The following is a 288,358-nucleotide window of genomic DNA, read 5'->3' on the forward strand; positions in this document are numbered from 1 at the left end:
ATCAAGCCGAACTGTTAAAGTACCCATGCAAATGTACGTTAATAATCGCCATCTACATCTGAATACTATGCTGACAATATCTATTCATACCACAGCAAGTTCCTAGTATGTCCAGCAGTTATATTTCATCTGCTGTTGCACTTTGAAAAGCTGTCTGTAATCTTCAATCACAAGAACTCAGTATTCAGCAGATTTTTATCAGGAGATTTTTTCAGTATATTGGAAAGACACTTTTGAAAAACAAATTAAAAGCTCAAGCTATGTGAACAGATGATATTGCAATCTATAACAAAATATGCTGTGAGTTTTTTTTTGTTTTTTTTTTTCAATTTTATACTCTCGGCATCTTTTAAAAATTAAGAGGACAAAAATCTAGCTGTAGGAGGTCGGATTTAGTGTGCACATCTTATGTGATAACAAGGACGTTAATGTGCGTATGTGTGTAAAAATTTGGTGCCAATTTGAGATACAACCCCATTTCAGATGTGTACATTTGTCAGCTTTTTGCAGAAGAAAACTATTGCATTTGAGAACGTAAAAGTTGGAAATTTCTCGGAATGTTGAAAGTGATAATGTCACTCTGCACTTTGCTGTGTAAGAGTCGTACAGAAGCCAGATCTGTAAAGGAATTTACGTCTTGGGCTCAATTGATAGAGCACTGATGCTGATTTGGCATATGTTTGGTTCATGGCAAGCCAGTGACTGTGGATTGTTATTAATCTGAGCAATATGAAGCATGAGAATGTTACGTTATATTAAATACTGTATACGCCATATATTTAGCAAGTCTAAATTTTTGTGAATCGGGACTTCCCAACGACTTCGCGAGTTGTTAAATTCATGATCGTCGAGTTCTGTACTGGACGGAGAAAATGTCTACGTGTGTGTCACATTCATATTGGGATCAGAGTCATTATTTTTGCATGTCTTATAGCGAATAGCGCCTGACTCGCGAAATTTGTAAAAATAAAAACCTCGCGAAATATTCATTGTATACAGTAAGAGAAGTAAAGTATCTACTGTATCCCTTTAGAAAGTCATTTGGATGTTGGTGACATTCATTTACTATGTTAATAGTATTTCTCTATCAAAATAGCACAAGTTGACCAAGATAGAATGGTACATAGTGAAACGTAGGCCATTCAGTTTGAGGCAGTAAAGTACTAAAATAAACTCTGAATACTATCTGAAATAATGTGTATGGTGGTAAACCTACATCGTAACAACTTCTGTACTATCTTTCAAACTTCTGCTTCATTTAGGTAGAATACACTGCATCTCTTTTGACACTGTTTGAGATGTCCAAATTAACAAAATTTGCAGACTTCGCATCAAGATCTTTTTCGTTTGATTCTTAATGGGAAATGTGTCTTCATGTATGAAATAATACAGTTTTTCATTTATCAGTTCATGGCCTGTGGGTTGTAGCACAAAGGCAGTATAGGAACGAGACAAGAGATATAGCACCCATAAGGCTATTAGTAGACTCTTCACCAGTCATCATTTTCAAGTTGCTTTTTTTGTTCATCTGTATACTTTCTACTGGGTTCTTTTCACATGTTGTGGTGCAGCTTCAAGACCTAGAGTTACTTGCCTCACATTGAACATGCTGTGCCATCAGACTGGACACAAGACTAGTCCGTGTACATATATGTAGGTATGTCTGTCCATGGAACATACACAGGGATATGACTGGACCACTGATCTCTATAGGACGTATCTGGATATCTCATTGGGCCATTCACGTTGTACAAACAGGGGAAGCTGCCATGCCGCCATGTTACCAGGCACACAATGGGGGACTTGCATGCATTTTCCAGCAGAGACTGTCACCAAGGTCATGTGATGTTGTGAGCTCTGTACACAAACTTGTATGAGCGATGTGCGTGGTAAGATGGTGGCACAGTGGCTTCAAAGCAATTAGCTTACGAGATATCCATATACTCCCCATAGAGATCAGTTGGATTGGACATGTTACAGAAATTAGGTATTAACTAGGATCGGATAGATTTATGAAAAGAAAAAAACTTGCAGCAGTTTTGGCTTGAGACGAACAAGTGATTGACTGTAACCATGGTAACCAGTCTTTGCAAGATGGTCACAATAACAGCTTTATATTTCCAAATAGTGGGTTACATGATTTTTTTTTTAACATATACCCGATTGAAAGTGTCACTGGTTTGCAGTAACAGCTGTCCCTGATACTTCACTTCAAAAGTACAAGTGAATATCAATATACATGTATATGTAAAATGAATAGATCTGTTTGCTCTGATATGACAGTACACTTTTAGCCTTCTGTGTGAATATGAAATAATCTCTTCGTTTAAGAAGTGTTAAATTTTGTCTCTCAACTACCAATGATGTTCCTACCAATCAAGATGAGTTTGAGAGTGTAGGAATCAGTGTTGCTTCTGAGCTCTGATGAGCGTGAGATTTTATTGATGGAAAACAAGTCAAAACTGTTGGAACAGATATTCACACACACTGCCAACGATACCATTGTCTGTATTGCATGTGCATTTGACTATCATATTTTTCTTTATAACCACATATTTTTATAATAGAATTGTTTAGTAAATTGTTTGCTTTCTTTGAATACAGGAGGAAAATTTACAACTTCTGTTTCCATGAACTGAAGAGAGTGTATGTTTCACTCCAAATTTGTGTAATTTTTTTGGTCTTTGGGCTGAATGAGCTCAATGGCACTGGAGATACTCTGCATACACCATATATTTAGCAAATCTAATTTTTGCAAATCAGGACTTACCGACAATTTTGCGAGCAGTGAAATTCGCCATCGCGGAGTGCAGGTACGGTAATGAATAGAGAAATGTATGCATGCATGTCACAGTCATGTTAGGATCAGAGTTGATATTTTTGCATGTTCTTAACCCGTTGAGGACGGTTTGATTTTGCTACAACACACCTTTCCCATAGATGCTTGCCCAAGTATACCAGTATCTGGGACTCGTCCTCAACGGGTTAAATTTGCGAATAGCACCTGCCTAGCAAAAATTTGCAAAAATAAAAAATATGGTGTATACAGTGTGTCATGCATGGTCTCAAGGCAAGAAACTGCGAAGCTAGTTTTCTATTCATACTCTTCTCTTGCTGAAATTGGATGTGTCAAAATTTATGAAAATATCTACCCAAGCACTTTTGCTTTATATGCTACTGGATTAAGATATGTTTACAGTGCACTCTTATTATAATGAACACAGTTATAACGAAATTGCGGTTACAATGAAATAAAAATTCAGGCTGCAAAATTATCCGTTCTATGTTTTTTATTGTTTATTTTTTCGGTTATAACAAAATTTCGATATAACGAAAGAAAAATGCCGGTCCCGAGGACTTCTTTATAATGGGAGTCCACTGTACTCTAAAAGAATACATTTCATACAAGCTGGCATAGTCCCAAGATGCAAGAGTGTAGTCTGTCACTATGTAGTAACATATACATCTTTTTTTTTTCTCCATCATGTTATTGCTTCAGATTATTGACAGTTTTTGCCTGCATATATGCAGCTTGATAAGATAGGAATACTTTTCTAAACTTCATTTTAGCTGTGGATTTGTTTGCTTTGATTGTATTTGAATGTGCTTCCAGATATCCTTTGGAAAGGTTTCAAAATATGTTCACGAATGTTTGTAGATACATTTTGTTACTTGTTCTGCTAAAATGTACTGTACACCTTGACTTTTGATTAATATGAGCCAGACTTAAGCTGTAATTGTAGGCAAATACATTTTTTCATACAATTCATTGATTTCTAAACTTGCAAACAAAAGTATGTTAAGGTTGATTCACTCCATCCACTGCTTATTTATATTCTTAGCTTTTCACATATATTTAGGTGATTTCAAATGATTATTTCCCCTCTGTAGTTAATAGTTAAAGGGATCGTACAGTTTTGGTTGAGACCTAATTTCAGGTTTCTAACATTTTTTGTGAGATAATGAGAAACCTCTTATGAAATATGAAAGAGCATGTCATTCTATGACAAATTCAATGTTTATTTGATGAAAATTGGTCTTGAAATGGCTGAGATATCCAAAAAAGAGCAATTCTAATAAAGCATGGGACCCACACTTTATTACGATCGCTTTGTTTTACTTTGTTTTTGGATTTTTCAGTCATTCCAAACCCGATTTTCATAAAAAAAAACTTTGAATTTCTCTTAAAATGGTATGATCTGTACTATATCATAAGTGTTTGGTATCTCGCAAAAAGTTTAAAGCCCAATTCTCATCTCCACCAATACTGTACCATCACCCATTTCACCCATTTGTGCCCCTATAAGACCATGGTATATTCATTGTAGAGTAATGTGATACTGTGAAAGTGGAAATTTTCGCAGTGTGGACATTTTGCAGAATTCGAGCAGCCAGAAGCTAGTGCGAAAATAATACCGGTAGCAGACTAATTTTTTGCATGCTATTTGTTCCAGTGGTTAACTGATTCTGCCAAATTAAAAACATGCAAAATTCACCATTTTACCCAGCCAAGCGAAAAAAAAAAAAAAAAAAATGTACTCTTGCAAAAATATCCACTTTTACAGTAGTTAATTGGGAAACTACTCTATTACTCTTCATTTATTTGATCTTACAACCTAATGCAATTTTTGAGCATGCATACATGAGTGAAGTTTTTAGGTGTTTTTTTTTTTTACCAAAATAAGGAGCTTCCCAATATAAATCAGCAAATGCCATATATATCCTCTGCCATTTCTTTCAACAACAACAACAAAATTAGCATGATTGCATTAGAATGGTAACAAGTGTGATGAAAATAAGCGGTCTAAAGTAATGAGTGCTCAGCATAGCTCCACTTTATTAGTAGGAGATAAAACGGCTTTTTGAAAACCACAATTTTTTGCTGTCTCTGTAAGATTATCTATGGTGCAATCCTGAGATTTTTTGCGTTGCCATGAGTAAAAGTTGTTCTCTAGCAGGTCAATCATTGTGTAATCCTGAGTTTTTGTGATAAAATTCTATCTTTATTATGAACTTAGATTTTTATCTGTAACTAAACCCCCACCCATGAAAGAAAAACTAAAATTGTGATGCATCATTGCAGGCAATAGAGTATTGAAATGATGATGTCACACGCTTTTGTTAACCCATTGAGGACAGACTGATTTTGCTACAACATGCATTTCCCATAGACACCTGCCGAGTATAATCAGGACTCGTCCCCAACTGATCACATGACTTCTGGCGGTGGTCGAAACTGGGTAGGACCATGGTTTAGCAACCGCTGTAATCAGATATTTGGGTGGCAAAAGGTTGTTTAGAACCAGTTTCCATGGTGATGAATAGCTAATGACATCACACTTCATTGCTCTATAGGGGCTTGGCATGTCTCTTGTTTCCCTGCTTTTGCTGAAGACAATTTGTTTGAATCATTTACTTTCAATATACAAATAATGCACAGGTGCGTGTGCAGGAATTGTGTGCACATAAGGTAATAATGGAATTGTGTAAGGCGCAAGGTGCGACCAATTGGATTAAGACAACAGTTACCATGTTCATGCTTTTCCTATGGACACATGTAAAGGCTAGTGCATCATATGTTTTATAAAATGGACAGAGTTTTGCCAGAAATTCGTTGTTTGAATTGTTTTTCAGATACATTTGTAATTACCAATGCTTGGCAAATTTACTGGGTGCATTTTCTTTTGGCTTGCCACAGATGCAGACCGTTTACAGTAGTTACTGGATGCATGGCAAGCAATCTCTCACAGGTGCACAAATTCTTGCAAAGTGTGCAAATTCTTGCTACTTGTTACGGGATGCACGGCTAGCCATCTCTTGCTAAGAGAGCAAATGCTTGCCAAGTGTACAAACTCTTTTGCTACAAGTGCGTGATAGCGTGCTTACAGTGTCTCTCACCGGTGATTCGCAGGGATGATAATTGAACGTGCTGCCAGTAAAAACTGATACACTGCTCTCGACCAATGAGGATGCAGAATTTTCTTGACCCGTTCAATAAATACATGCAAATCATACCAAGCTCACCTAGCTTGAATAAATGCCCTCTCTAGATCTGATATCATGGTGAATATTTTATCAATCTGGCAAAGTTTTTGTGGTGTTCTCCACCTATTTAATCAAATGTGCATCATTTTTGCATTTTTTGTTACTTGAAAACAAAATAAAACAGTGGCACCTGTCAATTTCCTGCTAATGATACAACAAGAAAGCATCTAGTATTTCGTGCAGTACAGAGAGCTGTTAAGACTGAGTGTGATAAGATTGCCCAAAGACTATACATATTCAAATTTTCATAATAATCTGTAATAATGGTTGTTCTAGACAAGTAGAAAACTGGCCTGTGTATAATGCCTCATATGGCAATAAAATATGTTAAATGCAAACTCAGTTTCAAAGTGTTTAAGGTATCATGTAGAAATAAGGCTTGTTTGGAATGGATAATTGGAAGAGTTTGCTCTTAGGTTTTGGATGAAGGAAAAATGTCCACTGAATATAAATACATCAGGAAACTGGATTATTGCAGACTTTGGATTTTTTTCCTTCTGTGTCTCAAAATGCGTCGTGACGGGTGATAATTTCATTTGTGATGATATTTACTGTTAAAGATAAAGAAAATGTTATTGGTCAACTAGTGCTTGCCTGATTACCTAACACATATGAAGTATGGTTAATGAACATTTTTATCTCACTCTTCTCTTTTTTGTTTTGCTCACGCTAATGTAGGTAGCTATTTTTTTTTATATATATTCTTGTGTTAGCCCACCAAGGAAGATAGAGGAATTGTGTAGATTAGATAGTTGAGTAGATATAAAAACTTAATTTTATGTTGCTTTTTCACATGCTATTACCATTTCACATCTTATCATGGCTTCTGTGGAATATTCTCAATTTGCAATCATGAATTTCTATTCCAGATATTTCTTTGTGATCACGTGGGTGTATAGAAAAAAGTTTCTGCGAAATAAATGTTAAAAAGAACTACTGTCTATGATATATTCTGCTGTGTTGGCAGTGTTGTTGGTGTTTTTATTTCCATATTTTGATAAAATACACATACACTGTACATATAATCTGCAAGAAAATACATATACATTCTACAGTCAACCTTGCTTAAGTCAACCTTGCATAAGTCAAGTAATCGCCTAAGTTGAGGGTTTTTCAAGTACCCTTCTAATAGTAATAATAGCCAATATTTGAAGAGTTTGTTTGCAAAAACCGATAAGTCCATATTTGCCAAATGGAGATATTTGCGATTAAAGGTCAAGAAAAATAAAGAGAATAATAAGAAAAATTTTGCTTCTTTTGACCATAACTTCAAAAATATACCTTTATATGTAGTGACCAATATATCATTTAAAAGGTATTATTTTGTACTTTATGACAGAGATCGTACTTCAAAATCTTCAAAAATGGACTTATCGGTTTTTGCAAACAAACCCTTCATTTATATAGTGCTTTTTCTAAACAGATGCAAAGCACTATATAAATATTTAACAAAATACAAGAAACCAACAATATTTACCAAACAAAACAAAACAGAGAAAGGACAAAGCAAAACAAATAAACAATGACTTTAAACTTGTCAGATCACTAGCAGTGGAATTAAGTAAGATCTATAAATATATTCTGTTAATTTGAATCCCTAATAAGTTGAATTTTCTCTAAGCCAAAGCTGTTCCTCCAGTCCAAATAGATTCAACTTTATAGGCAATGTTGACTATAGATCAATAGTACGAAGAAATGGGGGATTTCCCATTCAGCCATATTTGCAAAATACAACTTCTCTTTCATAGGGTCTGGCACAAGTGTCTCACACAAGATCAAAGTTCTTGTTTGTGGCCTTATGAAGTGGAAAATTTCATGGCATAGGGGCAAGAGGATGGTTTTTGTTTTTAAGACTTCCTTTAATTCCAAAAGGTGCTAAGTCCACTTTTGATGGTAAGGAGAAAATTTTTATTTCACATGCTTTCCAGCATTTTCATGCAATGACTTTAGATCATGTAGGGATACCCTATAATATGGAATAAAGAAAATGTATCTCAAAAATATCAATCTGCCTAAACTGATTTCTTAAAATAATATATTTTTTTTTTTGGGGGGGGGGGTGGGGTTCTGAATTTAGCACCTTTTGAAACAAATTTTAGCAAGGTGATGTAAAACATGTAAATGTTGTTTTAGTGACTAATTTGTTTTTTTCTGGAATGACTTGTTATCTGTATACGTTCTGCTGATTTCTCCATGTCTCCAAAGAATTTATATTCATAGAAATGAAACATTTCACAGCTATATATTAATCAAGTAGTATGTAGGTCATCTACAGAAAGTTATGCAACTATATACAGTATATAATATATATATATATATATATATATATATATATATATATATATATATATATATTTATTTATTTATTTATTTATTTATTTATTTATTTATATGGAAAAGCTAGCCAGCTTGGCATTACTCTGGGGTCAAAGTGCAGTCAAGCATGACCACTGGTTTCTGACTAGATCCTGCTGGATTTAGCAACTTTTGGAACAAAACAAATTGATTCAGCACCTTTTGGAACAAAACACATTTTTTATGGTCTGATTTTTCCATTTCTCACAAGAATTTCAATACTCTGAAGAGTTTACTGTGTGGTACTACTAACAATGAATACATTCCTGTCAAAAAAAAAGTCAGATTTGATGGAAAGTGGATTTAGGACCTTTAGAAAGGATGGAAGTAAAGATGGAGATTATCAGGATTAAAAATGATATGAATAGATTACTCAGTGGGATATGGGTATTTCCAAGGTATAAGGGTACATTGCAGGGATGTCAGGTTATTTTCTATTTCCAGTGTGCATTACCCCCCCCCCCCCCACACACACACACACACACACACTATATGATCTTTGAGAACAACTATAATGAGAGATAACTTTGCCCCCCAAATTGCTTCAAACAAGGGATATATTAGAATTTATGCCAGAATGAGCATTTTTGGGTGAATATGCATTACGCTGGACTGACATATACGTAGTGGTGAATAGCATGTTACATGGAATGACAAAACTGTCACTTTTTTTTTATACACTCAGCAAAAAAAAGTAAGTTCCCCCTATCATTTTTGGATATATCTCAAAAAATATTTTACCGATTTTCATAATTCAAACGGAAATGGATAAGGAATTTTATTACTCATAAAATGAGTGGCAAATCATTGCCACCAGATATTGTTATTGGTGTGAAAAAATGCATTTTATGTCAAAATGCATGGAAACAAAAGTTGCACTTTAGTGATTTGCAGTGACTTTTACACAAATAATCAAACAATCAATCGTGGTTTATTGCATATTTTTCTATCTCTTTCTTTTCATGAGCATAAGTCAAGTATTTGGTAATTGATATGTCCACCATCCGCTTCAATGTCCAGCCGGCATCTCGTCCTCACACTGTTAACTAAAGTTTGTACTTGGCGCTGCTCAATGTTGGCCCATGCTCTCTGCAAGATGCGCTGAAATTATTGCAGTGAAGTGTCAATTTTCACCTTCTTGCTCTCTTTCCGCTTAATGATATCCCAAAGATTCTCCACTGGATTACAGTCAGGGGATCTTCCTGGCCACTCCATACGTTCGATGCCATTTCCCTCAACAAACTGATCTACAACTTGAGCGCATGATGCAAAATGGCCATAGGCACATTAATGTGATCAACCCAAATTGGAATTACAAATCACATGGCTTCTACCAACATTTTCATATTGAAAAGGCTATTGTTTAAAAAGTATGCATAACATCTGTTTAATAAGGAAGCACATTGTACCTGAAGAAATTCCTGAGAATTACACAATTCAAAAAGGTCATTTGCTAACTTACATAGGAAATGTATACAATATGCTTCATTCCCCATGCATTTTGACATAAAATGCGTTTTTTACACGGTGGCAATGATATGCCATTCATGTTATGAGTAATTAAATTTCCTATCCATTCCCGTTTGAATTATGAAAAACCGTAAGATACTCTTTGAGATATATCCAAAAATGTTACGGGGGAACTTACTTTTTTTGCTGAGTGTATATATAGGGGAGTAGACAGCTACAAAGACAGATATATTGATGAGATCAGGTTTTACTATTCTATGTCGAGCCATGCAAACTAAAAAAGACATAAGACAAAAATGTTTGCTCATGAATGTGTATATATGTCTGTGTGTGTGTGTGTGTGTGTGTGTGTGTTTGTGTGACATTTCTGAAGCACATCCTATTTCATTTTCATTTCATTTTTTCCACCACTAAATTAAAACACTTATAGACTCAACCCAAAGACTGCGTTGATATCACGTTTGCCGATAGTCGAGTAGTTTATTCAATGCTACCACTGAACCCGACAAAGGAGGACGCTATACAGACATTGATGTGCCAATTTATTTACCAAATATGTTACTGGCTGCGCATGATTTACTTCTTTTTTTTTTCTTTTTTTTTATTCTATTCTATTTTATTTTTCTACTTTTTACATCGCACCTCCAACCCGGGAAACACGTTGTTACGCCCTTAAAGGGAAACACCACGTAGTGATCGAATTGATGTGTATAAGAAGAGTAGAGTTCAAAAAAGCGACATTATGTGACGTCACAGATTAAGAGGAGATCATTATTTTCGTGAAACAGTGGTATCGCGTACACACATAATAAATTTTCAAAATAAGACAAGGTAACACAATGTCGTCAACATGTGATTTTCCCTTGGATTCGTCTCTTAATGTATGACCATCACTTTGTCAACTCGGCATCTATGATCCCTCTGATTTAACATCGTCACCATCTCACTACTTGACATTGTTAAAGCTGCATAACAATTTGATAGAAGGGATATGATTTCTTCCCCTATTAAAGCCATGTCAATCAGAGTAATTCAATGAAGATGTTTGTGTTCTCACCATGGGGACTATGACTGTATCGCCGCATTTAATTTGCATAATATCATTAGCCTCTGGCTGATGTATACATATATATGTATATATATATATATATATATATATATATATATATATATATATATATATATATATATATATATACAGCGTGTCCCACAAAAAATGCTGATGGCACTCTAGATGAGTATAATATTAAAATTACAACGTTATATTATTCATATCTTTACAGCCGTAAACTTATTCATTATCTATTCAAGTGGAGCAAATAATATCTATTCATGGGCGTAAATCTGCAAGGATTTTCTCTTGTTCAGGACTTGGAGATGACCTATTCATTCATCCCTCCCTGATGCGTTCAGCGAAACATGACGAAATCTGATCAAAATCTGAACAGGGTACAAGATGAATTCGAGGCAGGATTCAATCAACGAGCACCATGCAAGGCGAAAATACTAAGAAATGTGCTCAAATACAGGGAAACAGGTACAAGCAAAAAACCTTAACAAGGGCAGATCGGGGAGAAGAGTAACAGTTTGAACACAAGAAAACATTGACATGCACCACGTAAGACAAAGCCTCATTCAAGAACCCTGACAAAGTTGCAGGAGAAACGTTCCACCCGTAATTGGACTACGTACTTTATTCAACGTAATAACGAGACTTGGATTGAGAGGTTTTCTGATGAGTGCTGAAAGAAGGCTCATACCTCTGTGTTCAATGAACCATATCGCATAGAATTTAAGCCAGTAGTATAAAATGAATGCTAGTTTTAAATTATAAAATTATATACAATATGATTTGGTAATTTACAAATTATACACATTTAGAGTGCCATTAGCATTTATATATATATATATATATATATATATATATATATATATATATATATATTCTCATTTCATTCTATCTGGAACGAATTTTTCACTGATGTGTGGTTTAACTCTTCTTACTTTCGGATGGTTATGCAAGCTATTCCAAGCTATTCCACCATATAACACGTTTTACGATTTATTTTTGCCTACCACGAAGTACGAGACAGTCCCCTCCCCCTTCTCTGCTCTTCCATTGACAATAGATGTCAAAGATAAACCAAAACAACAAAATATTGCAAATTGGAACGCCATTAGTTTCCTTATTTGTTTTTACATTATTGTGGAAAAGGAATATTTCTTCATTGAGAATGAAGCTTGAATTTGGAAAGTCTTTCAGATTGATCCGCGCGTTTATAAGGGTATTAAGTCATCTGACATTTTTGGTCTCTGAAAACTTTTACCCAAATATATGAATTATCTACGGTTGTCCCTCGAGATTTGCCGTGTCATTTGGTCGACGATTGGTATCACAAACGAAAAACGTGTCAACACTTTGCTAGTAAATCCCAACACATAATGGGCCACCTGTGTACAAGGAGTGTTGGGTAGCTACACGGGTTTACAGTAACAGAGGAAAATTTTGCAGCTCAACAGAAAGCGAAGGTTTTTAGGGCCAAAGAGGTGATAGAACCTCTTTGGCAGAGGCAGAACAATTAGTAGTGCGCATACTTTCACGCGTCGGTTGTCATTCAAAGTTGAAATTGAACCCACTGTCCCCCTCTAGCTATTCGACACACGTTAACGGTTCGTAATCTCAGCCTATCCATGTCTGATATCTATGTCGACCATTGATCTCTTTGTTTAAAAAAAATATTGATTCTTTATGATCCTTAAGTTGAACTTTGTATGGTTGAGTACCCTTGGTCGATTTTTCACTATAGTTTGCGTTCCAGGAATTTCTGTTTCACCATTCTCTCTCCCTCTGTGTGTGTGCGTGTGTGTGTGTGAGTGTTGTTTTGTTTTGTTTTTATACCGGGGCAATGCTATAGGCATGGATTGCTATACAAACTCTGTCCAGCACAGAAAACCCCATAGCATTGTATACGAATTATTCAAAGTCTCTCGCACTGGAAGGGTTAATTGGCTACATAGGCCTATAAATAATTCAGCCAGTTATTGTATGATGAAGACCCTCCGCGATATCTCTGGACGTTGTAGGGAGTCGTGTCGTTTAGCACTTGGGTTATCTTGACTTCATAATCCTGAGCATAAGGAATCCCGGTTCACATCACAAAATCGGACCCAATCCCGTCGAAGTATAAGAGCTATTTATATAATTATAACTATATTGTAGTATGAAAGCTCATACGGGGAAATTACAGGACAAATCAGCTTGCAAGCATTAAAACATGGGTATTAAAATCATTTGCTACTGGTTTACTGGGCGAAACTCAGCATTAGTGAAGGGATTTGTTTAGAATGAGAGGTTTATGGTTTTCTACGCTCACATTTTACTACCTGGAAATTTTTTTTCCCGCCTACAAACTACCAAGAGACCATTATTGTCATTATTGTTAATGTTATCATTGTTTATCAGACGCTCGCATGCAGAGGTGGTTATTCAAGCGGGGGGGGGGGGGGGGGGGTCACCCTACGAGACCGACACCCACGAGTCATGCCCCATATTGTACCTCATGATCTTTACCACCATAGGATTAGGATTAGTGTCTGACCCAAAGATCTTTTTTTTTTTTCCAGAATATTTATTCTTCATCAAGCAAAACAAATTTTCACATCAATTTCATAATCATTACCCTCTGATGAATTATTTCGCAAACATATGTGTGTAAACTTGTCTCAGAATTATCACAAACTATGCAACTTATTACTTTTTCTATTGTTTTTTTATTGACTTACAATCACTTTAATAAGTACTCATATTGACTTACAATCACTTTAATAAGTACTCATCCTATATCAATAATAAAACCTCTATACTTTCATTCATTCTATCTGATTTTACGATGTCCCTCGGGGTGAGTTTCGATCCCCAGCTTTTGTTTTTGCGATATTCATGAGTCTGGCCAAGGCCGCAGATCCTCAACTGCGGCGTCTTTGGAGTTTCAGCTCTTTGAGCTCATGGCAACTTTGGACAGCCTGTGCTCGAGTTTACTGAATCCCTTTTTTCAAGGTGTATTTGCGTACATAGGTGTGTTACAATATCACATAATAGTATTTTTCCTGTCTTTGTGTTTTTTTTTTCGTCACTTCTTTACTTTCTTGATGTGCATTATTATGTGAAGCAGCAATTGTTAAAGCATTGATATTCATAATTACACTATTCATGTAATTTCTCCTTGTTCTTCTCGAACACGTTCATACTTTGATGCACTCGCCCCTCCCTAATTTTCATTTGCGAAAGGTTCATTTTGCTTGATAAAATAATTGCTTCAATCAAAGTCGTTAGTGAAAAAAAAATAATAAAATAAAAAATAAAAAATAACCCAGGACGGCCTCGCCCTTTACTCGGCTTTGTACCTTGAAATTACAAATGTTCACTCATTGGGCATGAAGGTTTCTAACCTTAGGTTTGATATACTGTTAATTGCCCTTTGACACTGTGAAAGTAGACCCAGAAAAAAAAAAAAAGAAAGAAAGGTCGGCCAACCCAGGCAGAAGAAATTTATATGAAGGAAAAAAAACTCAACGAATCAACCTATTGATGGTTAGTGAACCGAGCAGCTACGGAATGGAAAGTGGATCTAGGTATTTTGAAGCCACTGGTTAGACTCCGTGTGTAGAGACACAATTAAGCCTTTATACTCTAGTATGAATGGTGTGGCGCCATGGATAAAACGACCTTTCCTAGAGCTACTGACACGATCACGATTTGCTGCCTAACTTATCGTCGAAGCTCCCGGGTGACTGTCTTCATTGGATTCGTAATATACTCTGCTGTGGTGGGCTCGAGCGATGTGTAAGTTATTCGATAAGTTCAGCGTGTGTGAGAGAGGAAGTCAGTATTGTTTTAAGATTATGTTTGGCACAAACACCGGTTTTGAGTATAGTTGCACACTAGTGGATAATAGATAGGGTTTTCATTCGTTTCCGGTTGGGGTGATAACGTCTCAGAAGGCCATATAATCTTATGATTATATATATATATATATATATATATATATATATATATATATATATAAGGAAAAGAGGATTCATGATGATTCACGGAATATGTTTCAACTTTTTAAAATATTTTGACAAAATTATAATCAGATATATTTATTGAAAACGGTGATTTCAAAATGTATTGGAAAGGAAATCTCCAAGCACCAGGCTTTTGCATGATTTTCTCACTTAACTTAAACATCTCGGTAGTCCTAAACATTTTTGAATATGATTTTATTACATGAATAAATCAAATTCAATTGAAATCATATAAAAATTAATGAGATTAATCAGGCAACTCTCTTTGCTAACAAGGTGGGGTTTTTTTTTCCAGTATTTTTTTTTTCTCAAAAGAAATTTTACAATAAATTTTCCTAATAGTATCATCTCATATATTTCTGTTTAAACCGAATCTAAAAATGCGTATTGACTTTCAATTCTCCTTTACGTCACAATATAACATTAAGCTCCAACCTATCAACTACCTATAAACACCTTTCTTGCACAATATTTTCATTCAAGGCGAATGAACTTATTGTTAAATATCATTTCATTTCCACTGTAAGAATCATGCTTGTACGTATCTATATATACAGTTTCTAATATCTGTGTCTCAGCTGCCAATAAATCTTCAAACGAAACTGTGGTAATGCAGCTTCCAAAAAGCCTTAAAAAGTAACATGATAATTTGAATCTCCCACCCGACTTTTCCTAGCAAAATCAAAATATTGCCTCTTTATATTTCATCTGCTCACACGTTTCAAAAAGGTCTTTAACCCAAATAAACCTTTAAGCTCTGCCAAACCAACCAAAATTCTTCATCTTTAGGCCTCCTTGCTTATAATATTGAAAACGATGTTTTGAATTTATGATGTGCTTACCTCTCCATAAAAACTCAAAGCAGTTTAATCTAATGAGTCATAAAACCCTCACTGAACTATAGTGTATGTACGAGATAAAGTATGCACTAGACATACACTTTCAATTATTCATTGTTAATTCCTCATTAAGGTCAAAGGTCTTTGTTTCCACCATTTCAGTTTTTTTTTTTCACCCCTCACTCAATTCTCCGTCACTGCATTCCCCTAATGAAAGGAAAATACTCGTATGTGTAGTACCTTCACGATTTCCACTGTTTGACAGAAAAACAAAAACGTTTTTAAAAGTTAAATACTGGTACTGCCATGGTTCTAAGCGCAATATCTTAGATTTATCTTTAGTCACTTGAAGGCCAGAGAGTTTCCAAAATCCTTCAAATAGCATTTTCTATTATTTAAACTGATTCCTACTATGCATTAAAAATGGCATATCGTCCGCAACGCGGAAAAAAAAAATCCCTGAACATAATCATCATTACGTATTTTATGTGCCATTATTTTATCTAGGTATAAACAGATAAGGAGAAAGCGAGTCGAACCCGGCATTCTACTTTGAAATTATCACTTGAATTGTCGTTAAATACACAACAAACAGTGTTTGAATGATTATATCACTGCAACCTATATTACTGAATAAATGTACGAATTGAATTGAATTGAAATTGCAACCCATTTCCGAAATAAAAGGTGAAAATAACTTTTTGAAGAAACGAACACGGAAACCGAATCAAGTTTGTTGTAGTTGTTGTTTAAATCAGTGGCCAAAGAGAAAACCGAAGAGTATCGTAGGATCGGTCAACGATCAAAACTAACCTGTTGCACTTCAGAAGCGGTAATATGACTTGAGTACTCTGATGAGAATCCCCCAGATGTCGTGCCGTGCTTTAATCAGACTCCGCCCGCATGCATGGAACTCAAACGGATACGGCGCAAAGCACAGAACACGAGTCTAGAGTGAGTCTGCTGGAGTGAGTGTTAAGCCATACATGTGCCTCGTTCTAAAGAACAGTCGCGGGGACGAAGAGATCTCTTTAGAAGAAGAACAAGAAGAAGAAGGGGGGGGGGGAATGAGCTTCTCTTGGCAGACGAAGCGCCTGAACGCGTTAAGGCAATGAAATAACTGTCCGAAAGATATCCTAATTTTGACAAAGCTTTCCAACCTTCTGTTGCCAGTCTAGTCAGACGTTAATAAACAGTGAAAACCGAACGACCCGTGCTGGCACACTCACCATGTATGCATAGGTACAAACTATTCTCACTTGTAAAATAGAATAATACATTTGGCCACTGCTTTCGCGTAAACACGGAATTTCTTTGCATCCCTGTAATGGTGGTTTCCTTTGACCTTTACTACACTCTTAAAACATCCGGGTCAGAACTGACCCGGAAAGGGTCCGTTGGGGTCACACCCCGCTCCGGGTCAGAAATGACAAGGAATGGAGTCAGATATGACCCCATTCAGAGTCATGAATTGGGTCAGGGTGACCCCATTCCGGGCCATCATGACCAAATGACCGGAACGGGTTGTGACCCCAACGGAACCGGTTCCGGGTCAGTTCTGACCCGGATTTTTTTTTTTTTTTTTTTTTTTTTTAGAGTGTATATTAATTCTTAATAATTCGTAGTCGTTTCTTTTAATTTCAGTCAGCGGTAAAAGTTTGATTCACTGACATGTAGTTGCGTTAGAAATTGTAACAATTACACACATACAAAACAAATGTTATGACTCTTTTATACGTCACTTTGTTATTCAATTCCACATCTTATTTTCAATTTGGTCGACATTCTTCAACACCACTTTCATTTCCTTCAATTTATTTATTTATTTATTTTATTCAAGACCTAACAGTTATTATAAATCATGTATTCTTTCTCACCAAAACGCCATTCTAGCCTTATACACAGCTTCCTCTCAAAATAAGAAATTCCATCCAAATTTCGGGCTATAATCCGGGAGAAAATGGCGTTTACTTGTCGCAGTCTTTCGCTTTTACGTCTACGACTGCAATCGCAGCAGTGAATTAAGAAAGTGTACATTTTCCATCTTCCAACGTGACCATGCTGCTACCGGCAGCAGTTCTAGCAGCCCTAAGCTGTATAGGGTCCTAAAGAGCAACCATTTTGCACTTCATGTGGGGGTTTCATTATTGATCTAGACCTGTTCCTGATAGGCGGTAACAATCGTTTTTACCGAAAGCAAAATGCAGTCGCACCGACACAAGGATATGTAGGCCGTACCAGAAAAGGATCACACATACAGACACACACCCCGGCACACACCCCCACAGGTGCATGTACCGATTGTACACTGAGACGCAAATGATGCTCCGAACACGGATGTCCCATAGTTTATGACAATATATCTACCCAAACCCTTCTTGTCCAGGTTACCATCTGAGGATTTAGCGGTCACGCGTCACTATAATGGTATGCACTGTTATCCCGTCCCCTACGAGCGAATCCTCGAACATCAACCACCTAGGTACGGCAACGTGACGCACCTCTCACAGAAAGGACACGGTAAGGGAACACCAGGGGTGCAGTACCCGATCGCATCGCTCAAGTTTTTCTTCGACGATTTTCCCGCGGGACAACGCGTTCCCGGACACATCGCGTGGATCAACAACCCAGCACGGACCTTCTCCGTACTGGAACCTTCTGGCGCCGGCGGCTGTGCGGACCATCTCCTGACCACCGTTGCGGTATCCGCGCGACAAGAGAATTGTCTTTTGGCAGTCAATGCTGGTTTCTTTGATACCAGTGATGGTGGTTGCCTTGGAGCTGTGGTGAGCAACGGGAGACAAGTGAAGACTTCCGGAGAACTGCACAATGCTCACTTTGGTATCAGGGAAGATGGGACACTGGTTTTCGGGTAGATATGATTACTATAAAGTGACTCAAAATGTTTACGACCTTCTTACGGGGTAGTTGTTCGTAAGTGGGAGTTGTTTTTTTTTTTTTTTTTCAAGTTTATTGTTCTGAAGAAAAGATTATTTCCAATTTGTACATTAAGAAAAATTGACTGATTAATCATAGATCCTATCAGGTAGGGTCCATGGATTAACATTTTCCTTCTAAGGCGTCTTGAATCATTCCTTAGCAATGGAAGATGCTTGTTTGTTTGTTTGGTTGTTTGTTTGTTTGTTGTTTTGTTTTGTTTTGTTTTTGTTTGTTTGTTTGTTTGTTTGTTTGTGTTTGAGTTTGAGTTTATTTTATTTCACCACGGGTCACTCACTTCAGCCAATGGCTGTTCTTCTGTGAGTCCGTGAAGTAAAAATCATACAATTACAATATACAACATTTTATACATAGTATAGGAACGTTAAAAAAAGAGCAACAAAAAACAACAAAAAACAAAAACAAACAAACAAACACACAAAAACAAATCATGTGTGTTGTTGTTGTTTTTGTTTGTTTGTTTGTTTGTTTGTTTGGTTTTTTTTTTTTTTTTTTTTTTGGGGGGGGGGGGGGCTGCGGACCGGGATTGTATAGGTGGTAAAGGTCAATTCAATTGCTACACATTAATCGTGTTTTACTATTATTGAAATATCACATGGGGTAAGACATCTCAGACAGAGTTGTGTACACTGTACTATATCTGATGTAAAAATTGCTTTTAAAATGCTCTGGCGCTCCCAACCGTGTTCATGCTGAAATTTTGTTCAGATTTCTTTTTATTTCATAGTTAAAATTGACAAAATTTCATAATGGACCTACAATTGTAAACATTTCTTACAAGGATTATTTATCCATTTAAAGCTTTTAGCATTGTTAGAAACATTCTAACACTGATCTTGGGTTAGTTTTGAACTGCGAATTTGACGAATAAATGTTCTATTGTGTTGAATCGAGCTCTTTCGCCTCTGATCAAAATCATCAGATCTCCGCACTATCAAAACAACCTTTGTCGTGCATCTATGCAAATTTCTACCAGGTATTTAACTGAGGAGGACGTGCTGCAGAAGGAGAACCCGTTCATCCAGCTGGTTGGAGGGGTTGGATGGTTAATACGGGACGGGGAGGTGTACATTGAAGAGAGTCGCAAAGCTTGTGATGAGGTCGTGAGGCCAGGTCAGTTGAGATCATCAAGGAGGTACCACACATGCACTCCTTGAGGTCATCGCACTTCATCTATTGTCTTTGGTGGTGGTAGTCGAGGGTAAATTTTGCAGGTCCGCACAGACCATTACAAAAAGAAATCATGTGTAAAATCTTTTCAAAGATTCACCAAGACACCAGGAATTATTAAATAGAGAGAAAAAAGTCTTTGATCATCGCAAATACAAGCTCATACTCAAGAGCAAAAACAGACCATGTCATTTTTTTTTTTAATCATGATTTGTTTCATAACCGGGGTCTTACGAGGGGATGGGAATGGTACAGGGATGTTTACTACAAATTTTACTGTAGTCAGCCTATCAATAATTATTATTAGCCTAACCTCACTGACACAATCCGCTAACCCTCATTCAAAGTAAGATAACTTTCATTGTGTATATCTGCCATGCAGATGTTTTATTCGTAGTGCAATACTCAACGCAGCACTGCGTAGTTATTGCATAAAAAGCTTGATGCTATTGCTACATTTACGGGGGATGTATACGTTTTGGAAGCTGAGAAAAAGATGAAAATCCAACTGTAACTTCATTCATATCCATTCATCGTTGAATTCTCAGATTATGAAGGCATATTTGACACGCTGTCAGCCCGTGTTGCCGTCGGGAGCGATGAAGAAGGTCGTGTGGTCATCGCTCAGACAGACGGACAAACTATGGTCAGAGGGTGAGGGAAATTGATTTACCCTTCTCGATTATCGATTACCAAAGTTTTTTTTTTTCGACCTTGTTTAGTGAAATAATCGTGACAATGTTGTCCTCTGATTTATAGCTCTTTTCTAAAACTTGCCTTACGTATCATTATGAACAGAAAATTTTTCTTAAGATTAAACTCTCATCCACAATAAAATTATAAGCTTGAGAGAATGCTCATAATAAACTGCGACCTATTTTAACAGACTAATAACGTTACTAAGTATTAGGATGTTGCCTATATGTCAGAAACCAGTATAGAATCAAATTCACAATCAAAACTAACATCAAAATCAAAATCGTCAAACCGTGCGTATGAATTCATACTAAAAATTAGTAGTTCAGTGGGTTGGCTAAATCTATACAGCCGGACAGCCCAGTCAGTGGTGACATAAACGAGGAAGGTGAATGCATTGCAATCTACTTTGAATGCGGAAACTACTCATTCTTGTGTAGAATAATACCAAAATACACGTAATGAAAATCAGGCTTTCAAAATAACAAAAAATTGTGGTTATGATTGGGATGATACTTAGGAGAAGAGGAAGGATAGAAACACGATTCATTTAAACAAACAAAAAAACAACAAACACAAACAAACAAACAGAGAATAATAAGAAGAGATATTTCTTTCGTGTCCATGGGATGAGCTTTCGAATATCTTTTCCTGGCCAGAACCTCCCTTGTAGCCTTCGCGGAGTGGTTGCTCTCACAGGGAGTGAGGAATGCTATCAACCTGGATGGAGGAGGCTCCACCACTCTTATTATCAACGGCACCATGGTCAACATTCCATCTGATATCTGGTAGGTTGCCTTGACAACTAACAACCTCCGCCCCAGAGAGAATCTTTCACGACACTTCGTGTGCGACGTGATGAGGGCTGTCATTTTGCTAATTCAGTTCAATTCAATTCAGTTCAATTCAATTCAATTCAATTCAATTCGGTTCAATTCAGTTCAATTCAATTCAGTCCAATTCAATTCAATTTAATTCAGTTCAATTCAATTCAATTCATTTCATTTCATTTCAATTCAATTCAATCTAATTAATTCTGTTTAATTCAATTCATTCCAATCAAATTCAAATTGTCTTTCCATTGCAACCAGTTCTTTCAGATACATCTGTAGGGCCTATGATATACAATTACCTTGATTACAACAAATCACTGAGATACAAAATGTATGCACATACAATTCCAAATGGAAAAGAAAATGAACAAGTGCATAATCTGTATGAAACCATTTATTCAAATCATTGTGTTATTGTAAAAGAGAGGTCCACGAGCTGGTAGATATATGGGCCACTCAATAAGATTGAATTACAAAAGAAAAAGGTAAAATACTGCAAGCACACAGAAGTGATATAATGTATAACAAGAGATAGTTGGGAGAGGACAGTCGAAGGTATTGGAGAAGAATTCATTGCATTTCACTCAACCAGTTAGACGGCATTTTGTAGGGCTATCAGTTGAATAATACTTTTGTTCAATTTTCATCAAAATGTAAATATAGAAATAAATCATGATCAAAAACACTTTACTGTTTATTCTCCTTTTGTTTTAGACAAAAGACTGAATAAATAATCGCCAGGAATACCGCTCTGCCGTGAAAGAAAACCTCTATCTTTCTAAAAACATTTGCTCAGTAAAAATCGTAGAACCAGAGTTTCTTTGTTTTATTTTTACTAGCAGTAGTAACTGAAACACGTAGATGTGATATGTTTGACGATGAAAGGCTAGTAGCTCCTCGATATTTTTTTCTACATCAAGTAAACATTGACTGGTAACTCTCTCTCTCTCTTTCTCTGCATTTCTATCATGCTAGTCCCTCTATTTGTCCATCTTTAGTGTGTTGAAACTTCTTTCTGGATAATTATGATATGTACATTAACAAGACAAATTTATCGTCATTGTCATAACAATAACGATCAATATTATCATTGCTGTAAGAATTATCATCACATATCTATTCTTTGCGCCCTCGACTCCAGTACGAACTCGACGTACAGATGTCCGCGAAAAGTGTCCACCATAGTGTGTGTGCACGAGCCGTGGTGCAACCCGAGGGACTGCAGTAATCATGGAGACTGCATCCGAGGGGAGTGTCGTTGCCATGACGACTGGTACGGGCCGTCGTGTGACCAGTTCGCTTGCAGCAACCACACTTCACCAGTGCGATGTCACGGAGGTAGGATATTTTGATGTTGTTGTTGTCGTTGTTGTTGTTGTTGCTGCTGCTGTTGTGGTTGTTGTCAACTTTCTTTCTTGTTACCCACGGTAACCCTTCTTCCCCTTTTCTCTGTGTTCACGCCGGGAAAAGGACATTTGCTCCTGCGACAATTGCTCCGGTCTTATTTTCTACAAGGATTTTATAGGATAAGGGCTAGGGTTATGATAGGGTTTTAGGTTTAGTTTGATGTCCTTAGAATGTGCAATCACCATTCAAATGCAGTAATCTTTCGCATGCACTGTTCACCTTCGATTCCCTTATCTTAAGTAGAAAGAGACCAAACCAAAGGTATAATGGGTTATATAAGATCTATTTTGTATTCTGGTCATTATCACCATCGTTGCAGTTCAAAGATTATTCGTGATACCATGGATCTTTGTTCTCGCTGAGAGTATAAGTATACCAAAATACTCATCTCGATTCATCAATCATGTATCATCTTTCCCAGTTGGAGAGTGTCTTACCAACTTTCTGGTTAGCAAGCAACCAGCCCTGCTTCCCTCGGAGTTACTTCAAGAGTACAAGCTACCCACCACACTCCTAGCAACGGCCATAGCAACGGCAAGCATCCTGTGCAATGTGATATGCCTAATTGGTTACCTCTGCTCCTCCATCTAGGCAAGAGACCCACTCCTAGCAACCAGCAGGATGGGTTGCCATGGTTACCACTCCTGACTGGTCTTTGGAGTAGGATCGCATCAGATCACATTGGGTCGCAACCAAGTATAGGATAGTACATTTGGGATTGAGCTTTCATAGAAACTTTGAAACATAGATTAATAACATGATCAGGGATCCATAGTAATTCTTTAAAAAAAAAAAAAAAAAAAAAAAAAAAACTTGCCCCTTGAATAAGTAGATTTTTCACTTTTCATATCTTGACTAACCCAAAAGGATAAGGATAGAGATGAAGATGATTCTCGAGCAAGGTGTTTATTTTTATCAATTGATCATTCAAATCACTGGTGCTACATATTATAGCCACTGCTCCTCCGGGCATCAACAGTCCAACACTGTCTCCACTATACGTATGTAGAGACATTCGAAAGCACAAACAAGCAATAGAATTAACCAGATATTGTATATATGAATATATTTGTATATAAATATATATATATATATATATATATATATATATATATATCTGCCGAGGTGAAAAAGAATTGCTCAGGGACTATTTATGCATGTGGAGTGTATACTGACTGGAATTATTATTATCATTCATGTTCCATATTCCACATTCCACATTTCATACAAGTTTTATATTCCATTTGATTTGAAGCAGAAATGTTTTTCACACAATGGTCAATTTGAACCAATAATGCACAAATATATAAGGACATATAATTGGCGTGTAATATGAGGAACCCACTAAAAAGCAAAGCTTGTAGGATGTGGGCTCCAAAAATATGATATAGGTTTTAGTACAGTATATCAATGTCAGAAGTGACGTAACATGCAAAATTCAAAATATCGAGAATATTACAATGTTTACGGGATGTACAAGATATAGTATATAATGTTTATGATTAACTTATGGTATAAATGCTAAGAAAAGTAGCAAGTTGATCAAACTAATGAAGTCATCCGAGCGAGGCATCATTTGAGTATATGCAAAAAAAAAAAAAAAAATCAAGTGATTACGGCAAAACGATTAAACATAGGATTTTAGAAAATTGGCTTTGAGATTTTTCTTAAAGGAGCTTAAAGAACTTGAGTGCAACCGAACCGAATCTAACTCATTCCAGAAAGAAGGGCCGGTCGATGTAATTGTCTTAAGGGCTAAAACTGTACGAACAGGGGAAAAATGATAGGATTCACTGTGTCTTGTAGGGTAAGTATGAATATCACTGTTTTTCACAAACATTGAGGAAAATATACTAGGAAGGTCACCAGTATTCAACTTATACATGAAAATTCCAACATGATATAAATACAAATCAGAAATTTTTAACAATTTACTTGAAACAAACAATTCATCAGTGTGATCAAAAAATTGTGCTCGATTTATAATCCGCAAGGCCTTTTTCTGAACCAAAAATAACGAATCAATTTTAGTTTTTGAGCAGTTCCCCCAAGCTAATATTCCGTAATTCAAGTAAGGTAATAATAAAGTTGTATAAAGAGAATGCAATATTGGCTTTGGGAAGAGATATTTCAGTTTGTGAATAATTCCAACATTCTTGCACAACAATTTACATAAATAATCAACATGTACCTTCCATGAAAGGTTACTGTCAATATAAATACCTAAAAATTTTGTTGAATCTATTTGATTCAACTGTAAACCGTTCATTAAAACTAAACCTGGAAGAGATTTTGTTGTGTTACTGAAAACCATATAATTGGTCTTATTTATGTTAAGTGACAATTTATTTGCCTGAATCCACTCAAACACCAACTTAAGTTCATTATTCAAAGAATCGAGCAAAACATAAGGATCTGAGTGAGAATAAAAGAGACTTGTATCATCTGCGAACAGAAGAAAAGACAGCAGAGAGGATGAGTTACGGAAGTCATTGATGTATAAAATGAATAAAAGAGGACCTAAGAGGGAGCCCTGTGGAACACCACAACAAATCGAGTTTATATCAGATTCATGATTATTTACGGAAACAAATTGAGTTCGACCGGTAAGATAACTTCTGAACCACTCCAAGGCCTTTCCACGAATACCGTAATGATTTAGTTTATACAAAAGAATTTCGTGATCTATTGTGTCAAAGGCCTTGGAGTAGTCCAGAAACAGACCGACTGTATACGACTTTGTGTCTATAGCTCTTACAACTTTCTCAACCAGTAGTAATATAGCATGGGTGGTTGCATGTTTTTTCCGGAACCCGAATTGATTATCAGCTAAAATATCACATTCGTTTACAAATTTGATTAAACGATTATAAATCACCTTCTCAAGAATAGTAGGTGCATGGAAAAACGAGTAACATGTTGTCAAGTATATTAATACATATATATATATATATATATATATATATATATATATATATATATATATATATATATACATCATGATTTGTCTAGAATAAGGGGATTCTCCTTGTAAGATTTTATCAAAAAAAAGTGTAGTTCACCACCCTAAACTCTATAATGAAATCAACTAATGTCTCACGGTACCAATTCGACCAATCATAAATCTTATCATAAATACACTATTTCCGATAAATACTCTATTGCTCACTCTCTTTCTCTCTCTCTTTTTGATGTTCAATTTCTCTTTCCTGCCATCGCATATTTCTGAATATTGTCTTCTATATATCCACTAAACTTAATATATAATATTATTGATCAATTGCAATTAATATAGAATAAATAAGACTTTTAGGCATTCATGCTTCCCTGTAAAAGAAGGTTTTGTACATTAGGTCTGTAAAACAAAACTGAATATCAGTTGTGTCAGATTAATTGTTTTATAAGACTTTATTGTTTTGTCTTTTATTGGAAATCGAGGTACGCATGTAAAATTTTCATTTTCATTTTCTTTTCTTGTACAGAGTATAGGTGGGGTTTTTTCTGAGGGTGTCATTTTACTCTGGTTATTCATGTCAAAAAAAAAAAAAAAAAAAAAAAAAAACTTTGGTACGCCTCAGTTACTACTCAGTAATTCATAGTATTTCTAGGAGCAGCAAACACCTTCACAAAAGATGCCAAATCTTGATAATGATGACAATTGCACAACACTAATTATCAAAGAAGATAGATGCTATGAAAATAAACAACAGCACATGTACAATTGGTATGTTTCTTGTGAATTGTTTTCCTTTCATTGGGCAGACTTTTCAGACGACTGTTAATTCGGTCATTTATTCTTAAAAGCATTATCATTTGCAGATGAAACAAAAACCCAGATTTAGTGCTTCAAAATAGTTCTAAAATGTGAATTAGGGATAAAAACAACCAATGTAAAAGTTTTAATCAGGATGATCAATGATAAGTTTGTTTGTTTTTTTTTTTATATACAAAGAGTGACCTATAGTTGTAATCAAATTGTTTTTAGATTAAACCCTCCTCTACATTTATGGTTTAGTGAGAAAAATAGTGATATCTCCTTATATTGTTGGTTTTTTTGTGACATTTTTATATGGTAAGATGTTTTCTGATATATGTGATAAACTAGAACATTTTTAAAATAACTGCTCCAACTGGTAAACTGTACCTTTAAAAAGCTGATGATATTGATAACAAAGAGATAATATTGAGGGTTGACCTCAGTTTGTTTGCCGCACTTTCAATACAAAGTATTACATTTATGTTTGTTTTTAGTTTTTATTTACTTTGACAATTGACAAACAGCACACCAAATGCAAACTTTCCCCAGAGCCATCTCCACAAATTAGAGTTCGAATCGTCTGAGGAAAGGTGGCCACAGTGTCTGTTTCTTTTCTTTTGTCCATCATCTTTCATTTGAAATTATCATTTCAAATATTCTGAATACTCCTTTCAAAGAGAGCAGATTCTCCCTATTAAGATATGACTGTGCCATTAAACATTGTCAACCAAATTACATTTCTGCAGTCTTCTTTGTTTTTGGACAAAATTTGAGTGACTGGTATTCTTTGTATGATGTTGCTGGGTGGACATCACATTGTTTGATGAGTGTGCTTATGGGTTGATTAATTTTAATCAGTTTAGTCTGATTGCGCATGTCTGATTGCGTATGTCTGGTCATGTCTTGCAATTAACACAATCCTCATTAATATTACTACCAGTTTTCATCGTCATCATCTGAATAAAAAACAACACTTCAGCCATCACTGCATTACCCCCATCCTTTGATACCATTATGTATCATTAGCAGCAGTCACACTGGTAAAAGATTGCGAAGTTTCAGATCGCGAAGTCTTGGCGATCTTTAAAGAGAGGGAAGTTTGCAGTCACACTGGCAAAAGATCGCGATCTTTTGCCATGATCTCGATCTTTTGCCATGGCGAACGCAAACTTCCCTCGAAACTTCCCAGTAGAACTGTAAGGATATTTCCCCCACTCTCGCCAAACTTCTCGATTTTTTTGCCAATGTGACTACGGTCAGGGGCAGATCCAGGAATTCCATAAAGGGGAGGCGCCTTTACAAAATTAAAAGGGGGGCGTGCACCCCCCCCCCCATTTTTTCTTTTTATTTCATCTGTTTTACCCAAATATAAAGAGATCTGTCACTCTGGATCTACTGCTGAAGGTTAAAGTTATGTCGTTTCTCGTTTCAGGATTGTCACCAACATGCCATTCCACCATTGCCGTCGTTACCATCATCACTGTGGACTTTGATAACACAGCTACCCTTTTGGCGTCCTTGTCATCATCATCATGGCTATTCGCTCATCATGCTCCCCCTAAATCTCATCAACATCACCCCGAGCGAAACATCATCACTTTGTTTTGTTCCGTTTTGTTTTGTATTTTTCCATTTTTACAAAAATGACTTGTGACTCTGTCACACACAGGTCTTATCTGAGGGACTGTGTTTCGTCTCTGTATGATTACATACAACATTGCTCAGATAGACTTGGGAATCGAACCGGAGTTCTTTAGTCATGTTAGTCCTGGAGGCAGATGCGCTACCGACTGAGCAAAATCATTTTGACTGCAACGAAATTATTTTTACTGCATTATCACGACCTAGTATACCAATATTGCCACCCCATCATTATTAATCTCAGTATTGATGCTAAGCTATTAAAAAGCATCATCATAATTCACCTCAACATTACCATCATCATTGTCACCATTCTTGTTATCATCATATCCTCACCACCACCACCACCACCACCACCATCATCATCATCATCATCACACCACCATCATCACCATCACCATTATCACTATCATCTTGATCACCAAGTTCATCATCATAATCACCATCACCATCATCTACCATCATCATAATCATCATCTATCATCATCATCATTCTATCATCATCACCACCACCATCATCATAATCATCATCTATCATCATCATCATTCTATCATCACCACCACCATCATCACCATCATCATTACCACCACCACCATCATCTATCATCATCATAATCATCATCTATCATCATCATCATCATCATCATCATCATCATCATCATCATCATTCTATCATCACCATCATTATCACCATCAATACCATCATTTATCGTCATCATCACCACCACCATCATCATCACCATCATCATCTATTATCATCACCATCATCATCATCATCACTGTCATCACCATCATCATCACCATCACCATCATCACAATCATCACCATCACAATCATTCTATCATTTCGATCATCATAAGCGCCTCTGGCCATTCGCATTATATCTCTGTCAAGCAGTCATCATAAACATTTGTACTAAAACCAACATTTTTATTGTCCTCTCAAAAAGCATAGTGATCACCAAAATAAACACTATCACCATCATCACTTCTGTCTTCATAATTACCACCATCAAATCTTTACTGCCATGATTTTCAATATCATCATAGCAATCAACATCGCCACCATCTTTACGTAAACTCAACATATTCACCATTTAAAATGATGCTTGCACATGAATGGAACCATCTCTGACACTGTAAAGCAAAAAATATTTGTGGCACTAAATTTTATGAATCTTTGCTCTCAAGAAATTTGCAAAATTACAATGCATTCCCAGTATGTTTGATCCACAGGAACTGATTATCTACAAAGCTAAAAAATTATCATGCATTTTCCTTCATATCGCACAGACTTGTCTTAAATTAATTCTAAAGTATCTCTTCATTAAACTCTTGCCTTACAGATTATTTCTTCTGCAAGTTTCAGCTGATGTGTAAAATTCATTTCAATCCTGAGTCACCCGACACAATATGAGTCCTGAGAGTGAAGTACATTTGAATTGGAAAACGTTTTATTTCTTCAACAATCGGCATATCATCTTGCTTGATCATCATCACAAGCAATATAAAAAGGTGAGCAGTCATACACTGATACAAGTGTATTGAGTTCTTCATACAGAATGCAATGAATATCACATGAGCTATACACACTTAAGAAACATGTACATGTATAACATGACTCACTTACGACAATTCCTTGCTAGTATCCCAGGTAAGTTTTTCTTGCTAATATCCCAGGTAAGTTTTTTTTACTCACTTCATTATTTCTAAGGGAACCAATCAAACTAGTGAGCAACATGATAACGTGCAAATTATAAGTAATGCAGGCCCAATGACAAACATGTCGACACTGTTCAATATCATAAATTTACAGACTACAACTGAAGTATGTTAAGTATGAAAAGATATCAGTTCTAAAATAAAGTGATAAATAGGCTTTAGTTGGTTACTTTATCTATCTGAATTAACCCCTTACTAAAGAAGACTCATAGAAAGTTTGCTTTTAAAAAAAATCAAAATGAAATGTCTCATCTAGAGTAATGAAAATGTTACAATGACAGTAAGATACACAACTTTGAAAGAAAAAAAAGACAAATTTCAGTACAGTTTGCAACATTCATAATATCTTGGGAACGAGGCTTCGTGCTTACTGATTCTGAACAGTTAGTATTACAGCACTTGGTACACATGATGGAATATTTGTATTACAAAGCACCTCACATAGTAGCCTAATATCACAAGATTATGTAGGAAAAGAAAACCAAGAAAAGCACATCTCTGCATGACAGGCATTGGAGTCATATGGATACTACGTCCGAAATCCTGTGGGAAAAGAAATGAAATTTAGCTCAATCTTGATCCATTGACGAGTGTACAGACATGTATAATGCTGGAATTTCATGTGAAGCTTGGAAATCCTTTACAACACGGCACAAAACAAAAACATTGTATTGCTATTTGAAAGACCTTCCTTGGAAAAAACTTTGAGGTGTTTAACCTTCTTTATCTTTTATTTTTTGGCAGAGAGAAATATCATCGACATCAAATAAAAAATAAATGTTTTTTTTTCTTATATTATCATTACTGTATTTTGATATGATACTAGGTAATGGCGTATCTAATTTATCAAGAACTACAGTAGTCACAACATGTTTACTTTGCATTAGTCTTAGTGATACAGTTGTTTCTTGATTTGAACTGACAGAAGGACCACCTGGTAAATGTAAGTGATTAGACATAACCCACCTGGTCCTAAATGTCTCAAATTGTTGTGATTGTGATCTTTGTTGTGATTCTACTTTAATAACGACCTTCCCTAGCGCTGGGAACTTGACTCTACACTGCACCACTAAGCACAGCACAAGAATGTGAAGATGAGCTTGATAGATTGACTTTGAGAGAAATTTGTTTTGCGTGGCAAGATATTCCAGCAAAATTGGCTGCTTTCTCGGTCTTCAGTATCAATGGTTTTCCTGAAGTACTATATATCTGTCTATGTTCCACAAAACTATATTTCTAGACATGTCGAAATCTATCACTGTACCAACGATGTAATAAAAAACTAGAAATGTCGCTTTGGCGACTGGTATGCCTCCGCCATAATGCATGATTTTCCCAATAGGTCTAGATAGTACATGTGGACACTGTGTGATTACATTTTCACAAAATTGGCAAAATATTGGAATGACAAGTTTGTCACAAATGTGTTGAATGTTCACCTTCTTTGACGTAGGTTTAATTGGATGAATAGGAGAGCATGTATCTAGGGATTTAAGGACTTTAACTTGACTTTGACCCATTCATACATTTAGGCATTGAGTAATTTTCAAGGTACAGGTGTGGAGAAAAAGTGGAATTTCTGAATTGAATAGTAAATTGTTACCATTTTCATCTGGCCCTTGACCCTAAAATTCATAAGATAATTACTTTCAGGTAGAACATGCATAATATGTACTAAGTTTCAAGGTAACTTGAGCCACTTCCGAGATATGGAGGAAAAAGTTAGTTCAGCACTTTCACTTGATCTTTGACCTTTGACCTTGGAGGCAAAAAGAGAAAAAAAAAAAACTTTCCAGAGAATTTCTATTAGGTTACACACGCATACACCAAGTGTAAAAAAAAATAACCCTGCTGGCATTGCATAAATATGAGGGTAATAGTAAAATTTTGAAGTGTTGCACTTGACCTTTGACCCCTGACCTTTGACCCCATGAACCCTACATTCTCTAGATAATCACTTCCAGTCAGTACATGTATATACTATGTTCCATGAAGATACCTTGAACAATTTTCCAATGTACGGAGAAAAAAAAAGAAGATTTAATATTTTTACTTGACCTTTTGACCTTTGACCTCATGACCCAAACTTTCACCAGAGAATCTTAATTGGGTAATACATGTATACACTAAGTTTCAAGAAAATATCTTAAGGCATTCAATAGATATGGTGGAAATAGTGAAATTTTATGCATTTGACCCTGACCTTTTGACCTTTGACCTTTGACCTCATGACCCAAACTTTCACCAGAGAATCTTAATTGGGTAATACATGTATACACTAAGTTTCAAGAAAATATCTTCAGGCATTCAATAGATATGGTGGAAATAGTGAAATTTTATGTATTTGACCTTGACCTTTTGACCTTTGACCTTGAGCATGTGCACCCAAAAGTTGATAGGCACAACTTAACCCCCTAATACACATACATGCCAAGTTTCATTAGGATACCTCAACAGGTTTCGATAGTTACCTTGTCCACAAAATTCATTACGGACGGACGGAAGGACGGACGGACGGACAACCCGAAAACATAATGCCTCCGGCACCACTTCGTGGCGGAGGCATAAAAAAACAACAACACAAATTTAACAACTGAAAGAGGGAAATAACTTCAATGTTACTCAGTGATCACGGAAACAAACCTTCACATACATAAGATGATGTGTGTTTCAATTTCAGCCCATTTTCATGTAAATTAGAAACAATTTGCTGCGATATCTTTTAATTGTATGATTGCAATCCTGTAGCATTAAAAGGACTACAGCATCACCAAACATTTATTCAAACAACCACAGCAGAACTACTGCGAGTAACATGGAAATCAACAAAAATTGCACATTCAATACACAAAATGGGAGTAGACATATACAAGTACAACAACTGGCCACAACAACTACACAACACTGAAATCCTGCTAACTGAAAATCAAAGATTACCACCTACACATCACATCACCAAACAATAACAACTGACTATCATCTAGACAGCATCTACCCCTAATCCTCAATGTCAAGTTGACTTCAAGCAAATTTTACAATTTTTTCATGTTTTCCTCTCTAAATCTATTGGTAATGTTACCAGTAGAGTTACGTAATCCATCCCTAACTGATCAACCCAATATGATTGCAATGCAAATCCTCCCCAACAAACAGAAACCACTGTCTTTCATGGTGAACATCTTGCAAAAGAGTATCATAATTCTACCTAATTTCTCCCATCTCCCATCAACCTACAAATAATACACTCCTAAAGTCAGATTGTTTACAATTCTTTTTTTCTTTTCATGACATGACCAAAAAACAGCAAATCACAAGAAAAAATCACAAGAAATAACTGCACAATCATACAAACTTAGAATTGGAATGCAAGATTGAGACTACACTTAGCTGTACATTTTCCCTATATGTACATACATGTATTCACATACACTCCACATAAACAGCAACCCGTGTGATTTGGCATTAGCGCCTTACATCAAAAGTACTTTATTACTCACTTAATTCTATATAATATCCACTACGTGATTGACAAACTATGTATGTAACTACAATGTACTATTCACAGTACCTCAGCTTGTAGAAAGCCTCCATCTTGATATATCCTCGAGAACAGAAATAGCATTTCTGAAAGAGGGATCAGTGCAAGTCTTGAAAAAGAAAACTGCATTGAAAACACTTTGATACTATTCCTACATGAAGCATTTAGAGCAATCACTACAAAGCAAATCCATGCAAAACTACCAGAATGCTAAAACTCTAACCTTTGCCATTAATATGAGGAACAATTACACCACATGACCACACTTATATTCAAACAGTGCCCAAGACTTACCAAAATTACTTCGTTGTACCTTATCATGTGTTTATCAAAACATCTCTTACTTTCTTGGAGCTCTCCATAGCATATTCCCAATGAACATTCATTCAAAGCACAACCTCTATTACCTGTAGCCAAAATTGGAATGCCCCTGTCTTTGTGCTGTAAACAACACATCCCCTGTTAATGCTGCAGTTAATGGATCAAAAAAAAAAAAAAAATGAAATGAGGTTTAGTAAAGATACCCATTTCTTGGAGCTTTCCATTGGATATTCACAAATAAATTCATTCAAAACACATCTTGTGGTACCTGATCTAACAGTTAATCATGGGAATATCTTGTCTTTTTTGCTGTAAAGTACAGTTCCCTGTTAGTGTTGTATTTAATGTATCAAACAGAATAATGAGCTTACATTTACAAAAAACCTAGAGACATTGGTAAATGTCTCTATTTCCACTGCATGCAAAGTGATATGGTGTTGTGGTACATAAACATACAGAAAATATTAGTTTTCCAGGATGTAACAAGACTTGAGAAGGCACGAAGCTTTCCTTGTCTTACGTTGCTTCAAAACCACACACTTTGTACGGAAAGGCACCCTCATTACCAATATTTTGTAATAATTCAATGTTGGTTAATGTGAATTATATAAAAGTACTAACTCTATTATCAGGCATTGTACTATAAAGCACATTCCAACTAAAATGCTCAAGTAGTATGGTTTCAGATAGATAAATAGATTTTTCATTGCATTGTACAGACAATTAAATATATGTTACTGTATGTTTGCTTCAATTATTCCAAAAATCTACATGAACAATTTGTACATTTCAAAAAGAGGGAGTGTCAAAAATAGAAGTTATCTCTTGATGAAAACAGACATAAAATTGGCAAAGTTTTCTTCATTCATTGCTTTTGACTCTGCTTACATACATTTTCCCTTCTCAAATTACAATGGTATCCTACAGGTCCAACCTTCATATAGACATGTGCAAAAATCCTATGTAGGGTTAAAAAGTGTTATGGGTGATTTGTCTTGAATGGAGAATACTAGCCTTTGTCAAAGGCCTTCTCAATTTTTAGCAATATGAAAGGGAAGCATGCAGAGGGTAAGCAAAGGAGACAGAGTCTCACCATTGGTAAGAGGGGCTGTAGACCTCTACCAATTTCTCATCTTTCACACTGTGATTATCCAGTTTTGCTACCCGCTAACATTTGGCAGCATTTGGCAAAATCACGGCTCATGAAGATTTAGTGAGTCCATGTACTAAATTAACACTAACAATTGAGAAAGTGACATTTCACCTGTACTAAGCCACTCTGATGCAATGATGGTGAACGTGTTGGACTATACAGCACCTGAATCTGGCTAGAAATACACGGCTTGCTACATTTGCTTTCATTTCAGGCCACCAAAAATGTCAGATTCAATTTTAATGGTCTGAAAGGGCCATCAGAGAGAGAAATTGTTGTTGAATCCTGAAGCAGCATGCAAACTCTCTAATACCTAGAATTCCAAGGACATAAAACTTTGACTTATGAGTAAGAACGGAGTGTAATGTTTAGGCCAGGACACTAAATGACGGCACGCTGATCGGAGGGAATGCCATGGCAAGATAGCCCGTCATTCCACGCTAGTCCGTCTTCCACTTAGTGACCTTGATGATGGTCTCTGGGGAGCGGTAGAGGAAGATGAGCTTAGCGGTTAAGTCTTCCTCTAGCTCCATCTCACCGCTCTCCCGCACCAGGTAGATGTCCAGGCACAGCTTGAGGATGCGGTCCACGTTGGGCAGCTCGTTGAACATGATCTGGTAGGAGACGCCGCTGAAGTACATGCGCACGAAGCGGCCGATCACTAACACCAGGGAGACGTAGAGACCAATAATCCTACAGGAGATGAGAGGAATTCAATGTCACATCATATCATACAGAACAGACTGATTAAAACTTATTGCAAGAGAATATTTAGGGAGGAGAAGGTATTGTTTCCAGAAGCATGGTATTGTAGCGCTCGGGAGATATCTTTTCTCTGCCATCACATATCTTTAAAGGGAAATAAAATCCTAATAAACATGGATTTAGTAAATGCAAAAAGATTAGTAAAATACAACAGTGAAGCTTAAGGTAAATTGGACAATCTCTTCAAAAGTTACTAATTTTTAAAGTTTTGATACTACCACTGCTGGATAAGAAGATTACAACTAAGGCCAAAAAAAAAAAAAAATTGTTGCATTGGCGTAACATGAGATTTTCAAATAGGGTCGGTCGGGCGGATTTTTTTTTTTTTTTTTGCTACCTGCATTTTACGTGTAAAACTCGTGCTCAGCTCAGTAAACAGTTACAACTGCTGCACCGAATGTGCTGTGTTCATCTATTCTACAAATCATTTATGAGGCCGATATTACTGGAATTATACCCCTTCACAGAATTTAAAGATGTTGAAATCCCTATCCTGAATGTTTTCACTTCATATTTTACTATTTTGACTTAGATAAGATAGATGCAAATTGACCCATATGTACGATCTTTTCATCGCACACGGCGATCTCTATACAGTCCCACATATACAGATTCGTGTAAGTTCTCCACACAAGAAACCTATGGCAAAACTGTGCACAATACATCGCAGTCTGAATGCTACGTATACACTGAATAAATCTTGTTAGAGTACGTGTCCGTGTTGGAAACAGATGACGTACTGATCAAGGAAGGCTTATGCGAGGCGCTAGATCTCTCCCTCGTACATCCAATATCCCCAGAGCCGTTTCCACTTCCGGGTTTGTGCGATCGCGATCGCAATCAACAAGATATTTGATATCGATAGCAAAAAAAATAATAAAAAAACATGGGGTCGGCGGAATTTTTAGGGTCGGGCGGGTTACGCCAATGCAACAATTTTTTTTTTTTTGGCCTAATGGTGATGTCACAGTTAGACAGCAATACACAGAACATAAATAGAGAAAATTCAACATATCTTGATTTTCTATAAAAACAAAAGAGCACTTGGCTTACCTCTTTCCAAAGGCACATAGAATGATATCATCCTCAATATATGTCGGTAACAAGTGGAAGGAAAGTGTGTTTTTCTTTGAAAAATCATCATTTGTGGAAGTGTCTTTATATTTACATGTGTACTTTATACCATTGTCCAACTATGGCAATACAGACTATTATTATTACTGTCTTCTTATCCAGGGACAGCGGAATTTGACTTTAAAGAATTCATGACCTTTTAAAGTATTGTTTAATTTTCCTCACACTGAACTGATGAGCTCTACTTATAACTGTAAGTCTGCATTCAATCAAACTGCAAACGTCTCCCCTTTAAACTGTTGAAGACTAGTCCCAAGAATACTCAGGCAGGTGTCTATGGGAAACATGTGTTGTAGTAAAATCAGCTCGTCCTCAACAGGTTAAAGGCACATAGACTCGGTGGTTTAGTCGAATGCGTACGCGGGCGCAAGGCGCAAGTTTCCGAAAGAGACCTACGCTATCGACTCGTCTTAAGCGCTTATGCTTTGGCCCATTTCCATGAGTCCGAAGAAGTCTGATCCATTGTAGTACGTGGTCCGATCACAGTTCGGCTCACGGTTCGGCTGAGGGGGATGACAGCTTTAGCAAACTTCTTTTGTGATGTCATACTATGAAGCACATAAGCACGCTTCCTGGCATTACTACAGAATGCGTGACACGCAGAGAAGACAACAAAGGCACCTAACAACACCTACGCGCTTTATTCTTGCTGACAGCTCAACTTCGGCAATCTTCTTATCAATCTAACAGTGATCGGCACTATCATCCAACAGCACCCCCCACAACTACTGGGTCTATGCGCCTTTAGCAAATGTCGGCTAGTAATGTGTGTAACTTACCCGTAGCTGGTAAGGGGTGCCAGAAGCTCAGATGCCACTCTCTCGTTGAATGTCAGGAGTCTGATGTCTGTTTCATTCTCACTTGCTTCCCACCACTCTACGTCTCCCGACAGCTCACTGACACTCCCTCTGCTCAGGTGCAAGGTGGCGTTGCCATAGTCCCAGGGTTCTACCGGAGAAAATTGAAACGTAGAGGATGTTTGCCTCGGGCCAGGCCATGGATGGACATGAATGCAATACTGCTCACTTAGAACTAAAACTTCAAATTAGACCTCACTCTGCAGCTTTCAAAGTTTGGATAAATCAGTGAATGTGTGGACTAAACTGGGCAAGAAATAAGGATGCTACAACTTTCCCAACATATGTCTATCAAATGAGTTGACCTTGTTCAAGACAAACCAATGAGGGCAGCACCACCAAACCTGAAGGTATCCTCTCCTTCTATGCAAAATTAAAAAATAAAACAGGGTTGCAAGAGTCAACACAACATACTTCATAAAAAGATTCATGTTGTCGCCTACAAAGACTAGAACACTGGGGTACCCTCATAAAACAGTACATGGTTAGATATTCCAAAAATACACCTCAACAGCAAATTAAAAATTTAACCCATTGAAGATTAGTCCTGGGCTTACTCAGACAGGTGTCTTTGGTTAATGTGTATAATGGCACCATCAACTATTGGTAGTCCTCAACGGGTTAAATTACTCTTCTGTCCAGAATTGAGACCAGTAGAGTGAAGACAAGACATGTGAAGCAGCAGCAGTTTGATGCTGCAGAGTCTAGAGATGTTGTCTTCTGCGGAATACACTGTTCAATAATACTCACCATAGCCACAATTACAGGCTCTTTTAATCAAATGAATACTAGCAAAATTCACAAAAACTATATTCAACAGAGCATGGTCTGGGTAGCTTACTGCTTCTGCATGCGATGAAAATTTGCATGACGAAAAACGTCAGGTATAAAAGCTCTAGTCACACAGAGGCCAAAATTAACTCCTATAGAACACTGCTTCACTTCTTGCCCATCAAAGCTGAAATGTAAGGAGAATGCTGAGAGTTAATGAGAAAGATTGGTGCGGTGTGTCATACTCACGAGACAAGAGGGGACCAGCCGGCTCTGGACTGGAGAGAGCTGGAACCTGGATAAAGATCGGAATCAGACCAAGCACAGTCCTGCGGGAGAACAAAGAGGGAGGGCAGAGTTACAGGGATGAAAAGCAAAAGAGGATGATGGAATATTGGAAGAGAAAGAAGAAGAATGGCGAGGAAGTAGATGCTAACCTTCTTTAAATTATAGTCCCTTTTGTGGAAATTGCAACATTTTTAATGTAACATTCATAATATGTTGCTGTTAGAAATATTGGAGGTAAATCATATGAGTTTTGTTTGAGTTTTAATTGAATTTGAAATGGAAGATTAAACGAGAACTTACTGTTTGAAGTTTGATATTAATTTTATGAGCAATTGGAGGGTGAGATTACGTCATATATGAGATCCCGCTAGTGCGCGCGCCACTCAATATTAGAAGCAAGAATGTGACCACGGATGTAGGAAGATAACGAGAGATTAAGTTACCGTTTGAAATTGGGGGAGGGTGAGGTGGGACGTAATCTCACCCTCCAATTACTCATAAAATTAATATCAAACTTCAAACATTCAGTTCTCGTTTAATCTTCCATTTTATATTGTAATTTTGTGAGAGATTACATCATATATGAGATTTCAAAGCCAGTGGTTACATTCTCGAGGCAACCCCCCCCCCCCCCCCCGAAAAGGGGTAGGAAACATATCTTAGATAGAGGTTCCATTGCAATTCTAATTCAGGCTGAATGCTGCAGAGATATTGTGTCTCCAAGAGTTCACAAGTTCAGGCAGTTCAAGACATGTCTGCCCAAATCTTAGGGCTTCACAGTCTATTTTTTGGTAATTGTTTCTACAAAGGTTTTCTCAGCAGGACAGGGCTTGTTGTAGTACTTGCGAAAGGTTCTTTCGTTGGCCCAACCGGCTTGCGCAAGTATCTTAGATACTGGGAAATTTCCCTTATTGGCTGCGGAGGTAGACGCTGCCCGAGTAGAATGCGCCTTGTAGATCCCTGTATCAATACCCGCAGCCTCCAAAACAACCTTAATCCAGTGAGCGATTGTTTGAGAGGATACCCTTTGATACGGTTTCTTGTAGCTAACAAAAAGGTACCGTTCACTGGCTCTGATCCTGTGGTTCCTGCTGATGTATTCCTACAAGTACCTGACCACACAAAGTCTCCTGTCTAGGGGGTATGCCTGGAGCTTGACACTGTGTAATTTCCAGGCTTGCTCTGTTTTAGGAGATCATGAAGGTGAAAAGCGACTGCATTATCTCTTAACATCATACCATCCAAGCTTAGATAGTGTAATGATTGAATCCTTTGTGCTGAGATTAATGCAAGAATCACACAAAATTTAAGCGTCAATTTTTTCAGGTCCAATATGTGCGCTGGGGATCAAGAATGAAGAAAACTGAAAACAAGGTTAACGTCCCACATTTCCATGTATCTAGGCTTGGGTGGGCGTAGCTGAAAGACTCTCTTCATAAACCTCTGGATAAAGGGATGGTTTCCAACTGTAAACATAGTATCTCGAACGATCAAAAATGAAGATAGAGCACTCTGTGCTAAGTTTATGGCACTGTAGCCTGCCCCTTTATCGAAGAAAATGTCACTCAGGAATTCCAGGATAGCTTGAACATCTGAGTACAAGTAGTTGCTGCATTTCTTGTCACAAAATGCTTTCCATTTGTTTATGTACACTGCATACTGTTTTTTAGTTCCTTTTCTCCAAGAGGAGGCCATTACAGCAATTATCCGTGCATTCAATCCCGCATCTCTGAAGGGCTTGCACAGAACCTGCAAGCAAGAAGATCAATCTGAGTGTAAAGTGGGTGAGGAGTGTTAGAAACTGGTAATGTTAGCAAGGATTCACTCCTATGAATAACAAGTGGTTCCTCATTCATCATCCTGTTTAGGAGAGGAAACCATGGCTGGCTTGGCCATTTTGGGACTACTAGTATCCCAGTTGCATTATCAGATCTGATTTTTTTGAATGCACTTAGCAACTAAGCAGAAAGGAGGAAATGCATAAAAGTTCCACTTTCCCCAATCGAGAGTAAAGGCATCAACAGCCTTGGCATGTGGGTCGGGCAGCCATGTGACATAGTTCTCTACCTGCTTGTTCAGTCTGGAGGCAAATAGGTCTATTTCTGGTGTCCCAAAACGTGAAGTTATTTCTTGAAAAACTGTGCGGTCAAGCATCCATTCTGTGCGGTCATTGAAAATTCTAGACATGCGGTCTGCCTCCACATTCAGCTTTCCTGGCAAGTGTGCTGCTGTGACCCAAATTTTACAAGTTTCGCACCACTGCCAAATCTCTCGGGCTGCCCGATCACAGTCAAGGGATTTAATGCCTCCCATGTTGTTAATGTACGCAACAGCAGTACTGTTATCTAGCCGTAACAAGACATGAATGTTTTGTGAATTAGAACAGAAGGACTTGAGTCCCATGCCAGCAGCCAGGGTCTCCAGATAATTAATCTTATTCTCCCTGGCTTTTTGCAGCTCGTCTTCATTCCATCTACCCCCAGTATGGGTGGTATGATCAGATGCCCCCCAGCCTTTGCCACTGGCATCCGTGCACAATTCGAGCATAGGTTTAGGGTGTCGTAAGTGTGAGAAAGCAGACTGCACATTGTCTATCCACCATTGCAGCTCTTGTTTTGCTTCCAAAGATAGGCTCATTTTTCTGTCAAAATGCCCCTTATTCATTTTGAGTGCTTTGATTTTGTCCCTTTCTAAAGCCCTGTAATAGAGCTGTCCATACTGGACTGCGGGAAATGATGCTACCATTTTCCCGATAATTCTAGCCACCTGCCTGATACTGGGGTTTGCTATTTGCATAAGTTCAGTGCACAAGGACTGTATTTCCTCTGATTTGTTATCAGGCAGTCGAATTGTTATGGTCTGAGTATTGAGGATGAAACCAAGAAATTGTATTTCTTGAGTGGGGCATAGTACTGATTTATCTGGTTGTACCAAGAACCCAAGTTTTGCAAGGATGCTAGTGGTTTCCAAAACCGTTTGCAATGTTTGATTCTCACTTTCTCCAATAATGAGTATATCGTCAAGGTATCCAATTACTACATGTCCTTGCTCTCTCAGTAATGTGAATACAGGTTTCAGTAGTTTAGTGAACAACCTTGGCGCCATGCTCAGGCCATTAGGCAGTACTTTGAATTGCCAAAGTTGATTTTTCCAGGAGAACTTTAAGAACTTCCTGTGTGTTGGGTGCACAGGTACTGTATAGTACGCGTCCCGAAGGTCGACTGAAGCTAAGAAGCTATTTTCTGAAATGAGTTCAATCGCGGTATGGATATTTTCCATCTTAAAATGCTGGTACTGGAGATATTTGTTGAGATCAGATAGGTCTAGGATAACGCATGTACCCCCGTCTTTTTTAGGCCGTGTAAAAATATTAGACACAAATTCTCCAGTTTCCCTCTGGCATGGTTCAATTACTCCCTTGTCATGGAGTTTAGAAATTTCAAGATCAATATCAGCCTCTTCGCCTTTATCACACCAAAAAAGGTAAGGGGGTTTAGTTCTAGATGGTGCACCCATCTCTTTACTGAATTCAAGCCTGTAACCACTTACAGCATTTAGCACATGTGGGTCTGAAGTAATTTTGCGCCACTTTGGGAAGAATTGCTTCAGTCGATCACTAGAATCAGATGTCATATTTACCTCGTCAGTTGAACTGGAGGTTATCATGCCCTCTTCATCCCTGAGCCTTGCTTGCTGCCGCAGTGCGGTTGGTGCTGGCTGGGATGTGTGAAGGTGTGGGGAGCCGATGGCTTCCCCCTCCCCTTGGGGCGCTGGCCTAAAAAAGCATGGCTAGTAGCTCCAGTCCACGGTCCTTTTGCGCATGTAGGCCTAGTCAAATCACTTGTACTTGCACGAGATGTAGTCCAGCCCGCGTCGCGGTACTGTTGGTGGAAATTCGAGCTTCCTGATGTTATCTTGCTCCTGCCCTTGCCATATGCACTCCTGCCATAGTCATATGGGATGAAACGGGTTTTTTGTATTATCTGCTATGCTCACTCCTGAGGACACCCTCAGTTGCTTTTTGTTCATCTCTTATGTCTTTCATTTGCTTTCCGAGGTCGTCACCGAAAAGGAATTTGGAGACCGATGTAGAGGGTTTGCAGAGATGCTGGAATTGATAACCAATGTCTGGTTTCATGAATTCCTTACGCAAGGAATTTAGCTCGAAGTTCGCACTGCACAGAAGAGCTAGTGCATCTTGTTGCTGTTCAGTGGTATCCTGTGCCGACACTGTATGTATGTAGGCATTGATGCCTCTCGTCAGATTCTTTTGGAGTCTCTGAATTTTGAGGTCTCGTGTCTTTGAAAAGGCAGGTAGCCCATTCCAGACTCTTTGGTTGACTTTCGGCACATCCACCAGCTCACAGTTGCTGGGAATGGGGTATTTAGTGATCGTTTCATCTACCACTTTGGGCTCGAGCTGGTGGGTCAGAAGGTAGGCTGTAGACTTAGCAATTTCTGGGTCAATGGGGGGACCAACTTCCTCAGCCACAGCAAATTTGGCTGCAATGTTTGGAACTTTCTCCACTACAGAAGGGGAAACTTCGCCTTCTTCAATATCAAATTTGTCATCCTGACGACTATCCCCCTGACCTGGTTGGATAATCACAGAGTTTTCATCCATATCTCGGCCCAGAAATGGTGCCGCATAAACATCATCATAATGGCAGTCAGTATCTGCCAAGTCTGAAGGGGAGTATTCAGAACGAGTCCTGATACTCTTTCCATTGCCACCGCCTTCACGGGCTGGTGTCTGCTTTGCTGACTGTGCCTCCACAAATTGAACAACCACAGCTAATTGGCCTTCAAGCTTGCCGAGTCTATCCTCCAAAGTTGAAACTTTAGAGGCCAGTTTGGCAGGTGGTTTCACTGTTTTGTTTGCACCGGTACTACCGCTAGGGTTAGTACTGCTTGTAGTTGTAGTAGTACTATGACTAGTACCTGCCTTGCCGGCTCTAGTAGGCGTTCCTTTGGCTGTCGCAGTTTTCTGCTTGCACTCTTGTGCGTGCTGGTCTCTGCGACCCCCGCCGGTGGCTGCCGGGGACGCGACTGCTGTCAGCAGCGGTGGTGCGGCTGTGCTGGCCACGTTTGGAACGTTGGTCGAAGACATAAATTTCGTTGCTGTTCAGCTGAAGAATGATCGTTAAAACTAGGAAAAAAAACCTGGCAAAACCTCCCGTTGAGGTTACTTTAGCTATTACGTCGATCCAACTCGAACGAAAACTTGAATTTTTAAGTGCAATTCCGGCGAATTTTCCGAGCATAGAAATTCGCGTGTAAGCAAGATGGCGGCAACTAACGAATTGAGTGGCACGCGCACTAGCAGCATCTCATATATGACATAATCTCTCACAAAATTACGATATAAAATCACTATTTTTTGTTTGTCTTCACTGTGTAATCATATCCTGATGATAGAGAAGTCCAGATAAGAGATGGCTAGATAATATATGTTAGACTGTTTGCCCTAGAATATCTTACATACATCAAAACTGCCCTAGGAAAATGCACTTCTTTTTACACTATTTGCTTCTTATGTGGCACCACATGTCTGGTTAAGACTAAGTAGAGCCAGTTAGCTGATTATTGTTCGTCACCTGGGGTAAACCACAAGGGGTCAACATCATTTGCTTGCTTTCCTGTGTGTATTTGGTGAGGACCACTTCACCAGGTTTGCACCCTGCTCTTTGCAAAGAATGAACAAAGTGGGGACTTTTACATGCACAAGTTGTGATCCCGCATACACAGGACCTCCACCCAATGTCCTATTTGATGGACAATGTGTTTTGCCTCTTACTAGAGGGGACGGCATGATTACACACAGCATTGCTCAGCTAAACTCTAAGGGGAAGCAAACTCGGGTCATTCAATTGCAAGGTAGACACACTGTCAACTGAGCCATCTCACCACCATTTCACATCAACAATGTGACCAAATCGATTACAGCATCGATGTCAGAAAAACTTCAAGGGCTCTTTCAGCAGGAAGCCATATCTCCTTATCGGAGGTAGGGAGTTGAGTTGGCTCAGTCGGTAGCAGGTCTGCCTCACAATCCAAAGGACCCCAGTTCGATTCCCGGATCCTACTGAGCAATGTTGTGTTTAATCATACCATCTGCTCTAGTAAGAGGTAAAAACCCTCCGTCCCTTGGACAGGACATAAAAATGGAGGTCCCGTGTCCCGCTTCATTTATTCATCGCAGAGGCAGGGTTCTTAACCCTGATGAAGTGGTCCTGCCTTACATCCAGCTGGATCTCATGGAAGACGAATTATAGCGAATTATTGAAGCTGAATATTGGCTATCCAGCCATCTTCTCAGATGAATATGAAACAAACAAACAAACAAACAAACCACTCTCCCACCATCCAAACTTACCCTGATTCATTCGTTTCAAAATTCAGCTGTTCGATGAGGTTGTCGGTAATACCTGGTGAATCAGACAGGACCACATCGTAGGAATTTTCAATGGTGGGTGTCACCTGGGTGTTGTTGGTTATCCTGCCAAAAATACAAACAGGTACAATTCAAATTTTCATTGAAACATATGTGTTTATCCATCCATACAGCTATATAGACAGATGCATAAACAGACAGATAAAAAAAAAAATAGATAGACAGACAGATAAATAGACAAATGATACCTTTGGGTAGATGGATAGCGCTTACAGACATTTCATGTGATAATGCGCTATATAAATGTTGTGAATAATAATTAATAATGGATTGGTGGATGAATGAAGAGATACGTGTAGATACAGAAAGGGAGAGGATAGGTAAAATGATAAAGAGATGGATAGATAGACAAGGAGATAGATACATTTAAAGGGGATGGCTAGTAACTGATCAGTGGGAATCAGTGGGAATGCTGGGAGATGATTGTTCCAATCCTTGTGGGATTCATTTAAGAGTACATTATACATCTATTGTTGTGTGAAAATTATTTGCTTCAGAACGGTCTCATATTCAAGTAATGTGCAATTTAATGCCCCGTCACTGTACAGGCATGCTAGCCTGGAACCATTGAACTGCACATTACTTGAATATGAGACCATTCTGAAGCAAATCATTTTCACACGACAATAGATACATAATGTATTCTTAAATGAATCCCACAAGAAATGGAGCAATCATCCCCCAGCATTCCCACTGATTTCCACTGATCAGTTACTAGCCATCCCCTTTAATAGATAAGTGAATGGATATGTCATATCTGGGGAAACAGATTTGCAGCTTTCCACTGACTTGATCCCCCTCTCCCAATGAGTACTGATCATCACTATTACCTGGTGAATGAGTACTTGAAGGACATCCGCATGGACTGGTCTTCTTGCAGGCGCATGATGAGATCGTTTCGGCTGGCGGGACTGATGTCCCAGGTGCCCGTAGAGTCCCGCTTTATGTGGACCACCAATATGTCTTCTTGGCGGTAGATGGACCAAAAGGACCTGGCGTTCTGGTTCCGACGGGAACAAGAGAATAAAAGTATCACGTGAGACAAGTTCTGAGAGAAAAACCAAACCTTGACTTGACCGACTTTGACTATTTCTACAATCGCAAGTACCTACTACTGATTCTTCAACAAAAAATAAACACACTAATAAATGCAAATAAATGCAAAGATTACAAGAAAATCAAATTCAATATCTTGAAGATGACACTGTCTTTTCAAAACATATCTTATGGTTTGTTAGATATCTGATTTTACTAATTGCTGTCATTTTTGAGTCATGAAGTAAATTTTTACTTCAATTGGTTCGATGAAGACTAATAGTTAAATATAACGTTGTTCACAGCTGTACCTAGAGTTGAAAGGTAAGCATAAAATAACAGCCATCACATCATCTTCTTCAGAATATGGATCTACTAACAGTATATCAGTACATGAGTAGCCTTTACCTAACGTGGTCTGGACTTACACAATGTATATCCCCTTTGTGTCTGAATTGAGACTAATCGCAACACAACAACGATCACATCTGGGAGGCCCAGATCGCCAGACAGCCTTTACTAGCTTGAGTGATTGTTGTAGTTGAGTTATTTTGTTAAGTACTGTTTTTCCTCTACCGTCATGATAGATAATGATATGCAGATTTTCTTGACAAACCACCACAAGAGTACTGTAAAAGTGGTTTCTTTCACGTACAGATACTTTCGCGGTTTCCAACGGTGCCGACTTTTTCGCGTGTTTAAATTCGCGATCTGCAAAATCTGTGAATTCACAGTCGGTAAAAACTGCTTTATTTTGCACATGAAAACCCACACTATAATCCAATTATTCTTTTACTTATTAAGTAGAAATTAAAATCAAATACCTAAAATCCTGTCTCTCGAGTACTTTATAACATGTTTGTACCTACATTGCGCGGTATCGCTGTATGTGCGTTGACAATCGATACACTCAATGCGCGGAATCGTCGTGTGTGCATGTGCGCAATAGCGTTGTAACAAGTGGCGAGTTCAAAACATTTCTGAGTGATGTTAAATTCGCGGTTCAACCTCAAAGCGCGAAAAGCGCGAAAATAAAACCAACGCGGAAGAAACCACTTTTACAGTATACCTAATGCCACGTGACATATACACGTAGTTCACCAATTAATGACGAAAATATCAGAACTCTGATTTGCATATTCATTATGGTTTTCTTCATCAACATACTGTGCTTGATTGAGTGGGCACCTTACAGTAACAACGAACTTTTGCCAAGAAGCCTTACATTTGCAGCTGGAAAGCTGAAATTGTATTCTTTTTAAGGATTTTCAAATGAAAACTATAAATCACTGTAAACATTTAGATGTTGAAATATGCAAAATTTCCTTAAAATAGGACTTTCAATTTTTGAATTATTACACTTCTTGACATGAAAACTTTGAATTTAAGTAATTGACTGTTCAAAGCAAGAACAAAATCCAGATTCAATTAAAAAAGGATTTGTAATCTTAATTGGATCATTTGATGTTGCGAATATGATGCCTTAACTATTTCAATGTGGAAATAATCTAGGTCACTTTTTACATCAAAGTGCATGGTCCCGGTGTTTTAGTCAAATGCGTACGCGGGTGCACGGCGCAAGTTTCCTATAGAGACCTACGTTATTGACTCCTCTTTAGTGCTAACGCTGTGGCCCACTTCCCAGAGTCCGAAGAAGTCCGATCCACTGTAGATCACAGTTCGGCTCATGATTCGGCTGAGGGGGATGACAGCTTTAGCAAACTTCTTTTGTGATGTCATAATAAGAAGCACAATTGCACGCACCCTGGCATTACTACAGATTGCGCGATGCGCAGAGAAGACAACGAAGGCAACGTTACATAGCAACACCTACGCACTTTACTCTTGATGACAGCTCAACTTCTGTAATCTTCACATCAATGCTAACGGTTGATCGGCACTTTCATTCAACAGCACCCTCTACACTACCGGGACTATGCACCTTTAAGGCAACATTTACAGTTGTTAATACTGTATCTTTCATCTTTATATTATAGTGTGTCAATGTTTCATAAATTTTGCCAAGAACGTCAATCATTGAATTTGCCAGCTCCATATCCATCTCGCTTTCATGCTTTTTGATGCTGTTCCACTTTCATATTTCATTCTTTCTGGCGTTTTCTCTAAAATAATCTGAAATGGGTATTTCAAACCTTATTTTCAAAAGAAATATCGTGATTTTAGTTAACAAGAGACCCGCGGGTCTAGCGCTCACCTGAGTATCGCAAGTTCACCTTTCACGCAGTCACAAATCTAAACTATTCACAGCTCTACTAAAATTTGACCAGACATTCTCAAGTAGAAGATTAAAATGTATAATAAGGGCCCAAATTTTTTAAGATTCCTTAATTTGGAGGGATTAGGCCCCCCTAGGGCCCTCTGGGTGGGGCATGGTGCCCATTTTGATAAATTGAGACCCTGACCCCCTAGGGATGCTACCTGCCAAGTTTGACGAAAATCCATCATGAGATTTTCAGGAAGAAGATGAAAATGTACAATTCAGGCCCCCATTTGGACCTTCCCAGCCCCCCCCCCCCCAACCCCCAAGAGGGGCACCCCTGGATCTGCTATGAACAAACTTGAAACTACAGTCATTAATGTACTCACTCATAGTATTATCTTAGCTCTATAACTTCTGATTCTAGAGAAGATTTTTAAAGATTCCTTCATTTTGGGGGGTTTGGGACCCCTGGGGGCCCCCTGGGTGGGGCATGGTGCCCATTTTAACAAATTGAGATAATAACCCCCTAGGGATGCTACCGGCCAAGTTTGGTGAAAATAGGTCATGGGGTTCTCAAGAAGATGAAAATGTACAATTTAGGCCCCATTAGGACCCCTCCCCACCCCCCTCCCCTGGGACCCAAGGGGGGCACCCCTGGTTCTGCCATGAACAAACTTGAAACTACAGTCATCAATGTACTAACTCATAGTATTAACTTAGCTCTATCACTTCTGGTTCTAGAGAAGAAATTTTTTACAGATTCCTTAATTTGGGGGGGGGGGGGGGTTGGGCCCCCCTGGGGCCCCCCTGGGTGGGGCATGGTGCCCATTTTAACAAATTGAGTTCCTAACCCCCTAGGGATGCTACCTGCCAAGTTTGATGTAAATCAGTCTTGGGGTTTTCAAGAAGAAGATGAAAATGTAAAAAGTTTACGCACGACGGACGACGCACGACGCACGACGGACGCTGGACGAAGGGCGATCGCAATAGCTCACTTGAGCCTTTGGCTCAGGTGAGCTAAAAACGTAAAGTACATATGTATATGTGAAAGTACATATTTCAAGTGATTTAGGTAAAAAAGGAATTTTTTCTTAATACCCCATTTCTACCCTGAAGCAAGCACCAAGAATTCAACACATCCACACAATACTCTGCTACTTTTTTTCACATACACTATTAGTGCCAGTACAGAGCTGAACTTACCAGGTCCTTACTGAAATCATTCGTCAAGTCATTATACATTTTGTCATCAATTTGGGTTATATCTTCGGACAGGGCAGTCATCTTGAAGATGGGCTGTAAGGGGGGGGGGGATAGAAAAAAATAATCACATAAAGTCATAAACTGCACTCTAAATGTGAAGGGATTATTTACATTACATTTTCCTCATGTTTTTTTTTTTCTTTTTAGAATATTTAGAATAATGAGGCAATTATTGGTCAACTTGTATATTGTGTATAGATGAAGTCCTGTGTCTCATTATTGAAACAGGAAGGCCAAATTGTGTAACTTTGTGTTACGTTTTATTTATCTCTTTCAAAAAAACAAACTACATTTGGAAGGTTCGAACAATGTACTCCACTTCATCTTTAAATCAATTTGAGTAACTTCAAGCCATGCTTGGCTGCAAACTTGAAACTCTCTAGACAGCAGTCAATCTCTTCTATCACACAGAGTTCCAAAAATCATATTTCTGAGGTTTGGTGCTGTATCTTTTAATCAAAATATGTACAATTTATTGTTAGAATTTCATGAGTTGGAGTGAATAAGTTTCTTGCATCTGAGCATTGTGTCAGTCGTATACAATTGTTTGCTTTGGCTGTCCAATTTTCAAAAGCCTTTTACTCGTTAAATTTACAGTTGATTCTCAAATAGGCAACATATTAAACTATCAAATTTCCTGTTTCTCTTTGAAATGGGCAGGTTTTTGCAAAATTTCTTCCGATTTTGAGCAGATTCAATGAATTCAAGCATTTCTTTTTTTTAGTCCAATGCCAAGGTTGTTTGCATTAATGAGAGGCTTTCATCAGTAGCGCCTTGTTTGGTTATAGTTGGAATGTCAGTTGAGGAGTAATCAGAAGAAGTATACTCCATGGAGGTTCTGCTCAATATCATCAGAACAAGCACAGGAAGAAGTGCTATCAAATCTTTCTCCAATTCTCTAAGGGCAAACAGTGAAATTTAAAGTTGCCAATTTCATGAGAGATATAGTGATTTTTACAGCAAAATTTCCAAAGGATTTGATCATTAAAGACAAACAGTGAAATTCAGAGTTGCCAATTTCATGATATGGTAGTGTTTTTAGAGCAAAATTTCCGAAGGATTTGATGGGTCAATGGTAATGGGAAGGTTTGCAGATTTGGGGACTCCAAAGGAGTTGGAATCGATCGTTTGGGAGGGGGGGGGGGAAGAGACGGGAAAGGGGCAAGGTACCACGCCCACCTCAAACCCTTCAAAGCTGATCTCCACCGAGGCAGTGGTGATGGGGTTCTGGAGGCTGGTGGTGTTGGAGAGAGAGATGAGGATGAGAGGGAACCAGATGATCAGGATGAGCACCAGCAGCCCCACGCCTCCGACCCCGTACTTGATGAGGCGTGGCGTCTTGGTTCCCCTTGGGACAGGGTAGGCCTGGAGAAGAACACATTACAAGCAAAGCGTTAAACAAACATCATCATTATTTCAACTAACCTCTTTCTTTCTCCTATTTAATACTCCTCTGAACATCCTAATATCCACTGGAACAGAATAACTTGATAGAAGGGACAGAATCTTTGAAACTTGTTCTGCTAATACCACTGAGTCAATGTTGTGTATCACTATGCCACTCCTCTCTGTAAAAGGGTGACTAAAAGGTTCTACATGTGAGAGAGTCACAACTCATGCCTGTAAGATCTCTCTTCTTGTTTTTCATGAAGGACTAGGTGAACACCCAGTGCAGGTACTCATCTCAGCTTTAACACCAGCTCTACAGGTCTGCTTTTATCCTAAAACAATCTCTTCTACCAGCAGTGTGGCCATAATGGCTTCTCATGTGGCCTTTTCACACGACTTCTGTTGGGAGCAGTTTACATCCTAATACCCCATTCCCACCAAACATATTGGTGCAGTCTACAGGTTGGTTCCACCTTCACACTACATTGATAGGCGTGGTTTACATCAGGATTAACATTTCAAAACAGCTTTTTGGGTGTGGTCAACACCCATATTAATCTGGACTCAAGCTGCACAATGTGACATCCAAAATTAATCTGGACTCAAGCTGCACAATGTGACATCCAAAATTAATCTGGACTCAAGCTGCACAATGTGACATCCAAAATTAATCTGGACTCAAGCTGCACAATGTGACATCCTAAATTAATCTGGACTCAAGCTGCACAATGCAACACCCAAAATGAATGAATGAATGAATGGTTTAGTGATCATCAAACTTCTCAGCTGAATGGCTAAATTGCGTCTGATTTACATCTGGACTCAAGCTGCACAATGTGAAACCCAAAGTTAATCCTAATTCATGCAGCATGATGTACGTGCGAGTTGACGGTATGGGATCACTCACTATCTCGCGGTTGCGGAAGCACTTGATGGGGTAGATGTTGGCATAGATGTCCTCAACCTGCAGCCAGTGGCTGAGGGAGAGTGTGGTGTCTGTCCAGATCCAGTCCATGAGAGTTCTCAGCTCCGTCAGGAAGGGAATCACACGCCACCTTTCCCATGAGAACAGGAAAACATTTTCAAATGTAATGCCAGTCATTTTTGTTGGGCAGAGAGACCACAATGTGAATATCTCTTGCAGACAGAAAAGCTGCCATATTTCAGTTGTCAGTACTCATTGGGTAACCCTCCCTCTCTGTATGCTATGTAGGCATACATGCTACAACATTTCATATGATTTCAACCACAGTGGATACCCTACTCACTAAAAAGCAAACAAAACTGAAGCTGAAATCATAATCTATTACGAGGATAAAATTATTACACAAATTTAAGTCTCCACATATTCAAAGCATGGTTGGCTGAAAAATCTTTATATTTTACATTTGCTTACACTGAAAATCATACTATAGTAGATAGGGCCTAATGAACAATACCCTTACTTTCATCTGACTCTATAAACTCTGATCTGAGGTACACTCAGCACCTCTTGTACTATTACCACTGAAAAAAATTGACTTTTTGATACAGACAAATCATTTGGCTATATGTAAAACAAAAAACAAAATTTGATTTTTTTTTTTTTCTGTCAAAATTCAAAATTTGAAGTTCTGATCTAGGGCTGTATAATCTTGCAGTAACGGGTGACTTACCCATAGAAAAGCACAAGGCTGACGAGGTTGTATCTACGGCACAGGAAATTACCCAGAATCCTCGTTGGGTAGCCGGAAGTGATTTGGTACGCAGACAGGCCAAAGTATATACAGAGGAAAAAATACCAGGCCTGGGCAGGGTTGTTGTTGACAAACAGTCTGCAGAGAAAATTTTATAGACATGTAAGAGACTTAACCACTATAGATACTAGTAAACAACTCCGATGTAACCAAAGTTACTATTTTACACACAGATTAGTGGAATTGTATACTGGCAGATAAATGGCAACATACTGAAATAATATACAAAAGATTTCTATGTAGAAAAGCCCTTTAAATCTAATTGGGACAAAAAGACATAAACTTGTATCTTACTGGAGGGTTCAATCACTCAGATAGTTCTGTATTAGCAGTTATGATATGACAATTCAAATATTGTAAAGCTTTGGGAAGCACCAAATTTTCAGATTGTATATACTTGTGTCATGTTTACGTAAGTGGAAGAAATATGAAAATGCACCGAGAACTGTGCTTTCAATTCAGTCTTCCAAGTGGCTATTAAGCAATTACTGTCTTTTGTCTCAGAGTGCATTTACTCAATGATCAAAAGCACGTTTCTCATCTTAAACCCAAGTTGGATGAAACATCTACATTAGCAATCACTCAATTTGAATCCATTCATCAAAACCATCAGGCACAAATAGTGGAATTTCACACTAGAAGTCTCCAACACCAAATATGGTAACAGCATCAGTTCTGCTAAAAAATAAATAACTTTGGTACAAAATCACCAAAAATTTACACTTATGTTAAATTCAAGAGCAACAAAATCATCAGTTGAAGATTTATTTTGGAACAGAGTCATTAGCAGGGAAGTGATATTATAATACTATAGAACCAGATATGGTTCCTTTTGGTGCACCATAGCAAAAAATCAGAGCGTTGCTGTTACTGTGCTCGGTGTGGGGAGGCCTTTGGAATGACGCTAGATGAAAACAACTGCCAACTTGAGTTGAGCGTCGACTGAGCACACAATCTACCAATGTCTCCCCCTCACCTATTGTTGTAGTACGGCAGTGCGAAGAAGAGCCAGATGTGGAGAGTGATGACCAATGTCACCAGGTAGACGAACTTGGCCCTGACGTCCTTGCAGAGGTAGATGGCGCGGTCGATGATGATGAGCACGAACATGACGAGGAGGAGGATGAGGAAACTGATGGGGATGGTGTTGGAGGTAATGAGCTGGGCAACATCACTTGATCCTTGTTCCTCCTGGAGTGAAAGAGACATAAGGCATGGTCAGACGGGCAAAAGATCGAGAAGTTTGAGATTGCAAAGTCTTCGCGATCTTTTGACGTCCAGTCACACTAGCAGTCAAACTTCCCTATCTTTAAATTCTCAGAGTTTGAATCACTGGTGTGAGTGTGCAAGAAAAAAGAGAGAGTGTGCTGTCTGACAGCTAAGCACACTGTACATCACAATGACCGTGCACTTCGCAGGCACCGCCAGCAAACAGGTGATGGACTGGTCATGTGACAAACCTCTGTAAGTTTCATTTTCTAGTGTTCACATTGCCCAAAGATTGATAAGATTGAAGGGGGTCCAGGAAATTTCCATAGCTCGAGTGGGAAGTTTCAGGGGAAGTTTTGCGAGAAGTTTAATGAGAAGTTTGCGGCTACACCTGCAAAACTACGAGATCTTAAAGTTTGCAATCTAAGCTTCACAATCTTTTGCCAGTGTGACCAGGGCTTATAGTCAACTAGAAAAGCAGTCAGAGAGCCACAGACCTTTGCAAAGCAGCTCATTTCCACCCACATATGAATGCTTAAAATCATCCAATTTCCGAATCACTAACCCTTTGCTTACATCATCAATTCATGCATGCTGCGTGGCACCTTGAGCACAGCACGCACTTCGTATGCAAACCTTGAGTACGCCCAGGTTTATTGACCCTACTTGCCAAGAGAAAATAAATCCTCCAAAATTCATACAAATTTCTTGATCATCATCAAAAATTAATCATCTGTTCCCTGTGTTATTATCAACTTTTTCTGCGAGTTTCGTCCAAAACTTGTTTACAACTTTTTTAGTTATTTTTCACACAGACAAACAAACATAAAAACAAACAAGACAACTCCGGCAAAAACATAACCTCCTTGGATGAGGTAGTAAAGCCGGACAGTCCTCAACACATCATCTGGCAACAAAGGCATGGTAATTTGATAACTACAAAAAAGATGTCCTTATGAAATGAGAACAAAAGAGTGTTGATTCTGGAGACTTTGCACAGCATTAACACCTTTCAAGTTCTCAGTTGGTATTTGGATCCATTCAAGATTTTCTACATTCTCAGGAGTGACTTAATAGTAAAATTGTTGGTAACCCTTTGTAGTTCATTCTGACAATATCGGGAACACCATTTCATTTCTTCACTCAAAGTGACAGCCAGAAAAAAAAACATACCTGACTAACCTTTCCTAGTAATAATGATGTTTTGTGTCTCTGTTTTGTAATATTTGTAAAGGATTCTATCACATTGAATTTGCTGGTTTGGGAAGCTGCCGCAAGTTGCAACAAAATTCAGACAGGGTCCCATCAGACATTAACATCTCAGTAACACAACAGTGGCCAAAACTCATACTGAAGCAATAATATTCGCTAAGCAACATTCCAGAAGTCCCTCCCTTTGAAAGATTCTGTCTGCATGTGCATGAAGTCACAACACACACATCATTGGCTGAGAACCAGAGGGGCTTTATCACATTTTTTTTTTTTTTTTTTTTTTTTTGGGGGGGGGGGGCAGTATTATAGTTATTGGTATCATGCAGTAGAGCTCAATCTACTCTACATTATGGTGTCAATTCTAAACTATTCTCATTATCAGTAAAATGTCAAAAATTAAAACAAACAAACTAGTTTACCCTACGTTTGGAACAATGCTTGTATAAATCTGCTCACTGTTGATCAAAGACACTTCTTATTTCATGGAAATTGAGTGCTTAGTTCCTATTTGCGCTGAAATCTTGGAACACGCTAGCGCCCTTCTGGTTCTAAGCTGACGATATAGAGGGCCACGCAAAAAGGCAGTACACCAAAGACAGTCAGCTACTCACCCCAAAGGATGAGGAGAAGAAAAGGATGATGAGGAAGAGGATGAACTGGACGCCAAAGATGAAAACGTAGACGTCTGTCACAGCGCTGTACATGGGATCCAGCATGTTGTGGTAGAAGTTGATGGCTGGCTGATACCATCTGTCAATGGGGGGGGGGGGGGGGGGGGAACAAATACATGAATATCAGAGTGAGTATGTATGTGTGTTTATATAATTATACACGTACAGTATATACACACATTCTGTATATACAGTCAAACCTGTCTACAGCAGCCGCCTAAGGGAGACAAAAAAAAGTGGCGGTCGTAGACAGGTGGTCACTACAGACGTGGTCATTAACATGGCTTTTTTCTTGGGGGGAATTGTGTTCAGTGGTCGCATACAGCAGGTGGCTGCTACAGACAGTGGTCGCTATAGACAGGTTTGACTTTACTCTCGTTTGCAGAGCAAATAAGACTAGTAGCTGAAAATTGCTAGCATAACTAGAGCTGATGATGATTCCATGGGGGAAACAAACGTCATTACCTCAGTCTGTGATGGAAAAATGTCAATTGTTCATAATTCAATCAGATTCCAGCACCTGTTTTGGCATTTACAACAAAGTACAATTCACAGAATGATTGTGAGCCACTTGTGTGACAGGAATGGTTACATATTCAGCTTGTTAACACTACATATTTTATGACGTACCCATAACAACTACCCAGTATATATATAAAAAAAAAAAAAATCTTAACATTGCTACACTATTTTACTACAGGTCGACCTTGATTGACCGGCCACGTCAGAACTAGAAGGCATCCGGAAAAGCGATATGTCTGGATAAGAGAGATATGCTTCAAAAATACTGCCCTTTCCAGCATATCACGAAACTGAGACAACCCTGACTTCATTCGGGCATCAGATCACTTCACGCAAGCATTGCCACAGAGTGAAAAGTGACAGCATTTATAGCTCCCTCGATACCTAGCATCTGTCTGTATTTATGATAACGCGGTTAATAAAGGTGTCTTAAACGCTGGCGGTAACTATAAATCTCTATAATCTCTGCTCCGATAGCAAAGTGTTGATTGTTTTACGTCCATTTCCATGAGTCTATTTCACTCCCTGTTTGCTTTGAGTGAGATTTGGCACCGAAAATACATGATAACATTTTTAAGAATGTCAGCCAGTCCATGGCCGGATAACAGAGAGATCCAATTAATCGATGGCTGTATAATTGAGGTCTGACTGTATTATTTTTTTCTTCAACTTTGTCAATCTGGACCTGATCTAAAACGCCAAGGAGTAGGTTATGAGTGATAAGAAGACTCACGGTGGTTCCTTGTCCTCCAGCTCTGAGAGGCTTGTAATGGACTTGATTGACCCTTGCAGCTCATTCTCCAATAGGTCATCTTCTGAAGACGGCAACTCTTCAGGCTTCTCCCCACTCTCTGCTGCCCCTAGGTTGAGAGATTAATTTAAAACAAAAATGAAAGGTTGGAAGGAGTCCGAATGTCACATTTGTATACATTCAGAGTACACTCAGAGACAGATGGTAAATGTAGTTGAGTGGTAGAAAGCTAATGGTACATCACATATTCTTTCTCAGGTATGTACGTGGCCCTGAAAAGGGTCTACTCACAACATTTCAGCAAGCATGTTCATACTGTCTTTAAAATGGCAAGAGCATATTTACTGAAACAGCTACAGAAAGCTTCAAAGATTTCAGACAGATATGATACTGACAAAATCATGACAAAATCATTCATAACTCTGCAATCTTCGTCAATCTCACATATATGACATTTACGCACTTCATACAGCCTGGGTGGATTTGTGCAGAATAGCAAATTTAGGGTATTCCAATCATGCCCGATTGCACAGGGCAAATGAAAATCAGGGTAGAGCAAGTGCTTTGGAACAATGAGAAAAAAGGCTTGCCCAAATTGGGCATACTCCATATATTTCGCAAGGCTTTATTTGTGAAATTTTTGCCAAAGTATTAACTGTGATACCAACAGGGAATATGACATACATGCATACATTTCTCCATTCATTACTGCACTCCACGATCGTGAATTCAACCACTCGTTAACTCGCTGCGAAGTCCCGATTCACAACAGAATAGACTTGCTAAATATATGGTCGACAAGTACAACCAAAACCTTGTTTGCCAATAATTCCTACAGCATTTACTGACATGAATGACACCAAAGGTGACATACAAATGTAAAAGAATAACAATCAGTTTTTCAAATGGACATATTTTGCTTCGTTCACCTGTGGCTGTGTCCTTCTTCTGACGCTTCTTCCTCTTCTTTTTCTTCTTCTTCTTGCCCTTGTCTGTCTCATCTCCGTCAACATCTTCGACGCTGATGTCCGTGCTGGTTTGGACCGCAGCCACTTCCCCGCCCTGCTCGTCCAGATTGGGTACCACCCTGGACTCCTGCCATAGACCATGTCTCTGTGGGGTACAGTGACATCCACTTTCAAAACCATGTCACAATACCAGGGTCATGATTCAAGTGTTACAATACAGGAGTCACTATACCAGAGTGCTATTACCAGGGTCACAATATCAGGGTCCTATTACCAGGATCACAATACTAGGGTCCTATTACCAGGGTCATAATACCAGGGTCACAATACTAGGGTCTTATTACCAGGGTCACAATATCAGAGTCACAATGACAGGGTCCTATTACCAGGGTCACAATTCTAGGGTTACATCACAAGGGTCACAATGTAAGGGTCCCAATTCTACAGTCACAATATGATGGTTCCAATGCCCGCGTCACAATTTTAGGATGACAACGCCACAATCACAATAGCAGGGTGCTAGTACCACAGTCACAATTCTACAGTGACAACTTCAAGGTCATGATACCACGGTCACAATACTAGAGTCACATTACCAAGATACTAATAACAGGCTGCTAATACCAGGGTACTAATACTAAGGCTAAGCAGCAGAGTCATGGTCCAGTGGTCCGTGTCCTGTGCATCCAGTGAGATGGTCACTGGATCAAGACCTCTTGTCATCTAGGCACACACTGGTACTATAAATACATTAAAAGTGATGATGGCGCTCACAAAATCATCAGCCTTACGGCAATACTTTAATGTTAACTATGGACAGTATGTTGCACAACATCACGACTATTGCAGTAAGTCCCACAGTCATGCCAAAGACACAACAAAAGCTGGTGATTCTATCAACATATTAACTTGCAAAACGGACAGGTGAAACAGAATTAGAATACTTCATAGAATTCTACACAAGACACAGGACTGGTATGACTCACGATAAGAACAGATCGATGGAAGAAAACCGTCAGCAAGATGCAGAGGTCGAGGGCTGCATAGTTTGCCTTCTTCTCTATACCTATGACTGTGTAAGCCTTGTCGATCATTTCCTGTGTGGTTACGTTCGTAGCCTCGTGAGTGAAGGGAAACTGGAAGAGGTACTTGAGGAGAACGACGGCCTGGATGGGAGGGAAAGAAGAGTAGACAATCACTCGGTATATTGATGGAGGATGAAGTTAGAAGAGGAGAAAGTCAAATAGGGAGCTCCAGCTGTCAGTAATGCTGGATCCCACATGATTGCAAATAAAAACAAACTTTACAGTTCACCAAGAAAAACAAGCAAACCCAAAACATAAATAAGACATATTCCTTGAATTTCTTGAATTTAATTCTTGTTGGATGCCCGAAGCAGCTTCAGATCACTCTGAGGACAACTACAGTTAAACAAACAATGGAATACTGTGAAATATTCCCTCATGATTTGCTGTTTGAAGCTACCAAACTCCAAAGCAATGAATAGGTACTAGATAAAAGAGCTGCAAGCTCAACCCTAGAAGTCAGACTCTTTGTTGTTATCGTTGTGCAAGCAAATTTTTGAGAGAAGCATTTTTCCCAGGCAGAATGGGAATAGAATACTAGCATACAGTTTCAAAACATCATGATCAGTTTAAGACAGAACTTGAAATACACTCCTTCGTGTGGTTTAAATGAAAACTTGTATGGGTCAGCATCTTACACATGTCACGTAACGGTCACACAGCATATGGCATATTTGTACAGCAAGTCTCAGTGTTTTTCCCTAGCACCATAACTTGTTCAACTGGTTATTGCAGTGTGTATAGAAAATCCCAACATTGCAATTATAATATTGTGATATTTCCTACTGACAATGGGCCTAACAAGAAGCTCACCATCGTGTAGGAGATGACAGTGATCCAGAAGCGTTTGGTAGGGCGTGGCACCGACAACATGGCCCAGAGGAAGACCATGAGGGGTAGAGGGAGGGATAGGATACTAGCCGACAGCAGCTGGTTTAGGATGATCATGAAGTAACAGACCAGCTGGGACTGGGCGATCAGGGCGTAGAGGGCGGCGTAGACGAGGCGGGCGGGGCGGATCATGGTGCGCTGGAACTGCTCACTGGTGCTGGTCTCTGTCATCGAGGCAGTATCATCATTGCTGGATGGACGGGGTGGGTGACAAATTTGAACTCGAGTGAAAGATATCTATCGATTCAAATGTATTGCATCTTGAGCACATGGTACAAAGTTTTTACAACTTTATAGACAATTATTAGACATCTTGATGATATTTCCATGCTGAATAGCATTCTTACACTTTTTGCAAGTTTTGGTAGACTCGACTTGATCCCGATTTTGATTTTCTGCTGCGGGTGTCCCAAATTCTGGGGTAGGCAGCAGGAACCTAGTGTAGAATGTCTGACACCCGCTCTCAATTCAACTTTCTTGAGTGGGTCAAAACGAGTCAGCTTGCATATTTTCATGTTAGTCTTGATACATTCAGATAAAATCTTCCTTGGTCTCCAAATTAACGGAAAATACAATGTCTGCATGGACAGCCTAAGGGCAAACAATGATTGTTTTGCCACATAATACAATGCTTCATGTAATAGCCCATAAGAATAAGAACAGCCAAAACAGTTCAAGAAAGAACGAAACCAAGGAGGTATGAATCATGTAGGGTAAAATAGGCTAAAATGGTGATTTCTGAAAGAATTCTCTATCTGGTGACCAGAGAAAACCACACCAATGATTTCACTAGGCATGAATATATAAAATAAATGAAGATCTGACCAAATATAAAATCACTGACTAGGTATTATTCACAGATGACTATTCAAATCTATAACTTTAAATTGAATATATCTATACATTTACATTACTTTTTAATATGATATAACCGGTGATATACACATATGGCCACAAAATTGATGCTTCCAGCAAAATACCTTAAATATATCGTTGAACATGACTGGGAAAGTAATTGGATATTTATGATTGTAAATTACTAACATGCCACATACACGTATATCTGGATTATTCAAGATTATAGTCCTCGCAACGAACAAATAAACATGATAATAGAACAATAGAATGATAACTATTAAACAGGTTCATTTTTTTTTTTACATTGATATGTAAGAGTAATACAAAAAAGAAAAACAGATATTATGAACCTTAAAAGTTTCACACGTTTTAAAACCACATCAGTGGTGGAGAAGCGCTGATGTCATTTATCCACACCTCTGCCATTTGTTGCATTAACAAAAAAAGAATTGATGTATGAATAGGTTTGCTTAATAATTCAAAAGCTATTACAACCCTTCCCATTATAAGTCATTGTTGCTCTTATATAGTATAACCAGTATACATTCACTACAGGCAAACAAATTTATACATATATCTATCTTTTTCTTTTTTATTCTAAATATACAAAATAAGAAATTCATAAAGATTTTAGCACAGGTCAATTGAAGTATTGTGAGATGATGTTACCTAATTTGCATACATGATCCAATATTGAAAAAATGTTTGAAAGTTTAAAGTTATTACACCTTTTTTTTTTTTAAATCACAGAAATATCTATGGGGTAACTGCTCTGTTTATATTTAGTTTGCTGGATTTTGTTGTTGTTGTTAGAACAGAAATATGAACTTCTTGTTTGTAAACACCAACAGTTCATGCTGTTTTTCAGAGTGTAAGGACAACACTCATGAAAATCAGTGTAACTTCGATAAATAGCTCTTCTGCATATACCTTCACATCCAATAATTACTCATTTAAATCACCACATCTAACTTATTTCTCTCTTTCTCTTTAACCCATTCTCTTTCTGTCTAGAGCATACGTGACTCTCACCTCGGGAAGGACTTCTGAGGAACAGTGTGCTCTGTTGGCGGCACCACTATGGTAACCCTGGGCATGCAATGTGAAGCGGGTGGGGTTATTGGTGGCAGAGATGGGTGTGGCAGCGGGGGAGGTGCGGGATGAGCCCACGACAGGTGCAACGAAAAAGTGGCGGCAATGAAAATATGGCATGCAGCAACAAAAACTTTTGAAAGCAAAAGTGACACTTACGAAAAACAAAACAAAAACAAAGTAAAACTACACAATCAGTCAACAAATTTTGCTTCAATCAATTTTCTTGATACTTTTTCTAGAAATTCAGACTTAACTGCCATGATAATCATTAAGAAGAGGGAATTAATTACACTGGCCAACATACATTCATTCATTCATTCCCAACTCATTGTCATATCTATCAAAACTCAATTAAAGAGCCTGGTGGACAATATTTGCTTTGCATGAACTACTCTTTGATATATTCATTCAAGACTGAAACATGAGTAATGTCGAGTGAATCCTGTCTGTAGAAAAATACCACAGGGAAGGAGATAAATGGTCTACTTGCGAAAGGGGTCTTTACGGACAGGTTCATTCACTATGACCCCGTTTACAGTGCGAGGCCGAGTCCGGCCTCAATTGCGCGGCCGAGCCTCGCAATTTTGTCCGTTTACACTGCTGGGCTCGGCCGCGCTTTTGATTCAAACCTTTCAATATTTTGTCGTAGTGGCGCTCTGCTTGTAAACAAACGCAATTTGGTATTGTCTGGTTTTCAGACCCTTTGCCAAATGAATTCCGTGGCGACAAAGTCGCCGTTCGGGCAAAGGCCTTTGCCGAAGGAAAAAATCCTTCGCAGGACAAAACCACCTTAAACTATACTAGTTTTCGACGTTGAGGGGGTTAATATCCTGAATAGCGAAAGATACAGGCAGAGGGTTTGGAAGCCAGACTAAAATTGGCTGCGCAATTGGCCGCGCATTTGGCCCAGTTTGCGTTTACACCAAGAAGAGGCAGGGCTCGGCCGCGGCTCGGCCGCGGCCGAGACCACCTCCAGAGCGAGGCCAAATGCGAGGCCAATTTTGGCCTCGCATTTGGCCTTTTGCGCGTTTACACTGAAGCGGGGCTGGGCTCGGCCGCGGCTCGGCCGTGGCCGAGCCTCGCACTGTAAACGGGGTCTTCGAAAATGCTCAAACAGAAGACACTTTTTGTGGTCTTTCAAGACAATTGGTCATTACTGACATACCAATGGACTTTAAAGACAGTTGGTCTTTACAGACATATGTTCTTTACCAACAATTTGTGTCTACAGATAGGTGGTCTTTACAGACAGATGGGGAATATGGCACATATGACTGTATTATGTACCTTATGGGCTTATATCAAACTTAGTTAAGAATCGAAGTCAACAATGAGGACTTATCTATTGATATACAGTAAATAGAATAAGAGTTTTACACAATCAGGCTTTGGCTATGTTGGCTACTTAAAGGCGAAACTAGTCTCCACCACAACCTAATTTCATCCAAACAGAGTTTTTTAAAGATTTTATTTTTAAAATAATAGATATTTGATAAAATGTTTTTAAGTTTGGAATGAATGAAGGAATGTATTTGTCTATGAAGTATTTTTTTGATACATATTAACAAAATCAAATAGTATACAAATGATAGTGCATAGGAATAGGATGCACCAAAGATATTAAAATATATATAATATTATATATATTAGATATAAGATATATAACATACATCCTGAAAGTGATACATAAAATCATGTGCAAAAGTGCTGCAGATGCACTGTTTACATTTTTGCTATGAACAGAGCACAGAAAGAACATTCCAGTTGAGATACATGTTTATGATAAAGCAAATAACTGCAAAAAGGAAGTTTTCCCACTTAAAAGTACAACTCAGCCATTATTTATTTAGCTTTATCTATAAGCAGTTAATAAAATGTGACAAGGTACTGGAAACAGGTTGATCGGAGATATATATAAAGAATAATAAAGACAGATAAAAATATATACAGTAAACCTCGCATGAGTCGAAGCTCTCGGGACTGTCAAAAATGCGTCGACTTAAGTGAACTTCGATTCTCGCGAGAGTCGATTTTTTTTCGACTCACAGTTATGTACATGTATTATAGTACATTTGCATGCATGTGTGTGTGTGTGTGCGTGCGTGTGTGTGTTTGCATTCAAATTTGTCTGTTCTTGAAGATAATGTTCTTATTTTGTTCTAAATTGAACATGGAATTTATATCAATACTTGTAGTTAAACGTAGTTCTGAGAATGTCTGCGCTAATGTGGCAATGTGCATGCTAATGTGGCAATGTGCATGTGCTATGTCTATGGTGCAACATAGGTAGCCATCTCTGTCAACCTACCCTGAGACAAACACTCTCCCAGGCCCATCCCACCTCCATTGAACAAAACTATACAGAAAGCCAGGCACGCACAAACAAGCTCCGCCCACTTGGCCTGTCACTAAAATATTAAAGCAGCGATTGGTTGACCAAGTATGGATGTGCTGTGTGTATGGATAAAGTATGGATCGATGTGCTGTGTGTATACATGTATACATGTGTATGTCTTCGACATGCGTGCGGAGCGGTACGGCGAGTGTGCATGCTTACCTGCAGCAGGTCAGGGGACGGGGTTCTGCGACATGCCGATTTTTTTGTTCTCGAAAATGTAATGAGAATGCCAGACAAATCTTCTTCGGCTCAAGTGATGTAAATTACGTGTGTTTTGTACAAAAGGGACTGAAGGTTTTACTTCGACACAGCCGAAATTCGACTCTCGTACTTCGGCTTATCCAAATATTTCTTAGAGAAAATACATACGGAAAAATCGGGACTTTTTATTTTGCTTCGAGTTAAGTGATTTTCGACTCACTCGACGTCGACTTATCCGAGGTTTACTGTAGATACACACTTTATAATCTTTCGTAAGAGATTACTGAATCTTCATAATAATAATAATAATAATAATAATAATAAAATTGATAATAATAATGATAATGATAATAATAATAATAATAATAATAATAATAAAAATGATAATAATAATAATAATAATAATAATGATATTATCAATAATAATAATAATAATAATGATATTATCATCTTCATGTTTATAATGTGTAAAATGCAGCATTATTTCTGACAGAAATTTAAACATTCTGGATTAAAGAACAAAATGGCATTACAATTCTCATGAAAATAAGACAAAGCTTTGTTCCAAGCTCAAGATATACATCGAGATTCCTTGGTGAGAGTCCAAAAACTGTAGGAAACCATGAAACACACAGACTATGCATTGCAAATAAAACAGGACAATTCGAAATAAATTATCAAACATATTGTTATACACACAACCATCACTACCACTCTAAACTACTGCCAGTACTCACTGCTACATTGTATTTCAAAATCTACAAACTAATGCCAGCAAATCTGCATCCATGACACAACAACACAAAAGCAAGGAGGGGCGCCCCAGAGATGTAGTGCATTGCTGGAAAATTAAAGTTAAATTTGCAAGCTGTGGTTGCAATCTACAAACTCCACTGGATCCCATACGGCAAACTAGCTACATGCAAGAACAACTACAGTGACTGGAGATTGCAATGACTGTGGGACACCACAACCATGACAACTGATATTGCAACATGCGCTCAATAAATTGATGGCAACAAACTACAGTCATGCATCTATGTCTTTTGCAGCTAGAAAGAAGGCAAGAGATACACTTGTACATGTATCACTGCTTCCATATGCAAATGAAGCCTGTTGAATGTGCTACACAGAACAAGGGGGCGGGGTCACATCAAGCCTGTTTAATATGCTGTGCTGAATAAGGGGGTGGGGTCACACACATCATCATTTAGTCTTGTCTTCCAGACTTTCCATGCCATGATATGCCATCTAATTCTGGCATATAGATAAAACTCCACCTTAATATTTACCCCCAAACTAACGACTTACTTTGGATCTCTTGTCTGAGTCTTCTCAGTCTCCATGGAAACGGCCAACGCATCTTCCTCTAGAGTTTCGTCCTGCATCTCCACACTAGAGCCCGCCTTTATTTCCTGCATCTCGGCCATTCGACGCTGCTTCTAATGATTGGAAAACACCAGGGGTGGTTTTCTGAGGTCGTAATTAAGTCTGTAATTAACTTCGTGATTAAGTCGTGAAGCTAATAGGCCCTTAATCATGGGCAAAATCGGTATTCTGAGGACGTAATTAAGGTATGATTAAGTCCCCTGTAATTATCTTAGGTCCCTCCCATCTAATTGTTATTCCATCCAATCAAGACGCGTTGTTAGAAGCCAAAATGATGATTACACGCGCAAATATGCCCTCAATGCGCGCTCCTCCACGCCCCCTGTAATTACAACCCAAGAGCTCCGTGCGCACACTCCGGTATTTGATTACAACCCCTCACCTACGCACGCAAAGATCTCAACCTCTTTGCTCACATAAAATGACAAAATTCCTTGAAGATCGGCTATACGGCTGTATTTCTTTTTTTCTCTGAATTCTACGGATACCATGATAACAAGATTCAACTGCTCCTCGGTCGGTTACCGAAGACGGTAAGCATCGTTGTGGCAGAGAAAACACGATGTATTGCGTGATATCGGAGTAGTTAATGACACTCTTTAGTATCATTAAGTTTTCCATTAACTTTCATACTTAATTACACCCTCAGAATACCGATTCGTAATTAACTCTGTGATTAAGTCCTCTCAGAGGTGCACGCACATTGATGCGCGCAAACGCGTAGGTCATTCCCGCCAAAACGCTTGTTGCTATGGTAGTTAATATACCCCCTACTTAATCATGCTCTCAGAATACCAATTCGGTAACTAAGTGCTAATCAGACACTTAATAAGCTCTCAGAATACGGCCCCAGATGCATGAAAACATACAAATGAACATGTGGCCTCACGTATGTCCTCTCACATCTACCAACCACTTGCACAAGTATCATAGTATATCATTCTGCCTATGAAATGCCACTCAACATTCAACCATCTTACCATCCTTCTGCTTCTAAAATGCCATACCACACTCACCCACACTAATGTCCTTTTGCCAATCTATAGAGTACCTAAGTGATGCTGTCACAGTCTTTTGTACAGGCTTAGGTTAGAACAGGTGTGGCAGTAGTTTAATAGCAACAATAGTGTTCATAGACTAGGCCAGGTAGGGTTGTTTAGAACCTGTTTCCATGGTGATGGATAGCTATGACATCACACTTTGGTTCTCTACACCAACAAGCCTCCGCCTCTACAAATCATGAAGTCTTCTGTCGACACTAATGGAATTACACTTCTTGGATGTTGGTACAGTGCACTCCCGTTGTAACAAACACTATTGTAACAAAATTCCGGTTACAACAAAGTAAAAATTCAGGCCGCAACATTATCGGCTCTCTGTATTTTTATTGTTTATTTGTTCGATTTTAACCAAATTTCGATATAATGAAAGAAAACTGTCCCAAGGAAACTTGGCCACACTTTGCTTACCCTTAGTGCCCTTCGACGTTTGCCCTCCGAGGTCAGCTTGGCAAGTTCTTTGGCCACATAGCGGTACTCCTCAGAGATGTTATCCAGGAAGGCAATGATGCTGTCGATGGTTCGAATGAAGACCAGCCAGGTTAGCTTGAGGGCGCTCTTTATTTTACCTAGCAATGAGAGGATAGAAAACAAAGGTTGCCTGGTACCCCACTTCTAGAGGTGAGGAAACTAAATTCCATGACAATAAACATGGCTATAAAAGGGAAAATGCATCTGCCTTGCTAGGATGTGGGAATTTTGTCTGATGATAAGAGACTCCAACTTCGAGGCCAATTTGTGAAAATCTCCCGCTTTCCAGCTGGAGTTTGCATTTCACCCTCTCTGGCTCTATGTCTCGAGGTAAAGATGTATTTTCTCAAGCTCAAATTTAGCTTTCTCTCTTCGAAACTAAGATTTACTCAAAATGGGCCTGATCATGAGCTTTTGATCCATTTGTCATTTTTGTCTCTGACAAAGATTCTGCAAGGGTGGAAAGCTCAGACCCCTTGGGCTTTAGACTTGAATTTTACTCCACTGGCTTGCAACTATTGGATAAGCATTTTTGAGCAGCTTTTTTTCCCCAACTCAAGTTTTGTCATTTCATGCAAATAAGAATAAGATAGAACCAGAGAGTATCCTGAGAGCTTGCAAGGCCCTTAATAGGGACTTTTCAATTTCCCCTCTTCGACGTGGACATCGAGGTAATGACATCATCTTAAGGAACTGCGCAGGTTCCCGGTTCTTCAGCACGTCCAATGCCAGAATTGGGAACGCATCTTCCAAAGATTTCACTTTCCCTTAGATTGAGGGCGCTTGGCGCACCAATTGCCTGCCCACTGGAGGGGACAGGACTATGACGTCATAGCAGTATGTCATGAACAGTGTGCACTGAAAATCGAAATGGGTGATAACACCACGGACATAATAAGTTAACCACGGCAATTTGGAACCACTCTTGTATGAGAAAGGCGTCCATGTCCATGCAATCGAATAGTCCCTAAACAGGCTCTGGCACCTCCCCCCCCCCCCCCAACTCCACAACCAGCATCACACTTTGCACTGTTCATTATTGGCATCATGTGCAGGTAATACCATGCAAGTGAATAGTTTGTTTGCAAAAACCGATAAGTCCATATTTGCCAAATGGAGATATTTGCGATTGAAGGTCAAGAAAAATAAAGAGAATAATAAGAAAATTTTGGCTTCTTTTGACCATAACTTCAAAAATGTACCTTTATATCTAGTGACCAATATATCATTTAAAAGGTATTATTTTGTACTTTACTACAGAGACCGTACTTAAAAATCTTCAAAAATGGACTTATCGGTTTTTGCAAACAAACTCTTCAAGTGTTCTCGCCATCACAGTCTCCAGTTTACTAGAGATCCAGGAGGGAGAATCTCCGATCTAAAAGATGCCTGGGGTTGGAGTCTCTCCGACAAGGTGTAGCAGTGATCTTCTCCAATTCATACCTTGATTCTCATGCAAGAATGCCCAGCTTTGCTGAGGAACACTAACTACACATTATCGGTCTTACTGCTGGTGGGTTCATCCTCTTCCATGTCGATGTCGTCTTCGACAACCATATCTTCATCATCTTGTGCCTCCTCCAAGGATTTGGGATCTTGAGAGTGAGAGAGAAAGAAGCAGAGCAGTCAGTACAGGAAGCAAAAGCAATCATTTTTATCTTGTATGGATTTGCCATTTCTTCAAACACAAAGAGGGTTCAAGGATATTTGTATTTTTCTTGTACTTGTATGTACACATGTACGTGTGTACATATATGTGTAAATATATGTGCATTATTTATCTATATGTATGTATGTGTGTATGTATGTGTATATATATATATATATATATATATTTATGTCTGTCTGTATGCATATGTGTATGTAAGTATAAACATAAACAGAGTATATGCACAGTACCTTACCCATTGCCTGCAAAATTATATAGAGCAATTCACTGTAAATGGCCAGCAAGAAAAAAAAAAAAATCAGTCAGCACAAAAATGTCCACCTTACCAGTGTATGCAACTCTCTTGTAAAGTTTCATCATTCAGATAGGATAGAACAATTTATCTGCAAGCCAGGTTCATAAATCCTCCCAAAATGGAAACAATTGTACATTAAGTAATATTCTTGTTTTTGTTTTGTTTTTTATTCAAAATGTGATGACAACAATCGCATCTACAGATGGTATTCTGTGATTTATTAAAGGGATGGTACAGTTTTGGTTGCGATTGGGTTTTAGGTTTCCAACACTTTTTGATGATGATATTTTTTTTTTAGATAATGAGAAACCTATTAAGCAACATGAAAGAGCATATTTCTAAAAGGAATTCAGAGTTTATTTGATGAAAATTGGTTATGAAATGGCTGAGATATCCCAAACAAAGCAATCCTTTAAAAAAAAAAGGTGGGACCCACCTTTTATTTGGATCACTTTGTTTTACTTTGCTTTTGGATATCTCACCCATTTCAAAACCGATTTTCATCAAATAAAATTTGAAGTATACTAGAATGTATGCTCTTTAACATTTCATATAGTGGTTTCTAGGTATCTTGCAAAAAGTTGAAAGCTGTATCCTCACCTCAACCAATACTATACCATCCCTTTAATACCAAAAGATGACTTGAGATAAAGAGACTGGAGTAGAAAATAATGCCATATATGCTTCAATAGTTTTAATTGTATTAATTTGTATTAATGTTGATAAGTTCCCTTTGGTTTTAGATTTGAAATTGTTTTGGGTATACAATTGTAAACAATTTAAAGAGAAATAAAGTAGATGTAGAGTGTACGCATATATATCAGTTTCATTATAGATGATGTAAAGCCTTGTAAAAGAACTAAATAGTTTGTAAGAGATATATACAAATGTTATATTGTAATTAGATTGTAATTGCAATAGTCACGTTCACACAATGTTCCTAAACTTAAAGATTTGCTTGAAGTTTCAATCTTTAATGAATGATTCGTATTAGCTCATAGTTTAGCCCCATGATGCCCTCAAAAGTAAGTAATCTGAAAGATCAGTCAGTGATGAGCATGGCAAGACATCTTAGGGTTTACGCTCTATTCATGAGCTGCAGGGATCCCCACTTGTAGTTTAGCATCATGTGGACACAATAATCAAGAAACTTGAAAGTTAACGTGACATCTTTGTGAAACCTATTCCCCCTCAGTTCGCTAGTGCTGTGTGACTGCATTTCATCAGGTTTTGTGGTTCGATCATCGAGTGGGACTTTTGCTAAAAAAATTCAATCTTTAATATAAGGTGTCGTGTTGACATGCATTATAGTTTAAGACTACTAACTACCCATATCATAAAAAAAAAAAAAAAATTGTTTAAAACTTTGAAGATTACATACATTGCGTTAACGGAACTATCGTTTCAAGTTACAGAAAAGAGGATGTCCTGAAGACTTCGAGTAATTTGTTTCTCACCTTTCACCTTTGGTCCATCCGCCCCATCTCCACTAATAGCTGTGGAGTATGAAACTGTATGTAGGAAGATTGACAGATAGACAGACAGGTAGACAGATAGGTAGGTATATGGATAGATAGACAGAAACATAGATAGACAGATAGATAGAAAGGCAGATAGGTAGATGGATAGATAGACAGATAGAAAGATAGACAGATAGATAGATAGACAGAAAGATGGATAGATAGATAGATAGACAGACAGAGAGATAGATAGAGAGATAGAAAGGCAGATAGATGGATAGATAGAAAGAGAGATAGATAGATGAAAAATATAAAGAGATAAATGAATATATAAATATATACATATACAGAGAGATAAATAGATATATAAATTGATAAACAAATAATTTGACAAATAGTTATGTATTGATAGACATACCGATAAGAAGAAATATGTAGATAGATATATAGATAGGTATACAGATAGATTGATTGAAAGATTGAGATAGATAGATAGATAGATAGATAGAGAGGTAAATAGATAGTTATATATAGAAAGACAGATAAGATAAGTACACAAAATGACACATGAATACATGGAGAGAAAGAAAGAATGGATAAAAAGTTAAATAATATGATGACACATCTAATCTGAACGCTTACTATGTCATATGATCATTTGTCACTCTCTTCCAGATAATGGAAAGGAAAATGGTAACATACATGTATGTGCCAGCTTATTAATGATGAATAATCTTCACCACTGCTTTCATGAAGAGTTCAAAAGTGTGGACGTGGCCTTATTGTATACAAACCTAAATTTCTGTTACTGGAGTATATAAAGAATAATAATTTTAATATCACGAAGCATTTCACAGTGTACTTAACTTTTTTTTTCTTCCTAAGTTTTGTTCAACATTACAATTGATACAACTGACAATAAATCCCAAATCCCATATCCCCAAAATGAGTGTACATTGAAGGCTTAAAGTCACAAACAGGAACTCTAATCTTTCGCAATAATGTTTCCCCATTATGCACAGAGGTAAACACATGCAAAATTGTGGAAGGGAAAATGCAAAGAATACGGGTACACAACACTTTAACTCAAGATCTTGAAAAAAAAAAAAAAGATGATCGGAACGAAAGGCTGTCAAAAGAGGGCATTATTTTGAAAAAAAAGGAACATGGCTCAAAACACCAAACAAAACATTCAACAAAACTATTATAGATTAGTGATAAACTGTTTAACTCTTTCAATTTCAAAGGCAACCTGTAAAATACATAGCATGTCAATGACTTTTGAGCTTGTGGTGCACAGAAGGTTAAAGGGATAGTACAGTATTGGTGGAGATGAAAATTGGGCTCTAACTTTTTTTGCGAGATACCAAGAAAACACTTATGAAATAGTGCAGAGCATAACATTTTAAGAGGAATTCAATGTTTATTTGATAAAAATCGGGTTTGGAATAGTTGAAACATCAAAAAACAAAGTAAAACAAAACAATCGTAATAATATGTGGGTCCCACACTTTATTAGGATCGCTCTGTTTTGGATATCTCGCCCATTTCAAAACCAATTTTTATCAAACAAACATTGAATCACTCTTGGAATTACGTGCTCTTTCATATTTCATAAGAGGTTCCTCACTATCTCAACAAAAATGATAAATACCTGCAACCAAAACTATACGATCCCTTAAATGACAAATAGGGATGAACAGGTGTCTGTTAAACTTATACTTCATCTATTATGAAAGATTGGTGGCTTTGATTCACGTGGTAGGTAAAATATATTATGCTATACATTCAGGGATGCCAACCTTATAAACAATATTGCAGTATTCTGACGGCTGAAAAAGTGTATTTTTCACACCTTTCCTGCAAGAGATAGTAGTAATAAATTTGGGAAAGTACGGTATTTTCCATGAAACGTGCAGTATTTTGGATGGAAAAAGTAACAGCTAGCATCTTTGGATATTGCATTGTTGCTTCTTATCATTATCATTATGATGATGATGATGATGATATTTTATCATTATTACTATTATCATCATCATTATTCTTGGCAATCATTCTGTATGCAAATTATTAAGATGTTATTCATGTAATTATATTACAGATGTATTGTATAATTATGAAAATGATGATAATTGTCGAAAGTATACTACTGTTATTTTGTACTATGTTAATGAAATTGCAGAAAGTTGATGTATTTGAAAAAAAAATGGCAGAGAATAAATCAAATCAAATCAAATTAAATCATCACCATCATCATTAATATTATCATTATCATCATTACAATCATTATTACTGCTTTTGTTGCTTAATTATTTTTATTCCTACAACTACAATTATCACCACTATCATTACATTGATACTGTCAAATGTTCAAGTATTTGGACAAAATGTTTTTGGTTACTACCATTCTTACAAATATGATGACGATGGGATTCGGGGAATACAAATATTTCAGTCTCCGCAAAGCAAGATGCATATCTATGACTGTCATACCATAGTCAGCATTTAGGTTCACACTACATGGGATCATGCAAGTGATCATGTGTTTGCAGTAGCGCACAGTGTGGGGCTTTTCAACATGATGTGCTGCAAGTGTGAATGCAATGCTGTAAAGACTACATAATATCACAACACACAGTACATCATGCTTGTGACTGGATGGCAATGGCGTGGATAGCTTTCAAGCAGGAGATCTATGTATGCGGCATCGACAGACGACGGTGTGGTTACACTTGTTACAAGCAATCACGGGCAGAGAATTTCAGTCAATTTCAGGTATAAAGGAAAATGTTGGTGTCTCAATTTGTTACAATTGCCTTAATAAGACACATAAATACAAGATACTTTTGTAGAATATAATATAAGGGCCTGAAACAATCTACAAAGGGCTGTAACAGAACTTTAAAAACGTCTATACTATTCTTGCCAGAGTTTGAGGTCATGCTCTTGCCTAAATCTTTGTATCCTTGAAAATTATAGGTTTCAGTCTAACAACACAAATATACTGAATCTTCTTCTTTTTTTTTTTTTGCCCTTCTGTGAGCTAAAGGTCACAATTTCTCCTTTACTTTTTTCTCTCCATATAAGGATACCAGAATTACTGACTCTGTGTGTCACTATAAAAATATAGTCATTTCAAGATTCTTGGATGTATTTTTACCAGTTAGGGATCCTGCTTTCACTGCTAGATTATCATCAATAACATAGTCTGAGGATAATTTAATACAATTACTCAGAACTTTCTTCAGATCTATTTTAACAAGAGCTCTATCAATTCAACGGTTGTGAATGAATAGAAAGTTTTATCAAATTTGCTGATACAACAAAACTTTGACCATTAAAAATTCTAAAGAGTACAAGTGAGAGTGTAACATGCTCTACAGCTGGGAACACTACCTATTATCACTCTATGAGCAATTTCATAACATGTTTAAGTTGGCTGTAATAAGCAGAGTAAAGTCTGGATACCAGAATGGTCGATATTCCATCAAATTCAATCAAAAATTACAAAAGGTATTGAACTTTAATGTTCACACGTTGCTACGTACTAAACAGTACCATTTGCAGCAAAGCACATATGCGCTTACTAGGGATGATGTTATTTTCTCAAAAGTTGTTCATTCACCTACACATAAAACCTTCAATGAATTTCCTTTTCTTTTCTCACACAACATAAAGACAAAAATCTGCATCTTTTCATTGAAATTTCTTATGAATTTCAATAAACTCACAATGATGACTCTCAAAGGAGAATGGGATGCATTTGCTTTAACCCTAAAAGGGCCGGGGGGGGGGGGGGGGGGGCGGAATCCGCCCCCCCTCGACGTTTCGCGCTATAATTCTGTAACGCAAGAAGGCCTCATCGCGAGGCTTCTTGACTTTCTTCGTTCAAGTCTCGCGCAACTTTTGAGACCAAATTTGCAACGTCCGCGCATACTTTTGCGAAGCCACGCCCATTTTTGTAACGGAATGTCGCTCCAAAACGGGCACAATTTTGTGATTTTGTGTACATTTCCTATGGAAAACAGTGCTCTGTCATGAAAGGCATAAAAACCTGATTATTTTTACAATTAATCACTTTCATTGATTAATTTTGTGCTAATTATGGTAGAAAAGTGGTCAGTGACAATTTCCAATGAAAAAACAAAAGTTGAAAAACAAAGAAATACATAAGAAATTCTGAAAACAATAAAATACATAAGAATTGAAATGAGTTTTGGAAGTTTTTGTGATGTACAATTGTTGAATATGCTAAAACAGATTTACAGATCAAAAATTAGACTCTCAATGCTTTTAATTAAGCTAAAATATCACCTTGAGCTTAATTTGCATAATTAATTAATTAAAATTAGAAATTGATTGTTTCAAAAAATCTTATGACACAATCTTGTAGATTATGACGCGGGTCTCACGCATGCAAAATTTCATCGCGATCGCACCACCGATGGCCGAGATCTCAGGGGGGGGGGGGCGGAATCCCCCCCCCCCCCCCCCCCCCCCCCCCCCCCCGGTCTGAGCATAGCCAAAAAAGCCCGGCCCCTTTAGGGTTAAGAAACCAAAGAAAACACCGATTTTCATATTTTGGGGCCCAACCCAATCAGAGAGTCGTGCATCACCTCTGATAGTTTGCACAGGTCATGACAAAAAGTTCTATTAGGTGCAAACCAAGCTAAATGTTTTTCCAGTCATTTTAAAGGAAGAATTCATTGAAGATTTGTATGCATGGCAGAGGAAGGCTTACATCATGAAATGTTACAGCCCATGACTTCTTATTTCAATTCTGATAATTCAAGGGAAACCCCTTAATTAGGTGAATTTGGCAGTCCCAGTTTTCCATTACTGCATTCAGCTGTTCTCTTTTATGAATATGTTGCCACTGAGGTACTGGCTATAAAAAGGTAAAATGAGCTGTCTTGGTGATCCCATTAAAACTGTGTCTGCCTGTAATACATAACGTCTTACTCTCTGTATCAAAGTCAACTTGAACAGTGTGTCGTAGCACCTGAAGCAATATCTACAGAAACACACGGATGAGAAAGAATAATGAAGCTCACGATAGAGACTATATCTACGTTTACATGTGCAAATCATCTTTTAAGTTTTCTCACTTACCTGATTTGGGTTCTTTTGTCATTTTACGATGAAAAAAACAAATTGTGAAAACTCTATTAGCTTCTTTGTTGTCTGCCAGCATTTTTTTTTTCTTCATACTAATGTCAAGGGCTAATGGTCCTTTAAAAATGTAGGCCACCTTTCTCCTCATTATGCAGGCAAGCATCTAAGTTCTTCCTTTCCTGAGTGAGATTTTTATTTGCACATTCATTTGCAATGCTTTTGATATCCTAGCCTTTTCGATGTTATACTTGACTATTACTATTGTTGTCATATTTCTACTTTTGCGCTGTTGTTTGTTTTCTACATGTTATAAAGAGAGTGCAAGCAGTGCAGAGATTCCACAAAACCCTGAAACCCTGAGTGGACAGCAATCCTCTCAGGATTTTACAATAATGCACCTCCTTGAAAATGAAAACTGGGGCAAACAAAATGGGATTCCATCTGGATTTGAACCCGAGACTTCCGGATTGCTAGCCCGAGTGCTCTACCGACTGAGCTATAGACAGCCCTTGTACAGTGTTTGTAAAAGTACATCTGCTTTCATGCAGGTAAATGTCAAAACAAATTGTCGGTAGAAAAAAAAATATGTTATGCAAAGTGTGCAACATGAACGGCAGAATCAGTGAATGTGTTCTTTTAGCTGCTTAGCATTTAAATTGAATTGTGCGAAACTATTGATGTGTACAGTAATCTCTTTATCAAAAACGCCTCAAAACTGGCTATCTAATCTGACTTGAAACTGTGATACAATGTGTTTGACACATGGGATGCTTTTATGAAGTCTTCCCAAGAGAAGCAAGAATGTTGGAGTGTTAGATGGGTACTGAGTAGAAAGCTTAATATCAATGTGGCTGGTTTCAGGATGTGCTGCTCAACTTGGCTGGAAAGTTTGCCAAGAAATGAAGTAAGAGTACTACATGTGATGGTCTGATTCAAAAATACTGAGAATGATACAGTGTACTATATCCCTTTCAGTATCATATAATGATGAAAAACACATAATAATATCAATCTAAAGCAATAATACTATCATTATTACAATTATCATCATCATTACTACTAGTATTATTATAATTGTTATAATTACTATGATAATTATGATTATTATTTTCATCCTTATCACCATTACTATTATTACTGTCATAATTATTACTTTCATGATAATTTTTCTTCATCTTATTTTTACTGTTATCAATATCATATTATTAATATTGCTGTCAAATGTCAAGAAAGAAACTGTAGAGAGTGCTGGTAATTCTGGGCACAGGGTTTTTGTTTACCTACTTTTTACACACAAATGGACGATACCCTGGTAAAAGGCTTCTTCCATTTTGGATTACAATGACATTCTCCATCATGTGAAATAAAAATGTCAATTCTAAAGTTTGTTGATTGTGAATACATGGAGAACGTGCGAACTGCAGGAACAATTCAAATATCAAATTTGTGCATGCTTTCAGTGATCCAACTGAAGATGTACCCCCATGCATGCAATGTTTGGGGCCATCAGGAAAGATGAGAGGCGTACATGTGAAGTTAGTTGAACTGATATAGTCTATAGGATGAGCATTTTAGCTAGTCAGTGAAAGTAAGACATGCAAGTAAGACCTATATCCCATAAATATCTCCTCCTCTTCGTTTTTTTTTTTTTTTTTTAATATACTAGAGAGAGGGAAAAATGACCTTTAACTTGTGACGTCACCATTACTCACCATTTTCAAAGATGACGGAACGTGGGGGCAAATTTTTTATGGTTTGGTGAATTCATGAACAGTGGAAGTATGAAAGTACAAAAGCAGAGATAAACCATGACAGAAGTACAATTTTGGGACATCCGCGAACATTTGACTGAAAGACAGGGAGGGATCTCACAATTTCGTATCTATCAGATTCTCGGAAGCAGCGGTGACTTCATGCAGATTGGAAATATGCACTCGTCAAATAACGATCACAAACATGGGAAATGAATGGTACAAATTTGATTTCAAAACAATCGTCCAAAGGTTTTGTAAAAATGCATTACATACAAGAAGTACAAAGTTTTGTTTGAAGCAAAGACGACCCCCATCCTTGGAAAAAAAAATAAAAACATAACAGACAACAGACAAGAAGTCACAATAAAAAGGAATGAAAACAGCAGGATTCTACAAAATTCTGCATCAACCTGGGATAACAATTCACATGAACATTTGCAGGTATGGCACAAATTGGTAGAATTCATTTTTTCATTCCCTTCAGGACAAAAGGTACTTGGGGATACGAAATGAAGAGATTCTGCCAAGAGAAAAGTTCTGTGATCTTCTGATCAACATTCATGTACGTAACATATATTGCAGATAATCATTATTATATTAATGCTGAAAACTGGACCTGACTTCAAATTTTGCGATATATGGGTGTACGGTAGATTACATCTATAATGTGAAAGACATGCTATGATATTTTCTGAGCATTCCAGACATGATTTTACACTCATTCACATAGTACCAGCTCACTGATGGTCTGATTTCATGCCACTGACATCTCGGGCTTCAAGCAAACTCATGAATAAAGGTGTCAAAAAGCTCAAAACATTATTTCTTCTGTTTTCAAGAAGGAAAAATTAACTAGACTTTGGGAAGGTATGGACTTGGATATAAGTAAGACACATGGTGGCACCATGAGACGTGTTTCACACATCGGGCTTTGCAAAATTTACAGTTGCTATGACAACAACCTTTAATGATAACAGCTGATTGGCTGTCTGCTGCCTGTTGCCATGGTAACCAAACTGTACATGGATAATGCACTATATGAATGTATTTTCATTATCTATTACTTGTTGCACAATGCCATTGATATGCAGTGCTTTATGAAATGGGCCCAAGAACAATTTTTTTTTTTTCAGTCATTTTAATATGAAATTCAGAGAAAAATTTGTGTGCAAGGCAGAGGAAGGCTTTGTGTTTACTGACAAAACTTGTCACTTGACTCTATTTCAAGTCAGCTTTAGCACCGAGTGGACTGTCCCTTTAGCTACTCCTGCTGGTAGCCTCATACAACATATCTCGGCCGTGATATATTTGGGGAAAAAAAAGAAAGTGGTAGCAAGCACACAGAAATTCACACAACAATGAGAGAATGGAAGGAAATAGTGTCTGCTCTGCAAAAAAAAAAAAAGAAAAAAAAAATGGGACGGGAATAAAATAGCTGCCTAGAGAGTTAGGAATTTCTCTTGATAGACGGAATAAAAATTATCTTAATACCATGACCACTCCTCTTAATACCAAGTCCACTCCCCTGGACACCAACACCACACCCTCATACGTACCTGCATCCGCATCCACATCGTCAGCGTCTTCTCCTGCAGCGGCGCGGTGCTCCGCGTCAATCTCTATCGCCCTCTTTGGGTCTTCAACGATGCCATGATGCATCAGCTGAGGACAAAATGGGAGAGAGAAATGATCCCTTGAAGTTGAAGCCTTCTTCTGTTTCTACACTGTACCTCATCTATGTCATATTCTGTAACCTAATTATCATCATTTAACCCGCTGAGGACGGGCTGATTTTGCTATAACGCACATTTCCCATAGACAATTGACCGAGTATACTCGGGACTCGTCCTCAACAGGTTAATCATCATACAGAAAAAAGACAAAAACAAAAAGCCTTGCATACAGCATGGATGTGCCATATGCTTGACGCAAAGCTTTGAGGTGACATTATTAAAAAATGATGAGCCTTCAACTCTTAAAGTTTGTGTCATTGATTGGACAATGTTTTGCGTATATATTTCATGGGCAGTGCACACAAATGAAAGAGCAGTGGTTTCGGTCATTCCAGGGGGGTGTTTCATGAAACTTTTTGTCGGTGATTTACACCGACAACTGTTAAAAGCTACTGAAATCCTTGCGTCTGATTGGCTGATAGCAAATTTGTCGGTGAAAACCTCCGACGAACTCGTTGATGAAACGCCCCCCAGGACATGATGAGAGAGGATGAAGGTACAACCAGCCAGCACCGATTCATCCTCCTAACCCTGCTTACCTGGAGTGGGTTCTTCCGGCTCGGTTCTCCCGTCTTGATGATGCCCTCCGCCTCCATGTCCTCTATCTCACTCAGGTCGTCATCGTCCACGTCTTCAAACATGTAGTATCCTCCCGTGGCCCGGATCGCTGTTGAGAGATACCAGGAAGAGAGAGGAGAGGGGGAGAGTTTAGGTCACTTGGGGTGACAGGTAGATAAAAGGGATCGTATAGTTTTGGTTGAGACCTTATTTCAGGTTTCTTACATTTTTTGTGAGATAATGAGAAACTTCTTACGAAATATGAAAGAGCATGTAATTCCATGAGGAATTCAACGTTTATTTGATGAAAATTGGTTTTGAAATGGCTGAGATATCCAAAACAGAGCAATTCTAATAAAGTGTGGGACCCACCTTTTATTAAGATCGCTTTGTTTTACTTTGTTTTTCGATGTTCAGTCATTCCAAACCAGATTTTCATCAAATAAATTTTGAATTCCTCTTAAAATGGCATAAGCTGTATGCTCTGTACAATTTCATAAGTGTTTTCTTGGTATCTCGCAAAAAGTTAAAAGCCCAATTCTCATCTCCACCAATACTGCACCATCCCTTTAAGGTGCTGACCAATACTTGAGCAAGGGTCAAACGTTTTGTTGATGTTGTTTGCAGCGATTCAAGACAAATCTTTATTTGTTTAAGTGTTGCTGTTGGTTGTGTTTATCAGTATTCTATGTTTTTCAAAGGGAGTACAGTAGGAATGTGGTCAACAGCCAGCATTCATATTGTTTCATTATCAAGGTATTACTAACTTTAATCTTTAATTCAGATGATGTATTTTTACTTCTTCACTGAAGTATGTGGAACTCTATTTACAATCAAGGAAAAATCTTTGTTAAACACCTGACTCTATTATGGTTTGTCTTGTTTTCTTGGTATATATATATATTTTTTTCTCTTTAAATTGTGTGCTACAGTGACTGTGTTTAATGTTATCAAATCAGGAGTTAACCCCAGGGAAGAACTTTAATGTGTAACACTTTGGAATGACATAATAACATATGAAGCAAGTAAGAACCAAATAATCAGATATCAAGCTGGTATACTTAGACATGACAAACATATTGAATTACTGTAAGCATGAAGATGTTGCAAAGAAAGTATGCACAGGATAAACCCAAGTAACAAGAAGAAATATTAGTTTCATCAGATTACAGTGAAGGCTGATGCTTATCATGACAGACATGCATGCTTCTCAGACAATACACACAAGAAGAATCCAGTATTCAGGCACATTCGAAGATATAACAGAACGAATCAAAAAGTTTCATCTCATAATTTGCCTGAAAAGTAGCAGCCAATTTGCGGAAAAGCACTGGGCAAGGTCTGAAGTGGACCTACACAAAGGTTTCTGGTAGCTTGCAGGCCCGACTCATTCAGAAAGTTTTCTAAATGGTATGATAAATGATTATTCTTTAATGAGATTTGTAGAAAAGACCAATGTCCTTTATTTACGTATGACAGGAGGATACCTTAAGCAGTTCTTAAGAACATAATTAAAAGTTGAGGAGCTTTTAAATTTTTCCCTGTGAAGGTGAGGAGTATGATCTTAACCCGTTGAGGTCAGTTTGATTTTGCTACAACACACATTTCCCATAGACACCTGACGGAGTATACTCGGGACTCGTCCTTAACGGTTTAATATCACTGCAAGTCATATTCCTCTACCCATGGCAAACATTTCCTGCTACTTTGTAAATTTTTTCTTTTTCTTTTTCTTTTTTCGGGGGGGGGGGGGGAAGAATAATGGGCTACTACTTTTCCTGACGAGATCAACGGCAGGCATAGATTCTATATCAGTCACTCCTTGTTTCACTAATCTTTCCCCATACAAGCTTCATTGCCACGTTTTATGCATACACACACACACTATAGTATTACATCAGTACTCCAACCTTCACTTCATTGGGGGGTATGGCATTGTAAGTCTGGGTAACTGTGAAAGAAAGGGACAATTCTTTCAACCTACAGGGGTTACATAATGACATACAATCACATTGACAAGGGGAAGAAAAATTTGTTCTTCTTGTAATTTTTGTTTCAAACTTTGCTGATTCAATGCAATAAAAAAGTCAATTTCCTTACCTTTCTCATGTTGGACTACACAGATAGCCACAAAATAAATGCTGATGTCCTAATGAACAAAGTAGGTGAAAATCAATTCCCCTGAATTCCCCTTTCATATCTACCCAGAATTTCCAAGCCTCACCCTCTCCCAATTTGGGGATATAAAAGAGTCTGGAAGCAAGACTAGGAGAATCAAGCACAAGACTGCCAAAATAAAAACAACGGCAAACAATAAAAATAGAAACAGCACTGCAAATGGACGATGCTTTGATTCCGTCAAGACGGTGCAGTCTTCTTGCAGTCCAGGCATTTCACTCTTCGTAAAATCTCTAGCTGGGTCATACCAATGTTACCATCGAGGCCTCGTCGCCATGGATACAACCTAAATAAGCGTTGCTCCTCCGTGAGAACCTGGCTCATGTCTTGGAGATGATGGGGAAGTACAGATCACACAGGTTGAAGTACCAGACAACCAATCAACATGGGTGATGATATAATGTTTATCTCAGGGCTCCACAGTATAGCTGTCAATCTTGCTATTAACATTATCATCCAGACAGAATGTCTGTCGGAGTGGAATGTAGTTAGGACAAATGATACACACACAAACTATTATCTCTTCACTTTTTGAGATATAATCCTCTTTTCCTCTTCACCTCTCTCATTCTGTTTCTCTCAATCCCTCCCTCCATTTAATTCTTTATTCCTCTTTTAATATCTCATGAGAGATCTATCCATCTCCTCCTCTTTCCATCTATCTATTGATAGATCAACTTGTTTTGTCTCTCTCTTTCTCTTTCTATTGTCTCTGTTTCTGTCTGTCTGTCTGTCTGACTCTCTCTCTTTCTCTCTTTTAAATTGCCCACAATCTAGTTCGTGTCACATGAGCGACTTTTTAAATTTAAAAAAAAATGTATTCTGCTACATTGACTCAGAAACATTCAGATCGAAACAGATCAAGTGGAGTTAAATCAACATTTAATAATTGAGATTTGGCTATGTTTACGGGTGCAAGTTCCAAGTTCAGGTTCCCCCTCAGCAGCTGGCGCAGCGCTGGTGTTGTTGCTTGGTAGACCCCGTAGATCATCAGTAGATTTGGCACTCAGCTAGACATTTGCTGTACCATACCAGCAGTCATTCCAGCCCTCTTGGCCTTGAAAACAGTCCCGCTCGCTGACGTTGGTGAGCGGGATTGTTTTCAAGGCTGTGGCGACTGCCGGTATGGGGAATATCGCTAGCTGAGGGCTAAATCTACTGATGATCTATGGGGTCTACCAAGCAACAACACCAGTGCTGCGCCAGCTGCTGAGGGGAACCCGAACCCGGAACTCAAAGATCTATGAAGCTAAAAGTTACGTGTCTATTTATAATTTTGTGAATCTCTTGTTTGAATAAATGTTTATATCAAACTTCAATGCTGTACACATAACCAAAACTAGATTATTAAATGTTAATATAACTTTATTTGATCTGTTTTGATCTGAAAATTTCTGAGTCAATGTAGCAGAATAAATACCAACAACAAAAAAAGGTCGCTCATGTGACAGTTAGTGACAATGCATGAGGTGTAACAAAGGAGGCTTCATGCAGACTCGATATATGAATTGGACCTAAAATTGCTGACGTGGGCAACTGGACTCTTAGTGAACAGGTTAAAATAGTTAAGGATGACGTTTGAAGGAATGCATGTCAGTACAAAGGATGGTGAGTCCAATATGACTTGCTGGTTGCTGTACGAAACTGAATGGCTGGATAGTGGCTAGTGGAAATGCAGTGTCGTATCTTTAAACACAAAGGTATGTCCATACAGGGATGCCTACAATGTTCATGCTAACACCTGCGGGTTGGCAAGTCACAGACTAACCAACAAATATTGACTCATTAACTCCACCATAGTTTAGTAAATGGTAAGACTAGAAATTAGTTGTATAGTTCAAATGATGATAGTTAATGTTAGAGAGGTCTAGACCACAGGACTGGGGGATCACACTCCCAGCTTACAAGAAATCAAGACACCAAGGCTTACCTTCAGCGTGGGTGGTTGGTTGCCACGCTTCTTTCTTGCTCAAGAGTTTTGCTTGCTTCTCCTTGATTCGCTTCATTCTAACAACAGAAGTGACATGATTTAATACAGATGTTACTTTTTTATTATTATTATCATTATTATTATTATTATTTCCTTTTATTTATACAGGGTGGCCCGGTCAGGAATTAAGTACTGTTTTCCAGGGGGCCCTGTAAACACATACATACAAGATAACAATAACAACAAATGACATTAACATAACTCAATACATCAAACAAAACAGAACAGTATTTCATGAAAATGAGAAAATGAGGAATGAGACTAAAAGTTACAGTTTTCAACCAGGATTGAAAAAAAAATCCAACTTAATGACTGAGTTTATAAGAAATGGACACCCCCCCCCCATAAAAAGTGTGAATATATCATATAAAAATATGCTTGCCTGAAAGAAAAAAAAAATAACTTTCTACCAAAGTCGGCATGAGAGGTTTCAACTATTAGTGGGAAGTAATTAGTTTTGTACCATAAAAAGTCAAGAACAATGAGAATATTTAAAGGCACAAAAAACAGGACAGGAATTGTAAATCATAAATAATGCTAACAAGCAGAAATGAAGGCACATTTGGAAAGTTAGTTGCCATGACATTGTAAACATGTGTTCAAATACATTTAAATTTTTCTAAGTGCCCATGTTAACATTTACCACTGTTGTAGAATGACAAATGTTTGCATCAAACTACATCAACTCACTTTCTCTTCACCCCTTCTAGAATGTTCCTCTCCTCCACGCGCTTGTTTCGAACTTTGCTCGCCAGGATTTCATTAATCAGTTCTGCTCCCCTGCAACAATGAAAACAAAAAAGTATTGATAACAACAGTGCATTGATCATAGTAGTGATGATGATGATAATAATGATACTGATATTGTTATTTCTGTCAGTATTATTATGAATCTTCATATTATTATTATGAATCATTATTATTATTATTATTATTATTATTATTATTATTATTATTATTATTATTATTATTATTATCATCATCATCATCATCATCATCATCATCATCATCATCATCATCATCATCATCATCATCATCATCATCATCATCATCATTATTATTATTATTATTATTAATAGTAGTAGTAGTATTGCTATTATTATTATTACTATCTACCACTATCATTATCAACATTATCATCATCATTATCATTATCATCATTATCATTGTCGTCATTATCATAATTGTCATCATCATCATTAGTATTATTACTGTTACTATCATCATTATTATCATTATCCCAATTATTTTTGCTCCAGTACATCCCGAGTTGGAATGGAGTCCCATTTGAAGGATTACAACTTTCTCTCTTTCCGAGAGGCGTGTCACAGCATGGACTCACTTGGACGCTAACTTCTCCTCATCCTGCAGGTCCAGGACGACGTAGAGGAAGTAGTTACTGGTGAAGATGCGGCGCTGGAAGACGATGAAGAAGAAACAGGTCACGTCCCAGGTCAGCTGTGCTTGGTCTGCTGGCAGTTGGCAGGGTTCTGCAGCTGAGTCTACGTGTGAGACAAGGGTTACAATCGAAGAATCCTTAGGTTAGGTTAAAGGGGAAATCCAGTCCAAATAAAAGTTCGTCTGATAAAAAAGAGTAAAATCTTACAAGTTCAATGGTAAAAATCTGACTAAAATCAGATGAAAAAATAAGGAAGTCATGACATTTTTAATTTTTGCTAATTTCTGCAAAAGAGTTCTTGTACAGTGGATATGAATATGCAAATGAGTGAGCTAACCATGTCATAACCTCTCAATTTTCAATTGATCGTGTACAAAAAATGATGAAAATTACATGCTTCTGTCATTGAAGTCTAAAACATGATGTTATTCCTTCTTAAATAACTTCACAATAGAGATCAGTGAGATATACCAGGATTTGAGCCTCGGGCATAACTGCATTTGAATGATAAACTGGAAATTTCAGAATTTTATGTGTAAATGGCAAGTTGTGAAGGGATGACATGCTCACTTTGACATTTGCATATTCATATTGACTGCTCAAGAACCATTTCCCGAAAAATTTGTGAAACTTCAAAATGTCATAACTTCCATATTTTCACCTGATTTCAATCAAAATATTACCGTTCAACTCGTAATATATTACTCTTTCTTTTCAGACTAACTTATATTCGGACCGGACTTCCCCTTTAATCATACTTGCACTGGGATGTGACAATCTTGCCCTTCTCTGATGTTAAGTCAGATAAACAGCACCAGAAATACTTCTGGGTCACACGTTAGTTTTCCCATCAGCCCAGAACAAGTCCTTAGTATAAGTTTTATTGGTGAGTGTAAGGTATCAATCTCGTACTGTACGAGCTGAAATTTTCGCAGTGTTCGCGAATTTCGCGAATCGCCTTTGAACCGCGAAATTAACAACACGCGAAAATGTCCTCCAAGTAGCAATTCACGAAAATATCTGTACGCGAACATTTCAGCTCGTACAGTATGGGATTATCATGAGTCCTGGGCCAAGGAAAAGTACAGGGTCAGGAAAAGCAAGTATCAAAAAGGTATTAAAAGCGTATTGGTCGCAGACTCTTCATACTAAACTTGTGACAAAAAGTAAAAAGGGCAAACTCCAACAATGGAAGGGCTGGTATGAGCTAATTCTGGTAAAGACGATGAAATCCAACTTTCTGCTAAATGGTCTAATACAATTTACTACCAGTTAATGTGCCACACTCACATAAACTTTAACAGGCACTGCTTTTGTTTATATATAACTGCCAACAGAACGGCCTGGAGAATAACTGGTGCATCTTGCTCATGTGCCATCAATGGGTCCAATGATTGTGGAACTAAATAATGATGAATAAGGATACAAGTAGATCACAGCAGAGCATATTGTACAAATGACTGCTTAAGTATTTCTCCAATCATGAAAGTTTTAAAATAGGTGTCTTCCTTTTGAAGAATTTACCCTAAATGTACCGGTATGTGCTGATTCAGTGAATGCAGGATTGGGACACTAGTGTTCTTATCTATAAATTTTCTTTATATATTATTGCCCAACTGTGACATCAAGAATTATTGTATTTTTCTTATCTGGCCGTAAAGGCACATTGATTTTGCCCAACTTTCAAAGTTCATAATTTTTATTGTGTGAGCTTCCTATAAAGGAAAAAGATGGGGAAGAATTACCACCGTTGTCAAAGTTGTAATTCTGCAGACAGGTGACGCCAAAGAGCTGCATAACCCAGCAGCTGTTATGTGAGCTCAGTTCGCTTTCATAGCCACAAGCCACAATCTGTAGCGCCACCTTCATGGTGATGACAAAGATGTTGTATCCTAGCAACAGGTTCCATCTTAGAGATGAGGAGAAAGATAAAAATGAGATGCGTCATGGTTTGCAAGGTTTAGATAAATCTTTATAAATTTTCTTCTATTACCTTCTGCTTGAATACAGTGAATTTACACATTTTGCTCATACTTATTGTACAACACCTAAAGCTATGCGATTGGTTGATTGCCCATCACGTGACATTTACTTAAAAGTTCCATTGCATGTTCTGGCTGTCAGCCGTGCAATTTTGTTTCAGCAAAAATGGATAGCGCATGGCTGACGTCACCCATTTCCATTGACTCCCATATCAAACTCACTTGTTTTTGTTCCACCGCACAGCTCTGATGTCTAAATAAACAAACAATTGCCATGCGCACTCAACAATTACAAGTGCGCTAAGAAGCGCATACTTTTGTCACTCATTTCTGTAAACAACTTTAACCATTTTTTATAATTTCAAATCCTTACACACTTTTTTAGTTTTCCTTTGTAGCTATTATTCAATGTCACCATCTGAGGTCTTATATTCTTTACAAATTGTGAACAGTATGTTTTTTAACCCCTTCCATACACCTGAAAAGCTCAACAAGACAAATAAACACAATGAGAGACGTCTTAACAAGACATGCAACTTCCCTTTAAATCTCCTGATTGTAGCAATAACTGCCATTGGTGCAAGATTTTACTCTTGAAATTCTTATGCTGAATTCCTCTTCAAGCAATTTTGTATGCGCTCTAAGAATGGGGGGGGGGGAACGAAGCTCACACACATGTACCTTACACATATTGTATGTACTTAAGTGCAATGACCTCTCAAAGACCACTGGTGTGGGGTCAGGGTAATTATCTTTTTATGACCACTGATTTGAGTTTAGTGAGGATTTACCTCTTGATGACCATTGGTGTAGGTTTGGTGTAATTACCTTTTGATGACCACTGGCGTGGGTTTGGTGAGGAATTTCGGTCCATACCAGAGAAAGTAGAAGGCAAAGACCAGATAGAAGAGACCAAGGATGCTGATGCGAGTTGTTGCACAGAGGAACACGATGGCCAGTGTCACGTAGAACATGTACCCGAAGATCAAATTCTAGCAAAATCAATGACAATATCATCATTAGATGACAATTATGAAAATGATAACTTTTGATAAAAAGAAAAAAAGGGAGAAATATAAAAAAAAGAAAAAGAAGAAGCAAAGGAAGGAGACATAAAAAAGGAATAAAGAGTAGAAAGAAATCACAAATATTTATTCAGTATACTGAACAAGAATTAAGGCATTTAAAGCGTCAGTGATAAAGGGATGTGAATCCATTCCTCGTCAGTTACAAATGTACACGCATTTTGAGAAAGAGACCTGCTACAGAAATTCATCCATGTCTCACAACAGCCTGCAATAACTGAAGCAAAGTATTTTATGAAAGCATCTGTCACAGAAGAGATTAATCATCCAATATATCAGCAAACAGAGCTTACCTTTGCAACATCCAGATATGACCTGAAATGAATAAAGAAAAAAAAAAAATCAAAATTCATGTCAGTGTCAAACTTCACTGGATAATATGTCCTCTTAATCTCCAAGGATTAGTATATGCTGCATTTTCTAATACCACTACGTATTTCATTTGATTTTAAATGCTATTATCCAATGCTCATCACATTTGTAATAATTCATATTGTTAAAATCACAAACTATTACAGATAAAATACTGACATTGACAACGATAAATTCCAAGGCATCTGAATTCACAAATTAGCAAATACCTGCTTTGTAGACAATATGTATAGTATGTATGTTACGGGAGGCATTAATTTGAAAAACAGCCAATTTTGGGAAAACATTATTCAAATCACAAAGTATATACTGATAAAACTGTTGCAAGATATATGACGCAGACCTCCCAACCTTTTTGACTGAAAAACAGGGATGATTTGGCTCAAAAGTAGGAAAGAATGAGTAGTTCCCGTAGGAGTGTGTAGTAAAATTATCAAGAAAAATAGGAAACTTGGAACTGATTGACAAATTGCCCTACATCGACGTAAACAAGCACTGAATTGATCAGTGTTTTAGTAGTAGCCATGATAAAAAATCATGGGCGTACATACTCGAGCAGGATTCGAACCTACGACCTCCTGATCACCGGACAGGCGTCATCTCCACTAGACCACCGAGCTTTCGCCTGACAGCAAGTCGGGCGAACATCTCGACAGAAAAACATCTCGACGGAAGAATTTCATGAATTTAAATAGGAAACTCCTACTGAAACTACAGATAAGAATGGTCAAAATTCAGATTCTTTCCTCTAAATTCAGAATGGTTGGGAGGTCTGAATGATGTATACAGTATGTTTTATGTGCATAATGTTCACCCAGAAATATTCACATGCAATGTTAAAGCCTTTACAACAACAATCCAGTTTCAGAAGAGATCTACACAGCAGTACAAACACAAAATAGCCACTAGACTCTGCAGAGAAAGGTAATCTTTCTGCAGTGGTGACTGTTAAGGTCTCCCCTGACCGGTCCTCCAGTAGAGGTTTAACTCACTTGTTGAAGGTGAAATTTGGTACAGGGTTCTCCTCAACCTTCTCAACATCCACTGACACCTCGTAGTTGTCGCCACCTTTTGCCTTGACATCCCCGTTGGACTCATTGCGGAATACATGCCACTGAAGCGCGACGAACAGAAGCTGAAAGAAATCCGCTACAAGGGACACAGAGGAAGAAGAAAAATGATGCAATTCAAAAAAAGTTAGAGAGAAAGACTGAAAATCCTGTTTTTGGACAATCCATAACATCTCCAACACAAATGCAAGTGATGTTGAGTTGTTCTGTACCAGTACATTAACCAGGGAGGAAAAATCCAGGTGTATAATACTGCTGGTCATTTGCAAACCCAACAAATGCTGGTCAATTGGATAAATCCGGAGTGCCCACTTGCTCCTGCATGCTCTAGAATGTAGCCAGGGTCAACAGCAAAGAAGCCTGAACTGTCTTAACTAATATGTGTGTGAAAAGCTCTACAATTACGCTAACATTACTTTCATACCCTGCAAAGCTGCATCTTGTATTTTTACTGCTTATGCCCTTTAATTCATCCCTCATCATCGGTGGCTGAAAATCGAGGGACAAGACTGACCTTCAACCTTTGTAACATACTGTTATATGATGTACTGTAATAGTGGAAATATTCGCGGTGTTGAAATTTTCGTGCATTTCGCGCAAACAGAAACTAGCCCGAAAATAAAAGCACGCGAATACTTTTGCTTGCCATAAGTTCCTGTAGTCGATGTCTTGATATCGCGCAATTAAAAACACGCGAAACTCTTTTTATCCGGTCGAGCGCGAAAAATTAGTTGCACGAAAATATCCACTTTTACAGTATTTCACTTTGACGAGAAGCAACAATGGCCATAACAAAATAACAACCCTCAAGGTTATGACAGCACAGCTTGGTTTCTTCTTCATACGCTCTTAAATATCTTGTAATTCATAGAGTAAACTAGTTAACCTAACAATAATTTTTGGTTTGCAACTCACCAACTATGACAGAGGACTCCAGGGGGTACTCGTAGTTGGGTAGATACAGCCATGCCACAATCTCAGGTGGTAGCTGGCTTACATCGAACCACGGATAGCCTGAACAGTGGGAGGAAAAGACAAAAGCTTTAAACACAAGGACATAGACCGACAGTCTCTCCAAAACAAAAAATAAGAATGAAGAAACAGACAGTATGTTATCAAGTCACCACCAAAAGTCTTATTCTCATCCCTATGTAGTGCTCATTCTAGACTAGATTCCACACTTACGACAGGACTTCCTCCTGTCCTAATTTTTCTTTCTTTCCTTTCATTCATATTCATAATTTTTTGCTTCAAAAAAGAAAGGAAGTACAGTGGGGGCGCTGTGGCATAGTGGATAAGACTCCCGACTCCCGAACAGAGGACCGTGAGTTCGAATCCCGCCCAGTGCTTACATCCTTGGACAAGATGTTTTTACCCACAATGTCCCTCTCGACCCAGGTGTATAAATGGGTACCTGGCAACGCCAGGGTAATAATAATAGCAGGGCCCTCTGGTAGAGCAGTGGCAACACTGAAGAGGCTACCCTGGGTAAATAAGACCTTATTATTATTTTATTATTATAACTCACTGATACAGAGCATGGGAGGCAGGCCCAGGGCCAAGGCGTATGTGATGGGTAGTAGAATGGCCAGGATCAGGGTGTAAATGGGCCACAGGGAGGCACAGGTCCGTCGCCGGACGAAGAAGAAGGGTAGGGCCAGCACAATGTAGAGGAACGCGATGAAGTCCAGCCGAACGGCAGCCACAATCATGGTGGTGGAGAAGCATATCTAACCAAGCAAAAAGTTTCATATCAATAGAATTTTCATAAGGCCTTTTCACATCAGCCTGACATTTCAAAATAGTGTGCTATTTTCAGAATCTCATGCTTGGATTTTCATACTCTAATGACAAAAATGCATGCAATTTGATAATGTGAATTCAAATTATCATTCTAATTTGAAAGCTATGCTCAAAAAAGAATTTCTTGACCCAAACTAGGGAAATTTCTAAGATAATAATAATAATAATTCACAACATTTATATAGCGCATTATCACATGAAATGTCTCTAGGCGCTAAAATAGCAGGACAATTTTCAAACTAGCCCACTATTTGATAAAGTTACTTCAAATTAAGAAATTAGCACGATGCATCCCATCATGCTCAATGTGTGTGGCCCGATCGATCGAGGCAACTTGCATACAAATTACGGGCAATTTTTTGAAGGCACGCGCTCTACTGATGCTGTTTGCGCATATGTATGCTAAGCTATCGAATTAGCTTGAAAAAATTTCGCGCTAAATCTGTTCAGGCTGATGTGAATAGGAAATGAAATAGTGTGATGATTTGCGATCATCAATATTTTGAGCTTGGATTTTCATCCGGCTGATTTGAAAATGCATAGTAAACTATGTACATATTGGTACTTCTGATGGACAAGTGCAGCATAATACCTCATGATACACATTTGCCTTTCGTTTCTCTCCTCCTTCTACTATGAATCACACTGCAATCACAGAATTTTACATCAGATTTTGAAATAAAACATTTGTTTCTCTTTTTCTAGTGTAATAATGAAATGAATGCTCTTTGAATTATTTCATGTTAAGCTAAAGTGTGATACTTCTTCATATATGAGAATTTGCATCTGAAATATTACTTAGTCATCCTTAAAGGGACTGTACAGTACTGGTTGAGGTGGGGATTCATGTTTTGAACATTCCTAAGTGAGATACTGAAAAGCCTCTTATGAAATATGAAAGAGCATGTAATTTTAAGAAGGATTCAATGTTTATTTGATGAAAATTGGTTTTCAAATGGCTGAGATATCCAAAAAAGTGCTAATAATAAAAGGCGACATGCCACAACTTTATTAGGATCTCTTTGATTCACCTTGTTTTTGGATATCTCAGCCATTTCAAAACCGATTTTCATCGAATAACCACTTAGAACTGCATGCTCTTTGACATCTCATAGAGTGGTTTCTGAATATCTCGCAAAACGTTAAAAGCTCAATCCTCACCTTGACCAGAACTGTACACATCCTTTAAAGCACTTGTATGCCTTGTACCAATCAGCACAGAAAAATCCGACAGCACTGTACACACTGTCCAAGGTCCAAGCACAGAAAGGGTTGATATTGTATCGCTCTTGAGAAAGTCAGGAAAAAATCTTCATCTCTTTCTAACTATCAGTATTCTTACATATATGTATAACATGCATCTATGATATTTCAGAGTAAATAGAGACAACCACTATATTTTCTATTGTACACTGACAACATCATGAACAGCTAAAAGTTTTCAGAGGATTATTCAGCTTTCACATTTCAGGATACAGTGAGTACAAGAATGTCACATTTCAGGATGCAGTGAGTACAAGAATGTCACACCTCCAGACCAAATTTGTAGAAGCAGTAATTGAAGAGATACTGCATGCATTCAAAGACTCCCTTGTCGGCGATCTCCCGCGAGATGTCGTCAAACACGATGGAGTAGACGGGCTTGATGAGGCCTCGCTGGAGGCGGTACTGGCGCTGGTGCAATGTGACGATGCTTTGGATGATGATCATGACGATGATCGCTACGTAGCCCTGGTCGACCACAAAGAGACAGGCTGTCAAGTTACTTTGCATTCATTCCATACATATTTTTTGTGTATGTGTAGTTACATCTATTTCTCTATTAAACACAATTCAGTCAATTCAATCCTAAAAGTTAATTTGATTTTTCAGTGGAACACTAATTAAGAATGTACACAAATGAGGTGAAAATATGAATTGGCAATTTTTTCAAAACAAATACTGTTAATGCTATATGAATATATAGAAAATTACAGTAAAATCAAGAAGGTTCTTCCCACTAAAAACTGAGCTACAATTTCATTACCAACTTAACCCACTGAAGACCAGTACCCAGTATACTCGAGCATGGGTCTATGAGAAATGTGTGCTGTAGCAAAATCGGCCCCTCCTCAACAGGTTTACAACACCAATAGTTTTTTCAGAATCCTAAATCTCACATCTTTTCCAAATAAAGCATGGTCACAATTATGCTCTGATCCAACGTAGTTTGCGATTCTTTTTTTTGAAGGAACATCAGGCCTCTCTGATTGTTTTCACTGACTGAGATGTATGTATAGCATGAGGAGAGATAATTTTAGGAAAGCAAGAAGAGAGTTTTGCAGATGACTGGATTAAAACTCACCTCCACATATGCATAGAAGCTGTAGTCAACCTTCTCATACCCAAACCAGGTTGTTATGTTGAACTCTCCTATCGAGGGGAAGTCTTCACTCTAATCAGCACAAAATGAAAGAAAAAGTAGAAAGTGAAATGTACCACAATAACACGAAAATCACACCTGAAGAATACATTGTTTTAGGGAAAGCACTAAGGCACCATACATCACTAAGAAGTACAAATTGATGGGTCTTATTGCAACTGATTGCCAAATTGCCCTATATTACTGTCTTATTACATCTTTTAGGCTGCGTTCATGCGAATTTCGTAGCCAGAATCACAAACATGAATCATGATTCAAAACGGCGTTTCAAATCACGGTCTCAGCGGAAGAGCGTTCATGCGGGCTTTCGCAACGCTGATTCTGGCTCAGCTCATCCTTTGCCATTGCGCAGCGCACTGCGCAGTTTGACCTTGTCTACATCTCTGCAACTCGAGCCAGACCTCCTTATTCCAACTGTACAGGCCTTTACGTTTTTATTTCGGTGAATACTTTCTGATAAGCTATGGCATTCAGGCTCTGCCCACAGATTGAGGAACAGATCGATGAATAATCCTAATTCTTCGTCTCTCCAATTGTTTCCCTTGGTAGACACAGCGCTGCAGCCATTACTTTTATCAACTCAATCGGAGAGTAATTACATGTATTATTATATTAAACAGTTAACGTTAGATACTAGCATAAGAATCGGTGTATGGCGTTGATGTAAACCAAAACACACGATTCATAAGACGTACACAAGCGCGCGAACAGAACTAGAAGCTGTGGGATACCCCATGAGACACGCATGCGCACAGCGCACAATGACGTCATAGAATCATGATTGAAATCACGGTTGCATTCATGCGGTTTCTGCGATCGTGATTCTGGCAGAATCATGATTCAAAACGCCTTTTTTTCCGTGTTTCAGATCGGCGTTTTGAAACGCGTATAAATGGAAAAATCGCATGAACGCAACGCAACTAAACACGTTTAGCGACTAAACGTGTTTAGAAACGCAATTCTAGTTTTGCATGAACGCAGCCTTACTCTTACCAGTAACACTGAATAATCAGTTTTTTTATTATGTCAGTGAAGAGCAATTGGTCAATCACTTGCATAAAAATGATTCAACACAAAAATCATTAATTTGAATGAAACACTAACATCAAGAAGTTTTCTAAAAAGACCCTGGATAAGAATAGCTGCATTAGAATCCACTGACTTGTTAAGAACAAAGAAATCTTGATTTTTTCATAGCAAAAAAGGATAAAGATAACTGTTTTATCACTAGTTCTGTCTGAAGAAAACCTTATTTTATTCAAAATGCTCCATTACTGCATTTGTCTTGCAGTGACAATAAATGATACATGAAAAATGAAGAACTCCTCATAAAATTTTCAACACTGAACACTGAGGGCATACTAAACTTACTGGTCCAACATGTCAGGCAAAAATAACCAAAATAACATTTTTGGGACCAGTTGAAAAAAGTACAGGACCAGTATATTCAGGTTTGGATCAGCAGGGAAAATGGGTCGGTGTGCAGCAGTTAATTCATCTCAGTGGTCAAACCCATCTCAGTGGTAAATTCACCTCAGTGGTCAAACAATCTCAGTGGTCAAACCTAACTTAGTAGTCAACCTACCTCAGTAGTTACCCCAAGTCAGTAGTCAACCCATCTCAGCAGTCAATTCATCTCAGAGGTCGAACCCACCTTTAGTGGTCAAACCCATCTCATTGGTCAATCCACCTCAGTGGTCAAACCCACCTCAGTGGTCAAACTTACCTGATTGCAGTCCTTGGTCAGGGTGCTGTTGGAGAACCAGACACTGAACTCCAGCTGGAAGAGCATCTTACTGACCACCACCAGCGAGATCCAGACCAGGGAGATGATGCAGCTCAGGCGGTGGAGAGACTCAAAGACGATGGGGAGGAAGATGAGGAGGAGGAGGATCCCATTGACCGCTGTCACCTGATACCAGAGGGTGTGGTCAAAACAGCATTTGTTTATTGGTTCATTTTCGTCATTCAACATCACACAGGAATGATGAAGTAATGTTTCACACATGCTCCAGTTAAACATTCTTTACATTACCTGACAACAGAAGTCATCATGTGTTATATCATACAGGCTAGTCAAAGTACTCTGAGAATATTGTATACCTTCGACTTGAATGCAGTAGCAATTTTTACAGCGCTGCCAAGGAGCACATTGTTGAATACTGTAGGAGTGGATATTTTTGTGTAACTAATTTTTTGTGCTTGGGCGGGATAGAAGAGTTTCGCGTGTTTTTAATTCTGCGGAATCAAGACACCAAGTACAGGAACATATGGCAAGCAAAAATAATCGCATACTTTTATTTTTGCGCTGGTTTCTGGTTGCCCGAAATACTTGAAAATTTCAACATCCCAAAAATTTTCACTTTTACAGTAGCTAGCTATGCACAACTTTATCCAGCTTTAGTGTCTTTGCACTTTTTGCATGCAGTAGTTTCTCAAAGTCCATGCCCGAATCTAATTATGTGCTGCTTCCCTTCGTCTAACATTTTCTTACACACAATAAAAATATTCTCCTTCAGAATAACGTTTCAAGGAATGTTCCCCATTTCTACCTACAAGTGCAGGCATATATCCAAATAACAACCACCTCCATCCCAACGCATCACATTAAATACTGGTCCCAGCAGGCAGCCATGCATTAAGTGGTACTCAGAAAGTGAAATTTCTGCACAAGTAATTTTTCGCAATCAGCCTGGAAAGATAAATTTTGCATGTTTTTAATGTTGCAGACAGTTGCGACAATTCAAACAGCTCACCGTTGCCTCAGTGGCTACAAGTTTTGGCAGCACATACTACAACAGATAAAAATAAATACTACAATTAAAGATAACCGCTCTGCACTGCAACAGCAGATTCACTCACGCTACCTGACTAGCGAGAAAACTACAAATAATATACCAGTTACACCCCTACAATATACCTGCCATGAAATGAAAGATATGTAAAAATATTACACATAACAAGCAAAAACTTTGCAAACTTTATTTCCATCCAGCTTCATGTTGCCCGAAAATGCACAAATTTTCCATCTTTACAGTAGTGGATCTCACCTCCATCGTTATCACCAGGATGATGGCAAAGAAGACGATCTTCATCATGTGGATTTCCAGCAGTCGCCATAGAAACATCTCTACCGGTTCCACAAACTTGCTGAAGTAGCGATATGCCTTCACCACCTGCTGTTTGAACGTGGGTGTGGGTGTTGTACCTGATAATGTTAAATTTGAAGACAAAGTACAAATCCGTTTAATCAATACAACTTTGCAACATTACATGCTTACATCATTCACAAAGTCCTTGATGATATACTCATTGCCGTACGCTTCTTCAGTATGTTTCGAAAATCAATTAATTGTTCCGCCTTGGTGTAGTATTTAATGCCTGCTGAAAGTACATTTTATCACAAATCAGGAACGTTCACATGTACTTAACATGATCTTGAAACAGATGACTATAATATCCCCCGGGAAGACTGAAATATATAGGATTATTAATTGTATACCAAACAAGAATGACTTTCCTCTACACTGAAAAGAAGATATATAGTATTGCAGCTCTCTGCACGAAAGACGTTTTTGAGAGTCCACTGTAATTTGACACAAAGAAAAAACACCGGCAAACAAAGAGTATTGATACCTGCTTGTCATATGAGCTTAGGTCAGTGTGCCAACAAAATCTGTGTTTGATAACAACAGTGTACATGAAGAATATTTTACAGGCAGAATATTTTTAACTAACAAGCTGCTCAAAACTGCTTATCCAACAGTAGGGAGCCAGTGGAGTAAAATGGGGTCAAAAGGGGCCTGAGTAGAATCTTCGTCATATGCAAAATGACAAATATAAAGGGTTAACAGACACATATAAGGACTACAGATGACAAAACATGTGTTGCCAAAGAAGGACTAGGGCATAATATTTCACCCATCAGGAGATAATTTCATGGGTGGTTGAATATGCAATAGAGGACATGAATATTATACTGCTTGCAGGTATACATGTACACATAGTATTAAAGCTAGGCATCCATGTGCAGCTGCTGCTCACCCATGTTGCATGCAAAAGTACTCTCTCATACTTGAAACTCACTCTAAAGGAGAGTGACATTTTAGCAGGTTGTTACATTTTCAGTTTTTTTTTTTTATTCTACTTGGGAGAAAATCACAAAAACAAAACCATCCAGGAAATATTCAGAATTTTTGGTGTCTTGACTGCATTCTGACAAAATGTACTCACTGCTCCTGCCATGCTGGGAGGCTTCCTCATCAATGATCACCTTGGCAACCTCTCTGGACCCCGCCCCTTCCTCCTGCCCCTCCTCACCACCCGTCTCCTCTTCTTCCGTCTTGTCAAGATGACTGGCACTGGTAGATATCAAGATGGATGATAGGCATGAGAAAAAGTGAAGGAGAGATTTACCCATCTTTTCCAGCAACTTTGTGAATAATGTTTGACATTTTGTGGGGGCCGGGCGCCTTTGAATGTTCTTTGGTAAAACAGACAAATGGCTCTATATATATGCTGTTCGTTACCTTCATTATCATCATCATCATCATCAAAGATGCAAATAAAACGAAAAAAAAAAACTAAAACAAAAACTGAAATTGAGAGATAGACAGCAGACACAGGTCAGAAAACCACAGAGTAAGAGAGATGGTACATTCAAGATGGACAAGCTACTGTAACACAAAAATAAAAACGCATGGCTGGCGGAAGTAAGAAACATAAGAAAGAAAGAGAAATAGTAAATACAAGCTAGAGAAGCAAACTTTAAAAGAGGAGTAGAAACAGCAACAGACTAAGAGAAAGAGTAGGAGAGTCAAAGAGACAGACAGAGTGAAAAAGACACGAAAGTGATTAAAAAAAAAAAAAGAAGAAACAAAAACGGATTGGGAGGAAATCTTCCAAGATATATAAGACATGACAAAAATATAACCAGGTGAGGATAACCTGTGATGTGCAGATATTGGTTAAGATGATGCCTGAATATGAAAATATTACAATTCCTGTGTGGCCTAAAACTAGTTGGAATTGTATGATTGATAGGTGTTTTGGTAATGAAACTAATAGTGTTTCATCTTCCATTAATACTCCTAGTAAATACTGCCAGTACAGCTCCGTACTCCCACCTTCCTGAGTTAAGAATCCACCCTTCAAATTTTGAATCATTTTTTTTTTTTAAATTTGAATTGATTTCTCTTTATACGACTGCCAAGCAATCACTGAATGCTCAAAGAAAGCAACCAAGGCACTGACAGCTTTAGGTTCCCTCTGGAAGACTAGGCTACGAGGATAACGTACCATGCCTCGGAGAACAACTGGCTGAAGCAAGGACACTTGAACCAGAGATTTCATTATTGATGGTTCACTGAACCACCACATACCCACACCACAAAAACAAAAACTGACCAAACATGGTCAGAAACCCAGGTATTTAGCGGCGGCTGGAGTGAGAACAACCCGAGATCAGTGCACAATCAGCATATTTGTTTGACAAAATTACTGAATTTTCTTCCATAATTGTTTTTGAAATGACATGACACCATCAGGTATAGTCTGTCTTAGCATCTCTGATAGCCACAAGAAATGTTATTGATAAATTATGTAAAAGTATGGTAGACTGAGGATTCTGAACGCCCATGCCGTGATGTCTGTATCACCACGTAAATTGGTACACTGCATGCTTGTGCATACAGAGAATTCACACTCCAGTTCTGCACATGTACTCTACAGGCAAGCTGTTATGTTTTGTTTTGTTTTTTTCCACTGCAGTTATACTGGAAGTGATGTATATCGAACCTTGTATCCAACCATGAGAAAAGGAGAAGAAAAGGTGGATAAAACAGAGCTGGAAGGGGAGACACATCAAATAAATTCAGTAGATCTAGGTCATTGTTGTACAGACGGCTTCAAGGAAGACAGTGCTTGAGTGATGGGAGGATTTGAGGTAGAATCGTTTCTTACCGGTATCCCTCATTGGAGATCTTACTGATCTCGAGGAAGTGATTGTGGAAGTAGGAGAGCTGGATCATGACCAGGATGATGAAGGCTGTCGGGATGAGAAGGACCAGAAGGAGTTCGGACACATCGTTATATTGCTGCAACCCCAGGATCTTTAGTCTGAGGAAGAAACAAAGGGAACATTAAATCACAGCCAAAAAACAGCAAGGCTACAGTCCCAGGATCTTTGATCTAAAAAGCAAAACAAAACAAAACAAAAACCCTACCTTAACACTAAATCACTACAAAAACAGTAAAACAGCAAGGAAACTTTATCATTCTGAGATTGCAATGTTCTTCATTTGATGTTTCACCTAGACTGAATTAATGACAGAGCATCTACTAGACTAATAAACCCGAACAATATATTCACCATGTACTTGTCTTCTAGGTAGATAAAAGACATGCATTCCTCTCAAAAATAAAGACAGTGACAAGAACATGAACAAGGAGCCCCAAATCCACATTTTCCGAATTCCTTCTGCACTCACTCTTCTGCTGTAAGGGGCGTGCCATCACTCCACTGCCTACGGATGTCCTCAAACTGATAGGTGTAGATCATGCAGAGAACTGCGATGGAGTAGAGAACCACGAACCAGCCGAAGACCCTCAAGATGAAGCGGAACACGGTGAATGAAATCTGTCACATGATCAGCAAAATTATGTTTTATTAGAGATATAACCAAACTCCCATGCAGTCCTTGACTCCCAACATATTTGTAGAAAGTGATCAATTTTGGGTAGACCAACAAATTGCTTCACTAGTCAGTGACCATTCGATGACAATGGCATAACTCGACATAAATCTGTAGGAAGTGAAAGTTGACAGGAACTTAGTCCAGGATTGGTCACAGGAATCTTTGGTAGGTTTGACTTGGAGATGATGTGTGCAAACCTTGACTGAAAATTTCTTGTCCACTTCTATAAAGCTGCAAAATTATATAATTATATGACGTCAAGGGGGTTACAAAATGAAATAAGCAATGAGTGCTTTTAGTAATAGAATGTATTTATAATATGACTGTAAAAAAAGAAGACGGGCATTTTTTAAACAGTTTGTAAGAATTATTTCATCTTTTTGCAAGGGTATAAAGTATCTACTCACCAGGGTTGTGAATACCGTCCACTCTGCTTACACAGAGAAACAGGATTATTTCTTCTTATTAGATCGTAAAGTTTCATGTTCTCTCAAGTTCTCCCATGTTATTGAAATTGATTTCAGCAGGTTGAAAAATGATCTGCCGTTAGGATATTGTCAAATACTTCATCTGTTTCTCCATTGACCAATATCTTTTACACCAAACTTGTAGCAAAGAAGAAGAAGATTTTTTTTTTCCCACTTACCACAAAGATGTTGAGGATAAGCAGAAAGAGGAGCATATAGACGACCTTGAAGATGTCGACCGTCCCCTGGAGACTGATGATGAGGAACATGAGGCCACAGAGGAGGATCCAGTACTTACTCAGGATACCTTGAAGCTTGCTGCCCATGAACGTCATGGTAACGCTGTGGCTCCGAGGGGGCGGATTCCTCCCGTTCTGCTCAAAAGCTGCACGGATGTAACGGTAGATGGAACATCATAAAATCTTGACTTATTATTCATCATATGTACTGAAATTGAAATTTCCAATAATATACGCTTCAATAGCCCCCCCCCCCCACATTAATCATAAATTGTTGAGGTACAGTTAGTCATGCTTTCATGTCTTTTTAGATGATTACGCAGCCATAAATCTCTGTAAACTGGTAACAAGCACAATATGAACTCATCCTTCTCTCTCTAAAACTAACAAGTGTATTTTTGCTGAGAATGCAGAGCTGCTGAACCAATGAAAGATTTATCAATATTATCTCATATCATTTCAACACAGCAAAAATTTTCCTTACCTTTCAAAAGTTGCAAATGAAACTGATGTAAAATTAGTACATGATCATAAATCAAGATGCAATGATATCCAGCACTGCTAATTTGAGAGAGAAGTATAGTTCCAAGCACAATTTTGATGATATTCTTCCAAGCATGCGATACTAGCAAGAATTGAAAGTTGTGAGAGCCAAACTTTGCGATGAATTGCTTTAAGATAAAACATGATTCTTAGGAGGGTTCAAACTTCATCTTCAGAGATCTTAAAAGATTACACAGCAACTGTGATCAGATATTGCAATACTGTCGGCATACTTTTTTTTTAGCTAATATTATGTATTTTTGCTACTATCAAACTGAAATCTTGTCATCACAGCATTATTTCACACGTTTCTCATGCATCTGAGTCTATTTTTAGAGCAAATATTAACAGTTTCTGCAGGCATATGGAAATTATGTTTTACCTTTAAATCCCAGGAAGCATAGTGGACTGAGCAGAGTAACAGTGCCCTAACTAGCAATGACTCAGAAGTTACATTCAACATTTCGGACCACAGAAACAATGACTTCATTATTCACTGGCATTATTACACACACAAATACCCATATGAATTAAACAGGCAAAGAAAAGCAAGGGGAATGAATATTTGTGAATAAACAGCAAAATACAACACACAATGAAAAACAGAAACATTCTAGCATTCTTACCAAGCTTTACAAATGGTGAACAAGCATCTTACATTTTTTGTTATAAGTTTTTAAATGGAATCTCTTTTCTCAAGATATCAAATATTATTCTGCATGACCATTTTTGGATGTTGTTTTTGTTTCAATCAATGCATTAATTGAAGAAAATCACATACACTTAAGCAACCAATGCGATGAATTTGTTACATGTATGACAGATGGGGCATCAGCACCATTCCTACACGACCCACTGGGGGCGATGGATGGTATACCAGGGCTGCACACTGGCGCTGGTCCGACGGTCAAAGACCGGTAAAAGTCACTGTCGGACCGGTAACTTTTCAGGAAATCCACAAGTTACCAGTCCGACATGACCAGTAAAAAAAAAGCATTGGTGGGGTCAGTAGAAAGAATAAGAGCAGCCCGATCAGGGAGAAACAGAATGCAAGATATCGCACTGTTCAACAAGTTTTACGCAAGTTTTCGTTTATGTCTACTGGTGCACTTTGTACAGTAAACATACATTAGTTTTGAGCACTGGCAGTCGACTAGTTATTCCCGCTCGCTTGCGCATTTGGCGCTGTTCACGCACTGCCATGCAATGCAATACATGCAAAGCATGTACAGTGTAACTGCTTTTCGTTTGCTTGCGATCGGCGGTCATGCCAGACAGGAAGCATTGATAGAAGTGCACGCATTTCTGGGTCATTTTACTCATGATTTTTTAACGCAAGATCGATCCGATCCCGGCTTCGCAGCAGCGTGACAGTTATGTAAGAACTAATTTACTTGTGTCGATTTTTAGAAAAAGTAAAAACACCTTCGATATTCAGCGATACAGTAAATGAATCTGATTGCTTTCATTTTCATTTTACACAGTCATTTCACAAATGAATATATTCATTCGCTCAGAATGGTCTCATAATGAAGATAGGCGCAATAAGGATCACGATATCGGCTCTTCCGTGTACTTTTTAAGAACGCATGCACAAAATGTGAAGAGATAATACTAAGGAGAAAAAAAAGATCATGAAATCATGGCAGTCCCGCTGACATATTTGAGGTAGAAATCGTCCCAAAAAGGATCATGAATTCGACCGGCCTCGTTGTATCTTTCAAAAGCTTTATATGTACGAAACGCGAAGAGATTATAGAGGAGAAAATAAATAAAGGACACATTTTGGTGAGTGCATCATAAAAGATTACAGCCGAATAACAATTCATGAAATCAACGCAATCCCGTTGAAATTTGAGGAAATAATAGGCGCAAAAAGGATCTTGAATTCAGTCCTGCATGCCGTGTTGGTTTTCAAAAACGCATGCACAAATGCGACGAGATTATCGGGAGAAAAATAAAAACACATTTTACCCTTCTGGTGCGTGCATCATAAAAGATTATATATCTGAAGTAATTCATGAAATCGCCACAATCGCGCTGATATTTGAGGTAGAAATAGGCGCAAAAAGGATCGTGAAATCGGCCGTATCGTACACGCATGTACGCAATGAGAAGAGATTATTGGGTGAAAAATACAGGACACATTTTCAACCCCTTTTGGCCCATACATCATAAAGATTAGAGCCGAATAATAATTCATAAAATCATCGCAATCCCGTTGTAAGTTTGAGGAAACGATAGGCGCAAAAGAATCATGATTTTTGGCCCTGTCGTGTACCTTTTAAGAACGCATGTACGAAATGCGAAGAGTTTATCGGGGAAAAATAAAGGACACATTTCCAACCCCTTTTGGCGCGTGTATCATAAAAGATTGCATCCGAAGTCATACATGAAATCATCGCAATCCTGCTGATATTTGAGGTAGAAATAGACGCAAAAAGGATCATGAATTCGGCCGTGTCGTATACCTTTCAAGAACGCATGTACGGAATGCAAAGAGATTATGGGGAGAAAAATAAAGAACGCATTTTCAACCATTCTAGCTGGTGCGTGCATCACAAAAGATTACATCTGAAGTAATTCATGAAATTGCCACAATTCGCCTGATATTTAATGTAGAAATAGGCGATAAAAGGATCGTGAATTCACCCGTATCGTATACGCATGTACGCAATGCGAAAAAATGATTGTGGGAAAAATACAGGACACATTTTCAATCCTTTTTGGCCCGTGCATCATAAAGATTACAGCCGAATCATAATTCATAAAATCATCGCAATCCTGTTGAAGTTTGAGGAAACAATAGGCGCAAAAAGAATCATGATTCTTAGCCGTGTCGTATATCTTTTAAGCACGCATTTACGAAATGCGAAAAGTTTATCCGGGAAAAATAAAGGACACATTTTCAACCCATTTAGGCGCGTTATCATAAAAGATTACAGCTGAAGTTATTCACAAAATCATCGCAATCCCGCTGATATTTTAGGAAGAAATAGGCGCAAAAAGGATCGTGAATTCGGCCATGTCGTATACCTTTCAAGAACGCATGTACGGAATGCGAAGAGATTATGAGGAGAAAAATAAAGAACGCATTTTCAACCACTCTCGCCGGTGCGTGCATCACAAAAAATTACATCCGAAGTAATTCATGAAATCGCCACAATTCCGCTGATATTTGAGGTAGAAATAGGCGCATAAAAAGTATCATGAATTCGGCCATGTGGTGCATCTTTTTAAAAACGCACTTACGAAATTCGAAGAGTTTATCGGGAAAAATAAAGGACACATTTTCAACCTCTTTTCGCGCTTGCATCATAAAAGATTACAGCCGAAGTAATGTATGAAATCGTCACAATCCCGCTGATTTATTTTGAGGTAGAAATAGGCGCAAAAAGTATCATGAATTCGGCCATGTGGTGCATCCTTTTTTAAGAACGCACTTACGAAATTCGAAGAGTTTATCGGGAAAAATAAAGGACACATTTTCAGCCTCTTTTGGCGCTTGCATCAGAAAATATTACAGCCGAAGTAATTTATCAAATCGTCACAATCCCGCTAATATTTGAGGTGGAAATGGGCGCAAAAAGGATTGCGAATTCGGCCCTGCATGTCGTGTACCTTTCAAGAACGCATGCACAAATGCGAATAGATTATCGGGAGAAAAATAAAGAACCCCTTGTAGCGCGTGCATCAGAAAATATCGCAGCTAAAATAATTCATTAAATCGTCGCAATCCAACTGACCACCAAGAGCACGTTACGCAGCAAGTTCGTGCGCCGATAGTCACAAACGCATTTGATATAATCTGATTTTGTTCATTATCATTTTACACTGTAATTCACAAACAAACATTTTATTCTTTCCTATCTTTTTTTTTTATTTCTTGTGCATAAATAATGCAAGTTTAAAAAAAAAACAATCTGTAAAATGTACATGGGTAAGGGGGACGTCCATAAAAAGACAAGAAACTAGAAATGTCGCTACGGCGACTGGTGTATGCCTCCGCCATAATACATGGTTCTCCTAATAGGTCTATAGTACAATGTCTTGACAATGCGTGATGACAGTTTCACACAATTGGCAAAATATTAAAATGACAGGTTTGCCACAAATGTGCTGAATGCTCACTTTCCTAGAACTAGGTTCAATTGGATGAATGATTAAAACGTCAGAGTGCAGATATTTGGGGGAACTGATGATTTTCACTTGACTTTTGACCCTTTTACAAGTTTATGCATTGAGTAATTTTCAAGGTATTGAGAAAAAGTATAATTTCAGTATCAAATGGTAAAATAGTATTATCGAAACCTGGCCTTTGACCTTTGACCCCACAGTTCCAAAGAGAATCACTGTTAGGTAGAACATGCATAAATATGTAAGTTTCATGACAATACCTTGAGTTATTTTTGAGATATGGAGGAAAAAGTGCAATTTAGCACTTTCACTTGACCTTTGACCTTTTGGCCAGAAACTTCCCACAGAATATATATCAGGTAATACATGCATACATCAAGTTAAAAAAAAAAAAAAAAACCTTCACGCATTGCATAACCATAAGGAAAGTAGTGATATTTTGAGGAGTTGACCTTGACCTTTGACCCCCTGACCTTTGAACCATGACCCCCAACTTCCCTAGATAATCACTGCCCATCGGTACAAGCATATATACTAAGTTCCATGAAGATACCTTGAACCATTTGCGAGATATGGAGAAAAACATGAAATTTCAATTTTTTTTCACAAAATAACCTGTGACCTTTGACCTTTGACCCTGTGACCCTAAAATCCACACAAAGTATCATCCCCCAGGGATATACCCTCATACCAAGTTTGATGCAAAACCACCACACGGTTCTTGAGATATCGACAAAAACAAAACGGGACGGACGGACGTACGGACGTACGGACGTACGGACGTACGGACGGACGGACGACCCGAAAACATAATGCCTCCGGCCACTTTGTTGGCGGAGGCATAAAAAAGTTTGCGAGTCATTTAATGTTTTTTTAGGTTGTCATTGTTGACCGGTAAATTTTCTGTTCGGACCGGTAAAAAATGGTAAAACGGGGCATTTACCGGTCCGACAGAGACAGGTTGGACCGGCAGAAAAAATGGGTTAGTGTGCAGCCCTGGGTATACAGTGAGAGGTGAGTGACAAAGCTCCTTCTGACATGGATAAGTTTGATACAATTGACCCTTTGTGTGCCTCAGGTGTCGACTGACACAAAAAACCCTGCAGCGTGTCCAGAGTCCCTGGCACATAAAGGGTTAACACTGATCAACTCAAGACGCATCCCGCAAGCAAGCATTGACTTTGATATGAGACATTCAGGGAAAGAAATATCAAGGGGAAAACCCACCAAAGAGATTTAGTTCATCCTCTTCTCCTGAATTTGATGGAAATTGGGGAAAATCCACATCATATGAGTAAAAGTAAACATATGGCTCTGTCCCTTGTGTCATGGAACCACTACACTGCTGTACCAGGGCCAGTGAATTCCTCACTCATACTGTTCCTTGACTTTACAGACCTGTTTGGTTTGGGTGCTTTTTTTTATGCTAATGCCTATTGCAACCATGACTGGGGTGTTTCACGTATGCCCAACAATAGTTGATTTATGCACTGACAGGGCAATGCACCTGACTTATTGCACAACCAACTGAATCATCTTTTCGCCTTATTTAGGAAGCACCCCAGTTGTGGCCCACATGAAGTTATAGTGTTTTACAACCAAATAGGTCTATAGCTGCTGACTCTTTTTATGCTACAGGTTTGCATTCAAGCAAGTCTTTTACAAACTTTGCTCTGCTCATCCTTCAAAGAAATTTTCTGCCATCTCCAATAATGTTATGTATTAACCCGTTGAAGACAAGTCCCAAGTATACTCTGGCAGGTGTCTATGGGAAATGTGTGTTCTGGCAAAATCAAATCATCCTTAAAGGGTTAATTTCAGGGTAAAACCTCACCTGAAGTTCTCTTCGACAAAGATTTGTGAACTACAACACTACTAGCAGTTCCTCAGTGTGGATCGATAAATGAAATGGAAACATAGTACTCATGGCTTCACAATGCTCTCACACATAGAATTTGTACCTCAATCCTCAACATATAACTTTCAATAATCTTGTAGTTCTCTTGCTTAGGTAGGACCTACTGTCACACATGCTTAGTAAAGAATTTGAACTCATCAACTATGAACCCAAATACAGAGCTATTCTTGATCCTTTGTCTCTTCTGTAAAGCTTTTTTTCAGCTGACAAATCGATGCAAACTGATAGGGAAAAAAAAAACACCATGCCCTATTTTGATTGACTACAAAGTCAGGAACACAATCAGGAAAATTACAACTATCAAAAAAAAAAAAAAGAAATCAAGGATAATTGACAATCAGGAGAATATGTAAATCTGCAAGAATATATTGCGTTGTCAACATTTGTATGTGTACTAATCCTTCTCTGTATGGACCCACCTAGAACTGTCATCAAAATCCTCAATTCGTAGTCTCATAGTCATTAGTAAATTCTGATTAAAAAGCATGTTTACTCATTCTCAACTGAAAACATTTTAGTTGGTCAAATGCTCTCAAATTTAGACCAGCTAGATACACAAACCGAGCAATTTTACCCTTTGATATTGAAATAGATCAGTAAGGCAAGAGGTCATCATGAAATATGAAATCTACAATAACAACACACAAACTAAACACTGATTGCTCTTTGTTTACGATACACCTTGATATATGGAGTGACTTGTGAGGAAATCAGGGAATTCACTCTTAATTCAAACCCAGTCTGCAAGGGGAGACTAACTGAACACTTCATACAGCTGTACATCACATTGCTATTTCAAAGATGGCCATACAAAATTTAATACATTGACCACTGCTTTACAATGTCAAGCTACTTAAGCATGAAAGCAGAGCATAAGAACATGAGATGAAAAGAAATGGAGGATAGAGAGATAGACAGACAGATAAAAACAGACAGAGACAGACAGGCAGATAAACACACACAGACAGAGGCAGACTGACAGTTTGACAGACAGGCAGATAGACAAATAGACAAATAGACAGACAGAACAGACAGACAGATGGACAGACAGACAGATAGACAGATGGACAGACGGACAGACATACAAACAGACAGACAGACAGATAGATAAACAGACAGGCAGACAGTGAAAGACAAACCAGTGAAGGACATGCATATTCCAGAAAAGAGAAATGGAAGCTATAGAGTAGCAGAATGTATCACATCTTGAAGCCAGCAATGGGTCTACTCTAGTATAAGAAATTAATCTGGCAAATCTAAAATGTTTTCAACAAATCGATCTGGAATACCTGCTTTCTTACTGCAACAATATTCATACTGTAATACTTTTGATATCAAATCAAATATTTCACAGCACTAGCATGTTGCACAGACAAGTATTTCACACTGAAGACCCAGTAGCATGGGGCTACCATGGAGTGGGAAGGCTGGCCTGGCTTGAATATATTTAACTCTTTACATGCCACAATATTTTCCTATCCATAGATACACTGTATGTGTGGGAAACGTGTGCACATTTGACCCATTGGCACAGAGAGTGCTAAGAATTCCATTGACACATTGTGTCCTGCTTTACCACTGATCTCTATGTAAGTACACACAAAGCCAAAGAATCTCTACCGGAGTAGACTGTTACTTATAAGTGCATGCTTTGATGCACATATGTGCTGATCTACGGCTGACATGTGCTATTCATGGTTTTCAAATATACCCTGGTGGGCAGCGAATAAAAATCAATTCAATCAAAACACCCATGCTACCAGGTCTTTGCGAGAGCTAACTAAACAATGATTAGTCATCCTCAACAAACTATGAATCTGCTTTCAGGCTAACCCAAAGACTGCCACTGCAATCCACATATGAATGAAAATCTGCACAAGGACACAGATGATGAGTTACACCCACAGAGACGGGAATAAGTGACAGAGGGAGGGAGGTATAGCCTCTACTCACCAGCCACTTCATCCTTGGGGCCAGAGAAGATGACCCCAAATGGCTGCAGGACGATTCCCTCATCCACGTTGTGCTTACGCAGTCGCTTCTCTCGCATAAACTGGCGCAATGTGAGCCAGAACATGACGGTAAAGGCCAACTGCAAGAAAAGGGCAAAATAGTGAATCCAAATAATTTGAAAAGCACAGGTTGTAAAACTGTATATACCGGTACTCTAAAACTCATTGTTGCTAGCTAATTACAAGACTACAGTAATTTGATGTGAAAGACACAACAAATGCTCTTTAATTTCATATAAAGAATTGAAATTTAGTGATGATTTAATGTACATATCATGAAGTGATGACATCATCACCTCCTAATTTGCATAGATGCATAATATGTAGCTGCAGCATGAGGTGGCCCACCTTGGGACAATTCCCGACATGGTTCAATCACCTCTCAAGGCAAATTCTGGCATGTTTTGGAAACTAAGGCTGAGTGCACCCTTTGATGGAATGAGCAAAGAAGTCGCATCCAGGCAATTACCCCACGGCTAAATACTGGTTAGTGGTAAGGTTAGAGTACAGATTAGGGTTAGGTTTAGGTTCAGGAATTTAGGTTAGGGTTAGGATTAGGTTCCGGATTAGGATTAGGATTAGGGCAAGGTGAAGGGTCCGGGGTAATTGCCCAGGGGGTAATTGCCCTGGACTCAGCAGGACCAGCTGATGAAAACTCACCTGTGCCAGGAGTGGGATGAAGGGGTTTTCATACTGGATGAGTCCAACCTCCCTCAGGTTGACCCCGCCAGCTTCCTCCGGTAGGTTGGTGTTCATGTTGTAGACGAATGTGCCGATGATGATGAGCTCGGCGTAGATCACCAGGAGGGGTGAGGTGTAGAGGCAGCGGCTGCGGGTGGAGCTGATGGGAATGATCCAAATCAGGATGGCCCAGAGGAGAAGCACGAAAGTGAGCCAGCTGAGGTAGACGATGCTCCACGCCTGGAGATGGGGGAGGAAAGTTTGGTTTTGGGGAGGGTCAAAGAAGAGACCACGCACAGGAGCAGTTCTGTGATGATATAACCCCACTGCCTTGGGGGAGTGAAGTATGCATAACTGGTAGGTATGACACATACCTTGATGAACAATGATTAATTTTCTTGTTTAAATCAGGCATCTAAAGATGAGCAAGAAGAAAATCGAAAATTGCTTTTCCTGTAGAGGTAAGCCAAGCGAGTATCCGGGTGCTATTGTGTGTACATGCATGTTTGAGTGAGTTTTGGGGTGTACATAAAATTAAGTCAACATAGACCAAGCACTCAAATTTATAAGTTACATCAAAGGAAGTTAAAGCCCCCCCCCCCTCTTTAAAAAAAACAACCAAAAACCCAACAACAACACACAAAGTGTATCCATGATTCAAACCAAGCCTTTCATCAACCTTATAAACTGGTCTATTTTTGAGTTTTTCTTAATTTCAAGTAATTTTGAAGTAATTAAACCATTACATTTTGTACCTTTACTTTTTTAAAAATCAAACTTTTAATTGACCTTTATATACTAATACCGGGTCATTACATTTTCCCCCATGGCTATCTTCATCAAAGTCAAACTCTCTAACCATGTATTACAAATAGAGATATTCATGGCATGCTGTTCTACTTACGGAGTGAGATTGCATTTGGAGGTTTTATAGGAATTGACAGGGGCACTAAATGAAGTGGCATCTAATGGAAGGAGCCACTTAAGGGGGAAGCTACAACAGAGGACACTAAAAGAGGTGGCCACTAACAACAGGGGCAACAAGGGCCACTGAAGGGGGTGACAACTAGTGACGCATGGCTGCTTAAAGGTCTTATTTACCTTTGGGAGCAGTGATTAAAAAAAAAAATGTTCAAGATCTCACATTTGATGCATATGTATAAGTCTGTTGTATCACAAAACATCCTACTATATGAAATTTTCTCCATAAAGCCTGAAATATAAGGAAATATCAGGATTTTTCTCAATAAACCATAACTGTAGACAGTTTAGTGTAGAAACATTTTTACTATAACTATTGTTCACATTTTGTGTATTTAACAATACTTAACATCGATTATACAGATTCAAATTTTTACAGTAATTGTTTCTATCCCTCACTCACATTTTATAACTATTTAAAAGCACTAATGCTGGGTTTTTGTTTCATATGCATGTGGTAAATTATGCCTATAAAGCAGGCAGTCACTGCAGTGAGATAAACACTGCGACAAGTTTGACGGGATGACAATCTTTTGTTTTGTGATGAGAGTATTTAAAGATACCATCATTAGGATGAGACCAGCGATGTAGCTCTGTTTGGTGAGGAAGATAATAAACGTGGTGAAGGGGCTCATCTTGACACCCTCTCTGTGCCCCTCCTCGTCCCCACTGGTCAAGGCCGACTCCCCTCCATCTGTGGTGGTCAGCGGGGCAGACTCCTTAGGCTGCTGCTCTTGGGAGGGGTCGTCCATTGTGTGGTAAGATGGACCGGCCTCGGACACAAGACGCTGTGGGGGAAAGGAAACAAACTTAGTTTCAACCTCTCTCGACTCACAATTTGTCCATAAATACACTATCTGGTTTGCTGCTCTTCTAATAAACTCTACAAATATAACAAGAAGCCATTTCAAGATTCAGACATAGCTGCACAGAGATGATAACCCCACAAAGAGATCATACACTGCGACACGGCAAATAAACAAACAAATAAATACACAAATAATCAAAATTGCTGAAAACAATGCAATATAATATTCAGGTCATGCTGTTCCAATCCTGAAGAATGATATTCAAAAATTTGGTTCAGTCATGCTGAGGGAATATAAGAGAAAACAAACACAAAATGCAATTACTGATCTTTTCAACAACAACAAAAAAAAAGCAAGCAGATCAAATCACAATGCTTCACGCAGAGAAAAAGAGCAGTTCAAGGAATAGAAAGCGACAAATAATGCATTGTACAATTCAAATATTGTTAGTTGTTGAAGACTTTGTAAAAAAATAAACTGGCAAATTTGAGGATAAATAAGAGCACATAATTATGCAAACACAAAATAAATTAGCGAAGATAAAAGAGAACAATCAGACACAAAAACACTGAATATATAAGATAGAAAGAGTAACTATTGACTATTTCATTGTCACAACAAATCAGCAATGAAGAATCTGCTATTTTCCCTAATTCAAGTACATACAAACTTTGCCCAAAGATCAGGATTTCTGACATTGGGGTAAATAAAAGCAAAATAGCAGTCTAGACCAAGCAGAGTAAAATGAGCTAACAATTACAAAATAAAAGCAGAGTAAAAAGTGTTGGAATAAGCATGAGATAGAGAAGCAGGTTTGAAGCAAACCCCTTCATAACAAAAGACAGACACATGCAATCAAATTATGTTGCAGTGACATATATTTCAAAAAGGAATGGAAAGTTAATAGCAAAAGTTTAGGAAGCATCCTCATTTTTTGTGTTATTCATACAAACATGACACATCAGAAAAACAGAATCTTCTATAAACAATTAAGATTACACATCAAGCACTCAAAGGCAACTTCGAAATGACAGTGGATCTAGGGGAAAATATGGGAGAGTGTTAATTGTAAATAGTGCAACAAAAAGAAAGAAAGTTTGTTTTGTCTTTTCATCTGCAAGTTAGCGTTGGTCAGCTGAATATTCTCAATGCATCATGACGACACAGCTTATGCGATGCCAAAACTCTTACCACGCCATTATTCTTTTTCATACTCTTTAAATATGTGTACAAATTTCTGAAGGATGCAGTTTTGTCTACAAAATGATCTTTGGAACCTGAATTACTGCAATATTTTCCATCATTGTTCGTGAAAGGGTGAGGGTGAAGGGTGACAGCTCCTATGATGCCAACAAATATGACCTGAAACCTGATAAATTTTATATGGCTGTATCTTCCTTTTTTTTTTTTATCATGGCTCATGGGAGTTTTGTGTATGAAGAATTAGAATGGGATTTATGGAAAGAACAAAATTCTGTTGTAAAGTCTAGATAACTTGCCCATAAATACTAACAATAATCATAATAATAATAAATTCTCACGTAAAGAAAAAGAAGAGCTGGACTTTAAATTAAGTTGTGAACATATGAAGGTCAATTTTACTGATCTGTGATGGAAAAAACGGAGATGAAATGATAGTAATTGGCAAAAACAAGGCAGAAAAGTGTGATTTGAAGCTTTATTATGAAAGGCAAAAGTGGAGAATCAATATATGGGTATGTATACAACTGAACTCCTGCCTGTGGAAATGAAGAAACTGCAAGTCATATCGTTGCAACACTGAATGACTTTTATACAATCAAGTGCCAAGTCACAAATAATGCAACCCATACATGTGAAGCATGACTTTGTATGTCAACACAAAACTCCTGTCTCGAGGAGACTACAAATGAGAAGAAGTTCATGAAGTTAACAAACTCAAATAGTGCAGTAACTTTTATGGACAGTGAAAAAGCAAACATGGTACAAGTAATAGCTCCTGGAAGAAAAGAACAACCATGTATTTTCAGACGATGTATGCTGCTGAAATCAAAGTAAAAGCACGACATACAAAGATTTCATGCAGAAAATGTGATGGCAGCATGACCAATAGGCATATGGTTTGTGGGATGGGAGGGTGAAGGCAAAAATAGTAGTCACACGTAGTCACACGCACCTGCTCTGTCTTCTGTGAAATTTATGAACGGCAACATGGAATTATGGGAAGGAAAGAAAAAATGAGGAGAGGACAGACGAAAGAAACGGTAGAATCTTGTGGGCTTGGACCTTGTGATGAGGTTAGGTATACCAACTATATTGTACTGATTTAAAACTTGTTGACTTATTGATTTAGAATTTTTAAGCATATTATAAGATCTCATACTGAACAATAAGTACATTGACACCAAATGTAAACATGTGAAGACATTGCTATGTGCTTTTTTTATGAGGGAAGGGGTAAATACAGTATGTAAAAAATGGCTATATGTCAGAAGAAAGCTCACTCAATATTGGTGTAGAGTTAATAAAACAATCACTGACCCTTTGCAACAGACAAGTTAATGATTCAATGTGTTTTGGGTTTTTTGGTCCGAGTGAGACTGAGCGTTCATATCACTATAAAGCGTTTCAAAGTTTGCCAAAAGGAGCATTGTGACTACATCAAATTTATTCTCTTCTGAATAGTTCCTTTCAAATTTTACTCTTCCTAATTTAATTTATTAAATGACTCATGGTTAATCAGCATAAGACCATCACCTGTTCATATTTTGCTTTCTCTATGCACAAACACAATTATGGCTACTTTCACCACTGACAAAAGTCTCTATTGTGACGATTTAGCACTATAAGAGTATTTTGAAAAAAATAAATAAAAATTCATATATGGCTCATGCATGATTTGAGGAAAGCATTCTTGAAATTTCAGCATTTTGTCTTCAATTTAACAGTGATGTGAAAAACCCCTATCTATAAATGTGAAGGTAACATTTCTAAAACAACAAAATTTCAAAATGGTCTGATAAGGACTTATCCTATGCAAGTAAAGGCAAAGTTTCTCAAATGACCAAATTCCAAAATATAAGTGCTGAGGGAAAAAAAGACAAATAAGTATCTTGCATAAAAAAAAAAAACAGCTTTACAATCATTACATAATCCCATCATTTCATAACCATGTTTGTCACCTTGTAAACAAAAATATTCACATTTTCTGAGGTGTCATAAACTTGTAACCAGTCTCCAAAATCTAAAACTTAAATAAAGATTTTTGATGGACATGTACCATCAGTCTAATTTACAAATTTTGATATTTCTGTGGTGGTTTTAACCAAACATACTTACACATTACCATATTTCTAATCTATACAAAATCAGAGTTCTTGAGATGATTTGGTTCATATGAGAGGTTGGTGTGTGTATTATGATCATTGACTTCAAACAAGCTCATAACATAGGCCTAAAAGTCAACTTCCAATTTCACATCTAGTATCAAACTTTCAAAATTGAAAATACAGGGCCTAGAGTCAATATTCAAAACACATTTACCATCCTGAACCAAAACTTTGTGTTTTCTCTTCTTTTTTCTTAATTTGTTCTCAGAACAACTGATATGCTGAGAAACACAACCATAAACTGTACTGTATTATCTCTAAATTACAGTGAACCACTGGGTATATAGCTAAACATTGATATTAAATTATTCTTTTGACTAAAAGACAAAAGAGCATAATTAACTTTCACTATGGGAATAAAGATAATGGACGCCTTTAGAATATGCAGCATCACCCACTTTCATTTACACCTGTAGTCTATAACATGTGCATTTCATGAAACTCTAACACCAATAATATACAGATGGGAGTGCCTTTAGATTAAATGCATAGTATAAGCACAGGTTGTTTTTCATCGCTTGAACACCCAAATCTCTGATTATACAGGAAATGTCTACACTTGTGAACTAATCTACCTAATTCTGGCTGGATTTAAATGAATCGCTGAATTCTGATGTGACAAGCAGCTACATATCATTAGAGGGAAAGGGATTTGCTGAATATATATAAGCAGGTAAAGTGCCGGGATATGATATCAATGTGGTGGCATAAATAAATCATAATTTTGTTTGTGAAGCTTGTCATGCCTGTAAATAGAGATGGATACTTTGATAAATATCTAAACCAAAGCCCATGTACCATCTGGGGAAAGTACACACACAAAAAAGTACAGTTGTGGGAGAGGGGGTTCCCATGGTCAAATGCAACCAAGTATCTTGTAAAATTAACATGGTCTTGAGGCATTTTAAATACTGAAGTTTCATGGATATTTGTTGCCGAGATTATTGTTCATGATGACAAATAATGGTTATCACTCAGTCCTTGTTCATGATCCTTCTTTTTTTTTTAATGTGATACACTGTCTGCAACAGTTCTCTGCTGTTATTCTTTATACTGTCTATACGTTCAAATACTGCTCTGTTTTCAAAACTGCTCTGAGGATACCTTACCTGACTCCTATCATATCTACAACACATGTAATCAGAGGAGGTATATATGATAAATGCAAAGGAAGGTGAAGCAAGCAATGTACCCAACCAGTCTAAATCTCTATGAAAAGCCGACTACTACAGATGCTTACATAACGAAACTCTCCACACATCTTATCTGTGGAATTAATCTTTTGTCCTCATACACGCATGACTGATTAGACCATATGTATGATTATCTGAAAAATGTGCAAACTTAATCTATAAAGCATAAGTGTAATTTGATAGAAATGAGTGGTATCTACTCCTACTTTTGAAAGCATTATTTACATGATTAGATAGATCCATCAAGAAATTTCTCTCTGTTGGGCATAATGATTCAGTCTTATTACGCAATGTTCTCTTAAACTGGTAGTTATCTTGTGATATGTTAAAGATGCATTTCATTTAATCAAATGTCTATCATACAATGCAAGCATCAACAAGGTTCAACAGATTTCTGTTCTCTTATCATTTTGAGTTCAAGCCTAGCCCCATGCACAGTATATGTGTCGAGTAAAATTGTAAATTAAAAGTGTTTCACAATTTTGCTATCTACGACCAGCACACATTTCTACACTTCCTACAAAATATTATCGTCAGAAATTCATAGATGAAATTACCACACAAAATGTCACTTTTGGCTACAGGTAAGCGACCTTGAACCTTGAGGGATTCTGCCCAAAATCTAATCAGCATAATTTTATATACATCATATGCAGCATGCCTGAACCAGGCACAAAGAAAATCTATCAAGAGATTTTACTTTAATTGCAATAACAATATTTGGATGGATTGACAGACAAATGAACAAACAGATGGACTGATAGACGGATGGACGGACAACCCAAATACAGAATGCCTCCGGCACCTGTTGGGTGGTAGACACTGAAAGCAATGTGCGCATCATTATCATGGTTTCCAAATCACTGTCAAATGTTATCAATATTAATCATCTGAAATGATTTTTCTAGAAGCAAATTTCATCCTGATATTGACAGAAGAGAGGAAGACTAATGGTGACCATTATAACAGTCATGAATAACAGCAGAGATGCTTTAAATTCTCCCTTGAGATGAGCTCATGGAAACCAGATGGATAATATATGCAGAGCACCAAAACCCAGTGAAATGAAGTCAAATAGATTAAAAAGAAATATACCTGTTTTTCACCATCTCTGGGCTTTCTGCCTTTTTTCTTGTGTCTGACAAATTCAACATATTCCTGTTGAGGAAAAGAACATAAGCAAACGTAAAATGCATTTCACAGGGACATCGATTTATGACAAGACAAATACATACTCAAGCTGTTTGTATACTCAAACAAACAAACACAGCTTTGAAGTTATCAATATAGCTTGAGCTACATGTAAGCTTCAATCCCACCAAACTGGCAAAGGAAGAGCAATATGCATGTTTAGTGAAAACATGGAAAGCTGCACAAATTCTATTCGCACGAGACATTGATTGCACACATGATCTGTGAGGATGCATAAAAACAAGACAGGAAAAAAAAACTGATATATTTTAAATTAGATTATATGTTGAAAAAAAGTCTGTCTCCATAAATTGTGGATGAATTTTTAGGTAATGATGAATACACTGATGTGGATATGATCCACATGCTTTCATATGTTGTATTTGTACTGATTTCATGTGCATTGCCATCTGCTGGATATATTGCATGGAAGCAAACAAACATCCATAGCTTTTCAGATGGGCAAAAAAATAAACTTTTTTTGCTGATGGACATAATCAACATTAGTGAGGACCCTTTCATTAGAAACAAAACAATGAAGATGATAATAATGATGATTATGAAAATAATGATTTAATTTGATAATTCTTTTTTTCATTTAGTTTACTTTTATCTGTGATTTTTATCTGTGATTTCATTTCCCCTTTACGTTACTGGATAGAATTGTTCGTAAACCTGGGCTTTCAGTTTGCTGAAAATCTTCATATTTTACAAAAATGAAAGAACAAGTCCTTCTCATAAAGATCCAGCACACCAAATCACAGATCATTGGTTTACTGTACTGTTGAGTTGGTCTTATAGGTAGTGTGCCCAGATTACACCCTTGTACATGACATTGTGGGTGTTTAACCACCTTATTGGAAGAAAAGATGCACAAATATTCAGGAGTTCTATACTTGGGAAGTCCTACAAATTGAGACATTCCACAACAAAACATCTCAGGAAATCCCAAGGAAATGTGACTGCACTTTTAAAGCTTGTGATCCTTGGCATCAGTAATAGCTCACATTGGACTAATGCTGATGAAGTGTGTGTGTGTGGGGGGGGGGGGAAATAAAAAGTGAATGAGACTTTTGTTACTTAAGCTGGAATCTGATGTATTACACAGAACAAATACTACAGCTTATGGTGATATACACAACCCTTAGATATAGTGACTTGACACTAGTGGATATGCAACTTGTTATTTTGGTTCAGACCTTGAAGTTTCTGACTGCTAAATTGTTGAAGCAGTCTGCAGTACATTTTGACCTGTATTTTGATGCCACTGGCAATTTCCTGTAGCAACACCTTGATGGCACTGAAAGAAGGCTGAGATGAGAGAGCTTCCTTCTTAACCCTTTGAGGACTAGCTCATTTTGCTATAGCACACATTTCCTATAGACACACTGTAAAAACATCGGTGTTAGATTTAACACCACGGATGTTAAATCTCACACCGATCAAGCTTCAATAGCGGACCACACCCACAGGTGTAGAAAATGTATTGTGATGGTGATAAAAAGGGTTCACCTGGCACTTCGTGGTGTTAATTTGACACTGTGGCTGGTGATACTTTTGACACTGGGCTAGAGTTAATTCAATAATGACACCGCATGGTGTTGATTTGATATTGGTGGTGTTAATTTCAATGGTATAACACCCGTCCAGCTTCAATAGGAGACCACACCAACTGGTGTTACTGTGGTGTAAATGTGTTTACACGTTTTTTCAAAAAGTAAGTGCTTTATCGGAAAATTCTTTATCTTTTTGTTGAAGTTCAAAATCAACAAGAAGTGCAGTAACTAAGAAACTATTCAAAAAACAGTTTTAAATTTTGAAATGACACCCGGAGGTGTTAATCTAACACCATGAATGAGCACCGGAAATTGAACACCAGCTCGGTGTTTCATATTTAACACCGGACTTTTTGCAGTGCACCTGCCGAGTACCACGTATACCCAGGACTAGTCTTTAATGGGTTAAAAGGGCTTGACACTATTTTTTTCTCTCTCTCTCTCCAGTGGCCTATTTGGACCACTAAAATCTTTAAATCTGAAATTTTGATGGCTTGAAAAAGAAATGCAGTGTCCCAAAATACACAAAACATAACAATCCATTTTGAATCTCAAGTGCCCAATCAGGCCACCACAAGATAGCCTTTTTGGAAATTTGGTGGCCCAACATTAATTTTTAGTGACCCCGGGCCACTGCTTAATGTCGAGCCCTGCTTAAACGTGGCATTGTGAAACTAGAATACACACATGGATATACACTCATATACAGGTTGATCTGTAGATGAATTAAAATATATGGACAGATTGATACATTCATTAACATATCAAACAGAGAGAGAGAAAGACAGTCATGTACAAGCACACTATGATATGAAAGCTAAAATATCATAACTGGTAGGATGACATTTATGATGTATGAGCCAATACTATCAATGATATTGCATTTGATATTCCTTACCCTTCAATAAATGAATCATATAGTAAGGAAGTATTTGCAGTATGGTCCAACCTTCATGTATTTAGGCAAACAACAGTGTGCAAATTTTATAGTTGAGAAAACAGTCAGACTATGTACATAGTCATTAGAGTTGAACTTTAACCTTGCATTAATAAAAATTGTCTGCATTACCGCTGGAAGAATCCAATTCACTTAAAATTGTCTATAAAATACCCTATTTAGTATTTTCACCTTCATTCCAACAAATTTTTATGTGGTGGTATGGATCTTTTATGTGGTGGTATGGATCTTTTATTCAATGTTGCTGTATTTGCAGAACTCTCATTTCAAGTATATAACCTAACATGATTGTATGTACACATGCACACATACTTCTTAACATAATACAATCATAATCATACAGTAACATAGCAGTAGTTTGCTGCATTGACTCTGAAACCCATATGTGGCATACACTGTATATGGATGACCCTTGTAGTTGAAAAAAAAAATTAATGCAAACAGCTTGAGCAGAGAATAGTGTGTGCGTTGATTTGATACAGACTGCGTCTTAAAGGTTTCGAACTCTTTGTCCGCTTCGGACAATGGCAGGGGCAGCGACATTGGTACGGGAGGTCAAATCTGGGGGTGGAAACTGGATTTTGCAGATTTTCCTGCCTTATTATGCAGCAGACAGCATATAGGAGGCCGAGGGCGGAGAAAGCGTCAGCGACAAAACATCTCTAGAAGGAGAGATTAACAACCATTGAATCTGCACACTATACTATGCAAGGACACTCGGCAGTAGCATATTGTGCAGAAGGGATCTTTTCTGCTCCTGTGCTGAAAATATCTTTTTGAAGGATCATATTCGTTTTTATCAAAATTTACTCATTGGCAGAAATCCACATTTCTGCCAAAGAGTAAATTTATTCTGGAAATATCTTTTTGAAAGATCATATTCATTTTCATCAAAATTTACTCTTTGGCAGAAATCCATATTTTCTTCCAAAAAGTAAATTTATGCTGAAAATATCTTTTTGAAGTACGTGTATCATATTCAGTTTCATCAAAATTTACTCTTTGGCAGATGTAAAAGTCCACATTATCTCTAAACACATGCAATTCATGATACAATCTTAGGAAGAAATGATTGTACTTACATGATTATGATGTCGTGCCTTTAAAATATGACAATTTATGTATTAAATACCACAAAACGGCAGTGTTTTCAACCAAACATCTGTATTGTAGATAACAAAAATGTGGAATATTTTGTGGTGGGCATTTTCACACATTTGCATTATGATGTGATACCAGTGCAGAAGTAAAGGCGGCTAAATACACTGACTGATACATTTCATCTAAAACACACATAATAAACCTCATTCTGCAGTGAAAATTTCATTTTGTTGAAATTTGTTTTTGTTTTGTTGTTTTGTTTTTCATTTCATGCTGTATGATAAACCTACTGCATGCAACTACAACACACATTGCCTACTCACCTACAGGTACAGTGAATAATACGTGAAGTATTCAAACTTTTTGCACTTAAATGTGTTGTAGTGATGTACATGACATGTGCATATGGGAGCACTGTGGTACAAATCCTTGTTAAATCCTTCAAGCATGAAGAGATTAGACTTTTAGTTTTGTGTGCCTATAGTTGGATGATTAGGATTAATGATGGATTACAACATAAAGTTAAATGGCTCTCACAGCATGAAGATGCTGGAAACTCTGTGAAATAATATGACATGCTGTTAGCACAATAAGGATGAAAGTGAAATAAAACTCTAGCAAATATGATCACAAAGTTAATATTTATTTTATTGGCATTAATAGCATTCTATTCCATAATAAAAAGCATTTGACACACTTCCCATTGACACTAATGACATCATGTTAAATGGGATATAATGTTAAATGGGCTAGAACTATTGCCAGTTAGCCACAATTTGCACCAAAGTTGAGACTGCGCAATTGTGTTTGACATTCATCTAAAATGTTCACACTATAATGTAGAACAGTGGTTCAGTTGATACTCCATACTGAAATACAAAATTTATAGTCAGGTATCATCAAATTTGCAAAGTTTGCAGAAAATCTGCTGAATGATGTGTTTCAATGAAATGGTTAAAATAGAGCACTGATGTATTGACATGGGCGAGCGTTCTTTCAGCTATTTTGTCTGTTTATGCAAGCTATATAAGACTCTTTTTTTTCCCTCATGCTTATTGAACTCCCAGCTAACCCCTGTAGAAACTTTCAATCTAAAGCTTCCCAGTGGTTACAATGCATAATTCTTTAAAAGTCCACATAGTAAAGCAAGCTGCAAGAAGCTCCAATATAACACATATTGACAGAGAAATCTCAATGAACTGAATTGCTGCTGTGGTTATAAAAAGTGTGTCTAAACACCCACTCACAAGACTTTATTGACACAGGGTTTGTTTGATAAAATGCTGTCGCTGACTCTTACCCCATGCAATGAATGCTACCCTGCGACTAAAAAGCAGGCTGACTACAATGCCACATCAGACTGCACCTTTCTGCATTGCGACCTCATAAAAGGATAGTATACGTGGATTTCGGTCACATATTTCTGATCCCGGTCACATATTTTTTATCCCAAAGTCATATCAACAAACATCCCATTGGCAAACAACAATGAACAGTTTTCTACCCTGGAATGCTGTAAGCTATCTAAATCCCTAGAATAGTTTTGGAGATACATATCTCTTCTCTTTTACAAAAATATGTCTCAAACTCACCACTGTATGACGGACCAATGAACCTACAGGTCTGTACGAATTGCTTCATTAAAAGGGAATACTGGTATTATATGTTGGTTGGTCATGAGCCCATGTTTAACCTCGGGCACTGCAGTGCTGCTATTGCTATTATAATTGCTCTTGTTATTGTCTACAAGGACTTTTAACAAGCATTCTCACTATTCAAAGATTAAATTGAGAGGTTGGCAGGAAACTAATTTCGGTCACTTGCAAATTATTATGTGGGGTCTCAACTAAAATAGGCTTTTTAGTGAGCCCATGACAAGGGGACAGACTTTCATGACTGGAGTAGTACCACCCTATCAGCTACTGGTGATATACCTGCATCTTTTTACCACGTGGCACGACACAAAATATTTGAGAAGTGATTGCGTAACCGACAGAAACCGTCATTATATTTCGGGCGCATAATTACGAAGAAAGAAGGGCGAGTTAACTGATCATCAAAATTTATGATATTACTGGCGTCAAACAAACTTTTTTCCTTTTTTATCACAATGGCAGACTGTGCCTCAATGGTGATAACCTCAAAGGAAAGCAGAAATACTCTTTGTCTTAACCCTTTGAGGAGTTGATTTTTGCTTATAATAAGCATTTCCATAGGCACCTGCTAAGTATACTGAGGACTAGTCCTCAATGGGTTAAAGACCCTGTATCATGGATATACCATGAAGTGAAAGGGCTGGCCCAGCTTACATATATTTGAGAATCCCTGCAACAAACTATGTACAGATTTATCACTGATTTCTGCATAAATACATACACTGCCAAAGAATTTCGACTGGAGTCAACTGTTACAGACGACGTGTACACATCGATGCACATTATATTCGCCAACACACGGCAGACAGGTGTTATTTGTGAGTTTTAAGTCCCATAACATCATGAATTGTATCATTTTACATACAGTGTGGAGAGCCTCAATGTGTAAAATCAACTCGATAGGAATGGAAAGCTTTTTTTTTTTTTTTTTTTTTAGGTTCCAGTTCTGAATCATTCTACCATGAAATAAAAAAGGTATGTACCTCTACAAGCATCAAAAGTGCAGCAAACAGCTATAATAGACCAGAGGTAGAGTGAAAAAAAAAAAAAGTTTTGAAAAAAATGCTGCACAGAAATTGTCTGGAGCAAACATTCATTGGCAAATTTCAGTCCTGCTGTTTGCCGTCTGATCAGACACGTGTATATCTTTGCCCTTAACCTAGAGTGAAATATACCAGATGGTGCCGTGTTCTGTTAAAGCCATAGTGTGGCTTCACCAACGAGCCATTACTTTGATAAAAAGTATCTCAATCTGGGTATGGCTGATACAGCAACTTTTCATCTACCCCAAAATCTAGTTTATGGCAAGAACAAAAAATTATGTAACTTGCAGTAAACAATACAATATGCTCACAACCATCTCAATTGACATGGGTATAATGTTACTAGAAAAAAGTTACAGGTGCCATTATCTTTCAGTTATATAACAAACACACACTTGTCAAATTAATATTAATGCCAAAATTTTATATCTAGTTTGATAGATTCTCTTTTTGTATTGTATCTATTGAAAAAAAAAATAGAAATGCCACATTCTGATATGAGGTACTCCAAATTCGTAGCAATGTTCACACACACCAAAATCAATGGTTTTCAGACATTGATTTTGCAACACAATGCAAAAATTATGAATTCTTTATGTGGGAATGGGCCTTGTAAATGCAGCTTAAAGAGCAGCTGCTTTTGCGTTCATTGATAAAAGGAGGGGACTAGCTAGCAGCCATATGTTGCCTAGCAATAACGATACATGCATTTCCATTCCAGTGTCAGATTCAGCTAAACAAGCTGACCGATGGATAAAACTCTGCATACAATATTGGAAAGAGCCCCATGCACAGACATTAGAGCTGGGCTTGCTTTTTCAATACCCAGCAAAATAACTGCACTGGCAACGTATATAATAATTGACAAGCAATGGTGTGATAGACAATCAGATATATTTCAGGCACATATACTCAGACTTAATTTGCAATATTACTGTTTTTTCACAAAGAATTTCACAGACGACCTGTAATATAGCAAAATGCACTGCAGAGGCTTTATACGTCATCAATTATGATGTCATAGACATACAACAATGTATGAGGCATAGAAATACTTGCTCAGTAAGAGATCAAGGGAATACATACACTCCAAAAATGGAAGATTTGTAAAATTCTTTATTTTACTTCTATGGTATCACACATTGCTGTAGAATTTCCTGCCAGAGAGAGCATCTCACATGCAATGGTATATTTTTGGTTGAGATGAGGATCCAGCTTTTAACTTTTTGTGAGATATATAGAAGCCATGTTTGAAATATTAAAAAGCATATAATTCTAAGAGGATTTCAAAGTTTATTTGATGAAAATCAGTTTTGATATGGCTGAGATATCCAAAACAGGAAAAAAAAAAAATCTTTGACTGTGGGTCCTACCTTTTATTAAGATTGATTTGTTTTGGATATCTCAGCTATTTCAAATTCAATTTTCATTAAATAAATGTTGAATTCCCCTTAGAATTATATTCTCCTTCATATTCCATAACAGGTTTCTCATTATCTCACAAAAAGAGTTGGAAACTTGAAGCTCCCTCTCAACCAAAACTATATCACCCCCTTAAAGGTAGGGAATCCATTTGCATGCCTTAAATGAAGAGTTGTATAAATACAGTGGTATGCTGAAGAGAGTATCATTTTAGAAACTCCCATAAAGTATTGAAAGTGGAAGGTAACATTAAGTACATTTTTTGACCGTTAGATTTTGAATTTAATTTTTTTCGGGGCTCACTGTAAATATTCCAGTACATTACTAGGCTACCTTTGCAGACCCATGCACTGCATATGTGTCCATCATGTATATTTTGTGAAGAAAGTTCATCAAAACTTACAAACATCTCTATATACATTCTTGCCACACACTCTATATGTTATTACATCAGCTCTTATACTTTTAGATTTGTGTTTACAGATAAGAAAGATACAGAAGACTGCAACAAAAAGGCTTAAGTGTGGCTGACACACAGAACTTCTGAGTAGTTGAGTTTTGTGCATTATTCAAACTGTAGATAACTGTTGACTTCCAAATTTCTCAGCAGTGGCCTAAACAAGTCCCCTGAGGTTCATATTTAATGTTTTGCTACATTTTTGGAGGTCTGTAAAAGGTATCCCCTACCTTTAAATGTGAAAGGGGTATAAATCTCTTTAGATGATCTGTCACATCTCTGCTAACACCAAAATTTATGGTCAGTGCTCCATTACAGCTGAGTGGACATTACTGACTGCAAAGAGTGGACTTACAGCTACACTAGTCATATGATCAGAACTCTTGTTAATAAACACACAAGGTCCATTCACACATGAACTACTAGTATCTGTTTTTCCATTGTGAAGTTAATAGATTTTATTGCTACCATTCACACATGGCCAAAACACTAATTCGCACGTATGCCAATTAACTTTAAATCTCAGAATTGTGCATGCCTGAACAATTACCAGAGCATGACCCTGGGAACCCTCATCTCCTCAAACCAATTCATCTCAACATGACAAGTGCTACAAGTCAGACCTAGTATGGCGTGTGTTGCATTGTGGGATTAAAGGGATGGTACAGTATTGGTGGAGATGAGAATTGGCTTTTTGCGAGATGCCAAGAAAACACTCATGAAATAGTACAGAGCATACCATTTTAAGAGGAATTCAAAGTTTATTTGATGAAAATCGGGTTTGGAATGACTGAAACATCCAAAAACAAAGGAAAACAAAGCAATCGTAATAAAGTGTGGGTCCCACACTTATTACAATCGCTCTGTTTTGGATATCTCAGCCATTTCAAAACCAATTTTCATCAAATAAATGTGGAATTCCTCATGGAATTACATGCTCTTTCATATTTCATACGAGGTTTTTCATTATCTCACCAAAAATGTTAGAAACCTGAAATTAGGTCTCAACCAAACCTATTTGATCCCTTTAAAGTAACTCCATTTTTTTCCATGCTGTGTTCACACACAATGCAAAAGAAAAATGAAGATCGATTCATTTTTGTATCGCGATTCAAATGTCGGTAATTAGTGATTCTATTGCGTCCATGCACAATTATTTGTGAAAACCATTAATTTTGGGTGTGTGTGAACGGGCTTGCAATCATGCTTTTACTGGACGCCCTGAGAGTATAACCTTCATTTGGTGTACATCTTAATTACTTTAACACGGCTTCCTGATGCATGACTGATACCCCTTTCCCGCTGAAGAAAATCTTCCCCGGGGGCACCTGGGGGCATCCGGGGAACCCCGCAGTGTGAAAGGTCACTCGGTTGGAACCTAGGGGAAGCCTAGGTGAAACACCGATGAAATTTTGGGCAATTTTTACCCGAGAAGCGTCCTGGGTAAACTCCGATAGTTCAACGGGAAATCACCCGGTGGTTCACCGAGAGCGCCCAGCGTGAAAGGTTGTCTCGGTGAAACACCGGGGAAAATATGCAGATTATGTCAAAGGTCATGTTTTGTTTCTGGTCATGCACACGTTTTCAGCTAGCTAGCGCGCACTCGACCTCCCAAATCCACACGTACAGGGTACTAGTAATTCGTGTTTGTAAACATACTAGTACACTCGACACTACATACTGTATGTCGTTGTTTTGCATCGTGCTGTGGATTGTATTGTTTAATTAGTACGCCGTGTATACATATACAAAGCTGATACGTGTATAGGTTTACAGTGTACTTGATCGATTTGATGCGTCCTCCCTTTTCGTCTTCCTCTAGTGTCTAGCTCTTAACTCTTTCAGTAAAGTCTGATACAGTCCGCCTCTTGCTTGATTTTTTCGTATTTTGTGCTTTTCTCGTCAAGTGCTGGGTTTACAGTGTGCAGGAGAAATCCGTTGACGTTTTGTGCTGTTGAAATTTGAGGGAATTTTGCAAACGGCTGGGGGGTGTTTCACAAAGCCGTTCTTAAAGTTAAGAAGGACTTAAGTGCGACTGGTGATCAGTTCTTGCGTGCTATACTTATCAGAATCTCAATAATTCAGCACAAGAACTGATCACCAGTCGCACTTAAGTCCTTCTTAACTGTAAGAACGGCTTTGTGAAACACCCCCCTGGAGTGTGGACCAAAGACGAAGAGAGAGTACGTAGCGAGGCAGCAGTGAACGAAGAACTGAGCGGGACGTCGGCTGACGCTGCCGCGTACGAGTCCCTCCTCCGAAAACTTGCTGAACATGGGATCGAAAAAACCAAATCGCAGATGCACAACAAACTCAAGTACATAAGATCACCCACGTTGCGAGCAGAAAACCCGTCTAGGGGAAAGTTTCACCGAGAGCAGTGTGAAACGACGGCACTCAAACTTTCACCGAGAGGTTCCCCGGTGAATTCACCGCGGAACCTCTCGGTGGTTCACCGAGACGGGCAGCGGGAAAGGGGTATGAGTCTTTCCTGTATCTTATGCTTTAGAACTGAATCTGTAATCAAAAGTCAACCTGCTGGGAGAAGGGACTGCGGAGAATCTTCATTATTTGATTGAACTTGATTGAAGGGTGAGTGTTTCACTGCACTGAGCTGTATATCAATCTTTTCCCAAAGACACCTGCTATGTGATGGAAACACACAGGGAGGGGGCAGATACCTCATATAAGTGGTACTGGTATAGTAGTTAGTGCAATAGGTTACAGTCTTGCAAAATCAAGGAAACTATATTTCTTCATAAAATAGGGTGGTGGATAGTGTTCTTTATATATTACATTACATGTACATTATGAAGTACACAGTACAGTGGATATTTGTAATGAAATGTTTTTGTTGTAAAAGAAAATTATGTATGATTTATCACCTTTATATCAACAGGACATTACTGACCCTTGATGCCAAATTCATCAAAATTTACACAGATCTGCTACTAGAACAGCCAGGTAAATGTAACCACGTAGTTATATTTCCATCAAATCATCTGGTATAACCTAGCCACTTCATATGGATCACCCCAACACTTTACTTCCTGTCTTTCTACATTATAATCTAACTGAATGTCACAGTGAGTTTCACTGAAGTTAGCCCCATTTAAATCCCAACATTGTACTTATTATCATATTATTCCCATAAAAGCAGTATTTTGCATGTGAAGAGAACAAAATTGCTCGAATAAACTTCAAAGGGACTGGCTTATAAATACAATAGAGTATCAACTCTGTCAACATGCCTTTGCAAAAGAAAGTGATAGAAAATTTATGTGTCTCTTGAAAACTCTTCCAGGTATCACGTACATCCAAATGAATTGGCCAGACAAGACATCTCAAATGTATACAAAACTGGAACACAAATTGGCAGATGTGTGATGCCAGAACCAGCTGGTGCAATGATCATTCTAGTCACATGACTCTTTGGGTTTCTCTGTTTGCTTGATGTTGTTGTTGTTGTTTACCTGCAGCTGTCTGGTGGGGAGAAGCATTCAATCGGAGATTGTTCAGAGTGCCAGTGGCATTTCTAGAATGTTGTCATTCCTCGTCCCTACATCTCTGCTCCATTATCTCCACTTTACAAGCATCAAGTTCAATCAGCCACGGATACATCAGCTAACAAGCCAAATCCACAAGACATGCACAGCCACTGAAGCTCTTATTTATACACTCTTTAGAGTGATTTCCATGAAACTTTCTTGACATAATGAAATCTCCATACATGCATATTAAACAAATTACATGAAAGTCTGAAAATTCATATGATCGACCAAGCCACAAAAAGGGAACAAAAAATGCTTCTCAGTATGCCACGAAATACATGTCAGGGTGTTCTCTTGGTAGTGTATGAGATTTGCGTAAGGACAGTGAAAAATACATCTCAAAGGTTTGCAAGAAAGCTTGGGAGATTAACAGGAAGAAAATGATTCTATCTCTGGATAAAACAGAGGAGACATAAACGGACTTTAAGTTTTTAATCCACATACTTAAAAACTAGCAGTATTTTTTGTATACGTACATCACTTGTATCACGGTAGTTGTCTCAAGAGCCACAACAGTAATCTTATATGGGGTAATGAATATCATCCCTAAAAAAAAAAATAAAATAAAATATGGCAGAAAACCATGGCAGAAAGTATAGAAAAAAAATCAGTATTGCTTTTGAAAATGTAGCATTAAAATGCTTTTCAAATGTTGCTGGCAGTATGTTTTGCAGTATACATGGAGATGACATGAAAGAGAACAATGATTTTGATTACTAATTTTGCTTCAAAGACGCACATAATCCCCTGGCAAAGAAAACTTATATCATGCCTAAAATTGATGCAAAATGAAGCATTGTGTGGGATTTATGCATCTCATGCAAAAGATACAGCTTTTCAAATAAAAACTTAAAGATAACTCTGCTCAACTCAAGAAATTATATTAGATGTGATGAAGTTACTTGGAGATGCACTTTCGATGACCTTCAAACATTATCAACTGATCTCTCACTGGGTCGGAATATTCCTTTCAGCAGGAAACGATATGCATGATGGGATAGCCCTCAGCTGGATGCTAGGCCATAATGACAAATTTATTAATTTCAGAGAGCACGCTTGAGCTGAACTTGGTTTTGCAAATTTGGTGACTTTGACATATTTTCTGGATTCACACATGTATTCAATTCACACTTCAGACATACACGGAAACTAAATAATGCATCATTGTCATTTAGACGACTGATTGTGTTACTGTCTGTTAATGACGCTAATCTTTTAAGGTGATCAAGACAATAAATTTGGTTATCTATGACTATAAGCATGATTTCTTCACGATGTGAACATGCATTGTATCACTTTGCATACAGTATATCACAAGTTTGAAGATTCTCGCATTCATACACAAGTAATGAGAACACCCACTCCTTTTTATAAGTACACTGTAGGTGCAATAACATTATCAGTAAAATACTGCTGTATTTTGTAATGTGTAAAACGAATTCACCACATAATACATCACAAAATACTGTGGTATTTAGGCTTGTATTTCAAACTTTGCACTAAAAACGCATGCAGGATTTGAGTGTGAATCATGTCATAAATACCATTGATCATACAGCAGTCTATTTCTCAGGTGACCTAATACACTTTGTTTCTCTTCCCAATACATGTACAAATATTTTATGTTCATGCACAACGCTTACCAGAATACCTGGTATTTCATGAATGAGAATGGTACCATGTAAATTACAGTGGTATACTATTTATTACAACAGCAATTCTAATGTGACTACACCTTATGGCTGATGTTTCTCTTTCAACAAAGTTTTCATCACCACAGTTGGAAAATGTTCTCGCTTTAAAAACATCACTTTAAACTTTACACAAGGAAATAAATTGTGTGATTCATTTTCTTTCCCCTTTAGCTCCAAATGTTTCAATCACCCAATAATGTATGCAATAATAATTTAAATGTTTGCTAGCAAAATGATGTCAATTAGTATTCATATTTGTTGTATTTGACTGGCAATTAATTGGAGTTATGTGTTGACACTGAATAAGGCGGTTGGGCGGAAGAGTTGTGACAAAGTATCACGTTGATAGGATGTACATTTATGTTCGTAGGTGAACAGTCCAGGCACGTAAGGTATGTGGCATCTTCGGTTTCATTCTCATCCCAGTTTGATCTTCACATGATCTGCCAATCTCCAGCTGTCGTTAATATTGATACCCAATATATTAAGAGACAGACATTGACGACATGATGGTCTGAAAACTAATGAGTCAGAATGCTTTTACAAGAACATTCCTCCATGCAGCGATCAGAAGAGTCTGTAAAACCATGGGGATAGGGCACTTGTCCATTTTGATATCACTTTTATAAGTACTGAATAAAATAATTGGAGATCAGATGATGATTGAAACTAAACATAAAGTTCATTAGATTGGGAAGACTGGTATTTACTGGTACATACTCGATTTATGTCATAAAATAATGTTATTCTTACTTGTATTTTGACTTGTCTGTTATCTCTCCTTTTTCATTTTTCCTTTCATCTTTTCCCTTTTGCGCACAGAAACATTGTATTAAGTGCATTACAAATGTAATGTATCATTATTATTATTATTATTATTATTATTATTATTATTATTATTATTATTATTATTATTATCATTATTATTATTATTATTATTATTATTATTATTATCATCATTATCATTATTATTATCATTATCATTGTCATTATTATCATTATTATTCTATTATAATTATTATTTTGATTGCAAAAATTGCTATTGCATCAAAACTTCATAGTTCACAGAATTCAGTCTGAATAATGACAAAGTTAATTGTATCACTAGTCCTCTGTCTTCAGTCCTAATCTCAACTATGTAATTACTATTATATTTCATTTCATATTTGAAAATCCTACAAAATGTACTATTAATATACCTAATATCTCTATATATGTGTGTTCTATTTTATGTAAGGCACCATTTTTTAATGTCTTTACCCCATTCATGCACACTATCAAGGTTTTCTTTTATATTTTCAAGGTAGTCTTCACATCAATTTTCAATAATTATAGCAGATTCAGTTTTGATGGCATAAAAAGATTTCAGGCCATGAATTATTTGAGAGCTTTTAAAATCTGTTGCTTTAAAGAGGTGGTATAGTTTTGATTGAGATGGGGATTCAGATATTAACTTTTTGTGAGTTTTTCTTTTTCAATGGCTGAGATATCCAAGAACAAAGTACAACAAAGAGATCCTAATAAAAGGTGGGTCCCATCTTTTATTAGGTATCCTCTTTGTTTCTGAATATCTCAGCAATTTCAAACCAATTTTCATCAAATAAACTTTAAATTCCTCTTAGAACTGTATGGATCTCTTTCATATTTCAAGAGGTCTTTCATTATATCACAAATATGTTGAACCCCGAAGCCAAATCTCAATCAAAATTATACCATCCCTTTAAGATTTTGTTGCTAACTCGCTGCTGATGTGAGAATCAGACGATTTCATATGTTATCTCCAGTCTACCAGACATGTGGGTCATGGTAACTCGTGCCTAAAATAGTCTTGGCAGACTGTACAGCAAATATAGAACACTCTGGCTGTTTTCACACTGGGTGAGAAACGTAATTGCAATGCTGAGTTACAGTTACGATTAGAATTATTGTCCGTACACACGAAAGAGAAAGGCTTTGCGGATTCTGTGGTTTTGAATTTCAGAGTGAGAAGAGGAGGTTTGGCTTCTTTGCAAGTTTTCATCAATCATCCTTGAGCAGTAAGTAGCGTGTGTTCTGACTATACTGCAGCGCGAGCGTTTGAAGATTGCAGTTTTTCTGCGGAAGTGGTTGAAAGGCCACGGTAAGCTCCACCCCCAAAACACGATTGGAGGTCAATCTGCACACAAGACCATTTTGATTCATAATTCTGAAGAATCGTAATTGGAAAACACCTCCAGACTGATTGGAACTATGATTCCAGTTTGCATACACACGGCCAAAATGCGTCATTTGAATTATGATTCTAGCGATCATTATTAGAATCGTGATTCAAATTACTCACTCTCGGTACGTGTGAAAACAGCCCAAGTCGAAACCAGTCTGGATCATGAGCTACAGACGTGTTGCAAAATGGGGGTGGAGCACAATGTTTGTTTGTTTGTTTTTTTTTTCTGATTTGTGCGAATCTTGTCAGGTGGCGTTTATGGAGTAGACCAAGGAAACTGGAGAAATCGTGCAGAGCGTGTCTGAGCAATTGTACTACAGAGCTGGTTCTATACAGCTTTCTTTTCTTTCTGTCATAGCTCTATGGTGCTGATTCATCAAAGAAGGTCTTGTATGCTTGTATATCATTATTCAGTTTTATTCTGGGATTCCATGGCACTGTGCTGAAGTCTGTATGCAAATTGACATGTGGCAATATGATGTGCACAAACAAGCAAAGAAAAACAACCCAAAAACTACATTTCTACCCTGTTCAAGGAAATACATGTTGAAAGATTTCTGTTGGAAAGGGAAAAAATAAATGAATGAATACTCTCATTCTGACAACAAAAAAAAAATTGTGAAAAGTTTTGCATGACTGAGGGTGAAGTCAATGTGAATTTGTTGTGTCAAATGGTAGAACATTGCTCAGCCTGGGATATTAGTACTCACACACATAAGTGAAGCTTACTAGCGTAACCTGTGCTTATATGCATTCAATGCACTTTACGATTTCTTGGGAGATCGCATGCACCACACTGTACTGTCACATTGGTATTATGAATACAAAGGAGCACACAATCACATGATATCATAAATACAACTAAACGTAATGTTATGATAAATACAAGCCGAAGAACAGTTTTCATCTGCTTTAAACATTTGCACTTGAAAGGCCTGAAATTCGCTAGAAATAGAAATGTAACTTCAATGCCATCAGCACTTTTAAGATTGAAAAAAAAAAATACACAGAAACTTCCACTCCAATGATTGTCAGATCTGAAAGGACTAAGTACTTCATTCCTGAAAACTAAATGGGAAATATGGCTGGCAGAAAAGTACACAAATCACTCCTACACAGTATTCTGAATACTGAATGAGTTCAGCACTCACAAGGTGCTAAGTCCAGTCAGATTCATAATCCTGTACTGCTTCTAATCATATCATGTTAGAGTGCAACAATAAACAAAGACAAATGGAACCACTCTTTAGTAGCAGAGGGTCGTTGGCGCAGTGTAAAGTCCTGGTGAACAACAACCTTCTGGCACTAAACTGACAGTTTGGCATGACAAGGTTTACAGATTCATATTCCTGTATTGCTTCCAATCCTATCATGTTAGAATGCCACAATAAACACACACAAATGGAACCGCTCTTCAGTAGCAGAGGGTCGTTGGCGCAGTGTAAAGTACTGGTGAGCAATAACCTTCCCGCACTAAACTGACAGCTCGGCATGACAAGGTTTACACATGCAATGTTAGGCGCTGGTGGGAGTGGGCATATCACATGATAAGGATATATAATTTACACAAACTTCGTGTTTTGTGTTATTTGAAGTTGTTTAAAAAACTTTGTGTTTGCACAGTTTTGGTAGAGAAAAAGTTAGTGGTCGGGAGACTTGTGTAACGAGCAGCTACACCGTACTCAGGGCTGCCAATACATCTACTCTATCGAAATCAGGGAGGTTAAAAATAAATGTCAGTCGGGAGATATTCTTATGCCACATGCATCTTGGAGGGCGATAATAATTCCCCAATTTGAGGAGACTTGCTCTCATTACTGGAATTACATTACATAGAATGATTTAATTATTATTTTTTTTATCATAATAGAATTATCTTTAACTTTGACAAGATTTCCATGTGATCTCCTGACTGCTAAATTGTATAAATCAAACTGATAGGATCTAATTATGGCAATTGACATTTGTAAATGTGGGATAAGCTATTACCAGTGAAAGTAGTGCAAAAAAAAAATGCAAATTGGCTTGCTTCTTGCACTTGACTTTACCTTCATATCATACTGCTATTTCTTGTTTGTTCTCATAAAAGTGCAAATGTAGATAGTTCTGTTAAAAAATTTGTTTGTACTTTGAAAACATCCAATTGGTCTCTAAAAAGCTGAAATTTTCTGAACTTCCACTCTGAATAAAACTTCTCTCCATGTTCCATTAAAATAAGGTTTACTCCCATTTTGTAGGATTTTGTCCAATTCTAGGTAAATGATACTGCAACAAGTGTCTGAATACGATCATGCAAATATGTTTATTCGTAGAATTAAGATTTTGCAATTTTGCAGCGAGAGTAAATATGAGATATCTGTATATGCTTGTTTAAAGACTTGAGCTGATCTATTTCTTCTTTTTCAACTCTCCAAAAACAAAGTAGCCTGTAGAATAAACTACCGACTGTTTGCATTGATGAGCAGCCAACTATGAGATCATAAGGGCTAAGGTATCTTTCAGCATCACAGACTAAATAAAAACTGACAAAGATATTGAAATGCACTCATGATCATTTCAAATCAAGGTTGTGAATGCTTGGCAATCTACTTCAAGTGGGAGAAGCTGACTTTTGATATGAATGTGAGCCAGATTACATAATTGAATTACATAATCTGATTAATAAATAGGTCGGCATGTCATGATAAAACATAAATAGCAAATGACATTTGGGTTGGCGTAATGAAATTTGCTTGTTTTTCAGGTACAGATGATTCTTAAGAGTTCATCTGATTGGTTAAAGACTGAACTTAAAGCTTTCTTCTTCAATCAGAATGATAGCTTTTGGAATGAAAACAATGTGTGTTTAAATTATTGTGAACAAAAAAAAAAAGAAAGGAGAAAGGTATGAACCTTGACTTGGCAACATGTAGCATGTTGTGAGCATGGTACATATTGATGAAAAACAATTCATAGTCTGTGTTTCCAAGAGCCTTGGTGGAAGCATAGCGCTGGGATACACATACTTTCATTATTTGCTACCTGCAATTTGAAGAAACTTCACAGTAGGGCCTACACAAGTGACCATGCATATTAATAGGAGGTGTTCTTCAGGGCTACAACAGCTTTCATTGTGTCGTCTGGGGTGTTATCGTTAAAACAGTAATACTGTGGAAGGCTGTACGGCAGCACTGCGTGGATTTTCTTTTCAGGCAGGCCATTTCACACCACAGCAATGGGTAGCATTGATACTTACCCCCTTCTTGCCCTTTGCGAAGTGGTAAAGTCTTAACTCCCATATTGACTATAATGAATTGAAAGCATATATACAGAGTCACACAAATTGAATATCCCGCCAGGGGAATCCTTGTAACATGGCAATGGACTTCACTTTCCACAATAGAATGAGGAAGAGACCACAGAGAATAATTATAAGGCCAATAACTGACATTCATTCATCATCATGAAATCATATCAAACTAAATGATTTTACTCAATTGTTTATATTGCAAATTACAAAAAAAAAAACTAAATGAAATGTTTTGTAAGCATTTCCCCTTTCTAGCTTCTCCCTTACACTCTCCCCTCCTTTTTATTTATTTTCCCCTTGTTCTTCTAGTTCTTCTTCTCAATAGTTTATCCATTTCCATCAAAGAAGAAAAAGAAAACATGATTAAAAGCGGTACAAGTTGTCAATTTGACTTTCATTCATCTGGTAAGGATTTATCTGATAAGGACAGTTCGTCGAATACACTATAAATTACTTTTTAAATGGGTAAATATGAGCCATTCAAGTTGCCTGACATTGAAATGATTGGTTTCATGGAATCACAGTAAGCAATTTTCTAGACAACCCAGGACTCTTCTCTCATTTGATATCATAAGACAAAGATACAAATAATTACTACTAAAAACGGTAAAAATTGTCCGCATTGACACCTGTATATCTTGCCTGATGATGTGGATTGATAATGCATAGACAGTCCAAATTGCCCTGCACTTGTAAAATGTAGGACGACCAACAGTCAAGTGACTTTGCAATAGGATACATCCCCTTACATTAACATACCAGCATTTATAAAGAATGCAGGTATATATCCAAGATTTCCTCATATACATGTGGGGTACATAGCACAAGGATCTATCATGTGTTAACATACTCCATATAGCTTCGAACCACTGGTATGCTTCGAGTGCCAATCAGCAGAGAAAACAACAGTGTCATACACATGGTCAGACATCCCTGGCAGAGACAGGGTTAATGAAATGTAACAGCATAAGACCGAGAGCATGTGACAGAAATTGTCGCCACTCACAATTTTGTATAATTACATTGATAGGCCTATGCATCAATTGTGTCTGAAACAAAATACTGAACGGCCAAGACAGGATGATTCATGTACACAGACAGGGGAATGAAATATGAGGTCTTACATCAACAACCTCAACAAATGTCAGTTAAATCGTTTTACATTCACAGCAGCACAGCAGATGATGCGGACACAACCACGTGGCTTGGGATTGATTGGCGCATGCAAGTAAGAAACACACGTTCATGTCAAACTGATCCGTGCCTGGATCAGTCACAATGTGATTTAAAGAATAAAATATGATCTGCTGATGTTAAGGGTGAGAGTTATGTGGTGCGTTCCACATACACCCACCCATATATGAAGCTCATGTTCAAACATTACCATATTTGAGTTTCCACTTTAAACTTTAATATGTCAGGTATTGCTCAAAAAGAAGTTAGAGCTGTTTTAAAAGTCCCATACTCTCTCCAAACCTATATCTTTATATTTTTCCAATTAAAATTGTATCAGTTTCTTTGCTGGTCAAGACATAGAGTCAAGACATAGTGAGTATATTCTTTGCACCTCCTAGACCCGAGTTGTTATTGATTATTCTAATTTCACATCTATGATTATGTCATAAATAGAGTAGGAAATAATCAACTAAATTTAATGGATGTACTGAGATGTGCAGTAACTCAATAGACTTTGCTTCAATAAAAAAAAAAAAAAAAACTATAAAAGCACAAAGACGTGAAGTCGAGATCTTGGAGGACATAAAACTGTCAGAGTCCATGTTGATGACAGACATGAATTGTTGACTAGGACAATCACAATTTCTGATAAGGATTGAGCAGCAAAATGACAGAATACCGTGGCAACACAGGAATTGTTATACTGTAAAAGTGGAAATTTTCGCAGTGTTGAAATTTTCGCGCATTTCGCGCAACCAGAAACTAGCGCGAAAATAAAAACACACGAATATTTTTGCTTGCCATACGTTCCTGTGCGTGATGTCTTGATTCCACGGAATTAAAAACACGCGAAACTCTTCTGACCCGGCCTAGCGCGAAAAATTAGTCGCGCGAAAATATCCACTTTTACGGTAATACGGTCATACAGACAGGTGGTACAGTACTTTCCAAACACAGCATAATGATTGCTAGCTTTGGTTTTGGATGTTAACAAACAATGATTCATTGAAGATGTCAATGATTGAAACTTATGGACACATGGTGGCTCATTTGACTAATACATGAATGGTTAAAAATACAACTGGATGGAAAGTGTCTGACATGCATCTGGTGTTTGTTTTCCTGTTTTCCCACCTTCAGTTTCAATATTTCCTCCAAAAACAAATTGCATCAAAGAGAAGCTATCCTTACATATGCAAATTTAGCTACTATCATATTTTTCTAATATCTGCCACTTTCCTTCTCTCTCTTAAAAAATACCAATGGAATCCTGTTATCTTTGCTCAATTTTCATTTATATCACGTTTCTGGTCCGTTTCTCTATTATTGCATTCATCACACTGTCTCTCTCAAACACGCCATCTGTTTAAAGGGCAGACGTTTAGTGTATTATCATAAATATCAAACATGACTGAACTAATGCAACATGAAAGCTAGGCACATTTAACACCTAATGAATACTGAAATGACTGTTAAGTCACAATTACAGCATCGATTTCTTTGGTGAATTATGTACAAGCAGTCGATTGACATCTCCCACCACCTACACAATCTGCAAATGACCTCTCAGCCATGGGCTGAGGAATATCTATGTTTGCAGCCAACAGAGTCTGCTTGAAAGTTAATCTCTATTAAAAATCATACCATGATCTAATACTAATGAAGTACTGTAACAGATGGCAGATACAGTACTATCAAAACTCTAGAGCTGGCCCATGAGAATTCTTCCAATGAAAATGAAAAAGCAACATAATACTTTTTGTATTTATACACTTCAAAACTACACCTTTTAACTGGCATTGATGAATTTCATTCTTTAATGAGGAGTTTTATTTTTATGTTTCCTGCAATCTTGTGCAGCAACAAATTTCATGATTTTCTATATCCTTCAGGATCATCAAAAACAAAAATGTGTAATCTCTTCTAATAACACTCACAGGTCACCCAAAGTACATTAATTTCTAGATATGTTAATGTTAATATTTGTACATGAAGGAAGTTTGTGATGCATAGATGTTGAGAGTGTTTTGTGTTACTTTAACCCATCAAACCATCACAGATCTCACTGCATTTTGTCGTCATTAAATGTGCATCTCTTTATTTCACTGCATATCGTTTGTGGAGAAAGATTAGACAAAACTGGTTAAATTCATCAAATTTGCTGAAATTCGAGAAGAAATTCACACAAATTTGCCAATTTGAAAGAGAATGGAAGCATTAAATCTTCTAAAATTTGTTGCCTACCTTAATTTAATTTATCAATCAAGAGTGTTTGAAAGCAACCATGACAAATAATTACCTTGGTTAATGTGAACAACAATGGGTTCAAATGGCAGAACATTTTGATTCTGTGCTATGGAATACTTACAATGGATAGAAATAAATGATGATTTAAAGATATCATCAACAAAACACAAAAATGTGGCTTTGGGGGGACTTGATGGATTACAAATTAGAAAGAATAGAGGTGAAAGATACATACAAGAGAAGGGTAATCAATGTCTTGCAAACTGGTATGTGAACAAAATGCACACATGTGCAGGGTATGGTGGTATGCAAGTAAGTATGAAGGGTACAAGTTATTTTACCCTTCACATGTACTAATGCTCAGCATATTGTTACACGTATGCAATATATATTTTATTATGCATGCTTTGATGAGTGACTACAAACAAATACTACACTAGCATGTATCATTTGAAAATGCAGGACAGTCCAAGATATGCATTTTTTTTTTGGGGGGGGGGATGGGGGTGGTCAACATACATACCTGAAGTCTCTGTATACCAAAAGAAGCAGAAATGATGAAATTTGATTGTTTTCTTGCATTAGTCACAGGTTCTACATACTATCATACAGTTTTCTGAAAAAAGGCACTATTTACTATGTGGGCAGTGCATCAAACAGTACATACCACAATGATTTACTACTTTTTTTTTGACAGAATAACTACAGGCATTCTATTCAATTTGTCAGTAGATCTCATGCAAAACACACATTTTTTATACCATGAAAATTGAATTGTTAAAAATAATTTAGTGCATCATTTACCTTCGCATTTTATGACAAGTATAAAAAAAGCATGCAGGTATTGTAGAGCAAAAAGACTCTAGTTTAGGACTGCAGGAACATCTTCAGACTAGAAATACACATTCATATGGATACACCATGCTGTTAAACCTACTGATTGTACTGAAGATTGTCAACTTGTACCATTTTAAAAGATCCTCAATCTTATATCATAACCCTTTGAATATATGCAAAATCAAATAATACATCAATGAAACATAAAGGGCTGATTACACACAGAGTGATAGTCTCTTTAAAATGATAATAAAAAAAATACCTGCATTTTCATTCTTCCTGACTAAGTTAAACCAATAGCTACCTGCAAGTGATAACTTACAGCTGTGTATCATGATAATCATCAATGTTCACCTGGCATATCTTGACAAACCCAAATACACTGAATTGAATGTCTGAATCCTACTCTATAGCCCGAATTCATGAAGGTGGTACAAATGAAACCATGGTTTAAACCATGGACAAAAACCATGGAGCGCCAAGTGTCGCACGGAATATTTCGTTACGAAATTGGTCATTTCGTCGACAAAATGACCGTTTCGTTAACGAAATTATCATTTCGTGGACCATATGTTCATTTAGTTACAAAATGTTGTCATTTTGTTACAAAATAATCATTTCATCGACGAAATGACTGATTTCGTAACGAAATATTCTGTGCGACACTTGGCGCTCCATGGTTTTTGTCCATGGTTTAAACCATGGTTTCATTTGTACCACCTTTGTGAATTCGGGCCTATTTCTTTAATACACAACTTTTAAATGTATGGAAGATTGAAACTAAAAGTAAGTTATGTAAGCAGTGAAAGAATTGATATTTAGACAGTGTACAAATCTATTGATTGATTCAAATATTCAACAGACTTGAAACCCATGCATACATAACTTGATAAAACTATTTGGATTACTACAAAGAGAGAGTAAAGTTGGATAAAGCTCAGATTATTCTTAATTACAGATGCCTCCTATGGTATGTCTGCATTCTCTAACTCTTTTATTCTACGTAAGCCTCTGTGTGCTTAGAGTACCACTTGGCACAGAAAACCTTATAGCATTGTACACTCTGTCAAAAGTCACTGGCATAGAAAGGGTTTGGAAGTAAAGGGATTGTATAGTTTTGGTTGAGACCTAATTTCAGGTTTCTAACTTTTTTTGGTGAGATAATGAGACACCTCTTATGAAATATGAAAGAGCTTGTAATTCTATGAGGAATTCAATGTTTATTTGATGAAAATTGGTTTTAAAATGGCTGAGATGTCCAAAAAGAGCAATTCTAATAAAGTGTGGGACCCACATTTTATTACGATCGCTTTGTTTTACTATGTTTTTGGATGTTTCAGTCATTCCAAACCCGATTTTCATCAAATAAACTTTAAATTCCTCTTAAAATGGTATGCTCTGTACTATATCATAAGCGTTTTCTTGATATCTCACAGAAAGTTAAAAGCCCAATTCTCATCTCCACCAAAACTGTACTATCCCTTTAACCGGTTAATACTCTGTCTATACAACAGCCTCCTAAATTATTTTTTCAGCCGCTTGGAAGTTGCGTCTGTTCATTTTTATTTTCCTTTGAATGAACAGATGCACTACGCCAATTGTAAGAAAAGGAGGAAATCAAAGAAAGAAAGGTGAAGGGACTGATTTGACTTTGAAACTTTCAGCTGTTTAAATCATTCTGGTATTAGAGCACAGCATGACAGTATATTAGATAGGAATTTCATTGCAATCTGAAGAGAGACAAGAAGTAAAAACACAACATGCACAGCATATATTAGACCTAAATCTACTGACAACTAATTGAAAACACACACACACTCACATAAATAAACATATCAAGCTGTCCAGTTGTTCTCATTGCTTCTACTTTTAAATTGAAATAGCACCATAGATCATGTATAGAGAAACAAAAGCATAGATATAGAAGCACAGACTTACGGGTCCTGCGAGCCACCTGTAAACCTCATGGCCCAGAAACCAGTAGAAGAGGATGAGAATGGCAGGATTGACGAAGATCGGCCAGGGGGCCTTGGAGTAGAAGACCAACTCCCTCGGGTCTCCTCCAACATTGCAGCGTAGTGAGTCCACGATGGGGGTGAGACCAATGAAGGCTGTTAGAGGGAGTCTGGTGGAGGGTAGAACACACAGGAGCAGAAAGGGGGAAGGTTAGAAAAGTTCAATCACATAACAATTGTTAACCATTACCAGCAAATAGGCTCAACTTTTTAAAACTCTACACTGGGGTGCTGTTGCACTGGGGTGCTGTGGCACTGGGGTGCTGTGGCATAATGGACAAGACTCCCAACTCTAAATAGGAGGACCCAAGTTCGATTCCTGCCCAGTGTTTAGGTCTTTGGACAATATTTTTTACCCACCATGTCCCTCTCACCCCAGATGTAAAAATGGGTACCTGGCAATGCTAGAGTAATAATAAAGGCAGGGCCCTCTGGTAGAGCAGTGGCAACACTGAAGAGGCTACCTTGGATAAATAAGACTTTATTATTATTCCATCATCCCCTGACCCCAAGTTTAACCTCCTCAGTGGTGTTAAGATAGTATTTCCACAGTCCAGTCTAAATCCTGACTCTTTTGTGTTCATCGTGACTTCAACAAAAAATACAGCTGTATACAATGTGGCATAATGGTTGTCTGTGACGAGAATAGTAAGAGATGGTCCTGGGTTCAAATCTCGATAAAGTAAGTGAAACATTAAAGCTACAACCTGTCATACATTACTACTCTCACAAGCATAACGTCAGTTGAGAATAAGGGCGTTAAGTTGCCACTAAACCCAAAGTGTTCGAGACAACTTAATGCCCTTCTCATTCTCAACAGACGATAATATGTTCACATGCCTCTCATGTATGGAAATAATGACCTTGACCTTGACTATAAGAGCAAATGATGATAAACAGTCCAAATGCAGTGCAATGGTTTGCATCACTGTGCGTGTTTATACAGGAGCCTCTCGCATCGGCGCGCATGAGCCGGTATTTTACCTCCCGCATGAGCGCTTATTTCTCGTGTTTATGCAGAAGTCAAAATACCGGCTCATGCGAGCCGATGCGAGCCGATGCGAGCGGACCTCAGCTGAACCGGACCTCTCGAATTTTGGGGTCAAGCATAGGTCATGTTCGCAGTGCAGTTTATTGCATGATGGGAAAAAATGAAAAAAATCAAGATGGCACCGGCAAAGTCATCAGGACCACCAAGCTTGACGGTAATTCTTGTAACGTTCCTCTTGATTGACAACCACCCGGCCAAATGATCAATTGAAATCCAGTTTTTCAGTAAGAAGGAGAAGACGTGGTTCGATCATGACAGATATTAAAATACATGCTTTCCGGTTACCTCTCGGATTTCGGTCGTCTGTATAAACACACAGCAAAATACGCGAGGCTCCTCTCGCATCGGCCACCTCAAAAGGTGGCGGACGGACGGAACCTCTCGCATGAGCCTGCATTTGGCGGCGTATGCCGGCATACGCCGTGTTTATACAGAGCAAAATTCGAGAGGTCCTCTCGCATGAGCCGGCATGAGCCGGCATGAGCGCGTATTTTGCTTCTCTGTATAAACACGCTCACTGTCTAGACAAGGAAGGTGATGACTAATGGTAGAATGCTGAGGCACAAGAGATGACATAAACAAAAGAACTCAGTACTATGCACTTTGTCCCCAAAAAAAATTACAATCGGATTTTTGCATTGATAACTTCCAATATGATTAAACTGTCTGATTGCTATTTCAGGGTCTAAAAATAAAACATCTTACCTATATTTTGCAGAAAACCCTATTCAATTTGGTTAGGTGGTCACAGAGAAATGTGAATTGTTGTGAAGCATGTCATGGATGGGATTCTTCCAAGTTTAGCACTTGGATGCTCTTGGAACTGCATATTGATGTGTGAACACAATTGTCAGAACTTGGAAGGAAGGGTATCTCTTTGACCACTGAAGCAAATCAGTTGGGTTTTTTGTAAGATGTGGGTAATAAGTTAAAGTTTCATACCCGCAAATTATATTAGGATTGATTCACTATCTTTAAAGTTATCACTGCGAAGGGTCCCGCTGTAATTCTTCTTTTTTTTTGACATGTTGCTTGAAGGAACTCGGTATTAAGATGCAGGCCTCTGTCCTTCAAATACCTTGCTTCAAAGGCATTGCTTCAAATGTGTTGCCTTCAAATTCAAATTCTATGCTCTTCAAATGAACTTGGGCCTTTTGCCCTTTAATATATTTTAGTAAGAATGAAATAAATGTAATGCAACGAAAAATTAAATGAAATGGGAGATAATCAAGAAAGCATTCCATACCCAGATTTTTCATCTGGTTCCACTGGCATGGCCTCCTGAAAGAACTGGAACTGGGCAAGGTAGAGAACCACAATGTGGCATCCGCTGTATATCAGCCACACCACCTCAATCCACTTGAAGACACGCCCCCATGTCTGGTAGAATGACCACCATGTCACCACGACCAGGAACCCGACGAAGTAGACGGAGGAAAGTGCCGACGGCACGACGATCCCAGCCAGGGCACAAAAGAGCATGACGTTGCACGACAGCAGGCCGTCGACGATCACGGACGTCCGTCGCGGTCGACGCTCCATGACGGGCGACAGCCTACCACTCTCCTCCCCATCATCTTGGGCGGGGTCTGTATCCTCTGTCTGGGGCTGGACCAAGATGTAATTGCACATGACGAGGACCAGCAGGGATACGACGAGGAGGATGACATCGGGAGCTACCAGTCTGGCCACGTTGAGTGCGTTGAGGTCGTCTAGTCTGCAGGTGACAAGGGAACTTACAATGTAAAACCTTTCCTACAGTGTATACTATAAAGTCTAGAGTTTTTCGTGCGAAAAAATATTAGAAGAAACAGCTTTTATAAATGCAAATCATTATAGAGATGCTTCATGCTTAGAACAGTGAAAGTATATGTATCAAATCTTACAATGAATTGGGAATTAGCAGCTTTTTGAGTGTCTATCTATTCACCTGCCTTTGACACATTATATGATTTTGGGTTGAATATGTATCAAAGTTCGAACCTTTTTGGTACTGAAAAATGTTTAGAATGTAATACATATTTTAAACAGCAATGCAAAGGACACAATTCAAATATGTAATATGTTCACTGCAACTTAAATGGTAATTCTTCAAGTTGATAAACCAAAGAATTGAAATGTTAGGATTGAGCGCACTATTCATCACTGCATTCTGAAACTGCTCTCATGTGACAATTAAAGTCATATTAATTGAGTTTCAAAACCTATAGCATACAACCCAACAGCAAAAAAAAAAAATAAAAAAAAATTATTATTTTAAAAGAAGAAACAAAATGCGGCCCTCATTTCACATGTAAAATATACATGTTTAGTGTTTTCAAAAGTCCCTACAGTCTAAGTTTTTATTCAACTTTGTGGGTTATTACTGAGTCAAATTTAAAATATACATGTACTACCATCTTTGTGAATATTTTTGTTTTGACTATACAGAATTATAAACAGAAAGAGAACTGTATTGATGCCTCCTTGGAATGTAGACAATGTCATAATCCTTTTGGAGATTGATAAACTAAGAAAAATAAATTCTACAAATTTAAAGAAATTTTGCAAACCCCATGTGACATACCTCTGAAAGCCAAGTTGCTGCCATAGTGTGTCTGTATAGTTACCTGGTTGGAAGATGGGTAAAAAATCATGTTTATTATTTTACCAGTCAGCATCATATCATGCTCATTACAGGATGATTGAGAAAAGAATGTAACACACACACACACACACACGCACACACACACACATACACACACACACGCACACACACACACACACACACATACACACACACACATACACACACACGCACACACACACATATATAACACATACATTGCACCTGTTTAGAAACATAGATGTTCTCTTGCTGTCTAAAATTAGAATGTTTGTTATTCCTATGGCAGTCAACATTTCATTGCACTTTCTTACAGCGTTCCTGTAAAAATACTGGTATACAAATATCAGCACACACTTAGGCACACACCCAAACACGGCACACAAGTTTTTAATAGAATATTCTCCCTATATCTCCCTTGAGCAATTTAGAACCGGAACTGGAAAGTCATTACTACAGTATAGAGTTTGTCTAAAATAGGAATGCCCTTTTGCCTCTAAGTCTCTAACTTAATAGTTGAGACTACTTACAACACACAGAGATCCCTAGATCTCCCTTGAGCAATTTAAAACCGGAACTGGAAAGTCATTACTACAGTATAGAGTTTGTCTAAAATAGGAATGCCCTTTTGCCTCTAAGTCTCTAACTTTAGTTGAGACTACTTACAACACACACATACACACACACACACACACACACACACACACACACACAAACACTGTCCATACCATTCAAACAGAATATTCTCATTACATCTCCCTTCACCGGTTGAGAATCGGAAGTTCATTTCTACAGGTGGCCTATTACTTTTCAGCAGACAACTCACAGTAAGAAGGATCTTTCTCGTCGTCGTAAGTGCCTAGTCCCGCCTGCGTTATCTGGTAGACAATCTGTGAGAGACAACCTAGAGCACTAAGTACCACCAGTGCCTTCATATACCGCCCCGCTGCTCCTGTGGAAACCAAGACAAAACGCGGTTATAGGAAACGTTACCAATGTGGTCAATTACTGCCAACCATCATTCAAAAAACAAAACAAACTAGAAATGTCGCTATGGCGACTGATATGCCTCCGCCATAATGCATGATTCTCCTAATAGGTCTAGATAGTACATGTGGACAATGTGTGATTACATTTTCACAAAATTGGCAAAATATTGAAATGACAAGTTTGTCACAAATGTGTTGAATATTCACCTTCCTTGACCTTGGTTTAATTGGATGAATAGGAGAGCATGTATTTGGGGATTTAAGGACTTTAACTTGACTTTGACCCACTCATACATTTATGCATTGAGTAATTTTCATGGTACCGGTATGGAGAAAAAGTGCTTCTGTAAAAACTTCTGTACTGAATAGTAAATTGTTACCATGTTCATCTGGCCTTTGACCCTAAAATTCATAAGATAAATATGCAGTAAGTTTCACGATAAATTGAGCCACTTCCGAAATATGGAGGAAAAAGTGAGTTCAGCACTTTCACTTGATCTTTGACCTTTTGACCTTTGAGGCAAAAAAAAAAAAAAAAAAACTCTCCAGAGAATTTCTATTAGGTTACACATGCATACACCAAGTGTAAAAAAAAAAATAATAATCCTGCTGGCATTGCATGAACATGAGGGAAATAGTAAAATTTTGAAGTGTTGCACTTGACCTTTGACCCCCTGACCTTTGACCCCATGAACCCTACATTCTCTAGATAATCACTGCCAGTCAGTACATACTATGTTCCATGAAGATATCTTGAACAATTTTCCAATTTACAGAGAAAAAAAAGAAGTTTTAATACTTTTACTCGACCTTTTGACCTTTGACCTTTGACCTCATGACCCAAACTTTCACCAGAGAATCTAAATTGGGTAATACATGTATACACTAAGTTTCAAGAAAATATCTTCAGGCATTGCATAGATATGGTGGAAATAGTGAAATTTTATGTATTTGACCTTGACCTTTTGACCTTTGACCTTGAGCACGCGCACCCAAAGGTTGATAGGCACAACTTCACCCCCTAATACACATACATGCCAAGTTTCATTAGGATACCTCAACAGCTTTTGATAGTTACCTTGTCCACAAAATTCATTACGGACGGACGGAAAGACGGACGGACGGACGGACGGAAGGACGGACGGACGGACGGAAGGACGGAAGGACGGACGGACAGACGGACGGACGGACGGACGGACAACCCGAAAACATAATGCCTCCGGCACCACTTTGAAAAAAACCTTGAAAAACCTTAAAAAACCCCAGCTATTTCAGCATGGCAATGACAGGTTCTTTCTTTGCTCTCTTGTAAACTGAAGTTGAAACTCTTGCTGTTATACGCCGAATATTTCGCGAGGTTTTTATTTTCGCGAATTTCACGAGTCAGGTGCTAAAAAATCGTGAAATTAAAGACACACGAAAATATTGACTCTGATGATCCCAATGTGAATGTGACGCATGTGTGTACACTTTTCCGTTCAGTACAGGACTCCATGAACGCCAATTTAACCACTCACAAAATCATCGAGAATTCCCGATTCACAAAAATTTAGACTCGCGAAATATATGGCGTATACAGTATATCAACCAGTGGCATATCTAAAGTTATGATTTGTTGTGATTTGATTGAATTTCTGTATTTTTCATCAAGTGAATATGTACCTTTACTAAAAGAAAAAAGAAAACTTTCGAATATTTATATACAATACAATGGAGAATGATAATGTATACAGGGTTGTGTAAATTGGACTAATAGACGAACAAAGTTGGAAAATCATTAATCATTCAGTGGGATTATTATGAACAAATGCAGGAGACTGCCATCTTAAAGGACAAGTCCACCTTCATAGACATTTGGATTGAGATAATGCAGCAATATAAGTGGAACACATCAGTGAATGTTTGAGGAAAATTGGACAATCCGTTCAAAACTTATGAATTTTTGAAGTTTCTGTGCAGTCAATGCTAGATGAGAAGACTACTGAAGTTGATGATGTCACATGCATATGATGATATAAGAAAAATATAAAGAGAATTTCACAAATTTCATTTTTTGAAAAAAAGTACACATTCCCTCAACTTGTAACTGATATTATGTTAAGGGTAATATTACTCCCCCTGCCTTCTGAAAGAGGCAAGTCTTGTGCTCTTCTATGATGCGAGAAAAGTGAAAACATGTTGAATTTTCTTTATACTTTCTTTATATTGTTGTACACATGTAACATCACAAGTTATAGTAGTCTTCTCATCCAGCCGAGACTGAGCAGAAACTTCAAAAATTCATAACTTTTGAACGAATTGTCCGATTTTCCTCAAACTTTCACTGATGTGTTCTACTAATATTGCTGCATTCACTCAATCCACATGTCTATGAAGGTGAACTTGTCCTTTAAGTGTTAGCTTGAGGTTGATGACAGCATATGGTTCATCGGTACTCAAAGTTTGTTCTCTGTAGTTTTGTTTGACAGAAAACTTAATACTGATATTGTTTGTCTCAACAAAAATACTACTACCACAGACTGTGGAAACCTCACTGTTCAATTTACCACAAACATTAAAGCAAATCGATTTAACTTCTTTGGTGTACAAACCATATAAACATATATGTGTGCTTTACAGTCCACCTTGCGTAAGTTGACCTTGGATTTGAAAATTGAATAATCGCCTAAGTCAAAGGTCTTTTCAAGTCCTCTTCTCTTTTATATTCTATTGATTTTAATCCCTCATAAGTCAAATTTCCTGTAAGTCAAAGACATTCTTTAGTCAAAATAGATTTGACTTTAAAGGCAAGGTTGACTGCATTTACATAAAAACATACTAACCATATCAACAAGATTAATTGAATGAAAGTCCTGAAGAACCAAACATTTCCCCAGATATTCTTGATATTTATGAATCATATTTGGTACATTGGAGTACCAAATGAAAATTCACTATTGTGTTGAATATTTTTTTTTTTCAGTGCTGTACCCTAGGTTACCCAAAAATGTGTACAAATAATCTTTAGTATTATTATGCACAAAATTGTTTTCTTGTTTGTGATTATCCAACATAATCGGCATTGGGATCATAATCGCCGCGCTGATTTATGCTAGCGCTGATGATGAGAAAATAGTTGCCATGACAACATTGCACAACTGTATGATAGTTGACACAAGATGGCGCCACACAACGCCGTATCCCGGGTTACGACGGTTCCCCGGGGTACGGCGTGCCGAATCATTTATGAATCATATTTTGCAGGGATATCTGAAGGCATAAAAGATGGTTGACAAACCTTTGAGGTGAATCTCATGCGAAGGGCTTCGAATGAGAGGCAAGGCAAGTAGACATAGCAGGTAAATCCCGGACACCAGATTGATGCGGACGATACTCACTGTGGAAGATATGGAGAGAGAGAGAGAAGTGAGACATCAAATATTGGCTTTTTGTTAAAGTGCCTGGCTTGAAGATTGGAGGAGATCCTCAATGGGGTATAGTCTCAATCTCAGACCCAGATACAATAACAAGTATTTGTGTTGCAAAGCAAAAAATGTTTGCAGCATGACATTGTCGCGAATTGGAGTCTTTTTCGCAGCATGAAATTTTCATGAGCTGTCACTGGCATTTAATTCATATACATGTAGTATTGACATTAACTTTTGCACACATTTTATTCTTGTGAATCATGACTCCAACAAATTCACAAAATTAAAATGCACGCAAACATTTCCTGCTTTATTACAGTATTTCGACCTTATGGAACAACAACAATTAAGAACATGAGAGCATTATGAACGCAGTACTGTAAAAGCTGAAATTTTTGCACTCTGAAGTTTTGGTACTCAACCAGGTAAGATAAATTGCAAATGTTATTAATTTTGCTGATGGTCACTTCAAGTGAGAGAGCACTTCAAGACCTCATAGCTGGCTGCTCCTGCTACAGCGGTTTAACGACTTTGGCAGCACATACTAGGTTAAAATGTATTGGTCTGCATTAGGCCAGCAAAATCATTTGTACTACAGGACTAGCAAACATGAAGAAAACTACAAATAACATGACACGCAATTGTATGATATTCCTATCCTATACCTACAAATGTAGCTCAAGATCAAAGATGAATAATATCACATTTTTTTATAAAAAGCCAAAAAAAGAGAGAAAAATGTGCTTTCATCATGCTAGTTTCATATTGTGTGAAATACAGGAACTTTTTCACTTTTATAGATATCTGTATGACTAAATCTCCTCTATTCCACAGTATTTGCTTCACACTCAAAGGGGGAAATCCCCAACACACATCCGATTACGATGAATATATTAGTTTCACTATACTGTCTTGATGGGACATATAATACAGTTAATCATACTGTTACTTTCACATTAAATTACAATCACCTGGCAACAAGACTAATGACCACATTCACCTGCAGGTGGTCTCAGTTGAAGGCAAATGGAAATAGCTCTACAAATCTGAATATCTATCCAAATACATTTAATCAAATTGTTGAAGTAAAACCTTCAAGCAATATAACCACCTGTGTATACGTATAATGCAAAGAGCTCTCCATAATGTCTTCTTCATAATAGTCCTCAGTTGAGAAGCAGAAAAAAAGAACTTCATTAAGTTTTTTTTTACTTCTTGCCGAGTTAAATCACTTGTTTTTCTATTACTTTGATAAAAACTGACAAAAATTTATGAATCCATATAAAAGAAAAACAAAACAAGAACACTGTCATCTACATTTCATATGAAACCACAAAGGTGCCACACTTTAATGTGGTATAATCCTATGAAAGTGACATGCACTACTAGTGTTAAGAATTTAAACCATGGTTGGTACGATTAAAGAATAGATAAACTAGAAATGTCGCTTTGGCGACTGGTATGCCTCCGCCATAATGCATGATTTTCCCAATAGGTCTAGATAGTACATGTGGACACTGTGTGATTACATTTTCACAAAATTGGCAAAATATTGCGTAGGAGAGCATGCATCTAGGGATTTAAGGACTTTAACTTGACTTTGACCCATTCATACATTTAGGCACTGAGTAATTTTCAAGGTACAGGTGTGGAGAAAAAGTGCAATTTCTGGATTGAATAGTAAATTGTTACCATTTTCATCTGGCCCTTGACCCTAAAATTCATAAGATAATTACTTTCAGGTAGAACATGCATAATATGTACTAAGTTTCAAGGTAACTTGAGCCACTTCCGAGATATGGAGGAAAAAGTTAGTTCAGCACTTTCACTTGATCTTTGACCTTTTGACCTTTGAGGCAAAAAGAGAAAAAAAAAAACTTTCCAGAGAATTTTATTAGGTTACACACGCATACACCAAGTGTAAAAAATAACCCTGCTGGCATTGCATAAATATGAGGGTAATAGTAAAATTTTGAAGTCTTGCACTTGACCTTTGACCCCTGACCTTTGACCCCATGAACCCTACATTCTCTAGATAATCACTTCCAGTCAGTACATGTATATACTATGTTCCATGAAGATACCTTGAACAAATTTCCAAGGTACGGAGAAAAAAAAAGAAGTTTTAATATTTTTACTTGACCTTTTGACCTTTGACCTCATGACCCAAACTTTCACCAGAGAATCTTAATTGGGTAATACATGTATACACTAAGTTTCAAGAAAATCTCTTCAGGCATTCAATAGATATGGTGGAAATAGTGAAATTCTATGTATTTGACCCTGACCTTTTGACCTTTGACCTTTGACCTCATGACCCAAACTTTCACCAGAGAATCTTAATTGGGTAAAACATGTATACACTAAGTTTCAAGAAAATATCTTCAGGCATTCAATAGATATGGTGGAAATAGTGAAATTTTATGTATTTGACCTTGACCTTTTGACCTTTGACCTTGAGCATGTGCACCCAAAAGTTGATAGGCACAACTTCACCCCCCAATACACATACATGCCAAGTTTCATTAGGATACCTCAACAGGTTTCGATAGTTACCTTGTCCACAAAATTCATTACGGACGGACGGACGGACGGACGGACGGACAACCCGAAAACATAATGCCTCCGGCACCACTTCGTGGCGGAGGCATAAAAAACAAACAAACTTTCATACATTATGTATTTTGGTTGCCTAAAACCAGATCTTTATTGCTTTAATGCAGTATGTTTGCAAATTACACCTGGCTTGTAACATACATTGTGTGTGTATTTTTTGGTTCCAAAAGCAGAATAATGTACAGTTAAATTACACTGTACACTGTATATCACTTCCCATCTTCTCTGAGAGTTGAACGATGAAGCCTGTGGGATACAAATGGAGCTTTAGGATAAAATTCAAAGTACCCAATCTGACCAACCTCCAAATATTCATCCTTGAAATGAGGTCTTTTCTATTTTTATTTGCACTTTGTCAGATGAAATTTGATTTCAAGATGAAAGAGAGAAAAATAAATATACCATGGATGTTGTTGTTGTTGTTGTTGTCGTTGCAGTTGTTGTTATTGCTGCAGCTGTTGTTGTTTGATGTTCATTTTTTTTTTTGGGTTGCCCTTGGCTACCAGAACTCCACTTCTGAAGCCATACCCCTTGGCACAGAATGCATCATTTGATCGAGTGAAGTCTCTTCACATTGTGAACCTGGCAAATTCTTGTTCAGTGTACATTATGTATTGATGGGGAAAATGTTAGTAAAATAACAGTTGCGAAGAAAATGCATACTTTTTTTTTATTAAAGCTAACAAATTGTGACGTATTGACTGTAGGCCTACCTATGTTCCTTTAATACACTGATCATCATGATCGGATGTGTATTTTGTCACAAAAATTTTCAGTAGGTGGCGCCGTCATCTTTTGAATACAGATAATTAACTCTGGTGCCATGTTAGCTTCAAAGACAATCTTATCTTTGCCCGCACTACTAGTATTCTACTTTATAATGCCACTACCGGCTAAAATATGCACTACACACCACTTATGAGTCACCTTGTAATCGTCTTTGTGACTGATGCATTCAACTCTAAAAGCACAACTGTCCATTATCAAGAACATACCATTAACAATATGGGAATATAATGTGTTGAACGAGAAAAAGCAAAAATATCATAACGATACTAGTATAAAGTTCTACCCTTTTCTATCCCTCTCTCCCTTTTCTTTCTCCCTTCTTTCTCATTCTCTTTCTCCCGTTTCATACATTCCAAACGAATCACTTCAAGGATGTGCCATGCTTTCATTGAGTGATTGGCCTTTCATCAATATCAGTTTCATTTGCTCTGCTAATTTATTCATTAATGCAATCAGGTAGAAAGCCAATCACACCAACAAAGTGGTAGTTAATTTCCAGTTATGAGTGATTCAATTGATTAAAAACAGAAAAGAAAAAAAAAAGGTCTTTTGTCATGGAAAAAACAGGTGACAGTCTATAGCCTCACTACACTGTACTTGGCCTCCATTAAGGCTGAGCAAATTTGCAGTGTAACAAACATATGCACTCAATCAACTGAATTATGGGTGAGTTCCCAGCATGTGACTGGTTATCAACCAAAGAGATACATTTTGAATTTCCTTTATCTCATGATCCTAATGGACTTACATTATTTCTGAATACAGGACCGATATTACAGAATGACCATGAGTAATAACCAAGATAATAGATGTTAACAATGAAAGTACACTGCAAAAGCACTGGTAGTCATAAAAGTCTATTGCAGCAAGCTGATATTAGTCTAAGGTACCAGCCACCAATGGTAAAAAGCAGTTCATACTCTGAATAAGAGCATTACAGTAAACACACCCACACCCTCACACCAGGGAGGTGGGAAGCCCCACCTCCCTGCTCTCACACACACACACACACACACTGTTCTGGGTTTTGGCACAAGAATTTATTCAGGAAGGCTCTGATATGTAACAACTTGAAATGGGTACTAGTAGTTTGCGTCAACCTACATGTACACATCATCACTCATGTTTGCTTTGCTGAAAGTCTGTGTTAAGACTGCCAAAAGAAAATAAATACCCGTAGATTCCTAGATGTATGCATTTGGTGGTATAACATTTCTACATGTCACTGCAAATTAGCTGTGAGATAGTGGAACCCTGGAAATGAAAGAAGATTGTAGGTCGTACTACTATTAAGTATATTTTCCAGCATGCTTTAAAAGCGTGGATATTGTCAAATCACACACAGCTAACACGAGTGATGCAAAGATCAGCTATACACGGCACGGCTCACTGCACAGCTTTTATGAGAACAAAACAAATCACAGCACGGATCGAGCTTTGTGCGTCCATGTGCAGCTATCTGTGTGTGTTCGACGGAGTCCACTGACAAAGCCATGGGGGATACGCTCATCAGCACAATGTATAATTTTGTCTTTTTGCGTGTGTGGAGATCACAGAAAAAAACGACAGAACGATGCATGAAAAAAAAAAGAGAGAGAAAATTGAGACTCCAAACACAATTTTGCCCAATACGCCGTATATGCCATCACTTAGAATATATTTCAAGACTACTGAACAGTGACAAGGTGCCAGTATAATGTACATTATGTACAATGTGTGTAGGTCTACGTTGTATGTGCAGACAGGTTACACTCTTCTGTTAGAATCAATCACTGTTACAATCAAAATGTTTTATAGCTGTTTTTTCTAAAATTTGGGTACTCAACTCTGTTAGCTACAAAATTCACCTGATGAAGATAATTCTTTTGCATTGTGACATTGACACAAAAATAACAGGCTTGAGAAATTTTGAGCAAACCTGGAAAAATTACATAAAAATGAAGACCTCCTGAATGTTAGACAATTGGACTATTGACTCACTCTCGGGCCATTTCAAGAATCACATAATCATCTCAGTCACAGGATTACAGCATTTCTTGACTCACCTACATGTACATATATACGTGTACTTTGGTATATTTTTTTTGTGTCCCCCCCCCCCCCCAAAAAAAAAAGAGAGAAACTTATTTTCAAACATTAACATAAACGATGGCTGCTCTTTCATATTCCATGATTTTACATACTGTTGTTGGCAAATCTTTGGAGAAGAATCAGAGTGTAAATTTATGTCTCTTTCCAGAAAATCCCAAATTTAAAGCAGAAGTGACAGAAAGAGGAAATTCATGCAAGCAATGTGACTTGCTCACCTCCAACCACTCTTCTGCAACTCCACACAGCCATGGGATATGACATTATTGTTTATAAATTGATATTAATTTCAAAAGCGAATTGATCTGATGGTTTCACTCAACACGAAAGCTAATCTCCATCTGGAATACATCTTCCTAGAGTTTAATGAGACAGCTACCACCAAGTTTCTGATCTACAGCAATTGTATTCTAATTTTGAGAAAGGCTCAAAGGGTAATGGGTAGTGTATTGTATTGTATCTGCCCAGCACATAGAGTATTAGCTAGCATTTGGATCCATATGTATTTGTATTGACTTAATAAAAACATTGAACAATTTTAATAGTGAATTTACTTGTTCCCAGCAGCACTTTTTTACCATTAAACAAATTCATATTCTTTGTACACCAAATTAAAGCATGCCTTAGCACTGTGTTTAATTGGCCAATTCAGATGTTCTTGCAATTAATGCAAGTCCATGTATAAGAATGAAACTACATACATCGGCACACAAACAGGAAAAATTTAAAAAATGGGCCATTATTCATACCCTTTAATAGCTTACTGTTTAACATCAAAGAGAGCCATGTTGTACATGTACATTTCTACGTGGTATGTGGCACCACAGTACTGGTATCTCTGAGTGTACTGTATGGGTGTACAATCTGCGTTTTGGTACTCACCGACAAGTTTGCTAGTTTTTCGGAAAATACTAATTTTGCCTCCTAATAATGATGAAATATATTTTTGATAATAATTACAATTATGATGATAATAATTATGATAACACAAATAACAACAAATTAAAAATGTTAGCTATCATCATCTTGATAAGACTTCACAATGACAGCCTAAGGTGTCTGGACACTGTCCATCAGTAACTTGGCTTCCTCTATACAGGCTTGGCGATATGGTGCAATTAACTCGCCAAAAGCTTTTGACCTCGCTGCCTGATTTGCATAAAGTAAACAATGTGTTCAAATACAAAACCACTGGAGAAGTGTTGCAGGACAATCATGACATCTCGCCTCAGAAGCCATCAAATGATACAATCTATGCAGTAAATTGAAAGAGAAACTGTTCCCTAACTTGCAATGTTAGTAATTTTGAGTTTGATTGAAGATAAACCTGTGAAATTAACATAGAAACTTAGCTTGCATAAAAGAAAATTTTTTCTTGTTTATTTTCTCACATTTTTCTTCATTGCCCAAAAATGAAACTTCGGTATGACTTGTGGTAGTATGTCCATAAAACTGTGTTTCAAATATAACTGTAATATTTGTCGCATGGTTACAACTGTATGTCGGAAAAAAATCAAGATCACTGTCATTTGTGACCCATGTAAAATCCATAATGTATGGAGTTACGTAAAGTGTTACACAGTCCCATGTATCAGTTTTTGTGCTGCATGAAACAGTTGATGCACATAGTAGGGTTCGTCTCTCACCCATTCACCACAATGTGGACTGAAACCGAACCCTGTCACTGTGCGCCGAACCTGACACCGCTGATTGGCTACAATATGTAAGTGCGCTCTGACCAGTAGAGTACGCATGCGCAGGAGGAAGATCTAGTTGCGTATGTCTAGTATTTTCTCTTAAATTTGGTTGTCTTTTTGCTCTGATTTTCACCTAATTACTAATTGTGCAAACACGAATCTTCGTAGGTAGTGAGTCTGGTGAATACAGACTAGCAATATGTTAATCAAATCATGGACCTACAACGTAGGTCCATGATCAAATGCAGGAGCAGAATTGTGTTGGGAAATAATCGTAACCCTTTCCCACGGTCGACTCAAACAGAAAAATACACATATCTCGAAAGATACTTCAGCATTTTCGCCCCAAAATCATATGAAGGATAACATATCATAAGAGTGATGTGTGAAGTTTCAAGGGATTTGCTGGTAAAATTTAAGGGAGATACAAGGAGGTGAACTTTCGAGATTTTTTGTCCTTCGCTCCACACAGTGCTTCGATCACTGTTACGAATTCAAAAGCTTATGCCCCTTTTCGCGGAGTTAATTACACCGTTATCGCCGGGCCTGTATAAGTAGGCTTTAGTGAAGTCGAGTAGAATATTGTTACTACAGAAATGACAGGGATATCATATCTTGACACATGAAGAATGTCTCTGATGTATAAATGCACTGCCCGCAGACACTTAAGGGGGGAGGTACCAAAGTTGTGTTTCAAGACCTTCAGTTCGATCATCTGAATCAGTCAGAAATACCACAAGCTCTTACAACACGGTATGCAGTATTAAAACTTCTTGTCTAAATTATGACATTGGTACACATCATAGGGCAATACCACTGTGGCCTAAAGAGCCCAAACAACAAAGTAACAGAGAAATACAATGTACCTCGCTGCGAAGATTTCATGAATCTATCTTTTAACAACATACACTCAAACATGTATGCATGAAGAGTGATAGAAAAACATTTCAAAATATCACAGATATTGTAAATAGATACCTCGTACCTCTATGCAAGTACATATAAATCATATTCATGAAGATCACTTGTATACAATTGCAAACATTAGTAAATTTCATTCAGCTTTGAAAATGGTGGAGCTATGTAATTGTAGCAACATAATTACACTTATAAATCACCATACAGCAAACATGAGTAAGAACCTAAGAAGCAGGTCTGGATTGTAGACTAGTCAATCAGTCACATGTTGTGATTGCCCGCAAGCCTCATCATGGTATTGTGCAGCCAAGCACTGAGTGAGGGCAGCCCCTGCACGGCCCATCAATAATGCACCACGCAGAGTGCCCTGGGTTTCCTACGCCATCTAATGCATCATCACTAAATTGATGCACGTGCAGCGTACTGGAAATGATGTTGTGCCAACAGCTGACACTCAATTTAGGACACTACAGAATATGATACAGTCAGAGCGTGAACAAAGAACATTATCCATCGATGCTACCGCAAAGAATGGAGCTATGTATTTTCAGAATATATGCATCATTTCCCAAATTATCCTTCTTAAATGCCTCAAAGAGGCAACCTAATAGCGATCATCACTATTTCATTAATAATCTAATAATTTAATTTAATTTTTTTGAAAATCAATCAAGTATTTGCACTCATTTTAATGTCCAGAAAAGTCCATATATATTTACTACACTTGTATACTCACAATCCATATTGTTTCACACTAAAATAGATTTGGGGAAATCAATATTTATAAGTAGATCTAAAAACAAAAGGTGTTGTTACTGTACATGTATGTCTACATGTACATAGTATATCAAATGAGAATACAGACATTTCACAGACCTGTTTCTTTTACCTGTATAGCAATCACACAAATCATAACTAATCTATATTGCACTACTTACATTGTATACTCTATAATCTTTTACAATCTATGTATCTCATTCATTTTTGAGTTACAAAATGTGTAGCAGGATATAAAGGACTTCATATTCTTCATCCCATACATGTAATTACAGTTGATTCAACTACCTGGTATATGAATAGACATGGTCATAATTACAGTGTATTTGAGGTACACTTTCTCTTCTAACACACAAATTCTCATTCTTTCTAAGAACAGCGAGAATTCGGAACCACCTTCCCCTAAATGTTGTAAATGCTACAGGAATTGATTCCATCACCAAGGCTGCTCTGCCAGCCCTGAGAACCAGGCATCTTCCAGCAGGCTCCTACAGTATTTTAAGTCTCATACAGAACTCAGTGTTCAATAGCATCCATGCACATTTTTTTAAATAAAATCTTGCTTTAATATTAATCTAAATATCATACACCAACTCATGGCAATTCTTCATGACACTTGACCTGTCACCACTCAACATCCCAGTACAGAGACCACTGAAATGTGACAGGGGATAATCTTATCAAGTATCATGCATATAAACAGCGGATTGATGTCAACCCATGCAATGCTGCATTTTGTGCCTCAGTGATGACGCGGTGTCGGCATGACAAAGTTGTTATGTTCCATGATCCATAGCCCATCAGCATTCATAGGACCGAGCATCAATTTCTAATGAGTATCACTGAACATGTACAAAGTCTTGCCTGGTGAGTTGATAATCAGGTTACCAGACTTAAAGAGAATACTTTATTCTTAAAGTGAATGTTTTGGGGTTAAAGTGGAATTTAACACAAGGAATGGAGCACTGAAACTTTCAGTGAAATTAAACAAATAAGACTAAAAAAAAAAACAATAAATAAATAAATAAATGAAAATAAAATAAAATAATGCCGCATGGCAAAGAATTAGGCCTATGACCTTGTGGGCACACCTTTTGACAATGCAAATACTGTAGAATGTTACAATTATAAATCACTTTAAAGGGCAATTCCGCGGTTAGTAATGTTACATTTGAACAAATTTAGATATTTGTTTTTACCACTAAATTACCATTTATTCATTTCAAGTCAAAATTATGTCAAAAACATGTTCATCCTTCCCAGGTTTATGATACAGAAAAGAATGAACACAATCCAAGAAATATTAGAATTGCTACAGCAACTTAAAGGGCTGGTTAGTAACGTTACGAAAAAAGGACATGACAAAAAAATCAATGTCTTGTAACAAAAAGTGTGCAAAAATTCAAGTTACTTCAAACAAAGTGTTGCATTAATTTCAATTATTGCATCATGACAAATGTTCATGCAAATTTTTTTAGCAGTTCGACCGATAATTTTTTAGCTAGACCCCCAAAAGCATGGTTAGTAACGTTACGGTTAGTAACGTTACATTTGTCCGGAGTAATTCCGCAGGTCATTTCACCCTTTTGTAATTGACAAAATGTCACATGACTTCTGGAGTATTTAAATGTATTCATCTTTTACCCTTTAGCAAGACTTTGAGGAAAAAATTTCAAAGGAACCCACTGTAATTTGCATTTAAGTGAATTTCAGCGTCCCCAGTCCCACATGTACATTTTAAATGATGGTTTTAGATCTCGCAAAATCAATAAATACGAAAAATAAAATCTACTGAATTTGAAAGACCCTAATGATTGGTGAACATCCATGGCATTAGTTGATACCTAGATCAAAGGGTAAGATAAAGAGGCACATTTCTTTTATCCATCTCATGTCCACCTAACTGCGGAATTGCCCTAAAGATGAAATTCAAGATAATTGATTTTCTTGCTTTAATACTACACATTGTACTTGCAAAACTTGAAATCAAGCCCTCCAAACTACATGGATCTACATCCAAAACACATGATATTCACACATTCACACATATGACACTCTCTCATTTTTTAATTTCTTCTACAAAGGAAGACATAGCATCTCGTGGATTTGTGCTCTTCTTGCATTTCAATCACGGCCAAGATAAAGTTTAATGATTGTGGCATTAGTAGCATCCATTTCACATATCACAACATGGTCTACATAATTCATAGAGCGCTCAAAAGTAGATTGGTCTAACTCACATTTTACTGTCCTTGTAATGCATTATGCATACCAATCATTAATCTGTATCATATCAAATGACAGATGAGAGGAAATCCTTGTAGTGCATAGTGCTAATGCAATGATATTAATTTTAGTAAACCAACTCGTCATGCACACCAAGGCCATTGTATTTAATCTGGAGTACCATGGTACTACTCGTACGGTAGTTGTTGTTTACTGTAGTCTGTAGTGTGTCAATCAAATCAAGGAGTTTCTGCTTGAAGCTCCTTGATCAAATCGAATACTTAGTATGGGTCAGCAGGCCCAGAATAATATAGACTATAAATATAATTTCACTTTTTTTTTCCCTACAGCTACAGAAGCTAGCATAAAAAAAAAGATAATAAACCTATTCAGGCCATTGATAGATAATCAAATTGTCCAGTACCTGGTTAAGTGGTAGCTCTGCATTGCATTGCACCACTTGACACGAACCTGCCACATGTATACAACTAGCACGGTAGAGAGAGCCAAAGAGAGGAAGATACAATTAGTATGAGCGCTGTAACACAAGACAACTGTTCTTCACTTCATCATCATCATCATCATCATCATCATCATCATCATCACCATCATCATCATCTGGATACTTTGGAGAGGTAGATCCTGTGATCCTCAGTCTATTCTTCAGCTGGGTTACAAATATGGGTTATTCATTCACTGTTAAAGACATGCGCAAAGCAGAGGGGGTTAGGACATTTTGACCAGGGAAGGCCAAAGCCGTCGGGCCACCAGTGGTGATCATTCAACTTTACTTGAAACAAATCACTGGAGGTAGAATCAATACTTTTTGAGGAACACTGTTCAAATCAGACACAGTACCGGTACTTCAACTTGGTTGCTGAAAAAAAAAAAAACCAAAAAAAAAAAAAAAACTTTCCTTTAAATGTTAGAAAGAATTGGTAGACTACTACAAGGCTAACTATACACAGCCCAGTCACCGCTGTACATACGTAGCGCGACAGGGCTGTACCAACGAAGCTCCAAACACGAAGAGGGTCCAGCAATCGCATGCGATCGGATTGAATTTTGATACTTCAGATCATTTTTTTGTCACTTCAAACTCATCTGACGAACAAAATGATAATGAGACTTCATATCTATGCTATGAATATTGAAATTTAGATTTAATAACTTACCTAAAATGATGGTTATATGCAGCATGTGTGAACGGTTCACGAACGGTACATCGTCTTTCACGCCAGGCCATTTCCAATATCCGGGAGGTCACATGATCTGAATGCCCTTTCAAAAGGTCGCGCTGTCGACCGTGCTGCTACACCAACACTCAAGCAGCGCATCGCACGCACGCAAAAGATTTCCGCAGAGATCAAGGCGCCATTTTGAATTCTGCAACGATGAACCCTGACGGTGTTAGGGAATCCGCCAGAAAGTATCATTTTTTGGTTCCACGGACTTATCACGAGGGCTCTCAATTGACTTACGAACCTTCCGTAATACAAGCATGCACTTAAGGTGAGTAGCGTTTGGTAACGTGTAGGCCTACATTGTTTATAAAGAACGTATAAATTTTCATAAGTTTTGTAGTTGTGTTGTGGTTCCCCACTTTGTAGGTGCCCGCTCGTTGGTCAGACGCTGTATTCGCGTAGCGTATTAACAGCGTCTGGTCGGGCTACTACAAGGCATGTACAAAGATATGATAGAATTAGAAATATTTCTTTCTTTCGTTACTTTTGGGAGTTAGTTTAGTAAGCATATCGGTATTGAGCTCGTCGTGAAGATGTGCGAAACTCACCAAATAGCAAAGTAAGTCCCAACAACAACTTGAACAGGAACACAGTCGCAGATACTTTCACCAAACTCGCCATGACTTCTTCTCCTTTCTTCGGCTAGTGTTGATGAAATATGCACCATTCGATTCTACACTATATAAACTAAATCCAGTGGCATTTGGTCACGACATCATTGGACAAATGTCACAGAGTAGTCAAATTGTTCTGCTAAGATAATTTGAGGCCGGAGCGGTGTAAGCATGGAACGGAAAGCACCATGTTCCTCGCCCCTGCGCAGCCCACTAGGCAGTCACGGGGTCCCGCTGCACTGTGGAGCACGGTCGCGGTCCAAAGCCGAGGTAGACCCACGTAGCACTCACGAAGCAGAAGCCAGCTCGTATCGTTGGTTGAGGTCGCGCCCCTCCTACCTTTACAACAACAAATCCGTTGATCGGCACTCTGATCTCATGCATTCAAGTGACAAGAAACATAGAGTGGGAGGCAACAAACGGCGCTTATTCTCAAAGGGTCCATTTATGATGGGTGGATTGTCTCCGTGTAGTACAGTTAATGTACCATCTTCTCGATCCAGCAGCTTTTTCGACGAACCATTACCAGAGACAGCGATCGGTCGGTCGCGTCTGATACACTGTCGCTGCATGCACATATGGTGTACGTAGCAAGTTTGCGCGGTACGATCCACACGCACGGTGTACGTACACCGTAAGATGTGGGTGGTGTCGCCCCGCGCCAAACATACAACGGATCGGAAAATGATCGCACTGGTTTCTGAAGCATTAGGACAGCGATCTTCTCGTCCAAACCTTGCGACACCACACGATCTGTGGGCGGACGTGGTCACACAGTAGCAAAGAGTGTATCAATGAATCTCGCGAATCCGGCACGATACGACACGACAAGAGTCATACAGAGACCTTCGTACCAGCGTAAAAAGTTTATATGTTTCTAGTTTGCTCGTTTTACTTTGCATGTGTAATATAGCAAGGCAATTAGGGTTGTAAGGAATGAGGAGGCATGAGAAAATCTTCAAACTAATTGTTGGAAAATATTTAGGATATCGCTGCCTCTATTTTTGAAGCATCGCAGGCATTTGAAATTAACTTTCCCGTTGAGGACGGTTTGATTTTGCTACAACACGCATTTCCCATAGACACCTGCCCGAGTATACTCGGGACTCGTCCTCAACGGGTTAACCATTTCTGTGTCAGTCAAATATGCACATATTTCACAAATAAACCTATATGGACATAAAATAAATATGGCACACACATTACAAGGTTAAAGGATGGGTACAGTAAATAGGATGAGATGGGGCTTGAGGTTTCCAAAGTTTTTTATGATGATTTTTTAAGATAATGAGAAACATCTCATGAAATATGAAAGAGCATATAATTGTATGAGGACTTCAAAGTTTATTTGATGAAAACTGGTTTTGAAATGGCCGAGTAAAACAAAGCGATTCTATAACATAGTTGGGAACCATTTTTTATTTGGATCATTTTGTTTTCATTTTTTTATTTGATGTCTCAGCCATTTCAAAATCTATTTTCATCAAATGAACTTTTCCTCTTAGAATTGTATGCTTTTTTATATTTCATAAAATAACTTATAAGTATCTCGCAAAAAGTCTAATTATGGTGAATATAAATAGGCTCACCTCAAACAAAACTATAATAGCATTCCTTTAAATTAGTTAGTGCATGTATATAGCCGATTATTTTCTTTCCCCCCTCATGTCTTTCTCGCTTTCTCAGGACTCTATTTCGCTAATCAAAAGGTCTCACTACAGTTTGACACATCTCAGTGCTGGCGATATCAAGTATAGGCCTACTGATTTAATTGATTTCAATGCTAATTGCAGTGCGAATCAAAAACCCACCATAAGCTGCTTGATAGCCTATCATTGTTAAGCAACAACTTATATTGAGGGTCTCATCAGGACCCGAGCTTTCTACTCATATAGTCGGAAATGATTATTAAATGGTTTCTGTGAACCGGAATAGTGTAATTCCAATCTGCAATTTCGACGGGGATAAACATGAAAGTTAATCTTCGTGCTCCACAACAAAAATGAAAAAAAAAGAAAAAAAAAAACTTAATCGTCTCTGCAATAAGTGCTCTTGTATATTATATCGCGAAAATTACACCAGGGTGCGACGTTCGCTATTATGCCGAACGGAAATCGAAGTTTGTTAATCCGAAAATGAAAAGGATCGTTATTCTGAAACACTTTAATTTCCTAAACCTAGATATCCGTTAATTTGAATCTGAAAAAGGGTTCTGTACTCCGAATGTTGTGGTGTATATAGGATCGAATATTCCAAAGGAGTCCCGAAAATTCGTTGGTCCGTAAACAGTGCGATAATGTTATACGTTAATTCGACAATGAAATACAAAACTTCGTCATTCCAAAGGTTCGTTAATCCGAAACTGAAAAAAAAAGTGCGTACTATATAAAAACGAACCTTAGGAATTGCTAGTCTCATTTTGTTTTTAGATAAGAGGCATATACCATTTACAGATAAAACAAAAATCAAGCATTAGTGCTTCAAAATAGTTCTAAAATGTGAGTTAGGGATAGAAACAACCAATCCCCCGTTGAACCAGTATAATCTATGTTAAGTGTTGTTAAAATAATTACAAAATGTGAACAATATTATAATAAAAATGTTTCCAGACTAAAACTGCAATAGTAATGGTTTATGAAGAAAAATAATGATATCTCCTTTAAATTTTGGGGTTTTTGCGAAAATATAATGTATATGGTAGGGTGTTTTGGAATACAACTGACCTACACATACATATGCATTAATTGTGTATAATGTCTTTAACACTTTTTTTAAACACTGCTCCCAAAGGAAACAGGACTTTTAACGAACCTTCGGAATAACGAAACTTTTTTTCATTTTAAGATCAATGAATCTTTGGAATAATCAACATTTTATAGAAAAAAAAACACGGTAGGATTATTTTTATAAACCATTGCGTCACCCAACTTGAATGCTCACAATAATAATCACTTATAAACATGAGAAGGCAAACTCTGTCATTGCAATCGACTGCCAAATCGCCCTATATACATCGACGTAAATATTCACGTCGATGTAGGGCGATTTGGCAGTCGGTTGCAATGAAAACATCTCGATGGAAGAATTTCATGAATTTGAATAAAACTCTGTCATATCCGTTATACAAATAGTTGCACAAAGAACAGGATTATGAAAATTATTTATGAAAACATTGGTCCTGGAAAACTGAAAAATTAGCCCTGTGCAAAAGATCTAAACTCCAAAAGAGATTAAGTTACCAACCCTCCCCTTTCAAAATCATTCCGAGAACGAACGTCATATCGAGAATGATAATGTTCAACGCATTGATTGTCTGTCTACTAAGAAGAAATCTAAATGATTCGGTCATATTTCGTTTTGGAAGATGAACCCATCCACAATGGCGTGAAGATTATACGTTTTGATTCCTATGTAGTAAATTCACACAAAAAACGCACAAACAACCACAAAATACCTTATTTCTAGTCAGATATCATTTTCCTTTGAACACAGTCATCTCCGCTGTCTTTGCTTTTGTTGTCTATTTGTTGCCATTTCAAGTGTGGTAGATGGCATTCTGCAACTTATATTGGATCTATAGTTGGTATACTGGATTTTACTGGATTTTGTACAGTAGTTTATTTTGCATATTTGTTATTAAACCGTGATGTCCGTCAACGTTATATACATTTTGTATATCATCTCCGTGACCTTTGAGGGTATTTTTGATACATTTTTCTCTTATCGATGGCATAATATGCTGCCAGCCAAACTCTATGTTATTATCTCAATCAGTATCCGAAATTGTGTATAATCATAACTTAATGGAGCAAGTACGCATGGACAAAGAATACAATAGTTCATTCAACATTTTGTGTATACTTCAGTATAAGAGAACTTAAGAATTGTTCTTAATACTATACCAAAGAGCTTGCTCGAGGCTTCACTGCACATGGCATGGATATAGCAATAAAAATTAATGCATATTATCATACAGGCTGATTTCAAGTATAATATACAATGAAATGTGCATGGTACTTATAGAAACATGTCAATTGAATAGGTCGTTACAGGTTTTCAGGAGAAATACTGATCATAACTCTGAATTGATTTATAATCACTGAGCCAGCTTTATTATGCCACAGCAATAATAGAAATGTAACTATTGTATTGATGCTTCTGAGCTACGGACCTGTTTACATGGATAGCAACTGCGGTAATTTAAGTAACAATATAATATTCAAATTACAATTACAATGTGTACAGCTCTGAAACGGTTGCAAAGGTTATTCCGATAATCACTGCAATGAGCGCATCCCGGATAGCATGTCTGAGGTTTGCCTGACATAACGTATTGTGGCCTTGCTCAGGTGGGTGATGTTCGTTATTCAAAATGATAGTTAATCCGAAAGTCAAAAGGTTCATTATTCCGAACGTTTAGAATGACAAACCTCCTGTCCAGCCAATTTGGATAAATAATCCTTGTATAAAGTGATATTACAGACCATGCCAGCTCATCCTCGTTGATCCACTCACACATTTTGACTATTAGTCATTAAAAAAAAAAAGAAATAGAAGTGCCCCTCTGCTCTGTACATAATTCCAGTTTCTTAATAAAGTCATATCATAATTTCAAAGGCGTCTTCTCGAGTAGATGTGTGTATGGTCCTCTATGATGGTATGTTAATGATACCCTATGCTTTATTGTTACGACGAATCCACTACAATTTCAAAATATTCTGACTGAGTTGAGTAATACACGTAGTATTATTAGCATCTGCATGAGCATGGATGAAAACTAGACCAGAGCATTGGTAGACCACTGGAGTTTTGCGAGGTATCACTAAACTTTAAACTTGGACGGAATGTTCGACGTTGAAAATATATAAATGAAACGTCAAAAAAGCTGTGGGGCCTATATAAGCAAATCGATGGTTTCTCAAAACTTAAATTTTCTGCTCTGAGGATGGAAAATGCGATTTGCTTGTTTCAGGATATGGATTCAACGAAACTATAACTTAAAATCAAAGGGAAGTGAAATAATGTAGATTGAGTGACTGAATCAAAGTTTGAGGAAAAGTGGCCAGTATTACTCTATATTTATGAGTAACCCACTTTCTAACATCATGCCTAGAAAACGATATAAAGAAAATATGTAGAAGAAATTCAACATATAGGCAGAGACTCCAACCCCAAGCACCTTCTGATCTGGAGATTGTCCCGCCTGAAACCCCTTGCAAACGGAAGACTCCAAGTTGATGTGCACTTCGCGCACATCACGAGCGCGAAGTGCGAAGTTCCCATGCGGCCGGGTCCAGGGCCCTTAGGCGGGCCCTGGAAGCTCTAAGGTTCTAGATGCTCTCTCGTGCTATCTAAGGCTTATTTTTTTTTGAACATATTAATGATGGCAATAAGTTAAAAAAAAAAATCCTTTCCAACGGGAGGACAGGGCCAGGGCGGGAGAAATTAAAACTTAAGCGGGAGAACGGGAGATTTTGCAAAAATGGGCTTAATGTCAATAATTGAAAATAAGTCCTGTATGTTACATTACAGATGCATATACTTTTATATCAGACTTCCCTTTAAAAAAAAAAGAAAGTATCGATGTATAATATTATTGAAACCCAGTTGTCTTCTTGTCATGTTTTGTTTTGTTTTGTTTTGTTTTGTTTTGTTTTTGTTTTGATTTTTGTTTTGTGTTGTTTTTGTTGGGTGTGTGTGTTTGTGTATGTATTTTATCGTCTCACATAACCCTCTCTTTATTTTACCTTTCCACCCCCTCCCTTCATTCCTACCCTTGTTTTATGTAAATAATCTCCCTTCACCCCCCTTTGCACATAGCCTCCCTTGTCTATACCCTGTTTTCGTTTGAGATTGTGTATCTTTTATTTTTTTCTTCCATTATTTATGTATATATATATATATATATATATATATATATATATATATATATATATATATATATACATGTATTTTTTCTCTCTTTTATTCCTGAGGGACCTTGTCTTACAAGCTATGCTTCATTAAGGTCTCCTCGTTTGCCTTTCTCAAAATATTGTTACCCTTTCTTATCATTTCACATACACATGTAATTATATATTTATGTATTTGCAAAATTTTAGTGTTAGCTGTTGTTGTTCCTATATACTCCTGAAAGAAAGTGTCAATGTTATTGTTATGTTATTGTTATATTGCTTATTGTTGGAAGAAAGACAAATGAATAAATAAACTTGAAACTTTAACCTTTCGGAGGGAGATCTCCCGTCGGGAAGCGGGGGAGTCGGAATCTCTGCATAGGCCCTTATAATCATAATCAGTTCAATAGGAAACGGAGTGTCTAGAGGTAATGTGTAATTTTTACTTTAGAAATGGGGAATTTTCTCATTTTTCATTGTTTTCCATACCATGACGTTTCAAAATTTTGCTATTTTCTTATGCGGTGACGGAGGCACAATATTAGTTTGTTGTTGTTGTTGTTTTTTTTTTTTTAATCATAACGTTTCAATGGAATTCGTTTAGGATAGCAAATTTTCTTTAGTTATTACTCCTGTATTCAACCTTCCATATCATGCATTTCATCTATTAGATTGTAGCTATTTTTACCGCGAGAGGTGCCAACAATGCTTAAAATGCTAAACAAAGTAGGACCTACCAAATCTGATCAGTATACAGTACACCGCTGGGTTCGGGGTGGATTTTACATCAGTTTACTAAAAGTGCCGAGTACAAACTTCACTGACCAGAGCCTTCTGCTTTTGACAATGGTGCACGCCCTCTATCGACGATTCATGCACTATCTCTGCGCTCCTAGGCGGAAACGGTGGTTTGGTGAGTGAGTCATTAGATTCGACTTGCATATTTCATATTATGTCGAATATGATTTAGAAATGTCTACCAAAGACAGAGAATTAGACATACTAGAGGACATTGCTTTCAGAGTGTGCACCTCTGAACTTTTTTCCGCGTTCACTATTTTGTCCTTTATGATATTTGACTAGCGAAGCAAAGGTGCATGCTCACAACGGTCCCATGTGTTGATATTTCCGTTATGTTAAGCCACAGGCACAGGACAATGCAATAGTCATACCAATACCCAATGCCAATAATGCAATGCCAATGGTATCCCGAAAACGATGTACCGGTCGCTACCGGTACACTACATGTAGACCTAGGTAGGTACTAGGGTCAAGGTCTAACTTTTAAGTCGTATTTCCTGCATTCATATTTATTGAATTCAATTTAGTTTAATTTCTGGAATAAGTAGTATTCGTGCTTGATTGCACGGTGCGCGGTATCTTCCAGTTTTCAATTTCATTGAAATGTAACAATAACAAATTTACATGTAACGTTAGAAAAATCCCCATAGAAAGCCACGAACAGATAGCCGTGCCGCTGATTGGCTGATCGCCGGCCGTTTGCTTCACCGCACTGCGTGGTGTGCGAGATTCACTACTCCATGACCATGGATCGGTGTGGTGTACACAATGTGTTGCACTCGACATGCATGCTTGCTGTCGCTGTCGGCAGTCGTGTTATGACGGTGAGCTTGACTGAAGAGCTCCTGAGTACACGTAACACTACACAAACCACACAATATGGCGACCAATTTGCATTGTGGTGTTGAGCTTCTTATGTGTGTCGCTCCACACCCGTACATGTCGCTACCATACAAATCGCATGTATTGATACACACACGAACGAACACATCGAACTACTTCACAAATTCATACGTTAAAATCATGTAAAAATGTGACTTATGATATCTCAAACACAATGATAGCTTTGCTGAATATATGGTTACACCGAAGGAGGAAAATACGTTGCCAAAAGTTGAAAACTTGATGTAAAAATGCCGAATTTGGTATCAAATCGTTCAGTTGATAGCGCTGGAAATCGTCACACACATATGTTATGATGTTGTTGGAAAATATGTAAATGACGGGGGTAAAAATGCCAATGATGATGCAGCTTCGGTGTAGCTCCCAATTCATGAATGAAAAATGACGTCATGCTAACACCAGCGAGCGAAGCAGCGAATTGTGCATGTGCGGCATTTGAACGCATTCTTCGAGTTCTACGTGACGTACGGGACTTGAACCACTACTGACAAAGACTTTGTCAGTAGCGTTTCAAGTCCTGTATGTTACATTTCAATGTAAATTTACCTTGCTCGTGAAGTTGCGCTTTGAAAAAGCTAGAAATGCAGCTTGACTAATTTATGCTTTATTGCTAGTTGCAATTAAATGCTGGCATTGTATTTGCTGTCACTTAGTATTCTAGAAAGGACGGGCTACAAACTCACTTGCTAACTTGTTTTGGATGATTAAAACACACTGTCACTTGTCGGACAAGTGAAATAAATGAGTAAGGGGTTTTTAAAGCAAAGCCGCCCATAATTCAACCACTGTAACGTTATACTAAGCTGTTATTTTCACGAGGGTTTAATTTTCACAAATTTGCAAATCACAGTTGGACCGCGAATTTAACAACAAATTTTGTCACCATGCGCTATCATGGTAATAGTGCGCTTATGAAGATCTCTGTGTATTTGCGAAAACAACATCTCACAAAAATGTCTTTGACATCCTCATTCGCAAAAATATCTGTACGCAAAAATAACATCGTGTACAGCGTAGGTTATAATGCCTTCCAAAGTACAACAGCCTGCTTCCTGTAAAACCTATGCTTTTGTGTGTAGTCAAATTTTGGTATGGGAGGTTGAACCTTGGTACAGTTTTCTTACTTCTTTAAAGTAAAGGAGTACCGGGGTCTGGCCTTGTTGTCTGAATAACCGTTTGGCAAGTTTGAGGATGTAAACAACCTGCACCAAGGATATTGACCTCCCGTGCCAATATTCAACCACATACCAATTACCGGTAAAAGCATAGGTTCCTACATGTAGTCAGTGGTAAAATTTTGGACAGCATTATGGCAGAATTATTGGTGGTTTGATAAATGCCCAAGCAAATGAAAAATATGCAGAGGAAGAAAAAATGTAATGAAATAAGTAAAGAAAATTTTTTTACTGTTTTATTTGAGCCACTTTTTTGTATGTGTGTGTGTGTGTGTGTTTGTGTGTGTGTATAGGAATTATGATTCTCAAAACAAATCTTATCGAGTGTGTCCATTTTATCATTAACAATTGCATTCATTAAAGGGTGTGTACAGTTCTGGTCGAGGTGAGGATTTAGCTTTTAACGTTTTGCGAGATATTCAGAAACCACTCTATGAGATGTCAAAGAGCATGCAGTTCTAAGGGGTATCAAAAGTTTATTCGGTTTTGAAATGGCTGAGATATCCAAAAACAAGGTGAAACAAAGAGATCCTAATAAAGTTGTGGCATGTCGCCTTTTATTATTAGCACTTTTTTTGGATATCTCGGCCATTTGAAAACCAATTTTCATCAAATAAACGTTGAATCCTTCTTAAAATTACATGCTCTTTCATATTTCATAAGAGGCTTTTCATTATCTCACTTAGGAATGTTCAAAACATGAATCCCCACCTCAACCAGTACTATACAGTCCCTTTAATATATCAGCTTTTTTTTTTCCTTGGTTGCAGATTTTTTTCTGAGGAAGCTGTCATCGTGAATCCAACTTCACAAGATGGAATTGAGCACTGCTGTTTCTGATTTCATCCTCTCACTGACGTCATTTGGGACGGCAGTCTCCATTCTGCCCATCAACACGATTGGGGCGTTTGGATTTCTCGTCATGTCAGTGGCAGCTGGCTTTGGTACAGTGCGCTACGGCTCGGCCAATCCAAGTGAACATATCGTCCAGTGCCACGCCTCCATGAGCTGGTTGGCGGGGACTGTTGGACTGGCCCTGATGGCAGGTGGCTTCTACCGCAAGTATGAAGCCCGACTCCTTGCCACGGGCCACGTTGGTCTCGCTGTGGCATACGTCATCGTCAAGTTCTCCATGGAGATCCCTAACGTCGTAGATTCTGGAATTACGACAATAATTGGTTCCTCAGCTATCTTGTCAGTTGGACTTTACAGTCTTATACAACGGAATCCATTTGGTATGCTTGGGGCAATGATTTATATGATGGCTGGTGCAGTGGGAACATCAGGCGAACTTTTTGGAATCAGGAAGATTGACTGGTTTCACTACCTGCTTGCCTTTGGAGGAGTCGTTCTAATGCGGGCATTCCACTTTGAACCCCCCGTCGAGAAGGAAAAGACCTCGTGAAAACTGTCCCAATACTGGTATATAATCAGACATTATGTATTCATTACGTCCACAGTTACAATGGTGAGCATATGTACAGAGTATGTGAATTTTGCAATACTTTTGTCATGCCAGTGGTGCCTTCGTATAAATATCATTAGTAAGAATTCTTACATGCATTCTGCAAAGAGTTATTCCAGAATGTAAGAAGATGTGCCTACTTAGTTATGTTTCCTGAAATGACAAGTTTACATAGGGATTGAAAACAAGATGGTTGAACATTTGATTGTTGTGCTGCATTATGTTATTATGGAATTCAGAGTGACTAGATTACCAAAACTTAAGATGTTTGGTCCTTACAAAATTCAAGGAAGACATTGTGCATCTTGTACTATTTTGCAATCTATGATTGATCTAAATAAGCTCAGACACACCATATCATTATCAGAAAAATGGTTGAAACGAAGTCTTGCCATAAGTTGTGTTCAGTTTGATGAGTTCAGCAGACTTTGTATCGTCAAATAAAATAAAAAACTAGAGAGGCACTCTGAGAGCGCAGACCTCCGCCAAGCATGCAGCTCATTTCCACCACTGATCTTTTTGTTCTTCCTTGTAGATATCAGTGATTTCCACCCATACATACAACTTACAGCATGCTGAAAGTGTTTATAGTGTGCTGAAAGTTGCCCGATTTCCCAATATAGAAGCCTTTGTTACGTCATAAACCCTCAGCTGCAGGGCGCGCCTCGCCCTAGCAGAAACTAGAGCACGCACTTTAGTGCGCGCATGCAAACCTCAAATACGCGCAGCCTGAACTCCCAAGTTCATTGACCCTACCTGCCAAAATATCAAAAATCCTTCGTAAATTCCACTAAAATTCTTGGATCACTACCAAAAGTTAATCGTTTGTTACTTGTGTCATTCTCAACCTTTCCTGCAAGTTTCATCCAAATCCGTGAACTACTTTTTGAGTTATTTGCACACGGACAAACTAACTAACAAACTAACTAACTAACGAACGAACTCACAAACCAACAGTAACGATAACATAACCTCCTCCCTTGGCGGAGGTAAAAACAAAAAGCAAAAGCAATTGAAGCAATTGAAGCAAATTGATCCCACCCTACTTGTTTCATAGCTTGGTTTTTGATTCTTGGTTCTTGGTTCCATGAGATCAACTGTTTTAGTACCACTTACTAGTTGAAGCAACTCATAACCTCTTTCTAAAACTTAGCCTGCTTTGATGACACTCCAAACAATGCTTCAAACCATCGGTGATGACCAAAATCTCTTTAGCCACAGATCATATAAATAAGATGTATGTTGTCAACACAACTGATTTGATATCAGTTCTCACTGTTTAAAGGGAACGTAAACCCAAAGAGCAATGTGGGTTGAGTGAAAGCAGTGACATTAGTAAAACACATCAGTGAAAGTTTGAGGAAAATCGGGCAATCGATGCAAAAGTTATGAATTATTAAAGTTTTGGTGTTGGAACCGCTGGATGAGGAGACTACTAGAGGTTATGACGTATGAGTGGACTACAATATAAAGAAAATATAAAGGGAATTTAATGAAAATTCATATTTCATGAAAATTACACATTCCATCAACTTGATACTGAGATATGTTAGGGGTAGCAATTATTCCCCCTGCTTTCTGAAAGCTGTTTGTCAAGTACTCTTTCATTTTGCTAGAAAAGTAAATTTTTGTGGAATTCCTTTTATATTTTCTTTATATTGTTGTCCACTCATACGTCATAACCTCTAGTAGTCTCCTCATCCAGCGGTTCCAACACCAAAACTTTAAAAATTCATAACTTTTATATCGATCGTCCGATTTTCCTCAAACTTTCACTAATGTGTTCTACTAATGTTAATGCTTTTACTCAATCCACATTGCTCTTTGGGTTTACATTCCCTTTAACCCATTGAGGATGAGTCCCGAGTATACTTGTGCAGGTGTCTATGGGAAATGAGTATTGTAGCAAAATCAGCCTGTCCTCAACGGGTTAATAATGACCTATCCTACATGTAGTGTGCTGACTGATGGTAAAATGAGCTGTTGGTCCATCTTGAGTTAGGTTTGGTTTGATTTCTACAACCTGACAGATTTTCCCATAATTCTCCAAATACACCCCCAACTGTATTCGCCTCAGTCTGTGTAATTGATGGCTTATCACTCGACTATAGCGTGTGTGCTGTAGCAAAGTTTGATGCACTCAAGTCGCATTGTATGTATTTGATCCCCATGCAAAACCTATACAGTAAACCTTGCATAAATTGACATAGCATAATTTGACATGATTTTGTAAGTTGACATGGTGAAGAGTGCTGTAATGTCTGTCTTTTCTTTTGTAATTTTGTTGACTTCCGTGTTGTAGTTAACAAGTAGTTAACAGATTTTCTCCAGTCCTGTGCATGTCAATTTACGCAAAGTTTACAGTACATATAACTATTCTATAGAGTGGTTACTTCAATTTTTTTTCGAAATGATATGTTTCTTATTGTAGGGAGTATTGTATAATAATCAATAGAGTGATATGAATGATTTGTTCATGTATTCCAATTGTGTGGCAAAAGTGATACACATGTATTTGATTAAAGTGTTTGTAGACAATTTCCTAGGAATATTTGCTTTGTCTGAAATTGTGCCAACATTAACAATTTGTATATCGGAAATGTTTATGAAGACAATACTTGTTTTTGTTTGTGTGCCTGATTTATTATTTCTATAATCATCTGTTTGCTACACATACAATGTATTTATATCTTAAACTGTAGTACTCTGAAGCATAGCAAAAAGCTCATTATATTTGTCTTCTATGCATCATCATGTAAAATTGTCTGAAACCAGACGAAAGTTTCATGTACAATGATGTATTTTTATTGCAAGTGATTATGCAGATCAGTGTACATGTATGTAAATTGAAGTGAACTGTATAGTTTTTCTTAACTGCCAAAGACCATGTGTTGTTTTTTTTTTTCTCCTAGATGTACAGGTTTTCATCAGTTTTGGATAAGAAGTGTGAGGCAGTGAAGTACTAATCTGTGAGTTAAAAACAGTTCAAGAATTTCTTGGACTTCCCTGTAGGATTGATTTCTGTCTTACCAGTGTTAACAGACCTAATGAAGTTGGCATATACATTCATACTGATACAAAGTTGAATTGATATGGACCACTACCACATACTCTCAGTAGATTTTTTTTTTTTTTTTTAAAGTATTAAAGTTTTACTGTGGCAGTGACTAGTAAATTCATAAAGACTAAGAATAAACAGGCATATGTGCAGATTTTCCCCCATGAGTTTAGGAAATCTGATCTTGCATTAGATGAATTGGGCAAATACTGTATGACTTTAAGTAAAACATTCATCAATGATATGCCATTTATTTTCAAATTGTCCACAGGGACCAAGAAATACATTGGTGCAGGAGAACATTGCTGTACTTGTTCAGAGGTGGTGCTAGTGCAGTTGTGCATTGGTAGCTGTTTGCTGCCCTCTAGTGATGAAAGCAGGGTAAAGCAAGTGCTCATCTGCATTTTTAAGAGCTGAATATAATCTCAAAGTAAAATCTTAGGTTTATTTATTGCAAACTGTATAATCGGAATGTAGAGGTTTATCCTTGAGTTCTAAAGTTTTCACACTGATGAACTAAAAACTTATTGGTGGATTTCACACTCAGATTTATGAGTGATATTTGTACTTTGCTTTTTTATTACTATCTGTTCATTTGGTGCATCAGTACCTTTGTACAAGTGTATGATAATATACAAATTTATACACATGTCACAGGTGTGATGGTACAAAATTTCACATGACTTGAAAGATAGAGGTGCCCTATTCACCAAGTGCAAAATCTTGTTCCATTGTACGAGTAAAGACCATACACTATTTGTTTTTTACAACACCTCGAACGTCAACAGATGTTGCTGAAACAAAATTGCATGCCTCATTGGGGCATTGTGTAATGGCACTTTCAACTGCATGTCATGTGATGAGCAATCAACCAATCAGATAGCTAGAATCTTTTTAAGTGTTGGATTAATGAATTTATCATTCTCTCCGTGAATGGATGTGGACAAGTACCACGCTGACTTATATTCCCTGTTTTGTTTTTGATCACATTGATCATGTGCCATGTGAAAAGATGACTTCCTGGTGTCCATGCTAGCACAAGTTGGTAGGAATTCTTTGTACAATTTTGAACAGTTATTGAATACCTACATGCAGGTAGAGCAATACCTAGGTGTATCCATTCATGTCTCTTATTCTTCCTGTACAAATAGATTGTAAAGTTCCTTTCTAAGCATTTTACAGCCTCTAGCTTACAGTGTACATTCTGAGCCAACTGTGCATAATTCACCAGAACAATGTATGAGTAAAATGACACAGAAAAAGAGAAAAAGTTCAGAGGTATGGTAGATAGCTAGATTTTTCCTTTGTGTTCCGTATAAGCAATTTATGCCACAAATGGACTGGAAGTCGGAAAGAGAACTTGTTTTGGTTACTACAATGTACACAGAAGCAAAGCCTAAAGCCTTGTGTTTTTTTGCCATCGTTGGTGAATAGAAGTCATAGTCTGTGTATGACAGTTTCTTTTTGTGAGAAATACACGTGTATGCTGATTGTTTGAATTCTGCTATGTGTAGTGTATGCCATGAAGGAGTGCCATCCAGGCTTTGTAGATTTGTAGGCAGTCCATTTATTTTTTTTTCCATGTTAACCTTTGGAATGGTGTTAACTAAAAAAAAAAAAAATGGTACAAATTTGTAGCATTTTCTGTCCTGCTGAAAGGAAGGCAAAATTGCCTGAAATGAAAATGTTTACATTCTAATAGGTATGATTATAATAATTCCATGATGATTTCCATCTGTTGCAATTGAAATATTTCTGCTTTGTAGTTTTCTTTGTTAAATCCTTGTTCACATTCCAGACTGGAGGCTAGAAATTGTCTGAATGAAATTGAAAGTCAAGGTACAAACCTACAGCTTTAAAAAGGACACCATTTGAATGTGTTTTTGTTTTGTAGTTATCAAAAGGTTATTAGAAATAGAAATGCCATGGTGGATGAAGTGAAATGAGAATGAATTTTTTTTTCCAGCCATTTATGATCATGCATTCTTGATGAAAGAATGATGAAGTCTTTTACTGAGAACTTTGCCTCAGTTCCTTACAGTCTAGCTACATTTGCCTATGTACATGTATTTCCATATTTATGTGTGTGTGTTTTGTTATTTTTTTTATGACAGTGTAGGGATTTCATAATATTTTCTTATTTACATCATGTATTCCTGGGTTGTGAGGATACTAACTGAAAATATTGCTATTCTGTACTAGGAATGTTGCACCAGTGTGTATAGTGATCAAATCACCGTGTCCTGAGTGTATATTGTATGATATAATCATGTGGTTGTGTCGGGATGAGTATCTGTAAATGTATAATTATGAATAAAGAATGCAACAATTGAGTGATTATGCATACCTCATTGAAATCATGTGTAACATGTTCTTTCTGTGCATGGTGTAATTTGGAATGATATTGCCGTAGTGACAAGATTTCAGCCCAATTAGATACAATATGTCACATCTAATGCTGATTGTGGTACAATATCAAGGGAAATGAAATCCAAGTACAGAGACTCCAACCCCAAGCACCTTCTGATCTGGAGATTCTCCCGCCCGAAACCCCTAGCAAACGGGAGACCTCAAGTTGATGTGTGCGAAGCGCGAAGTTCCTAGGGTTCTAGATGTTCTCTGGTGCTATGTAAGGCTTATTTTTTTCAACATACGATAGCAATAAGTAAGAAATCCTTTCCAACGGGAGACACAGAGCCAGGGCGGGAGAAATCAAATCTCAAGCGGGAGAACGGGAGATTTTGCAAAAATGGGCTTTCGGCGGGAGATCTCCCGTCGAAAACGGGAGAGTTGGAGTCTCTGCAAATACATTGTACTGGTATACATGTGGATTGAGTGAATGCAGCGATGTCAATAGAATACATCAGTGAAAGTTTGAGGAAAATTAGACAATCTGATGAAAAGTTACAAATTGTTAAATTTTTGGTGCCAGCATGACTGAATAAGAAGACTACAACATTTTGTGACATCACATATGGAAAAAGACATGAAGAAAATGTTTGTTTAAAGAAAATTCAACACATTTTTGCTTTTCTAGCATAATAAAAGAGCACTTAACTTACCTCTTTCAGAAAGCAGGGGGAATAGTATTACTCATCATATCAGTAACAAGTCAAAGAGATGTGCACTTTTCATAATATATGAAATTTTGCGGAATTCTCTTTGATATACATGTATTCTTTACATGTATATTTACCAAAATTTGGAACTTCATAACTTTTGCACTGAGTTTATAATTTTCCTCAAACTTTCTCTGATGTCTTCTACTAATATATTGCTGCATTCATCCAAACCATTGGTATACGTGTATTTGGGTTTCCTTCCCCTTTAAGTTTTATTGACCATATGCAGTCACACACTCTTACTGTGCATATATACATACATCTAAACACACACACACACACACAGTGTAACATGTACATGACACGTGGTGAAATGTATGAAGTTGGATTTGGGTGACTCTATTGTGAGTCAACATCCAGGTATTCTGCTGGGCAATGGATGTCTAAAATAGCAGGAACAAAACTTGGGAGTGTTAATAATGTTTGTTCTCACGTGAACCTGCCACACCTAGAGCCTAGAGTTGATTCATACGTGAAGACATGTCATTTTTTTTTCACCAAGTAGGTTCTTCATAGAAAAAGAATCTGAAAAATCAATTACACATAATCTAAAAAAAAAAAAAAAAAATCACTTGGATTGGTCTCTATAGTTGTATGTGTTGCATGTAAACTGACAATCAAATGCTTAAGAAAACAAATTTGTCGTTGATAAAGTGTTGAGCAGATTTGAAACTGGTTTCAGAGGATTTTTATCTCAAGGATTTGTTTTGTGCAACTGATAAAGAAAAAATGCTCAGTATATCCTTGCCATGATACACCATCTTTGAATGGTTTGTTTGTTTGTCTGTTTTTTTCCAAACAACACTTTGCAATGTGTATACAACTACACGTATGTCTATTATTCGTTAATTCCTGATGACATGGAAATGTTTGAGTATGGGACATCTGCAGTCAACAAGTCTATCTTCAGCCAGAAGCAAGCATCTGATTGTCCATGATCCTAGTTGTCCCAGTCTCTTCCCAGAATTCCCGTGATAAATTCGTTCAGCAAAGTAGGGAAATCATGGCGATAAGAGGAAAGTTTGGTAGCCAAAGAAGTTATGAGCTCCAGAGTTTAGGTACTTGAGTCACATAGTAAAAAGAAAAAAAAAAATCTAATCAACAAGCTTCTGCTTACACGGCACAATGTAAACTGAAAGCAATAATTGGTTCATCATTACAAGGCCATATCTTTGTAGGAAATAACAAGTTTTGTGTCAAGGCAATCGGAAAATGCCCAAGGCATGCCCCCCCCCCCCCCCCAAAAAAAAAAAAAAAAAAAAAATAAATCCTTTTTTTTTGTTCTGACCACCTTTACTGGGTATTTAAAACTTGTCAGGTGTAGAGGTTATAGTCATATAACTGAAATTTGACATGCACAATTTCTTACCCGAATATTAGCTTTCGATAAGATCTTGTGTTAGGTTTGTAAACAAACTTAAAGATGTCGAGATCAGATTCAAATAAATGAGACCAATTAATGGTTAGGAGAATTGATAAGAACAAAGGAAACCTGCAATCATTATTCATTGTTATTACAAATTGCATTGTGTTAATATTGTCACTCTCTATTTATTGGAATTTAGGACATTTAATGTGCTATCTTGTAATGACAAGTGTCACAAGTGTCTTGAGCAGTGATATCAGACTTCATGTTCAGGTCAGTTATCAGGAATTAATCAACCATCATGGATGACCATGTCTATCTGAACAGATGATCAGTGTTGCCAAAAGATTTTGATTTATTTGTCACCTTGCAGTGTGTATTTACACTGCTTATCTCGCAATACTATCAGAGTGTACTTAACCTATATACTGAGTGTGTAAATACACCACCGGTGAACACAATATCTATCACTCTCTGTTGCCACAGCCTTTAAAATGTTGGGAATTACACACGGTAGACCCTGTATGGCAAACTATCATCATGACTGTCTTGCATGGAAATGTGTTTTGGTCTCTAAATTTGATTCCACAGCCTGATCACTGCTTGGATTCCTACTTGTTTTCTTTCTTTCTCGCTTTTTTGTTTTTCATGACAAAATCTATCAAAATGTGATGCAACGCTCAAGGTTGTGATAACAAAACCTGTAACAGTGCAACAGTGTGCTAAATCAGATTAAAGCTGTTTGACCGCACAGATCCAACAACAATAACAAAACCTATAGAATTAAGGAAAGGGAGCATTTGGGATGAGTTCAAAACTGTCAAGCCTCTACTCTCGTTCACTTTTGTTTTTGAATCGTTTGCAATTGGAAACAGGAAGTGGGCATCACGAGGCGGAAATTAAGTTGTGCTCGATCTCACGAAACCTTTTTCTGGACAGTTGACAACCCGGTGCCTGGGATAAAAGAGCTGAGTGGTGTGGATGAGGCCAGAAAGAAGCGGTCATCACTTGTCCACTCACCTGCCTGTCCATAATAAGCTTCCATACTGGCTTCCTTTGTCTTTATGATAGGGTAATTCAGAATAATCACAAAACGGAAAAGTTCATGATGCTTAGACAAAGTAAAATGTGTGCAACTTGTAAAATGCATATATATATATATATATATATATATATATATATATATATACATGTATATATATATATATATATATATATATATATATATATATACATGTATATATATATATTTTTTTTAGTTGAATTTCCTTGATTGGAAATGTATATTTTTTTAAATTTTGTTCCATTTTTTTTTTGTGTAAATGAGTAAACTTAGATTGATGGATTAATCTGACTTTTTGGAGTCAAAAACATGACCTTAAGGATTAAGGACATCCATTAGTACAGCACAGAGTTCATCCGGCATTAAAATAGATCTCAGTTTGTGCTAATCCCATGCATACTATTCTTTGATTGAGCAGGAAATGGGGAGGTTCAGTGCTAATCTCCTCTGGATCATGCACAGGAACTTCATCTGCTTTCTTCTTCACTGGAAAAGAAAGCTATTTGCTTCTTCACTGGAGTCAGTGACTATATATCTATCTGTCAGAAAATTTGTTCCATTTCTTATTTGTCTATCTCCTGCAGTCATTTATTGTACAATGTATGTATTTATTCGTTCAAGTTTTAGCTTTGTTTATATTTCCATTTCTATCAAATCATGACATTTGTGTATGTATCTATTTACCAACCTGCGTACACACTTTGCTGTCAATGTGCATTCTCTTGTTGAATCTATTCATCTATATATTCATCTCTTCTTTTGTCCATCTATCTATCCATTAAATATTTATATTTCCCAGTCTTTTGTTTATCCATTCAGCATCTTACAGTCTATCAATTCATCAATTCACTTATAAATGTCTATATATTTTGTTCGTGATTTAATTTGGAACCTTTTCCTCTTCCTCCTACCTATGTAGGTGTGTATATACTAAACCACCTAAATAGCTCTCATACCCCTCCCCCATCTGAATATGAATGAAATCATAAACACGGATAATATTGATCTGCTAGATACACATGCATACACACACACACACACACACACACACACACACACACACACACACACAGACACACGCTTCTGACCTCCTTGCTGTGTAACCACAACAAAATGCCGTGAACATAAACACGAACGCGATCTATCCGCCTCCATTAACGAGATAATTGAATTGTCATTGTCAAAACCATGGCCATGATACTGTAGCCATGGCAACTGTAAGTACAGAGGCTTATAGACAACCTTGTGCTCTAGTTTAGAATAAGTAGATACTGAATAACACTGCTTGCCAGTTATGATTCACATAGTCACTTTCAATATTTACTAGAACTTCCACTTTATTCATCCTTTATTTTTTTCTGTATTCCGTATTCCCCATAATAGGGATAAGTAGGCTATCAAATCTTATGCTCATGTTTTGGTTTCAGATTATTGTTACATACATGTACCAGTATCACTGATATCAGTGGCAGATCCAGGAATTCCATAAAGGGGAGGTGCCTTTACAAAATTAAAACGGGGCGCACTCATTCCCCCCCCCCCCATTTTTTTTCTTTTTCTTTCTTTTGTTTTAATGAAAAATAAAGATTGGGCGCGCGCCCGGTGCACCCCCGCTGGATCCGCCACTGGATATGAAATTTGGAGAAAATGTTTCAAGGGAAATAAAATCAAACTTACCGTTTACCCTGCAGTAACCTTTCCCATCCATGCAGGGATCACAGAACGCTTTTTGTGGATGTGTGGAGAGAGGTGGAATTTCAAGTCTTTCTGCACGTAACTAAACTTTGATCATAACCCATATCGGGCCATCTACGGGATATTCCGTAGTTCATCCGAACGCCGCAGGGGCCACATATGGAATATCCCGTAGTGAATAAAATGACATATGAATGACGTCATTCACTTCCACTGAGTACTATGACTGTAGTATGCTTTGAATGGCAGCATGTTATATACCATATTAAAGAGATTTTTTTCTTCTTTCAAATGATATACAACTTGTGTATGTTTTTATCATTGCTTGCTAATGACGAGCCATTGTTTGGAGAGTTGTCTGTTTGTCGGCGTGTGTGTGCAAACAGTGCTGGGCCACTTGGGTGTTTGTGTACAGGTGCGTTGGCCCGATATGGGTTACAGTAATAGCCTGTAAGTGAATGAAATAAATCAAGTAGAAACTGAATCTGTTTATATACACCAATCATTACACACAACATTCTGACTTTCACTTTCAAACAGCTATTGCTAATCATTTGACAGCTAACTCATTAAGTTACATGTCCCTGATGATAAATACTTACTGTACATCTACATCATATATATATATTATAATAATACTTGTAGTCCGCGTGAATGTATTCGTCGAAAATTTGGTCTGAATAAATAGCACTGTTGGACTGTCAAAATGCATTACCACTCTACTTCTTCATCTTTTATATATAACCAATTTGATTTATTCCATTTTATTAAAGTGTCTATTTACACCAAAATCATCTTGTTGCAATTGAGAAATAACAGGTCTTCTTTATCAAGTCAACAAATGCAAGTTTGTTGATTTATGCAGGGTCCGATTTATGTGAGGTCACGTGTATATTAAGTGTTTGTGTTGTTTTGTGTATGTAGAAGAGATTGTGATGCATTATAAGCATCCAACAACTTAAATGTTGCAACAAATTTTTTATGTGTCACGCGTCCTCTCCAGGATTTTGGACACATGTATGTACACACTGTATATATAATGGCTGCACCAAATTTTCAATGCGTCATGCATCCTTTTCAGGGTTTATATCTATATGCATATATATATATATACATGTATAAAGATATATATATATATATCTTATAAACATGTTGAGAATTCACGTATTGGCTCCAATATAACAAAGAGATAAACTGGTAATTCATTTTTTTTTTTTTTTTCAATAAAGAATGAGTTTATTCAACTCAAATTTTCGGTGGCCTCCTCATTCTTTATTAGCAAAAAAAAAAAAAAAAAAAAAAAATGCATCACCAGTTTATTTCTTGATTCTTCATTATATATATATATATATATATATATATATATATATATATATATATATAAGAATTCTTTGCTTAATAGTTATTTCTGTTAAAATATCATTGTGATCTCTCCTCACCCCTTTCTTGCTCTCTCTTATGGTCAGATATCCACAGCACAGTACTTATCAACAACAAAGATGAAATTCATAGTCGGATATATATTATATTCATCGGTATATGTATTATATTCATGTGTCCATGAATAAAAGCCAGGAAGAGGCAAAAAAAAAAGAAGAACATGACATACTGATGCAATTTGGACAGGAAACCAATAATGTAATTGCTAAAAATTTCTTACGAGCAGTTCTTCCACATAACTGGAGTACATCAGGAAAAATATAACTGTGTCCTTCACCTGGTTGGTTGATAAGATGGGTTTGGGATAGTCGTTCTCTTTTGGTATATGTCTCGAGTTTCAAACAGTTTCTCTGTATGTTTGGGATTTGGCACGCACAGTATGAACCCAGGCGGTACAAACGAAAACTGGGGACAAAAGTGGCTAAGAATTGAAAACTCTGCATCTCCTTTCTGTGTTTGGTAGGGTTAGTGTACACTAAAGGAAACTTATCATAATAATTCATCACTGCAGTGGACTGAATGCAGTACTGGTACTTTTTAATATACTCTATTTAAAAACCCACACCAAACCTTTGCAATATGAGACTAATTACCACAACTAAAAGTCATCAATATATATCTTTTATAGCAAAGCAAAAACTAGAATTCATAAACTTGGCATAATAATATCTTGGGGGTAAAAATTTCACTTCTGTCATGTATTGGGTGCAAGGAAAGAATACAATTCTGTGCATATTGCTAAGCATGTGACACCAAAACAACAAAAGTAAAAACACTGACATCACACTAGAATGAAAAAGACACATATTTTGCACACCATTTGAGCCATAGTCCATAAAACTGCAATCATAGATGCTACCCACAAGAAATCACTGGCAAGATTTTTCTTTTTTAAAGTTCACACAGTATTAAGATCTTTTTATAAAAGAACCTTTCAATTTTTTTGCTCGTGCTTTGCTTACTTGTTTGACCATTGAGTTCATGGTGGCATATAGGCCTTACCTGGCATGCAAAGATTTTGTTTTTTACATTTTGATATTTTACAAGTGTATTAATCTGTAAGCATAGCTAGAGATCAAATTCTATCTTGAAATTCATCTGGTTTAACACCAATGACTGATTGATATTCTTGAAAACACTAAGAATCATTTGGTTCACTTTGTTTCACTGATCATGTATCCCATTCTCAATGAGAATTGACGCTTTAATGGAAAAGAAAACCATGCATGTAGCACGCCAAGCACTGCAGAAAAAAGGCAGTGTCCATGTTAGCTACAGTGACACCATGAAGGTGTTAGTCTCAGTCCTAGCCACTTTCTTGCACTTGAATTTGACACTATGTCCAGCCTGAGAAACATTCTTTGACCCTGTCTAAAATCAATGTACAAGTACATGAGCTTTAAATTGGAGTTGAAGACTCTTGTTCTCAGAAATGTCATTAAAGTTACAAACCACATTGCAACAAACAATACAATTAAGTGTACACGACCACTGCTACACCATTGTAGTAGGAGACAATGCATACAAGAGGCACATGGGACTAGAACAAACCATACATAATCAATACAGGGGGAGTACTATTCTGTGTTGACACAAAGTCTGCTATTACACAAGTCTTCATGTGGCTGTATGTCAAAGAAACTACAGCTTGGAATAGCTTCATTTATAAAGGAGTGGTATATATTCCACAAATACCTGTTACTATATCAGCCATGTCAGTGACAGAATCTGTTTTTTTTTTCTATTGTATAACAAAAACAAAGAAAAGATCAACATTAGGTTTAAAGAAATGCTGCATTTGTGATATCTTTCCATTTGCAAACTTCTAATCATATTTTGTGATAATCAGTGTGAAAAAGAGAAAATGAATAGTGATACAAGTAAAGGTATCTTAATCATAGGGAAAGTGGAGATTGATTTTATTTCTTCTTTAAACTGGCTGTCTCTTAGATATATAGGTGTAATGTCACAAGCCATGTGCATCAGTTTACAAATTTGTTCTTTGATGATGTAAAACACCATTTTACAAGAAGATACGCCGCCATAGTCGAATGGTGATCAATATGCTCTTCTACAAATCCCCCCCCCCCTCCCCCCGCGAGCATTTAGACACTGATTTCAACTATTTCATTAACCATATCCAATTCACAGTTTGCCCCATTGGGTCCCGTGCTATTTGATAAATCATAGTAGTGTTACAGCCACTTCATTTGGGAATTACTCTCGTATTTCTTATTTCCACCAAAGACAATTCTTTCTTCTGTAAACCATATAAGTCTATCTCCACACTCTCTGCAGCTTGACTAGTCATAACTTTGGCAAACCTGCTGAACTCCACAAAATTACATAGATCAGATGATCGCCTTTTACAGTACACACACAAGACACCTCCACAAACTCATACTCCTTTGTTGATGTTGTTGTTTTAAAGGAAAGAAGAGAGAGAAAAAATGCTGACACTCCTTTGTGTCAGCGTATAGAAACACCCTTTGATATCATTCAATATTTTCTACCTTATATTATGCCATGCTCTTGTAAGGTGTTTTTGCACTTGCAGGACCACTGGTAGTTTGATTCCATCTGCTACTAAAAAATGACGGAAAACTAAACTGCACTTTCCTGATCTCTCCACAGGCATGTGAACATGATGTATGTTTATAAAACATTATGATATAGTCTGTTAATGCATTCCCTCTTTTAACTACGAAATATACTGATTTTGTCTCAACACTATTATCTTGTTGGTGAATTATAATTCTTCAGAATCCTTGTAGCACTGGAAACCAATATAAATAACTTCTATTGCTTTTGCTCTACATCAATAGACACGCTGACTATGCATAAAACCTATCTATTCAGCCCCACATACAATGCTTCATGTATGTATCATGTAAGTATCATAATGACGTGGTGATATTGAAATTAAACCACTCACAATAATTACCATCACCTGCAGTAGTTAGAAAAAGGACTAAAAACGATTCTGGAAGCAACCTGAATTAGGCATGTAAAGCATCCTTAACTATATAGCCTGATTCAAAGAAGGAAGAAAGAAAATATATTGCTACTTCACTAACGACCGTTCACATGCCATTATGGCATGTTTCAATAAGTTACATCTTCATAAATACATTTATTTGTGCTTAACAAGTCAAGGATCCCCACATGATTATAAACTCAATGCTGTTCATAGTCAAAGGAGAAATTAAATGCTGAAATATATATGTTATATATTATCCAGGAAGATAAAAGTATACTATTTTCATCTTACTAATATGATTCCTCTCCTGGTGCTTTTAGATCCATCTTATATAGTCTGTCATTCTTCAAACATGTACAATACTTCTAACACTGCTGTATGATGCATTCACATACAGTCATTCTGAGCATCTCTGAAACATTTGCATTTAGACTGCATCTCCACATTTCTACTCCTCCTTGCTGCATCAAACATTAAACTCTTGTGAATAAATAATTTCATTCTTTTAGGTTAATTGTACAATATGAACTTCACACAATTAAAGCACTGGCCGTTAATCATCAAGGTACACCTACGTGTAGGTAGAAACGAAGACGTCTTTGAGGAACTCAAAGAGCGGAGGTCAAAGTTCAATGAAACCACTGGCTTATCAGTTACGTAGCACTCTCTTCTTGCATTCATACTAAACAGTCCACACGAACACTGCCTACAGAAAACTTGAGCACAATAATGTACATCCTGGTTTAGGCAAAAATAAACATTTATTCATGGCAACGCTCTCAACCATGTGTTCCTAAAATTAGAGGTAAGAAGCCCTCTCTTTAAAACTCTTACCATTCCCCCTGCATGTCATTACAGGACCACATTTAATGTGACAAATTTTAGTTTGAAAATGTTTTTTCACATAGCAGGGGAAAGTGAAAGAGTATCTTTCATTTCTGCAGATTCTATTTTAATGTTCCATGCCTCTCCCATATATTACACTACACAGTTTACACTTGCACTGTGATTTGAGAAGTTAAAAATGAAGACAGTGTGATATACATTATTGTACCTATTGAGTTGTTATAATAACGCTATGTTTAGTCCACTATTGCGATTTGAAGCTCAAAATACTTGGCTGTCAAGAGTCATTCTTTGGTGTGTGTGTGTGAATATGTGTGTATGTGTGTTTGGCTCAGAAAAAAAAAGTCTGCTCATGAATATAACCTTCAAACAATCTTTGCCTCACAATATTGAAGTAACAAAACAGCTACACAGAACATGATGTTGTTATAGAAGTAATAGCGACATGTGTCAATGGGCATGTGGAAGGCGAGGGAAAATTCCTCTATTCTATCAACCATTAATTATCAGACTGTCTCCAGTTCAATCTAGGAGTGATTAATATCTCGCTTTAACTTATACTCTTTTCATGTCTTCTTTCTCATTAAAAGAAAGGGGAGACACAATTTTCCAATAACTGTACTGATTATACCCGCATAACAATATGTGGTATTTAAGGATCCCTAGAGAACTTTGGCACGAACACACACCCAAGGAAGATTGGAGTTGCCTTCCCACAAATGCAGACTACCCTACACTCTTTCACACTGAAAAGGGGTGTATCCTTTCCTTTCAAGCTCAGGAGCAAGAACCCAAAGCCACAGAACTGACATTCGCCTAATCTGAACTTCCTTTCTTGAGCAGCACACAATTTGTTGAAAACATGCTAGCCTCTCTCTTAAAGGTGGACAAGAATGCAATAATGATGAAAAAAAAAAAGAAAAGAATTGCTACAACTTGCTCGCTACAAATATTTGCGCCTGAGTTCACATATAAAAAATGTGTATTACCTCCTCATTAAAAAATACACATTTTTTTCTTAATAAAATACAGCTCCAAGTCTAATTACATTTCATATATTTATTTACACACTATATAAGTATACAATTTCGTATGTTACAGTAGTTAACATGTTACACTGACTGCATACATTGTGGAAAAGGGGCAATTAGTTCTTGCATTCAAAACTACGAGGTGAGCTGATGGGATCTCGGGGGTGAAAAATCCTGGACCACAAAGGTAACAATTGCTGGAAAAAGTCTTACAGATATATGATGGGTGACGTGAACTCGGCAAACTTGGTTTTACCCGGTGATGTCAGATGAAGTGGTAGCATCAGACTGGAAGCATTTTACACTGGTAAACATTGGTCTGATTATAGATTCTCTGCTGACTTGCCAGTGTTTGATGTACCGGGCTGCTCCAGAGGGCATTATTTGTTGTATAATTTTTCTTTGTGTGTGCGTGTGTGTCTGTCTCTCAAGCATTGGTCCTGGTCCTACTGAAGATAACTTGAAGAGAATCTCGGCCAACGCTACTCTCATTTGGGAATCTGGAACATGATGAGTCTAATGTTGATAGTCTTGGAGGCCAGGATTTTGTTGCACTCGGCCGAGTCGATGAGCGGGATGTTATTGTAGGGACTCTCCGTTTTCTCGGGAGTGAACTCAAAGCGGTAGACTCGTGGCTCAATCTGTAATGATGTATAGAGATGTGCAAATAATACACAATTTACTTATGAGACCTGTCTTTACATCACAAGAGGTGAGAGAAAAATTATGACCATGATATAAAGTGGCTATGCAAAATAAGACTTGATGTAATTACCATTCAAACTATCTTTTCTACACTGGATGTGTATATTTGGGGTCATATTTTACATCTCGATTGGTTGCCTTTTCTCAGTAAACTGTAAATACTAGGATCTGGTAAACTCTTGAATAATGTTTCATCACACCACACAGCAGGGAAGTGATAAGCTTTTCTCTCGAAACTTGATGTAGTCCCAGTGGCAGCACTTTGCTTTTTGATACAGATTCAAGTTAATAACAATTCAGTATGGATGACCATCAAATGCATGATTTTACATACCATTTCGATCTATCCTTCATCCATGCCATCCCCTATGTCCTACATATGTCGTTTTCTTAGTTCTTAAAATGCTTATCACTGTGCACACATAATTTCTCCCCATCCAGCCCCATCCCATCCTACCACGCCCCACCCGATTCCAAACCAGACCATTACGATGTCAAAGCACTTTCCCCTGCAAAAAAGTCTATCACCCCATATGGATAAAAATACACAAAAATGCGGGCAAACACCTGTGCCTTGTAGATGAAACTATTTGTCAAATGCCAGGGTATGGTTATTTGGCAGGTGTCATGGCTCTTTGTCTACACAGTTGTTGTTGTATTTTTCTTGTATGTTGAAAACTATTTCAAGTGCATAATGAACAGCTTTGAAAGGTTTTATAGTATGCACTGGTCCTGACAAACACTAATAAAAAGCTGATGTGATTTTTCTTGTTACCTGCTGTTGTTGTCATAAGCTAGATATAAAGAATTCTAATGATTTTTATTTTGTGGATCAAATGAACAAAGATTTGTTCCGATGATGCATTTGCCAAAAATTATGAGACTGCTATGTCTTTTGCTATGTCTTTTTTTTTTTTTTAAATGCTGTTTGTGTCTGCGTGCTGTAGAGCATGTGTACTTATTGCTGTGGTAATCAGTGGGTTTAATAACTGTACATGATAGAGTGTAATGCCCACATACTGATAAGCTCTGTGTTGTGTGGTTTGCACGGGTCAATACCAGCCACCCCATAACTGGGAGAAAACTCCGTCTCCTGATTAAGCTGTGACCACTGTAGTGCCTTTAATCCAATATGGCACGAGATGAGATAAAATCATCACTTGGGGTCCAATAAACTGCCACGCCTACCTTGGCATCACTGAACGGGCCATTGAGCATCATGAACTGCATGCTGAGGTTGCTGGTGATACGGCTCTTGAGGACCAGCTGGAAGGCGATATGTCGCTCCAAGGTGTGGGACGGGTTACGCTCGTCGTCGTTGACCCGTGCCTTGACCACCCACTGCTGGTTGAAGGCCGTGAAGCGGCTGGTCTCGTAGTACAGTTTGGTGATGAAGTCGTCTGTGCGGTATGGCCTCAGCTGTAGGTCTGTGGGTAGGTCAGGACAAACCAGAGAGAAGAATTTGGGAGAAATGCAATTAATGTGCCACCAATGCAGAGATGCTGCAGGTATTTATGACAAGATTATACTGTTTACATGCTCTTTTAATATATGGTTATTCTAATTCTAATGGCTCAAATTATTCACAAAATGACATATACCAGACAAGACTAAAATATTTGGTCAATGCATGCAAACCACTAAGATTCAACGGAAGAAAGACAAACAAATTTTAAAGATGAATTCATCAGAACAGGGCAAAAAAAAATTAATTTCGAAATAAACCTTATCATATTGGACTCTACTGAATCTTGTAAACATCACAATCTTTATTTGTTCGCCCACATTCAGATGAGGAATGAGAGGTGCTGACATCTTGCAGTGTATCTGCCGCACCTACCTTAGGATCACTTGTTGTAAATGGTCAGTGCACTGTACTAACCCAGCACTGATTTGCCATACAAGAAGTTGTATGGCATATATTACAATGGATGACAACACACCTGATCTGTCTGCACCTGCACCAGTAGTATTATTTGAAAATTGCCCTGAAGCTTTTTTTTCTTTCTTTTTTGCTTGTCAGCTGATTAAAGGGATTGTACAGTAATGGTGGAGATAAGAATTGGGCTTTTAACGTTTTTGACATACCAAGAAACCACTTATAAAATAGTACTGAGCATACCATTTTAAGAGCAATTCAAAGTTTATTAGATGAAGATCGGTTTCGGAATTGCTGAGACATCCAAAAACAAAGTAAAACAAAGCAATCCTTATAAAAGGTAGGTCCTGCTCTTTATTAGGAATGCTCTTTTTTTGATATCTCAACCATTTTAAAACCAATTTTCATCAAATAAACATTGAATCCCTCTTGGAATTACATGTTCTTTCATATTTCATGAGCGGTTTCTCATTATCTCACCAAAAATATTAGAAACCTGAAGTTCGGTCTCAACCAAAACTATACGCTCCCTTTACACCCGGAAGTGGCACTAGAAATATTTTTTTGCACCCCCCTCCCCTTTACGGAATTCCTGGATCCGCCCCTCTGCTCAGTGCAAATTAGACTCACCATTGAAGTTGATCTTCTCGTAGGAGAGGAGCTTGATGATGTTGCGGAGTACTTTGGTGTCCTCTTCCAGCCCCGCCTCTCTCTGCTTGATGGAGTCCAGGACCTCACTCCCCATCTTACTGGGATGGGTGCAATTTGCTTCGTGGTCCTCGAGCTCGTGATGTGGCCCTTGCCATGAACAGCCAATCTGGTAGTACTTACAACGTGTGATCCTGCTTAGCCATAACGTCAGTGGTTATAATGTACATTGTTTACCGTGGCAACAAAGTGAAGACAGAGAGAAAGGGGCGAGAAATGGGGGAAATAAAGAGAGAAAGTAAGAGGGAGAAAATCAATTAGACAAGTAAATTTGACAACACTGACAATAAACAGTTCTCGTATGAAACATACAAATAAAGATACTAAAGCAGATGTGACTTACCTTTGAAAGTTCAGTGTATATTTAGTAAGCAAAAGAATGAGAACCACACTGTATGGTTTCATGTTTTGCAGTCGAGACCAAAAATCAAATGGAAAAAGTCAGAAGTCACAGTAGGAATTACAGAGGTCATAGCATTTGTAATAGTACTAAAAGTAGTAGTAGAGGCAGTAACGGATATAGTACAGTAGCAATAGCAGTAATAGCAGTATACTAGTAGTCATACATATTACTGTATGTAGTAGAAGTAGTGGTAGTTGTAGTAATTGTAGTAGTAGTAACAGTAGAAGATGTAGTAACTGTAGCAGTAGTAACAGTAGTAAATGTAGTCATTGTAGTAAGTAATAGTAGCATTGCAGAAGTAATAGTAGTTGTTGATGTTGTAGCAGCAGTTTTAGGATAAATGGTAAAAGTAGTTGCAAAAATAGTATTTATGGTGTAAGTAGAGATAGGTAGTATTGGTACATAGTGTAACAGTGCAGTTGAAATGGTAAAAGTACCGCAGCAGTGACAGTAAAACTTCTACAATAAATTATTCCTTTTGCCACTAGTCATTATTACTACTCGCACAGTGGCAGATCCAGTGGTGTGCACTGGGCGCACGCCCCCTCATTTATATCTTTTTAAATAAAAGAGATAAAAAGAAAAGAAAACCTGAAAGGGGCGTGTGTGCCCCCTTTAATTTTTTAAAGACAGAAATCAAGTTGTGCTGAAGCCTTTTTTTTTTATTGCTTGTCAGCCAATGAAATCCGCAAGTGGGAATATATTGCACATGGGAGCCTTTTTTTTTTTTTTTTTGGGGGGGGGGGGTTGTTGTTGTTGCTTGTCACCTGATTAAACCCAGAAGTGGCACCAGAAATTTTTTTTTTTTTTTTGGTGCCCCCTCCCCTCCTTTTACAGGAATTCCTGGATCCTGGATCCTGGATCCGCCACTGCATCACTACAACTACTTGAAATAGATGTAGAAGCAGTAGTTGCAGTAGTGTAAATGTCTAACATTCATACAGGTCTGGCAGTTCATGGCGGTATAGCTGCATCAGAGTAAAAAGTGACTTTATATGGTAAACCTAAAGTAATAACAAAGTCTGCAACTATATCGGTGGTAGGTCCTACGTATAGGTGGTTCAATGCAGTGTCCAACTGTTGCAACAAAGGTTGTGGTGGCTCAGCCCCCCCCCCCCCACCTTTTTTTTTGGCACCATACAAAGGAATACATAAGGTGTCTCCACTTTGCCCCCCCCCCCCACTTTTTTTTTTTTTTAACCTCAAAGGTGGCACTAAAAAGAAATAGTCTATAGAAACTTTGAAGTGTGAAGGGCAGTAAGGCCTTGTTTTTGCCCTGAAGATCCAATTTATTTATTTATTTATTTTATTTCATTTTTTTAAATTTATTTATTTATTTTTTTGCTTGTCAGCTGAAGAAACCCGGAAGTGGCACCCTACAGAACTACAGAAGTTGGGCTGAAGACCCCCCCCCCCTTTTTTTTTCCCGCTTGTTAGCTGATGAACCCCCGGAAGTGGCACCAGAAGTGTGAAGTGGGCCCCCCACTTTTGAAAACGTAGCGCCGGCCATGTTCAAAGATATGACCACTGAAATCAAAGTGCAGCAAATCAAAAATTTGTGTGTGCTGAAATGACTTTCCAAAAATGATCATTTAATCAATTAAGTGCAATAATACCGAAAACTTTGTGTGTGCTGAAATGACTTGCCAAAAATGATCATTTAATCAAAGTGCAATAAAACCGAAAACTTTGTCGGTGCTGAAATAACTTTTCAGAGATAGGATCATAAAATCACACCAAAAACTTTCAATTGATTTGAGTGCTTATGAGTAATTCTCACTTGAATAACGTATGACTGCTATTGAGTCTTTTATGAAGTGTCACATCTCTAGAAGTTTTACCCCATATTTTCATTTGCCCATTACACCATGTTTTGGTAGGTCGTACAGTTGAGAATATACCATCCCAGTTTACTATTAATCATCAGCCAGGCCAGATCTAGAGTACCCTTACTGTGGAAATACCCCACGTACAGTCCCACATCCTTCCTTTCCTGTCTGGCTTCCCCTGAAAAACATTCACCCCCTTCGCATGACTGATCCCAAGTAAGTCTGCTACTACAATACTCCAGATAGCTACCCGCCCAAGTGTTTCCCCTGATATGATCAATTATGATGTAACAGGAATAAGGTCAAAAGGGCAGAGTGATTGAGACTGGTGTATGAGGTCCGTCGAACTTCACTGGGTCCGTTGTAGAGGATATACAGAGTGTCGAGTAATTGCTAAAAAAAAAAGGGGCGTCAGTGTGGATAAAGCCGGTCGGCTTCAAGCACACTTTTGCCCCTGTAGTACCCTACAGGCAGTATAAGTGGATCGGCTATGTAGAACTAGTCCATTATCGCAACATGGTCAATGTTGTCAACACAAATCACATAGACAAATCTAAACAACAGCTGTAATACTCCTTTTTTTCTCTCTCTCTTTTTTGACAAACATGAACAACTGACAAGAATTCACATGTTTTCTGTCTTGTTTTGTTGTTTTATTCTACATCTTGTGTAAATTTGACGAGTTTTATAGAAGCAAAACACTCAGATTATAACCTGAATTTTTACAAATCACAATGACAACGTACCATTTTATTATTAATGTCATCACAAGTCTATGCTACGGCACAGCAAACACAAGGCCATTTCACAGACCATCAAATTATATTCTCTATGAGTTTACAATCTAGAATATCTTTCTTGATAAATGAAACAATCCTCTCAAAGTTGACTAACATATTGCTATTACAAGTTCTTACAAATGAAGACTGTGTCAATTGTTCCTGTTTATTTGACTGTCCATTTGAAAGTATATTTGCATGAGTATAACAAGTCAAAAAAAAAAATAAATATCAACAAGTAAAAAATTAATTATAAAGGATTGCACATCTCTATGCCTACAAAATCTGTGTTCTATGCTGGTAAATGCTGGTATATAGGGAAGTTGTGTGTTGTATAGAGACACACTGGGCGGAATCACTCAAGGTCATTTCCTGTCCTCGAGCTCTGGGCACCGCTGTCATGTATTTCTCAAACGCCCCCGCTTGGAACCGCCTTGCTCGCGCGGCCGGTACAGCAGAGAAGGTCGAATGACAAATACAGTATGCGACCTGCGATGAGCTGCCGAGTGTATCTGGATATGTGCTCTTGTGTATTTCAAGAGCTAGCTAAACAAGTCCTGCTGACATTTCCCCACCATCTTTATAGCTTCAATCGCAGCAGGTGGGTTAATCGATGTCAAGACATTCGACTTTGTCATGCGACATGAATTGTCAGGCTTGGAGGGTGACCGATGAGGTCTCATGTGCAAATCACATTTGGTGTGTATTTGCTCATAATGAGGGTATGTCAATGGGCAAGCTGTAAACTCCAATGATGAAAATAGGGACAACATATTGGGACTGTGGGGGCACATCTAATGTAGGAAGGGCATTTTGAAAGCTGTGTTGCCCTCTTGTATTGAAATTGGGGAGGAGAAATCCTTCTGAAATAAAAAGCATCCTTGCATCACATCAGCTCCATTAACTTTCCCCGTGATTTGTCATAAGCAGCATCTGTAAGAAAGGCTTTTCTTTCCCAAACTTCAAGTCGCGCTTCGGTCAGAACTCAGCGGAAGAGGCACTCCAGTACAAACCTGTAGTGACAGGATTGCTTTAGTTTCCTCAAACACTGGTGTGTCATACAGCATGATCTGTGTCAATGTGTGCTGCAGGTTTGTTTGTTTGTTTCTCTCTTTTTTTTTTGTGGACAATCTCTCTGATGTTCATTGCTGGATGATCGTAAATGAATAGCTATCGTGAAACAGTGTGTGTGTGTGTCTGTTTGTAGGTGTGTGTCTGTGTGTGTCTATCTGTCATGGATCAGCTTCAATCTCTCTGCCAGTCTGTACCAGATAGACACAAAAACACAGACACAAACTACACACATACACACACACACACATATACACACAAACAGTCTGCAGACTGCTCAGGTTCCACATACACCCATTTGTTCGTGAAGCTCACAGGCACTTAATTACTGCAGTATATGCAGCACTGACCTTTTACAGCTAGCCATCCATAACATATTGAAACACAGACAGGACTGCCATATCATTAATTAGCTCCAGCGATGGAGTCATGGTAAAAGTAGATTTTAAATTGTATTGCAATTACCTGCATTCCGAAATTGGTTGTGGTATTTGAAGCAATAACTCTTTGTGTAGGGGTACCATGAGGCTTGAGCCACAAAATGTATTTATTCTGCTATTCATTACACCAAAACGACAGAGCATTATGAAGTTTACATCAAAATTAAGACAACAGCTAGATTTGAAATGTTCATTACATAATGCTCATTTTTGAAAAGTGAGATTTTTTGATCATGCATACTGAACGTCAAAAGACTTTTAGAAATATGAATTTTCATTTCATATCCAAAGCTTAAGTTGCCTTACTAGGTTAATATACCTATATATAATATTGTACTTGGTATACTCATTGGCCTGAATTCACAAAGGTGGTACAATTGAAACCATGGTTTAAACCATGGACAATTTGTATGGGGCACAAAGTGTTGCATGGCCTATTTCATTTATACTATATCAGTCATTTCGTCTACGAAATGACATTTCGTCAACAAAATGATCATTTTCAAATTTTGTTGACGAAATGACTGATTCCGTAACGAAATAGGCCATGCGACATTTAAACCATGGTTTCAATTGTACCAACTTCTTGAATTCGGGCCAATGAGTCTTAGTATGTATTACACATTTTGGTTGGGTGATAATTAGTCATGTGATAAAAATTTAAATATTGACTCATCAAATGGTCCAATTTTTCTTTGCTAAATGATCATAATATTAGAATAACCATGACCCTAAACACAAAGAGTATGCAAATATGATTTCACTATGCAAGTGCATCATAAATTGATATTCCCAAACAAACGGGTATGTGGTGTCGACTCTGTGTAGCTGTGGTCACAAAAGACTGTAGACAAAAAAAATAGAACAGACTTCTGCATTAAAGAATAAAAAAACAATAATCTCCAATAAAATCAATGCAGAGCAGCAGTCCGTATTGAAGCTTGGAAGTACATGGTCCAAATCCAGCTACAGCGCATTCAAAAAAAAAAAAAAAAATGAGACAGGAAGCATGCGATGACGCTCACTTTAATTTTAGTCTGCAACAGAGGAAGAGACTGGTTCCCATGGAAACACAGCGCCCATGCAACCCGCACACTTTTCCCATACCGTTCGCTTGCCTCTACACTCAGTGTGACAATGTATGTACATGTAGGTAGCACTTCTGTCTGTATATATCCATGTTGGGACAAAGATTTAATTTAGAATTTCCACTCTCGTATATTCACCCACACTAGGCTCACTGGGACAGCTCTTTTATTTTGAAAAAAGAATGTTCTTATGCTTGTCTAAGGGGTTTTGTTCTTTTGTTCTTTTTTTTTTTGGGGGGGGGTCAATTCATGTAGTCTGAAATGAAATTTGGATATTTCTTGAGATTATGAATGAACTGAGAGTTGGAACATAAACTTGAGGTTATTTTGTTCAATATTGCCATTACAAACATTTTGAAAGCACTTTTTGTACAGTAAATGGGCAAAAGATTTAATGAGGAAGAAAGCTTTCCTTCGAATATCCTTATGAAAATCAGAATCAATAAAAACAGGTTTGATTTGTGGGACATATAATTCCTATAATAATCCCCCTCGATGCCTTGCAATTTTTTTCCAATCTCTGGGTAGCCGACAGGAGGATTTATGGGTCACGGAAAGGTCACAAGATTTTAAGGCGATGCAATTTGTCTATGACTGAATAGCTGCAAGGGTTTTGATCCACAGACTTTTAGTTTCGGTTGGCATTCACTTAGTTTGCACTATACTATCAAGCTTTGTGACTGGTACTGACCATAAAGTGCTTTCAATATGTGTGTGCATTTTGTTATGTTTTTGTTTATTCACCCTCTGGAACAAAGTATTTCCAAATTAACAGAAAATAAAGAGAAATACTGATATAAATGAATGAATTAAGTTTTTATCATCTTTGATAAGTAATGTGTCAAGTGACAAATTTGTAGAAAAATGCATTAAAAAGGTAACACTTGAAGTTTGAGCAAAGTTACCATGGAGAGAGGCACACCATATCTTAATGGCGGCATGACATGTTTGCAGAATTTCTTTGAAAGAATAACAACATGGAAAATACAGAAGATTTGCTCCGAGGAACAAAACGAAAATCACACCAGATATCCGCGACTGTCTTACAAGCTAACTACATTCTAGTCATTCACCATGCTATGCTTCAAATTTCTTTCAGGGGTGATTTTTCTCTCTTTCTCTTTTACAATATCACTGAGCTTGCTCCAGTGTCCTAAAAACATTACCTGTCTGGTGTTTTTAGCATATTGGTGGTGCTAAAAAAACATACTCTGACAGCAAAGATGGATGGTTCTCATTTTACCATCCTGTTAATGTCCTCGGCTTCCAAATTTAGTACACCAGACACAGCTGGTTGCTTTAAAGGGATGGCGTAGTTTTGGTTGAAATGGGGCTTCAGGTTTCAAACTTTGTTGTGAGATGAGAAAACCTCTTAATAAGAGATATATGAAAGAGCATGCAACACTAAGACAAATTCAAAGTTTATATGATGAAAATTGGTTTTGAAATGGCTGCAATATCTAGAAACAAAGAGGGCCTAACAAAAGATGAGACCCACCTTTAATTAGGCCCATTTTATTTCACTCCTTTTTTTTGGGGGGGGGGGGCGGGGGGTATATCTCAGTCATTTCCTTAATTCCTTAATAGAATTGTATGCTTTTTCATATTTCATAGGAGGTTTTTATCTCACAAGAAAGTTGGAAACCTGAAGCCCCATCTCAATTAAAACTATGATCATTCCTTTAAGAAATAGATTCATCAAACATCTACACCTATACTAGACATCAGTAATCAATAAATGCTACTTCACTTTGGATCATAATTTTGTTGAGCCAAGTTTCATTTTTTGATCGTATGCACAGGCATAACTATTTTTCACATACAAAAAGAGATTGGTAGCAGAAGAAATGTCAGTATCATTGCACATCCTTCTTTTATCCAAATATAAACCACATTTTTAATTTTTCAGAATACTTTTCTTTTCAGATTAGGAATTTAGATAACTTCTTGAAATGAATACATGAAATTTGGCTGTTTAGATGTTGTGAAAAACTTTTTTTTTTTTTAAATAAGTCATCTTGCTTATCTTTGAAATCTCTATCTAAACAAATTATAAAAAAAAATTGCAGATTCATGAATTTAATATAACAGTGAATGACAAGATGAAGCTTGTAGTATTCTTTGCTTAACTGTTTAAATCAACACTCATTTAAAAAAATTATTTATGAAATTCTACAGCCAATGAAATTATGAATATAATTAAAGTTTTATGCCATGATAATCATATTTATAAATTTGTTCCTGTACTTTGATGCGTGTAGGTTTTGGGCTTATTTCAGAAAATAATTTGACTGTGAAAGATATCTTGGTGTAGAGCTCTTAGTATTGGCATAGAGTGCGGGGTGACAGGTACTGTGTCTCCAGAATGGGGAGTGTACAGTAAGTACACCATACTCACCCGTTACCAAACCTTGCATACGTTTTCAGCAGGGGCACGATTAACATGTGGATGACATGTACTGCCACTTGGTAGTAGATAGGACAGTAGTTGGATCCCGAAGAAAGAGCTGCGTGAGCAATTGAAACAACACCACATTGAATAAAACTGAGGATACATTCATACGCCTGACAAAAAAAGCCCTAGCCTACGACCCTATACTGTCTTACAACTACGCCTGCTTAGCTAAACCCCCGGCTACCGCGACCTACGTTCCCTACGTGGGGGTTGTGTTACTTACTCCCTACGCCTTCACCACCTTACTTGCGTTACCTTTCCGGACATCCCTCCCGTTCGTGCTGGTCCAGTAGGTAGCGCGGAAGCTTGCGCGCACAGAAGCGGCAGGCCGCCGGGAGCTCGCTGACCGCCTTCTCCACAGCCAGGTTTCGGCTGCAGAGATTCTTACTGATCTCGCAGCGGCAGTTGGGACACGTCGGCTGTTCGTCCTTCAGACGTGAGTCTGCCAAGAGATGAGTGAAGCATCCCGCACACATCAGGTGACCATTGTTGCACTGCAGAGAAGTAAAGTGAAAGGGAGACAAACCAGTAAACACATTTATTTCCTGTCCATTGGTTTGTGTGTGCGAAATTGTGCACGTTTGACCCATTGGCACAAAAAAGAGTTAAAGGGGCCCTGAAATCCAAATGCATGTTGATTTTTGTTGATTTATGATACCCTCAACATCACTTTTGCGGTGAAACGAATATCTAGAAACATTCCATATATTTTTAACAATTTTTTCTTCTATTTTTCTTCAGATTACATGGGAACGCCCACAAAAAAAATCCCTCTAAACCAATACTCTTGAGATGACATCATCTGTCAATCATTGCTTAAGTACTGAAATGTTTTACAAAAGACATTGGAATGCACCTTCCTCTCGACTCAGCATAACTTGCATGTTTCTGTGATGTTAATGTGACTAACAAAAGACATGGCGAGGGAACATGCAAGTTATGCTGAGTCGAGGGGAAGGTGCATTCCACTGTCTTTTGTTAAACATTTCAGTACATTAGCAATGATTGACAGATGATGTCATCTCAAGAATATTGGCTTGGAAGGATTTTTTTGTGGGCGTTCCCATGTAATCTGAAGAAAAATAGAAGAAAAAATTATTAAAAATACAGTTTATGGAATGTTTCTAGATATTTGTTTCACCGCAAAAGTGATGTTGAGGGCATCATAAATCAACACAAATCAACATGCATTTGGATTTCAGGCCGGCCCCTTTAAAGACCCAACAGCGTGGGTATACTTTGGAGTGGGAAGGCTGGCCCTGCTCAGATATATGCGAGAATCCCCATAATAATGTGAACAACTTTATCCTGATCTCTTTGTAAGTACACACTAAGTCGAAGAATCTCAAATGAAGTCAGCTGTTACTGATGAACATTTGTACACATCAATGCACTAACTGGTCGGCTGATCGGTGCTTCATGTGGTTTTCAAATGTACCCTGGTGGACATCAAATAAATTGGGCCACCCATCCCCATGTCAGCAGGCCTTGACCGAATAATGTTATACATTGACAGGTAAATTCAATTCACAGACCCAACACATTCCTCTTCAAGGTGAGGTATTCAACTTTATTGGAAACCTATTTTCTGTTGAAGAATTTGAAATCTAGCACAAATTTGACCATACTTTCGGATCAAAATTTGAATGACATAACCAGGATAAATGTAGGAAAGAATAAAGTGTCCTTGGAAGAAAAGGGATAAAAATGGTTTATAGACAAATTTCATAACTTTAAAATTCTATGCCTGATTTTCGACATGAAATTTCCCATTCTGTTCATTTGTTGGACTGTATTTTCACTTTACTAAAGTAAACATGGTTTGAATGTACCGAGACTTGCTTCTCTGACAATAAAGATGTACATGTACTTATGAGATTACTAATCACATAGGTACTTGTCTGCTACCAATTGACTTTCCATGCTGCTTACATAGTATAATCATCCATGGTATAATCATATAACCAAAGTCTGTTCATAAATTGCACTTGTCTACATTATTACCTTTTTTTTTTTCACAATGAGCATTCCACTGTACAGACCACAGCTATCCATCCCATGAGGATATAGGTCCCTGGTAAAGTGATACCTGAGCCACACAGCTAGCCCCTGGGGCACTTTTTATATTTGGAAACATGGCTCTTATTGCTGATTCTGTGTCACATGCATGCATGCACACACACACACTAACATACTGAAACAGCTCTATCTTTAGGGAATCAGACTCTTTTTTTCTAAATACAATTGATGGTAGCAGATATCACATCTATTTTTATAGTACTGCATTCTTTCAGTTCTTTTGTATCAGTTCTGTGGAATGCATGGAATGTGTCATGCCCTTAAATACAAAATAACAGAAAACCTTTTACCCGTATAAACCTTCAATGTCTTTCACATATATTCATATTTGACATAAGAAATGTAAGAGTAAGAGATGAAATTAATTTCATAAACATCTACACAAAATTGATAGTATGCATACATACGTGTGTGTGTGTATGGCTGGAATGCACAGTAGCAATGTCAGTCCGGTCCATGGATCACACTCAATTCATTGTGCAAATACCCATGGCACATCACCCAAGGCAACAGACACCCAATACTGAATGTGTGCTGACATGTGCACGTGCAAGACATGAATTGCCTAGATTCAAGACATGTGCCTATTCCAAGTTTTCTTGTATTCTAGCGACAACTTCTAAATCATAGATGAAACTACCTGGGTGAATTCAGTCCATTATGTTTAGTTTAATTAATGGGACTGTACAGTAGGCCTACTGGTTGAGTTGGGGATTCAGGTTTATAACATTCCTAAGTGAGATAGTGGGAAACCTCTTATGAAATATGAAAGAGCATGAAATTCTAAGAAGGATTCAACGTTTATTTGATGAAAATTGGTTTTCAAATGGCTGAGATATCCAAAAAAGTGATAACAATAAAAGGCGACAGGCCACGCCTTTTATTAGGATGTCTTTGCTTCACCTTGTTTTTGGATATCTCGGCCATTTCACAACCAATTTTCATCAAATAAACTTTTGATACCCTCTCGAATTGCATGCTCTTTGACATCTCATAGAGTGGTTTCTGAATATCTCGCAAAACGTTACAAGCTAAATCCTCACCTCAACCAGAACTGTACAGTCCCTTTAAGATAGCTGCTGGATCCATAGGCCTAAAATGAAGACATCTTACACTGATCATTGTTGTTTAGCATGATGAGCAATTAAAAGCTAAATCCTCACCTCAACCAGAACTGTATACACACCCTTTAAACTCAACATGTTTTTTGCTTGTTTCATTGTAAGTATTTCCACATATCCCTATAGATGCATCTGACCCATCATACTGGAATCTGGTATATAGATTTAAATCAAAAGTATGTCTTTATATAGTGAGTGCATGCTCACATGTGTAAACATACATAGTAAGGAGATTATGCACTTGTCAATGTAATGACGCACCCCACTACCCCCGGACATGGGTGCGTCATGGTCATTTTTTGACTGACCACACGGGGTTTTTGACGGACACTACAGTCACTTTTTTGACGGACAAAACGCTGCAAGTGACGAACACCACAGTCACTTTTTTGACGGACAACACGTTGAAAGTGACGAACACCACAGTCACTTTTTTGACGGACATCCTCGGTACATTTGACGCACCCCCGAAAATACTGAAACGATTTTTGCATACGTTTTATTCAAGCAATTCCATTTTCTTTTGGTTCGTAAACATAATTTGTCAAAGTTTCGGCAAGTTTCCCTTACCCTGGCCCTGTAAGCACCGTACCGTCATTCACCGTACATCACGCTGCTGCATGCTACGATACTAAGCGGGTATTCCGTACATTTGTAGTGTGTATTCTGTGCATGCAATCCATACATGACAATCACATGTGTGCAGATGCGCTGTGTGTGCGCGGCCATTGCTAGTCCGGTGGATGCATACTGCAGCGCAGTGTCGCGCGTCTCGTCGGGCTAATCCCGCGAGCAGAAAATGGAATGCGGCAGGCAGTTTCTTCTGCTGCCGCTTCTTTTACTGTCAAAAATTCGCCTTTGTCACCACAGAATATTATTTAGAAAATGTGAGGAGAAAGGGTGGCTTTTAAATTATTTGTTTGCCAGATTCTGGCAAGCATTTTCCCCTCTTATTCCAAAACGCTCCCCGACTTTCACTTGCCGCGGGAAAACGCTCACTGTAATTTCACTCGCGGTATGTGTATACGGTACTGGTAGCGTGCAAAAATGCGTGCAGTTTTCCATAGCAAGTGACGCACCCCTCGGTTCAGAATAATGCGTGTTATTTTCCATAGCCAAGTGACGTACCATGACGCACCCCTCGGTCAAAAATTTGACCGACAATGATGGGGTTTTGACGCACCCCTCGGTCAAAAATTTGACGGACAAAGCTGGTAAAATGACAAACACCTGGGTCACAAATTTGACGGACCAAACGAGGAAATGACGCACCCATGTCCGGGGGTAGTGGGGTGAGTCATTACATTGACAAGTGCATTAGCTTTTATGACAGATTTTTCAATGTCTATGATAATTTAAATGCTTGAAAGGAAAAAAAAAGAGATAAAGACTTTCTTGGCAAGTATTTTCTCATCACACATCAAAACACAAATACACTTATGTACAGACTTAGACCCCGTTTACAGTGCGAGGCTTGGCCGCAGCCAAGCCCAGCCCCGCTTCAGTGTAAACGCGCAAAAGGTGTAAACGCAAACTGGGCCAAATGTGCGACCAATTTTAGTCTGGCTTCCAGACCCTCTGCCCGTACTATTTCGCTATTCACGATATTAACCCCCTCAACGTGGAAAACTAGTATAGTTTAAGGTGGTTTTGTCCTGCAAAGGATTTTTCCTTCGGCAAAGGCCTTTGCCCGAACGGCGAATTTGTCGCCACGGAATCCAGTTGGCAAAGGGTCTGAAAACCAGGCTATACCAAATTGCGTTTGTTTACAAGCAGAGCGCCACTACGACAAAATATTGAAAGGTTTGAATTAAAAGCGCGGCCGAGCCCAGCAGTGTAAACGGACAAAATTGCGAGGCTCGGCCGCGCAATTGAGGCCACGGCCGAGCCACGGCCGAGCCCGGCCCCGCACTGTAAACGGGGTCATACACACAGTACATATACTCTCCCTCTCTGTCTCAGTCTCACTCTTTGATTTGCCCCCCACCCCCTCCCCCTCCCCCTCCCCTAGGATTAGTTAGCAAATTTGTTACAATTCACTTGGCTCATTTCTTTTTGTTCATTTATCTTGAAATCAGAAAACTACCAGAAGACACTAATATTTATTCACAAAACAAACAAGCAAATGCAACCAACGACATAAGATTGAATGTTTAGTGTGTAACTATGACAATTAAATGATGAAGTATCTTTTGTAATAGAAGTGTTCATTAAAACTTCCTGGCATCAACCCCGAGTTACCCTTCCTAGCGGAGGTCTTCAGGGATAACTATGTACTAGAAGGTACAAGGTACAAGGCAATATAAATGTGCACGAAAGTCATCATGAATCAATGAAAAATGTTTTGGGCCAATGTTTAGGCGTATTTAAAACCCTACTCTCTTATTACAATAAAGGAATATTCATCCCATGTATTCCCTTTGGCCTTACTGCATACAAAGAGAATTAAGTGTACTGCCATTTATATAGCCAACCACAATGACAGAAATCCCCAAAACGCATTTACAATGCCTGTTCAGTTGTCAGTGTTTTATGGTTTGTGAGGCCCAATACCATAACAAACCATGTCTTCGCATACAACATGACAAGTTTACTTAACTCGCTGAACATGGTCCAGAGTATACTTGGGAAGGTGCAAGTTCATGGGAAGTGTGTGTCGAATACAAAAATCTTCTCAGCTTCTGTAGGGGTCATTATAGCATGGGCAGGCCTATATTGCATCACTCTATCTGATATGGTATCTAATTCTTTGGGAATTGAATGAAAAGTAAGAGAAATTATAGCCTTAAACATCCAGATCTGAACATATTAAATGCAGTATTAAAAATTCTATCTCTTGTAAAAAGCTACCATTACTAAAACAAATAGGTCTAGTACATTTACTTCTTACACTTGAAAGGCATATTATCAGCCAATTAAGCTCAACATATTATGAAGGTCCCGCATTCACCACTACTGGTGAAATGAATCTTAATCAAATGCAGGGCAATTTACAGTTAACCAGCAGCCAGTAAATTACAGTTTGCCGGTCTAAATACAGTATGGTACTACTAGGTTATAATATTTTGTATACAGTATGTTTTCTTATAATGTTAAAAATTGTTAGAGAATGAAAAAAAATGAACAAAACATCATTAAAATAATCAAATGTACTGTAGTGTAGGTTCTACTACAAGTATCAAGCAAGCCTAGGCTAATTCGCTAAAAGGCCTATTTAGACACGTTTGTATTTTAGTAAAGACCCTATCCATTACCCATCTGTGTTTATAGTGTAACTGCACTGCATAATATGGACCTATGAAAAATGATTGGTCACACCCATTTAGCCCGACAGCTGGCCCAGGCAAGCCGATTTCTATCGCCAGGCCACGTCACACAGATCGCTTTACGAGTAGGCCTACGAGTCAATTCGTGTTGACTGAAGCATGCTCACACACGCATTCACTATACGGGCGTACTATTCCTCATCGATGTAAACAAACTATTGCGTCACCAGTTGTTTCCCATGTTTAGCTGCGGAAGACGTCCCTGAACACAGTTTGACCCAAATGCACGGGACGACCCGAGCTTAGCTGGCTTTGGGCACGCCTACCTGACCTGCCTAGCAAAATCTACTCAGCGACATTCATTACTCGTAGTTGAATACTGGCCATTAAAAAATACACCCGTGTCCCATTATGCGTGCAAGACTGAGTAATAAACCGATAGATATTATTTTATAGAAATGCAAAGGAAGGGATACGGAAGGAAACACTAAAATTACATTTGACTGTCTTTGCTTTTTTTTTCCCACAGGAGACGGCACATCGCACGACATACCTGATATATAGAGAATGTGGGCAGATCCAAGCAGACGGTGCAACACAGGATCTCATTCAGCCTGTCCTCTAAATTTTCATCGTCTTGTTCCACTGGTTTTTCTAATCTTGGCCTCTTCTTCACCGGTTCGTCACATTCTGTAGATACCCCTGGAGCAGACAATGCTGCATCTTGGGGATTTTGTTCCGAGACACTTGCGACTTCTGCCATGATTTTCTCTCGACGTTCATTCACAACAAATTCACTCGACACACTGAACAACCCTTCCTAACCCTGCAGCGCAAAGGGCAAACAAAAACAATCCCCTTCTAAAAATCGAGAATCTTTCGGAGGTGGGCAACCGAGGTCTATTGCGTCATCAATAGCCAATGGCTGTAACCGAACTAATGTTGTCAACGTAGCTTTGCCCAATCAAATCGCTTATTAGTTTCGATAGCTATTTGATGCGGGCAAGTCCATCCTGTAAAAGGGGTGTTGTCAACGTATGTTGTCGGATGTACTCGTAACAAATTGCTGATATGCCACCGTACCAATGAATCAATCACCGGTATGTGTGTGCACTGCATGCAGTACACTCTTGCCCGTGCATCCTCTCGAAAAAAAAAATTCTTGTGGGTGGCCTCTTGTGTTCATACTGATACATATTGTGCTTCAGCCATGCAGAACTTGTTGCGTGTGTTCCCACCCACCCACAAACAGCACACACACACACACACACACTCATTACCTAAATCAGCATGACCATATCCATGCAGAGAATCAGAAACAAAGCAGCTTGAACACAGACACACACACACACAGACACACACACACACACACACACACACACACACACACACACACACACACACACACAGACACACTCAGGCACACACACAGACACAAGCACACACACACAAGCACACAGTAAGAAAAAAAAAGAAAAAAAATCATTAAAATCATGTACAGTATGTACTGTAAAATCAATATATTCGCGGCATGAAATTTTCACAAATCGGCGCCGACAGCCTTTCTTGCAGCATAAAATTTTCACAAATTGCCACAGGCGTTCACTGCATACAGTGTAGACAAAAACTTTTGCATGCATTTTAATTTCGGGAATCTTGGCGCCCGCGAAATAAAAATGCAAGCAAACATTCCTCATTTTACAGTAGGTCTGTGTTAAAGGGAAATGAATCCCAAATCATACATGTCGACTTAGTGCAGCAATATCAGTAGAAAACATCCTGAAAGTTTGATGAAATATGTTCAAAAGTTAAATCAATCTTTGAAGTTTTGGTGCAGCAACTGTGATATGTCATAAATAAAGAAATATATAAAACATATAAAGAAAATCCAACATATCTTCCCTTTTCTAACATAATAAAAGAGCACCTGACTTGCCTCTTTCAGAAAGCAGGGGGTATAATATTGCCCACAATTAACATAAGACATCAATGGAAGTCAAGGGGATATGTACTTGTCCTTTATAGCTTTTTTCATACATGACATCACAAATTAGTAGTTTTCTCATCCATGGATGGCTTCCCCCGAAACTTTAAGAATCAAAAGGTTGTTCTGATTTCCCTCAAACTTTCGTTGATTTGGTTGACTAATATTGCTGTATTCACTTAATTCACATGTTATGCTGGATAATTTTGTGCAAATATTGAAGATGGCCCGGGGGAGGGGTGGGGGTCCACCTCGCCTATTCTGACATCCTGTGTCAGCTTTTTGTTTTGTCAGATTGTTACCAAAAAAAAAAATTGCACAAAGTCTAACATGCTTGCCAAATACATATTCTTACCACTATGTTACACAGGGATATCACAATCTTTATTGGGTGGGCTGTAGTTAGCTGAATGGCTATTTGACGAGTACAAAATGCCTTTACGAGATATACTTCTTAGATAGCGGTCATACATGTATGTGGATAGGCAGTAATACAAACCTGGCTCACCGACTGCCTCACCGGGTTAGTGGGACACCTCTCGGGGGACGATCAGCGATAAGGGAAAAGAATTACTGGTATCAAAAAACTCAGTTTGCTATACAGCTGCGTAAGGATGATCCTCCATTTACAATCACTTGATAAGTTTGTCTGACACCAGGTCACAAGATAAGACAGAAAACAAATGATTTCCAGAGTCCATGTGTCTAAAATAAAGAAATTGATACCTTCTCTTCCACAGCATCCACAGTCCAAAGAAAGTAAACACACAAGTTTTGGTTTGCACAAAGGGTATAAATTCAGGAAAAAAACAACAACAACCCATGAACTGTGCATATCGCTCTATAAACAGATGATATAGATGTTTATACCTGTGCAAACAGAAGAGTGCAATGTTTTGAGTACGACATTTGACAGTAATAAGAACTTGGCAAATGGCCATACACACATGTCTACAACCACACACAATACTCAAGGTCAGTCTCAGTGAAGGTCATTGCAGTCTTCCAATCACGTCATCAAGTTATTACCTTGAGCACACAGGGGGGGGGGGGGGGCACACCACATTCTTGTTTAATGACGTATTATGATAGATTGCCAAGGACACAATCACTATAATGCTGAAATGACATCTGTGTACACAGGGACACAATACCCATACAATTCTCCATTATGATAAGCAGATGTCACTGTACACATCAGTGAACCTGTTCCATAACACAAATCGTTCTCACCCTTCCATCTCTCACACAAACACAATTAGCACACAGTCAACTCTGCATAATGTTAAATCTACTAGGAGTAGGGGAGTAAGTTGTGGATTTTCTGCATGTTCAACTTACTAATACATGTACAGTGTAGTACTTGGATGTTTCATACTTTGTGAACTTGGAATTTACCCCTCAATTTATGAAGACTGCATTTTTTTTTTTTTTTTTGGAGGAACATGTATGCTTCTACTCCAGTCATGTTGTTGTTGTCAAAATTGTTATCGTTGTATGTTACAATTATCTTTTGTTTCAATTTAAAGTATACCTTGGCATGAAGGTTGAACATTTTGCCATTACCCTTGGAACTCGCTTGCACATGCAAACCAGAATTCAGAGGTAGCTTATGGCTATTCCAAGGGTTATGCACATTTTGATAGAGTAAATGTGCACGACACATTGCATACCCCAACAAACATCCATTACAGACTTCTAGCTGATGTGTACATGTGCACGTAGCTTGACCAGATGTTGAACGCAGCACAGCTTCTCTACAGTAACAGGGCTGTGCATAGCTAATGTGTATAGTGCATGCATAATTATTATACATTTTGAGCTTATTTTAGTCTATATGGACTAATGAACTATGGCTATTTAAACTACCTTTGTGAGTTTAGACAATGGAGTTGAGGACAATGGCAGGGGAGATGAGTTTGTAGAGATAATATATTAATTGATAATGGCTGACTGTGTAGCAAAAATAGGGGCAAACTTTTTTTTTCTTTTGGTACAGTCACCCCGATACAGTGTGCTCCCGGTTATTATGAATTCCGGTTACAACGAAGTAAAAATTCAGGCCGCAAGATTATCCACTCTATGTACATTGTATTTATATTGTTCATTTGTTCGGTTTTAACAAAATTTTGATATAATGAAAGAAAACGGCCAGTTCCCAGGACTTTGTTATAACTGGAGTACACTGTAACTTGGGAGCAAGACTTCTTGGCTAATCAGTTACTGACAGTTCAAGTGGTAGAATCAAGTCATACCATGAAAATGCCTTGTAGACAAGCTTCTGGCTACATCAATGTAATTTTTTTTAAATACATTTTTATAAAAAAAAAAAAGAAAGAAGAAAAGAATACGAATATGAAGAAAATAAATTACATCATGTAAGTTGCATATTGCTTGAGTTAAAGTCAAATTTGCTACCTCACAAGCCAAGTCAGCTCATGCTGAGTTGACCAAGTATCACGAGGCTGTGGATTCATGAAGTAGTTTGCTGAACATGTAAAGGGCAAGGTAATGTCAGAAGTATTCAATGTCTGTATACTTTTCGACTCCCCTACACAGTTCAAGTAACACGACTGACAGCAACAAACATAAGACACAGAGATGTGTAATTTTTTAGTTTTTTTATATTTATATAATTTTTTAGAAGATAACAAACCTACCAGTGTAGCCATGAGTGTGGAGACTACAAGTGATCATTATAAAACTATTGTAACTACACCTACACACTGAATGTCTACAGTTCGCATCACTGGTAAGCCCATGTTAACAACCTAGTAAGTTCGATCGGTAATATATTCACCGTTTTAAAGTTGGCAAAGACAAATATGCTTGTAGGTCACACCTGCATCCATATATGTAAAACGGATGTAGATCACTGAATTCCCAGTACAGTTGTACATAATATTTCCAGTGTGAATACTTAAAGTGGTATTGTACATGATTGGTATTCCTCACAGTAGAATAACAAGTTTATGCTACTGTAGACAGAAAGATCCGTCTGTCCGGAGAGTCTTTCATTTTTTTCGACATTATCGCTCTCCTCTGTAGACATAGGAGGGGATTCTGTGAAGCCAGCCAGACGCAGTCTCTGCGGAACATATCCCCGACGACCAGATACAGACCGATCTTTCGGTCAAATGCTACTGCAGTACCAAACATGCCCTTGTATTTGTTGTAAGCGTGTGTTGGCATTCAACCGTCCGAGTGAAAATTACTGAAATGACTAAAGAAAACTGATGATCTCTTCAAAGCACAATAAGCTGTAATACTGTCTCTTTTACAGTGAAGTTATTCATCCAAGGTACAGATGTCCATTCGGGGAAGAACGCCATATTCTGAATCCTCCTTAGTCCAAAGTTTCATACACCAAAGGTTTCGTGCTGGTATGAAAGCTAGATACTACTTGTACAGTGGTTACATATATGACATGCATTTCTGCACAATTTTAGTGGTCAAGAGCCTAAACCAGGTGCTAAGTCAGTGGCAAAGGCCAACCACATGTGAACGTATGTAATCAAACAAAAGCAACCATTTCCTTGTTTCTTTTGCCCAATTTGAAGGAACTTTTCAAGCTTATTGTACAGGCACAAATTGCTATTAATCAATACGTAACATAAAATGGTGACCAAGCAGATTGTGTACAGTGCTTGCATCCTCAATAAGTACAATGTATCCCATTTCATGCCAGATATGTCGCTTACATCAATATGCCAATATACATTTCGAATATTACAAAATCTTTTCCATGTGCTATATTCTGTGGCCTTCTGAAAGACAGGCAATGGCTACATTAATCCATTAAAACAGCTGTAAGTTACACACCTGAAGAGGGAGTGAGGGATACCGACACCAGTTACCAGTATTCTTTGTTTCTGAGGAAATAGCAGCCCCGTTTTTGTTTTCAGACAACTTGGATGTCTATAGGCGTGATTTTAGCTGCCAGCTTAGGCAGCCTAAATACACATAAAATAAGTCAGTATGATGCATATATGCATATATATCAGGCTATCAATTGCACAAATCACATCACGTACTGCACGGCATGCATAGTTGTTTTATATATCTCTTCCCCATACACTGGCTTAAATGTGGGTATTCCATTACCACATACATCTGAACTTGACATATAGTATGTGACAAAATTTTGCCTGTGGAACAAGTCCCACTCCATACTGCTTTCGACAACCGACTACATGCATTCCATCAGCATTGCTATCATTCCAGCTCCTTAGAATGCCTCTTTAAAGACCTCGGTCCTACCTCAACAAGATAAAGACTGGCTGCCAATCTCTGACCGCTACAGCAGGGAAGATTTCTGCACTGACAGAACACACTTCAGACCCCGGTCACAGCACATCAACCCTGGCCAAACAATCTCTTCCCTAATAAACCGAGTGCAATTTCATATTAGCCACTTAGAACAGAGTGCCAACATAATGAGCAATTGATTCCTACCTATTTATTATGGCATGAGTCTTTCCTTGAAACTGCAATGTTGTGTGCAAGGCCAGTAATCAGCATTTGTTTGTACACTCGCTCGGTTGGTCAAGCACACTTGTTCACTTTGCAGTGCTCAAGGGAAGACTGCTTACCTGGTACACTCTTTAGATTGCATCAACCACATTAAGCAGGTCAGACAACACACCGAGGCATCAACAGATCAGTAAATACAGGTACGTAATGTGAGCAAGATGTACGTTTCACCTCCCGCGACAACCGAACAGCTCTAACAGGATGCTTTAGTATTCATTGACAACACTCTTGCAGCATCGATCAGTAAAACCTGTATTCCACCCAAGCTTCAAAAGAAAGGAGGAAATTCAACCTGAAAGCTCAATAACAAGGCATACATGAAACTTTCTATTGGTAGCTTCAAGGAAATCGTTGGTGTAGTTACCAAGAATAAATGTCAGTTACGGCATGCCTTTTGTTTTCTTAGATCCCTTCATATCACATATCCTCTTTGCCGTTGGCAGATTTTTTCTCTCTGCAAGAGCACTACCAGGTAACCTTCCTCTAATCTTACCAGCTCAAATGAGAATTCCAATCTAGTACATGTATTCTACAAAGAACTTAAGTAAAATTTACCTTTCACTGCTCAACACTATGTGGGGGTAACCAGGTATACCTCATCTACTCTGTATAAAATGGCATATTTACATCTTTTGAGACCACATCTAGTCTCGAAATTCAGGGGCAAAAATAAGAGTGTAGCAAGTTCTTCTCAAACGATCACATTGTTATACAAAATGCAATGCACATGTACATTTTCATCTTTTTCTTTTTTTTTTGCACCCAGGCAAGATAATGTCATTTTTCCACACTACAGCATGTGCTCTTAAACAGTATTGGAGTCTACACGAGAGAACAAACGTGGCATGAATACTGAAATAAACAAACAAATCTAATAAACAAATCTAATAACAGGAGGCGTGCATCCATTATGTGTCACTGTGTGGGGTATTCAAGTTACAAATGAAGAGTGAATTTGATTCAATATGCAAACTCTGAAATTCCAACAAACTCACGAGTACACACACATATAGAGGAAATACTAGTAGAAGAGATGTGAATTGGATAGAGCTCCCACATTACATGCAAGAAAAAAAAAATAGTAGAATGAGAAGAAAACAAGACATTCCCGACACCACCATAGCTCTATCAAGCTAATGCACATACTTATCAAATTTATTTTACATATTGCTGAAATGACTTGACACATGTGCATTTTGAACAGAAATCATTCATACAAAATTTCAAGGCATATAGCAGTCTTCAGTTACTGTCCACTAGTGACAGTGTGTCATTTACTTTCAATGAATTTCCATCAAATGCAGAATAGTTCGTACATGTTCTTCAATTTAGCATTCAGGCTTACACTCTTCAGAGTCACTGAATTGATCCAATGTCCAATATCACACGACATACCCTTGGTGAGACGGCCATAATATGAGAACTTCTGAATTCACAAATTATGTGCAAAATGACCTTCACCAGATGGTATGAAATCTCCATAGATGCTCAACAAGCACATTCAAAATTATAGCATTAACTTAAAATCTCATCAAATACATACAACTTTTCTTCATATTTTTTTTTTTCCAATATGAAAAAATCTTCAAGCATAAGCAATCTCTTATCGTACTTACTTTCCAAAAATACAATAAATCTGTGACCAAATGTCTTGATAAATCTGCCAAACTTGACAGAAGAATGAAGGGGGAAAAAGGAGAAAGAATGAGAAAACAAGAAGAAAAAAATCTAACCTCACCACACTTAAACAATACTTTGGACAGGCTTCCTATAACCCACGCACACACAATGTTCATGACAGGACACATGGTAAAACATACAAACAGAAGAAAGATAATTTCATTTCAAATTTTTACAGAAAACTCATTTATTAATAATATCGTTAGTTGCATCAGACTAGCTCTTAGTTGATTGCTCAGTTGGAATGCCGAAAATTGTGTTTCTATGAGGTTGTGTAAGCTCTGTTTTCCTTCTACTTTAAACAAATTTGTTTTGAATAAAGGGTACTATCTAGAATTTGGAAAAAAAAGTATGTGGCTTCTAGTCATCCCCTGATCCCGTTGCTCTCTTTGTGCGTCGCCTTGGTGATCTCCGCGGTGAAGGCGTCTTTTCTGTGAATGACACGATCAAGACAAAACATAAACATGCATTTCCCCCACACCTGGTAACTTGTATGTTCATTATTCAAGAACATTGACAATGGGCCTACTTCTTTTCAATTTCAAGTTGATTTAACCCTAAAGGGGCCGGGCTTTTTTGGCTATGCTCAGACCGGGGGGGGGCGGATTCCGCCCCCCCCTGAGATCTCGGCCATCGGTGGCGCGATCGCGATGAAATTTTGCATGCGTGAGACCCGCGTCATAATCTACAAGATTGTGTTATAAGATTTTTTGAAACAATCAATTTCTAATTTTAATTAATTAATTATGCAAATTAAGCTCAAGGTGATATTTTAGCTTAATTAAAAGCATTGAGAGTCTAATTTTTGATCTGTAAATCTGTTTTAGCATATTCAACAATTGTACATCACAAAAACTTCCAAAACTCATTTCAATTCTTATGTATTTTATTGTTTTCAGAATTTCTTATGTATTTCTTTGTTTTTCAACTTTTGTTTTTTCTTTGTTTTTTCATTGGAAATTGTCACTGACCACTTTTCTACCATAATTAGCACAAAATTAATCAATGAAAGTGATTAATTGTAAAAATAATCAGGTTTTTATGCCTTTCATGACAGAGCACTGTTTTCCATAGGAAATGTACACAAAATCACAAAATTGTGCCCGTTTTGGAGTGACATTCCGTTACAAAAATGGGCGTGGCTTCGCAAAAGTATGCGCGGACGCTGCAAATTTGGTCTCAAAAGTTGCGCGAGACTTGAACGAAGAAAGTCAAGAAGCCTCGCGATGAGGCCTTCTCGCGTTACAGAATTATAGCGCGAAACGTCGAGGGGGGGGCGGATTCCGCCCCCCCCCGGCCCTTTTAGGGTTAAGTGATATTACCTCTAAATGTGGTCTTACAATATTAATAATGTCAATGATACAATGTAATATAAGTTGGATATGCAGCAGTATATATCATCATATCATGACTTTCTTTGGTATGACTTTCTCTTGTAATGAGTTGATTCTTGCATGTCAAAATCAGAGATATCAATGAAGAAGCAGACAAAGAAGCTATTTGTCATGTTTGGATGATATGCTATCAACAAAGCAGAAAAAGATCAATGAGATCAATATATCCTTATCAGTTCAGAAATCCAGAGTTTTACCACATAAAATTACCACCAGAAAGACAAATGTGTGTATGTCTTCTCTTGCTCATAAGGATACATGGTTGTTTATCACAATGATAGCAAGAGGTCTTAAATCACATTTATTGTCTCAACAACAACCAAAAAGTGTCCTTGCAACTTCTCAATTCCTCTGAAAACAATCAAGTAAGTGTAATAAGTGTTGCAACATATTATACTCACTTGCTGCTTGAATATTCTCTTTTGGAATCCAGTCATAGTCTACGTCTGTGTGATTTTGTGTGCCAGTCTCCACAACTTGTTTTGATGGTTTCTTTTTCTTCTGCAAAGGAAAGAAAAGATAGGATGACACTATATCACAACCTGTCTCTCTTTAGCAAGTGCCTTTGCACTTGTGCTTGCATTACCTAACTTCAAATAGACTGTACCATCATACAACTGACACAATCATGACACTTAAAAGCAATTCTGAGTTTTGAAGAAGGTAAAGATTGAAGAAAAATTCAAATTGAAATTTAATTCTCATCCATAGGCAAACAAATCACATCAATCAGAGAAAACAAAAATCGAATCAAACAAAAAATCAGCAAATTTTCCTTGTAATTTCATTATAATCTTGACGCATACATACAACACAAATGTGGGGTAAAGTTTCAATACAACTACTCTTTAATAACATTTTCACACATTCCACCTTAACAGTTATATATCAATCCTCTTCTAAAAATGGAACTAAATCTATTAAGTACAATCATCAATCAGTTGGATAAGGCCCCCAACATTAAGTTTCCTCCCCCAAACTACAATGAGATTGGAACACAATACTCTAACAAAATTTATCTTTTTTTATGACCATTTATGGCAACTGCCTTGCAGAAGAGGATCATGATCTGGTCATGCTTTTTGCATTTAGAGCGGAATTTTTATACAAGGGTAATTTTTCGCAATTTGTAAGATGAATTTTGCTAGTTTTTAATTCTGTGGAATCAAAATATGAAAATATTATATAAAATGGGCAGAATTTTTTTCATGCTTATATTTCTGCGCTAGTTTCAGGTTGCATGAAATGTGCGAAATTTCCACATTGTGGAAATGTCCATGTTTACAGTAGGGGTCAGAAAGTGGAGGACTGGAATGTTTCTAGATGTGATTCCGCCTGTCATTACCACCCCTGTATAGTGTTATTGACCTCCACCTTATCGTACATGGCCATATGGGAGTTAAGTTGTGGCACAGTGCTGGATCTCAGATTACTGATGATAAAGCAGAACAGCTCAAACACTGGTTCTTCTCAAGAAAGATTGATGAAAGGGGCTGTTGTAGGTAACAAACCCAACAAGCAGGGATGCCAACCTTGTAACAGCATTGCAGTACTGTAAAACATGATATATTCGCGGCATGAAATTTTCGCGAATTGGAGCTGACAGCCTTTTTCGTGGCATGAAATTTTCGCGAAGTGCCACTGGCGTTCAGTGCATATAGTGTAAACAAGAACTTTCGCGTGCATTTTAATTTCGCGAATCTTGGCGCTCGCGAAATTCGCGAAATTAAAGTGCACGCGAAAATTTCTCGTTTTACAGTATCTGCGGGGCTGAAAAGGTGTATTTTCGGTGGAAAATGGTATTTTTACCTTCCTGCAATAGTTGTGTAATGCAGGGGAACCTCATTATATTACAAGCTGCTTGGAACCACAGAATTTCCTCATAAAAAAAAGTAACAGTTGACATATCTGAACTAGGTCAAGTATTCGTTTCATTACAACATGCCTCTTGTGACACACAGAATGTGTGTGATAGGAAAGAGACAGAACCACTCTAACTTAGCATACATATACAGAAGTATAAAGGATGTTTTCAAGTTACTTACTCCAAAAGATGCCATAACTTGTTGAATGATTACAATCACTAGTACTGCCAATGCTGCCAGGAACACATACAGGAAAAATCTGAAGAAAGACAGAAAATTTGATTATTCAAACAACAAAATTAAGATATCATCTTCATTCACACTAAAATCATTCACACTAAAAATACTACAGAAAATACGACAGAAGTGGGCTAGAAAAACAGTCATTTCAAGGACAAACATTACTTTCATAAGATAAAAATAAACATAATGTACATGACATAATCTATGAACACAACATTAGCTGGCATCACATTATAAAACTAATATCAACACTGTCCAAATATGAGTGGATGACCAGGTCAACATTCCCACATCCAAACCAGGGAGATTCTACACAGCAATCAGGGAGATATCTGTGTGTTACATGCATTTCAATGGGCAAAAATAATTCCCAAATCAGGGAAATTATAATGTTCTCTTATTCAGACATGAACAGATTTTGACATTTTCAGGGAGACTCCTGAAGAATCAGGGAGAATTGGCAGCTCTGGATTCTAGTCATCTACAAATGACTCAATATCTTTTGATTCAGCAAGGTGCAATTGCATTTTAAAGGCATAATTTACCATTTGCAGATGAAACAAAAACCCAGCATTAGTGCTTTAAAATAGTTCTAAAATGTGAGTTAGGGATAGAAACGACCACTGTCAAAATTTGAATCCGTATAATCGATGTTAAGTGTTGTTTAATACACAAAATGTGAACAATAGTTATAATAAAGATGTTTCCAGACTAAACCGTATACAGTTACGGTTTATGAAGAAAAACCCTGATATCTCCTTATATTTTAGGTTTCATTGCAAATATTTCATATGGTAGGATGTTTTATGATACAGCAGACCTACACATATGCATCAAATGTGATATCTTGAACATTTTTGAAATCACTGCTCCCAAAGGTAAACTGGACCTTTAATAGCATATTAAAATAATAGCAGTGATACATCAGAGATGACAACAGCTTATATTAAAAACACTGCGAATTATTCAATTTTCATATGACAGACTGTGTATCCAATTTGCTCAGAGAAAACCAGGAAATCACTTCGTGTCCACAAACGCTTGAAAGCATTTCAGAGCGGCAAGTGAGTGGTCATCATTGCAAGTGGATGCAACTCGGGAATTTAACAGCACAATAGAGCTATTCTAAATGGATACATCCAAAGATTTTCATTCCACAGATGCTATGGTTGAGTAAATGCTTGTTTGTTTGTTTGTTTTATAATTCCAGCAAAGCTGCATGAAATTCTAGCTATGAACCTTCCAAGAATGTTAGTTCAACAGCAGTCTCTAAATTGTCAATTCCATACGTGATATGTTGATTCACTTATGGCAAATGCAATTATATTAATTCCACTGAAAGAGTAAAGACCATACAAAGTAACCCCCAGAAGAAAGAAAAAGTTAGAGAAATATACTGGGGTTAACATGCCAGCGATGACTACAAGCCAGGGACAGCAGAGGAAAACAAAAGATTATGAGTTATTTGTGATGGATCATACATCGCAAAACATCACATACTGCTTTTATTATGTTGCTGTTGTTATAGTGCAGAGACATACTTGCGTTGCAATCGTACACAGAGTTCATGTGAAGTATCTATTTCCAGGGAGGTGAGACAAAAAGGAGTGGGCACTCTGCCCTCAGGGTTTTCCCTATCACTCAACACAGGATTACAAGGGATCAGTGCCCCAACGAACAAGTAAACGACCTCTTACGTAACGAGGTCAGTCTGATCGTTATCACTGCTCTTTGATGTTCGATCCTCGGGGCCGCGGTGATTTGGCCCTCTATCGTTAGGAGTATGGACAGGCCAGTTGACTTGTGTGTGTTCACAAGGACTTGTATGAGGGTTTTACATTCTTTATGCAGGCTCATACAGCATATACTCTTGGGACCTGCTAGTCTAAGAATTCAGCTCTCGATAGATACAAAAATTTTGAAAATCGGCTAAGAAGAAGTTGAGTTTTGACAATGTAACTGTTTAACAATAGCCATTGTTTTGTTTTTGTCTTAATCAAATTACGACGCAATGTCCAGTGTAAATCCTGACTAGCGCTGACGAAATTCACCTGTAGATCAGCAGATGTTGGGGTTTTTCTTTAGTCTGATGTATCACTTCATTGTTCGCTCGTGTTGGTTCTCTTGTCATATTTTTTGGGAAACTTGCGTACATCCGCCAAGACATGTTTTTTCTGGTCCCACTAACATATTTTTGTGAGCAATTTTAGTTCTCCAGGGGGTGAAAACACTATTTGAATGTTTGTTTGTTGTATGCTGGGGATATATTGAGGCAGGAGGGCTCGAATCTACAACAGAGTGGTCATGATGGAGACTACTATAGGACCTAATCTTGGTGAAATAACTTGCCTCCTTGCCTGGTGTATGGTGAAAACATGTGAGAGTTCAGTGAGAGCTGAACTATCTCACATGTCCTGTATCACTGTATGCCTGATAAGATATTCACCATGGCGCTTTTTTTGTCTGTCTCTCTGTTTTTGTTTTATTCTTATTTGAAAGCTGAATGGGTATCTTTATGATGGTTGTTGCTGTTGTGGTTGGTATTTTCTGTGCTAGCTTGGTATTAAAATTATTATCATCATCAGACATCATTATAGGGCCTGTGTTCCACTACTCAGCTGTTCATGTTTCCTTCATATTCTTACAATCAGTATATTATTATTGGTGCTGCTAATCATAATTTGTTTCCATTTCATGTAAAAGTTATTTCACCATATAACATGCAAAGTACATTGTTCCCAAGAAATCTTATAGTACATGGACATGTAAATGCATATAAGTTATAATACTTTAAATACTAGCTGCAAAATTCAAAATGTGACCATGCAACCAGTTCACTGCACATCACAATGCACCAGTGTTGTTTGCAGGCACAGGAATGGGTAATGCACCAGTATACACCTCCCACCAGTACCACATGGAGTAATCTAGGTTCTGGCCAGGGAGGGGTGAGACCCACCAGCCTGTTGACAAGGATTGCGCATGTGCACTGTGCGGCCAAGCGGCAGTAATCTAGTTAGTGGAGTGGTCTCTTGGGGAGTGCGGCTCCGAGGATGGTTCAAAAGACACTAATCCAGTGCCCACTCCTTTTCCTCTCACCTCCCTGCTATTTCTGACAGGGCAACAATTAAGAGGCATGAATTCTAACGATGGATCTGTAGCAGTAGATTATACAGAGAGCACTCACGTTTCTGTGTCAAGGCCTTCATCTAATTCAACAAGTGAAACTGTGTCGTTGTAAACTGCATCTGAGAAAAGGTTTCCTTCCTGTGGTGACATATAAAGAATGAGAGAAAAAAAAAAAAATATCATTATGTAGGATTACTACAGTGCACTCCCGTTATAACGAACATGGTTATGACGAAATTTATGTTTACAACAAAGTAAAATTCAGGCCGGTACATTATCCACTGTATGTATTTTACTGTTTATTTGTTCAGTTATGACAAAATTTTGATATAACGAAAGAAAACTGTTGGTCCTGAGGACTTCGTTATAATGGGAGTCCACTGGAGTACCTTGGTAATCGTTCTTCTTCAATGCCATCTATTGTATAGATCAAATTCTGTTCATCTAAGACACATGTTATCAGGTAGGAGAATCTCATTTGAGCATCTTTGTCTGGCATTACAATTGGCAGCCTGGTGGTATACAATGCTAAAAGTAAATCAAGATGGTAGCCAAAGGAGGGTTACAGTGCACTCCTGTTATATGATCCCTTAAAAATAATACAAGTGATACATCAGAGATGACAACAGCTTATATTACAAACACAGCTTATTATTCAATTTTTACATTACAGACTGTGTATCCAATTTGCTCAGAGAAAACCAGGATATCACTTCGTGTCCACAAATGCTTGAAAGCATTTCAGAGCGGCAAGTGAGTGGTCATCATTGCAAGTGGATGCAACTTGGGGATTTAAAGGGGCCTTCCAGGGCATCCACTGTTAGTACCTTGGTAATTGTTCTTCTCCAATGGCATCTATTGTATAGATAAAATTCTGTTTATCCAAGACGCACGTTATCAGGTAAGAGAATCTCATTTGAGCATCTATGTCTGGCATTACACGAACATGGTTATTGCAAAATACCAGTTACAACGAAGTAAAATTCAGGCTGCAATATTATCCACTCTATGTTTTTTACTGTTTATTTGTTCGGTTATAACAAAGTTTCCATATAATGAAAGAAAACTGCTGGTCCCGAGGACTCCATTACAATGGGAGTTTACTGTACTTGGAAAACCTTTCTCATATCGTGCAGACACATACAGAAATACATTAACCTGTATTTGAATGCTAAAACATGCAGTGATACATCCTTCAGGGTGGAGATACATATAGGAGCTTGTAACAGACCTCAATTGATTGGGAAGTTTGATTCTTGAAGATGACCCATCATTAAAAGTTTTTGCCTACACAACAGCAAGTAAACACAAGATGGTTTAATTCAAAGGCTAAGTCTGGTTAACTTTTTGGGGGTTAATGTGGCCACCAACCAGTCAGGTTTCAAGTTGTACTTTTTTCCTTTTTGCCCTCCATGAGGGGCTAATCAAGTATGGACACTGGACAATATTTTGTCTCCTGGGTTATAGCACTGAGCTGCTCCAAACCAAGTCTTGTCACTGGCATTTACCCATTCATATATACCAGGGTCAAGAGGAATGGAGTGGGTAAATCATCATGTCTAAGAAAGTGTGCACCACAGAGAATTTGACTTCAGGACATCCTGTTTATGAGCCTTATTACCTATACAACAGTACTTGCAGCTTTGATTTCACAACTCAGTGCTAGAAGTCTGGCGAGGTGCAAGGTATCAAAGTTCATAGAGAACACAAGACTTACCGAATCTTTATATGCAAGCTCAATAACCAGACCAAACTGACGCGCGGCAAAGACTTCTCCGACCTGAAACGCATACTCAAACGTTGCTTCCTTGTTGGGCTCCACTACAGTACTGAATTCCCTCACGGTGAACTGTCAAGAAATATGAAGTATGGTAAAAGAATCGTTGAGAAATATGAAGTATGGTAAAAGAATTTACCTATCTCTTTACAGAGAAAATACTGTACATCCCATCTATTTTGCAACTAGGGACTTTTAAGATAATTTCATGAGTGTATGAACTGGCACTCAAGGACAGTGACGGAACGAAAAACAATCGTCTCTTTTCAGGAGAAAAATTCATTTAAAAGTGAAAATGTATGAGCATTTCTTTGCTCTCAGCTTGGTAAGATGAATTTTGCTTGTTTTAACCTTTGCAGAATCAATATAACAATATGACATATAACAGACAAAACATTCAAGTTTTTAGATTCACACCAGTTTCATGTCATATGAAATGCACATGCATGCATACATTTTCCATTCAGTACTGTACTCTGCGATCGTGAATCTAACCATTAACAAAAATCATTGGAAAGTCCTGACTTGTGAAAAATTAGACTCGCTAAATATATGGTGTATACAGTATTTGGTAGTTCTGGTACACAGAATTATAATTTATGGTCTTTATGTTACATCACATAGTTGCATATCATATGGCAAGCAACCTTGGCCACATGATTTGGATCTTTTTCTAGTACCATCAAGTGAAGTCATGCCACATGTGTCAATGACATTACACCTGCTGAAATTCCTAATCTGTTGATATATGTACTGCTTTTCAACTTGATTGATCGCTTCCATGAAAACAACTTCCTCCATGTTGGACCATTTTCTCTGAAAAGCCCCCGCAGGTTTTGGGTACTGTAAACCCTATATATTTAGCAAATCTAAATTTTTCACGAATCAGGAATTCCCAACAAATTTGCAATAGTTAAATTTGCAATCAGGAAGAACTGTAATGAAGAGAGAAATGTCTGTGTGCATGTCGCATTCATGTCGGGATCAAAGTTAATGTTAATGGATAGCACCCGACTGGTGAAAGTCACGAAATAAAAACTTCCCAAAATATACCGCATATATACAGCACTTGCATCAAATCTGAATGATGATTATAAATGCTGTTGTCAAGTTTTATGGCAATTTTCATCAGTCAGTCTGTCTCAAAGACAAGGCAAATGCCAAGCAATGTCTTGCCTCCATATCACAATTTGTGAGTACAGCGTTTTTCAAAGTAAATTCATTGACATATTACCTTGTTGGCCTTCACCAATATTCAAACATTTGTTGAAAGTTTTAGAGAGCAGCCAAAAGCTTGACGACGCTGCCAATGAGAACAACAGAAAGTGAGGTGTATGTCTCTCTTCTGCTATATATGTGAGACAAAAACTTGGCAGTCTGTCACACTAGGAGCCAGAGACTCCCTCCTTCCAATGATACCATCCAAGTACTGCAGCTTGGACACTTACATTGTAGATGTAGAAGCTGAAATCCTGGGGGTAGCGCAGGGATGCATGCAGGCTGTCCACGGTGAAGTCAAGCTGGCCATTGTTGGTGAATCCAACCAGAACCTGGAGGGGGATGGTGACGGGGATTTCTGGCAGGGGAAACAACAGATAGAGAGAATTCATCTCTAGCAACTAACAAACAGTGAACTGAATGTAACATGTCTTTTCTTTGACTCCTATTCAGTATCCAGGGTGTAGACTATACCAACCATTCCTGACCAAGGAATATTTTGTCACTACAAAAATTGCATGTACTTGGCAGGGGTACACAAGAAAACTAGATCTGTCGTCTTTGGGACACGATACATACATGGTATAAGTTTGAACTTGATAGGCATAGCACTTTCTGAGCTAACCTCTGCACAACTTTTGGGGAGAAATATAGAAAGAAGAAAGAATCCGTACAGATACAGAAGGTGATCCGAGAGGATACTCGGATCACCTAATAATTCGGCTACAAGCGCTTGATGGAAGTACTACACATCTATTATGAAATACTTTGGCTGTAGTCTCGTCCATAACATCAATATACAAGTCCAGCTTTTTCAGAAGGATCATTTAATGGTCATGTGGTTAATTTCTTTCTATCCCCTGCTCCAACCAAAGCCTGTACCACAAATTATACAAATTCTACAAATAGATTGCTGATCATATGTACTTTACAGAATTACAAAGTAACATGTAGTCACTAAATATACACTGTACAACTTTCCTCTATGCTTTTGGTATGATGCAGAATCGTGGAAATTTTGGATTTTTTTTAGATTATGTAGTCTTTCGATAAAGTACTTTGCTAAATCAGTCACCCTCTCACCCCAAAGAATTATAACAAATACGTTCCAAGAGAAGAAGATGGAAAGATTATCCTACTCAAAACATACTTTTGCTGATACACAGGTAGGATGATTTGTTAGCGTTTTTACCTTTCTCTGAGTTCTTTGTAAAGAGCAGGGTGGTGTCAGCATCTGGAGATGGTTTGAGTGGGGGTTCCTCTTCCTCCTCCTCTTCTTCTCCTTCCTCTTCTCCTGCCTCCACTGCTGTCGGCTCTTCTTCCTCCACGTCCTCCTCCGTCTCTACCTGTAGAATTAGGTTTACAAACAAACCAGTCAATAGCAGGACTTGATACAATCTCAACAAATATGATTATTGGGCATCTGTATTCAGTCGCTGGTATATGATTTCTAGATTGCAAACATTGTAGCCTGTGCCTAGTAGTGTTCACTGCATTGACTGAATAAACAATGAGCTAGCTGCAAATGATGGTCCTCATTTCTACAACTGTGTAAATACCAACACACAATCTGTGTTTGCCTACTTTTAAAGTTAATTCAAGCACAATTAATTGTATAAAACAAGTAATGGCACTTTTAAATAAAAGAAATATTCACAGAAATCTATGAATTGTAACAGTGAGAAAGGGCAACTACAATGTACGTTTACACACATACAAAAGGCAGGACATTACTGAAGATATCTTTCTCATCTGCCAATACTGGTCTTTGGGCAGGGTCCACACTTTTTAACAGGCAAGTGGCTATTACACAACATTTGTCCAACAGTAAGTTTTAGTTACTTCACCCAGGTAAGCAAGCATGGAGATTTCTTCAGTCACATATGCGCTATCAGCTGTCCTGTGTTCATCTGTATAAACACTCACTACATGATACTATGTCCTCAGGTTCTGCTTGGACTGCAGCCTTGGCTAATACAACAAGATCCTCTCTCATAACAACCAAGGTCTACAGGGATGACATATTTAGGCTGGGCATAGCTAACCCACCCTTTGCAATCAAAACTTATCATTGCTCATCAACCTCCATTTTCTACACCACTTGCTACACACAGAAAGGACAAAACCAATCTCTGGAATAAAACTGAAATAAATCACATGCTAATAAATATTGTTCTCAGCCTCTGGTAAGATGAAATCACACTTCTTCTGGCCAGCCACGCACGAAAGGGCCCATCACCAGACTGGATACATCAGACTGTCCTACCAAAATACCAGCCATGATGGAAAAACTCCACCACAGCTGGCTTTCAGAGGGCAAAGCCACAATGGTCCATTGTTGTCTGGTGATAGAGGCACAAGGATGGAAGCTGCTCTCACAGCAAAGGGCACAGTGGGTGTGATCTCTCAACACCCAGCTACACCCCGCTGCATGGTGAGAGAGCTCCCTGCCACTCTTTCATGGTGACTGGGACAGAAGAAGTTCAGACCAAATGCCTTCCAGCTTCACATCATAGAACACAAGGTTTGTAACTTCAGAGGAATCTCATTGTTGAACCTTCAGAAGTTCCACGTACATTGTATAGTCATCACAATCAGGATCTTGTGAATGAAACTGAAAGAAAATATCCCTAATGCTTGCACACTGACTACACGCAGCAGCCAAATCTAAAGCTTGATTCTGATGATGAACTTAGTTAGCATGGTTATTACCTGTCCATCGTCCTCCTCCTCTTCATCTTCAATCTCTTCGCCGTCCAAGATGTCCTCCAGTGTGTCGCGAGCTTCCCTCTGTTCTTTGGCTGCTACTGCATAACCACCTGCAGGTAAAAAGGACAAAGTTGAAATGTACACTAAGGCCAAAAAAAAAAAAAAAAATTGTTGCATTGGCGTAACCCGCCCGACCCTAAAAATTCCGCCGACCCCATGTTTTTTTATTATATTTTTTTGCTATCGATATCAAATATCTTGTTGATTGCGATCGCGATCGCACAAACCCGGAAGTGGAAACGGCTCTGGGGATATCGGATGTACGAGGGAGAGATCTAGCGCCTCGCATAAGCCTTCCTTGATCAGTACGTCATCTGTTTCCAACACGGACACGTACTCTAACAGGATTTATTCAGTGTATACGTAGCATTCAGACTGCGATGTATTGTGCAGTTTTGCCGTAGGTTTCTTGTGTGGAGAACTTACACGAATCTGTATATGTGGGACTGTAATAGAGATCGCCGTGTGCGATGAAAAGATCGTACATATGGGTCAATTTGCATCTATCTTATCTAAGTCAAAATAGTAAAATATGAAGTGAAAACATTCAGGATAGGGATTTCAACATCTTTAAATTCTGTGAAGGGGTATAATTCCAGTAATATCGGCCTCATAAATGATTTGTAGAATAGATGAACACAGCACATTCGGTGCAGCAGTTGTAACTGTTTACTGAGCTGAGCACAAGTTTTACACGTAAAATGCAGGTAGCAAAAAAAAAAAAAAAAAAAAAAAAAAAATCCGCCCGACCGACCCTATTTGAAAATCTCATGTTACGCCAATGCAACAATTTTTTTTTTTTGGCCTCAATAGGGAGAGACATGCATGGCCATTTGTGATGGAATGCATTACATGTACTTACTTTACTGAAACCACAACTGACAGAGTTTCTCCATGTTCTGTTGCATTAAAACATTTACCAATGATACATTGTATTCTGTAAATGATGTTGCCACTAACACATTAGATCTGTCTAATCTTTTCATATTTCCTTTTTTTTTTTTTTGGTGGAAATACTTCATCATACTTTATTGCTTAGAATAACAGATACAAATAGTACTTTTAATCTTACTTTAATTCCTCATTTCTGGGCAAATAGGACGTTTCCCTTTCTATGGAGTTCTGACATTCATTCATATGAGTCATTAGAGGCAGTCACATACTGTATCGGTACCTACAAATTAAATTTGTTAAGATCGCATCTGCTGATCTGTAAATAGAGTAAAACCACCAGTTTCGGACACTTAAGCTTTTCTGCAATATTTGCTCAACTCCTATGATACACACAAAAATTATATCTATATTAAAATGTATGTTAAATACATCAAACGACTTTTTCCCAATATTGATTTTGTTAAATATGTCGTACAATTTCATAAAATCCCCAAATATTATCATCTTGATAATTCCCCAGAATTCGGACAGCCTCTCCCAAATTCTGACACGCGTTGTGCACGTTCAATGTACGCATACAAGGCCGCTGAAAAATGAGCGCGTGCCATACCTTGTTGGCGCAAGGTTGCATCGCGTCGCGTTCATGTCCGAATTCTGGTGTGACTCGGCACTTGCATTTAGCCCCTGTACATTTTGTTTTTCTTTTGTGTTTTTGAGGATACCATCACACTCCGAGCTTGCGATAAGCAAAAAATCTCAAAACAGAACGGTGTAATTTTTTCAATTTTTAGCACTTTTTGGGTGACGAACATGCCAGCAAAAAGGAACAAGTGGGACTAGAACCTGTCATCTACAGCTAGAGCTTCTAGCAGTTCACCTGCAGTAAACCCTGAACACTCAAATGCAAATCATATTCACAAGTCAACACATCATCACAATTTACAACACATTCGTGAACACCTTTCTCTTTCATTTCTCAGTAGGTCTGGAATTCTAGTTTTTAATACAAATTGTAGATCATGTCTCATAACTCTCAAGTCCATAAAAAAAAGGCAGTGTATACAACCCCACGCATGTGTCTTTACCATCCAGCCACACGAGTGTGGTTGTAGCCATGGCCCGAGTCGCTGGATACAGCCACACTCGTGTGTCTACACGTTACACACACGGAGGAGATGATCGCCGTGCGTGCGTGTTTGAAGCACATGAACACCCCATTGGCAAAGCGATGAAAGTAACCTCATTTTCATACCTTCTGATATTGTTTTCTTACAAATATTTTTTTTTTTGCTCCATTCTCATCGTGTTTGCTTGATACGATGGGTTAAGCATTAATAGCAAAGTTACAACTGCCGCTACATTGGGGGACTTCAGATTGACATCGCTAGACTGCAGCTGGTGGTAGGTCCTACATCGTGACTTCGGGTGCTAGCGATTGCTCCGCGCAGCTGCAGCCTAGCCAGCCAGTTGTGTCACCCGCCCCAGCAGGGACCCGGGCGCCGGCTGCCTGTGTACGCTGGGTGAGCGATTTGCGAGTACAACGTCTACCTGAACGAAGGTGAAGTCTCAATAACGACGCGATGCATGATCAATTGTAAATCAAAGTCCAAAATCATTTGTAACTTTGCTATTGATCTTAAATTCATCTTATCAAATAAAGAAAATGAGAATAAAGTTTAAAATGAAAAAAGTAAATTTGTTTAGATGGCGAGATAATATTAAATGAGGTTAATCTAGGAGGTAGGTTAATCGCTTTGCGGTGGTACATCATATCGCGTGTTGATGTGGCCACACACTTGCACACAGCGTGTTCCCCGCTACGCATATAAAGCTCCGGGTGTGTGGATATGTACATTTGAATACACACGAGCACCTGACGAGTGTGGCTGTATCCAGCGAGTAAGCGACTCGGGCCATGGCTACAACCACACTCGTGTGGCTGGATGGTAAGGACACACGCGTGTGTGGTTGTAATGTATACACTGCCATAGTCCCAACCACCACGACCACATCTTCAGACATTCAAAATGCAAAATTTCTATCTGACTGAGTTTTCTCAGTCTTCACAGAGATAGCTAGCTAGCTGTCCATCACGGCATCAGCATCACATTCACACGTCTATCTCCTTACAACAGCTACAGCTACGACGACGATTTAGACCTTTTTCTTGCACTGTAGAATTCTAGCAAGACATTTGAAGTCTCCTCTTCCGGAAAGCCGAAAAGCAGCTACAGTGTGTAAATTATCACAAAGAAACACATCAAGCACTGCCATATTCAGTTGATATTGCCATATGTCACATATGACTATGGGCAAACATACAGTAGAATTTGCAAAATGGAAAACAAGTAAAATTTATTTTAAAAATATAAATAGGGTACCGGGGTACTAGGTTCAGTTCGAAGTGCACAAAGTTTCCAATCACCGAGGATCAAAAGCTTTCAGTACACACGGGGATCGCAATATGGATCGGTTCGACCAAATGAAATTCGTTTCCATTCATAAAAAGTATTCCTTACCATTGGTTGTCAGCATCAAAGTAGAGGGCAAAACAAGCAAGAGCAAAAGGACAAATCTTGAAAGAATCCTCATCTTGGTGTTTTAAGGTACTAAACCCCCGATATCGGAAGATTTGGACAGATTTTGGGGTTATTGATTTGCAGTCGCCAGGTCTTCCCCAGCGTCAGTGCTTCAAAAGAACGAGTTTACACATGTTTCGCTGCTACTGTATATCCTACCCAATGCATTATAGCATGAGGTGAAGCCACACATACTGGAAGATAATGAATACGTGGCATAGCCACGTATGAGTGCTCCTCACAGATTTGAATGCCGAGCAGATCTCCAGCGATGAAAAGAGGGAGGTACAGCGAAAAATATAATCTCCGTATCTTTTGGCCGCTGATCCGGCCGTAATGCGGTCGTTGCATCGCTCAAAGGGCAGTTTTAATCAGCTGATATTAGTGATAAATTTAATGTGTCATAGGCCTACACTATACACATTGAGAGGAAGTTTCATGCATACATTTGGCTTGCCGGTCAGAATACTGAAACGAATTGGTAGAATTTACGAATATAGCTGTAAGACAGTGACGCAACCTCTACCTATCAACAATTTAAAGGAAGACAGCACCCCACGCTTCTCGCCACCCGGAAAGCAGACCAAGTTTGGATGCACTGCACCGGTAGTAAATACATGAAGTCAGATCGGGTGTAGGCGGCTCAATACAAACTTTCAAGTTAGGGGTTAATATTCAGACATTTCTGTCCAAGCTTTCAAATCACGAATCAAATTTACTCGTGGAAACTCTAGCAATTTAAACTTATAACTTTTTCCAGTAGTCTATGTAATGAATGCAAAACTACCAACATAGGCCTATTTACCAAGAATATGGGGGGGGGGGGGGGGAAGGGGATCGGCGCGCGGAAGATATCGGATGGGGAGAGATGCAATTATATAGAATGGCAGACTGTATGTTTTCATTAATGAGATACTAGTATCCGTGAGATATAGAACAATAAGTACATGCATCATCTACATATTTCTATTTATTTATCTATTCACGGGTGGGGGGGGGGGGGGGGAGCAGAAGGCAAAGCCTCGTTCCGGTAGTTCATATTAAATCAAAGCATATTTTTATAAATGGGGTATCGTTAATTGACCCAAGTTATTGTGGTAAAGGCCTATTGTCACAACGATATAAGTATGTTCCGGAGACAGTAAAAGTTAAAAAAAAAAAAAAAAAATAGGCCTATGAAACTTCTCCGTATAGGCCTATATGGTATGGCTCAAGAATAAAAAGGCCAAGTTATACGATCATAATATATGTATCGCAGCCTGTGGCCAGTAAGAATTATTATGTTAAGACACCAAACTCCCCGAAAGGTTAATTTTTCAATATATTGGGCAAATAAGATTCCACTGAACAAAACCACAAATATTTAACACTCAGTTTGGGGCCTATATTAGGCCTACCGTGAAAATATGCTTGCACTTGCAGGGCTAATCAGCGCCTCTAGAGAACATGTATATAATTATTATATACGTTTCGAGTCTCAAAATTGAGTTGAAGTGATGAGTCGGGAGAGCAGTAATCCTATATAGTGCTATCCATGCAAAAACAAACAAACAAACACACAAATAAACAAAATAAAAACAAAAGCAAACAACTTGTTTCTCATCTCTGCTTACACATTTAGGCCTACGTAAAACTTATTCATCGGCAAAGAAGCTGTTGAAAGTATACTGTCGAAGAGTATGCAATTTTATGGAGCACCGTGACTCGCCCTATGATCATGACTAGACATCTGGAAATTGTCATTCATGCAGTAATTGCTTACTTGCTTTTATACCTCCGATTATTTGAAAGTAATAAAGAAGTTTGTAATTTATTTTTTTTAACTTGATGTAAGGTTATCATCTTGTAGGCCTAAGTAACTTATTCTTTTCAACATTGGTTTACCATGAAGTCGGACATTTTGAGTCTATTTAGGGTGAATACAATTTGAATTTTACACTGCGTCTTACAACTGATCTGTATTCGTAGTTGGAACAGCTGTGATTGTTTTTTTTTTTTTTTTATCGGGGGGGGGGGGGGCGGGCGGGGGTTCATGCCCTTATTGCTTGTGGCAAACTATAGAAATGCATGGCATATAACACACTGTGTAATTTAACAATTTGCTTATAATGAACAACACACAATATAAGAGACGAAACGAATTTCTGTTTCCCATGAGTTTTTATTATCATTTCGGGCCACCAACATTTCAAACGTTAAGATTTTTTTTTCAGGCCCGAACAGAATAACAACGAGAGAGAGAGAGAGAGAGAGAGAGAGAGAGAGAGAGAGGGAGAGAGAGGGAGAGAGGGAAAGAGGGAGGGAGATCGAACGAGTGTTGAGCTTATTATAATGATAATAATAATTATGGGTAACGAATGTTGAATTCAGGTACAGGGCTTATACGTTATAATATTGAAATTAAGTTTTCTTAAGAAAAGAGAAAGTTGCTGATAAGACGTGTCATCATTATCATGAAATTCCATAGGATTCCCAAATTTCTGTGACAGTGCCCATTGATTTATTCATCTTGTCCAAATTCATATTATACTTTATATTTCTCAGAATAATTCTTTATTTGTCCAATATATCCTCACTTGCTTTAAAGTTCATGCTTGTGTTTATTTAGTGTGTGGTAGTGATGCAAGGATAGTGCAACGGTATCAATAAAATTTTTAACTAAACAAACAAATATAATTCAACAAAATGCTTTCTTTCATGAACTTTTTTTTTGTACAGGACAAGTTCACCTTCATATAGACATGTGGACTGAATGAAAGCAGCAATGTTAAAGGACATATCAAGAGGTTGAGGAAAATCGGACAATCCGTTTAAAAGTTATGAATTTTCAAAGTTTCTGCTCAATCACTGCTGGATGAGAAGACTACTACAGCTTGTGATGTCACATGTTTACAACAATATAAAGAAAATATAAAGAAAATTCAACATATTTTCATTTTTCTTGCATAATAAAAGAACACTTGACTTCCCTCTTTCAGAAGGCAACGGGGGAATAACATTACCCTTAACATACGTCAGAGACGAGTCGAAGAAATGTTCACTTTTTTCAAAGAGTAAAATTTTGTGAAATTCTCTTTACATTTTCCTGGTATAGCGTTGCATGTACGCATGTGACATCTCTCATCAGACACTGTAGTAGTGTTCTCATCCAGCAGTGATTGTGGAGATATTTTATAAATTCATAACTTTTGAACGGATTGTCCGATTTCCCCCAAACTTTCACTGATGTGTTCTACTAATACTGCTGCATTCACTCAATCCACATATATAAATGAAGGTGGGCCTGTCCTACATTACTGAGATATGCTACAATGCATGGACATTGATCCTAATATTTTCATCTTATATGGGGCCTACCTTATACTATACAAGTCAACTTTTGATTGAAGCCCCCCAAAATAGCTATAAAAAAAAAACTGTGATATAGCTTCATTTACAAGTTGTTTTGTTTTATGAGAGATTGGTAAATGAGAATGATCAGAAATTTCAAAACATAAGTGTATTATCACGCTAGCGGTCACGCAACATTGTTTCGCTTTTTTTTTTTTTTTTTTTTGTTATGATAGGGCTTCATTCATGAGTCTACTTGTCGTCTGCTTGTATATCATGTTGATCGAAAACTTCCTTTTTTATTACTTTTGAATTGATCATCTTTTAAATCAAAGTTAAGAGTACATACAGTATGTATTTCTATCAATATAGAAGTCATCTGTTTTGGTCATCTCAATTATAACTAACCAATGAGGCATGCGCTTCTATCTCCAACTCGTTCAGAAGATATATTCGTTGCTCCACCACGGCCATGCCACGCAACTGCATGGAAACCCTAGCCATAGCCACGGAACAGAAACGGGCCCCACGCACGACCAATAACATAGGCCGCGGGCGCAGGCCGCCCATCCCGCGCCTGGTTTGCCCGCGGGGGGCCGTAAGCGATCCACGTATCGTATGTACCGTGTAGGTAGCAGGTTGCTCGCTGTATCATCTGGCGCTCTACTGTGCACATGTGGCGGGTATGAATTCAAGCTGGACGGATTTAAAAATTATACTCTGGTAGGCTGCTGTCAGTTGCTGGTTGTCTATAATTATTGGGTTCTTTGTGACTTCACAAATGACACCAAGGACTCTGGTGGAGGTGGCCAGATATGGTTATGGGATTGGTATGGTGATTGCGACTGAATGAGCTGTGTGGTCCCATGCACTTAAATTGATGTAGGCCCTATGTGTTATAACTTCTTCTTTGCTTGAATTCCTCCAGTCAGAATTGCCAAAGTTGCATAGAGAGTACCGGTGGTCTAAATCGCGAGGGTTTGTGTGTGTGTGTGTGTGTGTGTGCGTTTTTGAACGAATAGTAGACACAGCTACAGTCATAGTCACAGGAATACAATGATGATGGTTACACAATTGCATTCGTAGACTAGACAGACTAGATCTAGTCTCTATACTTAGACTGATAGATCTAGAATCTAGATCTATTTGCCAATTTGATAGATCTATATGGTAAGTAAATTCAGGGCATTAGGCCTGTTTTATGCCATTTATGGCTTTGTCACGAGTGGCAGTAATGCTGTTTCATACAAGTGTTAGAAGAAAGCTCGGCTCAGACTGAGATAGATTATGAAACAGAGTCAGAGAGTGGTTTCTCCAATCTGAGAGGAAGATGGTGGAGGGAGTTGCAGTAAGAGTACGGTGAAACATTGTTGTAATTGTGGTGAGATGTGTTTCCCGTTGTTTTGGCCACTTTGTGAGGAATCTGATTGAAGGTGAACATGATGTGTTCTTGTGTGGTCAAAATTATTTGTTGCCCTCTTCTTCTAATTCTTTATTATCTTGCTTGTTTCAACTACAAAACTCATGCTTGCTATATGAACAAAAGGTAACATTGCTAACAATTGAACAAACAAGAATCCAAATTATGATGTGTGGCTAAACATTTGCACATTGAATGGCTCTGCAGTGGGAATAGATTCTCTTGTGTGGCCATATGTATCCATGTATCCATCGTCATCAACCATCCATATGTATATGTGTGTCAATGTGCAACTACTATAATTGAGACCATGGAGGCGGGAAGAGACTTGACTGCTTGTATCTAGCACATGTAGATTATTTATTAGAATGTGATTGTAACAACTTAAAATCTCTTTACCAATCTAGTCCAGGCTAGATCTATTTTTAGAGTCGTATAGACTTCTATGTATTATTAAAAGCAAGGCCATGTTGAGTTGTCAGAAAATAGATTAATTGCTAATGCCAACTCAACAAAGCCAAAGTGGTCACTTGTAACAGTGGTGCATTATCCTTTCAATCTCTAATGTTGTGTGTTTTGAGGACTAACTGATCGACCACTGCACAAAGAGGCAGTACACCGTAGGATAATTTCTCAAGTTGTATAAAATCTCTATGATGAAAAGCTGCTCAGTGGAGCTTTTAAAGGACGAGTTCACTTTGGTATACATGTGGAATGAGTGAATGCAGCAATATCAGCAGAATACATCAGTGAACGTTTGAGGAAAATCAAACGATCCATTCAAAAGTTTCTGCGCAGTCACTGCTAGATAAGAAGACTACTACAGTGTATGATGTCACATGTGTAGAACGATAAAAGGAAAATATAAAGAGAATTCCACAAAATGTCATTTTTTTTTTTTGTAGGATCCTACACACTCTCTGGACTTGTTACTGATGTAAGTTATTTATTATCATTTCTCCCGTCATCTGAAAGAGGCAAATCAGAGACTCCTTTATCATGGGAATAAAGTGAAAATATGTTGAATTTTCCTTAGATATTTTCTTTGTATCATTCTATGCAGGTGACATCACAAGCTGTAGTACTAGTCGTCTTCTCAACCAACAGTGGCAGCATTGAAACTATGAATATTCATAACTAACATTGAAAGAATTGTCTGAATTTCCTCGAAGTTTCACGGACATGTTCTGCTAATATTGCTGCATTCAATATGGGTAAACTTGTCTTTTAAATTGTTCTGTCTGTTGCTGTGAAATAAGCCACTCTGGGGCAATGCTACAGTCACTTCTATTTCACTCGTACCTAAATCTTAAATAACATTTATTACCAGGTAATAGAATCCTTAGCTGCAAACATGGAACTGAGTCTTCAGGCCTGTCTACGTCTTCAGCTCCGTCAGTGTTCGGCTAAACTCCTGAGCATCACAAGGATGGTGTCCTCAAAGCCCTCAAGAATAAAAAGACGCCTGAGTGAGAAAAATCTGGTAAGAGCTGCCGAGACAATTATCAGAATACTACACTTTAAGAACAGCATTTTGCCTTATTTGATAGGTAATTCAAATTGGTACTGAGGTATGTCTATTTATTTCTTAACTGGATAAATTCATGATGTCTTGCTATTCCCTGATGATTTGTTACAGATACAACTTGAGGTAGAGCTATGCTGTGTGTTGAATCTCAGAGGGTAATTTGTTGCCTGCCTGGCAGAAGGGCTTTTCGACTTGCATGCTCTAAAACTTGCTATGGTAGGACCCTAAGGCTTGTACGATGTATAAACTTGGCAGGGCCATTCTGCAGGTGACAAATTCTTGAGAAACTCTATTTATATTACTTCTGTTTCAGCACAGAGATCTTGATTGCTTGTGGGATAGGATCAAAATCCGAACAAAGATTTCTGTGGAGGCCTGGAATGGATGATTTGTTGTTCATATTATGATCTGCTTACAGTAAATTCCCATATAGCGTACATCTCCAGTAGATTTGTTCTAATTGAAAGTGGCATCATCTACAAGGTACTACAAATTCAGAATTCCAATAAAGGTTAAAATGTGTGTGCAAAGTTTGGACAGTGAGGATACCTACTCCAGTTTGTTTTTATGCTTTTGAAATATAATTGGAGACATTTTATAATCTTGAACCATTTCATTCACAGGCCTAGATACTATTGGACATTGAAATGATGTATGCACATTAGAGATGCATTTACCCTGTGATACATATTTACATGCATGTCACGATATACCTTTGATCTTCATTGTTGCAGTCCAAACACTTTGTAGACTGGAGGAGGGTGCGCGTTGTCGGGGGCAACGGGGGTGATGGGTGCATCTCCCTGCGACGAGAGCCTCGTAAGGAGTTTGGAGGGCCTGACGGTGGCGATGGTGGAAACGGGGGCCACGTCATATTTGAGGGTAAGAGACCTGCAGAGATGAGTTTTAGGAGGGTTTATCCAGTGGTCAAAGCTAAAGACCTGGGAGTGTTTCATAAAGCTGTTCTTTAAGTTACGAACAACTTAACCCTAAAAAGACTGGGGGGGGGGGGGCCTAAAAGGCCCCCCCTCGACATTTCGCGCGATTACTCTGCAACACGCAATGCTCTCGCCGCGATGCTCTATGACTTTTTTCTTTCGAGTTTCCCGCACATTTTGACACCAAATTTGTGACGCCCGGGGGTACGGTTCTGAAGTTACATAACTTTTTGTACATGCACGTGAGGCCGAAAATGGCTCAAAAATGTGATTTTGTGTACAAAGTCAATGCAAATTGATTTTTTTCACATGGCTCATATAAATATGCTTATTTTTACTCTCAATGGCTAAAATTTAATTGTTTCAGGAGTATTATGCTTCAAAAAGTGTCTGCCACAAATTTTGTAAAAAAAAAACAACAAAAACAAAAGGTCGAAAAAACAAAGAAATACATAAGAAATTCATAAAACAATAAAATAAATAAGAAATTAATTTTGATACCGATTTTTTTTTCTAGTACATTTGCTAAGAATGCCACTAAGAATAATTAGACCAAAAATGAACACTTTTGGAGCTTTATTTACTGATTTAGATCAAAGAGTCTGATTTCTCGCATGAATTACCATAATTAATCAATATAAAATAAAAGAAGACTATTCTGTAAAATTTGAATATACGATCTTGTAGATTACATCGCACACTACCATTGTGCAAATTTCCGCGGCGATCGTGCGATCCACGGCCGAGATCGTAAGGGGGGGCCCTTTAGGCCAAAATAGCCCAGTCTTTTTAGGGTTAAGAATGACTGGGATCAGTTCTTGTGCAGAACGTGTTCCAGTCATTCGTAAGTCGTTTGTAACTTTAAGAACATCTTTATGAAACACCCCCTGGTAGTGTGGGGATACCATAGTGTGGGAAGACTGACCCAGCTTGGATATATTTGATAATCCCTGTAACAAATCGTGTACAGCTTAACTGATCTCTGTATGAGTACACACTCGGCCAAAGAATATCGACTGGAGTTGACCGTTACCGATGCACATATGTGCTGACTGGTGCAATTCGGAAGTTTTCATTTTATGTACCCCGTTAGGCAGGGAATGAATCAGGCTACCCATGAATCCCCATACTACCAGTCTTTAACCTTGTTTCCTACTAGCTCAATTGGGCAATTGATATTAATTTTTCAGTCATTGTGGTTGCCCTCGCTCCTGCTGAGAGAAAATATGACTTGAGGTCCATCAGGAGTATATGTGACATTTTGCTTGCTGCCGGGTGTTCACCACTTAAAGCTGTTTTGATTTATTTTTGATGTCCTGCTGATGACCTTGAGCAAGCACAGATGATGGTTTAGTTCCCATGAAAGCTTTAATGCAAATTTTTATAGGATTCACTTTGGCATGGATTTTAGCAAGAGTGTGTATGTGTGATATGAACAAAAGTTACAGCTTTTGGTAATGCTGTAAGCTTGAAATTTGATTTTTTTAAAAAAATTTTTTTATCGTTGAACCCCCTATTCCTTTTGGCTTGTTGTTAGAAGTTCATTGTTGATAGTTCTGATTGTATTGTACAAAGTTTATTTGTTCAGTCATTGAATTGACCTTTGGCACAAAATGACAAGCATCTTATTCTCTAAAGGGTAATGGCTCTTGAAAAAGAAAATAGTTGCATAGGTCTGCCATTAGTGACAATATTTTCCCTATCACCTACAATGAAATACATATGACCACATACTGCATTTATACCACAGTAAAAGTAGTCAGCCATAAGGATCATGCTACCATTATCACTGTCATTATTTGATGACCGTGGTGACTTTTGCTAGATTTATCACAGCTGTAGTCTGAAATTTCTTCATAAAGTAATAATTATTACCTTCATGGAGCTGAGCCATACTTTGATGATACTAATATCTCACTCTATGTATATCTAATCTTGATTCCTGCCAGCGGACAGTCGAGTGAAATCCTTGGAGAGGGTGCTACCACTCTACCGGGGTGAGGCAGGGGGTAAAGGGCAGGGACAGGAGTGTCATGGTAAAAATGGCAAGCACACTGTTGTCAAGGTAACAAGACAAAGTCCCTGTGTGTGTAAAACATGCATGGATTTCTATGTATTCTTTTTTTTCTTATATTTTATTTCTTTGTATGTATTATTTGTAACAGACACTGCATTCATTTACCTTGTGAACTCATGATAAAACTCAATAGGGTACAAGTTTGATTTAGGATATTAAAAGAAAATAGTTCTTTCTCCTTTGTTGCTTAATTCCTGTTGATAAAGAAGTAAGGTTTACCTAATCTCTTGATAGGAAAGGACTAGAAGGAAAAGAAAAGATCTATGTATGCAATCACAGTGTAATTTTGTCCATGTGGTACATTTTGTGGTGTCTTTATTTTCGAGGAATTTGTGAGTCAACCGATATTAAATTTGCAAAATCAATAACACATTAAGCTACCGGGTATTACCTCCCATAACACAAATGCATTGTATATCTCCAAGGGGAGGGATTGCTGACTTTTGAAGTGGATAACTCCCCCCGCCAATATGTTTCTCGATTGGGAATCGAACCACTTGCAAAATTGTCCCACAAGTCCCAATGCCCAAAATATTATTCTCATAAAGATTTTTTATGGCATATGCAAAACTCTTCATCAACTGTCTTAAGCCAGGAGTGGTTTGGAAATAATGTTTGTTTTGAGATAAGCTCTTCATACACTTTATATAAAAGTTTCTTTTGTGATTGAGCTATGCATGTTTCGTAAACTTAGAGTCCATAATGTCTTTGATTTTTAATGTAAGTTGCTTATTTGCTGTAATGTGAGCAATTACAATGTATCGATGATGTCATAATTCATTAATCATTATGAACTCTCTTTCTTTTAATGTGCTGCTTGCTGCTTTGTCAGGTTCCACTGGGAACCTTGTTCAAGGAGGAGGGTGAGATCGTACAAGATTTGGAGATGGATAAAAGTCAGGTAAGTTTGTAAGTGTCGGCAGATAATGTTTGACCCTTTACCTTACATCCCCCAAGATGGCATGGGAGGCATATCATACCCCTCCCCAAATTATAGCAATATTCTTTGCCCCCTTTGGTTATTGATACAATCTGGATAATTAAATTTGATTTTATCTGACAGTGTTGTGAAAGAAATACTGTTTGACATATTTGTTTAGACAATTCCATTACTTGACTGGTCAGTGAAAATGGCAGTATCATATTCACTGCCTTTGAATCAAATTTACGTTATTCTTGTGGTCATCTCATTTTCAATCGAGAAAATATTGATTGCTTGTATGAATGTTTTCAGTAAAAAGCATTCTCTGATACAAAGAGTCTACAGTATGTCCCCCATAAAATTACAATCGGATTTTCGCATTGATAACTTCCAATATGATTAAACTGTCTGTATGTTATTTCAGGGCCTTAAAATGTGACATCTTAGCTATATTTCACAGAAAACCCCATTCAATTTGGTTAAGCGGTCACAGAGAAATGTGGAATTTTGTAAAGCATGTCATGGGTCTGATTCTTCCAAGTTTAGCACTTGGATGCTCTTGGAAGTGCGTAACATATGAACAAAATGGACAGAACCTGGAGAGAAGGGATTCCTGACATGCTCTGAGAAAATCCTCATTTCTCTTTGACCACTGAAGCAAATTAGGTGAGGTTTTCTGTAAGATATGGATAATAATTAATAGTTTCATACCCTGAATTGTATTTGAATTGACTCATATTTTGGAAGTTATCATTGTGGAGGATTCCGTTGTGATTTTTTTCTTGAGATATACAGTATAATCTCATCTTTTTTACTAATTTGTTTGTTCAAGTTTGCAGCAGCCACAGGTGGTGAAGGAGGACGGGGCAACCGGTCTTTTGTCAGCGCCTGGAACCAGACACCAATGATGGCCACTCGTGGTACCCAGGGTGCAGAGAGAATTCTGAGTCTGGAGCTTAGGACCATGGCGCACGTTGGACTGGTGAGCTGGGGAAGAAATTTTAGACACAGACTGCAAGATTTACCAATAAATAGGCCAGTTATTGATGTATTCAGACAATAGATGTTTTTTCTGTGATGAACAAGTAATGAGCTTTCACCTCACCTACTACAATTGAATGCTTGGATCAACCAAAAGTGAGTTATGAAATGTTATGTCTTTGAGTGTGCCAAAATGTAAATGGCGTTAGAATGTGATTGTAAAATCGCTTCTACAGTAGTTCTCTGTGTTATATTCTCCCATACACATGCGTTAGACATATGTGAGCGCCAAGACAGAGAAAATAAGTTACCTGTTTGAAAATTTAAGAAAAATTATAGTTTGATAATGAACAAACACAAAATGTCACAGTCATGTTATCAAAGTTGTGATATGTAACACTGGGCTCCACACTATCTTTTTTTCTCACCCTTTTTATCTTTAAATCTGAAATGTTGGTGGACTGAAAAGGAAATAAAATGGCCCAAAACAAATAGAAACATAACAGTCCAATTTGAATCTTTGTGCTCGACCAGGCCACCAAAAGGATAACCTTTTTGGAAATTTGGTGGTCCAACATCAATTGTTAGTGGCCCTGGGCCACCAAGCCATCTCTAATGTTGAGCCCTATGTAACAGCGCATGAGAAAGCATGGCATATGATACACTAATGTACCTACAGTCTTAGCTTTATACATGCCTAGTAATTGTGTTGTAATTCTGATGCTTGTATTTAATCGAAGAACATCAAAGTTTCATGTAGAATAACTTTTCCCGGAAGTACCGACCTCGGTAATCTACTGCTTGAGAGATTTAAGTTTATATCACATATCATTCTTTTGTCAATTTTGTGTAAAGAAATGCTCTTTTCTTTGTGAAAGAAAAGGCACAATAGATTTACAACCAGCTTAGAATCATTCTTTTAACCTGCATCCAAACCTTTTTATAATGCAGATTGGCTTCCCCAATGCTGGCAAGTCTACCCTGTTGAGGGCGCTGTCTAGGGCTAGACCTGCCGTAGCGGCCTATCCTTTCACCACCCTCAACCCCCACGTAGGAATGGTCATCTATGACGACATGGAACAAGTCGCAGGTGCGTCAACTTGTTGTAGCCACAAAGTTTAGAGCTATGACGTGTTGCACAATCTTTTCTTGTACTTTGAATGAGAATCACACATGTTCAAGGAAATGTGGTACAATATGAAATTCTCTTCCACTCATTGACTAGCACAAGTCAAAGTTTGTTTGTTTTACCCTGATACTTGAAAGACTTGGTTTATAAAATGCAACTGGCAACTGTTACTGTATGTTTGGTGTTCACATGTTCCTTTGGTACTAGACCAAAACACAACAGCAACATCAATAAAGATCTTTGTACCATACATCCACAGAAATTTGCACACTTGAAAGCTTGAGACAGAACAACTGGATCTTGTAAATTTTGGTTTGCTGTGATCTTACTGCAAATTGAAAAATGAAAGACAATTGATAACACTGGTGATATCATGCTGGATGAACTATTAACATCTCAAGGTGGTAATTTATTTTATTTGTTGTTGTTGTTGTTTTATTTTTGTAGTCATATAACCGTACACTGAGATGGAGCTATTTTTTAGTTTTGTCCGTGTTCAGAATCAGATGCTGTCATTCTGAACGTGATGCACCTGATAAATGCTTTCAACTTTATCACTGGTCAGATGGGAATGTGACTGTGTGATATTCCTTGTTTTGAAAGGGGTAACACACTGTATTAATTGCAGGAAATGAAAATGAGTAATTTTTTGTTTTTCTCACTTTTTGTCTGGTCCACTGCTGTGTTCTTCCCAGTGGCCGATATACCAGGCTTGATCCGCGGTGCCCATGAGAACCGTGGCTTGGGTCACTCATTCCTGCGGCACATTGAGCGCTGCCGCTGCCTACTCTACGTCATAGACCTGTCCGTGGCCGAGCCCTGGACCCAGCTGTCGGACCTGCAGTTTGAGCTGGAGCAGTACCAGACCGGACTCTCACGCAGGCCCCACGCCATCGTCGGCAACAAGCTGGACCTAGACGTTGCGGAGGCCAACCTTGCCAAGTTCCACGAGGCAACGTCCCTACCCATGATTGCCATATCTGCCCACTACAAGACAAACATTGACACGCTGAAAAGGCATATCCGGAAACTTTATGATGAAGACTCTGGTAATGGAGAAACCACACAGACTGAAGAAGTAACGAAGCGGCCAAATAGCAGGATCATTTGATTGATCCCCCTTGACTCGGCCATATCCTTACAGTTCAAACAGTAGGACATGCAGAGGAAGTGAAACCTTACATCTATGGATGAAATGTTCTTTGTAGCCCCCCAAAATGTCATCTCATATTGGATGGATCTATTTTCATTCTCAATCACCCAATTTCTGCTGACCAAGGTGAACATGATGCAAGAAGAGAGAAACATGCAATTGGTCTGGTTTTATGCTAATGTAACCTGGCTGGTAAACAGTCTGAAATGGTCTTCCTGCATGCTAATGTAATCTAGCACACAGTCTGAAATGGCCCGCCTTTAAGATATGTTAATGTAACCTGGACACAGTCTGAAATAGTCTGCCTTTATGCTAATGAAACCTAGTGCACAGTCTGCGACTTCCAATCATAGCTAGCAACTATTTCACCCATTTGAGGCAAAATGTGACAAAATTCTGTAAAATGACACTGATTAGAATTTCTTCAGACTTGTGTTTAGATCATTTAGATTGCTGTCTCTTCATCTGGTGATTGTGGCATCTAAAGACTAAATATCGTTCAAGTAGTTTATTGCTTTCACAATCACTGTGAAACAATCTTGTCATGGGACTTAATTTAATTTGTTGCTTGTATTGAAACCCAGGATAGATTTCCCCCTTTGAAGTGAAATGCCAGACATACCATATCACAAATCTATATTTAATTTGTGTTTTGACATATATTTTTGTAAACAATCATAATGCACAAACTCTGAGCAGTATTATGGATAAGAAGCTTATAAGATAGCACAACTCAATTATGGTTTTTGAAGACTGGAAAGCTACAACAGCGAGGGGGGGGGGGGGGGGGGGATGATCGGCAAGAACTGGATTTTCTCTTCAAGATGAAATTGTTTTGAGTTGAAATCAGGAGTTGATAGTGTGCAGTGGAAAATGTCATGGTGGTGTAACTCCACACAAAGATATGATGGGAAGATACTAGTATCTTTTAGTTTGATGGCACCCTGATAATTTGCCAGGTTAGGGTCAAGTTTACAGGTAGGCTGCAGATTACAGATGGGGCTAGAATTACGTGAGCAGGTGGGGGTTTTTTTTTTCCCTTTCTTTCTTTCTTTGATATGAGAGATACCCTATTGATCTATAACCTACATAAGTTTTTCTTTTTCTTTTTTTTTTGTGCCATTGTTAGTTGGCCCAAAGAAAGGAACATGTTCATGTACACATTAAACTGGGTATGTAGATAATTGTATGATTATTGGAAGTATAATGTGTAACATGACCTCATGGTGTACATAGGAAGATTTGTGACATTGGTGCTCAACACAGCATGTCAGCTTGATTAATTTTGGCACAATATGCACTCACATGTTAAATTGAGGACTTGAAGAAATGTACTCTGGGATAACGAGGATCCACTGTGATAGTCAAATTGTGAATACTGCAGGACATGTTTAGCAGTACCATTGGGTAGTGGTGATTTGAATTGTCACAGTCTCATCAAGAAATATGTATTATTTAGGACTGTATAGTGTACTCCCATTATTACAAAGTTCTCGGGAACGACAGTTTTCTTTCGTTATAGCTGAACAAATAAACAATAAAAATACATAGAGTGGATAATGTTGTTGCCTGAATTTTTGCTTCGTTGTAACCTGAATTTCGTTATAACTGTGTTCGTTATCATGGGAATGTACTGTAATAGGTTTAAACATATCATCCAGACTTTAGTAATTGGCTTGCTGAAGTTTGCAACTCATTTTGTGGTTGCCATTTGATGTCAGTGTTGGTTGTCACTCAGACTGGCTAATAAGTATTTGTGAGCATGCTAACCCGTTGAAGACCAGTCCTGAGTACACTCGGGCAGGTGTCTATGGGAAATGCCTGTTATAGCAAAATCAGCCTGTCCTCAATGAAACAAACACTCTCCAATATGGATAGGAATGGGGGTGCATACCAGCTATGAGCAGTGTGTGGCCGTTAGTGTAAAAAACATTTTAATTTAGCAGCTAACTTCAAAATATCCATACTCTATACTCATTATTGTGAAGATGATGGTGTCTGAGATCTTGAATCAAAACTACTCCTTGTCCAAGTTTACTCTAATCAGTTTGTATTGACCCTTTCTGTGCCATGACTTTGAACAGTGTGTACAATACACTGTGGTGTTTTCTGAGCCACTCAGCACTCTAAGCACACAAAGGGTTAAGCAGCTAACTTCAGTATGTCCATCTTGTATTTTGAAGATGTCTGTGTTTGAGATGTGACTGTGAAACTCTACTGTTTGGTCAGGTTGACTCTGATAATCACAGAGTGAAATTTAACAAATAGAACAGTAGCAGTGTCATTGGAATTGGACATAGAATGGAAAAGTTATGCAGTTTTCATCACAGTATTACAGAACAGTGTTATTGGTCACATGCACATGTGGTATCATTGTCTCTCAATGTGACGTCTACCTGCACAGAAATCTTCGGTGAAACATCATTTTCAAAATGAAATAAAAAGAGTTAATTCAATCCAAGGTGCAACAAACTATCTTTCATGCTTGTCATGGGCAACTACAACTTACTGTCAAACAAGAAGTATTAATGGGAATGTGCCAGTCCGAGGAATGAGTCTGATGCTTAAAGTGAAAACATACAATTGTAGTTCTCATATGGCTGCAGAACTGTTGGATTTTTGCTTTAGCTCGTATTCCCAGAAATGTGTGAAAGAGTGCCGTGATAACACAATTTCAGTCAGGCAATACCAAAAATATGAAATATTCACCAATAATGTTCAGCGGAAGTACTGCAGTCTCAGAGCATACCTGATCGTGGTTGCTATGTGCAGACATCCAAACCATTCTGAATTTTGGAGGAAATATTGGAAGAAATTTTGACCCTTCCCAGCTCTTATTTCAATAGGAGTTTCATATTTTTCTTGATGATATTACTACACACTCCTATGGGAACTGCTTTTTATCTCCTACTTTTGAGCAATGTCATCCCTATTTTCCAGTCAGAAAGGTTGGGAGGTGTGTATGTGGATTGTTATAATCAATTATCAATAATCAACAAATGAGGCAACGGGTACTCGCTGATCTTCTGCACTAGAGTGAATCGCATGAAGCTTGTTGGAAAATATGATTGCTTGAGCACGATCGATCATCACATAATTTTCTTCCGCAGTGCTGAACAGGGAGGGTTCTTGTGGGAAGTCAAGAACTACAATAAAAATTATTCTACACTTTTGATCTCAAAATACGCCAAAACAACTCATCATCATGGCAAATTGCGTAAGTTTCTTGATGGAGAGCAAATTCCAAATGGTGGAAGATGAATTTTGAGCCCTTCTGAGAACTATCTTTTGGGTTTAGTGGTAATTTAGGCAACAGGAGATATCTTCTGTAATGTTGGAGTATCCTTCATTAAATCATTGCAGAGCTGTTTTAATAACTTAGCAATGACTCTGACGAGGAATGTATAGTAGATGCTACATCGTCAGTCACAAAATTTATGCACAACCATAAAGAATGTGAGGTGATGACATTGTGGACCCGTCATACTTGCATAATGAGGCATCATCACTAAACAACTCTGTTTTATAGTGAAAAAATGTAAAATCATATTTCATAAATTTCATATCTCTATATATGACTTCTCTACACTTCAACTATCCGTTTGGTTTTACATATTTAACATAGTGAACCTGAACATACGGTGGTATATCACTCCAGGCACAGCAGGAAAAGTGGAAATGTTGGATGTGAACAGGATCTGCATCACACTTCCTATGAATTAATGTATGGAAATTGCTTAGAACGAAAATTGTCTGAGCCCTTTTCCCCCATTTGTGTATCTTTGTGAAATACAAGTATCTTTTTGAGCTAACCATCAAACCTTCAAGTGACAAATTAAAGTAAAAAGCATAACTTATCTCTGTGAAGTATGATTATTGGTGTTAGTAAAGGGACAGCCCTTACCTTGGAACTAATATGCAAATTTTTACATGTATGCTGTTTGTTTAATTCCCAACGAATAAGTTTCCTTTATTGTGCAATGATTATGCTCTTATATTGTGTGGAATTTTGAATGATGCAAAACACTCCCATCGGTGTTTCTTGTTATAACAAGCATATAACAAACACACTTATAACAAAATTCCGATTACAAAGAAGTAAAAATTCAGGCCGCAAAATTATCCACTCTGTTTTTTATTGTTTATTTGTTTGGTTCTAATGAAATTTCGATATAACGAAAGAAAACTGCCGGTCCCGAGGACTTCGTTATAATGGGAGTCCACTGTATTGGTTGTAGGCTCATCTCCAAACATGCACAGACAAACACACACACATACCCACACCCACACACACACACACACACACACACACACAAACACATACAAGTCTGTACTTTCACACAGTATCCTCTGAAGGGCATGAAATGTAGATCACTCCTTCAACCGAGGCAAACTCATAAGACAGAAAGCAGGACAAGAGGACAAGATGTATTAAGTGTTGGTACACAGTCCAAACATGGCTCCACTTTTACTCCAGTCTCAATTAAAAAGAAAACACCTTTCATGCCATGAAGCACAGTGCATTATGAACGGTCACATGCAATGAATGTGGTTTGTAACTCTTCTCATTCTTCCGAGTACTTGTCACGGTGACTTCAAGATTTGTTTCACTTTTGGTTCGGCCAAATAAGAGTTATGGTCACGTAAGTACACAAGTGGGGAGTTCACACATTGCTGAATGCAACAAAACAAGAAAAAGATCCATTGAATTACACAACTGAACAACTGCACAGGAAATAAATAAGATTGCAACATCAACTCCTATGAAACAAGAACTTAAGTACAATCATCATTAAGAGTCACATATTGAACATAGTACAACATAACTTTTTTTGTGCCTCGGTTGTAAATGTGCAATTTGAACGATCAACCTCACATTTACATACACCGAAAGCTCTACTTATGACAACTTCAGTCTTGTGCTATATTTGGATGAATCTTGAGAAGAACAGAAAAAAAAAAAGTATTAAAGGTTTTTAAAAGTGTAAATTCACAACCACAGAGACTTGGACAGACTGGGCACGATGCCAAGCGAATCGCTTGCACAAAAACACCATTTAATCAAAAGATAACAACACCCAGCCCTTTCTATACATACATCACACTTTGAGGACGGATAAAGTGCACATATTCACAGCGCCACCAATTGTCCACTGCACAGACATTCCACTATCGCCACTTGATCCAGGGACTGCAGTCTAGTGCCAGCTCATGTGTATGCCATCCCGATTCCTGATGACAAACCCAGAGTGGTGCATTGTCACTGTCTTCACATTGTCACTGACTGAAAACTTCCATGTGCGGATGGAATACAAAATTTTAAGAACGAATAACATTCAATTCACAGTACTCGGGAGCTAATTACACTGGCTTCAATATGCCAAACATCACTCAATCAACAGTTCTATACCTGTCTCTTTGGATGGCTTCAAAGTAATATCAGAATACAAAATTTATCACAAGTTTTTGGGGTCCCAAGGGATAAGAAACAGAAAAGGTGGTGGACCTGTAAGGATGGGGAAAACAAGTCAAATGTTCAAACCCTATTTCTAACTGTGGAACCTGCTTCAAAATATGGAAACAATTCAACACCGCTTGGAAAACTGTTTTACACATCTTTGGCCAGAGTATTTAGTGTGATTTGGTGGTACTTACGTTTCTGGCAACAGCTAAAGATAACTTTGCAAGTAATGGCAACTGACTTATCAAATCTAAAAAAAAAAAAAAAAAAAAAAAAGTGTGGGGGACTGGGCAATGGGGGCACTTACAAAGTCTTACAAGTAGTTAATACATTGGCAGATGTACAGCAGACTTGTGGCTTTGAATAAAATGATAACTTATGTGGTCAGAATACCACACGACGGAGTTAATGAAACAGAATAGGCATACCTGACCAATGCCTGCAGATCTATGTCTAACACCACAGAATTCTGCCACCTGCTAATTGTAGCAGTTTTGACTCTCTAAAAAGTGTTCAATTTGACCTACTACCACTACAACCTTGTTCTTCATTATTGTGCATGTGTTCTCCACAACAATCTGAAAGAGATTTCCTTTGCTCCAAAGCATGCGTCTGTCACCTTGTGAATGTTCATGTCTGCCGTTTGCCTCACTCTGAATAAGACTGGTGCTCGCCTTCAGCACTTGAGTGAACAACACAAGACTTCATTCAATATTTACTGACAAAAACACGCGAGGCTGAGCTTTAGTTTCGCACCTGCTATTCCGGCATCAATGTCGCCTTTGGGCAAACTCTATTGAGAACTAGAAAGGCTTGCAAGAAAAAAGAAAAGCTTGCCCCCTTTCCTCCCACGTTAAGTATGACAAATGAGTAGTCGTTGGCCTCTTGAAAACCAATTGGTAGGGACTAGTTGTGGGAGGTGATAGATTCTTGGAAGTAGGCGAAAGGTCACCAGAGGTCAACGAGAGCTGAATTGCAGTCAGCTCTGGGAAGCCGTCAATAAAGTTTGGCACGGAGATACAAGCAGGAGAATTCTCAGAATTGGGGTTGGGTCATGCCATTTTACATTGATTTCCCCCTTTTAAGAAGTATCTGGTTCCTTGTGACACAGCTTGGTGTCCAGTCTGTTATGATGGACCATGGGGTGGGAACAGTGTCAAACTTGAGCTTCATGCTTGACCGACATTCCCACACCACAAAATTCACTGGATATCATAGGAAAGTGGCATTAACTGAGAATACAAGTAGATTCAGTAAGTGTGAGCGACGTTGTCATGCACCAGAATTTTGACAGCTGATCTTCAATCTTCAAATTCAAGACAGAAACTGTGATTTAATCAACCTATGATTTATGTATAGACTTTCTTTTACAGTATAACCAAGGCAAGTAGGGATAGGTGGTTACCTGTCCCCTCATAAACAGAAAATAACTAGCATTGGGAATCTCTGCGTAACTATTAGGGTGGAGCTTTTAAGTGTCTTAAAACATGTCTGTCATTAGCACACCATGGATTTCTGTTCTCCATGGATGGAAATGTCTGACTGCAGGTTTATTCCAACACAGGCCTTGCCATACTTGCAGCGACCAATTCGTCACACACCCACACAGCCTGTCGATATGATGATCGTGATTATGTAATCATTGTAACAACAGCTGGTAGAAATGGCCAGGATAGTTTGGCAATTAGAACTACAGCACCTTGTGGACTTTTCAATCAATATCAGAACAGTCAAGTCCATTTCAGTTAGAAGCATACTCTCCAATTTCATTTCTAAAATCACCTGGCAATGACAATCAATATAAGAATATTAAGTTTCTGAACAGACAACTTTATTGTTTCTGTGATGAGGGATAGGACGAAATGTACTTATGATACCTGACTAGAATCTTGTCAAGATGATGTTCCTATCTACCGGTATTGGCAAAACTTCTCTGCCAACAAGTAGCAACTGGTATCAATGTGTTACATTCTGGTCGCTTAACTCAGGGGAACTAACATTTAATTGGTGATGAGATCACAATAAAAGTGGTATACATATACCACCTAAATCACCATTTAAAGGTAGGGACTAGCTCATGAGTGACAGTGAATCAATGTTATGCCTTCAACAATGGATAAACTCGACCGCCACCACACTCCTCTGAAACACTTTAGCTGAACCATACACTCTTGAGTACTACCATGATCACAAATGTCCCTTTCCAAGGTGTGCAGAAGTGGAAACTGACTTGAAACAATTAGGCAGCAGAACACGGAGAACAATGTGTGGGACTAAAGTCACTCGACAAGTGGACGACAGTAGGCATTGTTGCCTACAGATCACTAAAATTCAAACAGAAGACAAAGATTTCACAGTGGAAACGGAAAACATTCACAGGGCATCACAAATCACAACCCATGTTGCTGGTTTGTGTGGTACAACACTGATCAGTATGTACATTTGATAAGAGAGCGGTCATCTCCTTCAGCCAACTCGGTCTTGGTGTATCATGCACATCCCTCATGACCTCTCTTGAACCACCTGAGCCAACTTGGATGACTGGACAATCACCATCTTACACAATAAAACTCTCCTTCCTCTCTTAATTCTGGCTACTGTAACATACACCCCTTAAAATGGGGGAAAATGTCATTTTTTTTTCTTCAAAACATTACAAAATATCTCATTTGAATTCACAATCACATGCATTTCTTTAATGCATTCAACTGCACTTGTTTTTTTGTTAATATACACTGAATGTGTATTTTCCACAATTGACCATATATACATTTGTGTGTTCAATACATGATACCAAAATAGTTTCAAACCTTAGATTTACTAAAAACAACATGTAGCAAATGTTATGTAAAACAGCTTCTTTCTGGTGTGTGTAAATTCCAACTTGACGACAAAACTGTGTTTTCATTTACTTGACCAATACTAATATTGACTAGGTATGATCTCCAATTATTGTATAAAAGGTCTTTCAGTGTGACAAGTTCAATTAAGTTTGTACAGAGGTGGTAGCTATGGCCAACCAAACGTGAAAAAAACCTATCTTTTGATGGTTATTTCTTTCTAAAATGGACATGGCTATCAAACAACAACATGAAAGAATCACTCTGTTGAGTCTGTATGTGTGATGTCCCTTTAAAAAACTCTTCGTAAGAAACTCGCCAACCTTAAATGTTCAAAATTGGATGTATAACATGGATGGTAGCACTTCGATGCATACACAGACAGACAAATATATTTTTGGTATTACAAAAATGACTATAAAAACTGCTCAAAGATTATCAGTATGTCAAGTGAATGGCAACATGAGCTGTAATCGGAACATTTTCTCCAAATGTTTACGTCTTCTTTTTCACATGCACACAATTGAGGAGTGTGTCTAGAAAATCGAGTCCTACTGCTAATGTAAGGAAACCATCTGTTGGCCCATTCATTTCATGGGAAACATCTTAATAATGTAGTGTTGTCAATGTGATTTTTTTTTTACAACCAATATACAGCAAAATATGTCTAATGATGATTTTTTAGCACTTTAAGAGTCAAAAAGAAGTTTAGACAGGTGACTATACTAGTCAGTCTAATGGACGGCTTAAGGGTTTTGACTCTACAGTTCATCATTATCATTAAAAAAAAAGACAAATTCAAGCCTCTCAATATGGGGAAAATGCATATAATTATGTGTCGGATACTCTGCAATAATCCACAAAACTACACAAGGCTAGATCAAATAGATTTTCCCTCCCATCGCCGGCTGTGTTCAGAAGATGTAATGTAATACCAATGCGGTGGACTCCCAGGATGGACAATTCGTTCAGTGCATTTCGACCCTTCTCTTGACCTTTGACCCAAGGTGACTTCTATCAATCTTTGCTACCAAGAGATGGAAAACTTGTTTGTACAAGTTAGAACAAATAAAGATATTTTTTATCCTTTCTCCAACTATGATGTATTAACTACCCCTTGCACTGGGGTATTTATGCCATTATGTCTCATCTCTTTCCCAAATATTTGCTACATGATTTTAAAACAGAAGAGATTTTTAAAGAAGAGTACTGGGCTAATAAATGAATTGATGACATACATCAAATTCTTTCCTAATTTCAATCTTAAATTCTTCAAATTTGGATTATCACCCATTCATCTAGGATACACTCAATCCACTGATTGTGTGTGTTTACAGTTAACATACTGACCTCGGCTACAAACGATATCACAGTTGAATGGGTAAAATGTTTGTCCAAGTAAGAAAGCCAGTGGCTCACCACATGAAAAATGTCAGCATTTAGGACATGTTATTGATGGTAATTATCTGAAACCAAATCAGTCATGCCTACTTGCTCAAAGTCATTGTCAAACAGTCATTAATCCCCCTTGCAGAACTAGATGGGAAAATGAACAAAAGTTTGGCATGAATGGAAAAAAAATTGTGATTAACTCTTCGTGTGCCACGTTTGCGCACCCAACTTGGTCGAGGACTTGCCAACATCACATCTTTTGCTCAAATGCACAACTGCCCACAAGCTGATCGATAAATCTCAATTTGCCCCCGCACACTGAAAGCATCACAGCCATAGCTTTGTCATAATATTCATATCAGAGCAAAGCTTGAAATTTTCTCTGCACCTTTGCTGCACTGCATTTCCAGCATAAATGCTTTTTATAAAAAGTTATATGGCTTTGAAAAACTGAATGGCTTCCATAGACACTCATGCATTGCAGTCTCAAAATAATGCGATACGCAGGGGGTTTATACTGTGGCACGCAAAGAGTTAAAATGCTGGGGGGGGGGGGGGAGGTAAGCTGCATTCCCAAAATGCGGTAAATGCGGCATTGGCTTTAACTTGTCTTCAAACCTGCCTATATGAGACTCAAAGGCCACTTACTCAAGGACAGCTTGAGGCCAGGGGCTACCACATGATTCAAGCCTGCACCAACACATACCTCAATAAGGGGGTTGCCTGATTCATGCCAAATACCAAGGGACGTTCGAAGGGAAACATTTACTTTCACTTTTCTTCTCTTAATCTACACGCTGGTATTACAAACACTTTCAACATGGCTTCAAAAAACTGTACAAATACAAAATTTCACCTTGTGACACTATAAAATACAACATCTAATGTGATCATCAATGTTTGACCACCTCAGCACAATAATGTCATTTACAACTCATAGAGGAATATATTGATATAATCATATAGTTATAGATATAGATATTTTTCATCAAAAATACATATTGAGTGAATGACGGAAAAGAAGGCAAAAGTGCCAGTCGCAAACGAACCTCAAAAACAGAAAATTCATACAACTCTGTTTAAAAATATGAAGTTTGGATCAAAATGATTCTGAACTTTGTACATGCATATTTACATCATTGTAATCACCATCAACATCATCATCATCATTATCATCATCATCATCATCACCAGCTTCAACATAAACCTCTTATCAACACTTCTTGGTTGCTACAAAAGACGAGGAGATTAGATCCAGCTAACCTCCGTCACCTTCAAAAGAAAATAAAAATTCAATTATGACAAAGTAGCTTGCATGACCATGTTAAACAGCTTGATGCTGTAAAAATTCTACAAGCAAAACATTTGAACTCAAGTAGTACTTTCTGCTTTTGGAACATAAATGAAGAAAAAAAAAGTTTTTTTTCCTCAGCTTTCTCTACTCTATGTTGAGTTTACTTGATGCCTCTTTATGCAGTGCCGGCTTGATTATAATTGCCACGAACAATGAAGGCTGTCATTTAAATAAAGCGCCCTCACATGCCATTTGAAGTCACTTATAACTTCACACCATCTCCCAGCAGGCACTGACCGAGCACTGTTGCGACTACACTGACGCCATTTCTGGAAGGGTGTAAGCACTCTATATCAAATCTAATCAAATACAAAGACCCGGATTGGTCAATACCTCATTCAAAAATAGATGCTTAGAAGTTTCTAAGTTTGCAACACTATCATACATTATCATTTGCGCAGCAAAAGCTTGTCAACCAAAATGTAGTACTTCAAAAATATAATGGACCAAATAAGCAGATTCCACGGGTATTTCTGAGGTAATTTTCCTTTGTGGTCTTGCACAAGAGTAGTTCATTATTTGACAGCATCGACAATAAAAAGAGCCGTCAATGAATGAACTTTCTTTGAGCAATTACACCAATGTGAAAATCACCTAATACATCTAAGCGGAACTATGTGTCAGGCCTTGGCCATTCCAAGCTAGATGCGTATGGAACATACTCACAAAGTCGACCATTGATTCAAATCATAAATCAAATACTGCACAAAACAACAAAAACATTTTTTTTTCCTTCTAGGGCTAAAATCTTCTTATCTACGGTTATCAAAACACTGGATGTCTGGGCTGTTTCACATATGTACTAATGCACTCGGCTTCAATAATTTCTGTACACATATCACTCACTTCTAACACATGGTTACCAATAGGCTGGCTGCACACACAAGTGTATCGTATGACTAGTTACTACAGGGATCACAGAGAAGTTTGGAGATGGGGAGACGTAATGCAAATTTGAAATAAGACAAAAATGTGAACTCCACCCAATCTGTGGTGTGCCATTATTAGACAATGTGTACCTGTGTCCAACAGATATCAGTACAATGAAAGAAAGTACACCTCTGATAAACAGCCACATTCCCAATCCCATACTCAGCTAGGAGTAAATTTGGTTTGTGTTTTGTTGAGCATTCTCATGTATGCTCACCACATCATGAACACAGCCCCAGGAGAAGCTATTCTTGTTAAGCTCTCCTCCCTAAACCCTCCCCTGTTCACCAACCCCCCCCCCCCCAAGAATAAATAAACATATAAATAAAAAGAAAAATAAATCTATAGGATTGTGTGGGTATTTCTGTGCATTCCAGTGTGCATTTACTGCCTCTGGATAGGCAAAAGAAAATACAATAAATATGATCTTATCAAGACTTTTGTAATGTTTTCAAAATGCTTCTTACAGAAAATAATCTGAAAGGAGAATTTCTGCTGCAAAGAAATTCAAACAGGAATCGTACAGATGTCTCCCTTACTATTTCAAGTGACAAAATATCCACAATTACATTACTTCATAAATGAAACTAGTATTTACTCATCAACACACACTCATGTGATCCCAAGTAGGCAATCTACACATTGAAATAGACCAGGCATACGATATTCACAGCTATAAATGTCTGAAATTACACGTGGCATCACATTTCCACCATGAACAGCAAGCACTGCTGCAAGCCCTGTTGTACTACACTGATTTCCAAGAAAACGTATCGGTCAAGCACAAAGTCGCAGCATTTACATTACAGCAGCATTCCGCCTGGTGGGTTGTATCAATTTTACTGTCGAAAAGTTTGTGCGAGATGTGTCTGCATTTAATGATAGGTTTCCTGCTTTCAAGTTAGACCAAATGGCACAATATCTTAATCGCTAACAGGAATCAGAGAGCATACATCAAAGTTCTTTTTCTTTCTTTTGTGTGGATTTGCTTGTTCTGCAGCTAAGTATCAGTTGGTTTATTGGTATCAGAAGAAAGTGTGTATATTCTCTTCTGGTGGTCAGACACAGAAAGAAATAAGTTAAGATATTGCAGCATCCTAACAGTTTGTCGACAAACACAGACAAATCTGATTTGACATGATTTGGGGTTATATGTAAAATGCAACTCAGCACAGAAATATCTTATTGGTGTAGTTTTTACATCTCATATCAGCTGCACTTTTTTTTTTTTTCACAGGCACACTCAAAATCTCTATCCTACAAACTATGTCAATACCTTTAATAACTTCTAATAACTTCTCTGCAAAGCTTAGAAGCTGTCGGTCTGTACCATGTATTATCCACAAAACATACAATTTAAAAACTGGATTTCTATCAGTGCTTAAGAATTGATAATGATAAAAACTGCATGTTAAAAATTGAACACAAAAGTACCTTCACATATTTTCCAACCATGCTTTGATAACTTCACAAGTTCAAAATTACAGTGCACATACTAGTCCATACTAGCATTGCACATTACAAAAAATTTGCTTTTAACACTGAAAATAAGAATTGCACCTTGTATAATAGATAAAATTTTTGCTGGTGTGAACACCAATGGGACATATACATCAATACAATATACATACTTTTCTTACAGTGACATCAAGTCTAGGTTTAAGCACTATTCTTGTGAACAAAGCTAACAACACATAGTACAAACTATCCATGCGCCCTGCTTAATTGTGCAAGCTTCTATTCTGCTTGTATACATGGCGATCATGCTCTTTCAAACATGAATTAAGGCCAAAGCCCGTCGTCACAGTTAAGTAGCGGTTCATAAAACCCTTTCCTCTGAGGACCAAACAACCTGACTTCATCAGAACAGCGTTTAAAGAGCTGTTCCAGTAATCACTCATACTGCATACAATAATGCTTCAAACCATCTGAGCAGAAAGAAGGCAAACTCGCCTGCCAATCCAAGCAGGAAATCACCCTCTGAAAACACTCTCCGACCACCAATGACCTCTTCAGCCGTTGGACAGCTGTGGCGTCAGCTGTGGGCTACTGGATGTCTCATCCAGAGAGGCCCCTACACCAGATGATGATGACGAAGAAGCATTGCCAATGTGGGTGTGGTGCAAGGAATGTTTGCGTCGCTTGTGCTCCTCCAGCTCGGAAGCAGTCTTGAACCGCCGCTTCTTACACAGCTCGCACTTGTACGCCTTCCAGCCAGTCAGCGAGAAGTAGTCAAAACTGCCATCGGCGTTGTAGCTGCTCTTGATGCGTTCCTCCTCGTCGCGGTCGAGCTTCCGCTTCCTCTCGGGAATCTCCCGATAGATGTTGAAAGTGGACTTTCGGCTGCGCTTCTTCAAGTCCGCGTCCTTGCCACTCTGCTCCTCCTGTGAGGTATTGTTCCCTGATGACTGGTCGCTCCATGCCACAGCAGCTCTCTCTCCAGAGTAGAGCCCAGAAGACCCACTGATGGCTCGGTGCACTTGACGTGTGATGTCTTCCACCTGCACCAGCTCCTGGCTGGACTCACTGCTTCCACCATGCTCCAGCATGGGTGGCCGCCTCCTCTCAAAACTCCGCATCTCCCCACCACCTTGCATGGATGGAGATCTCTCCAGGTTGGAGTAGATGAAACTGTCTGGTTTACGGCCAGGTCTGTGTGATGTGCTGGTGATGCTGGGTGATGCTGACTTGTCATCAGCATTCTGCCTGATCAACATGTGATGTTGCAATCCTCTGTGGTAGTGGTGCCATGGAACTCCGTGATGTCCAACCATGCCTACTCTGCCAGCATCGGCAAACTGATTTTCACCTGGCCAACCTGGGGCGACTGCATCAGCAGAATTTTGGTTACTCAAGGCAGCTGGATTGTGCTTACGCTTCGGTCCCATGTTACTGGGGTGTCTGAGGTAATTGTACAAAAATGAATCCTCGGACATTTGGGTTGGCATGGGAACCTTGCCATGTTCAGAGTGGGGTCTCGACGGAACAGGAGGCTCACTCTGAACACTTGCTTGTGATTGGTACGGGGGGAAACTTCTCCAAATTTTGGTAGGGTCATTGTCAACTGCAAAAGGTGGATAAACAAGACCAGAATACCTTGGCCAGAAGGAAGAGGCCATCCGTGTATGTTCACGGGGACGGTATGTCATTGGGGGATGTGATGGCTCTTTTTCTTGTGGAGTTTCCGAGGCTTGCTGATTTGACAAGTCCGTAGCAATGCTATTAGGGGGCAACCGTGCGTCTCCCTCTGTGAGACTGTAACTGCGTTGCCTGCTACTACGAGGGGCTGGCTGGCGAGTTGAGGTTTCATCAATGCTTCCAGTCTTCCTGAAGATGGTGCCTTCAGAACATCTTCGCTCAGACTTCTTGGGCACAGTCCGACTAACCAAATCATGCAGCATGCTCTTCCTAGCCAATTCACCATTATTGTTGTCCACTGAAACTGGTGATAAGGCATCATGACTCTTGTTTTCCACAGTCTCTCCTTGTCTCTCAGCGTGTGAAATGATCGGCTCTGAGCTCTGGCGTGGCAGTGCAGACTCCCGGCTGTATGGAAGAGACGAGTCAGTGAGGCTGGCTGAGCGAGTCATGTTTTGTGGTTCCTGGGGAGGTGACTTCTCACCACTAGGATCTGACGGCACTTCAGCATCCATATCCTCTATGGTTTCTTGTCGCCGCAAAAGCCCACGCAGGACAGATTCTGGTCTCCGTCCTGTCGCACCGCCCCTACCTGCTGGTACAGGTGGGCTTTGCTTGGTTGCTTCTTCTGTTGCACTGTTCCGCTGTGAGGCATCTGTGTTTTGGGATGGGTGAACTGAGGGACTGTGGCGACTGGCTGACTCACTATTATTTCTTCCTTCTGCATCAATGTCAGTGGATTCCCCTGAGTAGGAGGCTTGTAGCAGTCTTCTGCGCTTGGGGCACATAATCCGCACAGGGCTGACTGGTTCAACTTTGATGTAGTTCTCCTTGCCAACTTCTGGCAGCTTGGGCGTCTCTGCATTTGGCTGGTATGGGGACTCTTCAGAGGTCTGCCTTGAGGTCCGCTCCTGGGAGCTTTCCTGCTGGGTGAGGAGGATGGGATTAGGCTCAGAGGTGGCTGACAGGTCCTGATCTGTGGTGGAGGGGTTGCAAGAGCTGCCTCTTGACAGCACCTGCTCCTGGCGACTCTCACAAGCTGTAGGTGTCCCCCTCAGAAATTCCCCTTCTGCTGGAACACTGAGTGATGAAGCACTGTTGCCGCGTTCCTAATAGACAGACAAGATAAACCTTGAATCAGTGATGACTGAAAGTTATGGGTGGAAAGTTTACAACCTTCTTTTCTACAATCTCTCAATACTATCAGAGTCTTATGTATGAGGAACGATAAGTTTCTTGGGGATTTCCCCTTTGTCTTTGAACACTGAGAAGTCTGGGTAAGTCAAAGGCTGGCAAATTGTTACTAAATAGAGAGTCATTTACTTCTGCTTCTGCAATCATAAATAAGATCCTCATAAATTCTGGTTTAATACTCCCTATTATTTGAACAAAGATGGAAGAAGTATGAGAAGGGACACTTCAAGAGTAGAGAAAGCTATAAAGTGAAATGTAGAACTGTGCGAATTCATGCCATTTAACAAAAAGTCAAAGTGCTGACAGAAATCTTACCATTTGCCCTCCATCTGGTAAGTTGGCCAGATTGCCTGTGCTGGATGTGACCCGCCCATTGTGGGGTTCATTCTCTGTCTGCTCCTCAGTACTCTGCCTTGACAGCTGTTCGTCATCCTCTGAGGAGCGGCCGACTCCCACGTGCCAAGTTGGTGGCGAGTTGGCATAGGGTCCGGTCTCGCCAAAGCACACTGCAATGCTGCGGGTGCCGTGGGCAGAGTCCAGGTGGCTGTTGAGCTGGGACCGGTCCTCAAAGACAAACAGGCACTGCTTGCAGAGAAAGCAGCGGCGAGGGAAGTGCACTTCAGACATGTGGCTGGCAATGACATGCTCAAGGGGACTGCAGAAGGAACATATACGGCACTTGAAGACCTGCAAGAGCAACAGAATTGTAAACAGGTGTCACTTTCAGTCAACCAACCAAAGGATGAGGTACAACAGTGAGATCCCCTGGATACACCATAAAATATCCACTGGATACAAAAGATACACCCTGGGTACAGCTTGAGATCCCCTTTGTACACCAAAAGATATCCCCTGGATATACCATGAGATCCCCAGGGTACATGAGGTCCTCTGGGATATGCCATGAAATATCTTATGGGTACACCTTAAGATCCCCTGGGTACACCATGAGATCCCCTGGGTACACCATGAGATCCCCTGGGTACACCATGAGATCCCCTGGGTACACCATGAGATCCCCTGGATACACCATGAGATTCCATGGATACAGAGTCAACAACAAGCAACCATGTCTGTGTGTTTGCTTGTAACCACTCAATCATTGTCCTCACTACAAAGCAGCATACACTACAGATCCTATTCTCTATAGTCCAAATCATTACATTCAGTTTCACTAATACAGACACAGATATTTTACATGATGACATTCTAACTCATACTGCAAGAGTGGGATAAAAATGGAGAATGCACATTGCTTCTTACAGCTTTGAGTCATGAGGAAAGTGTACACAAAAGTTTGAGCATGTGGTTACGCTACCAACAAAACTTCAGCGTAGTTTGAGCGATGCAAGGCTAACCAAAGTTTTGGTCTCTTTAGAACACACATGCTAAGCACCACCAACCTTGAATATAAAAATGCAATTATGTGTAGCAGCGTCCATGCAGGAAGTTTCGCAGGAAGTTTTACTGGTAACTTCTCAAGAAGTTTGCGGTCACACTGCCCAAACTACGAGAAGCAAAAGACCGGGTAGTGAAACTATGTGTACTTTCATGTAGGGTGACCACGGCTATTGTTACACATGTATACAGTCAAACCTGTCTTAATGGTCACTTGTTTCATGCAGCCACTACAAACTCTACCTTGCAGGGCTGCAGCTACATGCCTTCTATCTCCTGGACAATACTTTACAGTGTACAGCTGCCACAGGTTTCAGGTTGAACTCTATCTGTTGGCTTCCTTTTAGTCGCTATTGTATATAAGCTCCTATTTTCGTGAGGGTATCATTTTTATGATTTTCGTGAATTATTGTTGGACCGCGAATTTGACAACCTGCAAAAATGTTGCCATGTGCTAGGGTAATAGTGCACTTACAATGGCCTTGGTGTCTATTCTCGAAAATAACATCTCATTAAAATGTTTGTGACCTCCTCATTCGCAAAAATATCTGTACGCAAAAAATACAGTTCACACAGTATGTTTTCTAAAAACAATTCCTGCATCTCACACAGTGGCTCTTCTTTAGGAACCATACCAAGAGAAAAGGGGACTGTGACAAAACTTCTTTTGGCACTAATTCACTTCTAAATCATGACGACTAATGATGTCTTGTGACTTTTTGCATTCGTATACAGGCAACTCCCCTTGTAACAAATTCCTTGGGACCAGCAGTTCTTTCATTACATCAAAATTTTGTTATAGCCGAATAGCAGAGTATATAATGAAATATGTAGATGGCAATTTAGGGATCTGAATTTTTACTTAGTTGTAATAGAATTTTGTCGTTCACTGTGTGTCTGGGAAATAAATGCATGAAAACAGTTTATGTGATATCAAATTGGCTGCCAACCTGTCAATAGTGTCCACATATGTGTACAAGTTGTCTTTTGTATGTATTTCCCATAGATGCAGTTGCAATACATTTAGGTTTGATAGTATTTTTTTTTGTACACAAATTTCAGTGCCTTAAATGGTCTTCATGTCACTAAGAACACGTACCTGGATGAGGTCGATGTAGTTTCTGAAGTGCTGGAGCTGGGAGTCAATGACCCGGACCTCAGCGAAGGGGTCCGCAGTGGGACTCCCGGATTCCCTCTGCTCAGTCATGGTTGGTATTATGTGATGTCCTGCCTGAAATTCTCACCCATCTGGCATGGTTGCCGTGGATAGCTGCAATGTCGCTCAATCAATTTACCCTGGAGGACAATGAGAAACATACAAGTACAAGTTTGAGGACCACAGTGAGGTTCAGAGGGAGTTACCTTAGTCGCTTAGTATCCAAGTTAACTTGTAGTTCTTAGTTAATTATGTTGATATCAGAGCTCCTAGGGCCTCTAACATTCCAATGAGGAACTATATGAACGGAGCTTGTAGACGGCTAATGCAAAGTTAGCACAGTGCTCGTAACCTACAAGAAATCTTATGGCATAAAGGAATATGTGCGGCTCAATGATAGTGGTATCCCCCCAAAAGTGTCATAGTTCACAGGCCCATGTGAACACAGTTAACAAGAAGTGCATAGTTATATTAGGCTTGACCGTCCTGAGTGCTGAATTACTTGTGGTGGGTGAACAAACACCTGCAGGCAAATGCTTAGTACTGTAAAAACCATAAATTTTAATGCGTATGAAATTTTTGTCAAATTTGCAAGATTTGTGAAAGTAAAATTCATGAAAAAGGTTTGTCCAACATAAAGAACTGAATGCCATTGGCAATAATGCAAAAGTTTCATGCTGCGAAAAATGCTGTCTGCTCCAGTTTGCGAAACTTTTATTGCCCCAATGTTATGGGTTTTATAGTATGCATGAAATGGGGATCATTGCAGACCGGGTAACTGCGGTTCCTAATTTCAACATCGAGTCTAGCTCACTGTTAGCTGAACTACAAGACTATCATCATGGATATTAAAGCACCATGTGAATGCACCAGTAAATTGCATAATTTGGGTTGCAAAAGGTTGGAAACACTATATTGTATCACAATACAAACACCAGGTTAATCACCTCGACCACACAAAGACAACCAAAACATTTCACTGAACTGATCAATCTACTGCCCTAGTGTGAATAGCTGGGTACTTTTGACAGACATATGGCAGACACAATATTGCTTCAAATAACAAAGTATTCTAAAAAAAAAAAAAAAAACCAACAACAATAACAACTACAATGGTGTTAATTATAATAATGATAAAGATAAAAATGACAACAATAATGATAATGAAATTACTTCAGAGAGCACCAGTTATGCGGAAATTAACTATGCAGTGGAAATTTAAATAACAACAGAAGAAAGCCTGAAAGCATGACAGTACAATAAAACAAAGTCTTGGCATGTTCTTTTTGCTTGTTTCTGGTACAAGGAAAGAAAAATGAAAAAAAAAAAATCACAGCATCCTTGTATGGAATTATTTCATCTGAAAGACGCTGCACTCAATAACTCAGTTGGCAAGTGCCCATTATCTTGTGACTGCCAGCAGAAGCAGGAGATCTACAAAATAATGATCAGAAAATTTTCCAGGGAGTAGAATCAAGAATATTAGCTTTCTACAAAAAGTAGGTCACAAAGCTTGCATGAAACTCTGAATTACGTGACATGCACACAGTCTGAAGAGTGTTAATTCCTTACCAGAAAATGTGAGTAATATGAGATGTAAGGCCTTATAATAGGTTCTGTCTAAAACTCATATAATGTGTTCTCTGGTCCTCACAACAGAGAGATCTTTTCCAAAGAAGAGCCTTGAACTTATCCTAGGAAGCTGAAATGAAGGCTGAAGTATTGTTCAAGAAATACCAGAACAGCGCTAATGGGGAAGTCATCACTTAAATACACGGTGGATTCCGGGAATGGAGGAATAGTAGATGATCATATCAACCAAGTTACAGGAAAATTGGACATTCAGTGCAAAAACTTTTATCATTATTATCTTTTCCTTTTTTTTTAGTTTTGGTGTTGTCATGACTGGATGAGGCTACAACTGCTCATGATGACATGGTAGTGCACAGGAAAGATAAAGAGAACTCAACATATTTTTAGTTTTCAAGCCTAATGAAACAGCACTTGACTTACCCCTTTCAGAAGGTAGATGGACTATTTCCCTGAACATGAAATTTGTCAGTAATAAGTTGAGGTAATGTGTACTTTTGAAAGGAAAGAAATTTGTGGATCTCCATTTCTTTTTTTCTGTACATATCTTGTCAATACTGTGACACCATGAATTGTTGTAACTTTCTTCTCCACCAATGTAGAAATGGACAAGAAATCTTCATGAAGTTGATAAAAAGAATCAATACTGCCACAGACTTTTATAAGAATTGGCAGTGCCTAAAATGTACAGACATTTTACAGATTATGCCAAAACATCAGAACACCCTGGATGGATTAATTCTACTGTAATATGCTCCTGATAAGACTACTGGTCCATTTTAATGTGACAGAGAGGACACACAGTATCTTTGGTCATATCCTGCTCACATATCTCCAGTTACATCTGCCTCTTTCAGTTTCACTCGGCACAGAGTGCCAAGGTGAACGAGTGTAACTCAAAACAGTACAGGAGAATACATCATTCATAATGGAAGCCACTTTTGAAGGAAGACTCCTTGTGATCCAATGACCAGTACTGGTCAAAACCTTCACATCAAACCGGTCATGCCTCTACAGTAAACCTCCGTGTATATTAACACCAAGTTTCATATGAAGCTAATACACTCACACCTGCTACAGTGGCCACCTGTCTATAGCAGCCACCTGACATTGTACAGGCACTAAAAAAACAACAAAAAAAAAAAACCAAAAAAAAAAAAACAAAAAAAAAATCCCCCTTAATAAAAGAAAGCCATGTTAAAGACCCTGTCTACAGCAGCCATCTGTAGATGACAGGTCTAGGGCAATTACCATCTGGGCAATTTACTCGGACCCTTTCCCTGACCCTAACCCTTTCCCTGACCCTAACCCTAATCCTAATCCTGAACCTAATCCTAACCCTAAACCTAACCCTAGCCCTAATCTTTACTCTATTACTAACCAGTATTTAGGATGGGGGGGGGGGGGGGAGTAACTGCCCTGATAAGGTCAATAACAGCCTATTTTTTCGTATCCCTTGGGTGGCTGCTGAAAGAGACAGGTTTGACTCTACCAGGTACCACAGTCAGTAACAGCACCAAATCCTTGATCACATAATCTTTGGTTGGCAATGTCATTTGTGAGTTTTTTAATGCAGCTTTTCCAAGTAGTTTAAAAGCCATGTATGCTTTAAAAAAAAGAAAAAAAGAAAAAAAGGGAAAGCCCACCGGAACCCACACAGTGCAGTTATGGTCAGTATCAGTGTTCTGCACTGAATGACTGAGAGCTGAGGTAACTTAACATGTATGTAGTCACATGGCACACATGCCTTTAAATATACATGATACAGGTATCCATACAAGCCTACCAATTACTAGGTAGTACCAGGGCCCTGCTGCATAAAAGTTCAGGTCAGACGTAAACATAAGTCTCTGAATATTCAGTTTTGATTGGCTATACCTGGCTTATATTTGACTGCATCCTTTTATGCAACAGGGCCCAGATCACAGACCCTGGACAGACTCTCACAGGCCACATAAGAGGCAATAGTAGGCTCAAAGGACCATGGACAGGGTCACATGGACGTCTCAAGATGCTGCATAATCAATCATACACTGTACAGGTGTTCCCAAGTGGTGACATGCCATTTGCTCTTGCAAAAGCTGCTCCAGTCTTATTTTCTCCTAGGACTTCCGGTTAAGGTTAGGGTTGTGATAGGGGTTTAGGTTTAGTTTGATATGAGGATTAGGGTTATAGGGTTAGGGTTATATTTGTGGGTAGAATCTATGTCTGGCTTAGGGTGCAGATATTTCATGGGAGCAAACGTTGCAGGAGCAAATGTCATCGAAACTCCCGAACACCATTGAAAGTGAAAATGAAAAGGAGCTTGGTAACTTGACTGAAATTCTGAACTTTCAGCTCAGGAAGCAAGCACATTTGACATAAGATTGCTGGTGATCAGCTACAAACACTAATTTCCTGGTAGGAATACATTCCTCATTAATGATTGTACCACTTCCTTTTCATCGTCCCTTGCATGGACTCTTGTTGCCATGGAGACAGCTAATGACATGTCTATGGGAAAGAAAGTTTATTCAGGAAAGCCAGTATGAGAACAGTAGCACTAAGCATGATTGTTAAAACTCAAATCATACAAATCCACACAATCACACGACCACATTTTGATAATGGCTTTAAGGAACATTGGAACAAGTGACTCAATGGTGAAACATTTGGGGAAACACTGTGGAGTTAATTGCATCATAATCCAAATTTGTATTTATCTACTTACTGGATAGGCCTACATGCTAATCAATGTGGACTGACTTCAAGTACATCTGATATGATTTACAGTATATATATCATCCACCACTGTCATTGGAGATATCCATGATTAGGGGATGTCCATGGTTAGTCACTTGTCTTCCTGGACGGACACGCAGATATGAAAGTTAATACAAACACATTCGCATTCACACACTTGTGCCTCACACATTGCAGATGATTGAAGCCATATCTCTCCCTATGGCCCTCCCCCCTCCCCCCCCCCCCCCCAATCTCTCCCTGTTTTGATACACAAAATGACAGTTTGATTGCCAAAGACCATGACATTATTTTGATACAATCTGAGGACAAATCGTCTCAGGAAATTTTTACCAACATGTATCTGTACCCTCTCTTGGAAGAAAGCTCACAACAACAACCCCTCCCCCCCCTCCCATACACACACCTCCCTACCCCACCCCCACCCCCCTACACACACACACACACTGTGCACACAATATGAATCTGTAATCAATTGTTAAGATAACAGAGGAGGGATTACGGATTGCAGCCAAAGTGAGCTTCCTGCCTTCCTTTGCCACATAGACAAACGCCATGAGCATGAGCTGATAATCTGAAAAGGCTCTCACGTATGCATATTAAGCATAACACGGCCATGATAAGATGGAATATATCGAGTATCTACTCTCACTCTCTAGTTAGCACATACACATACATTGTAATACAGTTTTCTACAGTCCTTGCAAGCTGTATTATGAGCGTAAATCTCAGGCACATGTTACACTGAACAGGTCCGCCCAGATTTTCAAGACTGTACTAAAAATATAATGTGATTTACTTTCTCCAGGCAAAGTCTCTCTCTTTTCTTATCTTTTTTTAAAATATATTTTCATGTATACTACATTCATTAACAGAACATACATGCCAGTGTACATACCTCATTTTTGCCACACTATATTGGTTTTTGATGACAAATACATTACTGGGTAAAGAAATGTTGGTTAGAGTTTGCAGCAAATGTTTGACTAACAAATTCTTTGCATGAACCATTATTAATTGGGTAAGCAACGACAGATTCCAGGCAAAATTATTTAAAAAAAAAGCATGTGCTGAAGACCGCATAATAGTGGAGGAAAAAAGTGACCAGGTAACCTGTGGGTGAACTGAATGTGTGACAGAAAGCAAGGGGATTTCTCATGACTAGACAACACACCAACAGAAAAATACATATGTGGGACTTGCAAATCAATTCTCCTTAGACTTTTGGCTGAAAACATTTTGGCTCCTACGCAATGTCCTTGTGTACAAGCTTACTTCCAGATCTGTTACAGTTCTTTCTTTAGTGATGTTGACAGAAAATTAATTTTCTTCATTTGAGATGTCTTCCATGCAGATAACAAACTAATTTCATCGCTAATAGAAAAAGGAAGTATCCTGTCTTTTTCCTCCAGATTTGTACACACTATAGAACAGGTTATGGTTTACCACCGATACTTGGAATTCACATTCCCATGTATCCATAGATTTGGCCGTGGAACAACTACATACTTGCAGGAGCAGGATTCTCACCACAAGTCTCAGGGGTGCGGTAGGTAAAAACCTCATTCTGCCTCATGCAAGACACTTTGGGGGTTTTCCCTCGATCCCTGGGAAACAAACAGGATCCCACCATAGAAAGGATGACCGAAGTGCCCAGAAAATACTCTTGGGCCACTTAGGCAAGCTGCTGCCGGGTGCTTGCATCAAGATGGATGGGGCAGAATGAGGAAAGAAGAGTATAATACTAAGAAATCTGTTGATTCATTTCAATGAAAAGTGATGGGATACACTTCATATTGCCTGCCTACTACCTCAGGAGAAAAAAGCTAGACTGACCAATTTTTGTTCAGATGGTATTTTCAAAGACGCTATGCAAAACTATGAAAGTAGAGTAGGATGTATTTTTTCCCCCAATTCTGAACTCTGATGCAAATGATTCAATATACAAAGTGTATTCTTTTAACCTTAAGCAATGTCCATATTGTACATGCCCCTCAATAAGAATTGCGCTTCAGCCTTGTAAAGGACAATGATTTCTAGTACTGGTAATCAATGCAATGCCTCCCTTTAACACATACCATCGGTGTAATTTGCTATCAGCATCCCCTAGAAATTACATTTCTTGTAATGAGCACAAACTATACCTTTGTAAATGGTGGAGGATTGAGTTGATGCACACTGCCTACTAATGTGACTGTACAGTCACGCACATTGCAATAATTAACCAAATGTGGTTCAGGAAGTGAAAAGAAGCACTAACTACAATATTTCACATTGAGCGCGTTTCTACTGAGCGACAAAAATTTGAGGTGATGCCAAGCGATACAAGGTGATTTGTGGTGATGCGTGGTGACACCTCGAATTTTTCCTCAGGAGAAACAGATCGGGTAGTGGCCGATGCACGGTGATGCGAGGTGCTCCGTCATCCACCTTTTGAGGTGGTCGATATGTGGTGATGCGAGGGAGGATTCTTAGTAGAAACACACTGGGTAGCGAAATTCGCTGTGTACCGGAAGACTAGAATTATTAGGAGCTTTCGCCCGCACTTTTCAAATCGGTTCAACCCACACTCCGACACTTGTGCACACAGCAACCGTAGTTTCGCACACATCACGACTTGTACCAACTCCTACTAAATACATGAGGTGGTACATGTGAATTGCGTGCATTCATCGTCTATAAATGTCTGCGTGCCCAACAGCCTATCATACTATATATACTCTGATTTTTATACTGCGTTATTTTCCCATAATATCGTATCGTCTCGAAGTTGTAGATTCCCTAATTCGTTTTCGCTGGAATACTAACGTTAGTATGTCGGAGCCTCTAGAGAGCATTAACTGGACCCTAGACCTGCAACGATTTCTAATAACCAAGTGGCAGGATATGTTGGTGAGGGGCATTTTGAATGGAAAGACTAAATGAAATTCAGTGGCCTATACCACAAAATGGCAGTGCAGAGGCAGCGTGACCCGATGTGTGACCTGAAAATACGTTGACTTCCGAATTCACCGCATTTTGCACGTCACCTCGCATCACCGCGTATTTTATCGCTCAGTAGAAACAGCTCGAGTGGTCGTAAAATACGAGGTGATGCGGGAGACAAAATTCGCAGTGATGCGAGGTGATGCGAGGTGCTCTCAGTAGAAATACGCTGATAGACATCACTTTGAATGCAATCTGCACAAGGGCAAATCACATAAGGACACTTAAAAGAGTCTAAAGCTTGCAATACAACATTTGGACAGATAATTGAAGCATATTGATATAAAACCAAAATAACCATGAAATCCAGGGATCATATTTCTGTTTACAAAGTTTTAGGCCATTTGTCTCTACTGTATGTGGAGATGACCTATGCTGAAATCAAAACCATGCTTTAGATGCAAATCATACTTCACAATCTACTCAAATGACTATCAATAAAAGCATAATGGGATATTATACAAAGACAACCTTAATCAGGCATGACTCCTGTGACAAATTACTCCTTTGATCAGTTTCTTGTGGAGATTTGGAGCCTTTTAAAACATTTCACGTCTTTCACGGTGAGTCGTCTCCCAGCGGGATGCAGTGGAAGTGCCGGTTGGATCTACCTCTCACTTGGCAGGAATCCCACAAATTAATATCTTGTAGACTTATCGAACTGGAAATGCGTAGACACAGACGTAGAGCAGTGTGCACTCACGCAGGCAGCATGTTCAAGAGCCTCCCTCCTCGAAAGTCACTCCCACGAGAAACATGGTCATTACTTGTTAAAAAAAAAAAAAAAAAAAAAGGAGTGCAGCTTTCTCAGAAACAGGTTCAGATAGGTGATTTCATACCTATGGCTGTTCCAAGAACCAAAAATAAACAGGTCAGCTTGTCTGAGTCTGATACATAACGTCTTTTCATGCACCTCATATGAGTAATGTAAATGAAAACCCTTACTTGCAGACAAGTTTACTGTATTGACCATCTGGTGAAGTACTGAAATGCTTACCAATAAAAGGCATGACCAATATTGCTACACAATCATGATGAAAATCCTTTTACAAAATATCTTCACAGATATCATAGCCCACTCTACACTACTCGAGGTTACTGCAGACTGTTTCGAAATATATGCAAGGATGGCAATATCTACAAATTTGTTATCTAGGGTTTCTCCCTCAGCAAAAAATATGATGGGTAAGGTCATTTATACCGAAAGGTTGAGGAAAGAATAAGCTGACAGTCCTATTCTCTCAATGATATCTGTAAAAATATCTCCTCCCGGATGCTGTTCTTTCACCCCAAGCTGTGTACTTCCTGTAAGAGGCAATCACGAGTGAAGTCGACAGGCCAACTCTGCGGTATAAAGAGGAGAGACCGTTTCTGTAGTGCTGTAGCCTAAAAGCGCAGCTGTAGAGATTTGACATGACACAGTTTCTTTTCACCCAAGGAAGAAACCTGTTTAACTTACAAGTGCAGGTTGAAGCTGAATAGTATCATTAGAAATTCACACAAATTTCAATTTGAAAGTGGTAACTATAATGCTGAATTGTATATTTCAGTGCCGTGTCCCAAATTGGTAGTTTCAGCTGAATAGTGTACAGCATATTATGATGTTCGTTGAGTACAAGAATGTAAAGGCACGATGAAGTTGCAAAAATAATGTACACGTGTAACACAAAGAGACCTTATGTTTTCACCTAAACAAAAAACAGCTACACTGTATAAGAAATCTCATATAAGTTAAATGTACATACAAAGGACTAAAGTACCATTTAGGTGAGCAGACCGTGTGTGACACAAAAATGTTTAAATTTTTATTTTATAAAGATATCACAAATTGAATTGATAATCACTGTGCCCTTGAAATGATATTCATCAGATGGTGCAGTTAAAGGAATCATATACAGTTTTGGTTGAGACTTTACTTCAGGTTTCTAACATTTCTTGGTGAGATAATGAGAACCCTCCAATGAAATGTGAAAGAGCATGTAATTCCAAGAGGAATTCAATGTTTATTTGATGAAAATTGGTTTTGAAATGGCTTAGATATCCAAAGAGAGCAATCCTAATAAAAGGTGGGACCCACCTTTTATAACGACTGCTTTGTTTTAATTTGTTTTTAGATGCCTCAGCCATTCCAAAACCAATTTTCATCTAATAAACTTTGAATTCCTCTTTGAACGGTATGCTCTGTACTATTTCATAAGTGGTTTCTTAGCATCTTGCAAAAACTTAAAAGCCCAATACTATACCATCCCTTTAAAGTGTCATTAATAATCAAATATGTCTAGAAATGCAGAAATTCTTTCACTAACATAATATCCTCAACTATGATACAGTATGAAACTGCAAGTTGCTGAGGGATGCTCGGATATCTTTCCAAGTCATACAAAGTATTATATAACGCACATACTGCATTTAGATAAGAAACTTTCAGGAATTCATAAAAGGTTAGGCCCTGTCTGTTTCACTGAAGTGTAAAAGGTACTCCCAGAGAAAGGTACATAAGGCACATTATGAAGGGCTAATTCCATCACACGCCAATGAATCCACATTTCGACCCAGTCGGCGGCAGATGAATGAATTGGCATTCCTCTCCGTGGCAGTGTCCATCGGCTGACATTCAAAATTCTTGCCTTGACATTTACCAATCCATACCACTCCAGAAAAGCATAGATTTATATCTTTGGATAACGCAGCACAGCGGCTTTTTTTTTTCTCTCTCTCTCTCTCTTTTTTTCAATAGATCTTGTGCATACAGTTGGAATGATCTGCATTGCTCGGTACAGACACAGTTTCTACCTGAGCTAAATTGCTTCTGCACATCACAAGTGCACATTCTGTAAATGCACAATCATCGTGGAATTCATGCTAATGGAAGGAAAAAGGCGAGGGTGGATGGGGGCGGTAGAAATCGAGAGAAGGCAATTTACCTGTGCTGTGTAGGCCGTTCGTAAAGCCATCTCACGTTTGAATGCATGTGTGCATGGCACCCAGGATTGGCACTGCCATGCATGTATCTAATTACGGAGCAGGTCATTCATTTCTGTGTGCACAGAAAAGGTGATGCCTGGCGTCAAAATTGTGAGTTTTCATCAGCAGACTTGACAGATGAATTAACATGGATTCATTTGCTATTCCTCCTCTGCCCTGCCCACATACATTTTAACTGAAAAATGCATCTCAAGCACGCAATAGTGACACTTCCAGGAATAGCAGAGTGGAACGTCAGCTAGAGAAACAATTTACATCTCATAAGTCAGACTAAATGTTGTCAGGCAGACGTTAGATTTAATGTCACACAATGCTTTTACATAAATTCATGAACATGTGATGCTGCAGCATAAACAATGAGAAAAGTAACGTCACTAAATTTGACTGTTATACTTAAACTAGACTTCTCTCCCTCTCAACTTGCTCAAATCTATGGTCTATGATGAACAGATAAAAAGTAAAGATTACTCCAGGGTGGTCCGCGAGGGATTTGAGCATGTCGCTGCAACATGCTTGAATTCTTGTGCAACATCCTCAAAAGCCAGCAACATGCTATGCAACATCTTCACAAATTGGCAACAGGCCCAAAATAAAATGCATCTTAACATGTGAAAAACATACTGGTGCAAAACTTGAGAAACATTAAACTAAATAGAAAATTTATGCCCAAAACATGAGACAGAACATTAGACATAAGGGGGACAACGAGAATAAGTCACGAAACACTACGTGCTACACAGTATGTGCTTGTGATGTAAGCTCTGCATATGTAAAAATTTCAACAATATCCTCACATTTAGAGCTTGCAAAATGCTCAAATTTCAAGTCGTAGACCACCCTGACTATTGCAGAATTTTGTAAAAGAATAATTGTGTCAAAATTATACCTCGCTCTAAATCAACTTGCAAGGTCACACAGATGCAATACAGAAAAAAAAGACACGATATGTCAAAAAGTGAGTTGGTCAGACATAAAGAAATATCGACAATATCCTCACATACATGTACTTGAATTTGGTCAACAAAGACTTTAAGTGATTTGAAAAGCCCGACTATGAAGATTGTGACCTTTAAAAATGAAGAATGTCAAAGTAATCGCCATGTGAATAGTGCATTCCTCAATCTTGTATTCTATTGTGTCAGGAGGAGAATCGCTACCTGTAGACAGCAGTTGGCATTTACTTTCCTAGATGCGACAAAGAGCTGCTATGACCTGTTGACCTATTTCAAAAACCTCACAGCCCTGACTTTCACGAAGGCATTGCACTTAAGTCACTGAAAAGAGCCAGCATCATGAGCATTTTAATATGAAAATGTCATTTTAGATTCATTCCATACTCTGCATCAAGGAAAAAAAAAGAAGTGTAACGAGTATAAAGAATTACAAATGTACAAAATTATAAAAATGTGACAAAAGGAAAAATATGCAGTGAAAAGGGCAGGTGGACAAGAAAAGGTTACTTACAAATATAAAACACAATTACAGATGTATAAAAATGTGGGTTTCATTTTAGATGCACATTAAAAAAAAAAACAAAAAAACATAAGTACTTAAAAAGCAATCTAGTCCACAGCATAGGATGTCAAGAAATTATTGATGTTCAGCTAGGCATTGTGCTTGTATTGGGATACTAATAATTAATCAAATTTCTAGTATAACTATGAAAACTGAAACACTGTGATATTCTTTCCATTATAGGAAATAAATGACAGATGAGGGGAATACCTTCGCAGAAATATTTGAGATCAATCGGTGACAATATGGAGGTATGAAATACTTAGTTTGGGGAATACCTTGGTAGAAATGCCAGGGTCAATCGGTGACAATATGCAGATAAAAAATATTTTAGCAGAAATATTTTGGATCAATCAGACACAACACGGAGGTACAAAATACTTTGGGGGAATACCTTGGGCGTAAATACTCGGGATAAATCGGTGACAATATGCAGGTTAGAAATACGTTAGGGGAATACCATAGCTGAAATAATTGGGATCAATCCGCGACAATATGCAGGCAAGAAATATTTTAGGGGAATACCTGGAAGAAATACAGGAACCAATCTGTGACATAATGGAGGCTAGCAATAGCCCTATCCAGCCAACCTACGTGTACACAATACTTAGTGGCACAAGGAATACAACCGTACGGGACGTGTAGCGCAGGTATGAACGCTGCTCACGTACAAAACTCCATCGCTCATAACCCACATACAATGTATGAACACATCCCTGTGTAACAATCCACAGTCAAAGATGTGATACGGGATGGAAACGAGCAGATTTGCCCTTCCATCTGATTGCACCCTTTAACAGAGCTGATCGCTTTGCTCCAATAGTATTCACAAAATGACATACATATTGCAGAATGAATTATCATAATACAATGTATTCCTCTTCAGTTCCACGTTCAGAGTACCTTGCCGTACAATGTATCCAATATAAAAGGACTTGAAATACTGTGTCCCTGCGTGATACCAACTCTCAGCTTTCGTGGAAATTCAGCAGGAAACTAAAACCCAAATTTAGAGTTGATTTCCGTTAGTCCTTTCAATTGCCAGACCGTTCTGACATGGCTTCATTCAGTTTGTGAGAGATCCAACACTGCAGTCCTATTATGATTTGTCTTGTATGGATGCATTGTTTACAGTGACTGAAACTCCCATTTCCAAGGTATGATGCCATTCTACCATTGTACGTAGCCATACATCCCTTGCAAGGGTAATTCCCTTGCACTATTATGGATTGACTAAAATTGGCCATGAGTCATAATACAAACACGATGACTTCCACCGACAGCCCAGCGGCTCATATGTATCCGTGCAAAAGGTCAAGTGCTGGGGCTGCATTATCATGTAGCAAAGGTCTGGTCAGCTGTCAAAATGGAGTTGACTGGCCTTCTTACGTGGTAAGCAGGTTGGTGATTACACATCACACTGGGTGATAAGCACAATCAGGGTATGCAATCATGACTTTCTCACTTTAAAAAATTGTAACTTCTAAAAGAATGCACCAACTGACTTAAAAATTCACATGCAGCATGCTAAGACATCAGTAATCACATGTGGTAAGACAATAGCTAATTTCTTCTCATTTACTGTTAATTATCAAAGATTAATTACCAAAAAGTCCCCCAAAACCCACGTAATGCGTCAAAAAAAGCGTTTTACAACTTACGTAAAATCAAGATTTGAGGTCCATATTTTAAGTCTACCCCTATGTGTTTGGTATCAAATTAATGGATTTTTTCCTGGCATTGCTTGCATGCAATAAAAAACAGTGGTTCTTTCAGCTGGAGAAAGTTATAAGGTCTGAAGTCCCATCCTGGTAGGAGTGTAATGCTGGCTTATTTTTGTGACATTGTGACCTTTTAACCCATGCTGTACAGCTATACAAGGAGAAACAGCTTATTTTTCTGCTTTTCCTGAAAGTACTGAAGACACACTACAATATGGTGCGCTGTTTGCCAATAAATGTTCAGCCAGTTTTGAGTTTTGAGCCATTTTTAAATGCTGAGTAAAATAAGTGCAGCCGTTTTTCAGTATTTTCAGTGAGGTATATCCTTATTTGACTACTTTAAAGAATCTTTTCCCCTTATTGAATATCCTTGTTTTTTTAACCATGAATTGTACATATGTAGAAATCTATTGTGTGAAAATTTTAGCAAATTTGAGCAATAGGAACTTATCTTTTTATATTTTTACAAATTGCTGAGCATAAAAAAGTGCGATACACGCCCATGTTATACTGCATGAAGGTCATATGATAAGTGTTCAGTGTTCATATTTCAATGCTTGTTCAATTTCTAAAGATATCATAAGCAAAAACATAGTATTTTGGCTTAATATGTCCTTGTTTGAGTGTCACAGCTTGGATATCAACTCAAGTCATCATAAATCTCACATTCATTCTTCTATCTGTGTTTACAAATATGAGAATTGATCCAAACACGGTGCGCACAGTCAAGGTCAAACTGTACAGATAATTTTTTGATGAAAAATATCATATCTTCCAAAGTACCAGCCCTAATTTCATAAAAATTTGTAATAATGGCCACTATATGTCTGTTACCTATTCCTGAAAGTTTTGCCTCTTCACTCTTTGGCAAAAGTGAAATATGATAAAATATGTAAAAGGGGTTTTATTTCAATTCAAAATAATGCCTACAAAATTGATCATCCATTTCGAGAAGTGAAAATATGAAATTTATTCATATTTTGTGATATGTCATGGCTATGTGCTGGTGGTGAATGAAAGGGATATTTATCAGGAATATCTAACAGCAATATCAGATGAGAAAAACATTCTCCTTTTTTTTAATGAATTTTTCCAATATATTAGTCGTTTCAATGTAATTCGACACCCCTAATTTAAATGCTAATTTATGCACAGTTTAATGCAAAATTTTTACTCTTTCTTTACATGAAATGAAAATTTGAACACTCTGCTACAACAAACAACAAAAAAAGCATTTTCACCAAGTTTTTTCATTTTTGCCCTGTTACACAACTGCATACCCTGATTGTGCTATTGACCACTGGAATTTGTGGCAGGACGTACTCCACGGTTTTGCTATTAAATGGAAATTTCATGCTCACTGCCGGTTTGTCATAGAGTAAAAGGCCCTGAATCAATATCACCTGCATTGATTTTCTTTTTCTTTTTTTGGGTAAATTTCAGTTTTCAGATAATTGACTTTTCTGACAAACAGCCAGGATTTTCCAAAGCCTGGGTTGCCATCCTAGGAAGCAGTCTTGTAGTAAAAGGAGGGCTGTAAAGGCATATTTTTGGTAAAAATAGTATTTTTTACCGTTCCTGCATTCAACTTGTGTAGAAAAAAAGAATTTGAAAACAAGTTCTTTCATTAAAACCTGCAGTACTTTTTGAATCCCCCCCCCAAAAATCCAAACAAACAAACAAACAAACAAACAAACCAAAACAGCACAAAAATATATTTAAAAAAAGAAGAGAATAAAAGTTGACATCTATGTACAAGCTAACATATCATCTGGAGACAGCAGGAGATAAAAGTACCTGAAAACTTTCCTTTTCACTTCAAAGTCACATACAAAAAGGCATCTCACACCTGTCGTGCAAGTTGACATGAAATTTCTGTCCTGATCTCTTGTTTAAAGTATATTTCTTCACCACAAAAAAATTCAAATAAATGAAAAGTGAAACATACCAAATGACAAGGAAGTATTCAATGTGTAAGCTTTAGTAATTTTCTTCAGATTTGCTAGTCTACATGATCTGACCACAACATACATGTAGGTGTACTAAAATCTGCATTATCATTGATTAGGAATCTACATCATGCAATTCAGAGAATTCTCTTGCTTCTTTCTGTTTTTTTTTTTTATCTCACATTAATAGGGTGTACAGTGAAATGTTAAAGTTGCCTTTGATCAACAGAATAATTTCAAACTAACAGAGTGATAAAAGTCTGGGTAAAAACAGTAATAAGATAAGAAGCAGTGGAATTTTTTAGTAGTTACAAACCAGTAATATCAGTCACAATCAATGTCGATGAAATGATGACGTAATCACCTCACAGCTTTCCCATTGGTTTGTATGGAGAATGATACCACAAAGTCACTTCCATGAGTCATAAACTTAAAAAAAAAAAATTCTTCAAAATGTCCTCTGATGGATATATCATATAAAATTCTATAAATATGATTTGCAGGATACTTTTTCTCCCTTCAGAATAAATTTCTATAAAGGAAGTTGAGCAAAACAATCTTTTTTTTTTGGAAGTTGTTCGGACATAACATCCTTGCATCATTTTGATTTTCTTTTATTTCTTTGTCTACTCTAAATCCCACTGATGTACATGCAAAGATGTTTGTTTCATTTTAGTCACGTGGTTACACTCAACTTGAACATGAAGTGCACTTTCTCTTTAACCTTTTCTGTAGGAGGGACTTTAGACAGTGTGTACAATACTACGTTTTTTTTTTTGGTTTTTTTTTTTCGTGTGTGTGTTAACTGGCACTCAAAACAAACAAATGGTTAAGTCCTTTAGATCTAGCTCAACTTTAGGCCCATCTAAGCTGCTCATTGCTTTTAAAGGGGTGGTATACAGATTTTAACTTTTGTGAGATGGTTAGAAACCACTTTAAATATTTAACAACATACAATTCTAAGAGGAATTAAAATTTCATTTGATGAAAATTGGGTTTAAAATGGCAGATATATCCAAAAAACAAAGTAAAATAAAATACTCCTAATAAGAGGTGGGTCCCACTTTTTATCAGGACCTCTTTGTTTTTGGAAATCTCAGCCACTTCAAAACCAATTTTCATCAATCAAAAATTGAATTCTCTTAGAATTGTACGCTCTTTCATACTTCGTAAGAGGTTTTCATACGAGGTTTCTCATTATCTCACAAAAGAAGCCACATCTTAACCATAACTATACCATCCCTTTAACCTTTCAGGTCCTGGTGGAATTTTGATGCAGATGTTATTTCCTCATAATTACTAAATTGGCAGCAATGAATTCCACAGCATTTGATATGAATAACCCATGTTGGAAAAAGACTGGTTGAATCCAATCAAATATGCATGAAATCAAAAAGAAATTTGCAAATATTGGCCAATTTGATTGAGAAACAGAAACCATGGTCTTCTAAAATGTGTTGCCAATATAAAAATCATTTCTAAATAAAGCAATAAAAGGGTTTTTCAAAAATTCTGTCACTCTTACAAGCCCTTGCATGAGGTGAACAGGAAGGGCTAAAACTGAAAGACAATTTTCTCTCTTCCTCATGAAACACTTGATAATGAAGAGTAAAAAATAAGAAATGAAAATAGAGCATCAAACGGTAACCACAGAAATGAGGATGTTGGGTTGGGTTGAAGGTAAACCATAGTCTCAGAGGGGCTCAAAATTCATCTTTCATCGTCTGGAATTTGCTTACATCATTTGGAACTTGCTTGCAATACAGCAAAAGGGTCAACCAAGAAACCTCTCCGGCTGATGCTATTTGCTGGGATAATGAGTTGTTTTGGAATATTTTGAGATCAACAGTGCAAACTAATTTTGAACGTATAATATATATATATATACAACTTTTATTCTTGACGAGTAATCCTCATTCAGTAGTACTAATTAGACAGACAGTTACATGATGACTGATCCTTCCCCAGCAATCACATTTTTCGACAAGCTGCATGCAGTTCCCAAATAGATACAGCTATAGCCAGATTTTGTTTGATTATCAGTCTTTAATGTAAAACACAGCAACCATGCTAGGATGTTCTCAGTGCAAGACTGTCGGTGTACCCTTTTTGCTTTGGGCAGAAATGGGTAACGATGAAAACATTTCAAATTTTCATCGTAACCCCAAAGAAATTGTGTTATCACAGCATTATTCTACACATTTCTCATGCATACATGATGTGTATACTTTAACATAAAAATCAAGTTTCTACAGTACAGGTTTATGGGAACTATTTAACCTTTAAACCAGTATGTGGAATTTATGATGAAATATATTGCTTAGCTTTAGAGTGCAGATATAGACAGGATGCTATTACCAAGTGTGATGTTGTCTGTTGGTAATATGCACATAAAATGCACATACAGAATATAAAACAGCTGAACATGTTTCACTATGGCATCATTCAGTTGCTGTGTTGCAGACGCCATGCAATGCACAGAGCTATAGATCCTGTCCAAGAAATAGAAGGAAGTACCAGGTATGCACAAAACAGTGCTTTCCTCAAATACTGCAAACACATAGAAAATCACAATATTCTTGCTGTATGAATGACATCTCTCTATTCATGACTTCTTACTGACTGCATGAATCAATTTCATCGCATACAATTACATCAGAATGCATGAAATGAAATAAAATTTTACTGCCACAAAGGAGTGGTCTTTGTCCTTATTTTTTGAAAATGAACCACAAATCTCTGTTTGCAGAGGAGCAGCTACCGTCAAGATCAACATAAAGAAGTGGGTGTGAATGAGTCATTAATAGACCTACAATGCAAACAAAACGGAACTCATCTGTCTCGAACAACGGCTTACAACAGCAATGGACTGGGAACATTTATTGTAACAAAAAATACACACATATGATATAACAGGTGTCTCTTAGATTGCCAACAGACAAGACCACACTTATTTTGTAACACCATCCTGTCTAAATCTGCACTCTAAAGCTAAGCAGTGTAATTCATCATAAATTCCACATAATGGTTTCAACATAGTGCAAAAATGATGCTTCCACGACCACCTACCACAAATCGCTGTTGGGGCGACAAAACCTTGTATCTAAAAAAATGTCAAATGTTCGAGAGCACAAAACCAAAAGAAAGAAAGCACTTGTATGGAGAAATGAGATCTTCTTTCCTCTGACATGCCATGGTGGCTTCGTTTCTGGGGTCAGACAACTAGGATTTGGACAGACAATCAATTAACTGATTATCTGACAATTAATCAAAAGAAGTGATTTTCACCAAAATTTGAGGTACAAGGTCTTATCTACCCAGCGATGAAATGCTGGATGTGAGTCTGTTATTGTCCACAGCACTGAATGAATAGTAGTCTGCGATGATGTGACACAAGTACTGTATACACCGAATATTTTGCGAGGCTTTTATTTTTGCGAATTTCGCGAGTCGGGTGCTATTCGCAAAATTAAAGACACGCGAAAATATTTACACTGATCCCGATGTGAATGTGACGTACGCATGTACATTTGTCCATTCAGTACAGGACTCCACGATTGCGAATTTAACAACTCGCAAACTCGTCGGGAGTTCCTGATTCGCGAAAATTTAGACTCGCATAATATATGGCGTATACAGTAGTTTATGAATGGTGTAAAGCTCAATCACGGTTTCAGAAATCACACTCCACTTTTACCTCCCTTTTTGTGTACAATTATATATTCAACTAGAAAAGCACTCTGAGAGCGCAGACCTCCGCCAAGCATGCAGCTCATTTCCACCACTGATCTTGTTCTTCCATAGAGATATCAGTGATTTCCACCCATACGTATACTTATAGCATTGTGTGCTGAAAGTCACCCGATTTCCCAATATAGAAGCCTTTGTTACGTCATAAACCCTCAGCTTCACGGCGCGCCTCGCCCTAGCAGAAATTATAAAATGGGTTCAAGAACGTAGCCAATAGGAAGCGCTGAAATGAGTCACGTGGGCTTTGATTACTTTAGTACCATTGCACTGCAGTACCAGTGCGCACTCAATCAGTTGTTACAAGTGCGTCGCGCGCTACTATACGCGCTGTCAATACCTGTAAACAACTTCTAGTTCGGGCTGCGTATGCCGGCCGGCCTTTCTTGTGTGCATAACATACTTTTGTATTATGTGGCGTACGTATACAGTACTCTTATACGTACAGTACTTACATGTGCGGGATTTCTGAGTGCGACGTGCTTGACTCGACTCTCGAGAGCGAGTGCTACATGTAGCTGACTGGACTATTGACCCACAAAGGTACGTGAAAATGCTGTTAGTTTTCGACCCATTTTATAAAACAAATGATGCACAGGATTATTTCGTGGCGTTAGTGGAGACGCAGCTCACTCTCGGGTATTTACAATGTAGTGCAACATACACTCGGCTTCGCCTCGTGCATGTTTCACAATTGTAAATACCCTCGAGTGCGCTACGCCTACACTAACGCACTCTATCCTGTGCATCATTTGTATACTAGAGCACGTGCTTTAGTGCGCGCATGCAAACCTCAATACGTGCAGCCTGAACTTCCAAGTTCATTGACCCTACCTGCCAAAATGTCAAAAATCCTTCATAAATTCCCCCAAAATTCTCGGATCACTACCAAAATTTAATCATCTGTTACTTGTATCATTCTAAACCTTTCCTGCAAGTTTCATTCAAATCCGTTAACTACTTTTTGAGTTATTTTGCACACGGACAAACTACATGTAACTAACTAACAAACAAACACACAAACCAACGGTAACGAAAACATAACCTCCTCCCTTGGTGGAGGTAATAATGTCATATGAAATCAACAGAAACTGTGCTCCATAGCGGAACTACATGTAAAGACACAGTCTTGTTCATGCCTAGGTTATCATAGGATCTTGAGTATCAAATTTTCAGAGCCTCAAAATGATGCAAGATCAAAATCTGCACAGGTGATCGCATCAAGGCATCAAGCACTGAGAACCACTGAACAGAGAACATAACATTTTGTAAATCTATCTTGCTTAACCTCAGATATCCACTGTGAACAAATGATAGGTTATCAACATTTCTACCCTTATCTAATTCTAGAGAAGCAAAAAAAAAAAAAGAAAGGAAAAAAAAAAGAAGAAGTAGCAAAAACAAGAGAAAAGATGTCTGGAGCAGGCCAGAGTCTCATGGACCACTGCTAAGATATCTCGTGAATTATCAAGATTTCGACTGGTTTTCAACCTGCCTGTGTCATTTGCTGAAGACTACTAAAACACACAAACAACAACAACAACAACAAGACAGGTGTTGTAAGTTATGGTGTTGCACAATTACCAATTTTGCTACCAGTAATGGCTGGTAAAAAAAGTCACAATAAAGTGGTACAGATGTATTCTATGAAGCTTATATATTTTGCACTAATTGTCAATTGGCTTAATATCTAGGAAGTCCAGTGGTGAAAGTGACTATATTCAGCAAGAGTGTTATTAGCTTTCTCCTGGCTCATGAATATTCACAGCTTCTTGAACATTCATATTTGCAGACATTAACCCATTGTTGACGAGTCCCGAGTATACTCGGGCAAGGGTCTATGGGAAATGCGTGCTGTAGCGAAATCAGCCCGTCCTCAACGGGTTAAGAGGCACTTGTAATGATGAGCTCAGTTCAGCTTGCTTCATTCAAAATTGTTCGTGCCAACTGCAAAGGCCTGTGAAAAAGGCTAACACAGAGGCAGAACACTGCTGACTGAAACTCAGTGAGATACAAAATGTAGCAAAGGAAAACACAACAGCTGGAACTGTGACAACCAAGAGAATGCCAGTGGCAATCTTGCTTTACCTGATCTCGCTATTAAAAGCAAGTTTCGCCTGTGTGCACAAACTCACTATCACGGAAAAGCCTACGTTTCAGACAGAATGACTGTGTCTGTGTACATATATGTCTGAGCTTAACTCAAGCATGAAATTATAACATCAAAAGCGAACAGTCTGGTGTGTGCATGTAATGTGACTCACATCTTATTTCGCGAGGTATATGGGTATGAATACACGCATCACATATTTCACATTCGCTTGACAAATGCAACAAAGGAGAATCTCATGACACAACAAGTAAAGAAAGGTCTGATTTTTATATTAAATGCTACTTTACAAGAAATTACCCCCTCTTCCTGAAAAGACAAAAGCCGAGAGAAGTTTGAATGATATCAGACAATTCTTTACCCAGGTATACCCTCGGTAAAGAATACTGACTAAATCAATCAATCAATCAATCAATCAATCAATCAATCAATCAATCAATAAATCAACGTATAAATCAATAGATTAATAATGAATGGAAAATGAATACACAAATTACTAATTAACTCCCTACAAAATCTATTTATCTATCTAGATAGGTAAATAAACAGACAAATAAATAAATAGATGAAATAAATGACTACAACTTATCTGTGACATTTGGTTGCAGCAAATGTTATAGCTCCATGGTTGCAGCATAAAACACATTTTTGTACCTTGCTTCATATTCTGGCAAAGATCAATGCATCATAAACTATGGGTCTATCCTTTACCTGCACTTCTACAGACCCAAAGGGGGAGGGGTAAACGTCAGAGTGTCCTCTAACACCGGGCCAGAAATAAGCTCAACAAATTTGGAAAGGAGCCCGCATTCTGCTTCCTGTTTCAAATCTGGCAGCTCTTGATGTAAACTGGAGGATGTCTTGAATTCTGAGCAGGAAAATTTTTCCCAAAGAGGAAGTTATTGTGAATGACAGACATCACAGAACATAAACTGA

At 38.1% G+C, this 288,358-nt stretch overlaps 7 protein-coding genes across 7 annotated transcripts; 3 read left to right on the forward strand and 4 right to left on the reverse strand.

Annotated features, from left to right (window-relative positions):
* The first annotated feature begins 17,289 nt into the window (after window positions 1-17,289).
* Window positions 17,290-25,505, forward strand: LOC140233385 (N-acetylglucosamine-1-phosphodiester alpha-N-acetylglucosaminidase-like). The gene is made up of 8 exons (XM_072313491.1): window positions 17,290-17,330; window positions 18,166-18,651; window positions 19,714-19,850; window positions 20,465-20,561; window positions 21,263-21,391; window positions 22,578-22,774; window positions 23,265-23,426; window positions 25,450-25,505. The coding sequence occupies exons 1-8, from the start codon at window positions 17,290-17,292 to the stop codon at window positions 25,503-25,505; spliced, it is 1,305 nt and encodes a 434-aa protein (XP_072169592.1).
* Window positions 25,506-35,414: 9,909 nt separating this feature from the next.
* On the reverse strand, window positions 35,415-157,786 carry LOC140233386 (piezo-type mechanosensitive ion channel component 2-like). Its single transcript, XM_072313492.1, has 53 exons — window positions 157,753-157,786; window positions 151,912-152,010; window positions 148,472-148,597; window positions 147,607-147,649; window positions 146,287-146,757; window positions 143,913-144,099; window positions 123,905-123,913; window positions 118,690-118,752; window positions 115,189-115,200; window positions 112,788-113,012; window positions 111,223-111,483; window positions 110,504-110,642; window positions 110,110-110,135; window positions 104,190-104,212; window positions 101,893-102,049; window positions 101,040-101,188; window positions 100,513-100,668; window positions 98,785-98,912; window positions 97,602-97,759; window positions 96,278-96,463; window positions 94,474-94,563; window positions 93,660-93,860; window positions 91,855-92,056; window positions 91,242-91,340; window positions 90,249-90,405; window positions 89,178-89,199; window positions 88,628-88,791; window positions 87,566-87,726; window positions 85,761-85,908; window positions 85,109-85,198; window positions 84,359-84,435; window positions 80,232-80,359; window positions 79,516-79,621; window positions 71,088-71,141; window positions 69,177-69,261; window positions 67,607-67,775; window positions 66,060-66,190; window positions 62,087-62,143; window positions 60,119-60,386; window positions 59,207-59,386; window positions 58,182-58,365; window positions 57,235-57,361; window positions 55,920-56,058; window positions 53,864-54,078; window positions 52,807-52,965; window positions 52,059-52,206; window positions 50,942-51,127; window positions 49,703-49,795; window positions 46,074-46,243; window positions 45,166-45,288; window positions 38,751-38,830; window positions 37,653-37,821; window positions 35,415-35,667 (listed from the first exon to the last, which is right to left on the reverse strand). The coding sequence occupies exons 1-53, from the start codon at window positions 157,784-157,786 to the stop codon at window positions 35,415-35,417; spliced, it is 7,287 nt and encodes a 2,428-aa protein (XP_072169593.1).
* A 16,811-nt stretch (window positions 157,787-174,597) lies between these two features.
* Window positions 174,598-175,304, forward strand: LOC140233473 (uncharacterized). The gene has a single exon (XM_072313592.1). It carries the CDS (start codon window positions 174,598-174,600, stop codon window positions 175,186-175,188), a length of 591 nt encoding a protein of 196 aa, XP_072169693.1. The 3' UTR covers window positions 175,189-175,304.
* A 15,900-nt stretch (window positions 175,305-191,204) lies between these two features.
* LOC140233471 (zinc finger TRAF-type-containing protein 1-A-like) lies at window positions 191,205-210,469 on the reverse strand. Its single transcript, XM_072313591.1, has 5 exons — window positions 210,226-210,469; window positions 203,462-203,700; window positions 195,064-195,275; window positions 193,743-193,981; window positions 191,205-192,490 (listed from the first exon to the last, which is right to left on the reverse strand). The coding sequence occupies exons 1-5, from the start codon at window positions 210,433-210,435 to the stop codon at window positions 192,338-192,340; spliced, it is 1,053 nt and encodes a 350-aa protein (XP_072169692.1). The 5' UTR covers window positions 210,436-210,469; the 3' UTR covers window positions 191,205-192,337.
* A 3,793-nt stretch (window positions 210,470-214,262) lies between these two features.
* LOC140233486 (translocon-associated protein subunit alpha-like) lies at window positions 214,263-233,864 on the reverse strand. The gene is made up of 9 exons (XM_072313602.1): window positions 233,678-233,864; window positions 230,208-230,314; window positions 228,688-228,841; window positions 227,726-227,853; window positions 226,218-226,349; window positions 224,559-224,638; window positions 221,309-221,387; window positions 219,665-219,764; window positions 214,263-218,300 (listed from the first exon to the last, which is right to left on the reverse strand). Exons 1-9 carry the CDS (start codon window positions 233,748-233,750, stop codon window positions 218,230-218,232), a joined length of 924 nt encoding a protein of 307 aa, XP_072169703.1. The 5' UTR covers window positions 233,751-233,864; the 3' UTR covers window positions 214,263-218,229.
* Window positions 233,865-237,592: 3,728 nt separating this feature from the next.
* Window positions 237,593-247,998, forward strand: LOC140232705 (mitochondrial ribosome-associated GTPase 2-like). Its single transcript, XM_072312823.1, has 8 exons — window positions 237,593-237,790; window positions 239,818-239,970; window positions 240,750-240,897; window positions 242,903-243,018; window positions 243,863-243,931; window positions 244,785-244,934; window positions 245,885-246,023; window positions 246,758-247,998. Exons 1-8 carry the CDS (start codon window positions 237,686-237,688, stop codon window positions 247,171-247,173), a joined length of 1,296 nt encoding a protein of 431 aa, XP_072168924.1. The 5' UTR covers window positions 237,593-237,685; the 3' UTR covers window positions 247,174-247,998.
* Window positions 247,999-259,554: 11,556 nt separating this feature from the next.
* LOC140233040 (uncharacterized) lies at window positions 259,555-266,218 on the reverse strand. Its single transcript, XM_072313147.1, has 3 exons — window positions 266,022-266,218; window positions 263,840-264,211; window positions 259,555-263,439 (listed from the first exon to the last, which is right to left on the reverse strand). Exons 1-3 carry the CDS (start codon window positions 266,127-266,129, stop codon window positions 261,205-261,207), a joined length of 2,715 nt encoding a protein of 904 aa, XP_072169248.1. The 5' UTR covers window positions 266,130-266,218; the 3' UTR covers window positions 259,555-261,204.
* Between the last annotated feature and the right edge of the window lie 22,140 nt (window positions 266,219-288,358).

Source organism: Diadema setosum, chromosome 9, assembly GCF_964275005.1.
Source record: "Diadema setosum chromosome 9, eeDiaSeto1, whole genome shotgun sequence".
NCBI classification, from domain to species: domain Eukaryota; kingdom Metazoa; phylum Echinodermata; class Echinoidea; order Diadematoida; family Diadematidae; genus Diadema; species Diadema setosum.

Coding starts and splice junctions, on each gene's coding strand:
- LOC140233385 (XM_072313491.1), top strand. CDS start 17,290: ATGACCGGAACGGGTTGTGACCCCAACGGAACCGGTTCCGG. Junction 18,652..19,713: donor GATGGGACACTGGTTTTCGG/GTAGATATGATT, acceptor AATTTCTACCAG/GTATTTAACTGAGGAGGACG. Junction 20,562..21,262: donor GGACAAACTATGGTCAGAGG/GTGAGGGAAATT, acceptor TTTCCTGGCCAG/AACCTCCCTTGTAGCCTTCG.
- LOC140233040 (XM_072313147.1), bottom strand. CDS start 266,129: ATGACTGAGCAGAGGGAATCCGGGAGTCCCACTGCGGACCCCTTCGCT. Junction 264,212..266,021: donor ACTACATCGACCTCATCCAG/GTACGTGTTCTT, acceptor TTGCTCTTGCAG/GTCTTCAAGTGCCGTATATG. Junction 263,440..263,839: donor TACCAGATGGAGGGCAAATG/GTAAGATTTCTG, acceptor TCTGTCTATTAG/GAACGCGGCAACAGTGCTTC.
- LOC140232705 (XM_072312823.1), top strand. CDS start 237,686: ATGTACCGTGTAGGTAGCAGGTTGCTCGCTGTATCATCTGGCGCTCTA. Junction 240,898..242,902: donor GGGCCACGTCATATTTGAGG/GTAAGAGACCTG, acceptor GATTCCTGCCAG/CGGACAGTCGAGTGAAATCC. Junction 243,019..243,862: donor GCAAGCACACTGTTGTCAAG/GTAACAAGACAA, acceptor CTGCTTTGTCAG/GTTCCACTGGGAACCTTGTT.
- LOC140233486 (XM_072313602.1), bottom strand. CDS start 233,750: ATGAGGATTCTTTCAAGATTTGTCCTTTTGCTCTTGCTTGTTTTGCCC. Junction 230,315..233,677: donor TTTGATGCTGACAACCAATG/GTAAGGAATACT, acceptor TTTTACCTGCAG/GTGGTTATGCAGTAGCAGCC. Junction 218,301..219,664: donor AGAGAATATTCAAGCAGCAA/GTGAGTATAATA, acceptor TGTCATTCACAG/AAAAGACGCCTTCACCGCGG.
- LOC140233386 (XM_072313492.1), bottom strand. CDS start 157,786: ATGGCTGTGTGGAGTTGCAGAAGAGTGGTTGGAG. Junction 67,776..69,176: donor GAAGAGGATGAACCCACCAG/CAGTAAGACCGA, acceptor GTTTTCTATCCT/CTCATTGCTAGGTAAAATAA. Junction 38,831..45,165: donor TTTGAAACGAATGAATCAGG/GTAAGTTTGGAT, acceptor GTTCTCCCGCAG/GACTGTGCTTGGTCTGATTC.
- LOC140233473 (XM_072313592.1), top strand. CDS start 174,598: ATGGAATTGAGCACTGCTGTTTCTGATTTCATCCTCTCACTGACGTCA.
- LOC140233471 (XM_072313591.1), bottom strand. CDS start 210,435: ATGGCAGAAGTCGCAAGTGTCTCGGAACAAAATCCCCAAGATGCAGCA. Junction 203,701..210,225: donor CCACATTCTCTATATATCAG/GTATGTCGTGCG, acceptor ACTTCTCTGCAG/TGCAACAATGGTCACCTGAT. Junction 193,982..195,063: donor CGAGAAGATCAACTTCAATG/GTGAGTCTAATT, acceptor ACCTACCCACAG/ACCTACAGCTGAGGCCATAC.